The sequence below is a fragment of the Elephas maximus genome, chromosome 7 (assembly GCF_024166365.1).
Source record: "Elephas maximus indicus isolate mEleMax1 chromosome 7, mEleMax1 primary haplotype, whole genome shotgun sequence".
Taxonomy (NCBI): domain Eukaryota; kingdom Metazoa; phylum Chordata; class Mammalia; order Proboscidea; family Elephantidae; genus Elephas; species Elephas maximus.
In genome coordinates this window covers 91,903,619-92,191,976 of record NC_064825.1, presented here as the reverse complement: position 1 = coordinate 92,191,976, position 288,358 = coordinate 91,903,619, and the positions used below count along the sequence as shown (strand labels likewise).

The following is a 288,358-nucleotide window of genomic DNA, read 5'->3' as shown; positions in this document are numbered from 1 at the left end:
TTTCTATCACGAAGGCCATATTTTCCAACTACCAATCCTTCTTCTTTGTTTCCAACTTTCACGTTCCAATCACCAGTAATTATCAATTTATCCTGAGTGCATGTTTGATCAATTTCAGACTGCAGCAGCTGATAAAAATCTTCAATTTCCTCATCTTTAGCCACAGTGGTTGCTGCGTAAATTTGAATAATAGTCATATTATCTGGTCTTCCTTGTAGGCATATGGATATTATGCTATCACTGATAGCATTGTACTTCAGGATAGACCTTGAAATGTCCTTTTTGATGATGAATGCAACACCATTCCTCTTCAAGTTGTCATTCCTGGCATAGTAGACTATATGATTGTCCAATTCAAAATGGCCAATAAAAAAAAAAAAAACAGTGCTGTTAAGTCGATTCCGACTCATAGCGACCCTATTACTAGTCCATTTCAGCTCACTAATGCCTAGGATATCCATGTTTATGCATTCCATTTCATTTTTGATGATTTCCAATTTTCCTAAATTCAGGGGGCAGCTCTCCCCTAGTTGTCTTTTGAGTGCCTTCCAACATGGTGAGCTCAGCTTCCAGCTCTATATCAGACAATGTTCCACTGCTATCCATAAGGCTTTCACTGGCTAATACTTTTCAGAAGTAGACTGCTGGCTCCTTCTTCCTAGTCTGTCTTAGTCTGGAAGCTCAGCTGAAACCTTTCCTCCATGGGTGACCCTGGTGGTATCTGAATATCAGTGGCATAGCTTCCAGCATCACAGCAACATGCAAGCTCCCACAGTTTGACAAACTGACAGACATGTGGGGGAAAAAATATATACATATATATCTGTAGAATGAATAAATGATGAAATGAGGCTGGAGACATACACATATTTTGAAGGATGGCAAGTATTAAGCACGAAAGGAGCAGCAAGAAAGGAAGTTGAATGGGTGTTCTGTGACCAGTTCTTGAAGGACCCTATGCCCCTGGCTAAGAGTTACGTCTGTATCCTGAGGACAATGAGAAGCCAGTGAAGATTCTTTAGGAAGGGAATGATAGCATCGGATCTGCATGCCTAAAAGATGAGTGAGGCTGCCATGTGGTGAATAGGTTGGAGAGGGACTGCAGACAAGGAGATACGTCAGGATACTTTTGCAATCGACTCTGTGTTCTCATCTAAAAATGGGGATAACCTTATCTTAGTCACAGGCTGCAGGAATGACTAACAGAATTAATACACATAAAGCACTTAGCAAATAGGAAGCAATCAATAAACGTTATCACCTTCAATATGAGGAAAGCGTGGAGAGCTTGGGTGACTGAATGGAGGATGGTGCCTTTAATCCTGATAAGAACTATAGAAGGAATAACCCATGTCTGGGAACAGAGAATAAATTGTATTTTGAACAAGTTCAGTTTGAAATGGCTATGGACTATCCAGGTGAGATCTGTGGTAGGTAGTCTGATATAAGGGTCTAAAACTCAGGAGGGAGGTTTAAACCATAGACAAAGATTTGAAGGAAGCTCTTACTTTACAAGCAATTATTCTGGTGCCTTGTAAGCAAAACCTGAATCCAAAGTACTCAAAAGTAAATTTGCCAGAATAGAAAGCCCCAGTGAGAAATCATCCTGTAGAACTGAAATAGCAAAATACCATTACAGGAATTGATTCTAATTCTGAGCCTCTCTGTAACCCCTATGATCACAGGGTCTTCCTTTGCATCCCCTCTGGGCATGGAGAAAACAGCTTCACATATTTATAGCTTTTCCACATCCTTCCCTCAAGTCTTTCTCCAATTTCCTATTTTCCATTGTATGTCACCAAGAAAAGGCTGAATAAGCTCCAGAAGTCTAAATATTACAGCTCAGAGACCTCTTGAAGGCATTTTTTTTCTTCAGCTAAATGGATTTTAAAACACATTATGTTCCACTTCTACATCTTCTTCAGGTATCTGAGAATACATGTGTGACATACTACATACAGTGTGGGGGATGTGGCTGTATCAAGTTCCCTGGGGCTAGAGACCAGGAGGTAGAGGTTCCTCTATGTCTGTGCAGAAAAAGGCCTGAGGTGCATATCTGAATGCCCAACTTTGGTGCCGTAAAAAGGACGATGGAATTAGGCTCGTACATGCATTCATTCATTCAACAAATAGTTCTTGAGTACCTAATAGATGTGTCAGCTACTCGGTCAACTTCAAGGGAAGCAACTGTGAGCAAGATAGACTTGCTACCTCACGGGGCTTACATTTCAATGGAGATCAACTGATGAATTAATCAGAAAATGTGGTGTTCTGAAAGGAAGAAGTAAACTAGGGGTTGAGTAGAGAATATCAGAGTAAGATACTTTAGACCTGAGTGCTGGGAAAGGCTTCTGTGAAAAGGTGGCATTTATTCTGATACCCAAAGAATGAGAAGGACCTCAGCACACACGGAGCAAGAGGAAAACACCCCAGGAAGTGGACGAAACGTTCAAAGATAAAGGTCCAGAGATGTTCATGGAACTGAGTGTCAATCAGGGTGGCTGGACACCAGGGAGCAAGCAGAAGAGCTAAAGATTAGATCGGCAAGAAAGACAGCAGCCAGATCAGGCAAGGCCTTGTAAGCCATAGCAAGGCATTTGAATTGTCTTCTGAATATAGAAGGAAGACTGAACAATTTTAAAACAGAGTTTTGAACATGTTTATTCCAGTTCAAGTCCCTGATGAGAATTTGCATTTCTAACTCATATATTCTGAATCAGAATCTACATTTTTAACAAGATCTCTCTATATACAGGAGCCCTGGTGGCACAGTGGTTAAGAGCTCAGCTGCTAACTAAAAGTTCAGCAGTTCAAATCTATCAGCTGCTCCTTGGAAACCATATGGGGAAGTTCTTACTCTGACCTATAAGGTCCCTATGAGTCGGAACTGACTCTACAGCACCTAACAACAGCAATAGCTTGAGAGATGAGAGATAGAGAGAGAGATGATAGATAGATAGATTGATTGATAGATTGATGATAGATAGACAGATAGATAGATATAGACATAGCTATATAAACACGGTCGTTGTTAGGTGCTGTTGAGTAGGTTTCGGCTCATAGAGACCCTATGCACAACAGAAAAAAGCACTATCTGCCCTGCGCCATCTTCACAAGCTTTATGTTTGAGCCCATTGTTGCATCTACTATGTCAATCCATCTCATTGAGGGTCTTCGTCTTTTTCACTGACCCTCTACCTTACCAAGCATGATGTCCTTCCCCAGGAATTGGTCCCTCCTGATAACACGCCCAAAGTATGCGAGACAAAGTCTCACCATCCTTGCTTCTAAGGAGTGTTCTTGTTGCACTTTTCCAAGACAGATTAGTCGTTATTCTGGCAGTCCGTGGTATATTCAATATTCTTTGCCAACATCATAATTCAAATGCATCAATTCTTCTTCGGTCTTCCTTATTCATTATCCAGCTTTCGCATGCATATGAGATGATTGAAAATGCCATGGCTTGGGTCAGGCACACTTTAGCCCTCAAAGCGTCTTCCTTTGCTTTTTAACACTTTTAAGAGATCTTTAGAGGCAGATTTGCCCTATGCAGTATATTTGATTTCTTGGCTGCTTCTTCCATGGGCATTGATTGTGGATCCAAGTTAAAATGAAATCCTTGACAACTTCAACTTTTTCTCCATTTATCATGATGTCGCTTTTTGGTCCAGTTGTGAGGATTTTTGTTTTCTTTTTTTTTTTTTTTTATGTTGAGGTATGATCCATACTGAAGGCCATAGTCTGATCTTCACCAGTAAGTGCTTCAAGTCCTCTTCACTTTCAGCAAGCAAGGTTGTATCATCTGCATATTTCAGGTTATTAATGAACCTTCCTCCAGTTCTGATGCCCCGTTCTTCCTCATAGAACCCAGCTTCTTGGATTATTCACTCAACATACAGATTGAATAAGTATGCTTCAAGGAATACAACCCTGACACACACCTTTCCTCATTTTAAACCATGCAGTATCCCCTTGTCCTATTCAAATGACTGCTTCTTGATCTATGTATAGGCGCCACATGAGCACAATTAAATGCTCTGGAATTCCCATTCTTTGCAATGTTATCCATAATTTGTTATGATCCACACAGTTGAATGCCTTTGCATAGTCAATAAAACACAGGTAAACATCTTTCTGGTATTCTCTGCTTTCAGCCAGGATCCATCTGACATCAGCAATGATATCCTTTGTTCCACATCCTCTTCTGAATCTGGCTTAAATTTCTGGCAGTTCCTTGTTGATGTACTGCCGCAACCGCTTTTGAATGATATTCAGCAAAATTTTAGATCACATCATGTTAAAATGTAACAAGATCCCCAGGAGTATGTATAAGAACCACCTTGGGATCTTTTTAAAATGTAAATTCTTACTCAGCATATCTGGGGTGGGAATGCAAATTCTCAGCAGGGGTTCAAACTGGAATTCCATGCTCTGTTTTAAACACAAAAGCAACAGGATCTGATTTAAAATTGTAAGAGGACCCCTATTGCTGCCATGCCAGCTCTGTGAGCACCAACTCCAAAACTTTATTCAGGGCTATAATGCAGCACTGAGAATACCCAGAAACCCACTGCTGTCGAGTCGATTCCGACTCATAGCGACCCTATAGGACAGAGTAGAACTGGCCCGTAGAGTTTCCAAGAAGCGCCTGGTGGATTCGAACTGCCGACCTTTTGGTTAGCAGCTGGTAGCACTTAACAACTATGCCACGAGGGTTTCCAGCACAGAGAATAGCACCTGGCATATAGTTTATCTACATATCTATAAATATATGGGTATAGATATATATAGTTATCTACATAGACATAGATCTGTAGATATATACATATACAGGTAGTCCCCAGCTTATGACATATTTGAGTTACGATAAACTGCGCTTACGACCGACCACTTTTTTTTTATACACACCTTATCATTAGTAACATGTTGCAGTGCATAATTTGGCCATGTTATCATTCTCAGAAGTTCACTTGCAGGTGTTCAATTTTATGATTTACTGTTGGTTTTTGGGGGGGTTCAAAATATATTGTGTTCTTTTCCTGTGACCTGGTAGGTTGATCAGAAACACAGTTACTGGTTTTTAAGGCTGGTCCTACCTACAGCATCTTCTAGTTTTCTAGGATAGTAAGTATGTGAGCTGGATTCCTCTGGTCTCAGAAGCTGCTCCATGATTTTTCGAGCCCTTCTACCTCCTGAAGCCCCTCACTAATGTTACAAGCAGCCAAACATCTCCTTCTGCACCAGAAGCCCCTTTCCCTTTAGAGGAACAGTTCTCAAACTTGAGCTCACATCAGAAGCACATGGAGGATTTATTAAAAATCAGACTGCTGGCCCTCAGCCCCAAAGCTCCTGATTCAGTAGACCTGGGAAGAAGACCAAGGATTTACATTGCTAATGAGTCCCCAGGTAATGTTGATGCTGCTTGTCTGGGGCCAACTTTGAGAACCACTGCCCTGAATGGGCATGCACTTAGTTTCCTTTTCGTTCACCTCTATCCTTCACACAAGTGAATGAATGGAGGGATTGCATATTGCAGACAGGCATTGTCTGTACCTACATGCTTTCAGTTCTTCAATGTTTAATGTTGGATATGTGATATATAGGATTTCGTAATTATCTTCCAGTTCAAAATAGGGTCCTGTTCCAGTTACCTATTGCTACATAACAACTCACCCAAAACTTAGAAGTATAAAACAACAACCATTTTTATTAAGCTCACAATTTTCAAAGTGAGGACTTTGTACAGAGCAGAGCAAGGATGGCTATAAGATTGCTTTAACCACTAAAGATGCCTGGGACAACTCAGGTGGTGCCATGTATCCGGGGCCTTGGTTCTAGCTACCGGTTGAATTCCTAGGCTCTTCTCTATTTCACACCTGCTGGAGATGAAATATCCAAGGTGGCATTTTAATTCTGATGTTGGCACTTGCTGGAATGGCTGAAATAGCCTCTCCACACAGCTATTGAAGGGTCCCCTATAGTTCTCAGATGAGAATCCCAGGAAAATTCAAGAACAAACAAGAAAAACTTCTTCCAGATCTAAGTATGAGAGTTCATTGCTCCTGTTTTAAATAACTGGTAGGTTTTAAAAGCATGGTTTAAACCAGCATGCCTGGTTTCACATCTCGGTCTGCCTGATTTGGAAACTGTGCCAGCTGCATGACTTTGGCCAGCACTTTCCTTCTAGGACCCTCCTGAGCATTAAGAGTTAATACGTAAAGCCCTTAGAACTGAGGCTGGCACCTGCTAGTTGTTACCATTATTATTCCAAAGTATGACTCATGTAATTGTTTTGTGGTTTCACATGAAAACCAGCAGAAAGTTCAATCGAAAATTTGCAGCTCACTTCTGGAAAATGACTGGACAGCAAGCAGTTTGGGAGCAAACATCACTCCCAGGTTCATTTAACTTTTTAATCTTTACTTTTCTTTGGACCCAATTCCCTCACTTCATTTTAATTTATTTTATCTTATTGTATTAGACCTGTTATTTTATTCTCTATATGCTTTTTAAAATCTTTTCTTAAATACGGAGGTTTCTACGTATGAATAAATAATTCTCCACTCATTTATACAGCCCCTCCATGAATAATCAAGTTTTTCAGTCTCAAGATTCCTATGCTCAACTTCTTCAGTAACCTGATCCTTACATTTCAAGCAGTACTAACGGAAGGCCATATATGAGAACTATACATAAGAATACAGTTGTTTCTCACTTAACCTCCCAATCAACGTTCTCTCCTTTCAATTCTTAGAATGACCTAGTGTATACTCTACAAAATCAAGCCGTTGTTCAACTTTTGCTGTCTTTCTTTTATAAAGATGATATTATCAACCCTCTAATTTTTTTTTAATGATAGACGGAAACCCTGGTGGCATAGTGGTTAAGTGCTACTGCTGCTAACCAAAGGGCCAGCAGTTCAAATCCACCAGGCGCTCCTTGGAACCTATATGGGGCAGTTCTACTCTGTCCTTATAGGGCCTCTATGAGTCGGAATCGACTCGGCTTCAGTGGGTTTGGTTTTTTGGTTTAATGATAGAACACAGTCTTTAAATTGTTGTTGTCCCATTCACTCATGCAAAAAACAGTTATTACTCAGCCATTAAGAGAAATGAAGTCCTTATACATGCTACAACATGGATGAATCTTGAAAACATTATGCTGAGTGAAGTAAGTCAATCACAAAAAGACAAATATTGAATGTGCTCACTTATAGGAAAGTCCTAGAATAGGCAAATGTATAGATCAAAATTTAATAGTGGTTACCAGGGTGGAGAGAGGGGGAAAAGGTGAATCACTGTTTAGGAAGCATTGAGTATCTATTTATGGCAATGGATATTGGTGCTGATTGTACAACATGATTAATGTAACTGGTGTCATCAAGTGTGTACATGCTAAGAATGTTGACAGTTATTGAGTGCATACTGTATGTTGCACATTGAGGAGGGCACTAGGGAGGTGATACTGCTCAAGACACTATCTGTTCTCAAGGAACTTAGAATCTAGTGGGCAGACCCATAAATAGGTAGGTTATTACCATAGAGCAAGACAGATATTATGAACAATAAAAGTCAATAATGTTTACTGAACACTTTCTACGTGCCAAGCAACGTTCCAAGCATTTTACATGAATAATCTCTTTTTATCCTCACAACAACACTAAAATTTTCCTTTCTAGGTTGTTGAGTAAACTCAAACTCAGAGAGTCCAGTCATTAGCCAGAAGTCCCACTTGTGAGTAAGAAGCAGAATCAGGTTTCAAACTCAGGCAGTCTAACTCAAGGGTCCACACCCTGAACCTCTCTTTTATACTGCTTTTCTGAAATTGATCATGCATCCGAGTTACAGCAATAAATATTTGAGGCATCATTGGACCTAGTGATGCAAAAAAAGTAACTATGGACAGAGAAAAATAATTAGCAAGAAGAGAGAAGGGCAAGGACCTCTAGCAAAGTGAATTAAATAGCATTCCATGGCACAGAACCATGGGTTGAGGAAAGGCTGAATAAGCAACCTGTGGTAATGATCCATAGAGTTGTTGGAGGGTGGCCACTGTAGCAAATTGCAGTACCAGCCCCCAGGAGACCAGCAGGCCCCACACAGGTAGCAGCTTATATAAGGGTCAAAATCAGCGCTTTCCAAGGAGTTCATCAGCAGACCTAGGACTATAAGATCTGAGGCCTGAAGAGGCAAAGGCACTTGCCTCTGGCCTTCAACATGGATAAGGAGGATGGATTTTGCTGACAGGTGGTGTCCAAGAATTCTAGGTCTACATGCTTTCTGTGCTTTAATGTTGTATATGTGTTCTGCAGAGTCCCTGGATGGTGCATCCAGTTGAACACTGGGCTACTGATGGAAAGGTTGGAGGTTCTAACCTGCCCAAAGGCACGTTGGAAGAAAAGTCTAGTGATTTGCTTCCAAAAAGTCATAGCCTTGAAAACTCTATGGAGCACAACAGTCTACTCTGACACTCGTGGATTCTCCATGAGTCAGAATTGACTAGATGGTGACTGGTTGTTTTTTGTTTTCTTTTTTTTTTTTTTTTATGTGTTAAAAAGAATTTCTTAATCTTCCAAGTCTGAAATAGGATCCTGTTCCAGTTACCAATCACTATGTAGCAAAACTTAGTAACATAAAACAGCAACCATTTTTATTAAGCTCACAATTTGAAAGTTAGGACTTTGTGCAGAGCAGAGCCGGGATGGTTATGGGATGGCTTCAACAGCTGAAGATGGCTGGGACAACCTCTAGTAGGGGCATATGTCTAAGGCCTTAGTTCTGACTGCCAATGAATTCCTAGGCTCTTCTCTATTTCACTTCTACTGGGGCTGAAATATCCAATATGACTTCTTCACTCAGATATTGGCACCTGGCTAGAATACCTGGAATAGCCAGAGCTCTCCCTCCAGCTACTCCACTCAGCTAGCCTGGGCTTCCTCACAGCATGGTGGTCTTAAAATAGTCAGACCCATTTCATGCAGATGGCTCACTCTAGAACAAGCAATCCAAGAGAAGATGCTGCTACTTCTTTAAAACCTGGACACAGCATCACTTCTGCCATGTTCTACAGGTCAACACAGACTCAGAACCAGCCCAGATTCAAGGAGAGACGTCTTCTTTCAATACGGGGAATGTCAAAGAGTTTGTGGACATGTTTATTCTGTCACAGGGTCCTTCCTATAGCCTTCCTTGGTACACTTTACTTGCATCACTATAACACTCAAATTGAGTTGTAATTGCTCAACCTTGGTCAACACTCCAATCTCAGAGAGAGGCTAGCACAGCACTCTCAATAAATATCTGTTGAAAGAATGAATAAAAATTAAGGCACTAAGCCCAAACCATCGCATTTTCAATCACCTCATATGCATGCAAAAGCTGGACAATAAATAAGGAAGACTGAAGAAGAACTGATGCCTTTGAATTATGGTATTGGCAAAGAATACTGAATATACCATGGACAGCCAGAAGAATGAACAAATCTGTCTTGGAAGAAGTACAGCCAGAATGCTCCTTAGAAGCGAGGATGGTGAGACTTCGTCTCACATATTTTGGACATGTTTTCAAGAGGGACCAGTCCCTGAAGGATATCATGTTTGGTAAAGTAGAAAACCTGCTAAAAAAGTAGAGAGTCGGCAAAAACGAGGAATACCCTCAATGAGGTGGACTGACATAGTGGCTGCAACAATGGGTTCAAGAATAGCAATGATTATGAGGATAGCACAAGAAGGGGCAGTGTTTAGTTCTGTTGTACATAGAAGGCTAAATTGGAACTGACTCAACAATACCTAACAACAACAACAGCATGAGTCAAAAATGATTCAACAGCACCTAAAAATCCGATATATTAGGCATCCCCAAGGTTTCTGGAAAACAGAAATCAAGCCACCCAGAAACATTACCTGAATGAAATTACTAAAATTTTACCAAGGAAAATGTCATAGGAATATATGTATATTTTTATTTACACATTTGCAATGACATATTATGTACATATAAAGATGGTGTTTTGTAGCTGTATGAAAGAACAGAAATAATTGTGCTGTAATTGAATAATTTATTGCTTATATTGTGCTTACTATTTTTTTTTTATGTGCCTAGCATTATACTAAGCTCTTCATAAGAATTCAACACAATGAATAATGGCCCCCAAAGATATCAGGTCCTAATTCCTGGATCCTATAAAAGTTACATTATCTGGAAAAAGGATCCCAGCAGACGTGATAAAGGTAAAGCTCTTGACATGGGAGGACTATTCTGGACTACACATGTGGGTCCCAAATGAAATTACAAGTGTCCTTATAAAAAAGAGACAGAGGGAGATTTGACACAGAGACAGAAGAAGACAAGGCAATGCGACCACAGAGGCAGAGAATGGAATGATGCAACCACAAGCCAAGGAATGCTGGCAGCCACCAGAAGCTGGACGAGACAAGGAATAAAGTCTTCCTTAGAGTCTCCAGAGGAAGCACAGATCTGTTACCTATTACATCGGCAAAAACCCTTTTTCTAAACAAGGTAACATTTACAGGTTCCAGGAATTAGTACCTATTATCTTTGGGAGATTTATTCAGACTACTACAGGCATCCTCCACCTTTGCCTGGCAAACAGGATTCTGCCATCCTTGGAGCCGTTAATTTTTTTTTTTTTAATAATTTTTATTGTGCTTTAAGTGAAAGTTTACAAATCAAGTCAGTCTCTCACACAAAAACCCATATACACCTTGCTACACACTCCTAATTACTCTCCCCCTAATGAGACAGCCCACTCTCTCCCTCCACTCTCTCTTTTCATGTCCATTCCTCCAGCTTCTAACCTGCTCCACCCTCTCATCTCCCCTCCAGGCAGGAGATGCCAATATAGTCTCAAGTGTCCACCTGAACCAAGAAGCTCACTCCTCACCAGCATCCCTCTCCAACCCATTGTCCAGTCCAATCTGTGTCTGGACAGTTGGCTTCAGGAATGGTTCCTGTCCTGGGCCAACAGAAGGTGTGGAGGCCATGACCACCAGGGTCCATCTAGTCTCAGTCAGACCATTAAGTCTGGTCTTTTTATGAGAATTTGGGGTCTGCATCCCACTGCTCTCCTGCTCCCTCAGGGGTTCTCTGTTGTGTTCCCTGTCAGGGCAGTCATGGGTTGTAGCCAGGCACCATCTAGTTCTTCTAGTCTCAGGATGATGTAGCTGCTGGTTCATGTGGCCCTTTCTGTCTCTTGGGCTCATAATCGCCTTGTGTCCTTGGTGTTCTTCATTCTCTCTTGATCCAGGTGGGTTAAGACCAATTGATGCATCTTAGATGGCTGCTTGCTAGCATTTCAGACCCCAGATGCCACTCTTCAAAGTGGGATGCAGAATGTTTTCTCAGTAGATTTTATTATGCCAGTTGACTTAGATGTCCCCTGAATCCACAGTCCCCAGGCCCCTGTCCCTGCTACACTGGCCTTCGAAGCATTCAGTTTATTCAGGAAACTTCTTTGCTTTTGTTTTAGTCCAACTGTGCTGGCCTCCCCTGTATTGTGTGCTGTCTTTCCCTTCACCCAAAGTAGTTCTTATCTACTATCTATTAGTGGATGCCCCTCTCCTACCCTCCCTCCCTCCCACTTCTCATAACCACAAAAGAATGTTTTCTTCTCAGTTTAAACTATTTCTCAAGTTCTTATAATAGTGGTCTTAGACAATATTTGTCCTTTTGCAACTGACTAATTTCACTCAGCATAATGCCTTCCAGGTTCCTCCATGTTATGAAATGTTTCACAGATTCCTCACTGTTCTTTATCGATGCATAGTATTCCATTGTGTGAATATACCACAATTTATTTATCCATTCATACATTGATGGACACCTTGGTTGCTTCCATCCTTTTGCTATTGTAAACAGTGCTGCAATAAACATGGGTGTGCATATATCCATTCATGTAAAGGCTCTTCTTTCTCTAGGACATATTCCGAGGAGTGGGATTGCTGGATCATATGGTAGTTCTATTTCTAGCTTTTTCAGGAAGCGCCAAATCGATTTCCAAATTTGTTGTACCATTTGACATTCCCACCAGCAGTGTAGAAGTGTTCCAATCTCTCCACAGCCTCTCCAACATTTATTATTTTGTGTTTTTTGGATTAATGCCAGCCAAAAAAAAAAAAATTTTTTTTTTTTTTGTTGGAGTGAGATGAAATCTCATTGTAGCTTTGATCTGCATTTCTCTAATGGCTAATGATCATGAACATTTCCTCATATATCTGTTAGCTACCTGAATGTCTTCTTTAGTGAAGTGTCTATTCATATCTTTTGCCCATTTTTTAATTGGGTTATTTGTCTTTTTGCAGTTGAGTTTTTGCAGTATCATGTAGATTTTAGAGATCAGGCACTGGTCAGAAATGTCTTTGCTAAAAACTTTTTCCCAGTCTGTAGGTAGTCTTTTTACTCTTTTGGTGAAGTCTTTGGATGAGCATAGGTGCTTGATTTTTAGGAGCTCCCAGTTATCTAGTTTTTCTTCTACATTCTTTGTAATGTTTTGTATACTGTTTATGCCATGTATTAGTGGAACTGTTCATTTCTGAGGCTGCTTAGGGATGCCAGTTAGGATACATCTAACATATATGTTTCGTTGCAATTGGCTGACTACTAAAAATAGGATATGCCAATTTTCCTAATGATACGATACGACTCTACACATAGTCTACTCATGTCACATTGACATCTATTGTCTTTTAATTATTTCCTGGTGGCAGGCTGGCTCAAGAAGGCAGTTCAGTGTTCATATTCTTCCAACATGCCAAATATACTCTGCTTTGCAAAGAGTCACAAACACTTGTAGCTAGAGCATCTGTGGCCAGGGCTGCAAATCTAGATTTCCAGCACGTGCTTTCTACTCAACTGAGCTTTGTTCCCTGAAATGTTGGACAACTTTTAAGTCTTCATGCAAGATTCTCAATAATAAATACATTTGAATTCTCTTTAAAGTGTTCTTGAGATAAACAGAAACCAAAGAGAAGGAATGAACACCCAGCACTCAGAGATCTGAGACAGCAGGCTGGAGAGGGTGTTGCATGTTTTAGTTTTAGTGTATTATAATGTGTCACAGTGTGCTATGTCCATTTCACTAAGGCTGGAGACTGTCATGTCAAGAATCTCCTTCCCCATCTGGATCTGAGTTGGAGTTGTCAACAAGAGGAATTTACAGGACAAATGAAGAAGTCATTATTCTCAGAATGCCGTGGTGGGTGGACATGGTGACAAAGAGTCGCAGACATGACTGGCAGGTTCGAACTCCCAGCTCTTCTTCGTAACACCGGCCCCACATAACAGCAGCAACACCAGCCAACCACCAGAGGCGGCAACTTCCTCAGGCTGCTCCATCAGCCTCCTTTGTGGTTTCACTTCAGCAGCCAGACATACACACTGACTGAGATTTTCCTGCAAGCTCTGCCCAGCCCACCTGTGCCAGAGCTTGGGTCTATCCTGTTTAATGACTGTTTCTTTGGTCCTCTGACTGCCCTTTCCATTCTTCACTTTCTCAGTTCTTCTCACAGTGTGTAAGTTCAGATTTGTAAGGTCAACTCTGTGTTCCGACAATACCTTATTGGTTCTGTTGTTTATCCTGAACCCTAACTGATATGTGTTGTTGTTGTGTGCCATCAAGTCAATTTTGACTCAGCGGCCCTATAGGACAGAGTAGAACTGTTCCAGAGTTTCCTAGACTGTAATCTTTACAGGAGCAGATCACCAGGTCTTTTCTTCTCCAGAACCACTGTCCTTTTGGTTAGCAGCAGAGTGCTTAACCATTGTGCCACGAGGGCACTTTAACTGATAAAAAAAAAAAACCCACTGCTGTTGAGTCAATTCTGACTCATAGTGACCTTATAAGACAGAGCAGACCTGCCCCATAGAGATTCCAAGGAGCGCTGGTAGATTTGAACTGTCAACATTTTAATTAGCCCAGTTCTCAAATACTATGCCACCAGTGCTCCAACTGATATACAGGAAATAGCTTTTCTCATGCAAGATTCACTAATGACCCTAGCACTTGTTCTCCAAGTGTAGTCCAAGGTCCTCCTACATTTGAAATACTTGAGGAACTTTTTAAAAATACAAATTCCTGGGCTCCATTTCAGACCTACTGAATCAGAAGCTCTAGTGGTGGGGCCTTAGGAACCTGCATTTTAGCAAGCATGTCAGGTGACAAATTAAAACTGTATTGTTGCGAAGATTAGGAACTTTTGAGATCCTTGAAAACAGCAGTTAAGTGTACATATACTAGTAGTGTAGGTTAAAAAGAATCATGTTCCACTGAAATTTTAGATTGCATTGACACAAATAAAAAATAGTTTATAATGCATGCTATTATCATTGAAAAGAGGCTCCAAAAACCTCCAACTCTTTATAGAGGAGTAAGCGACAGGTGTGACCTGAAGTGGTCTGGGTAAGTGCAATCATTTGTTCATTTTCTGATTCCCTAAACAATCACTGGCCACCTGTTATGTGCTACAGACTGTGTTGTGACCTGGAGATAAATCAGATCATCTCTTGTGCTCACTTCGGTAGCACATATACTAAAATTGGAATGATACAGAGAAAATTAGCATGGACCCTGTGCAAGGATGACACTCAAATTCGTGAAGCATTCCATATTTTTATGAGTCTGAATTGGTTTGTAAACTTTCACTTAAAGCACAAAAAAAAATTAAAAAAAAAAAAAGATCATCTCTTGTCCTCATATATACCACTACAGGGGACATGGATGTAATAACAACAGCTCACATTTATTGAGTGCTTATTATGTGGAGAAATATTGGTGGTTCAGTGGTAGAATCCTTGCCTTCCATGTGGAAGACCCAAGTTTGATTCCCGGCCAATGTACCTCATGTACTGCCACTACCCATCTGTCAGTGGAGGCTGGCACGTGGCTATGATGCTGAACAAGTTTCAGAGGAGCTTTCAGGCTAAGACAGACTCAGAAGAAAGGTCTGATGATTTACTTCCGAAATCAGCCAATGAAAAACTTATGAATCTGCAACAATCACAGACATGGCACAGAACTATGCAATGTTTCGTTCCATTTTGTATGGGGTCGCAATGAATAGGGGGCCAACGCCATGGCAGCTAACAATAACACTATGTGGCAGTTGTACTGTATCATTTTATTTAATGCACAAAAAAGTTCTGAAAGATATGGATTCATAATACTTACTTTCCAGACAAGAAATTTGGAGCTTAAAGACCATAAGCCTAAATGTCACAAACTCAAGTTTCCAGAATATTTTCACCTAACCTCTATGCTGTCTTGCTTCCAGCAGAGTAATGTAAGTCGGCCATGGCTTACAATCACCTTGGCTGTGAGTGCTGAAGAGTAAATCCAAATGGCAGAAACCATAGTGCAGGTAGGAACAATTTTGAGCTCTTATCCATATCCCTTCCACTGCCTGGGATTTGGTGGTAGTTATGAGACAGAATTATTGCAATGCCCTACAAATCTTCAGATAAATACCTTATTCTTTCTATTAGTATAGCTAACTGTGTTATCTCCCACATTTCCCTATGGCATGCAAATGTTTGAAAATTTGGATGTTCAGAAGCATGATGTAAATCTTTACTGTAGAAAGCCTGAGGCAGAAGGAGTCTAGAGAAACTATTTGCCTCAGCTGTCATAAGTTCTGACATCAAGAGCTTTCCCTCCTATTGGAGGACAGGGACTCCTCCTGGGGAGAAGAGACTTTTGTGATCTCTATACACCTGGGCCCAAAACTTGGGACATTGCACTGTTCCTTCCCCTGGAGATCTTGACATCTTGATGACAATAAAATTGGAGGTTAATATGAAATGGCTTTTTCCTTGTGTTTCGTAGGTTACTCAGGGAATTCCCGGAGCCTACACATCTGTGACAAGATATTCGAAAGACAGCTACCTAGCCAACTGAATGCAAGAGATCCATATCTATGCCCATTCCAAAGAAAGGCAATCAAACAGAATGTGGAAAATATCAAATAATATAATTAATATCACATGCTAGAAAAATTTTGCTGAAGATAATTGAAGCACTTATTGATGAAGATCAAAGACTACAGCCTTCAGTATGGATTACACCTCAACATAAAGAAAACAAAAATCCTTACAACTGGACCAATAAATAACATCATGATAAATGGAGAAAATATTGAAGTTGCCAAAGATTTCATTTTGCTTGGATCCACAATCAACGCCCATGGAAGCAGCACTCAAGAAATCAAACAACACATTGCCTCGGGCAAATCTGCTGCTAAAGAGCTCTTTAAAGTGTTAAAAAGCAAAGATGTCACTTTAAGAACTAAGGTGCACCTGACCCAAACCATGATGTTTTCAATCACTTCATATGCATGCAAAAGCTGTGCAATGAATAAGAAAGACCGGAGAAGAATTGACATCTTTGAATTATGGTGTTGGTGAAGAATATTGAATATACCATGGACTGCCAGAAGGACTAACAAGTCTGTCTTGGAAAGAACTACAGACAGAGTGCTCCTTGGAAGCAAGGATGGCAAGACTTTGTCTCACGTACTTTCAACATAGTATCAGGAGGAATCAGTCCCTGGAGAAGGACATCGTGCTTGGTAAAGTAGAGGGTCAGCAAAAAAGACGAAGACCATAAATAAGATGGATTGACACAGTGGCTACAAAAACGGGCTCAAGCATGACAATGATTGTGAGGATGGCACAGGACTGGGCAGTGTTTTTTTCTGTTGTACATAGGGTTGCTATGAGTTGGAACTAACTCGCACCTAACAATACAACAATATATTTTTAAAAGGTCATGTAAAGTTAATAACACAATAATAATTAAACTAATATTTGTTGATACTGCAAGGCTGGAAGAAAGATAAATGACATCCTCCTTCATAGTTTTTTGTGGGGTTTTTTCCTATTCCTGCCAAGGTTGCCTCAGCAACACTCCTTTCCCCAGGAGCAGCAACTGGTTCTAATAGCAGCTGGTTGTAGTCTCCAGCCCTTTCCCACAATCCCAGAATCATCCTCCTCCTGCTCCCAGAGATATCTACACCATAGGCCAATGTCCCTTCACCTCTGCACTTCCTCACTTGGAATCCAGTAAGAATAGTGCAGATTGCCAGGTGACCTTCCTTATGGTCATATGGGTACCATGCTCCCATCATCCTGTGACTCCGCCACCACCGAGGCCTAGGATCCTCTGCTGGATCCTTAGAGTCTGTCCCACTGATAGGGAATGAGAGGGAGGAGGATTGCGTGGGAGGTTTTTATGGCCAGGCCTCCAAGTGGTGAACATCACTTCCACCACATCCCAATGGCTCATGTATTTGCATGGGGAGGCTGGGAACGGTAGTCTGGCTGTGGCTTTTGTTGACCACAGTGCAATCACTGCCACAATGTACTTCCTACACTCTAGTGTTAAAATGCCCTTTCATAGGGCTCTGAGTTTCTGTATGTTGTGATGAAAAACTTTTGGAAATGAATAGTGATGATGGTTGCACAGCATGGTGAGTTAAATTAATGTCACTGACTTATATACTTAAATATGGTTAAAATGGAAAATTTTTTATTATATGTATTTTACCGTAATAAAATTTTTTAAATGTCCTTTTGATAAGTTAGGATATTAGTAGATGGAAGGTTTTTGTATTGGCAAAATAAAAGGTTACTTACCCCCAAAACCTTAGAGCTCCATAGGTTGGTGAAATCCAGAAAGCTGAGAACCACTGCTCTGTATGGCTGGCCTCAAATGCCTTCTTTATTCTCATGTAATGTGATGTCCTGGATCTGTTTATGCTCGTTTCCAAGCGATACTCCTGAACACAGTGATGCATAAAATGTCCCTCTCCCACTATTGTATGGAAAACCTATAATCATATGTCATCCCCGATTCCTAATATCAGGGTTATAATTGTTCTCCACTGAACTAGCATACTTGAGTTCCAAATGAGTGTTGAAACTAGGACAATATTGGCCAAGGACTTTGAACTCACCAAAAGAAATGCTCTATTTAAAAACAAGAATAATGATACAGAGTTTAGAATAGTCTTCAAGCTGGTATTTTATATTATACTCATTTCTAGTATTTGTTATACTTGCTTTCCAGATTGTTGGTTAAGTTAATGAATTTGCACTTAGCTCTTGCACTGATCTTTGCAAACTACGAAATATTTTGCATAATTCTCTATTTACCCATAAGTTACTATTTGATCTATATTAAGCATAGTTCACTGTCTTCGTTATCTAGTGCTGCAGTAACAAAAATACCCCAGGTGGATGGCTTTAAGCAGGAGACTTCTATTTGCTCACAGTTTAGGAGGCTAGAAGTCAGAATTCAGGGCGCCAGACTTTCTGTCTTTGTTAGCTCTGGGGCAAGGTCGTTGTCATCAATCTTCTCCTTGCCTAGGAGCTTCTCTGTGCGGGAACCCCAAGTCCAAGGGACACGCTCTGCTCCTGGCTTTGGGCAGCCCTATTCTCCTAGTCCATCTGAGTGGCAACCCTACCCCTCAGCCCTGCAGGTGCCATTCTGCTCCTCGGGCATGGCAGCTGTGCTCCCTCAGCTTTGAGCAGAGGATCTAGCCCCATCCCACTGGCACTCATGAAAGGCAGCCTCACACTCCAGAAGCAAGGTAGTGGAGATCTGAGTCTTTGAAACCTAGGAGGCTGTGGCCCCACCGTTAGAAACTTCAGAAGCCATGGCTCCACCTTTTGAGACTCCAGAGGTTGTGGCCCTACCCTATCATACTGAGGCAGCTCTGCTTCCCATATTCCTTTGTCTCTTCATCTTCTGCTTCCTGGTTCCTTTGCCCCTAGGGCCTCTCCACCCGGCATCTGCCCTGCTGTGGCAAGTGTTCCAAAGTTCTGTAGCTCCACCAATAAGTGCCTGGAGGCACCCCACACCACAAGTAACTTCAGCAGGAAGGCACTCAGTGACAAGTGCTTGGAGGCACCACATTCTGCCAGAAAACTTCCTGCCAAAGGCACTCAGCTCTCTGACTCCATGAGTCAGCTCCAGCACCGTCTCACACTGATCTACTGGTTCTGCTGCGGCTTCTCACCATCTGCACCATCTCCAGTGTAACAGCTCTCCTCATTTCCTTCTGAGTCCTCACTGGAATTGTCTTCGATGTCCATAATTCCACCAAAATTCTCTTCAAAGCAATGTAGGCTTTTATTTTTAGACACTTTAAAACTCTTCCAGCCTGTATCCATTCACAGCTTCTAAACTGCTTCTGCATTTTAGGTATCTGTTAAAGCAGCACCCTACTCACTTGGTACCAAAATTAGGTAACTAAGACAGTCACCCTGAAGGTGCAGGCCATCTGAACTTTAGAACGAAAGGCTGATTATGAGACCCTCTGAGGAGATCATCCTCTTGCCTACAAAATAAAAACAATCTTAGCATTCAGTACTATTTCTATATTAAGAAAAAAAAATAATTGAACCTAAATTTTCCTGGTGAATAGACAGAACTCTCATAATTAGTGCAAGAAGAATTTTTAAAACTCAAGTCAGGACTGTGGGAGGTAAAGAGGCATTTAAGAGTTTCTTTCTCTGTCTTTATATTAATAACAAAAACAGTTAAGAGGAGAAACGTGCCAGCAGAGATTTTTGTTGTTGTTGTTGTTTTTAAGACAACTAATATTTTTCTTTTTCTGTAACTCTTGCAAATCCATCATGAGCTAAAATTTAAGGTTGTGACTGACTGCACTGCTAAAATATTTTAGGTTCCAACTGTTTTATGAACATCAAAACCAATGCATTAAAAACTCAACCATTCATTCTCCCTCTCCCTGTCCCCCTCCTTTTAGAAACCTACTGCTCTTCCATTTTTCCTCCCTCATTCAAAGCCACCACCATTCACCAAGTCACTGGAGCGAGAAAACTTAGAGTCATTCTTGACAGACTCCTGTGTATTATTTCCAAACATTACTTCTATCATTGTATGCATGACATGGCATTGTATATATTTACGCTTTTCTCTCCTTCCAGATACTTAAACACAGGAACCACTCTTGAATTTTCATTTATTTATTTATTTTTAATCTAGAGTGCTTAACACTGTGCCTGGCACATAATAAACAATAAGTAAATGGATTTGAACTAAGTAAATGAATTTGAACTCTCCCTCTTCCCTAGTTCTTTATTTTTGGGGATCAAGTCCTGCCATTTTTTTTTCTCTGAAATGTCTCTTGAATCCATCTTCTCCCTTCTGTTCAGACCCTTGTCACTCTCACTTGGACTATCTGGAATCTTCTATTAACTGTTTTCTCAGACTCCAGTCTCACCCCTCTTCCTTCTACTCTCCATCTCCATCAGGATGCCAGGTTACCTTCCTAAAACAAGCCTAATCAAGTTACCCCCTTGCCTAATTCCTTCAATAGCTCCCTAGTGTTGGAACAGGGTCCAAATTTCTTAGCATGAGTCTCAACACAGCCTGCCTGCCCAAGTTCATCTCCAGAAACTTGCCCCTGTGTGTCTGTGGTAGTTAAGGTTGTGTGTCAACTTGACTGGGCCATGATTCTCAGTGGTTTGACAATTATGATGTAGTCTGGTAGTTGTATGATGTTGTGATCACTTCCATGATGAGATTTGATATAATATTATCACCTACAGGATAGGATCAGTTGAAAGGGAGTTTCCTTGGGCATGTGGCCTGCATCGAATATAAGTGAACATTCTGGCAAGGTTCACGGGCTTTTGCTCGCTCTGGATCCTATAGCTGGCTCCTGGCTATCTTGGGTTCGCTAGCCCCTGCGGCTGCATGAATCAGGAGAAGCCTCTATCCTGACTCAGACTTGAGACATTCCACCCTCTACAGCCACGTGAGCCATTTCCTTGATATAAATACATATATATACACGCTTTACTAGGTTTGTTTCTCTAGAGAACCCAGCCTAAGACAGTGTTCTAAGCTCTAGCCATTCCAAACAACGGATCATTTAACCAAGAAATGCTCCTTCAGGCTCTTGTGATTTGATCTTTGTCCCCCTTCCATTTAGAATATCTTTTCCATTCTCCTCAGAAAATTCCTTCTCATCCAGCAAGACCTAGATTAAGTGTCACTTCTACGAAGTCAAATTCCCCAGATAACTTAGGAAGTATTTCTTATAGATCCTCCTCCTTCATCAAATTCTGTGTTCCTTAAGGGCATGGACCATGTTTAAACTGTTTTTGTATTCTTGTCACTCAACTCAGTTTCTGACATCATTGGTATCAACAAATCTTTGTTAAGAATAATAATTGCCAACTGTTACGCAGGATTCTTTGGTGCTCTGATATCCTGACTGGTATCTTCATTTTTATAAAGACTGAATTCCTGCTTTTCAGGACTAGATCCCAAAATTTTTTTGTACAAACTGAAAACCCTTTGGCACCTCTATTCATTCACAGACATGATGACACCCCTTTTTATAAATAGTAGTCACTTCTTTAAAAAAAAAAAAGTTAATGTTATAAATCCAAGACAAATAAAATTAGCACATGGTCCTTTTTGTTGATGATGATGCTGATGATTATTTACCTCGACTAAATAAATTTTAAATCACTTCCATATGCATTATCTTCCTTGGTAACATGTTGACGTAGCTGGAAATAGTCATATGCCTTAGCAAAAAAGTGCACTTTAGATGAAGGATATGACTTCGGCACCAGAAAAGAGAGGGTTCTAGGCCCCATACTCATTTGCTAAATATTTGGCCTTGAGAACATTACTTACCCTCCTTAAGCTTCCTTAAAGCCATGTTTTCTCACCAGCAAAAATAAGAATAATGTAAAAACCCAACCCCACTGCCATCAGGTTGATTCCAACTCATAGTAGCCCTTTAAGACAGAGTAGAATTGCCCCATAGGGTTTCCAAGGCTGTAATCTTTACAGAAGCAGACTGCCACATCTTTCTCCCTCTGAACTGCTGGCGGGTTCAAACCACCAACCTTTTAGTTAGCAGCAGCGCACTTAACCATTGTGCCACCAGGGCTCCAGGAATACTTAGTGAGTACTTTTTACATGAAAACACTATTTACTTTTTACATGAAAACACTATTCTAAGCGGTTTCCATTTGATTCATTTAATCCTAACCAAAAGTGAAATATGAAAAAAAAAAAACCCGTTGCCATCGAGTCAATTCCAACTCGTAGCAACCCTATAGAATATAGTAGAACTGCCCCATAGAGTTTCCAAGGAGTGTCTGGTGGATTCAAACTGCTAACCTTCTGGTTAGCAGATATAGCTCTTAACCACAACACCACCAGGGTTCCCAGAAGTGAAATAAATACGTAAGCCCTCTTTAACTAGGAGACTGAGGCACAGCTTGTAAACAATGGGGCCAGAATGAGGACCTGTACTCTTAACCAGGAAGTAAGCCACCTCAGAGTTTTTCTTAAGTATTAAAAGATATTAAGCAGCTTTCAACACAGAAACTGAAACATAGTAAATCTTTAATAAGCATTGGCTGTTATTATTCTCATTATAATGATTTGTTCTTGCCGTTGTTACCTGCTATCAAGCTGGCCCCCAACTCATAGCCACCCCATGCATGATGGGATTGGACCATAGTGATCCATAGGGTTTTCACTGGTTGATTTTCAGAAGTAGATCACCAGGTCTTTCTTTCTAATCCATCCTAGCTTGGAAGGTCTGCTGAAACCTGTCAAACATCATAACAAGATGAAAGCCTCCATTGACAAATGGATGGTGGCTGCACTTGAGGTACGTTGACCAGGATTCAAACCCAGGTCTCCTGCATGGAAAGCAAGAATTTGACCACTGAACCACCAATGCCCTCTGTTATTATTTAGAAGGACAATAACAATCATTCAGCTGAACTAGAATGTAATCTAGTCACCCACCCACACCAAGCACCAAAATAGAATTGTCTGCTTTCCTACAGCCTCAGAAGAAAAACAAAGGGAGAAGCAAGTGACAACAAAACGAGGGTGTAGCTAGGAAGGGACCTTACAGGTAAAAGCAGGTTCAGAAAATTGACAGCAGTGTAGCAACAGAAGGCAGGAACTTTTTGGAAGTGTGTTACATCATTTGCATTTAGTTGTCTGCCCAGTGGGAAGACTACCCATTTTTCTCCTTAGCAATTGGCCCAGTCCTATGAGAAAGTGAAAAGGATCCCAGACTGGATTTTCCTGTGGACACAAGTCACGTGATAATCTTGTGTCTCCATGTGATAGACACATGGTATAGGAGAAAAGCCACCCAAACCCAGCCTCCCTTACTTTATCCCCCAGAGTCCTAGAAGAGGCTTCCTCTTCAACTGCCTTGCATGTTTTATCATTTGAACTAATTTCTCCCCTCTAGACCACGTGGATTCACTTTCCTTCCTTATGTGTTCACTGGAAGCAAAATAAGGGCAACTATCACTTAAAGTAGGAGGAGATTGATTATTTTTCACTAAAAAGAATATTTGTTACTATAGGTACATCATGTATGCCAGGCAAAAATCCTCACCTTGGGAAAGTCTACAGCGATGTTGTCCAGTAGAACTTTCTGCAATAATACTGTATATCTTCACTGTCCAATATGATAGCCCCCAGGCAATATGGATATAGAGCTTTTGAATTATGACTACTGCAATCAGAGCTTCAAACCAATTCTTCCTGGTTCAATCATGGCCAAGGAAGCAACACTGGAACAGGCCCAAATTTTTATAATTCGAGTGAGCCAGAATGGTAACCAAAACAGGAAAAATTACGGGTTGAAACCCAGCTAGAAACTTAATCTCGCTCTTAGAAAACAGAAAACCCTGGTGGTATGGTGGTTAAGTGCTACGGCTGCTAACCAAAAGGTCGGCAGTTTGAATCCAGCCGGCGCTCCTTGGACACTCTATGGGGCAGTTCTACTCTATCCTGTAGGGTCACTATGAGTTGGAATTGACTTGAGGGCAACGGGTTTGGTTTGCTTTTGGTTCTTAGAAAGCAAGGGCAGTGCATGTGTTGCATAGCAACCAAATCTCTTGCTCATTAGATTTTGAACAGAGTGAGAAACAGCAATGTTCCTCTCAAAGATGACAGCCAAGCATGCTGCTTTGAATGTGTGTCGCTTTCCACAGTCCTGGCAATAATTCAATCTCCTGCATCAGGCTCCTGAAGAGGCTCACTACAGCTTTTCCGAGTAGCCCATTCCAGGGCTTCGACCAGTAATTTTTTCCTTTCAGGTTACCGTTCCAGATTACCCAAATTATAAAAATCTGGGTCTGTTCTGGTTTCACTTTGTCAGCCATGACTGAGCAAGTCAAACCAGTTCGAAGGCCTGACTGCAACTGAGGAATTAAATTTTTTATTTCATGTAATTTTAATAAATTTAAATAGTTACATATGGCTAATGACTACCATACTGGACAATGCAGCTCTATAGACTATCCTCCACTTCTATTAATTAGTGAGGAATGGCTACTCAGGGTTCAGAATCTGACCTACCAAGATGACCAAAAAGTAAACTTGGAGAAGATCGGACCTCTGGAGGTGAGATGTCCTGTATAGTATAGCTCAAAACCAGGTGTTTCTAAACAGTTGCTTCCATAAGATCTCTAAAGCTAATGTTCGAGTTGGCCCTGGGCCACTTAATTACTATTCAGTTCGTGCATCTGAAACAATTACTCTTTTATCACTCGTAAGACGGCTGCTGACATTTAGGTGGCAGGAAAGGTCTGGAATTGACTGCTGCAGTTGCAGTCAGTACTGAAAGAAAAAATTTAAGAGTATCACCCAAAGAAAAGCAGAATAATTTGTCTCTATTCTTTATCCCTTATGGAACATCTCCTCAGTCATGCTTCGGGCTAGGAATTGGAGTGACTTGCTTTCCTATGAAGATCAATTTGCTAAGGCAGAGAGGAAGGTGGCAAGCTATGTAAATGCCAAGGCTTTGTGATGATGTAAGTGTGTGCAAGAAAAGGTGGGACTTGTATCTTGGGAGCAGTAGGAAGCTGTTGAACTGTTTGTAGCAGGGAGTGGGCACGATGGGATTTGGGTTCTATAAAGACGCCTGTGGCTGCTGTGTGGAGAACAGTTGGAGTGAGGCAATAGGGTTTGGGGAAACCATTTAGGAAGTCTTAGCCATTGTTCTGGCAAAAGGTGATGAAAACCTGGACTATGGGAGTAGTAGAGGCAGTGAGAAGGGGATAGATTCCACAGATATTTAGGGCAAAATTGACAGGGCTTCACAGTGATAGAATAAGGGTTAAGAAGGAGGCAGGTAATAAGCCAGATGTTTCTGGTTTCCGTAGTGGAATGGAAGGAAGTGCTATCCTCTGAGATGAAGACACTGGCAAAGGACCAGATTTAGTGGGACCCCGAGTTCCATTTTGGACACTTATGCTAAAGATATCTTTGACACAACCAGTGAGGATGCCGAGTAGGCAGTTAGACATGTGGCTCTAGAGTTCAGAGGAGTGGTTTAGTCTATACTGTTGATTCCATTAAAAAATAATAATAACCTGGAAGTCTGATGAAATGTTTTGCTTTTCAGCCCATTACAGGCAATGGCAAGAAGCAGCACACGTCGAGCAAGGAGGACTTCAGAATGCAACCTGCATAGGTCACGGGGTCATCCCGGCAGATCTTCAGGCTGCCGACTACCCCAGAAAAGACTGTTGTTAGCTGCGGTGGAGTCGCCCCCCATTCATTGCACCCCCATGCACAATGGAACAAAATGCCGCCAAGTCCTACATCATCCCCAGGGTCAGTTGAGGATCTGACCATTGTGATCCATAGGGTTTTCATTGGCTGATTTTCGGAAAAAGATGGCCCTTTGTATGGAGGGGCTGCTGAAACCTGTTCAGCATCATAATAACATGCAAATCTCCACTGACAGACAAGTGGTGGCTGCACATGAGATGAATTAGCTGGAATCAAACCCAGGTTTCCTGCATGGAAGGCGAGAATTCTACCACTGAACAACCAATGCCGCCACAGACAGTAGCCAGCTCTTATTTGGGGAACGCTGTGATACATGCCTTGTTCTCACATGCCCTGCTGAATTAACAACTTGCTGTTGCCACCATTGCCTGCCATTTTTTTTTTTTTTTTTTTTCCTAACTATTAACCTGGGATGGCCTTAAAGTTTCAACCCTTTCTGACTTGCAGGCAATTTTGTTAGCAAAAAGTTATAACATCTCCACCTAGTGGCTACTTACTCAGTCTGCAGCCACGTGACCACTGAGCCCAGAGAAAACAAACGAGCCGAGGGTCAGACACTTCAAAGTCTACCGAGCTACTACCCAGCTCCATCCTAATGTTGGCAGGCAGCAACACCCAGTATTGTCGGATTTTCCACATTCTTAAGAGGAGCTGAAAATGTGAGGATTTTTTTGTCTGTTTGTTTTGTTTAATATGAAATCCCTCTACTTTAAAATGTTTAGCTCAGATTTTTTTAGGACCACTTGGGCCAAAAATAAAAAACTGTTATAGGTCCTATTTGTCCCATAACCCATTGCCATCGAGTCAATTCTGACTCATAGCGACCCATACCCCTTCCCACCAAAACCGAAAGCACTCTCAGAGTCAATCTCAACACTAACCTCCAGGGAAATAATGATCCAAATACTCCGAGCTGCATGTGAGTTGAAACTTATTTGCCATGTCTGGACTAATGGTAACCCATTCTACACCTTCACAGAAACATGACAGCGTCACAAAATGCCCCCCAAATAAAGTCCCTCTCCTCTTCAAGGACTGCCTCAGGGTGCACAAATGCCAGGGTCCTTGCAGGGGCTGTTTCTATTGGCATATATTGTGTTGTATTGAGTCTACAAACTATTCCCATTTCCTTTGCACCTTGTCTCTGCTCACTGACCTTTTAAATGCCAGTGCAGTTCAGTTAAATCAACATCTTTCTCTGTTCACTCTTGCCCTTCACTTTTTCTCTCAATGTTTTTTCGAGATCTCAGTAAACACCTCCCTAAACACCTCATTGTGATTAAAAGTAAGACCTGAACACTTTTCTTCACAGAATTCCCCTAACGTGACAATAACTGATGGAAGCGCCTTTTCATACACCGACCTCAGAATTCAAGGGCAGTGGAAGAATCCGCAAGCCCCTGTACTTCCCGCAGGATGGCTTGCTTTGTTTTCACCTGAGTTTTAGTGAATCCACCAAAGCATTCCCATCCATTTCAATTAGTATAAAAACAATTATTTTCCCATGTAAAATTAAAGCGTATCAGGCACCTTTCCTTGGGAAGACATGAAGCTGAACACTTTTAATTTAAGCAAAACAAGAGCATTAAGAAGATGTATTCTTCTAGAGCTGTACTCCTTCAGAGCCTTTGAATGCTGGTTATTGGCTTACTTTTTAGCCAAGGTAAAAGATCTTTCTGCTGTTGTCTTTAATGATCACCATTAAGAAGACAGCCAGTGCTTACTCCATGATTAAGTTTTCTTCAGCAGGGACACAGGGAAGCAGAATTATGGTCTCACGTCCTGGATATGGAGCCCTAGTGGCACAGTGGTTAAGAGTTCAGCTGCTAACCAAAAGGTTGGCAGTTTGAATCCACCAGCTGCTCCTTGGAAACACTATGGGGCAGTTCTACCCTGTCATATAGCATTGCTATGAGTCAGAATCAACTCAATGGCAACGGGTTTTTTGTTTGTTTTGTTTTGTTTTGTTTGTGGTTCTTTAGTCTTGGATATTGGTCTTTATGGATAACCTATATTAGAGTATTTGATTTGAATGCACAATCAACACCTATGGAAGCAGCAATCAAGAAATCAACTGACACATTGCATGGGCGAATCTGCTGCAAAAGACCTCTTTGGAGTGTTAAAAAGCAAAGATATCACTTTAAGGACTAAGGTGCACCTGACCCAAGCCATGGTGTTTTCAGTCACCTCATATGCATGCAAAAGCTGGGCAATGAATAAGGAAGATGGAAGAAGAATTGATGCCTTTGAATTACAGTGTTGGTGAAAAGTATTGAATATACCATGGACTTAAAAGAACTAACAAATCTGTCTTGGAAGAAGTGCAGCCAGAATGCCCTTAGAAGAGAGGATGGCGAGACTTCGTCTCACATACTTTGGACATGTTATCAGGAGGGATCAGTCCCTGAAGAAGGACATCATTCTTGGTAAAGTAGAGGGCCAGCAAAAAAGAGGAAGACCGTCAATGAGATGGATGGACACAGTGGCTGCAACAATGGGCTCAAGCATAGCAACAGTTAGGACGATGGCGCAGGACCGGGCAGTGTTTCGTTCTGTTGTTCTGTTGTAGATGGACTCAACAGCACCTAACAACAACAACATGTTAAAGCAGAGTGTAAGTTTTTGAGTGACAAATGACAGAAACTAATTTATGGCAGTGAGAACAAAATAAATAAATAAACAAAAACAAGAAAGAAAGGGAAAAATACGATAAGGCAGGAATGTAATCATGCCACAGGAAGGGACAGGGATCAGGAACTGAAAAACTCTCAAGACTCTCCTTCTCCTCTCTGCTTTCTCTGAAATTAGGCTTATTTTGCTCCTTCTGCAAACCTGCTTTCTCTCCTCATTCCATAGCCTAGATAATGGTCCCCAGGCTTGCAAAACTTATATAGGACACATCCTGTCATTTACCCAGACAGACTAGATAGAAAAGCTTAATCTCAATTTCCAGGAGAGAGAATCTGATTGTCCCAGCCTGGGTCAGGTGTCCAGCCTGGTCAATCAGTTACAACCATGGTATCTGGTCACTAATTTCAAACACGACTCTTCTGGACGCACCCTTGTGAACAGGGATAATTCCTCTAGAAAATAGGGATGGGAGTAACTCTATTCAGTGACCTGTGAATAGAGTTGTTGTGGTTGTTGTTGTTGTTTGTTGCAGTCAAGTCTATCCTGACTCATCATGACCCCATGTGTGCAGAGTAGAATTGCTCCACTGGGCAGATGCTCTAAAACTTCTCACACATGAATGAAGATATTTTTTCTGCATACGCCCCATTCTTTTTGTCAGACCCCAGCACCTATTTGTCCTGCTAAGTAGCCTAGCCAGATATTTCTCCTCTTGAAGGGTAGACAATAGGTAACTGTATCAAGTGGTTGTACAGGTAATTGTTATAAAATATTGCCCAGGCATTAGAAAGACAGAGAGACACTGATCCCTAAATTTGATGGAGGCATTAGTTCACAGCTAAGGTGAGTTTCTTGTCTCCAGAATAATCAATGTTTTACCTTTTAAAAATAAAGAAAATTGTGTGTACCACAATTCTGTTGGAAAGCTCAAGCATTGAGGTGGGTCTAGGATACATAATTTCAAACAAAGCTCACCTTTTCATCTTCCAGATCAATGACTTCGTTAGGTCTCAGTTGCCTCTAATCTTCTCCTTTGTCATCTTGGCTCCATTTGCCCACATTTCCAAGAGCAGGCTCAATGGCATCATCTTTAAGACCGCTATCCCTCTAGTGCAGCCAATTCAGTCCCCAAAGATCCAGCCAGCATTTTAGACATCACAGAGCCCTTCAGCTCCTAGTGATTTCCCTCCTCATTCTTTTGCTCTACCCTGGACTGGCAACCTACTTCCGAAAAATCAGCCAATGAAAACCCTGTGGAGCACAGTTCTACTCTGACACACATGGGGTCACCATGAGTCAGAGTCCACTCGACAGCAACTGGCTTATTTATTTTTAACCTGGAATTCACAAAGACAATATCTCTCCCTCCCTTTCTCTATTTTATACCAAACATAGCTTTGGACTAACTCCCTTTAGAACTGTAGGGATAAAGAAACAGACATAATCCAGAGTTTTATGGGCTTATTCCTCTTTTGCCAATAGAGTTTGGGAGACAGCTCAGTGATTAAGTACATGGATCTTGCAGCAATCTATACCTCAGATATGTTTCCTAGCATTACTGTTGTTGTTGTTGTTGTTGTTGTTACGTGCTGTCAAGTCACTTCCGACTCATAGCAACTCTATGTACAACAGAATGAAATACTGCCCAGTCCTGCATCATCCTCACAATTGTTGTTATGCTTGCATTGTTGCATCCGATGTATCAATCCAACTCGTTGAGGATTTTCCTCTTTTTTTCTGACCCTCTACTTTGCCAAGCATGATGTCCTTCTCCAGGGACTGGTTCCCAGCATTGGGATGGATTATATAGATACAGCCATATCTTCCCATCCTTGTTGCCCTGGAACCGCTAATTCCAGTATAAATGAGGGAAACTGGAGCCAGGCTGGCTGGGTTCAAACCCCAGCCCTATCAGTTATTAGCTCTACCTTGGGTTAGTTATCGACTTCTCTGAGGTTTAGTTTTCTCATAGAGTTGCTATGATGATTAAATGAGCTAATATACCTAAAGTATTTAGAACTATATGATTTGTTGTTATTATTATTATGACTATTATAAAATCTGGCTTGAAGACCCATCTAGGATCAACTCATAACAAAATGCAAGGACAGTCCTCTCCATTCACCATTCAGGCTCATTCTACTCTCTTGCCTCCTTTAATTGCATCCTCCTTAGCACCCAAATATCTGGGAGCCCCATGCAAACTCCCCACTTCAGCACCCACACAGAACACACTCCTGAGGCAGCAGCAGTCTGCGGATCTTGCCTTCTACCCTTCCCTCACCCCACCCCACGGTGTCTTTTCATGACAAGGCCAATGGCCAACTCTTAGCACTAATGCTCTTGTTACCAATAGAGGTGAGAAGAAGACAGAACTCCTCAGGACCTCTAACTGACCAAAGGAAAAGCTGAGGTTAAATAATGGGATTTATTCCCAAGGCAGCGCTAGGATTTAGCCAGAGTTCTATCTAGTACCTAGAAGACACGGTTCCTTTCCACAATGCAGTAGAGCCAGCCTACCAGCTCAAACTCAGCTGCTTTTGCAACTGAGTATTTGCCTCCTCATTGGTCTTCTAGCTCTAGACTGGGCTCGCTCTGCTCCACCCTCCAACCTGATGTGATTTTTCTATAACCGAAACCTAACTATGTCACTCCCCTACACTATGCCCTTATTGTAATGTGCTGGACACATCCTACCATGCTGTGGCAGGTCTCCATCTCTACATAAGCCTGTGTGACAGCATGCCACACTATTTTGTACTTATTTGTTCACCTACCTGTCTCTCCTAATAGATTGTGAGCTCCTTGAAAACAAGGGCCCTGGCTTATTCATCTTGGTTTTCCCACTGTCCAGTCCAGTGGAAATTGTAATTCAATGCTACGTTGCATGGTTCCAAACCAAAGTGCAGTGAAATTTCAGAGATGGGAGAACAAACAAGTATGCTTAATACTTATTCCTTCCTCTCTTCCTTCCTTCTTTCTTCCTTCATATATAATAGCATGTAATAGCCCCTGTGGTGCTGGTGTGAACTTGAACATTACAGCTTCAGTGGTTGATTAAACTCTTTAGCTTCACTCCCCTGTTAATCAACTACAAAAGCCTTCAATGCACACTCCAACCTCAGAGAGGTTTTATCACTTAATTACTATGAAACAACCCCACAGGTTAATGCATGCTTGATCTCAAAGGAGTGGTGGTAACCATTATGTTATTTATATCAATTGCACAGTTAGAAACAAGTATAATGAATTAATGCCTAGAAATATTTTAGACAAAGTCTGATTTAATGGGACCTAGGAAGCAAATTTCCTCAGGCCCCCTTACTACTCCCCAAAACTTAGTTCTTCCATTTTGCTATGGGCTGATAGTCTAGAACCAGAAATGTGTTGCTTTGGTTTATTTTTTCTGTTAAAATGCAAATATCATATAGGATAGGTTACATATCAAACCATGGTCAATTATTTATGCCTTAGAATGAATAAATATAGCTATTTGTCCAGGGCATGAGTGTTTATAGGGAGTTTAGAGAAAGTATCTGGAGGCAATGACCTGAGTGCCTGGAGCAGGTCTACCACCAATGGTGGAAAACAAGGCAAAAGAGGAGAGATGGTCTGAGAAGGCACACCTTGCCTGTGTAATGTCTGTGCTTCCTGCTGGATATTGACAAAATGGTGGACAACTGCATGGAAATAAGAGATTAAGGAGTCTTACTCTATCTAGCAACCTATTCTACATGATTTAGTTACTGAAATTTTCTGCCTCTGATTTCCACCTGCAAGAAAATCACTGGCATCCTAGGGATTAAAATAAACAAACAAACAAAAGAAACCCATTGCCTTCGAGTCAATTCCGACTCATAGCCACCCTATAGGACAGAGTAGAATGACCCCATAGGTTTTCCAAGGAGCACCTGGTGGATTTGAACTGCTGACCTTTTGGTTAGCAGCCATAGCTGTTAACCACTACACCACCAGCGTAAAACAAACAAACCAAACCCATTGCAGTGGAAATTGATTCCGACTCATAGTAACCTTGTAAAACCAAAACCATTGCCACCGAGTAGATTCTGACTCATTGCAACCCTATAAGACAGAGTAGAGCTGCCCCACAGAGTTTCCAAGGAGTGCCTGGTAGATTCAAACTGCCAACCTTTTGGTTAGCAGCCGTACTGTTTAAGCACTATCCCACCAGGGTTTCCAGCAACCCTATAGGACAGCGTAAAACTCCAAGGAGCAGCTGGTGGATTTAAACTGCAGACTTTTTGGTTAACAGCCATGGCTCTTAACCACTGTGCCACCAGGGCTACACCTAAGGATTTAGGCAGCATGAATTCCAACTTGGTGTTCCACCTTACACAGTATGTATGTTTCTGACAAGCTCTGGGTAAATAATTTTTCATAAATCAAATCATAATATAAGTATCCTGGGAAAGAATTGGTGAGGAGACCACCTTGAACAGTGCAAATGTCTTGAGTGTTTTGTATAAATGCATGCCTTTATCCACCAGGCTTGCTTGCTAAGAGGTACACTTAAGTATGTGTTGCATTTTTCTCTGGAAGGCAGAGTTTTTAGAACCCTTGAGAACTACTGATTTCTTTTACAAAATGTGTGCTCTAGAGTGTCCTGATGATCTCAATATGCCTATACGGAATGCATAGGGTAAATATTAACCACAAACTGGTAAGAAATGTGCCCATCTGACAAGTTAGTAGAGGTACAAGAAGTCAGTCTCTTCTTTTGGGAAAGAGAAGAGATCCCAGAAACTAGATAGGAGACGTCTTATCTTAAAGGTTCTTATAGTGAGAAAAACTGAAAACAGTGTATTTGAACAACAGCCACAGTAACATTGAAATAGTTAAAAGAAATACAAGAATAATGACATATATGATTGTGTTATATGAGATTAGACACCCAAGTTGCTTCCAACATTAGTCAACAATCTAAAGGATGTTGTGAATAGAAAACCATGCCTTATATCTCATGAGGAGTCCCTGGAGGGGCAAAGAGTTAACATGCTTAGCTGCTAACTGAAAGGCTGAGATTCGAACCCATCCAGACATGCCTCAGAAGAAAGGCCCGGTAATCTACTTCCAAAAATCAGCCATTGAAAATCCTACGGAGCACAGGTCCACACGGGGACACCATGAGTTGGATTCAATCCCACAGCAACTGGTATGGTATAATCTCATCAATTTAACTGGGTTTGCACATGATAGTAGTTAAGAATATTTTCACTACCAAAAATAATTGGCTTTTTTAGGCAGTAGCTGGGAGTAAAGCGAACCATGTCCCAAAAAACTTGGAAACAAGGATGCCCACAAACAGACGACCCAATGAAATTAACATTGAATAGGAGGAAGCAAAAAGCCTGCTGGGTCCTTTACTGAAGCATAATCAATAATGTTGGTACATCAATACCTCACCCTGACCCAAAAGAAATACTCCTCAAAATTATCCTCAGCTTTTTGCTTTGAATCTTTACTCAATGGTCTACTGATTAATAATTCAGTCCAATGTCTGGAAAGGGGCGATCGAGGCACAGGTGAGAGTTCTCTCTCATAAATACTCACTTGACTCTCCATTCTATGCATCAATATCATGTGAATTGAATTAGTGAGTGTCCATCACCTTCAGTCTCTCAATTCCAGGCTTATTGATAAAACCCAGTTTCTGGAGCCCAAGGACAGTGCTACTTTCATCAAGATGCAGCTATGTATTACCAGTAAAACTTTCTGTGACTTTATCCTTTCCTTCGCCATTGATCTTTTTCCAAATTCTCACCATTGTTTACAAGGTTAACTTCCTTAAAGCTACGACTCATAGGCGGTATCTATACAATACCAAAAGAGCTAGTTGAACTATTTCACTTGTTCACTGAAAAAAAATCAAGTCTGTCCGGTTAGGTAGCATCACAAGCAACTGAGTTTAAATTTTTGCTCCACAGACCTTTTTGAGAATCTGGTAAAAGCTATGGGTCCTCTCTTCATAAAAATTCACAATCACGAGATTTGACGCAGGGCTTTGGGTGGTCCATAAATCCCACCTACAGACTACTGTTTAAGAGGATCAGTGAAGGGAAATAGTTAACCTAAAATTGCACAGGACCTTGGGTAACTGTACTGACAGAAACAGAATTAGGTCTTTAACGTCTTCAAACCAACGAAGAGTTATAGGACCAATAATTTTTCACTTTACAACAAGTCATGTTGACATCAACTAGACACAGCCATAATGAGGAAACCAGTCAGTCAGCACTGCTTGGGTACTAGCCTGGGGCCTAAAAGAGATACAGAGAGATCTTGTACTCAGCTGACCCCATTCTCTAAACCAAGCCGCATTTAGTCATCCAAGTCTTGGCTCTTTATTCATATCCTTAAAAATGGGACCTGAAGGAGGGAAGCAGAGCTCACCAACTCAAATTGGAGAGGAGTCTAGTATTTATCAGTGCTTCCTCCTGCAACCTGGACTGCATTATGCAAATGCAGTTTGTCCAGTGATTTCAAAGAATTGTGAGGTTATGAAAAGAAAAGAGCCAATTTTTCTGAACAGAGTAGGCTGGTCAATGAAAACAGACAACCTAAGGAGTCCAGGAGGTCTTGCTCCCAAAGCAATTTCTCTGTAAAATATTAACTAGCATGTCTATGGTGTTTTTTATTTTATAAAGTACTTTTGGTCACATTTATCAATTGAAGAAAGAAGCAAATGGAGGGAAGGAGTAGCAAAGCCTATGAAAGGCACCTGTAAATCAAATATTTTTACTCTCAAAACAACTCTGAAATAAAGATCTGTCTTTTTCCCTATGAGGAATCAGAACCAGAGTGGCGAGGTATTTGCCCAAGGTCACATAGGAATTACCAGAGCCAGGATTTAAACCTTCACATACAAATACAATCACATCTTAGAGATGACAATTGGGGTACTGGGTGGTTAAGTCACTGCGTCATTCACCCAGCTCCTAAGTGATGACACCTATTTTTGAACTCACACCTTTAGATCCTAAAGCAAGCTGCTCATTCTGTTGAGCCAAGGTTTCTCAACATTCTGGTGCAAAGCGCCTAAATAAGAATCACCCACTTGCCTGTTCTTTGAGAAAAGCAGTTCTAGAGTAGTGGTTCTCAAAGTGCAGTCCTGGAACCAACAGCATTCGTATTACCTGGAAACTTCTTAGAAATGCACATTCTCAGGCCCCACCCCAGGCCCAAGGAATCGGAAACCCTGGGTGTCTGGCCCAGCAATCTCTGGTTCAGTAAGTTCTCCAGGTGATTCTCATGAGGGCCAAGCTAGTGGCACACTTTCCCTTAGCATCCACCACGAAAGCAACTCGTTCACACCTGAATCTTTTCTATCCAAATAGAACAATTCTAACACCCGTAACCTCACCTTAAAGAAAAAAAAAAACAGAGACAGGTATTCAGTATTTGATCTAAGCCCATCACGCATTGGAGGGCTCTGAACATTGGTGGCATAGCGGTTAAGAGCTATGTCTGTTAACCATAAAGGTCGGCAGTTCAAATCCACCAGACGTTCCTTGGAAACTCTATGGGGCAGTTCTACTCTGTGCTATAAGGTCGCAACGAGTTGGAATCGACTCCACGGCAACGGGTAAACGTTGTGCCTTGTGATCGCACCACCAAATTTTATTTTAGTCTCTTTTCCCCAACACTTTTGGAAATCAGAGGACTCAAGAGGTGCTAAAAGAACTCAAGCCTGAATGTGTCCTCAGAGATTTCCCAGTGAGGAGAGAAAAGATTCCCAGCAACATCATTTGCTTAAGGGCATTTTAGGGCTCCAAATAAAAACCTAACCTAGGGCTCCAAATAGAAGTTATTTTATGGGAAAGCTTATAGTAGGAAATAGAGTTTCCTCCAAGAGAATCCACCAGGGTAGGTTGTAAGGCTCTGTTTTAGAACTGAGCTTGGCAACGTGGCATTGTTGTGTGTGCCTTTCACAATTTCCTTACTTCTTAGTGGGTGGTTTGTTTTATGGCACTAAATGTTCTTCTCAAGCAGGTGTCGGCTGGATAGACTAAAGCTAATTAGCCTGGTCTTGGGGAAAACTGGGTCTATAAGGCTGGGATTTAGACTACGTCCTTGTGTGTTATTTGCTTGAATTCCATGAGTGTTCTAACAAGGGGTAAAAATGTATTCCTTTTCCTGGAGTATGCTATATTTTATCATGGAAAACACAATCAGTGGTACCAAATACAAGTATAATGTTCGCTAGTTAAACCAACAGGAACCTGCATCTCCCGATTTATTGCTTAGCAATTGAATTTATCTGGAGTTGTGCTGTGGGAGAAGGTCTCACAAGGAATGATGCAACATTGCCACCATGTGGTTCTGGCTGAAAATGCTGAGGCAGAAATAATACCCAACCTCATGAAAACAGATTCACTCCTTCCCAGATCTCCCTATATATTTAGCCTTTGTGCTTTCAGCTCAGAAGTCAGCTGGAAGGGAAGAGACAAGTCCTATTTCCAGGTGGACACAGGTATTACCAGACAACACAATTGTAACTGGGTAATCAGGTTACCCTTATGAACTCCGATTTTTGCCTCTCATTCAATTCCTTTTGTTCTCTCCCCACCTTGTTCCTGTCTTGTTAGTAGCTATTATATGACTCCGGCTTAATCAACCTCCCTGCCTTTCCTGAATCTCTTGACTACTGGCCATTTAAGTGTGTCCCAGAGCTCTAAATCATAGTTCTCACTTCCATTCTGACTCTCCAGGTTTCACACAGCCTGTTTCAAACCATTAGGGACTAAATGTTATCCTTATCCTTAGGAGAAAAAAAAGAAAGGAAAAGAGAAAGAAATTCAGAAAGTTCTAGTGATTACCAAAGACTCAAAGAAAAAAAACTACAGGATTAATAGAACCACAGCCTCATCTATCCTGAGACCAGAAGAACTAGATGGTGCCCAACTACCACTACTAACCATTCTTACCAGGGATACAACAGACAGCCCCAGATAGAATGGGAGAAAAATGTAGAATGAAACTCAAATTCTTTAAAAAGTCCAGACTTACTGAACTGGTAGAGACCAAAGGAACACCCAAGACTGTCATCCTGAGACACCATTTAAACCTGAAACTGAAACCACTCCCAGAGGTCACCTTTCAGTTAAGCAACAGATTAAAAAATTAGTTCATAAAATAAACGATATCACTCATGAATACTGTGCTCTTAAAAAAAAATCAACTACAAGAGACCGAACGGTTAACATTTACCCTAAGGCAAAGATGACAGAGTAAAAGGAGATAGGGAAGCTGGAATAATGCAAATAGAACCACCAGAATGGAAAATAATGAAAACGTTGACACATTTTTTAAATGTAACCAATGTCAATGAACAAGAAATTATTAAATTGGAACCTAATTTGTTGTGCAAACTTTCACCAAAAACACAATAAAATATTTTTTTAAAGATTAAATGAGATACAATGTGCAAAATGGTTTAGCACCATGCTTGACACATGCTAATAGCTCAATGAAAGGCAAACTAATTGTTAAAAAAAAAAAGTTCTAGCAATTATTACTCTTCTAGCAGTTGGCCATTGGTCCCCAGGTGGCACAAACGGTTAATCTCTTGACAACTACTTGAAAGGTGGGCGGTTCAAACCCACCCAGCAGTGCCTCAGAAGAAAGCCCTGGCAATCTGCTTCCAAGAGGCCGCAGCCTTGAAAGCCCTGCGGAGCAGTTCTAGTCCCCACACACGGCAACTCCATGAGCTGGAACTGCCTTGACAGCAACTAACAACAACAAGAAGCAGTTGACTTGCCTAGTCTTTAACATGTAGAAGTTATTAGTTTGAATATTACAGAATTTCACAAGCCATCTATAACTTTATCTAGGAAAAGAATTCCTTTTCTGAATCAATGGGACATGTATATCAGCAAGCTTAATTATCTACAAGTAACAATCCCCAAAACTTGGATTAGTGTAGCTTCAGGCTTCCAGTAGCCCATGGTGTGTATCTGTGCCAAGCATTGTGTCAAGGGTTAGGCTTAACGTACTAAACAAAGCAGACATGGGCCCCGATCTCATGTTGCTCACCATCTAGTGGAGAACAAAGATATTTAATTGCAAAAATAATAAATGAGATCTGCTCTACAAAGGAGAAGGTCTGTTCTACACAGAGCAACTGCTGGGCCCCTCTGGGAGAGTTTCTCAGCTTTCCCATGAGGAGGCAGTGTGGTGTTGCAGAAAGAACATGGGTCTTAAAAGCAAATCTAGGTCTGAATTCCAACCTGGGCAAGTCACTTAAGCTCTTGGAGCCTCAGTTTTCTTAGCAATAGAATTTCCACATAGATATCTACTTCACAGGAATATTAAAAGGATTACACGTGATATTGTATGAAAAGAAACAAATTCCTGGCACAGAATAATAAATGGTAGTCTTCCCCACTTCAACCAACATGCTTCTGATGGTCAGAAACACTTGACAGCTCCCCTCACACAGCTTCACCCTATAGCTAGCGTGTGCTTAGTCTGAAGAATGAATTTAATATCCACCTAAGAAAATGTGGTCACCCCCATATTATTTTGGTTGTTGCTGTTAACTGCTGGCAAGCTGGCCCCAGACTCATGGAGACCCCACCCACAGTGGAATGAAACACTGTCCAGTCCTGCGTCATCACCATGACCTGCTGGAGATCGCATGGGTTTTCACTGGCTGATTTTCAGAAGCAGATCACCAGGCCTTTCTTCGTAGTTCATCTTAGTCTGGAAGCTCTGCTGAAACCTGGTCAGCATCATAGCAACATGCAAGGCTCCACTGACAGGTGGGTGGTGGTTACATAGGTGCACTGGTCAGGAATCATACCCAGGTCTCCTATATGAAAGGTGAGAATTCTGTCACTGAACCTATGCTGCCCAATAATAATTATGATGACGATTACCCTCACGTTATTAGCTGCCCCTAGGTCCTCCACGTAGCCTAGTTCTAATTTCCAAAACACTTTGCTCTTTTAAAAATGCTGTATTTCAAAGGTATATAGATACATACGCACACACACACATACACGCTTACAATTAGTGTCTGGGAAGTTCCTTATTTGCAGTGGGAGATGGGGCTTCTCTCTTTCACAGCTTTGGTGTTTCCTAGTTAAATTCAAAGTGGCTTAATGTATGCTCATCCCTGAAGATGAGTTGGCATTAAACGTGAAATGAGAAAACGTAAAGGTAAAACGACCGTGTGAAGACAGAGTAGGAGAGTTCATAAACAAACACGTCTATTTGCTCATCCGCTTGCCAGCAGCTCTCCATCAACCATCAGGCTCTTCCACGCTCACTGCGGGCTCAGCTGAAGGATCCCGGAACGAGCTTTTCTCTGAGCCTTCCTCCGCGCCTCCTGCTGGACGCCTTTAGGAACAGGGGCCTGACTTTGGAACTTCTAAAGAACTTTAAGAAATATGGGGGGAAAAAAACCCAAAATACTATAACAGGATCAATATCCACTTACGCTATACTCAGATGTGGAAGATCAGTCTTTTTATTCCTCTGGAACTGGTTTGGTCTTCCTCCCAGACCTTCACCCAGTTGACGGTAGGGAGAAACAACGAATGTTTGTCCAGTCTAGTAATTTAGCCTTTATTGGTGTCACATCGCCACGTGGATGACTTGGGTAAACGTTCAGTGTTTCAGAGTCTAATCCCTCCTTCCCCCGCTCCTCTCTAAGATGGCACCTTGGAGTATGGGAGGAAGAATGTGGCTGATGTGACTTCACAGGGACTGAAGGCAAATGACAAGGGTCCTTGAGATGCTGGCTGATGTCTGCTGCTGATGGCCCAGGATGGGGACCCCTGAGGCGCCGCCATGTGCCCCGGACCTTCATGCCTCTGTGAAGCCTGTGGCTGGCAGAACTCAGGGTCTGTTGGACTGGCCCAACCTCAGCTCTTGCTGAAAAAGTGGGACATATGCCCTGAGGCCTGGCCAGGAACCCACCCTTCTGCTTTCAACAACTCAGTTCCTTTCTACCCAACTCCCAGTCAGGCTCTGCAAAATTCAGTGGCTAGCTGGGAGCATGAGGGGCTCCCGGGTCCCTTTCAGTCACTTTAGAATTAAGGGAGGTCCGGAAAGTGAAACCCAGGCCCTTTCAGGACTAGCCAGCCTGTGCTGACAAGTGTTCTTAGATAAAGCTGCCCACTGGTTGATGTAAGGACAACCTGTAAAACAAATCCACACCCAGGTTCCCAAACATGCTGCTGGGGTTATACACACACACACACACGCACGCACGCACACACGCACACACGCACACGCATGCACACACACACACGGCTCAGGCCCAGAAAAAGGACATCAAAACCCATGTGTCTCACCTTCTCCTTACCTCCTGTCTCCTGCTCCTCTCCCCATAGTCTCCCAGGACAGAAGAGATCGAAAACCCAAACCAAACCGTTTGCTGCCAAGTCGATTCCAACTCATAGCAACCTATAGGACAGAGTGCGTAGGCTGTGGTTTTTCCACGTCCTCTACAAATGATCCTCCTCCTGGGCAACGAGTCTGTGGTTTAGCTGTCTTAGGCAGGAGCAATAGCCTCTACACCAGGAAAAATGCTATACTTTAATCCACAGAGGCCTACCTCTTGACATGTTAAGAAAGGCAAGGAGAGGCAAAAGGAGTTTGGAATATTTTTTTTCTCTCTTGACAAAGATCTTTTTGTCTTACTGCAGGATCAAAAAATACTTCTCTAAATGTTAAAATTGACATAGCAACTCATTCGCTTTGCTTCCCTCTTGTAACCATCCTAAGAGATAAGAGGACGCCTCAAGTAAACAAGGCAGATTATGTGTAAGGAAATGCAAAATAAAAAAAGCAAACATATATTTCAAAATATCATCTCATCATACTACCACCGCTCTTCAATTAAATTCTCCAGATCTTTACTGAGCACCTGCTACATCCTCAACATTGGAGTAAGTACTGCTGGGAGTACAGAAGAGAGATAAGACATGGTTCACAGACTCAAGGAACCTTCAGACCTCCTGACTGATAATGAAAGGCAAGACCTGACTTGCATGAATGAGTGGTATCGGGATTAAATACTGTAGCTGGGACTTCTAAAGCAGGCCTACCTAGAGTCAAAGGACTCTCCTGAATCCCAATTTCCCTTCCTTCTCTGCTATTCCAAAGTTGTTGTTGAGTTTTGTTTTGTTTTTAATCTCTCTGCTGCTTGAATAAAAGCACTAAATCAGAGAAAGCAAGAAACCACTGCACACTTGTGGCAGTAGACAGCCCTATTGTCAGTAACCAGCAGTTGCCTGGAGAATAAGCAGAGTGAATGAGGACACCTACCTGGCTTCAATTTTGCCCATGCAATTTGTGCCCATAATTATTTTGATCATTTCATGGGTCACATAAGGCTTTACCAAGAAAACATCCACTAATTAAATATTATGCAAAATGCCTTGTTCCTCTGCTGCCTTCTATACAGGAAATGTATTCCACCAAAAAATAAATCTTACTCTGAATGATTTTTACATGTCTGCTTTAATTTCACTAAGAGCCCTTTAGATAGTGGTAGACGTTTATTAAAAAAAAAAAGAAGAAGAAGAAGAAGTCAACTAACACAGAGAAAAGGCTTAAAGGACATGGAACTAAATGTCCTCAGAGAATATTCTGGAGCACTACTCTGTGTGTGTATTCTCTGTGCTTTTTTTTTTTATTAAGTCTTTTTTTTTTTTTAGTAGCATCAGCATTTAATAAGTCAAATAGAGCCCGAAAAATATATTTTGACATCTGTAACATTCAGATGTCAAAATATATTTATTTTTCCTTGGCTGTCTCATTTTTTTGAGGATCACTTAGATCTCGACCAGAAGAAAAAAGCAAGAATACAGAAGGTACAGGAAACCTGCCTAACAGACACAGAGTCACACAGACAGATGACAAACAGAATGGAGAAGGGAGAGAACGTCACATCAAAGTCTTCCACCTGAAATCTGGTCATTACCTACTCTGATCAGTTCACTGTTTAGCCTTCTGCTCATGGCCTTCTCCAGCAAATAAATTCACCTGTACTTCATTATCAGGTTCCTCTGAAAGGCCAATGCCTGAGCCTTCCTCCAAGACCCAAAATGAAACCCACTGCCGTCGAGTTGATTCCAACTCATACCAACCCTACAGGACAAAGTAGAACTGCCCCATAGGAGTGCCTGGTGGATTCAAACTTCGGACATTTTGGTTATCAACCGTAGCCCCTAACCACTATACCACCAGGGTTTCCAGCTTTCCTCCAGACCTGGGCAATTTCCTTGTTTGCTATAATGAGTTTCTTTTCAATGCTTGGTATCTGTGGCCTTCCTTTTCACATCTTAACATGTAATCCTCAACACACTTCTTCAGTGATTCTTCATTCTTGCAATAGCCTTCAATCAACTCTTTCTGTTTCTCAAATTTTGTGAAAAGGTCAATTACACATTTCTCCGTGGAGTTCATTCAGGTCTGTAGTAAGTTAGCTGATTTTTTTTTTTTTTTTCCCTAGAACACTCTGCAGGAGAAAAACCTGGCAATTTGCTCCTGTAAAGATTGTTGTTGTGTACCGTCAAGTTGATTCAAACTCATAGCTACCCTATATGACAAAGTAGCACTGCCTCATAGGGTTTCCTAGGCAATAATCTTTATGGGAGCAGATCACCAGGTTTTCCTCCCATGGGGCTACTAGAAGATTTGAACCACCAACCTTATGGTTAGCAGCCAAGCACTTAACCACCGCGCCACCAGGGGTCTAGAAAACCCTATGGGGCAGTTCTATTCTGTCACATGCAGTTGCTATGAGTTGAAATCAACTTGACAGCACCTAACAAAAACAATAACAACTCTAGATCCGAGTAAACATAAATCTTTTTTTAATAACATTTTTGCTTTTTTCCCCCTTTACTATGTAAGTCACTAAGATTTTTTACTGTCTTGGCTATCCTAAGGTTCATCTAATGTGTTTATTTCAGATATCTTAATTTCATGCCAATTGATTGGAGGTAATATGTGCTAGGAGAACAAGTGTCTACCTATCTAATGTGAACTGCAGGTACCAATTCAAGTAAAATAAAATCCTTTGTCTTCCCCAGGTCCTTTCAACATGCTGGGTGTCAACTGTTCTCTACAAACATTGTCAAATCTTAGGAAGCATCAACAACACCTAGAAGGCTCATTAAGACACAGATTGCTGGACCCTTTACCCAGAGTTTCTGATTCAGCAGGTCTGACTTAGGAACTGAAAATTTGCATCACCAACAAAAGTTCCTAGGTGATGCAGATGCTGTTGGTGTAAGAAACCAGTAAAAACCAGTAGCCATCTAGTCAGCTCCAACTCATGGCCAGCCCATGTGTGTCAGAGTAGAACTGGGCTCTGTAGGGTTTTCAATGGCTGATTTTTTGGAAGTAGATTGCCAAGCCTTTCTTCCTAGGCACCTTTGGGTGGACTCGAACCTCCAACTTTTCTATTAGCAAGGAAGCATGTTAATTGTTTGCACCCCTAGGGACTACAGCAGCATGATAAAAACCAAACCAGTTGCCGTGGAGTTGTTTCGGACGCATGGTGGCCCCATACGCATCAGAGTAGAACTATGCACCATAGGGTTTTCAGTGGTTGATTTTTTGGAAATAGATCACCAGCCCTCTCTTCTGAGGTGACTCTGGGTGAACTTGAACCTCCAAACTTTGGATTAGACCTTTAACCATCTGTACAACCCAAGGATCCTTTTGGAGTAAGGGTAAATACAAATTAGAAATAAGAAATAATATATAATTTTTCCTGCTCCCTTTTCTTTGAGAGTTTACTTTAGAAAACTTACAAGTTCTTTTTCTCTGACTCCTTGAAATGTACGTAAATCTTCTCAATAGCTAAATATAAGTCTCTTGCCAGTTTTACAACTCAGGAATGTTTCCTCAAGGACCTGGGAGTCATCTCTCTGAAATGTAATCATCAAGGAAGATAGCACCCGTATCTCCCAGTTTTCTGTGAGGATAGGCGCTAACTTCATCTGGAGTCTGGCTCCAAATTGCAAAACTACTGTCTATCATGAAGGTACAAGAAATTTGTTTTTCCTTTGGATAAAGGCAATTAACAAACACAGATGGCCGCCCCAATTACCAGGTGAGTTTAGGATGAACTAAGTGTGATGAATGGTGCTGTCAAGTCTTCTTACTTGAGGACTAGTTACGGGTTGCATCTGCTCGGCTATATAAAAGGGTGAGATTTCTTTGTTTTTGCAATCTGTTTAGCGGATTGCCTGTGACCCACATCACATTCTAGGTTAATGCTTATTTAATAACAAAACAGTTTCCTCTCTCTTCTGCGTTTGTGGAGAGGTTTTCTGGGTCGGCAGGAGGTTTTGTTTTTCCTTTGTGGTTTTGTTGAGCTCCAAGTTTTCGGTATTAAATGCTTACGAAATCTGTGATTAGAAAAATATTTTGTCATTAGATCCCTGAATGCTATTTAGTTGTTTTACAGATTTTAAAAAGAAATAGGAATTAAATATCAAGAAGAAGGGACCAATCTGGAATATCCTGGATGACCTTTAGCACAATTCACTATTACAAGTCTTCATCCCTCCATCTGAAAAATGAAGATTATATAATTTATGTATAAATTAGTTACAGGTTTTGGAATACATTTAAGCATCTCTTCAATATGTCACAAAGTATGGTAAACACCTGGCTTAACCACATACCTCTATTTCCAGGCCTTCCTGTCATCAAGAAAACTTTTTTGGGATAGAATAAGACTTTTTCTTTTAAGGATATAGTTCTTTTTTTAAGAAAAAAAAAAAATCTCAGGACTTTTCCAATGATTTCCAAATAGTCAGGATACAAAAGTAAAGAAAATGGGTCTCTTTGATGACATTAAGGAACTCTGGGGGCAAATTGGTTAAGCGATCGGCTGCTTACCAAAAGCAGTTTGAACCCACCAGCAGCTCTGCGGGAGAAAGATGTGGCAATCTGCTTCCATAAAGATTATAGCCTTGGAAACTCTATGGGGCAGTTCTGCTATTTCTTATGGGGTCATTATGAGTTGAAATCAGCTCGACAGTAATGGGTGGGTTTTGATGACGTTAGCGTAAAGCCACCACCCTAGCTTACCCACCTTATCTATTATATTTCTTTTAGCAAAATAGTCTTAGATTTGCTCATTGAGACATTAAGTTTGTTTTAATTATACAATGTATCATAAGAAATCCCAGAAATAAATATTTCTTATATTTCTAATCTGGAGCCCTGGTGGCACAGTGGTTAAGAGATCAGCTGCTAACCAAAAGGTCAGCAGTTCAAATCCACCAGCCACTCCTTGGAAACCCTATAGGGCTGTTCTATCCTGTCCTATAGGGTCGCTTTGAGTCAGAATCGACTCAATGGCAATAGGTTTGGTATGGTTTATATTTCTAATTTACTTACATTTGAAAGGATGCCAAAGCAATTAATAATGGCCCCATAATAAAGATCAATAATACTTTTTATTGCATTAAATCTTTTAAAAAAAAAAAAATTTTTTTTTTTTTTTTAGCAACCCTAAATTCAGAGTGTTACAAAGATAGATAACTGATAAGAGGCTATCTGGTATCTAAATTCCTACACTAAAATTCACAGGTCGACCTAATAGACTAACAACATCTTATAGACCTTACCAGCTATATATTGTTACTTACACCACTTAAATTGAGATTGTTGTTGCTGCTAGGTGCCATCAAGTCAGTTCCAACTCATAGTGACGCTATGTACAACAGAACGAAACACTGCCCATTCCTGCACAATCCTCACAGTCATTGCTATGTTGTACTCACTGTGTCAATCCATCTTGTTGAGTGTCCTCCTCTTTTTTCACTAACCATCTATTTTACCAAGCATGGTGTTCTTCTCCAGGGACTGGTCCCTCCTGATAACATGTCCAAAATACTTGAGTCGATGTCTCACCACCCTTGCTTCTAAGGAGTATTCTGGCTATATTTCTAGCAGTCCATGATATATTCAATGTTCTTCGCCAACACCATAATTCAAATGCATCAATTCTTCTTCAGTCTTCCTTATTCATTGTCCAGCTTTCACCTGCATATGAGGCAATTGAAAAAACCATGGCTTGGGTCAGGTGTACCTTAGTCCCCAAGGTGACATTTTTGCTTTTTAAAACTATAAAGAGATCTTTTACAGCAGATTTGCCCAGTGCAACACATCATTTGATTTCTTGACTGCTGCTTCCATGGGCATGGACTGTGGATCCAAGCAAAATGAAATCTTGAGCTATTTTCATATTTTCTCCATTTATCATGACACTGCTTATTGGTCCAGTTATGAGGATTTTCATTTTCTTTATGCTGAAGTGTAATCCGTACTGAAGACTATAGTCTTTGAACTTCATCAGTGTTTCAAGTCCTCTTTGCTTTCAGCAAGCAAGGTTGTGTCATCTGCATATTGCAGGTTGTTGATGAGTCTACCTCCGGTCCTGATGCCGTGTTCTTCTGATTGTCCAGCTTCTCAGATCGCTTGCTTGGTATACAGATTGAATAAGTGTAGCGAAAGGATACAACCTTGATGCATGCCTTTCCTGATTTTAAAGCATGGCAGTATCCCCTTGTTCTATTCAAACGACTGCCTCTTGGTCTATTGAGAGGTTCCGCATGAATATAATTAAGTGTGCTGGAATTCCCATTCTTTGAAATACCCATAATTTGTTAGGATCTACACAGTCAAATGCCTTTGTATAGTCAATAAAACACAAGTAAACATCTTCCTGGTATTCGCTACTTTCAGCCAAGATCCACCTGACATCGACAGTGATGTCCTGTTTCCACGATCTCTTCTGAATCTGGCTTGAATTTCTGTCACTTCCCTCTTGATATGCTGCTGCAACCACTTTTGAATTATTTTCATCAAAATTTCACTTGCCTGTGATATTAAATGATATTGTTCGATAATTTCCACATTTTGTTGTATCACCTTTCTTTGGAACAGGCGCAAATACGGATCTCTTCCAGTTAGGTGACCATATAGCTATCTTCCAAATTTCTTGGCATAAATGAGTGAGCACTTTCAGCTCTGCATCCGTTTGTTGAAACTTCTCATTGGTATTCTGTCAAATCCTGGAGCCTTGTTTTTCGCCAAAGCCTTCAGTGCAGCTTGGACTTCTTCCTTCAATACCATTGATTCTTGATCATGTTCTACCTCTTGAAATAGTTGAAAGTTGACCTATTCTTTTTGACACACATCTTTTGATGCCTCCTGCATCTTTCAACATTTTGCCCATAGAACCCTTTGAGATTGCAACTCAAGGCTTGAATTTTTTCTTCAGTGCTTTCAGCTTAAGAAATGCCGAGTGTGTTCTTCCCTTTTGGTTTTCTAACTCCAGGTGTTTGCACATTTTATTATATATTTTGTCTTCTCAAACTGCCCTTTGAAATCTGTGCAGCTCTTTTATTTCATCATTCTTCTATTTGCTTTAGCTACGCTATGTTAAAGAGCAATTTTCAGAGTCTGTTCTGACATCCATTTTAGTCTTTTCTTTCTTTCCTGTCTTTTTAATGATCTTTCACTTTCTTCCTGTGCGATGTCCTTGATGTCATCCTACAACTTATCTGGTCTTTGGCCAATAGCGTTCAATGCATCAAATCTATTCTTAAGGGATGCAGGCCCCAAATTCTCATAAAAAGACCAGACTTAATGGTCTGACTGAGACTAGAAGAATCCCGGCGGTCATGGTCCCCAAACCGTCTGTTGGCCCAGGACAGGAACCATTCCCGAAGACTACTCATCAGACATGGAAGGGACTGGACAATGGGCTGGAGAGAGATGCTGATGAAGAATGAGCTACTTGTATCAGGTGGACACTTGAGACTGTATTGGCATCTCCTGTCTGGAGGGGAGATGGGAGGGTAGAGAGGGTTAGAAACTGGCAAAACGGTCACGAAAGGAGAGACTGAAAGAAGGGAGTGGGCTGCCTCATTAGTGGGAGAGTAAATGGGGTGTGTAGTAAGGTGTGTATAAGCTTATATGTGACAGACTGACTTGATTTGTAAACTTTCACTTAAAGCACAATAAAAATTATTTTTAAAAAAATTTATTCTTAAGATGATCTTTAAATTCAGGTGGGATATACTCAAGGTTGTACTTGGGATCTCATGGACTTTTTTAAACTTTTTTTAGCTTCAACTTGAACTTTTATATGAGCAATTGATGGTCTGTTCTGCAGTCGTCCCGTGGCCTTGTTCTGACTGATGGTATCGAGCTTCTCCATCACCTCTTTCCACAAATGTAGTTGATTTGATTCCTAAAATTATCATACAATAAATCATTTTGCTGAGTAAAACTAGTCAATCACAAAAGGACAAATACTGTGTGACTTCACTAATACGAAATACCTAGTATAGGCTAGTATAGAGGTTAAAGTTTAATAGTGGTTACCAGGGGCAAGAGGGATGGGGAAACTGTGGAATCATTGTTTAGGCAGCAAGTGAGTTTTTGTTTATGGGGATGAAAAATTTGACAATGGAAATCGGTGATGATTGGTGTAATCAAATTTATTGAATTGTACTCCTGAAAAATGTCAAATTAGCAAATACTGTGTTCTTTATATTTTTTTAACAGTAAAAAAAAAAAAAAGCCGATTAAACCCAACCTGACTTCCCAAATAAGGCAGTGATTCTTCAGTTTGTATCTTTAAGAAAGCAGAGCTCTGAGTCCACAGCTCAGTCAAAAATGAAATACAAACACAACTGCGGCTCATTCCTATCAGAGACTTGCTGCTTTCGACCCAATTTATCATTCTATGGTACAAATCAGCATCACGATAGCATGTTTCAAATTAATTAAAAGACATTCCTTTCCATCTAAGGTATAATCAAGGCAATTTACTTCCAAACATAATCAAGAAATTATGTAAAGGAAGATTAAGCATATGAGTAATTTGTTCATGTGTGAAGTTAATTGATTTTCATATCTTTTTTGCAGGTTTCAAATGAGGATTCCGAAAGACTAGGTTTTTCAAAATATCTCAACTCAGCAGAGTTTTGAAATACTTCTTTAAAGGAGATTACACTTTCCACCAAAAAGAGCTCTCAGTCTATGGGGGACAATGGAGCCCTCAGGTAGTAAATTTATTATGGGGCTACCAGCAGCTACATTCAGAGTTCCTGGAACCCTTAACAGAACTCCTTCTGAATACTCAGAAGAGGGCAAAAAAGGGTGATGAAAGCGTATTTCTTTCTTTTGCTAATGCTTGAAGCTGTGTATTCTAAGAGTCCAGGTGGAGATGGGATCATTAGCAGTTCTTAGAATGGGAGGAGAGTGGGGAGGAATAAACTGCTGGCCATGTCTGTTCACCTTCAATTCTCTGGAAGAAACTGTCCACTTGCAATATGCACTCTTTCATAAAGAGGCCCGGTATGTTCTGCTGAAAGCCAAATAAGAGCCATATTTAGACAATAGGTGCAGCTGCGTCCATCGCAAATGGGAGTTCTACAGCTTTCTCTGGTCCCTAATCTACTCGAGCACTTGCACAGCCCCTTAAACTTCCTCCTCATCACTCCAGTGATTCTCCCTCTGACATGGCAATATTGCAGGAAAGGAACTTGGTACCCTGAGCTGTCAACACCCAACCCCTTCATGAGTAAAGATCCTTTTTATCATACACTTTCCCATGCCTCCATGGAGTCCCTGGTTTTGAACCTGTTTTCACAATCAAATGAAAAGTGTTTATTAACAATCCCTTCCTCACCACTTTTTTAATGAGTAAAGGACATAGAAGATGTCAATTTCAGCTGTGGTTTGCACAGGGCAACAAACATCACCACACTGAGTTGATATAATCCCAATTAAAAGCCAGTAAGAGTGGTTCAGACCAAGATTTTGGAGCCAGAGTGCCTGGGTTGGAACCCTGGCCCTCCCACTTCTCAGCTATGTGACCTTGAACAAGTTATGCAACCTCTCCGTGGGCCTCAATTTCCTCATCTGTAAGATGCTGGTCATAATAGTACTTCTCTCTTTTTTTTTTTTTTTTTAATCTCATAGAGTTGTTGGAGGGATTAAATGAGTTAGTATATTTGAAAACTTAGAAGACTGTCTGATGTACATCAATACCGGTTGCCATCAAATCAACTTCAACTCGTGGCAACCCCATGAGTTGTGCTCCATAGGGTTTTCAATGGCTGATTGTTCAGTAGATAACCAGCCTCTCTTTCTCAGTGCCTCTCAGTGAACTCAAACCTCCAAGTTTTCAGTTACCAGCTTTTTGAGTTTGCACCATCCAGGGACTCCATCTGATATCTAGTAAATGTTAATTTATACCTAAGGAGCCCTGGTGGTGCAGTGGTTAAAGTGCTCAGCTACTAACCAAAAGGTCAGTAGTTCAAACCCACTAACCACTCTGCAGGAGAAAGATGTGGCAGTTTGCTTCTATAAAGATTACAGCCTTGGAAACTGTATGGGGAAATTCTACTCTGTCCTACATGGTTGCTATTAGTTGGAATTGACTCAAGGACAACAGGTTTGGTTTTGGTTTAATTTGTGTTGTTGGTTTAATTTACACTTACTATTTTTAACAGCTTTATTCCTGGAAATAATTCCAGGAACTATTCCTGAAAACATGTGTCCTTGGATATCTGGACCTAAGTGAAGGACTTTACATTAATGCCTTTTAGAAGTTCATCTTGTTTTCACGTGGCCCACAATTCAGCTCTCACCACTGTAATCCATCACAGGTTTAACTCTATCATTCTGTACCAGGCAAGGTGAAAATAAATAATTATCCATAATAGGCTAAATACATCAGTAACACTAATGCTTTCATTTAATCCTTGAACCAAAAAACCAAACCTGTTGCCATCAAGTCGATTCTGACTCATAGCGACCCTATAGTACAAAGTAGAACTGCCCCATAGAGTTTCCAAGGAGCGCCTGGTAAATTCCAACTGCAGCCATAGCTCTTAACCACTACACCACTAGGGCTTCCAATTTAATCCTTAGATCTTTTTAAATGACAGTTTCTTTATTCGTACAGTGTCACTAGGAAGTATATGAGGTTTCCACTTCCCTGTGTTATTTGGAAACTCAAAATATGGGATTTTGTCTGATAGAAGCCAAGCATTTTGGGGAGGGGGGGTAACGGAGGGGAAAGAGAAGTCAATCGTTTCTATCAGATTTCTGGGGGGAGAGGGAGAAGAGGGTCAAAATACCCTAAATGGCAAATTCTATTGCCATGCCCAAATGAAGAATGCAGTAATCTTGGCATAAGGACATGACTATGAAAATGACAGAGGCCCAATCTTTCTAAGTGTTGAAATGGATAGCTATCCAGAGGATTGGAGAGTTGGGCAATGTGTACCCCATGCCAGCCATTCTTAGGGCCACCAGTTCTTTAATACTGTTCCCAAGTGCTGACTCTGGAGACAGACCCCCAGGTCCCAATAAACCAAACCCACTACCATTGAGATGATTCCAACCCATAGAGTAGAACTGCCCCCTAGGGTTTCCAAGGAACAGCTGGGGGATTCACACTGCCGACCTTTTGGTTAGCAGGTGAATGCTTAATCACTGGACCACCAGGGCTCCCCAGGGTCCAACACTGGCTCTATAATCTTAAGAAGTTATTCTGGCTCGATTTCCTCACAGGGATGGATTATCCAATAAGCAAGGTATGCACAGGCTTAATTGTGTTTATTTACTAATCTATACTGAACAATTTCTCCTGGGTTTCACTGCATCAAAGCTGATGCATACCCTGCTTACTGGCTAATCTGCCCCTGTGAGTCAGCTATAAACTAGAGATAATTCCTGTACCTACCTTAAGAGGCTTTATGAAGATTAAGTGAGTTAATATATATAAAGTTATTAGAATGGTGTGTGAACAGATTGTGTTATATAAGTCTAAGCTATTATCTTTATTTTTAAAAAAAAATACAGATTCCTCCTTGAAAACATTATGCTGAGTGAAGTAAGTCAAGCACAAAAGAACAGTTAATGCATGATCCAACTTACATGGAATATCTAGAATAGGCAAATGCATAGAGATAAAAGCTTATCAGTGGTTACTAGGAGCTGGGGGAATAGGGAGTTATTTCTCAAGGGATACTGAGTTCCTCTTTGGGGTGATGAAAAACTTTTGGAAGTAGGTAGTGGTAATGATCGTGCAACATATTGAATATAATTAATCGTACAAGTAAAAATGGTTCAAATGGCAAGTTTTATGTTATATATATTTTACCACCACAATACAATTTTAAAAAATACATACAAGTCCCTAAGCTCCTTCCAGAAACCCTGATGGCATAGTGGTTAAGTGCTATGGCTGCTAACCAAAGGGTCAGCAGTTTGAATCTCCCAGGCACTCCTTGGAAACTCTATGGGGCAGTTCTACTCTGTCCTATAAGGTCGATATGAGTCGGAATCGACTCCACAGCACTGGGTTTGGTTTTTTTTTTAAGCTCCTTCCAACCCTATTGTCGTTAGGTGCTATTTAGTCAGCTCAACTCATAGCAACCCTATGTAAAACAGAGTGAAACTCTGCCTGGTCCTGTGCCATCCTCACAACCATTGCTATGTTTGAGCCCATTGTTGCAGCCACTGTGTGGATTCATCTCATGGAGGGTCTTTCTCTTTTCCCCTGACCCTCTACCAAGCATGATGTCCTTCTCCAAGGACTGGTCCCTCTCGATAACATGTCTAAAGTAGGTGAGATAAAGTCTCCCCAACCTCCCTTCTCAGGAGCATTTTGGCTGTACCCTAGTGAGTCCAAATCTGCAAATCTGAGTCTCCTCAGGTGATTCTGATGATGTACAGTAGCTTCAGGAACCATGGATGGCAACAGTCACTAGATTATCTCATGTAAAATATTTCCAGACTTGCCCAGGAACAGCAAAATAACACAGTTTACTAGATCTAGACCAAGAGGCAATTTTGCCACCCAGAGGACACTTAATGTCTGAAGACATTGTGGTCGTCACCCGCAGGCAAAGGGAGGGCAGTGCTGCTGGCATCTAGTGGGTAGAGGCCGGAAATGCTACTAAACAGCCTATAATGCAGAGGATAGCCCCTATGACACAGAATCTTCTGCCCCAAATGTCCGTAGTGCCAAGAGTGAGGAAGCCCTGGTCTACACCAGTACTGCTCAAACTTTAAAGTGTATATGAACCACCTAGAGAATCTTGCTAAAATGTATATTTTGTATACATAGTTCTAGGGTGAAGCCTGAGATTCTGCTTTTCTAACAAACCTCATCAGGGAGGTTAGAATTATCTCAAGCCCCACCCCAGATGCACTGGATCATAATCTGTGTTTTAACAGGATCCTTTTTTTTCAGGTGACTTGAATGCACGCTAAAGTTTAAGAAGCCATGCTCTTGGAAACCCAATCTGGTTGGAGCTAATCCCCAGAAAAAAAAAAAAAAAGCTATTTTTCAGAAGTATTTACAAAGAGTAAACTTAGTCGTCATGGAATGAATTTTGTCCCCCAAAGTACATGTCAACTTGGGTAGGGCATGAATCCCAGTACTGTGTGGTTATCCTCTATTTTGTGATGTTCCTATGTGTAATAAATTATAATCTCTGCCTGTGGTTAAAGAGGATTAGGGTAGATGTAATACCCTTGCTCAGGTCATATCCCTGATCCAATATAAAGGGAGTTTTCCTGGTGTGTGGCCTGTACCACCTTTTATCTTAGAAGAGATAAAAAGAAAGGGAAGCTAGCAGAGAGTTGGGGACTTCTTACCATCAAGAAAGCAGTGCTGGGAGCAGAGTGCATACTTTGGGCCTAGGGTTCCTGCACGGAGAAGCTCCTAGTCTAGGGGAAGACTGACCAGAAGGACCTTCCTCCAGAGCCAACAGAGAGAGAAAGCTTTCTCCTGGAGCCAACGCCCTGAATTTGGACTTCTAGCCTAGAAAATAAATTTTTCTTTGTTAAAGCCATCCACTTGTGGTATTTCTGTCAAGGCAGCATGAGATGACTAAGGTACTAGTCATACTTTTCTAAGTAAATTTTTAAAATTTTAGTATGTTGGAGAATTTAATACGTTAGGGATTTCATTAGATGAGTCCCCTGAGTGGGAGTATTAAGACATTCAAAGTAGGCCTTAGTGTTCCTCAGCCAAAGCCAGCAAAATTCTAAGGGTATTCTGGGAAACAAAATGGAAGGGAGGGAGGGAAGGAAGAAGGGAGGAGAGGGAAAAAAAGAAAGATAGTGTTTTTGGGAAATGCTTAGTACAAGATTAAACCAGAAGATTTTTCTTTACTACAGGACTTTTCAGAGCCTTTCATATTCTATTGTGCACTTTGAAATCCCAAAAGGTGATATTTCAATATATGGTCACAGATGCTTTTTATTATAGAGCATCTCAAGTTCTTCATATTCTAAGAAACTTGCCTTTAGAAATGTTGGTCTAAGTAAACCATTCTATTTACTGGAGCTTTGGAAGGACCATCATGCATAAACCTTTCAAAACAACCACCACCACCTCTGCAACTACTCAACCTGGAGGGGCTTTGTATCCCTTATTGTTGTTGTTGCTAGCCGTAGTAGAGTAGACCCCCTACTCATGGGGATCCCATGCACGACAGAAAGGAAATCTGCCTGGTCCTGCATCATTCCCATGATTGGTTGTGTATCGGACCATTGTCATCCATAGGGCTTTCGTTGGCTGATTTTCAGAAGTAGATTACCAGGCATTTCTTCCTAGTCTATCTTAGTCTGGAAGCTCCACTGAAACCTGCACATTATTATAGCAACATGCAAGCGTCCACTGACAGATAGGTGATGGTTACGTATGAGGTGCATTGGCCAGAATCAAACCTTGATCTCCCACATGAAAGGCGAGAATTCTACCACTGATCCACCACTGCCCCCTTGTATCCCTTAGGGAAAAAAAAAAACTAGTTGCCATCGAGTTGATTCTGACTGATAGCAACCCTATAAGATAGGGTAGAACTGCTCCATAGGAATTCCAAAAAGCGGCCAGTAGATTCGAACTGCTGACCTTTTGGTTAACAGCCAAGCTCTTAACCACTTTGCCACCAATAAATAAAAACAGCAGCTAACATATTACCATCTGTCATACCTAGACTCTGGTGGCTGACATTCAGAGGCGTGCCCACTTCCCTCTTTCCCAATAAATGAGCCCCTGGGATAGAGACCCACAGCTTTGGACCTCAGAATTCTGGCTTCTAAGGACGGATTAGGCCACCACTTCTAATCCCTTGCTTGAAAAGAAGTCTATCCAGAAGATTAAGGCTTTGGTGGACCAACAGCTTCCACCTGGGGTATCCCTTCCCCACTTAGAAGTAGTAAGCTCTGAAGGTTTGGTCTCTATTATTACATCTGAGTAACAGGTGATCCTCACACTGGACTGGACTTGAGCAGCCTACTTTGTTACTTAATCTTCTGCATTCATTCCCCTCTTTCCTCATCTGATACAACATTTGCATACAAAGCCTCGCTGTTGAGGAGCACTTATTTTGTGCCAGACACCATGCTAAGTGCTTCCACATATCATCCCCTTTAGCCCTCGCATTAACACTAAGGTAGGTAATATTACCCCCACTTATGAGTAAATTGTGGCCCATAGCGGTTAAATTATTTACACTGTCACTAATACATGCCAAACCCAAACCCCAATCTCAAACTCATAGCCCCAAAATTCCTAGCCTTTTTTAAACCACTAAGCCCTGAAAACGCCCCAAGTGAAACAATTAAATGCGCATAAAATCCTATTAGAAGTAGATAAAGGGGAGAACGCAGACAAACTACGCTTGTTGCTGGGTTTCCTCATGAAGGGCACTTCCTGAAGGCTTATTGGCAAGTATTTCCAATGGAGGGAAGCTGCTTTAGCATGCAATTGTACTTTTCCAGCCCAAAGTTACAACTAAACAGAACTTTGCTTTATGTCAAAACAAGAGGCTAAAAACAGGCTGCCAAGCTCCAGTTTCACAGAGACACGAATTTGTGAAGAAAAGTTGATCAAAATCAAAACACTGAAAAAATGAGCATTGTGAAAAGCCACTCACTACCTCAGCTGAGTTTGTGGTGGAAAGACCAGCAAGTGCCCTTTATCCTTGGCTTCCAGGTCCTGTGGGGCTTTTTCCTCTCAAAAGATATCCTTACGATACCTGTTAGTCCTTGTGTAAAGGGAGAAAATTTAAACTAAATAGTCTCTGAAGTGCCTTCCCACTCAGTTTTACGGCTTTCTGAAATGGCAAAACTAATTTTATATCCCCCATTGGGAGTGGCATACAAAACATTCCTTGGAAGGAGACATGGTTACAATGGCTCCCCTCCACACATAAGTTTTCTATTGCCTGTTCAGGTTTAATTTTAGTCATACTTTCCCATAATTTTCCTGGAATTACTCCATTTGTTTCTTATTTCTGCTTCTCAGATACCACAGAGTTTACGCACATTAGGAGAACCCTGGGCTGCCCTCCATGACCCATTTGTGATTGAAACAAGCCAGAGAAGGAATCAGCAACTAGCCGATTCCCCCAAATGCCTTCACCCTGTCACAAGATGCCACCATGTATGCCTTTGTCACTTGGAAACCAGTGACAATGTCTATTGTCCTAAATCAGTGCTTCTCAAATTATTTGAGGTGAAGAACAAGTTTGTCTTCTTTTATTAATTTCCAATTCATCTCAGATTGAAACTTTTATAAAATACAATAAAAGTAAATTACTAGAAAAATGAAATGCTGCTTGGATGCCACAATTTGAAATTTCTACAAAAGTTTCCAAATGCTTACTCTCCGTTTCCAAACTCACGTCTCTATGGGCCAGTAGCTAATAGTTCATAATAAACAGCTCATAGAAACATCCAAGTCTGCAGACCACACTGAGTCACAAACCCTAAATCTGCATCCCCACCCAATCCAAGACCACAGACATTTATTAGAAAATCTCTACGTTTATGCTAAACTGTTGTTATTATTGTTAGGTGCCTTCAAGTCGATTCCGACTCATAGTGAACCTATATACAAGGGAACGAAACACTGCCTGGTCCTGCACCATTCTCACGAACATTGCTATGTTTGAGCTGTTGTTACAGCCATTGTGTCAGTTCCTCTCATTGATCTTCCCGTTTTTTGCTGACCCTCTACTTTACCAAGCACAACGTCTTTCTCAAGGGATTTGTCACTCCTGATAACATGTCCAAAGTAAGCGAGATGACGTCTCGCCATCCCCGTTTAAAACCTTTCAGATGCTGAGAGGAAGGAGAATGAGGCTGTGCTACAGCAAAATTACAGTATTATAAAAATAATCCAAAGATTCTTACTTGAAAAGAGAGACGATAGCTCCTAGCTTGAAAGGTTTTACATCTACATTAGAGAAAATGGTGTTTAATAGATAACGAAACCTTCTAAAATATTGTACAGTGTTATTTTTGAAAGCTCCAGACAAATCTCAACCCCCAATAAACACTTTTCATTCTTTATCCTCGCTCTAACCCCTGGAGGTTGGAATAGATGACTGTAAAGCGAAACACTAGTATTCAGCCTCAATATTCTCACTGTCTCACATCTAATCCCTCACTAAGTCCTATTAACTCTCTCTTCAGAACATGTCCCCAAATCATTCACTTCTCTACACCTCCACCATTAACAGCCAAACCAAACCACCATCACCCCATACCTAGACTGCTGCAGTGCTGGCCTTGTAGTTGGTCTTCCTGCTCCTTTTCTTAATTCCATCTTGACACAGTAGAGTTTATCTCTTAAAACATAAAGAACATTGAATCCTTAAAAAACAACCCAATGGTTTCCAGTAGCACTGAGATTAGAATCCCACTCCTTACCACATCATACATTCTCTGGACCCTCCCTGCCTGACCTCATCTCCAACAACCTTTGCCTTCCCTCATTACATTCTAGCCACACAGGCCTTCCCTGTGCAAATCTGGCCACCAATCTTGTTCCCAAATAAGAGTCTTTAACCAAACTGGATCCTCAGCCAGGAACACGCTTTGTCAGTTCATTGCAGGCCTGGCTCCAACTTGCCATTTCCATATCAGCTTACCTGTAACCTCTTTAATGAGGTTATCCCTTACCACCCACGGGCTCTCATTCACATCACCCAGATTGATGTTCATCATAGCATTATTACTAACACGTGGTGTGTCTCATTCACTGCTGTAACTCCAGAGTGCACAACATAAGCACTCAGTGAATACATTTTTTCTATTACAAAACTTCCAGTACTCCCCAGGAGTTTGGGTTTATTTGCTGCTTGTTGTTGTTAGTTGCCTTTGAGTTGCCTCTGACTCGTGATGATCTTATGTATAACAGAACAAAATGTTGCCTGGTCCTGTGCCATCTTCATGGTCATTGGTGTATTTGAGTCCATTGTTGCAGCTATTATTTGCTACTTAGAAGTACAAAAAATAACTAGTTCACTTTAACAACAAAAAAAAATGGTATAAAAGAAGCTGAGGATTTGCTTTCTGACTTAGGATTTAATTACATGGAGAATTTTGATGAAAATAAGGAAAAATATTGTAGTACATTATGGTGCTAATGTGTGGGAGTTTTCATTGTTTACCCTTGTCTCCTTCCCAGGGTTTTATTAATGAGCCAACTATCTTATATGTGATAATGTATGAAAATGAGTTCCATTTGGTTGTGGGTCAAGATAAAATAGCACAGTGTAATTTAAAAGAAATTATATTTGCGTGGTGAATGGCAGACTCATTTAACATTTGCTTCTCTTCTTACACAGTTTAGTTGTACACACACCAAATTGAACAGACCTAGCCTCCCTCCCACCCAGCTTGTGAGAAGAGGTAGATGAGCCACCTGCTCAGCAATCTAATTTGACTTCAGAAAAAAAAAAAGAAGAAGAATCAAGATGGTCCCTCAAACGGCCACATGATGCAAAGACTCATCACCTCCCCTGGCTGCCTTTGAATGATAGTGGGTCTCTTGACAGCCACCTCTGATTTTCTGAAAAACCGGGCAGGTATTCACCACCTGGTTACTTCTCAGAAGCAGCAACATGGGCCAAAGCAAAGCACCAATCCCAGAGAGGTGGCTTTCAACAAACAACCTTCAAAAGGTGGGCAGCACCTTACGCCCACCTGTGTTAACTGTCAGCTACCCACAAGAGAGAGTGCAGTGGTGGGAATGCCCCTGTTATCTCCAGTTTTCATTGCTGTGGTTCAGAGTTGCTGCTCTTGTGGGCTGAGAGGGATGAGTTTCAAGGGTTTCTTTGCCTTTGATTTCAACCCTTCACCACCACAAGCTAAACACGTGCCATCTGTGGAGCAGTAAATTGTCTAACGGGGGACCGAGAAGGACCAAGAAATATATACATACACAAGTATTTGCCATTGATGCTACATAATCAAGATGAGCCATCAGTCTGCAAAAGAACATTGATCTCAACATCTAGAAAGATTAAAGAAAATCTATTTGATCCTCCTTTCCGCTATAAAAAGTAAATACTTTATCTGAGGCAATGGGTTGAGCTAATATATTCCTAGTTCACCAGACTGTTCCCTGGAGTATTGCATTGACTTCTCTTTTCAGTGTCAAAATTTGACTCTCAGTGATAGTAAAAGTGTTTCTTCATTCCTTTTTCCTTCTCCCACATCTCACCTAAAATGATGCTGAACATGTGGTAGACACTCAAATGCTGCTCAGTTTTTAATAAATGTAATGACAGGTAGATTTGGAAAAAATTAAGATGTGAACACACTCTTTGCAAAATTTATCTCATTTCTCATGCTAAACTCATAATGGCATTGAAACGGATTATTTAATTGATATATATCATTTTAGAGCTTGATTTCAGCACAATGAGAAGTGGTCATTTTGAGTACTGTCTTGAAAAACTCATTTTGATTCTTGCGAATTGAAGATACAACTAAGGAAAATACCATAGACTCACACAGGTGAACAGATATAGAAGCCATTATACGTTGTTGTTGTTGTTGTTAGGTGCTGTAGAGATGATTTTGACTCATATCAACTCCATGTGACACAGTAGAACTGCCCCATAGGGTTTTCCAGGCTGTAATCTTTACAAGAGCAGATCACTAGTTCTTTCTTCTGCAGAGCTGATGGGTGGGTTCGAATTGCACCCAGTTAACAGCCAAGTGCTTAACAATTGCGCTACCAGGGCTCCTCAGCCATTGTATAAGAGAAGAAATCTGTCAGGAAGCAAATACGATGACCAGGACTTTACCCAGTCCCTGGCATGTAATGGACCCACATGTCCTTATTTGTTTTTGAACACAGAAGAATTTCAAGTCCAATACCACAAGCCCTCATAGCCAACTTGCCTATATTCTTCTCTTTCTTTTTATTTTTTTTAATTAAAACCTCTTCTTCAGAGTTCTGTGCACCTGCAAGTTAGCAACCAGGTGTTCAGCTGTTTAAGCACAAACAACAATCAACATGCATCTCTAGATATGACACTTACCCTCAGTGAATTGGGGGAAGCAGAAGCTAATGCTATAGGCAAAGCCCACTGGCCAGAGAAATCAAGAGTTAAGAGTGGAATAAAGACAAATGCTGCATTTTTTTTTTCTCTGAGAAAGGTTGTTGTTAGGTGCCGTCAAGTTGATTCTGACTCATAGTGATCCCATGTACAACAGAACAAAACACTGCCAGGTCCTGCACCACCCTCACAAACATTGCTATGTTTGAGGCCATTGTTGCAACCACTGTGTCAATCCATCTTGTTGAGGGTCCTCCTCTTTTTTGCTGACCCTCTAATTTACAAAGCATTATGTCCTTTTCCAGGGACTGATCCCTCCTGATAACATGTCCAAAGTTAGTGAGATGAAGTCTCACCATCCTCCCTTATAAGAAGCATTCTGGCTGTACTTCTTCCAAGACAGATTTGTTTGTTCTCCTGGCAGTCCATGGTACATTGAATATTCTTCACAAACACCGTAATTCAAATGCATCAATTCTTCTCCGGTTGTCCTTATTCGTTGTCCAGCTTTCACATATATATAAGGCAATTGAAACTACCATGGCTTGGGTCAACTGCACCTTAGTTCTCAAGGTGACATCTTTGATTTTTAACACTCCAAAGAGGTCTTTTGCAGCAGATTTGCCCAATGTAATACATCATTCGATTTCTTATCATAGGTGCAGATTATGGATTCAAGTAAAAATGAAATCCTTGACAACTTCAATAACCTTTTCTCCATTTATCATGATGTTGCTTATTCATCCAGTTGTGAGGATTTTTGTTTTCTTTATGTTGAGATGTAATCCATTCAGAAGACTGTAGTCTTTGATCTTCATCAGTGTTTTAAGGCCTCTTCACTTCCAGCAAGGAAGATTGTGTCATCTGCACATTGAAGGCTGTTAATGAGTCTTCCTCCAATCCTGATGCTGCTTTCTTCTTCTGATAGTCCGGCTTCTCGGATTATTTGCTCAGCATACAGATTGAGTAAGCATGGTGAAAGGATAAAACCCCGACGCATACCTTTCCTGATTTCAAAATGCAGCTTGAAAAGACAAAGTGATTATAATGAAATGTGCAAAGACCTTGAGTTACAAAACCAAAAGAGAAGAACATGCTTGACATTTCTCATTATGAAAGAAATGAAGAAAAAAATTCAAGCCTAGAGTTGCAATATTGCAGGATTCTATGGGCAAAATATTGAAGGATACAGGAATCATCACAAGAAGATGGAAGGAATACAGAGTCACTGTACCAAAAAAATTTGGTCAATGCTAGCCATTTCAGGATGTACCATATGAGAAAGGTTAGAAAATCCTATTTCAGCAAAACAACAGAAAGGCAATGCAGACTAATTTGTGGAATTTATCGAGCTCTGAAAATAAGTTGAATTCACTGAAAAAAAATATGTAATATATACAGATACACATATTTTATATAATATATAAACATTACACACAGAAGTCATTAGAGTCAATACAACAATAAGAGCATAACACTATAGCCAAAATATTGAGAGGTATAAAATATTCTTCAGGAACCAAAGCCTCTTCAAAACCAGTTGGCCTTCATTTTCCAGTGTTTTTTTTTTTTTTTAAGCCTGGTACAAGTTCAAGGCTTTGACCCCCTTAAATCCAAATAACTCAGGAAACCATTTTACAAAGATATCTGAGCCCATGGTTTAAGAAAAAAAAAAAAAAAAGCCCGAATCTATGTAAAATTCGAATGCCCCAACCTGTATGTGATTCAAATCCTTTCCAGGTTTTCTGAACCTTGTGCAGGAAAAGGAAAATGAGAAAAATCAGTGTTTTTTTCTGCCTAGTTGTTGAACACCCTAATTGCTTCAAGCACCATTACCCCCACTTGTGCATAAGCTATCCTTTGAAAATACTTTTCATTTGAAACTAAAATTGATGCCAATTTCTTGCTAAAAGTATAGCCAATATTAACATGATTTAGAGTTATTGGATTTACTTTTTTAATCTTAACAAGGATGTCAATATTTCTAAGAGCACGCAAAGGGAATAACAATCCAGAACTGTCTGAAGTACAGCCAATAAAAAAAATCTTTAAAAAAGACTGCACATCTTTGTAAACATAAATACTATCATAATTACATATCACATTACCACGACCTTTACTAAAATGGTACTAAAATGTCTTCCTGCATTCCTTCATATAAAATTTCCTTACATTAGAATTAAATTGTTGGATCTTTCCCCTCCTGCCACTTTTGCCCTGGATAGAATTACTGTTTCTAATTTCTCCCTCAATAAATCAACATTCTGGTGCAGCTTGTGCGGACATTTTTCATTAGTTTCCTTAACATAAATTCAATGGTTTAATAAATCAGGACATTAATTATTTGTTTCTGTTACAAAATATAAGAAAGAAACCAGACACTGGATAAATATTATTTGAATGACTAAATCTTCAGATGATCCATTATTGTGGCACTCAACCTGGATTTTGGAAATAAATGAAGCCAGTGATGAAAACCATCATGTGCAAGAGAGACAGGGCTTAACGAAGATGCAAGAATGAATGAGATTTTGTCCCTGCCCTCAGGGGAAAAGAGTACGCAAATAACTATAAGAGAAGGCAGAATGTGATGAGTACCAGGAGTACTACAAAATGATATTGAGATTCTAGGGAAGAAAGGATTAAACCTGGTTGGAAGAATCAGAGCCTTCATGAAGGAGGTGACTTCTGGGATATACCTTAAAGGAGGAGTAGAAATTCACTGAGAAGAATGAAGGTAACCATACAAATTGAAAAGACCAACAAGAACAAAAGCATGAAGGTGGAAGGAAGATGAGAGCCACATGCAGTCAGTTTTGTCTGTATACAGGAATAGGGCCTTGAATGCTGAATTGAGAAGTTCTTTTTAATAATTCAGTAGACAATGAGCAGTGAGGGCTAGTTTTGAAACAAGATAGCAACAGGAAGATTAATATGAAAGCAGTGTGTAAAACAAGATAAAAAAACAAGATAGAACTGAGCAAATAGAGGCATTTAGAGACTAATTAGAAAGTAAGAAGACTTCTAGGGAAATGAAAATAGTAAATATGAAGGCCTGAATAATGGCAGGGGAAAAACAGAAGAATAATTGGAATCAAAAGGTAGTACAGAAGCAAAAATAACAGGAGTCTGATAACAATATGGAAACCCTAGTTGCCGTAGTGGTTAAGAGCTATGGCTGCTAACCAAAAGGTCAGCAGTTCAAATCCATCGGGCACTCCTTGGAAACTCTTTGGGGCAGCTCTAATCTGTCCTACATGGTCACTATGAATTGGAATCAACTTGACACTTTAAAGAAAGGAGTTCCTTTTTTTTTTTTTTTTTTTGCCAATTCAACTTTTTACAGGTGTACAACTTATTGACAGCAATTACAATAATCAGTTATGCAACTCTTCCCTTAATCAACATGATATTTCCATCACCATTAACCCCCCTTTTTTCCCCTTCCTCCTGCCCCTGCTAACCACTAAAAAGCTTTGTTCTCTATATATGTTTTTTCTTGTCTTTTTATATGTGAAAGGTCGTACAATATTTGTCTTTTTGTGATTGACTTATTTTACTCAGCATAATGTCTTCCACCTCCACCCATATTGTGGCATGTATCAAGACTTCATTTCTCCTACTAGCTGGGTAGTATTCCATTGTATGTATGTACCACATTTTGTTTATGCACTCATCTGTTTATAGGCATTTAGGTTGTTTCCACCTTTTGGCTATTGCAAATAGCGCTGCAATGAACATTGGTGTACAAGTATCTGAGTCTCTGCTTTCAAGTCTTTTGGGTACAGACCTAGAAGCCGAACTGCTAAGTCATATGGTAGTTCTATTTTTAGTTTTTTGAGGAACTGTCACACTGTTTTCCACAATGGCTGTATCATTTTGCATTCCCATCTGTCATGGTAAGAGTTCCAATTTCCCCACATTCTCACCAACATTTGCTGTTTTCCAGGTTTTTTGTGTGTGTTTGTTTTTTGTTTTTAATCTTAGTGGGAGGGAAATGGTATCTCATTGTGGTTTTGATTTGCATCTTCTGATAGCTAAAAAAAAAAAAAAAAGAATGGAGTTCCTAATACATGAATGTTTTGTTACCAAAGGTTACCCTAGCCAGAGACCTACCATCCTAATGTATCTCTCCTGTCTCTCAGTATCGAGTATCCTAGAACTTACCTAGTCACAAACTGGTCACACTTGGGCCTTTCTCCATCATGAGAAAAGTATGCAAGAACCTTTTCTCATCTCACTCCATTTCTTATTGCTCATTCATTCAGCATAGTAAACACATTGCTTCTCATCAAGACCATTTTATAATGTTCAACATTATAAAAGATAAGACACTGTCTTCACCCTCACAGATGCCATCAGGTTGATTCCGACTCACAGCCACCCCATGTGTGTCAGAGTAGAACTGTGTTCCATAAAATTTTCAATGGCTGGTTTTTCAGAATTATATCACCAGGCCTTTCTTTTCCGGTGACTGTGGGTGAATGAGTCAGAATCGACTCTATGGCAGTGGGCTTTTTTTGGGGGGGGGGGTGAATTTGAACTTCCAACCTTTTGGTTAGCAACTGAGTGTATTAACCGTTTACACCACCCAGGAACTCCCGCATCTTCCTAGTTTAGTCTTAATGCAACGCCGGGAGAAAAGGATGTGTTTTCTTGATAATTGTTTTCGCTTGTTTGTTTGTTTTTTAATGAAAATGGCTTTACTCTTTTGTAAACTAAAAAATAATATAAAATTCAAAAAAGAAAATAACATGCACACTGCAGTAAAAAATGTGGAAGATGAAGTTGAGGAAATCTCTCGGAAAATAGAGCAAATGAAGATAAAAATAGGAGAGAAGAAGAAAAAAATTAGAGTAGCAATTCAAGACGTTAAACATCAAAATCATGGACCCTCAAGAAAATGGAAAGAAAATCATCAAAAAAATAATTCAAGAAAATTTCCCAGAACTGAAGGGGATAAGTTTCCAGACTAAAAGGCTATAGAATGCCCAGCACAAACGATGAAAATACAGTCATGAGCTGTATAACATCCATTCCGGCAACATCCGACTACACAGTCAGTGGTCTCATAAGGTTAAAACAGAGCTCAGAAATCTTTACTGGCAAACAGGAGATAGCAAATGCAACACCTTCCCAAGCAACAAGCATATCTCATGTCTCTTGTATACAAAGTGATTGAACTGCTAGGCATATAATGGTACAGTAGTAGGGTCCCTATGAGTCAAAGCCGACTTGAGGGCAACAGGTTTTTTTGTTGTTGTTGTTGTTTACATGTATAACCTATTACACATATGTCTTGATAGTCATAATAAACGCCTATGTTATTGGCTTATGTATGTACTGTACTGTACTTTCTATCATTATTTTAATGTGAACTTTCTCCACTTACAAATAAAAAATTTACCATATAACAGTGTACGCTTCCACTCATAGGCAGCAGCATCCAATCTCACGTTTGCACAATGTCCAAATCACGTAACATCTTATTTCACAGAACGCTTCGTGGACATTAAGCAACACATGACCATAGACATATGCCAAGGCACAACATCATAAATTTTCAAAATTCTGGGCATAATAAGATCATACAGACCTGCAGAGAGGAAAAACAAGAAGGTTCCCCACAATCTAGCCCCCCATACCCTTGCAGTGTCACCTCTTCCCACTACAGCCCAGGTCTCCTCCTGAACCTCCCAAGTGAAGGCTGCTCCCTTTCCATTCATCTCCCCTTAAATGCAAATGAGATCATGACCCTCATCTATTTAAAACCCTCTAGTGGCTTTTTTTTTCCTAAAAAAAAAAAAATTTTTTTTTTTAGTGGCTTATGCTGCACTCAGAGCAAAATCTACATACAAAAAATATATGGGAAACAGGGGTAAACAGGACTTTAAGATCACCTCTAAAGTTTGATGACTCATACGGACACTAACATATTTAAATGAGTGAATAAAGAATTCTACATTACAGCCAGCTACTAAAATGGAATTTTTCTTCTTCCCGTCTGTCTCTTGATATCTTGGTTTCTTTTCCCTTTCCAGTTTTCCTTTAGTCATCAGTCCACACTCCAATAAAGAACATTGGTGATAGCAATATCATGTCACATGACTTGCTTCTGAACAGGATTTCTAAAGTAAGAAGCCACAACATTGTTTCAAAATAGCAACTGAGAAGTAGGTAAAGTTCTAACGTGAACCAACCAGCATCATCTCAATTCTTCATGGGTTCATAGAGAGGAAAAAAAGAAACGTGGTAAAGGGAGTAGTTCTACCTACCCAGGCTAGGATTCCCAAGTTTACATTGTCTATCAGATTATCCCACCACGTGTCTGTCAGTTTGTGATACTGTGGTGGCTTGCGTGTTGCTCTGATGCTGGAAGCTAGCTCCCAGTATTTCAAATACCAGCAAGGTCACCCATGGTGGACAGGTTTCAGAGGAGCTTACAGACTAAGACAGACTAGGAAGAAGGACCTGGCGGTCTACTTCTGAAAAAAATTGGCCAGTGAAAACCTTATGAATAGCAGTGAGACATTGTCTGATACAGTGCCTAAAGATGAGCCCCTCAGGTTGGAAGGCACTCAAAATGCGACTGGGGAAGAGCTGCCTCCTCAAAGTAGAGTTGACCTTAATGATGTGGATGGAATAAAACTTTGAGGACTTTCATTTGCTGATGTGGCACAACTCAAAATGAGAAGACGCAGCAGTGAACACCCACTAATAATCAGAACGTGGAGTGTATGAAGTATGAATCCAGGAAAATTAGAAGTCATCAAAATGAAATGGAACTGATAAAGACCAATATCCTAGGCAGTAGTAAGATGTAGGAGCCCTGGTGGCACAGTGGTTAAGAGACAGGCTGCTAAGAAAAAGTTTGGGAGTTTGAATCCACCAGCTGCTCCTTGGAAACCCTACAGGGCAGTTCTACCCTGCCTACAGGGTTGCTATGAGTTGAAATCGGCTCAATGGCAATAGGGTTTTTTTGGTAGTGAGTTGACATGGACTAGTATTGACCATTTTGAATCAGACAATCCTATGGTCTATTATGCCAGGGGAAAACCTCGTGGCGTAGTGGTTAAGAGTTAAGGATGCTAACCAAAAGGTCAGCAGTTTGAATCCACCATGTGCTTCTTGGAAATCCTATGGGGTAGTTCTACTCTGTCCTATAGGGTCGCTATGAGTCAGAATCGACTCAATAGCAATGGGTATTATGAGTTGAAACCAACTCAAACGGTACCTAACAACGACAACCACATCAGATTATCATCAGCCTGTTAAATAAGAGAAGTCCCTCAGTAGTGCAAAAGGTTAACATGCTCAGCTGCTAAATAAAAGGTTGGAGTTTCAAGTCTATCCACAGTACCTAGTAAGAAAGGCCTAGCAAGCTACTTCCAAAAAAAAACCAATCATTGAAAACCCTACGGAGCACAGTTCTACTCTGACACACATGGGGTCACCATGAGTTGGTGTCAACTCAAAGGCAATTGATTAGGAAATAAGAACTTACATATGCCTTTACTACATAAAAAGTACTTAAAATATGTCTAACTGAATTGAATTGCTGAATTGGACCTCCAAGTTCTTCAAACTAATAAGCTTATACTTTAAGGTTTGACTCATTCTATAAATATTTATTAAACACCTACTTTATGCCAGACACTTTTTAGGTGTTGGGGACGCAGCAATGAACAGACTAAATGCCTACCGTCTTGCCACTTACATTTAACGAACAGTTCATGCAATAAACAAGGCAGGTAATGGGATGCACAGCGATGGGGTGGAAGTTTGTGAGAAAGGGATTACTTTAGACAGGGTGGTCATAGGGAGACTCTGGAGAGATACATCTCACCTGAAGCTGAATGAGGAGATTCCAGCCATGTGAAGAACATTCTAGGCAGAAGGAAGAATTAAGAGTAGAGGCCCAAAGGTGGAAACAAAGCAGGGTGTTGGGAAAACAAAAAAGAAGGCAAACTGGCCAGAACATGAGAAAGGAAGAAAATGGTACAAGATGAGATGCAAGTGGTGGGTGGGGTCAGATAATGTAAAGGCCAAGTAGGCCATGGTAAGCAGTGTCGATTTTTCTTCCTTAAATATTTTTCTAAAAATTTATCAATAAAATTGTCTCTTTCATATCATTTCCCATTCTACTGTCTTACGTACCATCAACTTCCAAGTAACAAGCAAATGAAATGAGTAATTTTCCTTTGTCTTTTTCCATGTTTTAATCCAATCATACAGCTACCTAATACATTTGGAAAAGCTCTACTTTTAAATGAGGATATAGTTCTATTCTATGGTCTATTATGCCAGGGGAAAACCTGGTGGCGTAGTGGTTAAGAGCTATGGCTGCTAACCAAAAGGTCAGCAGTTTGAATCCACCACATGCTCCTTGGAAACCCTATGGGGCACGTGGGAAAGGAAAAAATTTTTTGATGAAGAGATTAAGTAAATCCAGTATCAGGGCTGAATATTTTTTCGCCTTCTTGAGTCACTCCACACAAGATGGGGTGTGAAGTACTAACAGTGCTCGGCCTACCACCACACTGAACAAACTGGGACTGTGCTGCAGGCTAGAAGAGAAATCTTCCCTGTTCAAACTACTTTTTGCTGCTACTGCCATATTATTTCAAGACTATTTCAAAACTTTCATGTTCTTCCCTCCCACTTGTGTATACACCTAGACACTTCTCCTTATCTTCTGCTCCTTATTAATCTAACCTGTGTTGTTACTACCTAATCCAGGTTAAAAAAAAAAAAAAAGGCACCTATCAATTTAAGCATGGGATCTTCTAAGGACACTTGGTTCCGGTTTGCCAGCCAATGTCAAGCTAACCTTGATTCTAGGGGTCGCTAAGCTGAAAGGCAGTCAGTCGTGCAGAATTATTTGCTAGTTAGGGCCACAGGAATGGCCCAATCAAGTCAAGACAATTTCATTCAAAGGCTTTAAGGGACCCATTTTCCAGGATCACTTTTGCTGTAATCAGAATTGTCCCAGACAATGCAGGAATCAAAAATTGCCAAAAGGAATGAACCCAAAACATAGTATACCAACTCTGCATAGTATACTCTATAGTATCATTCATCCGCCATCTGCCCTGCCAAGTTAAATAACAAAATACTCCACTAAAGTGTAGTTTTTGAAAAACACTTAAAAAGATGGCTTAATTTCTTCTATCAATACAGCTATTTAGGTCAATAAAATGGGATATCCTGAAAACGGTGTTTTTTTTCTGTATTTAAAATACCAAAATGTTGGAGGAAATGGAATGTGTGGCTAATTGCCTCCATGAACAACTGTCCCCTTTGCCATGAGACCATGAGAACTGGATAGTGCAGGGCTACCATTACTGAACATATTGATCAAAGATTCTATAGAAGACCCCTGATCAAAAGGGGGAAAATGGAGAACAGAATTTCAATTCTCATGGACTCCAGACTTCCTGGAGCCATGGAGGCTGGATGAACCCCTGAAACTACTGCCCTGAGATAATCTTTAAACATTAAACCAAAAATATCCCATGGAGTCTTAAAACCAAACAATAGTTTAGTTTAACTAGTAAAAAATGTCTGCCTTGAGCATTATGCTCTTTTAAGAACTATTTATATGGAACCAAATTGACAACAGCAACCTGAAAGGTCAGATAGGAACCTTAGAGGCAGTGAGTATATCCTAATGGGGGAGGAACAACTCAGAAAGCAAGGTGAGAATGGCTGTACAACTCAAAGAACGTAATCAATGTCACTGCATTTTCATGTAGAAACTGTTGAATTGGTACATGTTTGACTGTGTGTATTCTCAACAACAGCAACAAAACAAAAATTTTTTATTTCTAAAAAATAAAATAGAATACCAGAATGCTACATTGAGTCAAAGACAGTCACTGGTCTTGTGAACAATCGCATAACAAGCGTGGTTGTCTTGCAAAGTCAGCATGTTATACAGAATGCATGCTAAAATCTTACCTTAACCTCACTATCCATCTGTTAGTTTGTCACACTGTGGAGGCTTGCAGCTTGCTATAATGCTGGATGCTATGCCACCAATATTTCAAATACCAACAGGGTCACCCATAGTAGACAGGTTTCAGCAGAATTTCCAGACTAGTAAGAGAGGCCTGGTGATCTACTTAAAAAATTAGCCAGTGAAAACCCTATGGGTCACAACAGAATACTGTCCAATATAGTGCTAGAAGGTGAGCCCCTTAGGTTGGAAGGCACTCAAAAGACACAGTTGCAACAACAATGGACACATGCATACTGATAATTATGAAGATGGTGACAGCAAATAGTAACAATCTCACAATTGCTCTCTCATGCCCACATTGCATCAGCCAACAATCCTTGTTAGTTCTGCTCCCAAATCTCTATTCAAATCCATGTCCTCCTCTTCCATCCACACTGCTTTGATTCAGGCTCTGATCTCCCACGACTCTGAATTATGGTGCTGGCGAAGAGTATTGAATATACCGTGTGTCATGGATTCAATTATGTCCCCCCAAAAATGTATTAACTTGGTTACGCCATGATACCCAGTATTCTGTGGTTGTCCTCCATTTTGTGATTGTAATTTTATGTTAAAGAGGATTAGGGTGGGATTTTAACAACCTTACCAACTGCATAGAAGATACTCTAAATTTTCATATTAATTCTTTGAAATCCATTGTGCATTTTACATTTACAGCATAGCTTAACTCAGACAATAAGTTCTCATCAAAAATAACTGATCTGTACTTGTTGTTAGGTGCAGTCAAATCTGTTCCGACTCATAGCAACCCTACGTACAACAAAATGAAACACTGCCTAGTCCTGCATCATCCTCACAGTCGTTGTCATGCTTGAGCCTATTGTTCCAGCCACTGTGTCAATCCATCTCATTGAGAGTCTTCCTTGCTTTAGCTGACGCCTCACTTTACCAAGCATGATGTCCTTCTCTGGAGACTGGTCCCTCCTGACAACATGTCCAAAGTATGTGAGATGTAGTCTCGCCATTCTTGCTTTCTAAGGAGCATTTTGGTTCTACTTCTTCCAAGATAGATTTGTTCATTCTTTTGGTAGTCTGTGGTATATTCAATATTCTTCACCAACACCACAATTCAAACGCATCAATTCTTCTTCAGTCCTCCTTATTCATTGTCCAACTTTCACATACACATGAGGCAACTGAAAACAACATAGCTTGGTTCAGGCACACCTTAGTTTTCAAGGTGATACCTTTGCTTTACAACACTTTAAAGAGTTGTTTTTCAGCAGATTTGCCCGATGCAATGTGTCTTTGATTTCTTGAGTGTTGCTTCCACTGGTGTTGATTGTGGATCCAGGTAGAATGAAATCCTACACTTAAATTTCATAAATTTACAGGTGAGATTCACATACCCAAGTTGTTTCAAATGTACTTAAAAGTTTTCTAATAACTGAATCAAATTTTTTTCTTTTTATTTAATGTGGCTCCTGAGTCACATTAGTCACATTTCAAGTACTCAACAACTACAGGCAGCTAGCAGTGATTATACTGGACAGTGCAGCTCCACTCTCATTATTTGTCCTGCCCAATAAATTAGCCCACGTCTAATTTACTTGTATCCTCCCCTTTTGCCTAGCATAAAGCTCAGCACATAAATGGTATTTTATGAAAGTTTGTTGAATGAATAAAGAAAAGTAGGTGTGGAAATCACTTAACTCTACCCCAGCACAAAATCAAGGGCATTCTTTTGTAAATAACATAAGTGGCAATTTTTGTGCATACATACACACACACACACACACACAGAGGCACAGATCTGTATGAAAACCGATTAAGACTAAGTACATCTGATTTGCTACTGATTCCTTCAGTAATAAAATTATTTCATAAGTACTATTCCCCTTTTTTCTGCACCTATACCCCTCTTTTCTCCTTCCCTTAATGCATTTATGGGTGTGCTACACAATTAGCACTTCATAATACGCTCTACATTCTTAGTTGTTTTCCCCATCTTGACTCCTCAAATTGTACTTGAAGCTTTTGGGGATAAAGATCTTCCCTTGTGCTTTGTAGCCATCATCACATCTGGCTTAATAGTAATGATAAAGTGTTAAGAATTTAATAAATGACATATAATCAATTCTCAGATGGCTTCTTTTCACTGAAGCCTTGCCCAATCAATCCCAGAAACCCAACCTCTCTCAGCACTTACATATGTACCACTATCTCTGGACAGGTGCGACCAGTGACCTTCCCATGTAAGCACTTCCTCTCTGTGTGCCACAGTGTGAGTTATATGTGCAATTGTTCTTGACCCTCAAGAAGGTGGAATCGTGTCTCTAATCTGTTACAATACTCACAGCACCTAAAGCAGTACTCTCATCAAAATGGACCCTATAGTAGGTGTTGCTTCCCATCCCACTTCCTGCCGCCACCATCACCAACCATCGGATGCAGCAATACATGGCACAAGAGATCTCAGTCACAGTAGAGACATCGTCAGTCCTGTTGGTCGCTATATCTCCTTATCGACAAATGACTCATAAATGAATGCACACATATAAAATTACACAAAATGGATTAGGATTTTATTCTAATTCTGTTTGAATAAGAGCAAAGTAAAAATAAATATAAAGGTGCCTTAGTGAATCAGTCATGGGGCTCCTCTAAGTCCGTGTTGGGGTTCTCCTTCTTTTGTTTACAGAGCTCTTTGATGGTGTCCATTTCTGCAGAAGTGAACTTGGGGGTTAGCATCACATTGTCATAATCAAATTCTTCATCAAGTGAGAAGGGTTGAACTTCGTCTCCAAGTACCTATAAGAGGTAAGAAAGGAAAAAACACATACCATCATTTCAGCAAAGACAAAGTTGAAAACATAAACTTCTTATTAATAATTAATCTTTTTTTAGACTTGAGCACTCTCCGTTGATTAAGCCATTTTTAAGTAAAAGACTAAATTCAGTTATCCAATGTGACCTAATTTAAGCCTCCTAATATGCCCCGTTTGTACTGTGCTGCATCTGAATGAATGCCATTCACTAATTTTGCCAGGGGCAAGACTCAGAAAGTCTCCCTTGCAGACATCCATTACATTTTTACCACCTGTAGTATCAGGGCTGGAGGCATACTGAAATCTAAGAGTTATATTAAAACATAAGAAAATACACCTTGAGATTTTCACCAACTTTAAATACATTTTGACCACTTACTTGTATCAGTGAGATACAATTTTCAAAAATAAAAATAAACTTAACACACTTCTTCAGCTACTACCTATAAGACCTAGGCCATGAAAGTAGGAATTAAAACATACAGCATCATCTTAAATTTTAAAGCCTGGGATCTTCTTATTCCTATCAAGAGTTTTTTAAATATTACAGAGTTTATCTAAAAGTTAGGCAGCTGCAAAAGATGCAGTAATGTTATATTTATTTATTCCTAAGTCATGATTTTTTTTAAGACTTCCTAGAAGAAGCAGGTAAAAAGCATATTTTCTAACAAACAAAAAGTGAAAGCCTTACATCTCGTTGTATCAGCCCCTAAAAAGCCTCTTCAAAAGCAAATGGTGTGCGATAGGATGAAAGCTTCCAGCACCTCTGTGTAAGCTCTATAATATGTATGGTGATGCTGAAATAACTGAAAACTATGGTTTATGCAAGAATGAAAAAAAAAGTCCTGAAGCTATAATAAGCTTTAAATATTCTTGCATGGAAGATGATCTCCTCGAGTGCCTTTGCAAGGCTCATGAAAATGAAGCATACAACACAGAAATGATGTGCTGGTACTAAAAGTGAAAAAGAAATGAAAAGTAGATATTCCCTATCAGTGAGGGCTTGTTATGTGTCAACTCGGCTGGGTTATGAGTCTCTACGGTTTGGCAGACATGAATTGACTGCTCTTCCATAATCACTTTCCATGACGTGATCTGATGTGATCAGCCAATCAGCTGAAATGAGAATTTCCTTGGGGGTGTGGCCTGCCTCCAGAATATAAACGGATGTTCTGGCAGAGTTCACTCTCTCGATCCAGCACTCTTCTTGCCCCCTAACCTCTGGCTCCTGGGATGCCTGCCTGCCGAAGTCTCCAGCATGCCACCTGACCTTCAGAGTTTAGATTCACCAGGCCCTGCAATTCTGTGAGCCAGCAGAGGTATCCAGCCCACTGCCTGACCTACAGATTTGGGATTCATCAGCCCCAACTATTGCATGAATCATTTTCTTGAAGTAAATCTCTCTATACATAGATAAACAGATGGTAGGTAGGTACATAGAGATAAAACAATGGTAGGTAGGTACATAAAGATAAACAGACGGTTGGTAGGTATACAGAGATTAACAAATGGGAGGTAGGTACATAGAGATAAACAGATGGTTAGTAAGTATATAAACAGTTGGTAGGTATATGGAAATAAACAGATGGTTGGAAGGTATATAAACAGATGGCTGGTAGGTACGTAGAGATAACTAAATTGTTCCTCATTATACAGAGATAAACAGATGGTTGGTAGGTATATAAACAGATGGTAGGTAGGTACACAGAATAAACAGATGGTTGGTAGGTATACAGAGATAAACAGATGCTCGGCTGGTCGGTTTGTTGGTTGGTTTTTCAGACGTGCAGTTGTTCGGTCAGTTGATTGATCAATAGGTACATAGGATAGATCGATCTACTATCCATCTATATAACTGCTTTTGCTCCTCTAGAGAACCCAGATTAAGACCTTATCTTTTCAGCAAGTTGTGTTTTATAGTTAAGTGTACAGTGCTACAACATCTAACATCCTCTTACTAAAACCATAAAGAAGACAAATTTCAAAGCCTTGTTCATTTTCTCTGTATTAGAAAGTTCTTGAGTTCCTGACAAAGAAAACGAGAGGAGCTGCCACTGAGTCTTCACCATGTGCCAGACACAGGGCTGAGAACCACTTGGGCATTAGTACTAATCTTCAAACAACCAGGCATGTGGGCAGTAAGTTGTTGTTGTTGTTAGGTGTCCTTCAGTCGGTTCCGACTCATAGCGACCCTATGCACAACAGTAACAACCTCCATTTTACAAAGCTCTGAAAGGTTACGTAACTTGCCTACGGCTACAAAATTAGTCAGAAAGAGAAGCAACACTGAATCGGGGCAGTCCGCTTCAGATAAAATGTCACCTTCGCAATGAAAACACCAGGAAAAATCAACTTTGGAATTTTCACTAAGCCAAGTCAAAGCTTTTTGGAAGAAAAGACCTTTTTCTGAATAACCTGAGCAAGTCTCCCAGCCAACCATAAAACAGGTACTCAAGGCTACATGTAACACCATGCATTTAGGCTGAAGTGACTTTTGCTGCCTTTTTGTGCCAGGGTTACCAAAAAGGTTGGAGGTTCAGTCTACCCAGGAGCGCCTTGAAAGAGAGGTCTATCGATCTACTTCTTAAAAATCACCTGTTGAAAACCCTATGGAGCACAGTTCTGCTCTGATACCCATGAAGTTGCCATGAGTCAGAATCAACTCCACGGCAGCTGGTTTGGAAAACTCACATGTCTACCAAGCTTCAAGTGTCACTATTGCACTAGGACTTTGAACCCCATCCTGCTGTCCCTAAAACCTGCCTAGACCTTACTAGCCATTCTCACTAGACAGAATAACTTTTGCTTCACCAGCCTCCCAAAGAGGCGGAAATGCAGTTTCAAACTAGACAAATCCCTCTGCTGTGCTAAAATTCCGACGAAACCATACCCTGCTCCCACAGTCCCTCTGCACAGCACAAATAACCTCACATTCCCATCTCCCTCCCCTTTATTTATTCACTTAACAAACATTATTGTTTATTATATATTCGATACTATTATTATTTTTATTAGGTGCCATCAAGTCAGTTCTGACTCAGCAACCTATGTACAACAGAACAAAATACTGACCAGTCCTGTGCCATCCTCATAATTCTTCCTGTGCTTGAGCCCATTGTTGCAGCCACTGTGTCAGTCCATCTCATTGAGGGCCTTCCTTTCTTTCGCTGACCCTCAACTTTATCAGTATTGGATACTGGATACATGCTTTTCAGACAGAGGGAGTTCGCATGAGCAGGCCAGGGAAATACAATACAGAATTTCACGTGTGTGCCTCTGCAAGTAGCTCGGGGTTCTTAGAGCATACAGTGTAATAAGGCAGAGAGTGGCAAGAGATGAAGATGGTGCCTGGAGATGATGAAAAACCATTGAAAGATTTTTTGAAAGCAAGGTAGAGACTTGATCATCTATGCATTTTATACAAATTGCTTCACTCACTCAAATTTTTACTGAGCACTTACAGGCACCATCCTAGGTGCTGAAGATATTATCAGTTGCTGACGAGTCAATTCGAACTACTGGCAATCCCGTGTGCGTCAGAGTAGGCCTTCCTTCTGAGATGCCTCTGGGTGGACTAGAACCTCCATCCTATCGGTTAGCAGGCAAGTGCATTTACCGTTTGCAGAACTCAAGGACCTAACTAGATATAAAACAGATAGATGTCTTACCCTAACCAGATTATATCTAGATAGGTCGCTTTGGTGACTGAAGTCTCCTCCAGGGGGTTGAGACTGGAGTGAAAAGGACAAATAGCAGCCTGATGAAGCAGTCCAGACAAGAAACAATGAGAATAGAGCAAATATTAGAAAAATATTTAGAGGGTAAAGTTGGCAGCACTCCATGGCTGACTGGAAATGGAAAGGCAAGAAGAGGGAGGATACAGGAACAGAAGCAGGTGGGGATAAGCTCAGTTTTTAACATGATGAATTTAAGGTACTTCAAGGACTTGTGGTGGAGATATCCAACAGGCAAATGAATACACAAACTTGAGGCTAGAGAAACAGACTTTGTGGCGTAAGTGTAACAGGTAATAATTTAAAGGTGAAAATGGAGTCAAGTATGTACGGTGGGAAGAACTACGGGCTAAGCATGGAACCCTGAGAAACACCAACTTATGCAGTGGATGGAGGAAAAAACGCAAAGGAAGCGGGAAAGAGCAATCAGAGAAACACACCAACAGCCAGAGGAAAAGAGTGAACTCAAAGCCAGTGTCAGCGGAGGAAGCAATCATCAACGATGTCAAACACAGCCAAGAGAGCCATTAAAATAAAGACCAAGATGTGAGCACCGGATTCACAATTACAAAGTAACTGGTATCCTTGCTCCAAATATACTCAGTCAGGTGACTGGAGCCAAGGACATACTGCTATCTACTGAATGGGGGTGAGAGGGAAGGAAGCAGAGTCAAGTAGGAGAAAAGAGCCGGGTGCTTTATGAAGTATGGACGAAAAGAGAGGGAAAAACAGATAGCAGCCAAAAAAGAGGGGTCCGAAGTGAAGGGAAGGTTGGGTTTTCTCCTAATTTTTCTCATTTTGTTAAGGATTAGGGAGACTTGACATGTTTACACGTTGAGGGGGATGAACCAGCAGAGAGGAAAAGAGAAAATGACCCCTAACCAAATTATTATATTAGAAATTCATTCCCAGTAAGTGGTGGGTCTAATTTATTTGCCCACTCAATGAATATTTATTGCATGTTACTATATGCCTGGCACTGTGATTGGCATCAGTTCTGATGCTGCTGCATTTTAATAAGTAAGCTTATGAAGACATACATGAATGAATTTAAAGTCTTCCAAAACAAGGGGCACATATGTCATTCAAAGTGAGATGACAAGTAAAGTGGAATTCAGAAAACATCACTGCGATCTTGCCAAGAACATGAGAAGAAAGAGTGAAACTGCCTATATTCTTAAATAGGAAGTGATTGAGACAAAATATTTTCATGCTGCCCAACTGGGAAATAGAAGTATAATAAATCAAATGAGATTTTAAAATGAGTAAGGCCTATTCTCAATAAAAGAATGTATTCACGTTATAAACCCTTTTGTTACAGAAAAATATAGTCACGTTACATCTCTGTTTATGTATTTCAGCCGCTGACTGCCATGGCAAGTTTTGGGAATGTTGAATGGACTGCCAGGAGAACAAAGAAGTCTGTCTTGGAAGAAATACCACTGGAGTGCTCCTTGGAAGTGAGGATGCTGAGACTTCATCTCATGCACTTTGGATATGTTACCAGGAGGGACCAATCCCTGGAGAAGGACATCATGCCTGGCAAAGCAGAGGGCTGGTGAAAGAGAGGAAGACCCTCAGTGAGATGGACTGGCACGGTGGCTACAACAGGCTCAAACAAGGCAACGACTGTGAGGCTGGAGGACCGACCGGTGTTTTGTTCTGTTGTACGCAGAGTCGCTTCTGAGTTGCAACAGACTCACCGGCACCTAACAACAACAACAAAACAAGCTACACGACTGTTGAGATTTTTCGATTACAAACTGAAATTCTGATTTATTTCAAAGTGAAGAATTTGTGCAATGGAACACCAAATCCCTTGCTACTAAACAAAAAGCAACTGTGAATTAAGTTATTGACTTATTTTTGCCTAAGGAGTTGAGAGAAATATGTGGATTTCAGGTGTCTCATTTCAAATCTAATTGAAATCATTTTGTAGCCTCTCTGGGAATACAATTTATACACTATTAGAAAACTCCTAGTTTCCTTAAAATTGCTCATGTGACTTATGCTAGCAGAGACACTGTTAAAGGAGGAATCATTTTCATTCATAGTATAACATCAGCAAATTAAAGAAACCAGAGCTTAATGCTCAGACCAATAGCATCAGCATTTAGCTGTAGGCTATATTACAAAGTAATATGGTACATAAAGCTCTATAGGTGAAAATTTTGAGAGTCCATTATGAATTGGAAGAACAGGAGATCTCCCATTAAAATAACCCTAAATATTTCTTCCATTCCTCTCTTGTATGGTTTTGGAAAGAATAAAATGCAATTTTGTAATCTTCCTAATTGTGAACTTTTTGCTATGAAGCTGTTCAAAAACCTCCAAAAGTCCCCAAAACAGAGTAATCAAGGCAAGAAGTTACTCACAAATATAAAGTGGAAAGTTCTTGAAAAATGTTTGACTCTAAAAGAAAAATACATATATATAAAACCAATGATCAAATTGGAAAAAGAAAAAATTAGATTGGTCCACTTCATATCAGAAAGTTGATGTTCTCTATGGGCAATTATGAGGAAGTCAGGACATCCAGGATACATTTTCATCTTTTGGACTGAAGTCACAGAAAGCAACTACCATCTCTAGCTCCCAAATACAGTCCCTTAGTAGGCTCTTACTGGACATATTTGCAAGAAATTGATGATTATGATCTTTCACTGGAATTGAGTACTTTAAAATAAGATTAATAATATGATTAAACCAAGGCAGGCTGGGTACCATATTGTGATTCTCAACAGTTCCGAAAAGTTTCTCTAACAAATAATGGTTAGAAATAAAAATCCCAGGGATTTTTGCTAGGGATATCAAAAACAGCAATATTAATTCATCTATGGCTCACTGGTTTACCAACTCAAACATCATTCATACCATTTTGACACCAATATTAAAAAATGCATTTTCTGATAAGGAATTTATATTCCTTTTAAAGATGTAATGATCCGTACAGGGTTTTAATTTACATTTTCCTGACCAGATTTCCTGAAAGATACCAGAAATTATCTAGCTTTTTTTAACCAATCAACTAAAACCATTTTATACCAATTTATAAAAAAAAATTTTTTTTTTTTTTTTTTATAATGGTCCTACTGGACCATTATATGGGCATATTGCATTGGGCAAATCTGCTGCAAAAGACTTCTTTAAAGTATTAAAAAGCAAAGATGTCACATTGAGGACTAAGGTGTACCTGACCAAAGCCATGGTATTTTCAATCACCTCATATGTATGCAAAAGCTGGGCAATGAATAAGGAAGACTGAAGAAGAACTGATGTATTTGAGTTATGGTGTTGGCAAAGAATACTGAATATACCATGGACTGTCAGAAGAACAAAGAGATCTGTCTTGGAAGAAGTATAGTCAGAATGCTCCTTGGAAGCAAGGATGGCGAGACTTCATCTCACAAACTTTGGACATGTTATCAGGAGGGACCAGTCCCTGGAGAAGGACATCATGGTTGATAAAGTATAGGGTCAGCAAAAAAGAGGAGGATCCTCAATAAGATGGACTGACACAGTGGCTGCAACAATGAGCTCAAACTTAGCAATGATTGTGAGGATGGCCCAGGACTGGGCAGTGTTTCGGTCTGTTGTACACAGGGTCACTATGAGTCACAACCAACTCGATGATACCTAACAACAACATAATGGTCCTAGATGTCATGAAAATTCATTGACCCAATAACTTGTATAAAACCAAAAAACCAAACCCGTTGCCATGGAGTTGATTCCAACTCATAGCAACCCTATAGGACAGAGTAAAACTGCCCCATAGAGTTTCCAAGGAAAGACTAGTAGATTCAAATTGCCAACGTTTTGGCTAGCAGCCAAATGCTTAACCACTGTGCCACCAGGGTTCCATAATAACTTGTATTGTCACAACTAAAAACAAGAATAAGTCTTTAAAAGAAGCTGATTCCTGCTAGAAATAAGTTTGCAATTTTAGCTTCTTACTACTTAGAGAAAGCAATTCATAATCCAAAAAGCACAATAAAAAGTGTCTTTCTTTACCAGTTTATCTGGTAACCAATGTAGGGGTTTAATACAAGTCTGCATGAATTCCAGACGTACCTTTGTGATATCAGGGAACAAAGGTTCTATGAGAAAAGGGCAATTTAAAATTCAAATATGTGGATTATTTCCGATTGAATGATTGCTTCCATAACAGACTATCTGGAAGTGATAAGACTAGCACCTGAATGATTAAACAAGAAACGCACGAGGGGTTTTATTAGGAAGCGATAATAAACAGCCTTTAACAATTTCATGTGCCTCATCCCCTTTATGTTAGAGTAAGGAGGGTAGATAAAAGTCCCTATCCAACACCACCAGCAGCCTCTGTTGGTGCACTCTTGTTCAGTGTATGTAGAAGGGGTGCAAAATGATGGTGAAAGATGACTTTCAAAAGCGGAGCATTTGGGAGAATAAAGGTGTAGCAGGTATTCCATCCGCCCCTGCATTTGAAGCACGTGGCTAGATCACATTTTCCAGGCTCCCTCATGGCTGGAGACGAACACGTAAGTGATAAGTGGTTGCCAGTGAAATGTCAGCAAAACGAAGGGTCATGACTCCTCAGTCTTGGGGAAGTATGTTTCCCCCATGCTCTCATCCCCCATCACTCCAAGTGTGATAGAGACTTGGCTTGGGATATCAGATGAGGACAATGCCCTGAGGAACAGTGGGGATCCAGGGAGAAGGAACCAGGGTCCCTGAACGACTCCAGGGAACAGGGCTACCTGGTTGCTTCCGATGCTCTCCTCAGACTTACACAAGAGAAATAAACTTCTATCTCCTTTTGAAGCCTCTACCAAGGCTTTCCCCGCTCCACTGCAGTTCCCACCACCCCTACCCCTTCTGCTCGCAGCCCACCAAGCCAAGGTCTCTAACCGAGGCCCCTAACTGGGCCTCTAACTGCAGTTTGAATTTGACACCGGATCTCTGAGCATGCGCGAGCCTGAATCTTGATGCATACGCAGGACCTGAAGAACCGTATCCTTAACCTGACACAAGACCTGAGCATCGCTGGAGGGGAAGATGTTCTCTGGCACGCTACAACACGGAAGCCCCTTTGCAAAGCAAGAGGTTCCCACAATGTCGACTTCCTCTGCAACAAGACTCAGCACTGGGATCTCCAAATTTGGGCATGAGAGGGCTCAGGGTTTTGGATTTCGGGTGCCAATCCCTATCCCCTGGGGACTCGAGGATATAAAAGCTCCCAGCTCCCTTGGGGCAGGAAGCTCCTGGTCTTTTGGCTGTGAGCCCCCTCGTTGCTCCTTGTTTGCACAAACAATTACCACTTTCTGTTTTCCTTGCAACTGGTGGTGTATGTCTGTCTTATTTCAGTCTGCTAATAGGAACCCATATTCGGTTACACTTTCAGCCACTGAATTATTATTGTGATTCTCTGTTACAGAATACCCTGGCCTTACCTTAACTAATACAAAAGGTTTACAGTACCTTAGAAAAAGTAATACAAAGAAAAAGGGCCAGTTCAGATTAAAAGAGGTAAAACTGTCCTTCCTTTCTATTGCTTCGTCCCCAGATAGCACTGTCATGCTGCATGGCGTACCTCATAAAACACAAATACTTCCCACATTACAGCACAATTGCTCTATGTGTCTAAAAAAGAAGATACATGCTAGAGATGGATGGCAGTGAGAAGGTCCAATTATGCAACTTGAATTCTAAGTTTTCCCAAATCTGAAAAAAATACAAAAGCACATGGGCCTAGTAGCATTTCTCTAAAATGGCAGGTTACAAAATCAATGTGGTTTCATGTCCAGTTGAATCTCCTGGGTAGTACCTCTTCCATGGGTTTGCCAGCCCCGTTTGTGGTAGGCCTTGGCTTTACTTTAGGGGTAAGACGCTGGCCCACTGAAGGAATATAAGAAGGAGCACTGGTGCTGATGTCTTGTTCCACTTCTCCTGGAAGCAGCAGCAAATCTGTTGGATACAAAATATTTCTCTTGATAATTTCATCAAGCTCATAATTTTCCTCAATCATCTAAAAGCCTATAATAGCCAAAAGAAAGAAGCAAATATGCCCAGGTAAAGTACAGATCCATTTCATAGTGCCTGTCTGGGTAGAGAAAATGGTTAAATGCTCAGCTACTAACCAAGAGCTTGGCAGTTCAAACCCACCCAGAAGTGTCTGAGAAGAAAGGCCTGGTGATCTGCCTCCAAACTGTCAGAGCCACAGAAATTCGGCAGAGCAGCTCTACTGATACACATGAGCCTACCATGAGCTGGGGTCAACTGGACGGCAACTGCTTAGGGTTTCAGGGGGTTTGTCTTCACTTGAGAACTTGACTCAAGTAATTCCCTTTTCTATAACACAGAAGACTTTGGGACATTTATTTTTATCTAACTATTGCAAAGTTGCAATCTATCCAAAAGGCCTGTCAGAAATACTGTTTTTGGAGTAAATTCATCATGCTTTCACCCCTAGCCCAAGCTCTGTTTCTATAGAAAAACAAGGCAAGAAGATGCTATGTTTGCCTCATTTTCCCTTCTTTTCCTGAGGGGTAAAGAGAAAGAAAACGGAGTGCTGATTTCATCTTGTAACAATATGGCAATATTTCAAAAAAGTATATTAAAAAACAATGATGCCAGAAGGAAAGTAACTTTTAGCAGACAAATACAATACTCTGTCTTAATCAGAATGCATAGGCCAATTTTCAACACTTGCAAACAGCATGTTCCCAGCTTGTTTAGCAGTCACAAGAATTCGCTAACCAATCTCATTTTCTGATTGGTCCATTGTAAAGGAGTATGTTCCCTTAGTTTTATACGTGTGATAAAGATGCATCACAGACAACTGATGATTTTTCCAGAGCTTCAAAAAGGACCAAAAAAAGAAGAAGAAAAAGAAAAACACAACAGATTTTCTCCTTAGTCTAAGTTTTCGTAGGACCAGAAGAGCTTGCCAGGGCTAGTCAGTAACTCGCGGCTGGCTCAGGATGATGCTGCCTGCTACTCAACGATGATCCTAATTAATCCACTAATTAAGTTCTCAGTGGAAGTGATTAATTAGCAACAGGCATGCCTTGGTTGTTGCCAATGGCAGCAATATTAGAAGACAACTGAGCAGGTACTGATATTCAAAAACTGAAACTCACTTGAAATGCATATCTTTCACCACTGCAGATATCACCTTCACACACACACACAAAATAACAGAATTTTTAGACTACAGCAACAAAGAACACAGACAGCCTGGAAACCAGGAATCTGGATGCAGTGGATGGTGAAGAAAGTAGTTCTATTACTATTAATTATTGAAATCTTAGAATATGATCTAACTGATTAGCAGAAATAAAAATAATAATAGCAAACATTTATGTACCTGGTCTTTTATATGCATCAACTCAGCTAATCCTCCCAACAGCTCTATTAGTTCCTGTTTTGCAGGTAATGAGCTCTGAGCACTGGGAGCGACCTTACTCAAGATCCCACAGCTAGAAAGTGGCAGAGCCAAGCAGACTGTCAGCAGAGCCCATGCTCTCAGCCACAATGTCACATTATGAACTTCAACATTTATTTATCTATTTTTTGTCTTAGATTCATATGCAGCAGGCTGGGGTGGGGCCTGAAGGTCTGTACTTTCAATGAGTCCCAGGCATGCTGATGATACTCTTCAGAAAAGCAAAGATCAGCAGCATTAGCGCCATTAGCCAGGAGCTGGTTAAATATGCACAACCCCAGGCCCCACCCGGAACTCTGCTTTTTTTCTTAATTGTACTTTAGATGAAGGTTTACAGAACAAGCTAGCTTCTCATTAAAGGGTCAGCTCCCATATTGTTTTGTGACATTGGTCACCAACCCCACCACATGTCAACACTCTCCCTTCTCGACCTTGGGTTCCCTATTACCAGCTTTCCTGTCCCCTCCTGCCTTCCAGTCCTTGACCCTGGGCTGGTGTGCCCCTTTAGTCTTGTTTTGTTTCATAGGCCTGTCCAATCTTTGGCTGAAGGGAGAACCTCAGGAGTAAGTGCATTACTGAACTAAAACAGCGTCCAGGGGCCATACTCTTGGGGTTTCTCCAGTCTCTGTCAGGCCAGTAAGTCTGGTCTTTTTTTTTTGTGAGTTAGAATTTTGATCTACATTTCTCTCCAGCTCTGTCCAGGACCCTCTATTGTGAGCTTCTACATTTAGATAAGCATTTTCATTACATATTTCATTTAAATTTATCAGATTATACATACAAACTCAGGGCCAAGAAATGTCCTTACTATATAGCACCTCAGCATGGTTAGTCAATGTTCAGTGACCTTGTCAAACATTTTATACTCAGAGAAATAATCATTTTTAATACAGTACGGTTGGTTGTGCAGTGGTTAGGAGCTCTGCTGCTAACCAAGAGGTCAACAATTTGAATCCAGCAGCCACTCCTTGGAAACCCTATGGGACAGTTCTACTCTGTCCTATAGGATTGCTTTGAGTCAGAATAGACTCAACAGCAGTGGGTTATGGGGTTAAGGTTGATGGAAAGGCCAGCTGTCTAATGTACCTATTTACAAGTTTAAGGCCAAACTCCCTTACTGAGCTGCGTGGTGTAACTGCCTAGGACTGGCCTAGGTTCAGACTTCTTCATGTCAAACCTGGTATCTACCCGACCCATTGGCTGCCAGTGCAAACATTGGTTCAAATGTGAAATCAAAAGCAATTCTCCTTTCAGGGCTATTTAAAATCCTCAGGCCATGAGGAGGACAACATTGTAACTCCTTCACTGAAACTCTTGATCTTCTAAATCTATTTGCAAAGGAGGCAGGATTTTTAACAAAAGCCATTTCTTTCATAAAAATTCTTCTGGCATGGGAACAATTCTTTCAAAAAATAAGATTCCATATTCTCCACATTTTAAATTCTTGTCATTTGTCTCTTCACTGTAAAAGCAAAATGTGCAAATGCCTGTCTCTACTGGTGCCTAACACAGCCCCTTCTACATAGGAAATTCTCAACAAATACTTACAGACAGGAAATGAATTTCCTGCATCTCAACTTTTAAACTGAACGGCAAGTATGAAGAGTCTACCTGACAGTATGACATTGTCGATGATGTGAAATAAGTACAGTCCTTGCCTTCAAGAACTAAATGTTGTCACAGCAATAAGACTTTCATACATAAAATCAACCAGAGGATAATCAAGAACAAAACTGAATGGCTTTAACTCTAAAGATGACGGAAATTTCTTAAAGGTTGAAACTAATATGGATAAGAACCACCTGGTAAGGCGTATATTATGAAGAAAACTAAATTATCTTTTAAACATTTTATAATCATGGATGGGTTATTGATATATTCATATTTTCCCCGGGGGGGGGGGATGAATGTATTTACTGAGCGAAAAAGAATTTCCAAAGTTCTCTGTAAAGCCTTCTAAAACAGAGATGCTTTCAGAAACTTAATCTGATCTTAATAATTGTTTCTAAAACAACCAAAAGCCTTATTTTCATCTTCACTAAATGCCACCATCTTGACTGATTACAATGACACATATAGTTTGATGTCACTACCTTGATTCATACAAAGGAGCCAGTATCTTTGCACATCATTTACAACATCAGTGCAAATGTCAACACAGTGGAAAAGGCAAACATTGACTTAGAGTTACAATCAAACCAATCACAGCAGGTTTGGTTTTTCTTATTATAAAAATAGCTTTGACCTGCATATCTCCGAAAGGATATCAGGGTTCCCGAGGGGCTCCCACACCATAGCAGGTGTCCCCTGGTCTAACATCTGCCCAGCCTTCCCACCAAGAACATCTAGAAAATCTGGATAAATTACAAAAGTCAATTACAGGCAGTCCCCAGTTTACAAACAAGATCCATTCCTAAGTGTGTTTTTACGACTTTCTAGGTAAGTCAGAACAGATGCATATGGTTATTTAGCCTTACTTTAGTGCAAGAAAAGGAGGCCTGATGGTGCAATGGTTAAGAGTTCAGGCTGCTAACCAAAAGAGCAGCAGTTCAAATCCACCAGCCATTCCTTGGAAACCCTATGAGGCAGTTCTGCTCTGTCCTGTAGGGTTGCCATGAGTCGGAAACAACTCAACGGCAATAGGGTTTAGTGTAAGAAAAGGCTCAAAGCCTTTTCAGTGATTTAAAAGCTGCTCATCAATAAGCCAAGAAAAAGAAATAAAGAGCATCCAAATTGGTAATGAAGAAGTTAAACTGTCCCTATTTGCAGATGATATGATACTATACATAACGAAAACGCAAAAGACTCCATGAGAAAACTACTGGAACTAATAAAAAGATTAAGCAGAGTAGAATGATACAAGATAAACATACAAAAATTAGTTGAATTCCTATACACCAATAAAGAGAATGATGAAAAGGAAATCAGGAAAATAATACTATTTATAATAGGCCCTAAAAAAATAAAATACTTAGGAATAAATCTAACCAGGGATATAAATGACCTATACAAAGAAAGCTACAAAACACTACCGTGAGAAATCAAGAGATCCACATAAATGGAAAAACATACCATACTCATGGATAAGTAGACTCAACATTGTGAAAATGACAATTCTGCCCAAAGAGATCTACAAATACAATGCAATCCCAATCCAAATACCAACAACATTCTCTAAAGAGATGGAAAAACTTATCATTAACTTTATATAGAAAGGGAAGACGCCCCGGATAAGTAAAGCACTACTGAAGAAGAATAAAGTAGGAGGACTTGCACTACCTGACTGCACAACCTACAGCTACAGTAGCCAAAAAGGCCTGGTACCGGTACAACAGATTCACTGAACAATGGAACAGAATTGAGAACCCAGATGTAAATCCATCCACCTATGGCCACCTGATCTTCAATAAGGGCCCAAAGTCCATCAAATGGGGAAAAGACAGTCTCTTTAACAAATGGTGCTGGCAAAACTGGATGTCCATCTGCAAAAAAATGAAACAGCACCCATACCTCACACCATATACAAAAACTAATTCAAAATGGATCAAAGACCTAAATACAAAGCCAAAAACTATAAAGTTTATAGAAGAAAAAACAGGATCAACACTAGAGGCCCTAATACACATTAACAGGGCACAAACCACAACCAACAACACACAAACTCCAGAAGATAAGCTAGATAACTGGGATCTTCTAAAAATTAAACACTTATGCACATCAAAAGACTTCACCAAAAGAGTAAAAAGAGAACCTACAGACAGGGAAAAAAATTGGGGTATTACAAACCAGACAAAGGTCTAACCTCTAAAATCTACAAGAAAATCCAACACCTGTACAACAAAAAGACAAATAATCCAATTAAAAAATGGACAAAGGAAATGAACAGACACTTCACCAAACAAGACATTCAAGCAGCAACAGACACACGAGACAATGTACAAGATCACTAGCCATTAGAGAAATGGAAATCAAAACCACAATGAGATAGCACCTAACCCTGGCATTACTGGTGCAAATCGAAGAAACAGCAACAAATGTTGGAGAGGCTGTGGGGAGATGGGAGCTCTTATGCACTGCTGGTGGGAATGCACAATGATACAACCATTTTGGAAAACAACATGGCACTTCCTTAGAAAGCTAGAAATAGAAATATCATATGATCCAGCAATCCCACTCCTAAGAATACATCCTAGAGAAATGAGTCATCACACGAATAGACATATGCACACCCGTGTTCTCTGCAGCACTGTTCACAATAGAGAAAAGATGGAAACAACCTAGATGCCGATCAACAGATGAATGGATAAACAAACTCTGATACATACACACAATGGTGTATTATGAAACGATAAAGAACAATGATGAATCTGTGAAGCATCTCATAACATGGATGAATCTGGAGGGCATTATACTGAGTGAAATAAGTCAATCACAAAAGGACAAATACTGTATGAGACCACCACTGTAAAAACTCATGAAAAGGTTTATAAACAAAAAGAAACAATCTTTGATGGTTACAAGGGAGGGGAAAACACTAAATAGACAATAGATAAGTGGTAACTTTCGTGAAGGGTAAGACAGTACACAATACCGGAGAAGCCAGCACAACTTGTACAAGGCAAGGTCATGAAAGCTCCGTAGACACATCCAGACTCCCTGAGGGATTGAACTGCTGGGCTGAGGCTGTGGGAACCATGGTCTCAGGGAATATCTAGCTCAACTGGTGTAACATAGTTTATAAAGAAAATGTTCCACATTCTACTTTGGTGAGTAGCATCTGGGGTCTTAAAAGCCTGTGAGTGGCCATCTAGAATATTCCACTGGTCTCACCCCTTTGGGACAAAGGGATAATGAAGAAAACTAAAGATACAAGGCAAAGATTATTCCAAGGACTAATGGACCACATCTACCACAGCCTCTACCAGACTGAGTCCAGTACAACTAGATGGTGCCTGGCTACCACCGCTGACTGCTCTGACTGGGATCACAATAGAGGGTCCTGGACAGAGCTGGAGAAAAATATAGAACAAAATTCTACCTCAAAAAGAAAGACCAGACTTCCTGTCCTGACAAAGACTGTAGAAACCCTAACAGTATGGACCCCAGACACCCCTTCAGCTCAGTAATGAAGTCACTCCTGGGGTTCACCCTTCAGCCAAAGACTGGACAGGACCATAAAACAAAATGAGACTAAATGGGCACACCAGCCCTGAGGCAAGGACTTGAAGGCAGGAGGGGACAGAAAAGCTGGTAACAGGGCACCCAAGGTTGACAAACAAGAGTGTTGACATATAGTGGGGTTGTTAACCCATGTCATAAAACAATATGTGTACTGTTTAATGAGAAACTAGTTTGTCCTACACACCTTCATCTAAAGCATAATAAAATAAATAAAAGCTGCTCGTGCAGCAAGTGAAGGTGAACGTGTTGAAGAATCTGTTGCGAGTAGGGGTTGGCTCTATCATTTCAAAGTGAGGGCAAATTTATATAACATTAAAGGGCAAGTACAAGTTGTCCGTAAGTTGAATATTTGTAACTCAGGGACTTACTGTATTTGAAGACATTGAAGGGTTACTAACGCAGAGCCCAGGACTTGAGGGTCCATGATCCCAGGCAGAAGGAAAGCATTGAGAAGTAAGCCTAAGAGTCTAAGCTGCTTTTCAACTCATGGCATTCACTCATTTATCAGCAGAGGCTGAGAAGCTAAGATGAAAGGGGCTAAGTGGCTGAGGAGCTAAGCAGAGCTACAGACAGACTCACAGTACTACACAAATAAAAATCAGAGTTCAGGGCCTCCAATAAGGAAGGGCTACGGTTACCACGAAGGGCCACAGCCAAGGAATAAGCAAGAACTAGAACTAGAGCAACCTGCACAAAGCCAGAAACCCAGTCTTGAATCAGCTCAACCCTGATTGGATTAAGGTGAGGTATTTCTACCTGGAAACCCTGGTGGCATAGTGGTTAAGAGCTATGGCTGTTAACCAAAAAGTCTACAGTTCAAATCCACCAGGCGCTCCTCACAAACTCTATGGGGCAGGTCCTATAGGGTCACTATGAGTTGGAATCAACTCAGTGGCAATGGGTTTGGGGTTTTTTTTTATTATTATTATTCCTATCTGACAATTGCTTGCAAAACGTTAAAGAAAATCTTCTCTGGAGGAAGTTAACATCATCCAGAGTCTCTACAATTTTCAAATACAAGTTTCAGCATTCAAATAAAAATTATCAGGTGTACAACAACACAGGATCAAAAGAAGGTATACAAATGGACAAACAGAAGGTCTCAGGTGTTGGTGTTATGAGACATGAACTGTAAAATAAGTAATTAGTACGTTCAAAACAAATAAATGGCAAAACAGAGGATTTCAGCAGAGAACTGATAAAAAGAGATATTCCAGAACTATTTTAAAAACTACAATAACTGAAACACAGACAGATTTAACAGGAGATCCGATATGGATCAAGAAAGGATTAGTGAACTAAACTCTAGTAGAAAACACAATGAAGCAAAAAGAAAATAAAAAAGATGGAAAATATTAAAAGGAACATACATGGAACATGGTAAAAATGTTGGGGACACAAGTAATATTTGAAGAGGTACCACCTGAGAAGTTCTTAACACTTATAATAATTTCTACAAAATCTCAAGCAAAATAAATGCTAAGAAAACAGCACCAAGGTACATCATAGTACAGTTACTGAAAAACAAAGAGAAAATCTTAAAAGCAGCCAAATGAAGAGGAAAGCATGTTATCTTCAAAGGAACAGCAATCAGATTGTGATTTACGATCATCTCTGATTTTTCCCCTAAACTACATGAGGGCAGGGACAGGGCCTTTTTTATTCTTCATTATATTCCAGGCACTGGTCACGGTTGTTAAATATTTGTCTAATAGAGTCCCTGGTCATGCATAAAGCTGCCTAAAGTTGCTTAAAATTGCAGAGAAGTAAAGAGTTAGGGAGAAAAAAAGAAGAGGTGACTAAGCCCCCCGTTTGTATGCACTTAGCCATTAATGGACTATTTGGGAGTGCTGAAGGAGAGCTTGAAAATGAAAAGCAAACAAGACTGTCAATCTTTGAGCAGGAAAGAGCGTTCATTCTCAACCAACACAATCAACCACAGCATAAGTATACCCACCACCAGACAAACGACTTGTGCAAGGTAGTACAATTGCACTCAACCAGAGAACAGGCCAGAGCAACAGAAGAGGAAAGAAAGAACAACAACCAGAAGAGTCTTCCCCCTCTAAGAGCCTCAGCATTATAAGCAATAGCCATCCCAAATAATTTTGCTGGATAACAGTTTGAGTCAGCTAGGCTGGTCATGGCAGTCACTACAAATGCTCAGTACCATTAAGCTGAAGTTAACGGTCCTCTCTCAAATTCAAAGGAGAAAAAGGTGGCTGACTTGATGTCAAATAATCACAGAAAACCAAACTTTGTGGCACTAAAACGTTACTCTCAGACATCTGCTCGATTCTACTGCACAAAATTGGTTCCTCTGAAAAAACAGTCTTCACTCTCTCTACCTGGGCTGCCAAAAAGATAAACCAAATATTGAGAATCATGCGCCTGCATCTTGGAGAATATTTATGAAAGCGAATAAGGTGAACAAATAAAGTCGATGGTAGAAAAACAATATGCAGCCCACTTCCTTGTTGCCCGAGGCAAATCTGTTGCTTAAACAATAACAACGTAATCTAATCAGTAAACCTCCCAGCTGCCAAAATTATACAAGCAACTTGCCTATTTAAAATGTCAGATTTCCCATCTGATACAAATATTTGCCTTCTGCTCACATTCCTGAAGTGTAAAACAATTAAGCCCAAACTGAAATTCACCTTGGCACAGACTATTTAATTTTTTTTTCTCCTTTCAAGTGACCCAGATTGTGCATTATGAAAATCGTGAAGCCCTAGTGGTCTTTTCAGTAATTGGACTAGATCACTGAAGCTTGGGTTGCTTTTCAGCCTAGGTTTTTCATATTATTTTACATGTGAGAAGGTCTGGACTAGCTCATTCAAGCCTACTGAGACTTGGTTCAGCCTTAGCAACCTTTTACACACAAATGCAAGACTGCCTGTTATATGATTTCTGGAAAAATCAAATTAGTGAGAGCCTTTTACTCAATTTTTTTTTAATAAAGTAGAGCTAGTAATAAAAAATATATAACCTTAAAAATATTTAAAGAAAACAGTGTGACCATAATGGAAAAGGTAAAAAGGCTGATATGACAAGAATCACATAAGGTTTTGGTAAGAGCTCACTCATGCAATTCTTTGGCTATGTCAGTTCATATCAGTATATAAGGCCTTCTCGTTACAGGCAGAAGGCAAGAGATTTAAACCATCACAAAAATGTCGAACACATGCTCTTTTGTGTCCTCTGACTAGAACCATTTGTCTCCAAGTGTCATCCACAGACCACTGGTATCAGAATCGTCTGATACTGGTTAAAAAAAGCAGATCCCTACATTCCACCAAAGACCATCTCAATTAGACTCTCTCTAGGGAATAGGACTCAGGAATCTGCATTTTTAATAAGCGCCCCCTCCCCAACAGTAACACCAAAAAGCAACGTGCTTGGTCAGCAAAAGCAGCTTCCTCTCAAGTCCTTAGCATCTCTAATCCAATCAGAGCCCCTCACCTGTTTTTACATAGAAATCCAGAGCTGCAATTAGAGAACCTCTCCCTGGACGATGTGATTCCTTTAGACCTCTGATCTCACAGGAGCCCAGTAAGTAACTGCAAAGTCTAATGGCTAATAGTGCACTTGGGAAACAATCCCCTCAATGTAGTAGTGTGGATTTTTCAAAGTAGATTAAAAATATTGATTGCTTCCAGTTACCGAAGCCTATCAAATTCAGGCAGTCAGAGAAGTCAGAACAAGGGCTTCTACGACCAAGGCACAGACAGTCTCCACTCCCAAATCAACTGCAGCCAGTCACTTTAACTCCTGTCCGATAATAAATAAGACCGACCCCCAACAATAATGGCCATAATTCAACTTTATGACTACCTGAAGACTGTGAACAACACATATAACACCCTCAGGAAAACCATTCCTTCCCTAGTGTTTAAATTGACTCTGAGATATTCTTGCATATTAAGTCATCAATGAGTTTTCAAAACAAATAACCGTAATTTTGAACATACTTTAAAAAGTCTTTTGAGCAAGGCAGGATACCTATGCTCACACAGAAATCTTAGCCAGGGAACAGGCATCACAAGTATCGATGGACTATTGTTAAGAAGCCTCCCCCAGTCCAGACCATAAGGAAAAACGCTCCAGAAGAAACATTTATAGCATAACACCAGTATTAAGTGTTCTGTTTTACGTATTTAATAAATATTTCTAAAACCAAAAATTTGGATTTTATTTTTAGTTTTGTGATCAATTCCGATATTTTTGTGACTTTTATGATCCATTGATATTTTATGAATCCCGACAAAATAATCTCAATTTACAACATGTGCTTCTAGGAAAGAAGGGTTTGACAAACCACGGCTCTACTTGAGATAGCCGAGAATTCAATCAAGTGATAGGCTGGAAAGGGGCCACTTTTATTTCATGTAAAACCAAAGGCTTTACAATATCAAGAGATGAAATCTTCTTTATTGAAAAAGAAGTTTCACATCAGTTCTCCCCATCTCAGAGGAGGCAGAAGTACCAGTACCAGCTGCTGTTGAGTCAATTCTGACTCATGCTGTAGGACTGTCCTCCAAAGAGTTCTCAATGGCTGTTTTTTTGGAATTAGATAGCCAGGCCTTTCTTCCGAGATGCCTCTGGGTAAACTTGAACCTCCAACCTTTTGGTTAGCAATTGAGCATGTTAACTATTTGCACAACCAAGGAATAAATAGGTGGAGGCAGGGGTTTCTAAAAAAAAAAAAAGAAAAACTGTCTAAAGCTTTATTTGTAGTTTCTAGAAAGAGGGTAAGTGGTATAGAAAGAAAAATAGAAGGCATACCCTTGCTTATCTGAGGCTTAATATCTTCATCCATGTCCAGATCTTCTAAATCTAGGAAATTGTCTATCTAGAAAAAGATTAACAGTATTTTTATGGATATAGAACTAAAGGAAAAATGCAATTAAGAGCCAATGATCCACGGCCACAACACGCAACTGCACAGCTTCATCTGCTTTCCTCATTGTCCTTGAGTCCCAGCGAAAGGCCTTTGTGTGCACTGTGCTCTCCCAGAGACACTAGAGAGAAGCAGTCAATTTGGGAATTGGCCTGGATTTTGTAGGTACCACAGTAAGATCTTTATACTCAAAGGAAAAAAAAACACTTTGGAGACTTTTTGAAAAGGGACTTTGCTCCAAATTCTATCCCAAAATACATATTACCACCACGATAGCACAAAATGGCATTTTTTTTTTTGGTTTTGTTTTTCTTATGTTCTCAAGCAAATAGCAATGGTGAGTCTGACTACTATCATAACAGCAGGCTTTCTTATAGCACTCGGAAGAGCCAGAGAGAAGAAACCAAAGAAAGCAGGAGGGAGCAGTTCATTCAAAACAAAATCATCCTACCCCAGGTAGATCACAGGAGAGGTGAGGAGGGCAAAAAATCAAATGTTCTCTCTTTCGAGCAAATAAAACTGAAAATTCCTTCAAAGGTAAAAAAAAGTTGAGAAAATGACCTTTACAGACACAATAGCAGCATTTCAATGACACACTATCCCACGTGGGACACAGCTTTCCACAGCAAGCTGACAATGAGACATTTTAGTTTAACAAAATGGTAACATTTCTGACGCGAACTAATTCATCTCAGGTGAATATCAAACAGCGTAAATAAGAAAATGATTTCGTCACCGGTAAGAATGAGGCCCAGTGGAGTAAAGGGATGTCACACACTTTTTAGGTCCACGACCTAGACGTGTGCATGACAAAATACCTTAAAATTATAAAGTTATAGATTTCATAATTGGAATTCCAAAACATTCTGGGTCTTTCATCCCCCAACTTGATAAGCCAGACCACGGCTATTAATGGAGGATTTAAATGTGGCGGCTTCCATTGTCTTTAAATACATAGCTGTCGTTATTTCTCAGCATCCAAGCGACAGTAATGCACTCCTCTTACACTTGATAGTTTCAGCACTAAAACTTCAGGACCAGTTGTACTTCTGTTTCTCTTAACAGTATATGCTCAGGCGAACGAGAGTCATGTTCGTCCACAAAGCACTCCTCCGGTTCATTTGTTAAGCTTTGAGGAAAAAACATCCAGAATTCAGCCAAGCAAGGCTAGTTTAAGGGACTTAAACACCAACTTAAAAAAAAAAAAAATTGCTGAATTCTCCAACTTTGTATGAGAGACAGCAAATGAGTCCTGATTTTCTGCTTTGGAAGAAAATTGAATCATGTCTTACCTTCACCCTTCCTGCCCGATTCAGATCACCTTGAAAAGCACTGCCAACTTTTTGGCCTTCATCCATCATGATCTGAAATACAGTGAAGACATATTGATGGCAAAATGAACAACCAAAAATAAAGCAGCTGAACTTGAAGCCCTTCAGATGATAAGATTCTCCTTCCATTTTTGGTTAATTAGCTACGTCTGATGGACCAGATTCACTAAGGCATAGCGGTGGTCAGGGAATAAGTTTCAAGAGGTCTTACTTCTGTTCTCAACACAGGGTAACCTAGGGTAGATTATACAACCTCAGTTTTCTCATGTGTAAAACAGGAACACTCTCTACCTCATTACCCCACCTCCCAACCCATCCCACCTCAATAAAGCCCTGAAGGACAAATTTTCAAGTTACTGGAAAACAGTGCCATTCAACACTTCCTTGCCTCTTGCATGCTGGTCAAAGACTTGCCATGTAATATAATCTCAATGGCTAATGATTACCAGTAGAGCATGAATCCTCCAGGGGAGGGAAAAAATAAAGTTCATGGCTCACAATCATCTCAGTAGGAGAAAGTTCTGGAAATAAAGAATTATGGACCTCTGCTGTAAATAAACACATTTCTAACAGAAATATATGTTCTTTTGTATAAAATCACAATATTATATACAATTCTGTCTGCAAGATCACAAGGAAGACATGATGAGGTAGAAAGTGGAAACTCAAATGGCTAAGAAGATAGAGAAGCTTCCACTAGGATTCCTTGATAATTAAAAACCATAGCTAAAGAGGCTTGAGGATTAGGAAGACAGCACCCAACATTTATTGACAAAATCTTGGAAAAACCAGGATAATAGATTCTACTTGCAATCTGAAAGATGAATCTAGGACATGTTAAAGAATGTTCCACTTTACACAGAGAATTCTAAAACGGGACTCTTTTATCCCAAACAGAGGATAAGTTAAAAGATAGAAATAATTTTGAGAATAATTTATAGATAGAAGACCCTTAAGAAGTTTTCAGTGAAAACTAGAGATTAATCAAGCCATGGTCTATAAAAATGACATGGCAGCATCTGACCTCCTCTAACTTCACAAGGGAGAAGGAGAATCAAGGCTGGTTCTTATGAGATGGAGGACAGACATGCCTCCTCTCTCCAACTCTGACACCAAACTATCCCTCCCATGGCACTCTCTACTTCTCCGTCTGGCTCGATAATTCATTGTAATGGCCACATAGATAATACTCACAACTATGGGGTTTATTAGGGAAATACGAGGCTACAATTCAGGATCAGGAAGGACTCAGGATACAGTTCTTCGATCAGGACAGTTTCTTGGCCATGCTCACAGGCAGGCCTCTCCCTGGCCCTCAGCCTCTCAGCCCTTGGCCACCCTCAGCCGGCCTGGCCTCTGTCCTGCTTGGGCAAGTGTTATAAAGCTCTTCAGCTCTATGGATAAGTGCCCAGATGCACCTCATTCTGCCAGTAAGCCTCAGCCCAAAGGCTCTCAGCTCTCTCGCTCCATGGGTCAGTGAGCCTAACTCTGCCAAGTGCCTGGAGCCACCCCACTCCTACAGTAAGCCTCCTGACTGAAGGAGCTCAACCTGCCAAGTGCCTAGAGCCACTCCACCCTCCAGCAAGCTTCCCGACCAAAGGTACTCAGCTTTCTCACTCTGTGGGCCAAGAAGCCCACCAAACCATCTCCTGCAGGTCTCCTGGTTCTCCTGCTTCTGCTGCCGCCATTTCTCTGCCACTGCCTCTTTCTATCTCTCACTGTCTCTGGCATTATAACTCTCTGTCTCCTGGGTCTAGGAGGTTCCCAGCACAGGGGCCCTGAGCCCAAAGGATGAACTCCATTCTCATCTCTTCTTTCTTGGTGGCAGTAAGGTCCCCTCTCTGCTTTGGAATTGGCTCTCTTTTAAGCCTAGTGGGATGGCAAAACTGACCAATCCCCTAGTTAGGGTCCCATATAGCTTATTTGCATGATCCCACTCACACAATAGTACCATGCACCTTATTTGTATTATCAGGAAGCTATCCAATTCCCTTGGTGGGCCACAAGCACCCTATTTGCATAGTACCACCCAATCTTTTTTTCGGGGGGGTTACAAAAGTATGGCTAGGAGGGCCATATAAAGTAATTCACTGCACTGCATGGTCATAAACATTGGCTGCTGAAATAATGAAACATAATAATGATTTTCAATCAAGTGTCCTAGCGACACTCCTCCTAGAATTAGCAGTCTGAGTTACTGATCCAATAACTGCCCAGTGTTTATGTTCTTATGATCCTTCTTTTTTACAATTCATGAAAAATGCTTCTTTCTTCTCATACTGCTTCTACAAATGTGCTTATTACCTGTATTACCTGTTCTTCTTCAGAACACTGTGATGAAGTACGAAGAAAGATGGTTTTATTTCTAAGATGATGGTCATTTGGTTCCATTTTATGAGTAAATTTTACTGAGGTAAATATGTTTTCTGAAGAATCAGTTCCAAATGCTCCCTTTTTGGTCCCATTATCCTCTGAAATGAGAAGTTACATAATGTTAGAAAACATTTACCACACTCACTCTGGTTTACTTTTTTGAGAACCTTTCTTCCAAAAAAAGGAATACCTTTCAAAGAACTCTGAAAACTGCACGCTTGAGGCATTACACACTCTTAACTTTACAAAATTATTTCTAAAAAAATATAAATAGAACTATTTCATTCAACACTGAACAAATATTTACTGAGAGTCATTGTTATACAGTTAATAAAGCACAATATTTGTAAGACCCTTTGACATTTTCAAGAGAAAATTATTACCTATCCCAATTTTTTTCTAAATTTGAGGGGGGGTTCCCTCCCTTATATGGAATGTAGAGATGACTTTAGAAAATTCCTAAGAGGAAAAAAAAAAGAAGTAAAATTTGAAAATCATTTACAATCCTACAAGCCAGAAAAGCCCTAACAAATTTTTTTATTAGCTATCTTTCTACTCTATTTTTTATTTATCCATGTACTTCTAAAAATCAAAATAGTCATATTGTACATATTATATGTACTTCTAAAAATCAAGAGTCAAGTTGTACATATTGTAGTATATCTCAACTTGACACTTAGTAATACTGTTTTATTATAAAATTATAAAATATAACTTTACATGTTATTGAATATTCTTCTACACCATTTTAATGGTTATAGAGAATTCCACTGTATAAACGTGACATAGTTTAACTAATCCCTTACTCATGCTTGTTTAAAACTATAAATAATGAATACCTTCATACTAAATCTGCACATTCATGATTATCTCCTTAGGATAATGAAAGAGTTCAAGATTAAATTCTAAATTAAAAGACTGAGAAAATTATATCATCACATCATTAACAGAAATGTAGGAAAAAACAAATGGAATAAGTGTGGGGATGACTGCTGAATTGAGTTTTGGCCATGTTGTATTTGAGGTGTCAGTGGAAATCCTGGTGGAAATGTCCTGGGGACAGATGTCACAGACATCAGAGCTATATGTGTAGAGATCTGGCAGTCAGTTACTCTGGGATGGTGGTTTAAGCCATAAAATTCTTTTTAATACTTGTTATTTTTAGTTGCCATTGCCGTCAAGTCAATTCCAAATCATGGAGATCACATGTGTTACAGAGTAGAACTGTTCCATAGAGTCTTCTTTGCTGTAATCTTAACGGAAGCATAATGCCACGCTTTTGCTTCTGAAGTACTGTTGGGTGGATTAAAGCCACCACCCTTTAGTTTAGCAGTAATATTAAAATTAGTAATTTAGTGTCACTTTTATGAGCATCTCATGAATAATCTCATTTAAGCCTAACAACCCTAGAGGTAGCCACTTTGTTACTGTGTGCTACCAAGTCAATTTTTGACTCATAGCGACCCCATATGACAGAGTAGAATTGCCCCAGAGGATTTCCTAGGTTATAATCTTTACAAGAGCAGATCGCCAGGTCTTTTCTCCCAAGGAGCTGCTGGTAGGTTCACATCACCGACTTTTCCATTAGCAGCTGAGAACTTAACCATTGAGCTACCAGGGTTCCTTCATCCCCACTTTACAGATGAACAAATCAAGGCCCACAGAGAGATTGAGTAACTTTCTCAAAGTTACACAGCTAGTAAATGGCAGAGCAGAAATTTGAACCCAGGCCGATCTGGGTGGCTCCTCAGAAGAAAAACCTGCCAATCTGCCACCATAAAGATTATAGCCAAGAAAATCCTATGAGACAGTTCTACTCTGTCATACGGGGTCACTATGAGAAGAGCGATATAAGAGGCCAAGCGGCAGAAAGCAAGCCATTGTTGAGTCTGCAGAAGTTCAAAGATGATTTTTCTTCACTACCAGTTGTTATCTTCTAATGACAAATCTTGTAGTGGGAGAATGACTTACAATGGATATGTTCTGAGGCCAACACTCTTGCCTTCATAGTCCCTGACTGGGATTTGCCGCATGTCTTCTAAATCCTAACTTTGATTAACGCGTAATCCACTTAAGTTGCTACATTCTTTAAACCATAGCCATTTCTTGCCTAAACTTGTCATTCTCAGCAGTTTTTTAGCATTAAAAAGAAAATAATTAAAGTAAAATGTCTGCAGTTTAAATGCAAGGCACACATGATATCTGGCCTTGGTGGACATGGTTAAAGCTTCCTGAGCAGCTGGAAACAAGAATACTGTAGCTATTTTAACAAATTCAGCCAAGTCTACTCCTGATTTATCACAAGGAAACTACCTATTGGTTGATTTGCAGGAATCGTAATTCTACCAATGATGGGATATTCAGAAGCAAACAAGGGATTGTGGTTGGACTTGTACCAGGTTGTGATCATTAGAATAAGATTCTCACCAATTTTGATGCCATGTAATTGGTAGGTCAAGAGAAACAAACATGGCCGCTTTTCTGTTAGGCCATCTCATAATCCCTTCAATTAGATACTTGCCTACAGAGTCTAATAGATACAATACTTTTCATGTCAAGTATAGTAAGGGAAGGAACAGGGTTCCCAACTTGCTCCATCCTGTGCCTGACCCTGTCTTGCAAGGACGTCTGTAGGACACTAACACAGAAATATTGTTGGGGAGCAGTGGTAGAGTAGCCAAAACCAAAAAACCAATAGCCGTTGAGTTGATTCCGACTCATGGAGACCCCACATGTTACAGAGTAGAACTGCACTCCATAGGGTCTTCATGTGGTAGGGTAACCTAGTCTAGAATACACTATTAACTCCCTAAGCCAGTGAGGTAAAACAAATATTGAATACATCACTTTCTTTTTAAAAGAGTAATATCCATCAATAACACAAGCTCAGCCCAGCTCTCTACTACTGTCTTCTGCACCAGGATCCTAACTAGCTACTTCTGGGAGAGGTAGGCCCTGCCCTCTGTCTCAATAAATCCCTAGAGGCAATTCTTCATCTCTCAAGCTATCCAGTCACCATCTCCTTTTCCATGGAGGCCATCTCTATCCTTTGCCATTATTACCGCTTGTGACCTTTAACGTCAGTTCCTTCTTCTCCCTGGGAAAATCTATGGCAAAAATAATGCATTTGTTCACTAAATCTCATTTCATTTCCTCCTCCTGGGAATAGCAAAGGATTCTTATTTCCAGCCTCTCCTGCAAATCGGGTTGAGGCCTAAGTTCACGCCAACGGACACAAGTAATAGATGCTACTTCTGGGTCTAGCAACAAAACTCCCTGCACTGTTCTCCATGGTATCTCTGCCTCGTCCAGATCAACCTTGGTGGCCATACGTGTAAGAAGGCAGTGTCACAAGGTGAATGGATATCGGATCCCTATAAGTCGCCACTTGGAAACGTGTAACCCAGGAGAGTTGCCCCATTTACTCAGAATGTGGCAGGGGCAAGAAATAAACTTGCACTAAGTCCCTGATATTGCAGGGCTTGTTAACAGGGAATAGCCCAGCTTATCCGACTACAGAACGCAATTCCTGAATTTCTCCTGCCACGCCCCTGTCCTGTTGCAAATAAATGGCCCAGTTGAGATTTAAATTTTGGGTTTTTCCTGGTATTTGATTATTAGCAAGAAAGAACAAAAGTGTACAAAGGATACCTCGTAATGTTGTTTTCTTTTGGTTTCATTTGACCAGAGGTTTTCCAACTTTATCTAGCAGTGTAAACCTTTTGTAAATGAAATCTTACACCAACCCCAATATAAAAATAGATAAAACGTCATTTTTTTTTTCACTTGCTTCACTCTCCATTTTCTATTGCACACCTTGGACAATAACTATACCAAACAATCTCTGTTCCCCCAAGGAGAAAAGATTCAGCTACATTTCAAGGAAAGTGAGACTTAGATGGTTTTGTGTATTTCTTCACAGAAGCTTGCTCCCCAAATATCTCTCCAGTCTCAGATTGTACTGGTCAACATCCTCCCTTCTCTCTGAGTCCATCCGTACTGGCCGTCTCTCAATTCCTCCCACCATTTGCCTCTGGGTCTCTTTTTTCAAATCCACTTCCATGTGCTCCTGGACAAGGTCAGCTTCCCTACTGCACATCTCACATACCATGTAGCTCTCCTTCATTGCACTTAATACAGATATTTACTTGTATGATCCCTTAATCAATGTTTTCTCCTTCACAAGACTCCAAGCTGCATGAAGGCAGGGACCATGTCCTTTTCTCTCCGTTATATACACACTCAATATCTACCGTATATTGTCACGGATATATTTGAATGAATGAAGACAGAAACTCCAGCGTGGAGAACCAGCCTTGGCTGCTGGGGGTAGAAGGCATGAAGAACTGGGTAAGGTGATCGGGGGTTTGCCACAAATGTTGCTGGGGTAACCAGCACTATGAAGCATCAGGTGAGTGAGAAAGAAATGGGCTCAGGGCTTAGCCTCCCAACTTCTTCCTCTAGTCCAGCCATAAAGATGTCCTCGATCAGACTCAGAGCAAATATAAGCACTGGCAGGGTGGAGCAAGATAGGCATGAAGATTCTGAGAAAAACAAGGAGTTATGTGAGAAACCAAAAGGTTCCTCACACTTTATCAAAGTTAGAAGGGACGAAGACTTCTTGTGGCTACCCACCATTGCTCATTGCACTGTTCTAGTAAGAAGTGGAATAGTTTCAGTTCTCCCTGTTAATCCCTTAAGTCTTGATGTTGTTGTTAGTCATCAAGCCGACCTCCTCCAACACACAGTGACCCCATGTACAACGCAGCAGTCCTGCTCCATTCCCATGATTGGTTGTGGGTCAGGACACTGTGATCCTTAGGGTTTTCACTGGCTGATTTCCAGAGGTAGATTGCCAGGCCTCTCTTCCTAGTCTACCTTGGTCTGGAAGCTCTGCTGAAACCTGTTCAGAATTACAGCAACATGATAGTGCCTACTGACAGGTGGTGGCTGGCCAGGAATCAAATCTGGGTCTCCAGCATGGAAGGCAAGAATCCTGACACTGAACTACTAATGCTTCCCCTTTAAGTCTAGCACAACCTAAAGGTAGTTATTTACTGAGAAAATACTTTGTACCCAGGACAACACTATTGCAATACTTTATTGATATAAGTACTTGAAAAGCACAGTGATGTCTAGGAATAACAGATATCCCATAAGGACTGGCTCTTATTTGTTTCCATTATCACTCAATGTACTCCTCTACTGTTTCCCATAAACACCCAGGTTATTTAACAGGTATCCAGATGAACCTCCTTCTAAACGGAGACCAATATATATGAATTCACAGCTTCTGATGCTGATATTGAACTATTTTATGTGTGGAACCATCGATAACAGCTCTCACTGGGGTCTCAGATATGATAAAATCTCTTGGTCACTCTTTAAAAATTCCCTTCTTTCATAAACAGAAAGCTTTCATTTTTAAAACACCAGAAGACACAGAAAAGAACATGTTCCTCTCTCTGATTGAGAGACATCGCATAGGACCATTCCGGTTCAAACCCTTGCTGAAAATTTGCATTTCTAACAAGTTCCCTGGTGAGAATTTGCATTTCTAAAAAGTTCCCAGGAAGTTGTACATAAGAATCACCTGGGAGTAGTGTCTGGGGTATTAAAAGACTATAAGCGGCCATCTAAGATACTCCACTGGTCTCACCCCTTCAGGAGCATGAGGAAAACTAAAGACACAAGGGAAAGATTAGTCCAAAGAGCTAATGGACCACAACTACCATAGCGTCCCCCAGACTGAGTCCAGTACAACTAGACAGTGCCCAGCTACCACCATTGACTACTCTGACAAGGATCACAGACAGAACTGGAGAAAAATGTAGAATAAAATTCTAACTCACAAAAAAAAAAAAAAGACCAGGCTTACTGGCCTAACAGAGACTGGAGAAACCCCAAGAGTATGGCTCCCAGGCACCCTTTTAGCTCAGTAATGAAGTCACTCCTGAGGTTCACCCTTCAGCCAAAGATTAGGCCCACAAAACAAAACGAGACTAATGGGGCACACCAGCCCAGCGGCAAGGACTAGAAGGCAGGAGGGGACAGGAAAGCTGGTAATAGGGAACCCAAGGTCAAGAAGGGAGAGTGTTGATGTGCTGTGGAGTTGTTAACTAATGTCATAAAACAGTACGTGTACTAACTGTTTAATGTGAAGCTAGTTTGTTCTGTAAACCTTCATCTGAAGTATAATATAATAAATAATCACCTGGGGATTCTGTTAACATACAGATTCTGAATATAACATATAACATATAGATTCAGAATATCTACAGTGGAAATGCAAATTCTCAGCGAAGAATTCATTAAAAATGCAAATGCTCAGCAGGGGTTCAAACCAGAACGAACCGGTTCAAAGCCCTGCATGTTAAATCTACAACTTAAGGCTCTATCCTAAACCTTGGAGCCCTTGGAGTGTAGTGGTTAAGAGCTACTACGGCTGCTAACCAAAAGGCTGGCAGTTCAACTCCACCAGCCACTCCTTTGAAACTCTACAGGGCAGTTATACTCTGCAGGGTAGCTACGAGTCGGAATCCACTCGACAGCAATGGATTTTTTTGGTTATCCTAAACCTTGAAGGTAGTTTCACAAGAATATATAATGTATTGGAAGACCCAGAAGTACTCCTTATAAAAGCTTTTATTATTTAAAACAATAAAAAAAAACAGCAAATAATAAATCTCTTGGCAAAATGAGATAGGAAAAAAGAAACAATATGATAATGTCAAAATGGCAGATGCTGGCACAGCCCAGAATCCAAAGCCTGATCAGAAGGCCAGCTGCTGCTTCCCACAGTTACCCTGGTGGCAATCCAAATGTGCCACTCAAGTGTTTATCTCATCTTCTTGTTTCTGTTTTTTATCAGAGTCCTTTTCCACCCTCTCATCTTATCCCTAATGTTTCTTGTTTTGAAATAGGTGTCAGACATAATACACTTTAGAAATCTAAGCAGTATTTTAGAGAGCAAGTAGGTTACTGAGACCTGAAAGAGCATTTCTTTGGGCATTTCTGAGTCAAAACTTCAATAGAGATGAAACACAAGTTTTTTGTAAAGGTTTTTTATTATTCCAAAGCAATGCAGTTTTAATTTCCTCTGGATACCAAACAGACAAGCTTCCAACAGATCACCCTTGCAAGGCCACCACTACAACTACAGGGTCTAATTTCAGGCCAAACAGGTCACACTTCTTGACTCCTCAATAACTCAGGCCCTAATCACATATTGATTACGTATCTTACAGATGAAAGTGATCACTTTCAGAGAACTCAGTTTTAAAAGAAATGTAATAAAAATGCAAATCCATCCATACAACTGCCACGCAAGTGTCAATGTGCTTAGAGGAGCTACCACACTCAATGGTAGAGTTCTCCCAGATCAACACAACGAACTTCAGGATTCTTGACTAAATCTTGCCAACAACTGCTGAGTGTCTGTCCTTCTGCCTAACATATAAATCAATAGCATGTTCCCGGTCTCGAAGAGATACCAAATATACTAGTAGAAGGAAAGAAAAATTCATGGTGGGGGGTGGATTTCTCTGCAACACTGGGGAGTTACAAAAAGCTTTCTACAAAGAGAATAGGGGATAAGCAATCATGCTTATAACAAGGTTGGGCACTCTGAAAGTCAGGGGGTGATTTTCACACCATACTCCCAGCCTAGAGCAATGTTTCTCTGGACAATATTTGCTCCTGATTTGTCCAACAGAACTACTTCACTCCACTGCTTCTTAATCACACGCTCCTTGATACCTGGTCTCCCCTGGAACGGCAGTCGTTAGGATTAAATAAGCAATTTAAAAACCAATCAATAATAAATCCAAAGAAGCTAAATTCAGCAGACAAATGTTTTGTCTAATTTCCCTTTGCAATGCTCTGAATTCCAACTGTTCAATGTTGCTTCATTTGAAAGAGCACGAGGAGGAGAGGATTACCTCAGCCTGGCCAGTCCAGAATAATTGCACTTTCCCTGAGGCTGGATGATAATTGACTCAATATTCACAGCCATAGCTCTCAACCCACCAAGGCACAAATGCACAATGCTGGCCTAGGAAAAAAAAAATGTTTGTCAAAAGCCCTATGTGAGGAACACGATACCAGAAAGTTGGAATTTCTGAAATGTCCAGTGTTAGGCACTTACAGAGAGAAAATCGGAAGGGAGTATAAAATTGCCGGAAGTTGGAAGAAAATCTGAGTGATAGTTGAGTTATGCAGCTCCTTCAAATCTCAACTATAGTCTGAGCAGCAATTATGTGCAAGGTGACAAAGATGGGTAAAACTCAAGCCTGCCCTTCAGAGGTAAGAAAGAAGTTAACCCGAATATACAAAACGCAAAAATAGAGAATATGGCAGGTGATACAAGGGAGCTCCAAAGTCAGAGAACAGTAAAATCACAATCAGTGCAGGAGAATCACACAGGACAGGGACATCTCAGGTGAATTTTGAAAACCAGTTATAACATCAACAGGTGAATACTGTGAGGAGGTTACTCCACAAGGGGAAACCTGCATGAGCAGAGTCTCCAAGTGAGAAAGTGCAGGGCCTGAGGAAGAATTGCAGAGTATTCCAGCAAGACAGGACCACACAGTTAGTGACACCTGGAAGGGGTAATATTTGAGGGCCTGGGAAAACATCTGTGCTTTACCTACACCCTGGGGAGTCACAATCAGAGCTGTGCTCCAAGATGAGGAAATGGATAGAATAGTCCAGAGAGATCTAGATCTCAGAGGCAGAAAGTACAGAGCTATTGCACTATTCCAGGTGAGAGGCAAAGGCAGCCTCAGGTATGGTGGTGGTAGTAGTGGTGGTGGCAGTAGGGAGAACAGAAGAGATGAAAGAAAAAAATCTTTAAGAAAAAAAGAGCTCCAAATGAGTTCTTTTTGTTTTTCTAAAACAGAAATGAAGACACTGTCTCCAGCTGGTTATGTTTCCTCCCTGTAGGTCTCTCAATATTCACCCTATCTTTCCTCTGCAATCAGCACCATTCTTTTATCTATAATTTGGTATGGCCTAGGTAATTTTTTTTTTGACCATCTCTGTGATGGTGGAAGAAGATAACATAGACTGAGATCTGTCAAGTGGGTAACAGTTTAGTACAAAGAGGCCACATATACCTACTGTCATGAATTGAACTGTTTTTTTTTTCCCCAAAAATGTGTCAACTTGGCTAGTCCATGATTTCCAGGATTGTGTGACTGTCCACCATTTTGTCATCTGATGTGATTTTCCGATGTGTTATAAATCCTACCTCTGTGATATTAATGAGGTGGGATTATCAGAAGTTATGATAATGATACAGGACTCAATCTACCAGATTAGGTTTTGTCTAAAGCCAATCTCTTTTGAGATATAAAAGAGAGAGGCAAGCAGAGAGATAGGGGGACCTCATACCACCAAGAAACAAGAGCCGGGAGAATAGCACATCACTTGGGCCTGGGGTCCCTGCACTAAGAAGCTCCTCAACTGGCAAAGATTGATGACAAGGACTTTCCCCCAGAGCAGACAGAGACAGCTTTCCCCTGGAGCTGGCACCCTGAATACAGTCTTCTAACCTCCCAGGCTGTGAGAGAATAAATTTCTCTTTGTTAAAGCCATCCACTTGCGGTATTTCTGTTATAGCAACACTAGATAATTAAGACACCTACCTTATAAGATGATTTTAACATACGCTTAAGGTAGGATTCCCAAGATAAGATTCCATGAAGTAGAATCAAAAACTTGATCATTACAAAGAAGTATATGATACCTTTGTCAAAGTATGCAAGTACTTTTGCCTGATGGTTATGTGTAGACATATTATTTAGTCCATCCACCAGAGGCCAGTGTAGGATTATTTCCTGAATTATATAGTCTTACACTATTAAAAAAAACTACTCAGTGCTGTTGAGTCGATTCCGACTCATAGCGACCCCACAGAACAGAGTAGAACTGCCCCATACAGTTTTCAAGGAGTGCCTGGTGGATTCGAACTGCCAACCCTATACAATATACAAAATCCTAAGCTAAAACAGCGCCCTTTCCATTACACTGGCCCCTCTCAGAACAAAATGAGATCTACAAGGAAAGTACAGTAAAATTTTCATAAAACGAAATCTCTTCAACCTACAAAGTGTATCTACTTAAAACGAACTTTTACTCACATAGGTTGGAGAACATTACGAAGAGAAATTCTTTCCCCCTGTCCTCTATAAGGAAACCCAGATGGGATTGTAGTTAAGAGCTATGGCTGCTAACCAAAACGTTGGCAGCTTGAATCCACCAGGCACTCCTTGGAAACCATCTGGGGGGCAGTTCTACTCTGTCCTGTAGGGTTGCTATGAGTCGAAATTGACTCAATGGCAACAGGTTTTTGGTTTCGGTCTTCTACAAATAATTTTAGAAGTTTTCAAACTTATGATGCAGAATAACCTCTTCTGCATAATTTTTACTAATGTAGGACTCCAATGTTGGCCTACCGTGGTAGTATAGAGCAAGAGCAGACCTGAATTATTACTACATCTTTCACATTCCCTCATATTTTTCAGGAAACCTCTAGGGTAACTCTCATGAAAAAGTTTGAAGTACAAAAAAACAGTCTGAAAAGCCATTCTTTCAATTGTCTTTGAGGAGCTCTGGTGGCACGGAGGAAACCCTGGTGGTGTTGTGGTTAAGAGCTACAGCTGCTAACCAAAGGGTCGGCAGTTCAAATACGCCGAGCACTCCTTGGAAACTGGAGGTGACAATTCTACTCTGTCCTATAGGGTCACTATGAGTCGGAATCGGCTTGAAGGCACTGGGTTTTTTTCTGGTTTGGTGGCACAGTGGTTAAGCACTCACCTGCTAACCAAAAGGTTGACAGTTGGAACCTACCAGCCGTTCAGCAGAAGAAAGATGTGGCAGTCTGCTTCTGTAAAGATTACAGCGTTGGAAACCCTGTCCGGCAGTTCGACTCAGCCCTATAGGGTCACTATGAGTCAGAATCGACTCGATGGCAATGGGTTTTTTGGTTTTAATTGTCCTTACTACTGTTTTCTTAACTTATAGAGTACTTATTCAACCTAAAACTGGGGCCCCTTCCCCTAAACCAAAGGCAATATTCTGAATATTATTAATTAGGAGCCCTGGTGGCGTAACGATTGAGCTCAGCTGCTAACCAAAAGGTCAGCAGTTCAAATCCACCAGCCACTCCTTGGAAAGCCTATGAGGCAGTTCTACTCTGTCCTATAGGGTTGCTATAAGTCGGAACTGACTCTATGGCACCTAACAATGACAACATATAAAGAATAGGACCTCTGGTGACAGTGGTTAAAGCGATCAACTGCTAACCGAAAGGTTGGCCATTCAAAACCACCAGCGGCTCTGCAAAAGAAAGATGTGGCGGTCTGCTTCCATAGAGATTTACAGTCTTGGAAACCCCATGGGGTCACTATGAGTCAGAATTAGCTCGATGGAAGTGGGTTTTTGTGTTTGTTTGTTCACGTAAAGAACAATTAGTACTGCCTTACCAATCAACCTCTAGCTGTACAATCTAAAAAATATGAAGGAGCCCTGGTGGCACAGTGGTTAAAATGATCGACTGCTAACCAAAAGGTTGGCAGTTTGAAACCACCAGAGGCCCCACGGGAGAAAGTTTTGGCAGTCTGCTTCCGTAGAGATTTACAGCCTCGGAAACCCTATGGGGTCGCTATGAGTCTGAAGTGACTCGACTGCAGTGGGGTTTTTTGCTTTTTTTGTTGTTTGTTTTTTGGTTTGGTATGCTACCTTCACAAATCCAGTGTGTTTGGGAAGCACGTGGTCCTTTATAAGCAGACAGCAATAAATAAGAACTACATTATCAGCTGAAGAATTCTTCTAGAGCAGGGACTCTGTCTCATTTACCTTTATATTCCCAGATTCTCACTCAATGCCTAAAATATAGTGAGAACATAGTCAATGCTGAACTACCCCAACAGTAGCAAGAAGGACTGGATTGACACTATAATTAGGGACTAAACTCAATCCTCAGAAATTGGATGACTGGCTACAAGTCATACAAAGCATAATTTACAGAGAAGGGAGGAAAAAAAGAAAATAATGATACTTGATTTATAATCCCCTACAAAATCTAATGCAATGGCAGGCTCAGTCCAGAAGACTCAAGGAAGTGGTATAGTGATTCCAGTGCTAACTAGAAGAGTAAGCTAACACCAGTATCTCATCTGGAATGAATCAAGTAGGAGAAAAAAGACACTGAATATCACATACTAGAAAGTTGTGGTTTGATTTTCATATAAGCAAGCTATGGGTTTAGCTAAGATTAAGTTTCCTGTTTGTATCTCTTTTGGTTTAGTTGACCATTTCAAAGAAAATATTATTGTTCCACGGCTGAGAGAACATTTTGCTGCAAACATCACATCTGAATACACACCCATTCAACTGAATCAAAGGACACAGGCTTAGAACCACCTCAGGTTCTTGTCGAGCAATTTACCCTTTTCCTTCAAGTAACAATACATTTAACAAACATGAGTAATAATGTCTCCAGTTAAGGAGAAATGTACACAAAACAAATGTGCACCCACTGAATAACTGTTTAAATTGGCTATTTAAAGGTTGAGAGTGACCATCTTAAAAGTTTGACTATTAGTAGTTTTCTGCTTGTGTTTTGTAAAGTTCAGAATCCCATTTACCTACGAATATTCAATTCTCTATACGTAAACACAGTGTGTACATATATATATAATATATATACACACATACATATAAGGAATCAGAGAAAGGGATTCTTTTATTTGTAAACAAACCAAAAAAAAAAAGTGCAATTCTCATAATACCTTATTGCCACTGAGAAAACACACTAAAAAAGATACTTATTGTAACAAAATACTATGCATTAAAAACAATACTGAAAATAAATGTTATGATTATAATTCAAAGTGTTGTAAATACTTTAATACATTCTCTTATCCAATTACACCTAAACTACAACAGACGCGCACACACACACACACAAAATGATTATGGGCCAAATAGTCATGTGCAGAATGAATACGAATTGTAACAACTGCAGCTGAAGATTTATGCTAATATATCTAAAGGAAAATGGCTTGATCAGCTCAAAATCTGTCATAATTTGGGAGAAATTTCTTCTTGCAACTGAACCAGCAGTTTTCTGTGTTTTATAATTTGTCAATTTGTTCCCTAACTGTAGTGATTTAGTGATGACAAAAGAAATAGAAAAACAAACGTAAATTGCTTAATTACAGTTTGCAGCTGTTCCCCAAAAGAGACAGAACAGGTTAGCACTGCTGACGCTGTTTCTTCCGCAGGAATCTGCTATAAATCAGTGCGCTTCGTTCAACGCTTTTTTCTCCTTCAGTGTTCTACGTGATATTTGATTTTATGCTGTGATAAAGAGGTCACACACAGACAGCTACAGAATTTATGATCGATATAAAACTACAAACTTGTTTTCCACTCCTTTCATTCTTTCCAGCAACACCAAAACACGCATCAATAAAAAGCTGTAAAATAGCACTGCTTCCTTATTCTCTCGGGATGACAGATTAATTTGATTAGTTTTTTTTTTTTTAACTGTTGTTTTTTTGTCTTTAGTTGCTTTTTATAAAGGAGCCCTGGTGGCACAGTGGTTAAAGTGATCTGCTAACCGAAAGGTCGGCAGTTCGAAACCACTAGTGGCTCCGCAGGAGAAAGATAACGGCAGTCTGCTTCCCTAGAGATTTACAGCCTTGGAAACCCTGTGGGGTCGCTATGAGTCGGAATCGGCTGGAGGGCAATGGGTTTAGCTATTTGGGTTTTAGTTGCTTTTATTAGCAAGTCTACCCATGTGATGCCTTCTGCAAATTTTTCTTGAGGTTAACATTATCCCAATGGCCTATGTCTTAAGTCAGTTTATTGCTATTTGCTATGTTATTTTCAATTCTGGTCTTTACTGTTAAATTCACATTTGCAAAAGTACTTCCTGAGTTGCCCTGTTTTTTTCCCTCTTAATGCGGCAAAAAAAAAAAAAAGAAACAGAAAGACACTGCAAATGGCCTGTGAGCTAAAAACACTCAATATTCAGCTGAGAATTAAATGAATGATAACAACAGACCAGTAAATGTGACTGATGTGCCACCTGGAAGCATAAAGCTGGTCAGTCCGTTTCCAACTTCCTCTGCAGGCAATCTGCCAGTTGCAAGGGTATCAAAACAATGTTAAGCACCTCCAGTCTCTAATACTTGACAGAAAACAACTGCAAAGGGCTACACAGCAAGGATTATTTTTCTTGTTGTGTTTTCTTTTATTAGAGAAAGCTGTTGTTATGCTCTACTGAAATTCCTTTCCTGTTCTGAAATTGGTAAAGAGGGCCAGCTGCTTTCTCAATTTTTCTCTTTGGTATTTTTCTGCAGCAGATTTTAAATTCATTCTTCAGTTTGGGAAAAGCCTCTCTTTGTACCCCATGGAACTTTAAAAGATGCACTTCTAATGCTCAAATTCAGAATCACTTTGGGGACCAAAACGATATGTCAACTTTAGAAACGGGTTGTTTTACGGACTGTCACCACTTTCATGTTTAATCACCTTTTTTTAAAGATATTGTCAAGTATGAGTAGTGATATTCCTTTGGCTGAACTGACAACTCAAAATTTATCAGTCCAGAAGTGTAAGCCAAACCCCAGCCCAAGAGTCTAAGCCCTCGACAGGATATATGCTCAATAAGGAAGAAAATAAGACTCCTGAAATGAGAACTGTATAATTCTGAACAAGTCGCTTGGCCTCTGCAGGCCTCAGACAAGATACTTGCAACGTGTCTTTCACTCTTTCATCTCTCTAATCCTGTCAGTGGCACCAAGTGCTGTCACTCCTTCACTTGCAGTGTCTCATAGGCCCTTTCTGCTTTCCATTTCTTCCTCCAATATTCTCGTCCAGAACTCCACACCTGTATTTCTGCCTATCCTCCAAGCTAGTCTCCCTGACTCGATGTTTCTCTCCTTCCTTGCCTCTCTCTACTTTTCAAAGTTATTTGCAGCATGTGTGTGTGTGTGTGTATGTGTTTCTTAACTCCACTGCGGCTACCAGTTATCGACTACACTGAGACCTATGAGAGCCAGAACTTAACAAGACTGCCTTGTATTTCCGGGTGTGGGAAGTTTTCTACTTTTGACAGGGTGCAGTCTTACCACTTTTCTTTTGCTATCAGTGGATAATATTTCAGTATTCCTTCTCTGACAGTTTTCTGCCTTACACAGGTTCCAGCTTTCACAGGTTTTACTGCATATCAATTGCAAACTTGGGACATTATGATGTAGTCTCTGCCTGTCCCTTAAGTGAGAATGCTCTTTAGGGTTCAGATGAAGGCCCTACAGTCTGTCTTTATGTCATTCTGGCTTTTATTTTCCTTTTATTTCATTTATTCAACCAATATTTATTAAGCATCTGCTCATTTTACATTATCAGGAATTATTCCAACTTTAGGTGCTAGAATAATAGTGCTGAACAAAGCCCACAAGAAGCCTGTCCTCACTGAGCTTACACTCAAGTGAATCAGAATAAATATATTTTGATGTATCACATCCATTCCTATGGATCATATTACCTACATGTCCGTGACACCCATATCTTGAGAACTGCCCAGTGCTGTAAGAAAGGTACAAAAGCAAAGTGAGCTTTCGAGTTATACTGACTAGGCCCATAGTCCGACTCCATCACTTACTAGTTACTAACCACAGGCAAGTTATCAACCCTAAACCTAAAACCTCGGTTTCCTCATCTGTACACTTGGAATAATAAGAATAATAATTAAAAAAGTAAACTCACTAGGTTACTAGGAGGTGATCCACGTAAAGTGCTGACCAAAACATTAGTACTTAATAAATATTAGTTGCTATCAGTAATAATATTAAGGCTGGTTTCCTTACAATCTCACAATCCCAGATGTTTCTGTGGAAGAGGTATCGTGATATAAAGGAGGGTCAGATGTCTGAAGTTTGAATTCTTGACCTGACCTCAGGCAAGTTAGTAATCTACAATGACTTTCAGTTCCCTAGGCTATAAAACATGATAGTCAAAGCTATTTCTTTCTGTCACTGTGACAAATAAGTTACTCAGTGTAAATGTTTAGTGTATATAGCAACGAATGAATCCAAAAGTAAAGAAAACTGGACTGTCTCTTCCAGCTCTACGATTTGAACAGAAACAAGCTTCCAGGAATTTATCTGGAATATTAAATGAATATAGATAATAGTCCTGCTTTTAAGGGGCTGCATTATCAGAATTTATAGTCTAAACAAGTAGTCCTCAAAACAAATGCAGGAGGCAGGGCCAAGATGGCTGACTAGGTAGAGGCTACCTCGGGTCCCTCTTGCAACAAAGACTCAGAAAAACAAGTGAATCGATCACGTACATGACAATCAACGAACCCTGACCATCAAACACAGATCTAAAGAGTTGACCTGAGTGACAGAGACTGAGAACGAACAACCACGGGGAAGCAGCGACTGTTTTCGGAGCCTGGAGCCAGCGTCCCAGTCAGGAAACCTTGGCGCCGGGCTTTGGACTGGGTGCAGGGGAGCTGAGCACGGCAACCTGAGACGGCGCAAACACAGGAGGCAGCCCTAGCCCCCAGAAGTGACCTCGGGGGAAGCCCAGCCAGTGCATGCAGGCAGCACAGCGATGCGGCTGACAGGAGGAGAAGTCACCGGGAGGCAGAGACTCATTTTGGAGCCGGGAGTGCGGCGTCCCAGCCGGGAAACCTTGGCGCTGGGCTTTGGACTGGGAGCGGAGGAACTGACCACGGCTTCTGAGACAGCGTAAGCACGGGACGCGGGCCTAACCCTTGGGGGCAATCTCTACCCAGCCAGCACACACAGTCAATGCACCCCTTGGGAATCTCAGATAAAACAGTCATCCCAAGCAAGGTAAGTAACTGTGTCTATATTGCGGGTTGCTACTCTCTCCTATTTATCTGAACCCTCCCCTACCCTTCCCAGGTGGATTCATTAACATTGGAATTTCCAGAGCCAGAGCGGTTTTTCTTTCTTTTCCTTTTTTTTTTTTTTTTTTGGTCTTTTCCTAACCCATTCTCCTGGCCTGAGAGAAGCAGCTACAAAAAACCCAGGGACCAAAAATCCTTCCCTAATTGGACTAAAAATACAGAACCAGCTCCAGCCAAATATATGTGATCCACAGTCTTGGGCTTTCATCCCTACAGGGAACAAGGTGGCTATTATAATGTAAAGGCAATTCTGATAGGGATCTGACTGTAGTCCTTTTAGCAGATTACTGGAAAGACAAGTTTCCCAGGTGTGATATCTCTGCATATTCAACAGAGCCCTCACTGACCCACAACAGGGAACTGAGGGCTGAAGCTCCACCCAGACCACCTAGCCTCCTGCCTTAGGGGTCTAAGGAGGGTGACACCTACCAATCTGTAGAGATACTTGCATTGGAGGCCTAAGGTACAGCTGCAGAGCCCACCCACCGAAGTGTTTTAGGAATAGAGACACACGTACCTCACTGGCACTTGGGGGAAGCCTATCAGCATTCTGCCCCCCTGGAGTGTGAAAACCTGCTGCTACTAGAATCTGGTGCACACAACTATCACCACTACTTCTCTGGGTGAATAGGTGACAGTCTGCACCACACATTTGATGACCCAAAATCAGATTCTACTCAAGAATAGTGAATGGACTCTTAGGCTTATATATCTGGTTACAGCCCAAACCAGCTGGTAATAGGACATAAGTGATTCAAGGGCTACAACAATCACGACAGCGCAATCTAGTAGTCCATCTACATATACTGAAAGAAAACAAGATAAGACTCAGTGAGCAAATATAGAATAAATCACTACAATATCTTAGAGATGGCTCGGAGACAGCAGTCGATATCTAACCACATAAAGAAGCAGACCATGATTGCTTCTACAACTCCCCAAACTAAAGAATCAAAATCTTTCCCAAATGAAGATACCATCCTGGAATTGCCAGATGCAGAATATAAGAAACTAATTTACAGAAAGCTTCAAGACACCAGGAATGACCTCAGAAATGAAATAAGGGAATCTACAGAAAAAGTCACAGAACACACTGATAAAGCAGTTGGAGAACTCAAAAAGATTATTCAAGAACATAGTGGAAAAATTAATAAGCTGCAAGAATCCATAGAGAGACAGCATTCAGAAATCCAAAAGATTAACAGTAAAATCACAGAATTAGACAACTCAATAGGAAGTCAGAGGAGCAGACTCGAGCAATTGGAATGCATGGTGGGGGATCTGGAGGACAAGGGATTTGACATTAATACAGCTGAAAAAAAATCAGATAAAAGAATTAAAAAAAAATGAAGAAACCCTAAGAACCACATGGGACTCTATCGAGAAGAATAACTTGCATGTGATTGGAGTCCCAGAACAGGGAGGGACAACAGAAAACACAGAGAGAATAGTTGAAATCCATTGGCAGAAAACTTCCCTGACATCGTGAAAGACGAAAGGATATCTATCCAAGATGCTCATCGAACCCCATTTAAGATTGATCCAAAAAGAAAATCACCAAGATATATTATCATCAAACTTGCCAAAACCAAAGATAAAGAGAAAATTTGAAAAGTAGCCAGGGATAAAAGAAAGGTCTCCTACAAAGGAGAATCAATGAGAATAAGTTCAGACTACTCAGCAGAAACCATACAGTCAAGAAGGCAATGGGATAACATATGTAGAGCACTGAAGGAGAAAAACTGCCAGCCAAGGACAATATATCCAGCAAAACTCTCCAATGTGAAGGTGAAATTAAAACATTTACAGATAAACACAAGCTTAGAGAATTTGCAAAAACCAAACCAAACCTATAAGAAATACTAAAGGAAATTGTTTGGTGAGAAAACCAATAATATCAGATACCAGCACAACACAAGGTCACAGAACAGAACATCCTGATATCAGCTCAAATAGGGAAATCACAAAAACAAATTAAGATTAATCTTAAAAAGAAAAAAACACTCAAAACAGGGAATCAATGGAGTCAATATGTAAAAGAACACAATAATCAAAAACAGGGACTAAATCCAGGTGGCATAGAACTGCCATATGGAGAGGGAAACAAGGCGATATAGGACAATACAAGTTAGGTTTTTACTTAGAAAAATAGGGGTAAATATTAAGGTAACCACAAAGAGGTATAACAACTCCATAACTCAAAATAAAAACCAAGAAAAACATAACGACTCAGCAAACATAAAGTCAAATACTATGAAAATGAGGAACACACAATTTACAAAGAAAAACGTCTCAGCTCAAAAAAGTAAGTGGAAAAAAGAAATTGTCAACAACACACATAGAAAGACATCAAAATGACAGCACTAAACACATACTTATCTATAATTACGTTGAATGTAAATGGACTAAATGCACCAATAAAGAGACAGAGAGTCTAAGACTGGATAAAGAAACACCATCCATCTATATGCTGCCTACAAGAGACACAGCTTAGACTTAGAGACACAAACAAACTAAAACTCAAAGGATGGAAAAAAATATATCAAGCAAACAAAAAGCAAAAAAGAGCAGGAGTAGCAATATTAATTTCTGACAAAATAGACTTTAAAGTTAAATCCACCACAAAGCATAAAGGAGGACACTACATAATGATTAAAAGGACAATTCACCAGGAAGATATAACCATATTAAATATTTATGCACCCAATCACAGGGCTGCAAGATACATAAAACAAACTTTAACACAACTGAAAAGTGAGATAGACACCTCCACAATTATAGTAGGAGACTTCAACACACCACTTTTGGAGAAGGACAGGACTTCCAGTAAGAAACACGGAAGACCTAATTGCTACAATCAACCAACTTGACCTCATAGACTTATACAGAACACTCCACCCAACTGCTGCAAAGTAGACTTTTTTTTCTAGCGCACATGGAACATTCTCTAGAATAGACCACATACTAGGTCATAAAACAAAACTTTGCAGAATCCAAAACATCAAAATATTACAAACCATCTTTTCAGACCACAAGGCAATAAAACTAGAAATCAATAACAGAAAAACTAGGGAAAAGAAATCAAATACTTGGAAACTGAACAATACCCTGCTGAAAAAAGATTGGGTTATAGAAGACATTAAGGAGGGAATAAAGAAATTTATAGAATGAAAACACTTCCTATCCAAACCTCTGGGACAGAGCAAAAGCAGTGCTCAGAGGTCAATTTATATCAATAAATGCACACATACAAAAAGAAGAAAGAACCAAACTCAGAGAACTGTCCCTACAACTTGAACAAATAGAAAATGAGCAACAAAAGAATCCATCAGGCACCAGAAGAAAACAAATAATAAAAATTAGAGCTGAACTAAATGAATTAGAGAACAGAAAAACAATTGAAAGAATTAACAAAGCCAAAAAGCTGGTTCTTTGAAAAAATTAAGAAAATTGATAAACCACTGGCCAGACTGACTAAAGAAATACAGGAAAGGAAACAAATAACCTGAATAAGAAACGAGATGGGCCATATCACAACAGACCCAACTGAAATTAAAAGAATCATATCAGATTATTATAAAAAATTGTACTCTAACAAATTTGCAAACCTAGAAGAAATGGATGAATTCCTACAAAAACACTACCTACCTAAACTAACACAATCAGAAGTAGAACAACTAAATAGACCCATAACAAAAAAAGAGATTGAAACGGTAATCAAAAATCTCCCAACAAAAAAAAGTCCTGGCCTGGACGGCTTTACTGCAGAGTTCTACCGAACTTTCAGAGAAGAGTTAACACCACTACTACTAAAGGTATTTCAAAGCATAGAAAATGGCGGAATACTACCTACCTCATTCTATGAAGCCACCATATCTCTGATACCAAAACCAGGTAAAGATACCACACAAAAAGAAAATTACAGACCTATATCCCTCGTGAACATAGATGCAAAAATCCTCAACAAAATTGTAGCCAATAGAATTCAACAACATATCAAAAAAATAATTCACCTCGACCAAGTGGGATTTATACCAGGTATGCAAGGCTGGTTTAATATTAGAAAAACCATTAATGTAATCCACCATATAAATAAAACAAAAGACAAAAACCACATGATCTTATCAATTGATGCAGAAAAGGCATTTGACAAAGTCCAACACCCATTTATGATAAAAAAAACTCTCAGCAAAATAGGAATTGAAGGGAAATTCCTCAACATAATAAAGGGCATCTATACAAAGCCAACAGCCAACATCACTCTAAATGGAGAAAGCCTGAAAGCATTTCCCTTGAGAACGGGAACCAGACAAGGATGCCCTTTATCACCGCTCTTATTCAGCATTGTGCTAGAGGTCCTAGCCAGAGCAATTAGGCTAGACAAAGAAATAAAGGGCATCCGGATTGGCAAGGAGGAAGTAAAATTATCTCTATTTGCAGATGATATGATCTTATACACAGAAAACCCTAAGGAATCCTCCAGAAAACTACTAAAATTAATAGAAGAGTTTGGCAGAGTCTCAGGTTATAAGATAAACATACAAAAATCACTTGGATTCCTCTACAGCAACAAAAAGAACATCGAAGAGCAAATCACCAAATCAATACTATTCACAGTAGCCCCCAAGAAGATAAAATACTTAGGAATAAATCTTACCAAAGATGTAAAAGACCTATACAAAGAAAACTACAAAGTACTACTGCAAGAAACTAAAAGTGACCTACATAAGTGGAAAAACATACCTTGCTCATGGATGGGAAGACTTAACATAGTGAAAATGACTATTCTACCAAAAGCCATCTATACATACAATGCACTTCTGATCCAAATTCCAATGACATTTTTTAATGTGATGGAGGAACAAATCACCAACTTCATATGGAAGGGAAAGAAGCCCCGGATAAGTAAAGCATTACTGAAAAAGAAGAAGAAAGTGGGAGGCCTCACCCTACCTGATTTTAGAACATATTATACAGCCACAGTAGTCAAAACAGCCTGGTACTGGTACAACAATAGGCACATAGACCAATGGAACAGAATTGAGAACCCAGATATAGATACATCCACATATAAGCAGCTGATATTTGACAAAGGCCCAGTGTCAGTTAATTGGGGAAAAGATAGTCTTTTTAACAAATGGTGCTGGCATAACTGGATATCCATTTGCAAAAAAATGAAATAGGACATGCACAAAAACTAATTCCAAGTGGATCAAAGACCTAAACATAAAGACTAAAACGATAAAGATCATGGAAGAAAAAATAGGGACAACGTTAGGAGCCCTAATACAAGGCATAACTAGAATACAAAACATTACCAAAAATGATGAAGAGAAACCAGATAACTGGGAGCTCCTAAAAATCAAACACCTATGCTCATCTAAAGACTTCAACAAAAGAGTGAAAAGACCACCTACAGACTGGGAAAGAATTTTCAGCTATGACTTCTCCGACCAACGCCTGATCTCTAAAATCTATATGATTCTGTTAAAACTCAACCACAAAAAGACAAACAACCCAATCAAAAATGGGCAAAGGATATGAACACTCACTTCACTAAAGAAGACATTCAGGCAGCTAACAGATACATGAGAAAATGCTCTTGATCATTAGCCATTAGAGAAATGCAAATTAAATTTATGATGAGATTCCATCTCACTCCAACAAGGCTGGCATTAATCCAAAAAACACAAAATAATAAATGTTGGAGAGGCTGCGGAGAGATTGGAACTCTTATACACTGCTGGTGAGAATGTAAAATGGTACAACCACTTTGGAAATCTATCTGGCGTTTTCTTAAAAACTTAGAAATAGAACTACCATACAACCTAGAAATCCCACTCCTCGGAATATACCCTAGAGAAATAAGAGCCTTTACACGAACAGATATATGCACACCCATGTTTATTGCAGCTCTGTTTACAATAGCAAAAAGCTGGAAGCAACCAAGGTGTCCATCAACGGATGAATGGTTAAATAAATTGTGGTATATTCACACAATGGAATACTACGCATCGATAAAGAACAGTGACGAATCTGTGAAACATTTCATAACGTGGAGGAACCTGGAAGGCATTATGCTGAGTGAAATTAGTCAGAGGCAAAAGAACAAATACTGTATAAGACCACTATTATAAGACCTTGAGAAATAGTATAAACTGAGAAGAACACATACTTTTGTGGTCAGGAGTGGGGGAGGGAGGGTGGGAGAGGGTTATTTACTGATTAGTTAGTAGATAAGAACTACTTTAGGTGAAGGGAAGGACAATACTCAATACAGGGAAGGTCAGCTCAACTGGACTGGACCAAAAGGAAAGAAGTTTCCGGGATAAACTGAATGCTTCAAAGGTCAGCGGAACAAGGGCAGAGGTTTGGCGACTATGGCTTAAGGGGACTTAAGGGGACTTCTAAGTCAATTGGCAAAATAATTCTATTATGAAAACATCCCACTTTGAAATGTGGCGTCTGGGGTCTTAAATGCTAACAAGCGGCCATCTAAGATGCATCAATTGGTCTCAACCCACTTGGATCAAAGGAGAATGAAGAACACCAAGCTCACACGATAACTATGAGCCCAAGAGACAGAAAAGGCCACATGAACTAGAGACTGACATCATCCTGAGACCAGAAGAAGTAGATGGTGCCCGGCCACAACCGATGACTGCCCTGACAGGGAGCACAACAGAGAACCCCTGAGGGAGCAGGAGATCAGTGGGATGCAGACCCCAAATTCTCATAAAAAGACCACACTTAACGGTCTGACTGAAACTAGAGGAATCCTGGCGGTCACGGTCCCCAAACCTTCTGTTGGCCCAGGACAGGAACCATTCCCGAAGACAACTCATCAGACATGGAAGGGACTGGACAATAGGTTGGAGAGAGACGCTGACGAAGAGTGAGCTACTTGTATCAGGTGGACAATTGAGACTGTGTTGACATCTCCTGTCTGGAGGGGGGATGGGAGGGTAGAGAGGGTTAGAAACTGGCAAAATTGTCAAGAAAGGAGAGACTGGAAGGAGGGAGCGGGCTGACTCATTATGGAGAGAGTAAGTGGGAGTACGGAGTAAGGTGTACATAAGCTTATATGTGACAGACTGACTTGATTTGTAAACTTTCACTTAAAGCACAATAAAAATTATTTAAAAAACAAACAAACAAACAAATTGAGCATCAGGATCACCTGGAGAGCCTTATGAATATACAGTTTCATAGTCTCCTGCCTAGAGAATCTCATTTAATCAGCCTAGAATAGGGGACAGAAATCCGTATTTTATGAGTGCCAGGTCTTTTTGCTAGTCAGTCAGGTTGAAAACCAGCTGTCTATATGAGCGCTGTACAATAAAAATATGATGGAAGACATATACGTAGTTTGAAATTTTCCAGTAGCCACATTAAAAAAAAGTCTTTAAAAAGCGAACTTAATTTTAATGATACAATTTATTTAAACCAATTTTTCAAACAATTATCATTTTAAAATGTAATTATAATATAAAAATAATAAACCAAAAAACCAAACCCGGTGCCGTCAAGTCAATTCCGACTCATAGCGACCCTATAGGACAGAGTTGAACTGCCCCATAGAGTTTCCAAGGAGTGCCTGGCGGATTCGAACTGCCGACCCTTTGGTTAGCAGCCGTAGCACTTAACCACTATGCCACCAGGGTTTCCATAAAAATAGTATTAGTAAGGTATTTTACATTCTTTTTTATCATACTAAGTCTTCAAACTGTAGTGTGGATTTTACACCTATAGGATATTCCAATTCAAATGCCAATTTTTCATCAGAAATACATGACCTCTACTTAGATTTCATAAATTTACCTTTGAAAAAATATAGTCACATGCCACGTTGTCCCAAACATAAAAGTTTTCCAAAAACTGAATAGAGATCAGTTTTTTTATTTAAGTTAATTAAAATTAAACAAAATCAAAAGCTGAGTTCCTCAGTAGCACTAGCCACATTTCAAGTGTTCAACAGCCACATTAGCTCGTGGCTAATGTATTAGACAGTGCAAACCTATATGTGCCCAAGTCAAATGGTAATTGTATAGTGCTAAATCTGTAATGGCGGTAGAGCGTGGGCATAATTTCCTAAAGAACTAGACATGAATAAGGTAAAAAATATAGTTGAACTCTCTTATGATTATATATGATTATTAAAATCTAAGAAAAATTTAAGCACACTTAGGGGTTTCAGAAACCCCAAGAATCTAAAATTTTCAAATGCCAGACCACTGACAGTTTATAAAGCGACAGGCATGACATCTGTCTTGTTCAAACACGCAATGTTCAGCCTAAGGGGGAATTTAATTCGAATATTAATGACTAGGAAGGGAGAAAAAGGTTGAGCTGACAGATTTTTTTTTCCAAAGATAAGTTAAAAGAGCAGTAAAACGCTAAAAGCACAATGTATTGTAAATGAAATGAGGATAGCATTAAAAAAGAAAAAAAACTGAAAACAAAATTACACCTCAAAATCTGAAACAAAATCCTTGATCTGGACAAAAGATAGAGTAAATACAGCAGTGAATAGAAAGCTGTTATTATGTGGTAATACAGAACATCTGAAAACTGGAAGAATTATTTGGGAAACTGGACCCTAGTTTAAAGTTTAAACTGGATCCTAGTTTTAAGGATGAAAAACAAAGAGCTATGAAGAGTTAATCATACAAGTACAGTAGATTCATTTCAATTTCCAAACTATTTTAAGCTGAATGCTTGGTAAAAAGGGCAACTTTAAAGGAAATTAACCATTTAGCCTGAAGCATAAAATCAGATCAATAATCAACAACAATCACTTGTATGTGGGGCGGAGGGCAGGGGAGGGTAGAAAAAGTTGAATGAAATTACAGAAAAAATAACTACTGCAGCCTTCCAAGATTATTGAAAGAAACAAAATGGAGTTGTAAAGGTTTAATGTCAACTTCTAAGTCACTGGATTCTTAAATATACAATTTCTGTGATGGCAATATGACCAAGAACTACCACTCTAAAACGTGGGAGCGAATGCTTCTCAAAAGACAGCCTGGTAATAATTCTAGTCCAGAAGAAAATTAAAAGAAATAGTTTTTTCTTTTCACTAGTTTAGAAGTAACTCTCAACCTTATTGAAGCAAGGTTACATCTCCATCTGAAAGACTTATTATTTAAAAGATAAGAAGTCTCCCTCTCTCCCTCTCTATGTGTGTATATATATATATACACACACACACAAATATATGTATATACATATATATAGAAAGCCTAAAAAAAAAAATTTTTTTTTTTTTTAAGAAAGCTGGACAATGAATAAGGAAGACAGAAGAAGAATTGATGCATTTGAATTATGGTGTTGGGGAAGAATATTGAACACACCATGGTCTGCCAGAAGAATGAACAAGTCTGTCTTGGAAGAAGTACAACCAGAGTGCTCCTTGGAAGCGAGGATGGCAAGACTTCATCTCACATACTTTGGACGTGTTATCAGGAGGGACCAGGCCCTGGCAAAGGACTTGTGCTTGGTAAGGTAGAAGGTCACTGAAAAAGAGGAAGACTCTCAACATGATGGACTGACACGGTGGCTGCAACAATGGGCTCAAACATAGCAACAACTGTGAGGATGGCACAGGAAGGACCAGGCAGTGTTTCATTCTGTTGTACACAGGGTCGCTATGAGTTTGAACCAACTCAATGGCACCTAACAATAACATAGATATATATAGTAAAACAAATGGAACTGTGACCCAAAATGGCCTTCATTAATGGAGGCATTTTAATAACTCTCAAATTCAGCCCTAATCTGTCAATGCATAAGGCACACTGACAGGCTGACTTTCTCGTCCTCCCTCCAAGGATGGGTGGCCCTCCCATGAGCTCTCACTTCTCTCCACTATGGGACTTACCATACATTAGTGTAATTTCCCATTTGCTTATTTAGCTTTCCCACTTGACTGAGTGCTTCGGAATACAAACTGTATATTATTTATTTCTGAATCCTCAATATCTAAAATAATATCTAGACTATAACAAAACACTCACAGAATTAATGAATGAATAAATGAGTGTATGAAGAATAATTACAAGTATTTACACCTGTATTTTCACAACCTAAAAAAGTGATGGAAATATTATGCAAGGAGGCCAAGATCATCTTTTTTTTGTCCATTACACACATATTCTAGAAAGGCCTATAAATTAATCATATTCACAAAGAAACTGATATGAAAAAGATTGAAACTTAGTCTTTTATGCACAATAATGTCAACAATATAATAACATCTTCAATAATGAATACAACCAAGATTTGCGTGCTGATTTTCTAATACATACCTCACAATTTGGTCTTACCCTCTGAAACTAAAGTCATTGTTGAGAAAACAATTAAAACTGCCCATTTAAAACTAACAATTAATGTGTCTATTTAAACATTTTGATAGAGCATTGTATTTGTTCTCAAATACATACTATGGTTTAAAAAAATCCAGAGCTGCTTAAAACAAACAAATCCTGATCAACATAAATGTACTAGAATGAAAATTATGCTACAATATTTACAGTTTCCAGTTGTTCTCCAAGAGTCTGAAGCAGTAATGTAAATTTCTTTCAACAAGGCTATAGTTTAATTTTTTCCAGGGAAATATTTTCAATAGGATTACTGACCCTTTTAACACTCTTAGAAAGAAAATGAATCGCATAAGCATTCTGGCGTATAACTATTATAAAAAATAAATAGAACAGTCAATCTATGGAAATGGTAACGGACTTGAGAAACTAAGCTTACTAGGAAAACCTACAAAGGTATGCCTGGTGACAACCACTTTTACAGAGAAAAGATTCCACTACATATCAGCAAAGGAGCCGAACACCCTGAGACAAACAAACGGCCAGAAGGAAGGGGGAAAACAGGGACTTTGAAGAAATAGCTTCCATGTCTTTCTGAACCAGAATGAACCACACCCATCTTGATTAATTCTGCTGGTTATCACTCAACTCAGGCCAATGCCTTGGTCCTGTTTGGTTTTTCAAATGGTATTTAAATGTTACAGGGGGAAAAAAAGACTTATATTGATTGAAGACACATTTTTGTACTCACAACTCTTTGTGTTTTAAGAGGAATTTTTCAGGCCATTAGTTTTATAATGTGAACTGTTGCCTAGGGATATTTTGGGGGGAAAAAAAAAAACAGCATGCTTGGAGATGCAGTTTATGTGACTTGCATAATCATTTACTTCAGCTCAACTTGGGGCCCAAAACCGAACTCCAAAGAAAGTCACCACATCTGCAAGGGCTGCTTTCTTGGCATGCAGTGATGGTATGAACAGCAACGATGATCGTACAGGGATTTGAAAACAGAAAGAACCTTATCCCCAAAACAATTACCTCATAACCTCCTTAGAACTTCCACATGCTTTTACGAAGCGCTTACACTTCTGGCTACAAAAATGAAGTTAGCCTTACAAATAATTTCAAAAATACTTTGAATCATCAAAATGCCATCAGTATAACAAAATGGCATTGGTTCTGCCGGTTCCAGCCTTGTTTACATCCCCCTTCTAGCCATCCATACTGCCATGCTTAGGTCCAGAAAATAGGAACAAAATCATTAGGCTCAGAAAAAGCACGCATCTCCCTGAACCTGTGTTCATAGACCAAAAGGTGATTTGACCATTTCCAAGATTAACTTGATCAACATATCATGTCAAAGCAGAACGTTCCTAGCCCCAAAGTTAACTAGGTATTTCCTAAATTCTCCACTTCCGTTAGGTGTAAGCAAAACCACAGCTATGGTTTCTGTTTGAGTGTAAGCAAAACCACAGCTATCCCTGATAACCCGACTATCTCGCAGAAAAAAACAAACAAGTTATAATCACTTTTCCTTATCTTTGTTACAACTGCCCTTCTTTGTTCAGGGCACATGAATCAGGACTTCAAATCACAGAGTCAGGCTTCTTGAGAATGTCATGATCTTGGATATTATGAAACTTCCTCTTCTCAACTTCAAGTACACATTAGAATCAGCAGAGAAGCTTTTACAAAATAGTGATTCCTAGGCTCCAGCCTGGGATGTGGGGTGGACCCTGGTATCAATATGTTCTAAAAGCACCCCAGGTGGGTCTGACGTGCAGGTAGGTAGAGAACCAATGGTCTCACAAATGAGGCTCAATGATCCAGAGAGGACCAAGGTTGAGAGCAAGCTAATGGCAATCTGGAGCAGAACCCAGAACAAAGATCATAAAGTCAAATGCCTACAGGAGCCACTTACATGAATGAAACTGGCATTGTATACATGCACTCTTGCATTGTGTGAATGCCAGAGAATGTGATCAACTAGAAAATTCGGGTTGAGGGGTAGGGGATGGAGCAGCAGCTCTTGAGCTCTAGCTGATTACTGCCACAAGGGAATGCTGACCCTGGGATAACAGATCTTCCGACTTAATCAAGAGAAATCAAAAACCAAGATTTTTATGTAAAAATTTCCATTTTCTAATGTTGCCTCAATTACAATAACAACACTGTGTGAGCCAAACAGAACATATAATGAAACACAAAGATGAACTTGACCTTTAGGCCAAATCATCACCTCTGGCCAAAAGGTTGCTTATATTCTACAGAAACCACAGCAGTACGATAACGATAATAAATAACAATAATAATACCTAGCATTCATTAAGTTCTTATTATGTGTTAGCCACTATGCCAAATTTACAGATTATTTCAATTAACCCTCACCAACTTTGAGAGGTACCACTATTATTCTCAATTTTATTCAGAGAAACAAAGAGGTTAAATGAGCTCCCCAAGGTCACACAGCCAGTTAGTTGCAACACCAGGATCCAAAGATGTGCAGGGCAACTCCACCACCCTAACCACCATGCTCTATTTCTTTAAAGTTTTAAATATGTTTTTTAACAACCTCCACTCTTTGCACTTGAATCTGTCCAAAAAAAAAATGAGAAGATTAAATACTTTTTCAGGTCCTTTCTAGTTCTCACAGTCAATGGTTCTCACTCCATAATACAATTCTCGGTTATATTAAAATATTGGTATTTACATATATCAGTCATAAATGCCCTAATGAGAACCGCCTAATGAAAGAACGGAATGAATGTTCATTAAATACTCTAAGGTTCTATCTGAAAAGGCACCAATAACATAAAAGTTTAATAAAATCACTTTATCTCTATTGCTATAGAAAGTACTCCATTTTACCTTTTGAAAGATGAATAAAAGTGCTCAGAAATTCTTCGTATGTTTGCTCATGACAACTAACAAACTTATCCAAGACTTCTTCAATTAACCGATCTTCATCCATAATCTCCAAGCCTGATGTCTGACCAGGCATTCCTATTCACGAGGCCACTTTATCTATGAGACAAAGAAAAACACAGGCTAGAGAGAGTCACTCAGTTCCCGACCCTCTGAAAACACTCTGGATGGATGGGTGAAGAATTCTAAGGTCCCAAAAGGGCAGATCAAGATGGAGTTACTAAAGCAACGTATGCTAGTCCAAGAAACCAGGGTTTTATTCATATCTTTGCAGCTTAATTATTAACTATCACAGTTTTATTTTGGCTTCAGTTTCGTCATTGCCATCTTCTTAATTCACAGGAATATCGTCATATGACTGCACAATTAGAAATGAGTGTTCTGCCCTTTGCCTACAGGAAGATCTGCTATGACTATGACCCTCTCACTCTGAAGACACTGATATCACCTAAAGATAAATCAAGGTAATCCCTCATGCATTACAACTCCATATAAAAAAGGATGTTGGATGGGCTAAGAAAAAACAAAAAGTTGTAGCTGAGTACCTCGTTATAACGGAGGAAGCTGTTTCAAGTTATTTGTATCTGAAAATTAGATACAGCTGGGGAAAACTGAGGCTTTAACAATGCAAAGCTAAATAAATTATGCTTGGAGTTGTTGGATAATAAATAATACGTAAACTCAAAGGTAGCTGTTATTTCCCTATGGGTAGGAATGTACTTAATTAGAAGAATGTCAATGTCAATCTGCTTTTCCAGAATTGGACCCCAGAAAAATTTCAACAGTGCATTTTACCAATCTCATCCTGAAACCAATGCTGGTAATCTACTTCAGCAAACAAATACCAAACAGAAGCAGCCAGGTTGTGCTTTATCTTGCTGCACATGGAAGCTTTAAGAGCGATAACAGAAATTCCTTTAAACTTTCTTTCCAATTCTCAAACTGGTGTATTCTGAGTATTTATCTTTAACACATCTCACTAGTACTAAAGGCAAATAAATAACAGGCTACGCACAGCACAATTCAAAATCCTTCAAGGCCTTCGATTTTCTGCATTTGGTTATTGTAATATAAAAATAAAGATGCTATGTCTTTAATGACTTTTATTAAGACTTTCAGAATATTCAGTTTCACAGACCGTCACTATTTGAAGAGTTCAAATACACATCTTCAAATTTAGAAGTTTCCCTACCTATTTAAAAAATTATAACCTAATATTAAAAGTCCCTAGAGACTGTCAGAGCACATAATCATTTACCAGATAATCAAGTGGTTTATACAAATCCTAGTGGTTTTCTAGAAGGAAGCAATGCTTTTTCTAGTTACCATTCAAGTACTTTTATGTTTTTATCATGAAGTATTTTTCTAAAGAAAAAAGAGAGATTTACCTGGAAAACAGAAGTCTTTCTTTTGATTTTATTTTTATTTTTTATGACTTACAGCTCCACATGAAAGACCCAGAACATACTGTGATGATAAGTAAATGTGTGTTAAAGATCTACCGATACATCTAAGTAACACTTACACAGTCACAGTTTCCAGGAGGAAACACAGGAGTATGCATTGCTCTTCCTGGTCTACTAAACTTCATCTGAAGACCACAAGCCTGGTTGAACAGGGTTCTCTTCTTACCAAGTCATGGACAAGGATCAAGAACATCACATGACCTCCCTGAAGACCCATTTTGGACAATCTAACAGTGAAACTAGTAACTACCTGAGCTGGTCAACACTGTGTGCTCTCTGAAAAGACATTATTATGACATATAGTATATGTAATTATCACCACTGATTTTGCACATCTCTGATGTTTATCTTTAGATCCCTGCTTAACTTATCCAAACAAAATGCAACTTCGACAGGCAGCAGCAGTACACCTTAAGTCACCTCAAGCTAGTCTTCCCTCACAGTGTATAACCTACTTTTTAGCAGCCTGCTTACCTACCTACCCATTGCTGTTGAGTTGATTCCAACTCATAGTGACAGAGGGTTACATGTCGGCAAAGAAGGTTTGTACAAAACTGTGAAGTTTAATACTGTTGCATAATAATAATAAATACTACATTTTGAAAGAGTTAGAGGAGCTATCAAATTCTACTTTTTCAAATGTTTATAGTGCTGCTCAACAAGAATCTACTGCTGTGCTGAAAGGTAAGATGGAATATTACCAAAATAATTCACCTTGGCTAAGGAAATGAAACCATCGACCTTAGTTCTTCACAGGGTAGGTCTCCTTTCATATATTTGCAAATAGCCAAATCTCCAACAGACCAAATTACAGTGCAATTGCATGGATTTATTTAAATGATAGAAGAGACCTCATATAGACCCATTCCTAAGTCTGTCTTTAAGTTGAATCTGTGGGTAAATCAGATCAGGTACATATGGTTCTTATTTAGTGTCAGTTAGTCAAATGTCTGTCTTAGCATATAGTATATATTTTCTCTCTCTATGCATATAAAACATTTAAGAAACACTTCCAAACTGTGCAATGTTTTCATGAGCGTCACAAACTAGTGCATGCATTCATTATTAATGATTATAGTAGGTATTTAGCTCAAAATCTTAATATAATAGGCTTTATGGCAGTCTGTTCTTAAGTACGAGTTGTCCATAAGTTTAACATTCACAACCCAAGCACTGCCTGTAATCAATGTCACTAAATGGTACAAAGTTCTTTAACTGGTATATGTTCTCCTGTATATATTACAGTGACAAAAAGTAAATATAATAAAATTTTTTTAAAAAGATTCTGAAAGGTTCAGCTGCAGTTTCATCAGGGAGAGGCAGCCAGCTATACAGCCTACTCACGCCTCCAGAACCAGAGAAGAACAGTTATTTTGGCAAAAGATAAGTATTTGTGTATATTTTACCAGGCCTCCTGCTCCCAAGTCGGCTTCAGAGGGTCTTGATTTCCCCAGGCCTGCAATAGGCCCTGATGAGCGCCGGGAGCCATTCTCCCAGCCTTGGAGAAGGAATAAATTCGCAATTGGGGGAAAAGATAATTTATCAGCTCCGTTAACCTGGGAAACTCCGTACAGAAGCGACTTCTGTCCAGGCATAAACTGTCCGTGGACTTTGAGTACCTTTCCTCCCTGCATGGACCTGTGTGGACCTATTTCAGGAGAATAGGCCCTTGTTGGCAGACTGCAACTGTTTCAGCTGTGCAGTAGAGACGTGGGTGTTTGATGTTTGACAACGCTTTGCCTATTAAATAGGGTTCTCATCTATCCACATCAGGGGCCTCAGGACTGGTGGCTCCACCCAAGACAGGGGTCCAAGGATATCTGGTATCTCCCACTCCTTACAACCAAAAGCACTGGGGGCCTGTGGTCTGTCTGCAGAACCCACCCACCTGTACACTCTAGGGAAGAGGGACATGCTTTCCACAGAGACACTTGGGGACAATTCTCAGCCACCTGCCTTGTTTACGGTGTGACCCCCTGCTGCAACCAGATACTGGTACCTACACCAATCACCCCTGCACCTCTAAGACTGTAGGACAGAGCCTGTACCACACAGTTGATGATCAGCTACGTAGACACCTGACCTGAATCCACACAAGAGAAGTAAATGGACTCCTAAACTGATATACCTGATAACACCTCTAGCCATTTGGTGACAGGACATGAGAGCTTCAAAGACAAAAATAATCAAGCTAGCTTACTCAAGCACCATTTGGCCATACCAAAACAAAACAAAGCAAGAAACTACGAAACAGTAAGCAAATATAAAATACACTATTATAATAACTTATAGATAGCTCAGAGACAACAGTCAATATCAACTCACATTAAGAAACAGACCATTATGGCTTCAACAAGATCTGAAAACAAAGAATCAAGGGATCTTCTAGATGAAAGTGCCTTCCTAGAATTACCAGATGCAGAATACAAAAGAATAATATACAGGACCCTTCAAGACATCAGGAAGGAGATCAGACCACATAGAGAATACACCAAGGAATACACAGACAAAGCAGTTGCAGAAATTAAAAAGGTTCTTCAAGAACATCATGAAAAATTTAATAAGCTGCAAGAATCGACACAGAGACAGCAATCATGTATTCAGAAGATTAACAATAAAATTACAGAACTAGACACTCCACCGAAAGTCAAGTGAGCAGAATTGAGCAAGTGGAAAGCAGAATTGGTGAGCTTGAAGATAAAGCACTTGGCACCAATATAATGAAGAAAAATAGATAAAAGAACTTAAAAAAATGAAGAACCTTAAGAATCATGTGGGAAGCGGAGCCAAGATGGCGGAATAGTCAGACGCTTCTGTCGAGCCCTCTTTACAACAAACACCCAAAAAAACAAGTGAAAGAAGTATATTTGTGACAAGCCGAGAGCCCTGAGCATCAAAGGAAAGCTTAGACAACGAAATGAGGGGCAGGGGGAGGAAGAAGCCGTTCAGAAGCGGAGAGGAGTTACCGGACCTGAAGCGCGGGGAGCCCTCAGACACCGTTCCCAGAGCGGCGGCGGCAGCGGCGGTGGGCTGCTACTAGAGTTCGGCTGCAGTTTCCTCAGGAAGAAGCAACCAGCCACAGCCTACTCACACCTCCGGAACCTGAGAAGAACGGCGCTCTCGGCAAAAGCTAAGTACTTGCGTATATTTTACCACATTCCCCCACCACCACGAATCCAGCTTCAGCAGCTAAATCCCTGAGCCTGAGATAGACCCTGGTGAGCACCTAGAGCCATTCTACCAACCTTGGGGAAGAAAAAAATTTGTAACTGGGGGGAAAAGATAATTTACTAGCTCCATTAACCAGGGGAGCTCAGGACAGGAGCGGCTTCTGTCCAGGCATAAACTGTCCATGGACCTTGAGCACCTTTCCCTTCAGCATGGACCTGAGTGGGCCTATTTCGGGAGAATAGGCCCTTGTTGGCAAACTCCAGTCATTTCAGCTGTGCAGTGGAGAGGTGGCTGTTTGATGTTTGACATTGCTTTGCCTATTAAACAAGGTCCTCACCTATCCACATCAGGGACCTAAGGACTGGCCACTCCAGTCAGGTAACCCAGTCACCCACGACGGGGGTCCAAAGATAACTGGTACCTCCCAGTCCTTACAACCAAAAAATTTGGGTGCCCATGGTCCCTCTGCAGAACCCACCCACCAGCACACTCTAGGAAACAGAAACACGTTTTCCTCAGAGACACTAGGGGGTTGGTTCTCAGCCCCCTGCCTTGTTCAAAGCGTAACCCCCTGCTGTAATCAGATACCGGTATATACACCAATCGCCCCTGCCCCTTTTAAACTGTAGGACAGAGCCTGTACCACACACTTGATATCAGCTACCTGGAAACCTGAGCTAAATTCATGCAAAAAAACTGAATGGACTCCTAGACTGATATACCTGATAACAGCTCTAGCCAGCTGGGGACAGGACCCCAGAGCTCCAGAGGCAAAAACAATCAAGCTAGCTCACCCATAGGGGTATACCAAAACAAAACAAAGCAAGCAGCTACAACACAGTAAGCACGCATAAACTAATACAATAGCTTATAGATGGCTCGGAGTCAACAGTCAATATCAAGTAACATAAAGAAATGGACCATGATCACTTCAACAGGCTCTCAAAACAAAGAATACAAGGATCTTCTAGATGAAAGAGCATTCCTGGAATTACCAGATGCAGAATACAAAAGTTTAACACACAGAACCCTTCAAGGCATCGGAAGGAAATGAGGCAATATGCAGAACAAGCCAAGCAACACACAGATAAAGCAACTGAAAAAATTAGAAAGATTATTCAGGAATATAAAGAAAAGTTTAATAAGCTGGAAAAATTCATAGACAGCAATCAGAAATACAGAAGATTAACAATAAAATTACAAAATTAGATAACTCAATAGAAGGTCAGAGGAGCAGAAATGAGCAAATAGAAGCTAGAATTTCTGAACTTGAAGATAAATCACTTGCTACTAATACATTTCAAGGTAAATCAGATAAAAGAATTTAAAAAAATGAAGAAACCTTAAGAATCATGTGGGACTCTATCAAGAGAAATAACCTGCGAGTGACTAGAGTACCAGAACAGGGAGGGATAACAGAAAATACAGAGAAAATTGTTGAAGATTTGTTGGTAGAAAACTTCCCTGATATTGTGAAAGATGAGAGGATATCTATCCAAGATGCTCATCAAGCTCCACATAAGGTGGATGTTAAAAGAAAGTCACCAAAACATATTATAATCAAGTTTGCCAAAATGAAAGGGATAAAAGAAAAGTCACCTACAAAGGACAGCCAATAAGAATAAGCTCAGACTACTCAGCAGAAACAATGCAGGCAAGAAGGCAATGGGATGACATATTTAAAAAACTGAAGGAAAAAAACTGCCTGCCAAGAATCATATATCCATCAAAACTGTCTCTTAAAAATGAAGGTGAAATTAAGACATTTCCAGATAAACACAAGTTGAGGGAATTCGTAAAAACCAAACCAAAACTATAAGAAATACTAAAGGGAGGTCTTTGGTTAGAAAATCAATAATATCACGTATCAAGCCAAGACTAGAACACTGGGCAGAGCAACCAGAAGTCAACCCAGACAGGGAAATCCAAAACACAAAGCAAGATTTTTAAAAAAAAAAAAAAAAAAGTGCAACACATGATAACGGCGATGTTATTATATAAAAGAAGACAATATTAAAATAATAAAGAGATACACCTTCCATATGGAGAGGAAGAAACGGCAATACAAAGAAATAAAAGTTAGTTTTAAATTTAGAAAAACAGGGGTAAACAATAAGGTAACCACAAAGTAGACAAACTATCCTACTCATCAAAATAAAATACAAGGGAAAAATACAGACTCAATAGAAACAAAATCAACAACAACAAATATGAGGAAAGGACAATATATAAAAAAAATCTACTCAGCACATAAAATCAAGTGGGAAAAAGAAACTATCAACAACACACAAAAAAAGACATCAAAATGATAGCACTAAATTCATACCTATCCATAATTACCCTGAATGTAAATGGACTAAATGCACCAATAAAGAGACAGAGACTGTCAGAATGGATTAAAAAACAAGATCCATTTATATGCTGCCTACAAAAGACACACCTTAGACTTAGAGACACAAACAAACTAAAACTGAAAGGATGGAAAAAAATATATCAAGCAAACAACAATCAAAAAAGAGCAGGAGTGGCAATACTAATTTCTGACAAAATAGACTCTAAAGTTATATCCCTCAGAAAGGATAAGGAAGGACACTATACAATGATTAAAGGGACAATACACCAAGAAGATATAACCATATTGATTATTTATGCACCCAATGACAGGACTGCAAGATACATAAAACAAACTCTATCAGCATTGAAAAGTGAGACAGACAGCTCCAAAATAATAGTAGGAGACTTCAACACACCACTTTCGGTGAAGGACAGGACATCCAGAAAGAAGCTCAATAAAAACACGGAAGATCTAAATGCCACGATAAACCAACTTGAACTCGTAGACATATACAGAACACTCCACCCAACAGCAACCAACTATACTTTCTTTTCTAGTGCACATGGAACACTCTCTAGAATAGACCACATATTAGGTAATAAAGCAAACCTTAGCAGAATCCAAAACATTGACTATTACAAAGCATCTTCTCTGACCATAAGGCCATAAAACTGGAAATCCATAACAGGAAAAGCAGAGAAAAGAAATCAAACACTTGGAAACTGAACACTACCCCACTGAAAAAAGACTGGATGATAGAAGACATTAAGGATGGAATAAAGAAATTCATTGAATCCAATGAGAATGAAAACACTTCCTATCAGAACCTTTGGGACACAGCAAAAGCGGTGCTCAGAGGCCAAGTTATATCAGTAAATGCACACATCCAAAAACAAAGAGTAAAAATCAAAGAATTATGCCTACAACTTGAACAAGTAGAAACAGAGCAAAAAAAGAAACCCTGAGGCACCAGAAGAAAACAAATAATAAAAATTAGAGCTGAACTAAATGAAATAGAAAACAAACAACTGAAAGAATTAACAAGACCAAAAGCTGGTTTTTTAAAAAACTCAACAAAATTGATAAACCACTGGCCAAACTGAAAAAAAAAAAAACAGGAGAGGAAGCAAATAACCCAAATAAGAAATGAGATGGGCGATATTATAACAGACCCAACTAAAATTAAAAGAATCATATCGGATTACTATGAAAAACTATACTCAAATATGAAAACCTGGAAGAAATGGACGAATTCCTACAAACACACTACCTACCTAAACTAACACAATCAGAAGTAGAACAACTAAATAGACCCATAACAAAAGAAGAGATTGAAAAGGTAATCAAAAAAAAAAAAAGCCCCGGTCCGGAGGGCTTCACTACAGAGTTATACCAAACTTTCAGAGAAGAGTTAACACCACTACTACTAAAGGTATTTCAGAGCATAGAAAAGGATGGAATACTACCAAACTCATTCTATGAAGCCACCATATCCCTGATACCAAAACCAGGTAAAGATACCACAAGAAAAGAAAATTATAGACCTATATCCCTCATGAATGTAGATACAAAAATCCTCAACAAAATTGTAGCCAATAGAATTCAACAACATATGAAAAAAATACTTCGCCATGGCCAAGTGGGATTCATATCAAGTATGCACAGATGGTTCATCATTAGAAAAACAATTAATGTAAACCACAACATAAATAAAACAAAAGACAAGAATCACATGATTTTATCAATTGATGCACAAAAGGCATTTGACAAAGTTCAACACTCATTCATGACAAAAAAAAAAAAAAAAACTCTAAGCAAAATAGGCATAGAAGGAAAATTCCTCAGCATAATAAAGGGCATTTATATAAAGCCAACAGCCAACATCACCCTAAATGGAGAGACCCTGAAAACATTCCCATTGAGATCGAGAACCAGACAAGGATACCCTTTATCACCACTCTTATTCGACATTGTGCTGGAAGTCCTAGCCAGAGCAATTAGGCTAGATAAAGAAATAAAGGGCATCCAGACTGGCAAGGAAGAAGTAAAAGTATCTCTCTTTGTAGATGACATGATCTTATACACAGAAAACCCTGCGAAGTCCTCCGGAAAACTACTGAAACTAATAGAGTTCAGCAGAGTATCAGGATACAAGATAAACACACAAAAATCAGTTGGATTCCTCTACACCAACAAAAAGAACATCTAAGAGGAAATCACCAAATCAATGCCATTTACACTCCCCATAAGAAGATAAAATACTTAGGAATAAATCTTACCAGAGATGTAAAAGACTTATACAAAGAAAACTACAGTAAATTTCTGCAAGAAACCAAAAGAGACTTACACAAGTGGAAGAACATACCTTGCTCATGGATAGGAAGACTTAACATTATAAAAATGTCTATTCTACCAAAAGTGATCTATACATTAATGCAACTCCGATCCAAATACCAACGACATTCTTTAATGAGATGGAGAAACAAATCACCAACTTCATATGGAGGGGAAAGAGGCCCCTGATAAATAAGGCATTACTGAAAAAGAAGAACAAAGTGGGAGGCCTTACTTTACCTGATTTTAGAAACTGTTATACAACCGCAGTAGTCAAAACAGCCTGGTACTGGTACAATAACAGATACATGGACCAATGGAACAGAATTGAGAATCCAGACATAAATCCATCCACATATGAGCAGTCGATATTTGACAAAGACCCCAAAAAAGTCAAATGGGGAAAAGACAGTCTTTTTAACAAATGGTGCTGGCATAACTGGGTATCCATCTGTGAAAAAAATGAAACAAGACCCATATCTCGCTCCATGCACAAAAACTATCTCAGAATGGATCAAAGACCTAAATATAAAATCTAAAACGATAAAGATCATGGAAGAAAAAACAGGGACAACGTTAGGAGCCCTAATACATGGCATAAAAAGTATACAAAACATTATAAAGAATGTAGAAGAAAAACTAGATAACTGGAAGCTACTCAAAATCAAACACCTATGCTCATCCAAACACTTCACCAACAGAGTAAAAAGACTACCTACAGACTGGGAAAAGTTTTTAGCTATGACATTTCTGATCAGCGCCTGATCTCTAAAATCTACATGATACTGCAAAAACTCAACTGCAAAAAGACAAACAGCCCAATTAAAAAATAGGCAAAAGATATGAATAGACACTTCACTAAAGAAGACATTCAGGCAGCTAACAGATATATGAGGAAATGTTCACGATCATTAGCCATTGAGAAATGCACATCAAAACTACAATGAGATTTCATCTCACTCCAACAAGGCTAGCATTAATCCAAAAAATACAAGATAATAAATGTTGGAGAGGCTGCGGAGAGATTGGAACTCTTATACACTGCTGGTGGGAATGTACAATGGTACAACCACTTTGGAAATTGATTTGGCACTTCCTGAAAAAGCTAGAAATAGAACTACCATATGATCCAGCAATCCCACTCCTAGAGAAATAAGAGCCTTTACAGGAACAGATATATGCACACCCATGTTTATTGCAGCACTGTTTACAACAGCAAAAGATGGAACCAACCAAGGTGCCCATCAACGGATGAATGGATAAATAAATTATGGTATATTCACACAATGGAATACTACACATCGATAAAGAACAGTGAGGAATCTGTGAAACATTTTGTAACATGGGAGAACCTGGAAGGCATTATTCTGAGTGAAAATTAGTCAGTTGCAAAAAGAAAATATTGTATAAGACCACTACTATAAGAACTTGAGAAACAGTTTAAACTGGGAAGAAAACATTCTTTCGTGGTTACGAGAGGGGGGAGGGAGGGAGGGTAGGAGAAGGGCATTCACTAATTAGATAGCAGATAAGAACTACTTTAGGTGAAGGGAAAGACAGCACACAATACAGGGGAGGTCAGCACAATTGGACTAAACCAAAACCAAAGAAGTTTCCTGAATAAACTGAATGCTTCAAAGGCCAGTGTAGCAGGGGCAGGGGTCTGGGGACCATGGTTTCTGAGGACATCTAAATCAATTGGCATAATAAAATCTATAAAGAAAACATTCTGGATCCCACTTTGAAGAGTGGTGTCTGGGGTCTTAAATGCTAGCAAGCAGCCATCCAAGATGCATCAGTTGGTCTCAACCAACCTGGATCAAAGAACACAAGGTGATTACGAGCCCAAGAAACAGAAAAGGCCACATGAACCAGAGACAACATCATCCTGAGACCAGAAGAACTAGATGGCGCACAGCTACAACAGATGATAGCCGTGACAGGGAACACAACTGAGAACCCCTGAGGGAGCAGAAGAGCAGTGGGATGCAGACCCCAAATTCTCATAAGACCGGACTTAATGGTCTGACTGAGACTAGAAGGACCACGGTGGTCATGGCCCCCAGACCTTCTGTTGGCCCAGGACAGGAACCATTCCTGATGCCAACTCTACAGACATGGATTGGACTGGACAACGGATTGGAGAGGGATGCTGGTGAGGGGTAAGCTTCTTGGATCAGGTGACACTTGAGACTATGTTGGCATCTCCTGCCTGGAGGGGAGATGAGAGGGTGGAGGGGGTTAGAAGCTGGTGAAATGGACACAAAAAGAAAGAGCGGAGGGAGAGAGCGGGCTGTCTCATTGGGGGGGAGTAATTGGGAGTGTGTAGCAAGGTGTGTATGGGTTTTTGTATGAGAGACTGACTTGATTTTAAACTTTCACTTAAAGCACAATAAAAATTATTTAAAGAAAAAAAATCATGTGGCACTCTATCAAGAGAAATAACCTACAAGTGACCGGAGTACCAGAACAGGGAGGGATAACAGAAAGTACTGAGAGAATGTTGAAGATTTGTTGGCAGAAAACTTCCCTGATATCATGAAAGATGAGAAGATATCTGTCGAAGATGCTCATCAAACTCCACATAAGGTAGATCTTAAAAGAAAGTCACCAAGACACATTATAATCAAACTTGCCAAAACCAAAGATAAAGAGGGAATTTTAAGAGCAGCTAGGGATAAAACGAAAAGTCATCTACAAAGGAGAGTCAATAAGAATAGTCTCGGACTACTCAGCAGAAACCATGCAGGCAAGAACGCAATGGGATGACTTATATAAACCACTGAAGGAAAAAAATTGCCAACCAGGAATCATATATCCAGCAAAACTGTCTCTCAAATATGAAGGTGAAGTTAGGACACTTCTAGATAAACATAAGTTCAGGGAATTCGTAAAAACCAAACCAAAACTACAAGAAATACTAAAGAGAGTTCTCTGGTTATAAAACCAATAATATCATGTATCAACCCAAGACTAGAACACTGGCCAGAGCAATCAGATGTCAACTAGATAGGGAAATCACAAAAATAAATCAAGAAAAAATAATGCTCAAAACACAGAAACAAGGATGTTATTATGTAAAAGAAGACAACATTAAAACAAGAGGGACTAAGGAATGTAGTCACAGATCTTTCATATGGAGAGGAAGACAAGGCGATATAAAGAAATAAAAATTAGATTTAAACTTAGAAAAATAGGGGTAAATATTTAAAAAACCACAAAGGAGACTATCCTACACATAAAAATAAAATACAAGAAAAAAATTGAGACTCAGCAGAAACAAAATCAACAACGAATACTAAGAAAAAAACAACATATAAACTACTCAGCACAAAAAATAAAGTGGGAAAAAGAAACTGTCAACAACACACAAAAAAAGACATCAAAATGATTGTACTAAATTCATACCTATCCATAATTACACTGAACGTAAATGGACTAAATGCACCAATAGACAGAGAGTGGCAGAATGGATTTAAAAAAACATGATCTGCCTATAAAAAACCCCAGTGCCATCAAGTCGATTCCGACTCACAGTGACCCTATAGCATAGAGTAGAACTGCCCCATAGACTTTCCAAGGAGCACCTGGCGGATTTAAACAGCCAACCCTTTGGTTAGCAGCCGTAGCACTTAAATCCGCCTATAGGCTGCTTAAAAGAGACACATCTTAGACTTAAAGACACAAAAAAACTAAAACTCAAATGATGGAAAAAAATATATCAAGCAAACAACAATCAAAAAAGAGCAGGTTTGGCATCGTTAATTTCTGACAAAATATATTTTAAAGTTAAATCCACCACAAAGGATAAGGAAGTACACCTATAATGATTAAAGGGTCAATATACCAGGAGGATATAACCATATTAAATATTTATGCACCCAATGACCAGGTGCAACATACACAAAACAAACTCTAACATCATTAAAAAGTAAGATAGACAGCTCCACAATTATAGTAGGAGACTTCAACACACCACTTTTGGTGTAGGACCAGACATCCAGAAAGAAGCTCAATAAAGACACAGAAGGTCTAAATGCCACAATCAACCAACTTAACCTCATAGACATATACAGAACACTCCACCCAATAGCAGCCAAGTATACTTTCTTTTCTAGTGCACATGAAAGATTCTCCAGAATAGACCACATATTAGGTCATGAAGCAAGCCTTAGCAGAATCCAAAACATTGAAATATTACAAAGCATCTTCTCTGACCATAAGGCCATAAAAGTAGAAATCAATAACAGAAAAAGCAGAGAAAAGAAATCAAACATTTGGAAACTGAACAATACCCTGCTCAAAAAAAGACTGGGTTAGAGAAAACATTAAGGATGGAATAAAGAAATTCATTGAATCCAACGAGAATGAAAACACTTCCTATCAGAACTTTTGGGACACAGCAAAAGCAGTGCTCAGAGGTCAATTTATATCAATAAATGCACACATCCAAAAAGAAGAAAGGGCCAAAACTGAAGAATTATCCCTACAACTTCAACAAATAGAAAGAGAGCAACAAAAGAAACCCTCAGGCAGGCAGAACCAAGATGGCTGACTAGGTAGAAGTTTCCACTTATCCCTCTTGCAACAAAGACTCAAAAAAACTAGTGAATCGATTACATACAGGACAATCTACGAACCTTGACCATCAAACACAGAACTAAGGAGTTGACCTGAATGACAGGGGAGCAAAATGCCACACGCTAAAGCAGCGACCACTTCCAGAGCCAGTGTGCCACACTGCAGCCTTGAGCCCTCGCAGTTCCCTTGTGCCAGAGTGGTGGGGCTGATTGTGGCTTACTGAAATGGGGCAAGCACGGATGCAGGCCTAACCCTCGTGACCAAAATCAGAGGGGACCCAGCCAGCACATGCAGGCTGCACACTGACGCAGCTGACAGGCAAATGAAAAACCACGGGGAAGCAGCGACTGGTTTGGGAGCCTAGAGCACAGCATCCCAGACAGGAAACCTTGGTGCTGGACTTTGGACTAAGCATGGGAGAGCTGACTGCAGCTTCCTGAGATGGCAAAAGCATGAGATGCAGCCCTAACCCTCTAGGGCAGTCTCAGCAGGGATCAAACCAGCACACACAAGCTACACACCCTCTAGAATCTCAGTAAAAACAGTCCTCACCAAACAAGATAAGTAACTTTGTCTACCTTACCCCGCTACTCTCTACTATCTATCTGATCCCTCCCCTCCCTATCCCAGCCGGCTTCATTAACATTGGAATTCCCTGGGCCAGAAAGTGAAGTGCACTGCTGGGTTTTTTGTTGTTGTTGCTCTTGTTTGTCCTTCTTTCTTTTCTAATCCATTCTCCTGGCCTGAGAAAAGCAGCATTTAACAATCAAAGGAAAAATCCTTCTCTGATTTCCATAAACTGGAATGACAACACAGAACCAGCTCCATCCAGGCATAAGAGACCCACAGTCTGGCTTTCATCCCTACAGGTAATCAGGTGGCTATTATAATGCAAAGGCAATTCTGATAGAGATCTGGCTGTAATTGTTTTAGCTAAGCAGTGGAAAGACAAGTTTTGGACATCAGATACCTCTCTACCTATCAAACAGAGCCCTCACTGATACACACCAGGGAACTGAGGGCTGAGGCTCCATCCACACCACCTAGCCACCTGCTAAAGGGGTCTGAGGATAGTGACACCTACCAATCTTAAAGGGTACAAGCATTAGGTGCCTAAGGTACAGCTGCAGAGCCCACCCACCAGAGCACTCTAGAGAATAGAGCCACTGCCACTTGGGGGAAGGCTGTCAGCATCCTGCCCTCCTCAGAGTGTGACCCCCTGCCACTACTAGAAACTGGCGCATACAACCATCACCACTACTCCTCTAAGTTAATAGGTGAGAGCCTAAATCACACACTAAATGACCCGCTATCAGGATATCTGAGCTGATTCTGTTCAAGAATACTGAATGGACACATAGGCTTATATACTTGGTAACAGCTCAGACCAGCTGGTAACAGGACATAAGTGATTCAAAAGCTACAGCAATCAAGATAGCACAATCTAGTAGCCCATCTGGGTGTATTGAAACAAAAAAAAACAAGAAGATAAGACTCAGTGAGCAAACATAAAAGAAAACATTACAATATCTTATAAATGGCTCAGAGACCACAGTCGATATCAAATCACATAAAAAGCGGACCATGGATCCGGGGCCAAGATGGCGGACTAGATGGACGCTACCACGGATCCCTCTTGCAACAAAGACTCGGAAAAACAAGGGAATCGATCACATACATAACAATCTACGAACTCTGAACAACAAGCACAGACTTAGAGACGGAAAACGAACAAATACGGGCAGACAGCGACTGTTTTCAGAACTAGGAGCCAGCGCACCAGGCAGGTGACCTTCGGAGCTCGATCTGGGGCAGAGCCCAGGGGGGCAGATGGCACAGAAAGGGGGCCCACCCCTTCCCCCCCGATCCCATCCCGGGAGGAAGTCTAGCAGGTTGGCGCGGGTGGCGTAGGGGCCCAACCGGAGGGAGAAGCACCCGGGAGGCAGTGACTGATCTGGGAGGGGGGAGAACAGCGTCCCAGCTGGGGTGCCGTCCTGCCGGGAGTTAGGCGAGAAGCCGACGGGGCGCGAGCGGGGGGGGGTCAACTATATTTCCCTAAAGTGACCCCAGGGCGGGGCCCACACGTTCGTGCGGGAAGACGCACACCCAGTCCGCGCATGCGGCGCGGCACACCAGAGGGAGAAATCCCCGGAAGTGTCTGGTCTCAAAGCAGGGAAAGCAGCATCCCAGACGGGGAGCCATTCTGCTGGGATCTGGGCCCGCGCGCGCGCGGGCGGGGCATGAGCGCAGGGTCCATTTTTATTACCCTGAATTGACCCAGGGGGCGGGACCACCTGGTCGTGCGAGTGACGCCCTCCCAGTTTGCGCGAGAGGTGTGGCACACTGGAAGGAGAAGTCCCCGGGAGGAAATGATTGGTCCCGAAGCGCAGAAAGTAGCGTCCCAGACAGGGTGATGTCCTGCCGGGACTTGGGCGCGCGCACGAGCGGGGCGTGAGCGCGGAGTCCATTTTTATTGCCCTGAATTGACCCAAGGGGCGGGCCCACCTGGCCGTGCAGGTGACGCCAACCCAGTTCGCGCGAAAGGTGTGGCGCTCCGGAAGGAGAAGTCCCCGGGAGGAAGTGACTGGTTCCGGAACGGGGAAAGCAGCGTCTCAACCCGGAAGTCATCCCGCTGGGATTTGGGCGCACGCACGGGCGGGGCGTGAGCGCGGGGTCCATTTTTATTACCCTGAATTGACCCAGGGGGCGGGCCCACCTGGCCGTGCAGGTGACGCCAACCCAGTTCGCGCGAGAGGTGTGGCGCTCCGGAAGGAGAAGTCCCCGGGAGGAAGTGACTGGTTCCGGAACGGGGAAAGCAGCGTCTCAACCCGGAAGTCATCCCGCTGGGATTTGGGCGCGCGCACAGGCGGAGCGTGACCGCGGGACCCAATTATAATTGCCTGAATAGACCCTGGGGGCGGGCCCACCCGTTCGTGCGGGAAACGCCCACCCAGTGCCCACGAGCGGTGCCGCGCACCGGAGGAAGTCCCCAGGAGGAAGTGACTGGTTTCCGAGCAAGGAAAGCAGTGTCCTAGCCAGGGACCCGTCCAGCCCGGATTTTGGCGAATGGGGGCGGAGCGTGAACGCGGTGTTCAGCTCTATATTCTGTGGTGCTACACTCCTAGCTCTCAGATCCCTCCCCCACCCTCCTCAGGCAACCCCATTAACATCCGAATACCCGGAGCCAGAGAGAGAATTCAGATAGGGATCTGACTGCATTTTTTTTTAGCTGACTACTTGGAAAATCTAGTTTCCCAGTGATGGCTCGGAGACAGCAGTCCATATCAAACCACATAAAGAAACAGACCATGACAGCTTCTCCAACCCCCCAAACAAAAGAATCAAAATCTTTCCCAAATGAAGATACAATCCTGGAATTATCAGGTACAGAATATAAAAAACTAATTTACAGAATGCTTAAAGATATCACAAATGAAATTAGGATAAATGCAGAAAAAGCCAAGGAACACACTGATAAAACTGTTGAAGAACTCAAAAAGATTATTCAAGAACATAGTGGAAAAATTAACAAGTTGCAAGAATCCATAGAGAGACAGCATGTAGAAATCCAAAAGATTAACAATAAAATTACAGAATTTGACAACGCAATAGAAAGTCAGAGGAGCAGACTCGAGCAATTAGAATGTAGACTGGGACTTCTGGAGGACCAGGGAAACAACACCAACATAGCTGAAAAAAAATCAGATAAAAGAATTAAAAAAAAATGAAGAAACCCTAAGAATCATGTGGGACTCTATCAAGAAGGATAACTTGCGAGTGATTGGAGTCCCAGAACAGGGAGGGGGGACAGAAAACACAGAGAAAATAGTTGAAGAACTCCTGACACAAAACTTCCCTGACATCATGAAAGACGAAAGGATATCTATCCAAGATGCTCATCGAACCCCATTTAAGATTGATCCAAAAAGAAAAACACCAAGACATATCATCATCAAACTTGCCAAAACCAAAGACAAACAGAAAATTTTAAAAGCAGCCAGGGAGAAAAGAAAGGTTTCCTTCAAGGGAGAATCAATAAGAATAAGTTCAGACTACTCAGCAGAAACCATGCAGGCAAGAAGGGAATGGGACGACATATACAGAGCACTGAACGAGAAAAACTGCCAACCAAGGATCATATATCCAGCAAAACTCTCTCTGAAATATGAAGGAGAAATTAAGATATTTACAGATAAACACAAGTTTAGAGAATTTGCAAAAACTAAACCAAGACTGCAAGAAATGCTAAAGGAGATTGTTTGGCCGGATGACCAATAATATCAGGTACCAGCACAATACAAGGTCACAAAACAGAACGTCCTGATATCAACGCAACTCAAACAGGGAAAGCACAAAAACAAACAAATTAAGACTAATTCTAAAAAATAAATAAATAAACAAAATAATACACACAACTGGAAATCAATAGATAAACGATCAAAATAATCAAAAAGAGGGACTAAATATAGGAGGCATTGAACTGCCAGATGGAGAGTGATACAAGGCGAAATAGAAGGATACAAGTTAGGTTTTTACTTAGAAAAATAGGGGTAAATAAAAAGGTAACCACAAAAAGGAATATCAATTCCATAACTCAAGAAAAAAGCCAAGAAAAACGTAACGACTCAATAAACACAAAGTTAAACATTATGAAAATGAGGATCTCACAAGCTACTAAGAAAAACGTCTCAGCACAAAAAAGCATGTGGAAAAATGAAATGGCCAACAACACACATGAAAAGGCATCAAAATGACAGCACTAAAAACTTACTTATCTATAATTACGCTGAATGTAAATGGACTAAATGCACCAATAAAGAGACAGAGAGTCATGGACTGGATAAAAAAACACCATCCATCTATATGCTGCCTACAAGAGACACACCTTAGACTTAGAGACACAAACAAACTAAAACTCAAAGGATGGAAAAAAATATATCAAGCAAACAATAAGCAAAAAAGAAGAGGAGTAGCAATATTAATTTCTGACAAAATAGACTTTAGACTTAAATCCGCCACAAAGGATAAAGAAGGACACTATATAATGATAAAAGGGACAATTGATCAGGAAGACATAACCATATTAAATATTTATGCACCTAATGACAGGGCTGCAAGATACATAAATCAAATTTTAACAGAATTGAAAAGTGAGATAGACACCTCCACATATATAGTAGGAGACTTCAACACACCACTTTCGGAAAAGGACAGGACATCCAGTAAGAAGCTCAATAGAGACACGGAAGACCTACTTACAACAATCAACCAACTTGACCTCATTGACTTATACAGAACTCTCCACCCAACTGCTGCAAAGTAGACTTTTTTTTCTAGCGCACATGGAACATTCTCTAGAATAGACCACATATTAGGGCATAAAACAAATCTTTCCAGAATCCAAAACATCGAAATATTACAAAGCATCTTCTCAGACCACAAGGCAATGAAGCTAGAAATCAATAACAGAAAAACTAGGGAAAAGAAATCAAATACTTGGAAAATGAACAATACCCTCCTGAAAAAAGACTGGGTTATAGAAGACATCAAGGAGGGAATAAGGAAATTCTTAGAAAGCAACGAGAATGAAAATACTTCCTATCAAAACCTCTGGGACACAGCAAAAGCAGTGCTCAGAGGCCAATTTATAGCGATAAATGCACACATACAAAAAGAAGAAAGAGCCAAAATCAGAGAACTGTCCCTACAACTTGAACAAATAGAAAGTGAGCAACAAAAGAATCCATCAGGCACCCGAAGAAAACAAATAATAAAAATTAGAGCTGAACTAAATGAATTAGAGAACAGAAAAACAATTGAAAGAATTAACAAAGCCAAAAGCTGGTTCTTTGAAAAAATTAACAAAATTGATAAACCATTGGCTAGACTGACTAAAGAAAAACAGGAAAGGAAACTAATAACCCGAATAAGAAACGAGAAGGACCACATCACAACAGAACCAAATGAAATCAAAAGAATCATATCAGATTACTACATAAAATTGTACTCTAACAAATTTGAAAACCTAGAAGAAATGGATAAATTCTTAGAACAATACTACTTACCTAAACTAACACATTCAGAAGTAGAACAACTAAATAGACCCATAACAAAAAAAGAGATTGAAACGGTAATCAAAAAACTCCCAACAAAAAAAAGTCCTGGCCCAGATGGCTTCACTGCAGAGTTCTACCAAACCTTCAGAGAAGACTTAACACCATTACTATTGAAGGTATTTCAAAGTATAGAAAAAGACGGAATACTACCCAACTCATTCTATGAAGCTACCATCTCCCTGATACCAAAACCAGGTAAAGACATCACAAAAAAAGAAAATTTTAGACCTATATCCCTCATGAACATAGATGCAAAAATCCTCAACAAAATTCTAGCCAATAGAATCCAACAACACATCAAAAAAATAATACACCCTGATCAAGTGGGATTTATACCAGGTATGCAAGGCTGGTTTAATATCAGAAAAACCATTAATGTAATCCATCACATAAATAAAACAAAAGATAAAAACCACATGATCTTATCAATAGATGCAGAAAAGGCATTTGACAAAGTTCAACACCCATTTATGATAAAAACTCTAACCAAAATAGGAATTGAAGGAAAATTCCTCAACATAATAAAGGGCATATATGCAAAGCCAACGGCCAATATCACTCTAAATGGAGAGAAACTGAAAGCATTTCCCTTGAGAACGGGAACCAGACAAGGATGCCCTTTATCACCGCTCTTATTCAACATCGTACTTGAAGTCCTAGCCAGGGCAATTAGGCTAGACAAAGAAATAAAGGGTATCCAGATTGGTAAGGAGGAAGTAAAGCTATCACTATTTGCAGATGACATGATCGTATACATGGAAAACCCTAAGAAATCCTCCAGAAAACTACTGAAACTAATAGAAGAGTTTGGAAGAGTCTCAGGATATAAAATAAACATACAAAAATCACTTGGATTCCTCTACATCAACAAAAAGAACACCGAAGAGGAAATAACCAAAACAATACCATTCACAGTAGCCCCCAAGAAGATAAAATACTTAGGAATAAATCTTACCAAGGATGGAAAAGACCTATACAAAGAAAACTATAAAACTCTGCTACAAGAAATTCAAAAGGACACACTTAAATGGAAAAACATACCCTGCTCATGGATAGGAAGACTTAACATAGTAAAAATGTCTATTCTACCAAAAGCCATTTATACATACAACGCACTTCCAATCCAAATACCAATGTCATACTTTAAGGGAATAGAGAAACAAATCACTAATTTCATACGGAAAGGAAAGAACCCCCGGATAAGCAAAACATTACTGAAAAAGAAGAAGAAAGTGGGAGGCCTCACCCTACCTGATTTCAGAACCTATCATATAGCTACAGTAGTCAAAACAGCCTGGTACTGGTACAACAACAGGCACATAGACCAATGGAACAGAATTGAGAATCCAGATATAAATCCATCCGTTTATGAGCAGCTGATATTTGACAAAGGACCAGTGTCAGTCAATTGGGGAAATAATAGTCTTTTTAACAAATGGTGCTGGCATACCTGGATATCCATTTGCAAAAGAATGAAACAGGACCCATACCTCACACCATGCACAAAAACTAACTCCAAGTGGATCAAAGACCTAAACATAAAGACTAAAACGATAAAAATCATGGAAGAAAAAATAGGATCTACCCTAGGAGCCCTAATACAGGGCATAAACAGAATACAAAACATTACCAAAAATGATGAAGAGAAACCAGATAACTGGGAGCTCCTAAAAATCAAACACCTATGCTCATCTAAAGACTTCACCAAAAGAGTAAAAAGACCACCTACAGACTGGGAAAGAATATTCAGCTATGACATCTCAGACCAGCGCCTGATCTCTAAAATCTACATGACTCTGTCAAAACTCAACCACAAAAAGACAAACAACCCAATCAAGAAGTGGGCAAAGGATATGAACACACATTTCACTAAGGAAGATATTCAGGCAGCCAACAGATACATGAGAAAATGCTCTCGATCATTAGCCATTAGAGAAATGCAAATTAAAACTACGATGAGATTCCATCTGACACCAACTAGACTGGCATTAATTCAAAAAACACAAAATAATAAATGTTGGAGAGGCTGCGGAGAGACTGGAACTCTCATACACTGCTGGTGGGATTGTAAAATGGTACAACCACTTTGGAAATCCATTTGGCGTTATCTTAAACAGTTAGAAATAGAACTACCATACAACCCAGAAATCCCACTCCTCGGAATATACCCTAAAGATACAAGACCCTTCACACAAACAGATATATGCACACCCATGTTTATTGCAGCTCTGTTTACAATAGCAAAAAGCTGGAAGCAACCAAGATGTCCATCAACGGACGAATGGGTAAATAAATCGTGGTATATTCACACAATGGAATACTACGCATCGATAAAGAACAGTGACGAATCTCTGAAACATTTCATAACATGGAGGAATCTGGAAGGCATTATGCTGAGCGAAATGAGTCAGTTGCAAAAGGACAAATATTGTATAAGACCACTATTATAAGATCTTGAGAAATAGAAAAAACGGAAAAGAACACATACTTTTGTGGTTACAAAGGGGGGAGGGAGGGAGGGAGGGAGGGAGAGGGCTTTTTATTGATCAATCTGTAGATGGGAACTGCTTTGGGTGAAGGGAAAGACAACACTCAAAACAAGGAAGGTCAGCCTAATTGGACTGGATTAAAAGTAAAGAGGTTTCCGAGATAAAATGAAAGCTTCAAAGGTCAGCGAAGCAGGGGCTGGGGTCTGGGGAACTTGGTTTGAGGGGACTTCTAAGTCAATGGGCAAAACAATTCTATTATGAAAACACTCTGCATCCCACTTTGAATTGTGGCACCTGGGGTCCTAAATGCCAACAAGCAGCCATCTAAAATACATTAATTGGTTTCAACCCATCGGGAGCAAAGGCAAAGGAAGAACACCAAGGTCACACGACAACTAAGAACCCAAGAGACAGAAAGGGCCACTTGAACCAGAGACCTACATTATCCTGAGACCAGAAGAACTAGTTGGTGCCCGGCCACAATCGATGTCTGCCCTGTCAGGGAACACAACAGACAACTCCTGAGGGAGCAGGAGACCAATGAGATGCAGACCCCAAATTCTCATTAAAAGACCACACCTAATGGTATGATTGCGACTAGAGGAATCCCAGAGATAATGCTCCCCAGAACTTCTGATGGCACAGGACAGGAACCATCCCCGAAGACAAATCATCAGGCATGAAAAGGACTGGTCAGTGGGGGGGAGAGAGATACTGATGAAGAGTGAGCTAATTAAATCAGGTGGACACGGGAGAGTGTGTTGGCAACTCTTGACTGGAGGGGGGATGGGAAGATAGAGAGAGAGGGAAGATGGTAAAATTGGCACGAAACGAGAGACTGTAAGGGCTGACTCAATAGGGGGAGAGCAAGTGGGAGAAGGGAGTAAGATGTATGTAAACCTACATGTGACAGACTGATTGGAATGGTAAATGTTCACTTGAAGCTTAATAAAAATTTAAAAAAAAAAAAAAAAGCGGACCATGATTGCTTCTACAAACCCCCAAATCAAAGAATCAAAATCATTCCCAGATGTAGATACATTCCTGGAATTGCCAGATGTAGAATATAAAAAACTAATATACAGAATGCTTCAAGACATCAGGGATGACCTCAGAAATGAAATAAGACAATCTACAGAAAAAAACAAAGAACACACCAATAAAGCAGTTGAAGAAATCAAAAAGGTTATTTAAAAACATAGTGAAAAAATTAATTAGATGCAAGAATCCATAGAGAGACAGCACTCAGAAATCCAAAAGATTAACAATAAAATTACAGAATTAGCTCAATAGGAAGTCAGAGGAGCAGAATCAGGGAATGAGAATGCAGAGTGGGGGAGCTGGAGGGTAAGGCAATTGACACCAATACAGCTGAAGAAAAATCAGATAAAAGAATTTTAAAAAGTGAAGAAACCCTAAGAATCATGTGGGACTCTATCAAGAAAAATAACTTGCGTGTAATTGGAGTTCCAGAACAGGGAAGGATAACAGAATATACAGAGAGAATAGTTGAAGATCTGGTGGCAGAAAACTTCCCTGGCATTGTGAAAGATGAAAAGATATCTATCCAAGATGCTCATCGAACCCCACACAAAATAGATCCCAAAAGAAAATCACCAAGACATATTAACATCAAACTTACCAAAACCAAAGATAAAGAGAAAATGTTAAAAGCAGCAAAGGATAAACGAAAAGTCACCTACAAAGGAGAATCAATAAGTTCAGACTACTTGGCAGAAACCATGCAGGCAAGAAGGCAATGGGATGACATATATAGAGCACTGAAAGAAAAAAACTGCCAACCAAGAATCATGTATCCAGCAAAACTCTCTCTTAAATATGAAGGTGAAACTAAGAAATTTACAGATAAACACACAAGCTTAGAGAATTTGCAAAAACCAAACCAAAACTGCAAGAATTACTAAAAGAAATTCTTTGGTCAGAAAATCAATAATATCACATACCAACACAACACAAGGTCACAGAGCAAAACATCCCGATACCAACTCAGATAAAGCACAAAAAAAGATTAATTAAAAAAAAAAAATTACAACAGGGAATCACTGATGTCATTATGTAAAAGATTACAATAGTCAAAAAAGAGGAACTAAATACAGGAGGCATAGCTCTTACATATAGAGAGGAAACCAAGGTGATATAGGACAATATAAGTTAGGTTTTTACTTAGTCAAATACAGGTAAATATTAAGGTAATCACAAAAAAAAAAAATCACAAAGAGATCTAACAATTCCATACTTCAAAATAAAAACCAAGATAAACATAACGACAGCAAAAATAAATTCAACTACTATGAAAATGAGGAACACACAATTTACAAAGAAAAACATCTCAGCACAAAAAAGTGAGTGGAAAAATGAAATTGTCAAAAACACACAAAAAAAGGCATCAAAATCATAGCACTAAACTCATACTTATCTATAATTACGCTGAATGTAAATGGACTAAATGCACAAATAAAGAGACAGAGAGTTACAGACTAGATTAAAAAAATACGATCTGTCTATATGCTGCCTACAAGAAACACACCTTAGACATAGAGACACAAATAAACTGAAATCCAAAGGATGGAAAAAAAATGTACCAAGCAAATAACAATCAAAAAAGAGCAGGAGTGGCAATACTAATTTCTGACAAAATGGACTTTAAAGTTAAATCCACCACAAAGGATAAAGAAGGACACTACATAATGATTAAAGCAACAATTGACCAGGAAGATATAACCATATTAAATGTTTATGCACCCAATGATAGGGCTGCAAGATTCATAAAACAAACTTTAACAGAATTGAAAAGTGAGACAGACACCTCCACAATTATAGGAGGAGACTTCAACACACCACCAGTGAAGGATAGGACATCCAGTAAGAAGCTCAATACAGACACAGACGATCCAATTGCTACAATCAACCAACTTGACCTCATAGACTTATACAGAACACTCCACCCAACAGTTGCAAGGTATACTTTCTTTCCTAGTGCACATGGAACATTCTCTAGAATAGACTACATATTAGGTCATAAAACAAGCCTTTGCAGAATTCAAAACATCGAAATATTACAAAGCATCTTCTCAGACCATAAGGCCATAAAAGTAGAAATCAATAACAGGAAAATTAGGGAAAAGAAATCAAACATTTGGAAACTGAATACCCTGCTCAAAAAAGACTGGGTTACAGAAGACATTAAGGAGGGAATAAAGAAATTCATAGAATTCAACGAGACTGAAAACACTTCCTATCACAACCTTTGAGACACAGCAAAAGCAGTGCTCGGAGGTCAATTTATATCAATCAATGCACACATACATAGAGAAGAAAGAGCCAAAATCAAAAAACTGTCCCTGTAACTTGAACAAATACAAAGAAAGCAACAAAAGAAACCATCAGGCACCAGAAGAAAGCAAATAATAAAAATTAGAGCAGAATTAAATGAATTAGAGAACAGAAAAACAACTGAAGGAGTTAGCAAAGCCAAAAGCTGGTTCTTTGAAAAAATTAACAAACTTGATAAACCATTGGCCAGACTGACTAAAGAAATACAGGAAAAGAAACAAAAAAACCAAGTAAGAAATGAGATCGGCCATATCACAACAGATCCAACTGAAATTAAAAGAATCATATCAGATTACTATGAAAAATTGTACTCTAAAAAATTTCAAAACCTAGAAGAAATGGATGAATTCCCAGAAACACAGTACCTACCTAAACTAACGCACACAGAAGTAGAACAACTAAATAGACACGTAACAAAAAAAGAGATTGGAAAGGTAGTCAAAAAACTCCCAACAAAAAAAAAAGCCTTGGCCCTGACATTTTCACTACAGAGTTCTACCAAACTTTCAGAGAAGACTTAAAAACAAGGATGGAATATTACCTAACTCATTCTATGAAGGCAGCATAATCCCAATACCAAAACCAGCTAAAGAACACAAAAAAAAGACCTATATCCCTCATAAGCACAGATGCAAAAATCCTCAACAAAATTCTAGCCAACAGAATTCAACAACATATCAAAACAAATCCACCAGTACCAAATGGGATTTATATCAGGTATGTACAATGGTTCAACATTAGAAAAACAATTAATGTAATCCACCGTATAAATAAAACCAAAGACAAGAATCACATGATTTTATCAACTGATGCAGAAAAGGCATTTGACAAAGTCCAACGCCAATTCATAATAAAAACTGTCAGCAAAATAGGAATGGAAGGAAAATTCCTCAACATAATAAAGGGCATTTATGCAAAGCCAACAGCCAACAACAGCCTAAAAGCAGAGAGGATGAAAGCATTTCCCTTGAGAACGAGAACCAGACAAGGACACCCTTTATCACTGCTCTTATTCAACATTGTGCTGGAGGTCCTCGCCAGAGCAATTAGGTGAGACAAAGAAATAAAGGGCATCCAGATAGGCAAGGAAGAAGTAAAATTATCTCTATTTGTAGATGACATGATCTTATACACAGAAAACTGTAAGAAATCCTCAAGGAAACCTCTGAAACTAAGGGAAGAGTTCAGCAGAGTATCAGGTTAAAGATAAACATACAAAAATCAGTTGGATTCTTCTACATCAACAAAAAGAACACCGAAGAGGAAATCATCAAATCAATACCATTCACAGTAGCCCCCAAGAAGATAAAACACTTAGGAATAAATCTTACCAAAGATGTAGAATACCTATACAAAGAAAACTACAAGGTACTACTGCAAGAAACCAAAAGGGACCTACATAAGTGGGAAAACATACCTTGCTCATGGATAGGAAGATTTAAGATTATAAAAATGTCTATTCTACCAAAAGCTGTCTATAGATACAACGCACTTCCAATCCAAATTCCAACGACATTTTTTGACGAGATGGAGAAACAAATCACCAACTTCATATGTAACAGAAAGAACCCACCCAAACTGAAACCCCGGGTAAGTAACCCACACACACAAGCATTACTAAAAAAGACGAACAAAGTGGGAGGACTCATTCTACCTGATTTTAGAACCTATTATACCGCCACAGTAATCAAAACAGGCTGGTACTGGTACAACAACAGATACATAGATGAATGGAACAGAATTGAGAATCCAGGTATAAATCCATCCACATATGAGCAGCTGATATTTGACAAAGGCCCAGTGTCAGTTAATTGGGAAAAAGATAGTCTTTTTAACAAATGGTGCTGGCATAACTGGATATCCATCTGCAAAAAATGAAACAGGACCCATACCTGACACCATGCACAAAAACTAACTCCAAATGGATCAAAGACCTAAACATAAAATCTAAAAAAATAAAGATTATGGAAGAAAAAATAGGGACAACGTTAGGAGCCCTAATACATGGCATAAACAGAACACAAAACATTACTAAAAATGCAGAAGAGAAACTAGTTAACTGGGAGCTCCTAAAAATCAAACACCTATGCTCATCTAAAGACTTCAGCAAAAGAATAAAAAGGCTACCTACAGACTGGGAAAAAAATTTCAGCTACGGTATCTCCGACCAGCGCCTGATCTCTAAAATCTACATGACTCTGCTGACACTCAACCACAAAAAGACAAACAACCCAATTAAAAAATGGGCAAAGGATATGAACAGACACTTCACTAAAGAAGACATTCAGGTGGCTAACAGATACATGAGGAAATGCTCTCGATCATTAGCCATTAGAGAAACGCAAATCAAAACTACAATGAGATTCCATTTCACTCCAACAAGGCTGCCATTGATCCAAAAAACACAAAATAATAAATGTGAAGGAGGCTGTGGAGAGATTGGAACACTTATACACTGCAGGTGGGAATGTCAAATGGTACAACCACTTTGGAAATCAATTTGGCGCTTCCTTAAAAAGCTAGAAATAGAACTACCATACAACCCAGCAATCCTACTCCTTGCAATATACCCTAGAGAAATAAGAGCCTTTAAACGAATAGATATGTGCACACCCATGTTTACTGCAGCATTGTTTACAATAGCAAAAAGATGGAACCAACCAAGGTGCCCACCAACAGAAGAATAAATAAATTCTGGTATATTCACACAATGGAATACTACGCATTGATAAAGAATAGTGATGAACCTGTGAAACATTTCATAACATGGAGAAACCTGGAAGGCATTATGCTGAGTGAAATTAGTCAGAGGCAAAAGGACAAATATTGTATAAGACCACTATTATAAGATCTTGAGAAATAGTTTAAACTGAGAAGAACACACTCTTTTGTGGTTACGGGGGGGGAGGGAGGGAGGGTGGGAGAGGGGTATTTACTAAATAGATAGTAGACAAGAACTACTTTGGGTGAAGGGAATAACAACACTCAACACAGTGGAGGTCAGCACAACTGGGCTAAACCAATGCAAAGCTTCCTGAATAAACTGAATGCGTCAAAGGTCAGCAAAGCAGGGGCAGGGATTTGCAGATCCTGGTTTCAGGGGACCTCTAAGTCAACTGGCAGAATAAAATGTATTAAGAAAACATTCTGCATCCCACTTTGAAGAGTGGCATCTGGGGTCTTAAACACTAGCAAGCAGCCATCTAAGATGCATCAGTGAATCTCAACCTACCGGGAGCAAAGGAGAATGAGAAACACCATGAATACAAGATGATAACGAGCCCATGAGACAGAAAGGGCTATGTGAACCAGAGACTATATCGTCCTGAGACCAGAAGAACTAGATGGTGCCCAGCCACAACCGATGACTGCCCCGACAGGGAACACAACAGAGAACCCCTGAGGGAGCAGGAGAACAGTGGGATCCAGACCCCAAATTCTCATAAAAAGACGATCCTTAATGGTCTGACTGAGACTGGAAGGACTCTGTTGATCATGGCCCCCAGACCTACAGTTGGCCCACTACAGGAACCATCCCCAAACCCAGCTCGTCAGACATGGATTAGGCTGGACAAAGGGTTGGAGAGGGATGCTGGTGAAGCGTGAGCTACTTGGTTCAGGTGGACACTTGAGACAATGTTGGCATTTCCTGCCTGGAGGGGAGATGGGAGGATAGAGGGGCTTAGAAGCTGGAAAAATGGTCATGAAAAGACAGCGTGGAAGGAGGAAGCGGACTGTCTCGGGGTGGGGGAAAGTAATTGGGAATATGTAGCAAGTTCTGTATAAGTTTTTATGTGAGAGACTGACTTGATCTATAAACTTTCATTTAAAGCACAATAAAAATTATTTAAAAAAATAAAAAAAGAAAGAAACTCTCAGGCACGAGAAGGGAGCAAATAATAAAAATTAGAGCAAAATTAAGTAAAATAGAAAACAATTGAAAAATTAACAAAACCAAAAGCTGGTTCTTTGAAAAAACTATCAAAATTGATAAACTATTGGCCAAACTGAAAAAAGAATAACAGGAGGGGATGCAAATAACCCGAATAAAGAAATGAGATGAGCGATATTACAACAGACCCAACTGAAATTAAAAGAATCATAACAGATTACTATGAAAAACTGTACTCTAACAAATTTGAAAACCTAGAGGAATAGAGGAATTTCTAGAAACATACTGCCTACCTAAACTAACACAAACAGAGGTGGAACAACCAAACGCACCCATAACAAAAGAAGCTTCACTGCAGAGTTTTACCAAACGTTCAGATAAGAGTTAACACCACTACTACTAAAGGTATTTCAGAGCATAGAAAAGGACAAAATACTCCCAAACTCATTCCATGAAGCCAGTATATCCCTGACACCAAAACCAGGTAAAGAAAACACACAAAAAAAGAAAATTACAGACTTATCCTTGACAAAATTCTAGCCAATAGAATTCAACAACATATCAAAAAAATAATTCACCATGACCAAGTGGAATTCACACCAGGTGTGCAGGGATGGTTCAACATTAGAAAACCAATTAATGTAATCCATCACATAAAAACAAAAGACAAGAATCACATGATTTTATCAATTGATGCTGAAAAGGCATTTGACAGAGTTCAACACCCTTTCATGATAAAAACTCTCAGCAAAACAGGAATAGAGGGAAAATCTCTGAACGTAATGAAGGGCATTTATACAAAGCCAACAGCCAACATCATCCTAAATGGAGAGAGTCTGACAGCATCACCCTTTAGATGGGGAACCAGACAAGGATGCCCTTTATCACCACTCATATTCAACATTGTGCTGGAGGTCCTAGCCAGAGCAATTAGGCTAGACAAAAAAATAAAGGGCATCTAGGTTGGCAAGGAAGAAGTAAAAGTATCTCTATTTCCAGATGACATTATCTTATACATAGAAAACCCTAAAGAATCGTCAAGAAAGCTACTGAAACTAATAGAAGAGTTCAGCAGAGTATAAAGATAGATGATAAACACACAAAAATCAGTTGGATTCCTCTACACCAACAAACAGAACTTCAAAGAGGAAATTACCAAATCAATACCATTTACATTAGCCCTCAAGAAGATAAAGTACTTAGGAATACATCTTACCAGAGATATAAAAGACCTATACAAAGAAAACTAGAAGACACTACTGCAAGAAACCAAAAGAGAGCTACATAAGTGGAAAAACATACCTTGCTCATGGATAGGAAGACTTAATATTATAAAAATGTCTATTCTATCAAAAGCCATCTATAGATACAATGCAATTCTGATCCAAATTCCAATGACATTTTTTCATGAGATGGAGAAACAAATCACCAACTTCCTATAGAAGGGAAAGAGGCCCCAGATAAGTAAAGCATTACCGAAAAAGAAGAACAAAGTGGGAGGCCTCACTCTACCTGATTTCAGAACCTATTATACTGCCACAGTAGTCAAAACAGCCCGGCACTGGTACAACAACAGATACACAGACCAATGGAACAGAATTGAGAATCCAGACACAAATCCATCCACATATGAGCAGCTGATATTTGACAAAGGCCCAAAGTCAGTTATATGGGAAAAAGACAGTCTCTTTAACAAATGGTGCTGGCATAATTGGATATCCATCTGTGAAAAAATGAAACAAGACCCATACCTCACTCCATGCACAAAAACTATCTCAAAATGGATTAAAGACCTAAATATAAAATCTAAAACGATAAAGATCATGGAAGAAAAAATAGGGACAACGTTAGGAGCCCTAAGACATGGCATAAGCAGTATACAAAACATTATCAGCAGTGTAGAAGAGAAACTAGATAACTGAGAGCTCATAAAAATCAAACATCTATGCTCATCCAAAGACTTCACCAAAAGAGTAAAAAGACTACCTACAGACTGGGAAAAAGTTTTTAGCTATGACATTTCCAATCAGTGCCTAATCTCTAAAATCTACATGATACTGCAAAAACTCAGCTACAAAAAGACAAATGACTCAATTAAAAAATGGGCAAAAGGTATGAACAGGCACTTCACTAAAGAAGACATTCAGGTAGCTAATTTTAACAGATAAGTGAGGAAATGCTCTCACGTTCATTAGCCATTAGAAAAATCAAAACTACAAGGTTCCATCTCACTCCAACAAGGCTGGCATTAATCCAAAAAAACACAAAATAATAAATGTTGGAGAGGATGTGGAGAGACTGGAACACTTAAACACTGCTGGTGGGAATGTAAAATGATACGACCACTTTGGAAATCGATTTGGCGCTTCCTTAAAAAACTAGAAATAGAACTGCCATATGAACCAGCAATCCCACTCCTTGGACTATATCCTAGAGATATTAGAGCCTTTACACGAACAGATATATGCACACTCATGTTCACTGCAGCATTGTTTACAATAGCAAAAAGATGGAAGCAACTAACGCACCCATCACCAGATGAATGGATAAATAAATTATGGTATATTCACACAATGGAATACTATGCATCGATAAAGAACAATGATGAAACCGTGAATCATTTCATAACATGGAGGAATCTGGAAGGCCTTATGCTGAGTGAAATTAGTTGAAAAGGACAAATATTGTATAAGACCACTTTTATAATAACTGAAGAAACAGTTCACACAGAGAAGAAAATACTCTGACGTTTACGAGAGGGGGGAGAGAGGGAGGGCGGGAAAGGGATTTTCACTAAGTAGATAGTAGATAAAAACGATTTTAGGTGAAGGGAAAGACAACACACAACACAGGCGAGGTCAGCACAACTGGACTAAAGCAAAAGCAAAGAAGTTTCCTGAATAAATTGAATGCTTTGAAGGCCAGTGTAGCAGGAGCGGAGGTTTGGGTACCATGGTTTTAGGGGACATCTAAGTCCATTGGCAGAATAAAATCTATTAAGAAAACATTTTGTATCCCTCTTTGGAAAGTGGCATCTGGGGTCTTAAACACTAGCAAGCGGCCATCTAAGATGCATCAAATGGTCTCGACCTACCTGGAGCAAAGGAGAATGAAGAACATCAGAGACACAAGGTAATTATAAGCCCAAGTGACAGAAAGGGCCACATAAACCAGAGACTACATCAGCCTGAGACCAGAAGAACTAGATGTTACCCAGCTACAACCGATGACTGCTCTGACTGGGGACACAACAGAGAACTCCTGAGAGAGCAGGAGAGCAGTGGGATGTAGACCTCAAATTCTCATAAAAAGACCAGACTTAATGGTCTGACTGAGACTAGAAGGACCCCGGTGGTCGTGTTCCCCAGTGTTAGCCCAAGACAGGAACCATTCCCAAAGCTAACTCTTCAGACAGGAATTGGCCTGGACAATGGGATAGAAAATGATACAGGTGAAGAATGAGACTATGTGGGCATCTCCTGTCTGGAGGGGAGATGAGAGGGCAGAGGGGGTTAGAAGCTGGCCGAATGGACACGAAAAGGGAGAGTAGAGGGTGGAAGTGTGCTGTCTCATTAGGAGGAGAGCAATTAGGAGTATATAGCAAGGTGTATATAAATTTTTGCATGATAGACTAACTTGATTTGTAAACTTTCACTTAAAGCACAATAAAAATTTTTTAAAAAAAGATTCTGGAAAACAGGCTAAAAAAAAAGAAGAGACCTCATATAAACTGATTTCTTCTTTGATGAACTGCAACAATTTTGCATCTTCTAATATTTCTTGAAATCTCTTAGATCATATTAAGAAAAGAAAAAGAATTCCAATGATGGAAATTGCTATAGGTTTTTCCAGTTGAGAGAAGCCTGAGGTTATCTAGTCCAGTCTAAGAGAATAAAGGAATGAATCTTGGAAAAAAAGTTCAGTTGGGGTTTTTGCCCACGAAAAAGACGAAGACTCTTAACAACATGGATTGACACAGTGGCTACAACAATGAGCTCAAGCAGAACAATGATTGTGAGGATGGCACAGGACCCATCAGTGTCTCGTTCTGTTGTACATAGTGTCCCTATAGGTCAGAGCCAACTCAATGGCACCTAACAACAATAACAACAATGCCTCTATTGATAAGCATTACTAAGTGGTTTCTGTTATCACAAATGGCAGTGAGTTGCTCATGATTATGAATTTTAAGACATGCATGAAACCAGCAGGATATCAAACATAATGCAGCAATCTCACCCTAGATGGATGTGTTTATGCCTGAATCCCAGTAGCATACAAAACACCTTGCACGTGAGCATATGCTGTTGTTTTAAACACCTACCAATACAAACAAGGAAACAAAGGAAGAGCTAAAAGGAATGAAGAGGAAGGTAGAAACACAGAACAAAACATATCTATGAAATAGAAAAGGACCTAAATTTCTTCGCTGCTTTTCATCTGGATCAGATAAAAAACATACACACAATTCTAGCATCAAAGGATACACTGCATTTTAAGTTATAAACTTACGCCAACGATCTTTTCTAAAACCTAAAAGGCATGGACCTCTTCATTGTTATGAAAAAATTTGATAGTATAAGCTTTTAGGTATCTATATAAACTCCCCTAGGTACAAGCTCCACTGTAGCACATATTAAAGGAAGCACTGGGATTACGGGTAGAGGATTACTGTTGACTACAAAGCTTTAGAAGAGAGAAGATATACTGTCTTCCATGTAGAGGTCTTGGATATAAGTATGTCTTAAGGGAGCCATTGTGGTGCAGTGGTTAATAGCTCAGCTGCCAACCAAAAGGTCAGTAGTTCAAATTCACCAGCTACTCCTTAGAAACCCTATGGGGCAGTTCTACTCTGTCCTATAGGGTTGCTCTGAGTAGGAATCAACTCAGTGGGAACAGGTTTGGTTTTTTGGTTTTAACAGGTATGCTTTTTTCCTTGACAAAATCTCACCTTAAGGAAAAGAGAAAGAGAAGAAACTCATACTAAAAACTGCATCTAATAAAAAATGTGAGCTTATTACATGCTTGCCATGACCATAGATACCACAAACAATGCCCAAAATTAAATGTATCTGGTTCCTTCCCTAAACAGAATTATAATCAACAAATCTTACACTGGATTCCATTTTTGTAGCAGGAATGACTCTGATCTTTTTCACTATTATTTTAAAGTTACAGCAACACAGAATTGAAAGTATTTTAAAACGAAGGACGTAATAGGAATTAGAAAAATAAAAACAGACTTCCAGTCAATATAGCACCTTAGAAACGCACACTATAACAACACCCTGACAACAAAGACTTGAGAAACTAAGTAAAACAGACACAAAAAGTGACCTTGGATTCTAGAATATCAAATGGAGAGTTGAAGAAACAGACTAAGCACCAACTGGAAGGAGAGGCAAAACGAGGCCAGGGGAAAAACAGAGATCGACCACGTCTTGCCAGCACAGAGCAGCGTGCCATTTTGGGACATCACTTAACAACAACCTGGAATGATGAACCCAGGAAAGCAACCGCAGGGAGAGTACAGTTGGTGGCAAAGATTCTGTGCAAACAATCCTGGAAAGAAACAACAAAGTGAGCAGGATGTGACCAAGAATGGGACACCTCTGTGAGGGAGGTAAGAGTGGTATAGCTTTGAAACCAGGGAACCACAGGGAAGTACCTCTGGAGCAAAGTGAGACAGAGTCATCGGAGCCTTAAAGAATGAGAAAGTGTAGACAGGGAGTGCACATCTGCAGAGGAGTAAAGGGTGAGCACAAGAAGGGTGGGAGCTAGGAATTAGTGCAGGGACTGCTTGTTAGTAGAGGCACCCAGCCATTTATACAGGAGACACCCAGCAATGTCAACCCACAGGGGAAACACCCAGCAATGTCAACCCACAAAGTGACAACAAAAGCCCCCTGTGCAGGTAATCATCCCCTCCTGTCCCTGCAGACTCCCATTCACTGACCTTCTTCCCAGACAAGCCTGCCATTTGCATTAGGGTGTGCCCTGAGGCCCAGACAGGCCCAGCCAAGGCAGAAAAGCATGGCCACGCCCACCACTTCTGAGAAGTGGACCCTCTGTGCAAATCCAAGTAGGCTCTACTTCACCTCTCACCCCATCCCGGACATGCAGACCATTGCCCCTCCCCCATCCTGCCCACAGACCCCTCCCAACTGAGCAGGACTCCACTCCTTGCCCAGGCAACACCCTTCTCCAGCTAGGTCAAACTCCACACCCTGTCCTACTAACCATCTCCCACAGCTAAGCGGAACTCCGCTCCCTGCTGTGCCAATCCCCCCTAGCCAAGTGAGATTTCGTGCCCTTTACAGGTGCCCCCTCACAGCTGAGGGGTACTCTGTGCCTTTCCCTGCCAACCACTCCTTCGCCGTGTAGACCTCTGCATCCTATCCTGCCTGCCCCTCGCTGTACCCCATTCTGCACTTCAGGGGTTGCCCTGACTGCTATGGCAATGCAGAGGTAACAAATTATTCCTTAAGAGCTGTGAAAGGACCTTGACCACCCAACACCTGGTAACTCACATTGGGGAAAGAATTTGTTTGCACACCACCAAGCAATTCTCTAAGAGAAATCATACACACCTAACAACATAGAAGCACAGCATATATGCAACCCTCCATACCCACCAGTGAGAAGAAAGCACACCTAGCCAAATGACAGACCCAAACCTACACATAGGCCAAATAACTGGTAGTTTCATAGCCATACACAGACCAATACTACAAAACATCAATTAACAAAATACAAATGAAGGTAAACAATTTAAAAAGAATGGGAAGAAGCTAAGCTCCAGATATACCAAAACAATATAAAAAAAGCAAATAACCATGAAATCAATAAACAAATGTTACAGAACTTTAATGCCTCAAAGACAACAGTCAATTAAAAATCATATGAAGAAACAAGATACAACGGCTCAGGCAAGTGAGCAAAATAAAGGGATGGAAATCTTTGCTGAGAAAGAACTGATAATAAATCTACCTGACATGGAATTCAAAAGCCTAATATTTAGTGCTCGCTTTGGCAGCACGTATACTAAAACTGGAACAATACACAGATTAGCATGGCCCCTCCACAAGGATGACATGCAAATTCACGAAGAATTACATTTTTTTTTTTGCCAACAAATGTCACAAAACAATACGTGCATAAATTTTTGCATGAAAAAATTAACTTGAGCTGGAAAATTTCACCTAAAGCAAGCTAAAAAAAAAATAATAAAAGGACTAATATTTAGGTTCCTCTAAGACATCAAGGAAAACACAGAAAAAAAACCCTAAAAGAATTCAGGAAAACGATACAAGAACAAAATGACAAATTCAACAGAAAAACAGAAACTCTAGAAATTCAGAAAATTAACAATAAAATATCAGAAACAATTCAATGGAAGGACACAGAAGTAGAACAGAATCAATGGAAGTAAGAATCAGTGAAATAAGAGGGCAAATCCCTTGATACTAACTTGTTTGGGGAACAACCAGAAAAAAAGGTTGAAGAAAAATGAAGAAAGCCTGAGGGTTATGTGAGACACCATCAAGAGGAATAATATACACATATAAGGAATTCCGGAAGGGGAAGAAAGACAAAAGATTACAGGGAATTTTTAAAGACATAATGGCAGAAAACTTCCCAAGTATCATGAAAGACAAGAAGATTCCCATTCTAGAAGATCATACCGCATAGACTTCAAAAGAAATGAACCAAGAGATATCATTACCAAATGTTCCAGAACAAAAGACAAAAAGAATTTTGAAAGCAATATGAGGAAAGCCAAATATCATCTAAAAAGGGGCCTCAATAAGACTAAGCACTGATTTCTCATCAGAAACCATGCAAGCAAGAAGGCAATGGGATGACATATACAAAGCCCTGAAAGAAAAGAACTGCCAACCAAGAATCATCCAAGCAAAACTCTTTCAAAAATGAGGGTAAAATTAGGACATTCCCAGGTGAACAGACATTAAAGGAATTTGTAACCACCAGACCAACCCCATGAGAAATATTAAAGGAAGTCCTTCAGACAGAAAACCAATGACATCAGACTACAACCTGAGATAAAGACACATAACAGCATCACCCAGATACCAAGCTAGGCAAAAACTTCAAAAAAGTAAAACAAAGCTACAAAAAATTGATTAAAATGAAACAGATATAAAGAAGTTTAAATGATGACAACTTCAAAACAAAAGAGGGAATGAATAGTGTAGTTATAGAACTTTCTTATGGAGAAAAAGTCAAGGAGATCTCAAGATATAACAGACCATTTTAAATTTAGGATGGTAAATATAAATTTCAGGGAAACCACAAAGACAAGTAATAAATATACATACCAACACAAAAAAAAGAGAATCAAAAAGACTCAGTAAACACAAAAAAAAACATAACAAATGAAAGGAAAAGAAAATTCATGTATAAAAAGAACTCATCACAGAAAGCAAAGAAAAAAAAAAACATGAACACCACAAAAAAGTGCAACACGATGGCAGCAGTAAACTCATACCTATTGATAATCACACTGAACTGAATGTAAATGGATTAAATGCACCAGTAAAGAGACAAAGAGTGGCAGAATAGATGAAAAAAAAAAGACCCATCAATGTTTTGTCTACAAGAGACACACCTTAGACACAAAGGCATAAAAAAGTTAGAAATCAAAGGATGGAAAAAAATACCAAGCAAACAGTAACCAAAAGAGAGCAGGAGTGGCAATATTAACATTTGACACCATGGACTTTAAGTCAAAAATCCATTATAAGAGACAAAGGACACTGTATAATGACTAAAGCATCAATTCACCAAGAAGATATAATAATTATAAATATTTATGCACCCAATGCCAGAGCTCCAAAATTTACAAAACAAACTCTAACAGAATTGAAAAGGGAAACAGACATATCTACAATAATTGTAGGCGATTTTAATACACCACTTTCAACGATGGACAGAACAACTAGAAGGGAAATCAACAAAGATACAGAAGACCTATACAACACTATCAACCAAATGGGCCTCAGAGACATATAAAGAACACACCACCCAACAGCACAAAAATACACATTCTTCTCCAATGCACATGGAACACTCTCCAGAATAGACTATATTTTAGGCCATAAAGCAAGCCTCAATAAATTTAAAAAGACTGAAATTATACTAAGCATCTCCTCTAATGGTAAGAGTATTAAACTAGAAATCAATTACATGAAGAGCAAAGAAAATAAGCTAAATACATAGAAACTAACACATTACTAAAAAAAACTATTGGATAATAGAAGAAATCAAAAGTGAAATTAAAAAGTACTCAGAAGTAAACGAGAATGAAAACACAACATACCAAAATCTTTGGAATACAGCAAGAGCAGTGCCCAGCGGACAATGTATAGCAAATAAATGCATGCACTAAAAGAGAAGAAAGTTTCAAAATAAATAACTTAATCCAAAAACTCGAACCTAGGAATAAACTCAAACAAATAGAGAAGAGTAAAAGATCAAACCAGTGAGAAGAAAGAAATAATAAAAATTAGTGCAGAAATAAATGAAATAGAAGACAGAAAGACAATAGAACCAATAAGGCTAGAAGTTGGTTCTTTGAAAGGATAAATAAAAAAGACAAACCACTGGCCTAAATGACAAAGGAAAAAATGAGAAGATGCAATTAATCAAAATAAGAAATGAAGTTAGAGACATTACAACAAATCCAACAGAGATAAAGAGAATCATAACAGAATACTACAAAAAACTGTATTCTAACAAATTTGAAAACCTAGAAAAAATGGAAAAATTTCTAGAAACACACTACCTACCTAACATATATAGAGACAGAAAATCTAAATAGACCTGTGATAAAAGAAGAGATTGAAGATGTAATCAAAAACCTCCTGTCTTAGTTACACAGTGCTGCTATAACAGAAATACCACAAGAGGACGGCTTTCACAAACATAAGTTTATCCTCTCAAAGTCTAGGAGGCCAGAAATTCAAATTCAGGTTGCCAACTTCAGGGGAAGGCTTTCTCTCTCTGTTGGCTCTAGGGGAAAGTCTTGGTCATCCATCTTCCCCTGGGACTAGGAGTTTCTTAGAGCAGGGACCGTGGGTCCAAAGGACACGCTCCTCCCGGCTCTTCTTTCTTGGTGGTAGGAGGTCCTTCTCCTCTCTGCTCACTTCTCTCGTTTGTATCTCAAAAGAGATTGACTCAAAACACAATCTAATCCCATAGATTATATCCTGCCTCATAACATAACTGCCTCTAATCCTGCCTCGTTAACATCATAGAGGCTGGGATTTACAACACATAAGATAATTACCTCAGATCACAAAATGAGGACAACCACGCATACTGGGAATCATGGCCTAGCCAAGCTGACATATATTTTTGGGGAACACAATTCAATCCACAACAACTCCCAGCAAAAAAAAAAAAAAAGTCCTGGCCCTGATGGTTTCACTGTGGAATTTTACCAAACACACAAAGAATAGTGGACACCAGCTTTACTCAAACTCTTCCAAAACACAGAAAAGGAAGGAATACTCCCCACGTCATTCTATGAACCCAGCAATACCCTGATACTAAAACCAGGTAAAGACACCACAAAAAAAAAATTACAAACCAATATTCCTCATGAATACAGATGTAAATATTCTCAACAAAATTCTAGCCAACAGAATTCAATGGTGTATAAAAAAAATCATACATTATGATCAGGTGGGATTCATACCAGCAGTGGAAGAATGGTTCGACATTAGAAAATCAATCAATGTAACCCACCACATAAATAAAACAAAGGAATAGAATTACATGATCATCTCAATTGATGCAGAAAAGGCATTTGATAAAATCTAACACCCTTTCCTTGATAAAAACTCTCAGCAAAATAAAAATAGAAGGGCAATTCCTCAACATAATTAAGGGCATATATGCAAAAGCTAACAGCCAGCATTATTCTCAATGGAGAAAGACTGAGAGCCTTCCCCTTGAGAACAGATATGAGACAAGGATGCCCACTGTTGCCACTGTTATTCAATACTGTACTAGAAGTCCTAGTCAGAGCAATAGGACAAGAAAAGGAAACAAGGGGTACTCAAATTGGAAAGAAGAAAGTAAAATTATCTCTATTCACAAATGACATGATTCTTTACATAGAAAATCCCAGAGATCCCACAAGAAAACTACTGGATCTAAGGGAAGGATTCATCAAAGTTACAGGGTACAAGATCAACACACAAAAATCAGTTGGGTTCCTTTACACTAACAAGAACTCCGAAAAGGAAATCAAGAAAATAACACCATTTACACTAGCTCCCAAAAGGATAAAACACCAGGAATAAACCTAACCAGGGATATAAAAGACCTATACAATGAAAACTGTAAAACACTACTGCAAGAAACTAAAAGTGACCTTCATAAATGGAAAAATATTTCAGACTCATGGACTGGAATACTTAACATACTCATGAGTGATATTTTTTATTTTAGAGCCACTCTGTCTTTTAGCTGATAGGTGACCACTGGGAGTGGTTTGAGTTCCATCTACCTTGAGACGAGAAGAACTAGATGGTACCCAGCTACTACTACCGACCATTCCAACCAGGAACACAATAGATGGTCCCAGATAGAATGGAAGAAAAGTATAGAATGAAACTTAAATTCCTTAAAAAGGCCAGACCTACTGGACCAGAAGAGACTAGAGGACCCCTCAAGACTATCAACCCGAAAAATCCTTTAAATTTAGAACTCAAACCACTTCCAGTGGTCACCTATCAGCCAAAAGACAGAGTGGCTCTAAATAAATATCACCCATGAGTACTGTGCTCCTCTAAACAATTATCTAAATAAGACCTAACAGTCAACATTTACCCTAGACCAAAGATGAGAAGGTAAAGGAGGACCAGGAAGCTAGATTAATGGTAAAAGAACAACCAGAATGGAAATAATAAGAATGCTAACATATTGTGAAAAGTGTAACTGATGTCACTGAATAATATGTACAGAAATTGTTAAATGAGAACCTAATTTTTTATATAAATTTCCTCCAAAATCACAATAAAATATTTTTAAAAAGAAAAACATAGCAAGCCAAAATGGTGGATTTAAAAAAAAAAAAAGCAGAAGCAACAGGAAAAATATACAGGAGAAGATCTTCAGGACCTAGGACTGGGCAAAGAGTTCTCAGGCCTCACACCAACAGCATGATCCATAAGAGAAAAAAGTAATAAACTAGACCTCATCGAAATTAAAAACTCTGCTCTCACAAAGACTGTTAAAAATACGAAATGACAAAGGACTGAGAGAAAATATTAGTAAGTCACATATCCAACAAAGAACTAGCATCTAGAATATATAAAGAATTCTCAAAAAGTAACATTAAAAATATCCAATTTAAAAATAGACAGACATGCAAAAGCTTTTCACTGGAGAGGATATGTGAGTGGCAAATTGAAACCACAATGAGAAACCATTACACATCTATCAGAATGGCTAAAATAAAAAATAGCTGTAACACCAAATGTTGGCAAGGATGAAGAAAACCTAGTTCACTCATACTTTGCTGGTGGGAGTACAACATGGTACAGCCACTTTGGAATACAGTTTGGTAATTCCTTTCAAAACTAAACATGGATTTATCATATGCTCTAGCAATTACGCTCTTTAGCACTTAAGCAGAGAAATACTTATTTTTAAGCAAGAACTTGTACATGAATGTTCATAGCAGCTTTATTAGTAAAAGCTAAAAACTGGAAACTACCCAAATGTTCTTCAACAAAACCCGTTGCCATCAAGTCGATTCCGACTAAGAGTGACTCTATAGGACGGGGCAGTTTCCAAGGAGCGGCTGGTGGATTCAAACTGCTGACCTTTCAGTTGGCAATGGAACTCTTAACCACTGCACCACCAGGGCTCTGTAATTCAGTAGGTAAGTGGTTAAACGAATTATGATATATCCTTACCACAGAATACTACTCAGCCATAAGAAAGTAACAAACTATTGATATATGGAATTAGATGAACTTCAAAGAAATTATGCTGAGTAAAAAGAGCCAATCTCAAAATACATAATCAATGCATTTTGTACACATACTACATGATTCCATTTATGTAACATTTCTTAAATAACATAATTATAGAGATGGAGAAGACATGGCACAGTGGTTAAGAGCTTGGCTGCTAACCAAAAGGTCAGTAGTTCAAATCCACTAGCCACTCCTTGGGAACCCTACAAGGCAGTTCTACTTTGTCCTATAGGGACTCTGAGTTGGAATCAACTTGACAGCAATGGGTTTGCTTTTTGGTTTGGGTTAGCGGTAGGGGAAGGGGATGAGTGTGGCTATAAAAGGGTTTAACATGAGGGAGTCTTATGGTGATGATACAGTTGTATATCTTGATTGTGGTGGTGGTTATGTAAGGTTACACATATGATAAAACTGAGCTACATACACACAAATGAGTGCCTGTATAACTGAAGTTTGAATAAGCTCTGTGGGTTGTGCCACTAACAATTTTCTAATTTTTATATTATACTATAATTGTGCAAATGGTTAAGCGTTTATCTGCTAACCAAAAGCTTGGAGGTTTGAGTCCACCCAGAGGTACCTTGAAAGAAAGACCTGGTGATCTATTTCCAAAAAATCAGCTATTGAAAACCCTATGAGCACAGTTCTACTCTGACACACACGGGGTTGCCATGAGTTGGATTTGACTCGAAGGCAACTGGTCACTGGTTTTTATGCAAGATGTTATCATTGGAGAAGGCTGGACCAAGGGTGCATGGGACTTCCCCATATGTTTCTTTACAATCTATGAATCCTCCTGTGAATCTATAATTATTCCAAAATAAAAGTTTAAAAGTGGGGGGGAGCAGGAGGAGAAGAATAAGCCAATTAATGCAAAAGAGATTTCAAAAAAGAGAAGTATCACTTAAAGTTTACCAAGAATATTGGAGCTCAGGCATTTTATTTTACCCCTGCAGAAAGCTCTGGGGGATGGGAACAATACTAATCTATAAAATCACATGTTTAAGAGAAACCTTCCTCTTAAAAAATCTGCTTCCCTTTCCTGCTCATCCATCCCAAGCTACCGTAATGAAGTTTCTCGAGGCTATCACTCAGTAAGCCTTGCTGTTCATCAGCAGATCATGTAAAATCAATTTTATTTCCCCCAAACATACTCTTCCTCCCAGCTGTTTAAGTCAATCCAGAAATGTCTGCATTGACTCACTGAGGCAGGTCAACTGAGCATTAGCCTGTTTTCAGTTACACAGTTAATTCCATTAAACAACGAAAAATGCAAACAGTTAAGCATGTGGACTTCCTCTCCCTGCTTTTATAAAAAACAGATTACCTGCGTACCTGGAACCTGCTGGATGTACCCATAAGACAAATTTCAGAAAATCCATTGTGAAATTACAATGATAATTTTTTCTATACTATTTTTGTTTCTTTATTTATGTTTTTGAAATATTGAGAGTTGTATGTAATCACAAATAAACACTCTACCTTCACCTCCAAATAAAACTCTCACAAGCCCATTTACTTATCTCTAGACTAGCACATTGATTAAGAAAAATGTACTGTGCACGTTCAAAACTGATCTCCTGCCCTCAGAAATGTCATCAGCTGCTTCAATGAGCTAAGGATGACAACAGTGAGGGTTTCAGTGAACATATATTCAAGGGCCCTGATAAAGCTGCAAATCCATAAAGCTGCAGGGTTTCTAAATCAACTTTACATACAGTACTTGATGCACTTACTGATGATCAAAGAGCACAGCCTTCAGTATGGGCTGCACCTCAACACAAAGAAAACAAAATCCTCACAACTGGTCCAATGAGCAACATCATGATAAACGGAGAAAAGATTGACGTTGTCAAGGATTTCATTTTACTTGGATCCACAATCAACACCCATGGAAGCAGCAGTCAAGAATTCAAACACAGCATCAGGCAGATTCAAGTGTTGAAAAGCAAAAATGTCACCTTGAAGACTAAGGTGTACCTGCCCCAAGCCATGGTGTTTTCAATGGCCTCATACACATGTGCAAGCTGGACAATGAATAAGGAAGACCGAATAATTGATGCCTTTGAATTGTGGTGTTGGTGAAGAATATTGAATATACCATGGACTGCCAAAAGAACGAACAAATCTGTCTTGGAAGAAGTACAACCAGAATGCTCCTTAGAAGCAAGGATGGCGAGACTACGTCTCACATACTTTGGACACGTTCTCAGGAGGGATCAGCCCCTGGAGAAGGACATCATGTTTGGTAAAGTAGAGGGTCAGCGAAAAAGAGGAAGACCCTCAATGAGATGGACTGACACAGCAGCCGCAACAATGGGTTCAAGCATAAAAACGATTGTGAGGATGGCGCAGGACTAGGCAGTGTTTCGTTTTGTTGTGCATTGGGTCGCTATGAGTCAGAACTGACTCAAGGACACCGAACAACACTATATATACATATATATACACACGCACACATAAGTGTGTATGTGTATGCATATATCTCACACAATAATACTTCAATCATGAAAGATTTATTAGCTCAAATGTAATCCCACCTTCATATGGGATGCAATGTCCTATTAATGCTTATTTTTATTTCTATTGCATAACAACTGTGACACAAAACCATTCACTCTTAAAGTGATCCAATTCTCTTCAACTTCCCTGGCCTGCCAGCCACCTGCACGGGGCACAGCACTGGTATAGTACCAGAAAGCCTACTTTAAAGCAAAACCCACACAGCTGGTTAGGAGCAGGTGTAGCCCAAGTGAACCAAATCAACTCTGCTTGTAGGAATTCATTTCTAAATGTTTCAAAATGCCAGATCTTGCAAATAAAATCGACCTTTGTATTGACATTCTCTTAAAGAAATAAGATTTTAGAGATGTGTTTCTCAGCTATTTTTAATTCTAAATCCCTATGACTGTAGGATAAAAAATGGCCTTTAAGAAGTAGTACAGTGCTACCTTACTTCCAATTTCTTTCAGTATTTTATTTGTAATTTTGCCTCAAAGTTACACAACACACACATACACACACAAAATCTTTTTGCCAACATCTTTTCTATTCTTGAAAGTAGAAATAAAAAACAAAATGAGAAAATTCCTCATCTAAAAATCAATTTTAAGAGATTCATTCTCAGCACAACATTGCAAAATTCCTCTGATGTATGTCTCCATTTTGTTTTACAGAAAACGCATTTAGTTCACCTTAAATCAAAGACCGTGGGACTTTTAAAGGAAAATACCAGTTGTTCTGGTCAGGTGGCCATATTCAATCAATTGCTTTACATAAAAAAAATGACAAGTCACTTGCCATGCTCTTGTCTTAAAAATCCATCCTACTAACTGTAGATTATGCCCTTCTATACATTTCCTTTTCCTTCCTCTTTCTTTGCCAGTTTCAGTTGTGGTTCACAGTGTGTGATTCAACCAGGTCGACCATCTCCCTTTCCAATACTAGTTATATTATTTCCTTAAAAATCAGCCACTTATTAAAAGAGAAATAATTGTCAATGCCTATGGTGCTGTGGTTAAGTGCTACAGGTGCTAACCAAAAGACTGGCAGTTCGATTCTACCAGGTGCTCCTTGGAAACTCCATGGGGCAGTTCTACTCTGTCCTATAGGGTCGCTATGAGTCGGAATTGACTGGACGGCAATGTGTTTAGTTTTTTTTTGGTTTATCCTAACACTATGAAAAGTTGCCACTGACCTTACTGCAAACTTGTTAACTCACTGAGTGACAGTGCTCTTTCCCCATTTATAAAACGGGGATAGAAACACGTGAGTTGAGCACTGCATTTCTTGAAAAAACTGTCACAAGTTCACAGAACAGTGTTTCCCCCTTCCTCTCCCCACCCCCACCACGTACACACACCCTTGAACATGTCAAGTTATTTAACTTTTCTGGCTCGTTTGAATGTAAAAACAATGGGATTGGATCTGAAGTTGTGTTCCACGTTTGACATTCTATTTTTTGTTTCCAATTATGCTTCCTTTTTTGTTCATTTACTATGTCAGTATACCCGTTTACCGGAGCCCTGGTGGTGCAGTGGTTAAGAGATACAGCTGCTAATCAAGAGGTCAGCAGTTCGAATCCACCAGCCGCTCCTTGGAAACCTTACCGGGCAGTTCTATCCTGTCCTATAGGGTCACTATAAGTCAGAATCAACTCAGTGGCAACAGGTTCAACGGGTTATACCCCACTACTAGGTCTTTTATCAGCCCCCATGGAAAAAAAGTTATTTTATTCTATAATTACACTGGGTTTTTTTGGGGGGGGTATAATTACACTGAGTTGTGTGCTATAATTGACCACTGACTTTTGATTTATGGAAGTACATTGTTGTCGCCAGTTGCCATCAAGATTCCAACTCCTGGCGACCCCATGTGTGCAGAGCAGAACTGCTCCATAGAGTTTTCAAGGCTGTGACCTTTCAGAAGCAGATCACTAGGCCTGTCTTCTGAGGGTTTAAACAGCTAATCTTTCAGCTAGTGGTTGCACACTTAACAGTTTGCACTACCCAGGGACTCCTTTATATTTCAGAAGCAGTTTGAATTAGATTCTGCCTCAGGGTTTAAGAAGGGCTGACTAACCATAATTGTGATTTCCCTCATGGTGAACTTTTAAGAAAGGCTGAATGTGGGAGGAGTGTAAAGTGTGTTTATCCACATGGGGGACTATCACACACATTTTTTAATGGTAAAATCTGTGTCTGTGATTTTTACTTTTTCTAATTTTCCTCATGAGTGTACACAGTAGCTGCTCAATAAAAACTGTTTACTATTTCATAATTAGTTTCTATGCTGAAGACTTGGTAGATCAGGCACCTTGGTTGAGATCACCACAAATCTAATGGTGTGGCAAGGGCTCAGGGTTTTAAAACCTATTTCCACAGATATCACTAATTTCCAGTCTTTTCAGAAGACAACTAACCCATTCAGCAACTCAGCATTTTGCTATAAACTACCTGTGTTTTGATGTTAGTACAATCAAAGGCAAAACCACTTGATTGATTAGACTTGCTCATGGTTTTCAAGTTATTTTTCTTATTTTGAATTTATTATGAAGATATCTAGTATGCCAACTTTATGACAGCTACCGTTGTTTTTGTCTGTTGTTATTCTTGTTGTAATTTCAAGGACATGATAATTATATAATACCATAAATAGGCTAGAGAAATAAGCCAATATCCTTTTGCAGAGAAGCAAAACAACTGTCATGGAAATAACTAGAAAAGATGACAATGCTTTCTTAAAGGGTGGATCTACATTTCAATTAAGGAGCAACCAAGCAACAGACCTACTCATCAGTTTTAAGAAAGAAATATATCCTAAAATTTTGCAAAAAAGAAAATAGTTACTTACACAAATGTATTTATAGCATCACCATCAGTAGGCAAGGTTTACTGAGTACATTCTATATATCAGACACTTTATATCCACTAATTCTCACAATAAGGTAGGTATCACCCCATTTTTGAGATAAGGAAACTGAAGCTTGAAAAGGTTATTCAGCTAGTAAGTAAGTAGCAGAACTGAAACTCAAACCCAGATCTGTCTACCTCTGATTACTGCATTCCATCACCTAAGCCACATGGAAACTGATTAAATGACCAACAATAGTACATGGGTAAATAAACATGATATATTTATTTAATGGAATTTTATGCAACTATTAAATATTATAAAGGTGACACAATGGAAAATAAAATATATATTTCACAATGCATATGAAATAATATTAAACAGATAAAAAACATTTAAATGCATTCTGGTTACAACTAGGTACTAACATGGATATTTTTTATTTGGATAAAAAAAAGGAAAACAAAGAAATTAAAAGTTTTATGGTTAGGTTTAATGGGTTTATGGGTGGTATACATCTCTCTTGATATACCTGTTTTCAATGAATTATTCTAAAACTAAGTCAGCTCTTACCACATCAGTTCTCAACCCTTCGGTTTATTCCTTAACTGTAAATCTTTCGGAGTAGGAGTGGGGTAAGCTACCCAAGATAGTTCCTGCTATTAAGACCACAGTGGGATATCTACCTTGACTAAGTGCTTTACAGACACCTCATTTAATCTTTTTATAACAATCTCATGAGGTAAAAATCTCTATTATTCCCATTTCAGAGATGGGAAAACAAAGGCTTACAGGTTAAGATGACTCCACTTGAAAAACTGTAAAGCCACCAGAGAAGACCAGGTTGGCTTGACTTCAAAGCCCATTCTCTCAATCATTACACCATACAGTATTACACAGTAGCTCACTGTCATAAAGCTGGTAGTAAGCCTCTAAAAACTAGAACTCCTTCTGAGCCTTGCGTTAAAGAAAATGAGACCACAGGAGACCAATTCAAAGTTAAAATGACTGGTGTTGGTATCAGTGGTCTTTGCTTTAGGACAAATAGTTTCTCATTCAATTCTCAATAGTATGAAGTTAAATCATGGTAATTGTATTTTTTGGTGTGTTTTTCTAAATTTTTTTTAATTAAAAAACAAATCAGGTTTCAGCCAGAATTTATTTTTCTTTACAAGTGAATTGTGTTCCCATTGTTCACTAGTAATGAAACAGTTAAGTCTTGAGGGTATACCCTGGTGGATATCTCCCTCAACCATCTAAAGAGGAAAAAAAAAAAAAAAGTCACAGTCAGTTACTCCGGTTAGATCTGTGATCATTAGGACATTTGTAGGCACGTGCACACGCTCTCTTTACTGTCAGCCTGCGGCTTGCCACGGTCACAGTGGGCAGTCAGAGAATCTTTCCCAAGTGCTGACATTTTACACCTGGCTTAGCGGCAAACATTCAGAGAGGGGTGAGCAGCCCTTCTGGCCTTCAGGTAGGTCCAATACCTTGATTTCTACCAAAGCTAAAAGACAGGAGCCTACGTTTGTAAACTTTAAAGGAAAGGTGATGCCACACTTCAGGGGTGTGTGAATTACAGGGAGATTGAGTGTCCAGACAGGACAGGGATGAAGTAGCATCTGGAAACTGTGGATTTTTGGTCTCAGGCTGCTGCAAGAATTTAATTCATATGCCTCCAGAGCGCTATGTACGAACCTCGGTACATATGTGATTCTCTGGCATAAGTGTCAGAAGGAAAACCTAAAGCTAGTTTAAAGCCAGCAAAAATCAAATAATGTATGTCTCAAATCTAATTAACTGTGCAAATGGTGTTAATTCATGCACTAAATGACTGCAGTCGTATGAAGTTGCCTGCTATTGGGGAGCAATCAGGAAAACATGGACAACACTGGTCAGTAAGATGTAATGCTTCAGAAAATAATGCCTTTCTACGGAAGGAAAAAAAAAATTCAGTACAGATGCAAGTAACTACAGACCATTAGCCCACCTCTGATTCTCAACTCCGCTCTAGCTTCACAATAAATAAATCAAAGTGTCCCTGCTGAGGAATGTTAGCATGGGGCTGGAGAAATTGTGTAAGCTTAATGGTCCTCTACTTCTGTCTTTGAGAAGAATCTTTAATGTGTTGACTTCGAGACTTCCTTCAGTTGAAGAACAGTGCCTTGTTTTTTAAAAATATCTTCCTGTTTTTGTCTGGTCTACTTAAAGGAAAATGCTTCGGTAGAGTATAATCTTTTAATAACTTTTAAAAACCAAGCTGTGGCTAATATAGTCATATTAAAACCATGGAAAATAAAATACAGGGTGGAAAGAAGGAGTGTGCTGTCAACACTGTAGGGAGAGCAACTAGGGTCACATAACAATGCATGTGTAAGATTTTGTATAAGAAACTGACTTGAATTGTAAACTTTCACTTAAAGCACAATAAAAAATTTTTTTTAAACCACGGAAAATATACAACAGTCCACTGCAGCAAAAAGATATTCAAGTCAGTAAAGAGAAATTTCAAAAACTAAACAAATGTGGCAAAAGAATGTAAAAATACTTTCAATGTTCCTGTTTGCTCTTTAAATACATAGGTCATCCGGCCATGGCTTAAAACAGGTGGTTAAAAATTAAATACACACTGAACAGCACAATGAGCATACTTAATGTCACTGAACTGTACATCTAAAGGCTGTTGAAATGGCAAATGTTTTGTTACTTACATATTTACCATAAATAAAAAAAAAAGTGTAATTAAAAAGAAAATAAATACACAAATACTTGAACTGTGGTACAAAAGAAGGTAAGTCACCTCAGTAGTAATAAATTTTACCACTGTTTTTAGGTCCCTGCTATTACAAAGTGAGCCAACAGCAAGGCATCAAATGGAGAACAGAAACTCTGCCTGAAAAATCTTTAGGGACCTTGACCAAGCTATGAAAATCCTCAGTCTCGCCCAAGAAAATGTTTCTGTTTTATATAAAAATTAATTCTGTTTTTATTTATGAGACACCAATATCTCTATGACAAAGTTATAAGGCACTTACCAGGCTACAATGAAAACATTTTTTTAAAAGCTCGCTGTTTAAAAGCAAGTGTTCTTAGTATATGTTTACCCCTTTGGGATCTGAAATCCATTACCCTTGTACGGCTTGCTTTATATTGCAGCAACAGTCTTCAGAGGTGTTTGAAACAAGCAGGACTTGGTTGCAGGACTCCCTCCAACCCCAAAACAGGCAACTCCATGAGAATAATTGCACATCATGCTGAGTGTAATCACCTATGATTTTCCTGTACTGAGTTGAGGGTCAACAATATTTTCTTTTGGTTCCTGCATTGTTGTTGTTCTTAGGTACTGTCGAGTCAGTTCTGACTCACAGCAACCCCATGTATTTATTCCTATGGATAGCGTTTTCCTAACTGCACAGATGTCTTCTCTCACATCTACTTGGCTAGGCCATGAATAAATGAAACAGTCACCCAGATTATTTCACAAGTAGGGTAAGTTGCTGAACTACAAACCACCATGACTTATGAAAGAAAGAGGTTTGCTTTACAACTTTGGTAATAATTTTCCTCATTCACTATTTCCTCACTTAGTTTAATATAACCACAAGACAAGTATGAAAAGATCACACCTTGAGGAATCTCCCATCACGAATCATCTAAAGTAAACTAAAAATCTTAAGTCTAAGAGGATATTTAGCAATTAATTACACCTTATCTACAGAAGTGCTTCAAAGCAAAAAATCCCACCATCTCATAAGAGGGACCACAGATTCTAAACGTCCAAGGAACCTTTACAGGGGGAATAAAAATAAATAAGAGTATCAATTAACATTTATTAAGTACTTAACATTATGCCAGGCACTGTGCTGTGTGCTTTACACGTTATCTCATTTATGGAGTCCCTGCTCAGTGTAAATAGTAAGCATGCTTGGCTGCTAATGGAAAGGTTGGAGGTTTCAGTCCAGTCAGAGGTGCTTAGAAAGAAAGACCTAACAATCTACCTCCACAATATCAGCCACTGAGAACCCTACAGACCATAGTACTACTCTAAAATACATGTGGTCACCATGTTTGCTTTATCTCATTTATTCCTCAAGACAACTCAATGAATAGGTACTAATATTGTCCCATTTTACAAATAAGAAAGAGAGAGAGTGAAAATAACTTGTCTAAAATGGCTACACAGTAACTAAGTGTTCCAGCGGGATTTGGACTCACACAATCCCAACTCAGAGGCTGCATAATTAATGATGGATTAATAAAAAGGGTAGCAAGATGAATGAAATATTTCCTGTTTTTTAAACTGAACTTGGCACCAGCACCCTCATTACATATATTTATTCCATGCTTCCTAGTCCAGGGTGTTATCAACCTATGTCCACTGACCAGTTCCTCAGATCCTAAAGCCCTTTGTACTCATCTTCAACATTACAACTATCAACATCCATGACTCGCAGGTAATTGCATACTAACAACTTCACTTTTGATAAATTCAAGTATGAACATAGTAACTATCATTGACTCTGTGCAAAGCCCTGTTCTAAGTGCTTTACATGTATTAACTTACTAACCATAACTTATGGAGTCCTGGTGGTGCAGTGGTTAAGAGCTCAGGCTGCTAACCAAACGGTTGGCAGTTCAAATCCACCAGCCACTCCCTAGAAAGCCCATGGGGTTGTTCTACTCTGTCAATCTTTGAGGTAGGTAAATTTATCTCATTCTACAGATGAGGAAACCTAGGCACAGAGAGACTAAATAACTTGCCAAGGTCATGCAGCGAATAAGTGACACAGCTAGGATTTGAATCAGGCAGTCAACCTTCAGAAACCCTGGTGGCGTAGTGGTTAAGAGCTACGGCTGCTAACCAAAAGGTCAGCAGTTCAAATCTACCAGGTGCTCCTTGGAAACCCTGTGGGGTCACTATGAATCACAATCGACTCAATGGCAACAGGTTTCGTTTGGTTTTTTTGGTAGTCAACCTTCAGAGTCCATACTTTCAGCCACTGTTTTTCACTGTTTTTGAAGCATATTTACAATTTATCCTTATAAGTCAAGGAATCTGTGCTATTTTGTTTTCTTTAACCTTTGGTGTCTAAGGCTTCACTCTTCAAACAGGTAGTGCATTCCACATCAAGGCTCCTGACATCTAAGGTAAAAAAAAAAATAAGGTAGGTAATAATAATTTATAAAGCTTACTTCATCTGGTGAATACCTTTTGTAAAGTCGTAATACAAACATTAAGCCTTCATTAATTCTGGCACTTCTTTACTTAGTACCAGCTTACTAAAGAATTACCACAGAATTCCTTTGGTCAAAGTTCTTGGCTGAAAAAGAGATCTGAAATAAGAACCACTAAACTCTAGTTTCCTACCAAGAAAACAGAAATATGTGTCAGAACCTTCCCTGCTTCCCTAAAAAAACAACCAAAAACCAAACCCGTTGCCGTCCTGTGGATTCCGACCCATAGTGGTCCTACAGAACAGAGTAGAACTGCCCCATAGGGTTTCCAAGGAGTGGCTGGTGGACACGAACCGCTGACCTTTTGGTTAGCAGCCATGCGCTTAATCACTGCGCCACCAGGTTTCCGTGCTTGCCTAAAAGAACCCTAAAGACAAGGTTCTTTTTAGAGAGATTGAGGAAGCAAAGGGCCTTTAAAGTGGTACTCGCTAAAGTCTAATTACTGTATTTCCACTACTAAGACTGTTGTTAGGTGCTGTGAAGTAGATTCCAACTAAAATTAAAACCAAAAAAAACCAAACCCTGTGCCGTCGAGTCGATTCCGATTCATCGCGACCCTATAGGACAGAGTAGAACTGTCCCATAGTTTCCAAGGAGCGCCTGGCGGATTCGAACTGCCCACCCTTTGGTTCGCAGCCGTAGCAGTTAACCACTACGCACCAGGGTTTCCCAACTAAAATTAAGAGTGGTAAAAAATCATTACCAAGTAATTTATTCCCGCACTCTAGGTATTCAGGGATTCATCTTTTGGTTCCATAAAATAGTCACAGCTTTTGTAACCTAGGGATCCCTTTCCTTCCCCGCCCCAAAGCAACCTATGGATCCTCAGGGGTGAAACTCTGTGTCAAGCCCCCAAGCGTCCAGGCAGAAGGCAGTAAGGTCATCTCTCCCACTCCACTCCCCCCAGGAGCAACTGTGCTTCCTACGGGTCACCTTGTTTGCGTTCCCAGGAGAGGCTCCGGCCACACTGAGGCTAGAGTTTGCCTAACATCGGTCCAGGTGCTGTATCCTCCCGGTAACCCAGACGTCGGGTCTACATTAGCGACTCTCACCTCCCGCTCCCTAGTTTTCCGCCTTGGCGCCCATTTAGTCACTTCGCACTTTTCACGTCTCTATTCAGAAAGCCATCCAACGATTCTCCACTCCTGGAGCAACAAACTGTCTTAGCCGCACACACATGCCATAGAGTACTGGTTCTTGGGAAATGTAGTTCTTTCTGGAGACCGGTGGTGAACCTTTAAGTAAAAAAGGACTACAATTCCCAGAATTCTGGACGAGGCTAGTCCGCGTCTGAAATCTCTCCTAGCTGATTGTATTATATTAGGCAGAAAGGTTCTGTGGCTCTTTGACTACCTGTCACCCTGGATTCTGCTAATTCAGTCCCACCACAAGCTTGTGGGAGGAACTTTTTAACCATACTTTTAACATGTGAGGAAGTCTAAACACAATGATTTTCTATGAAGAGATACACTAAGTCAATTTACTTTTGTGATTCTTTCAGATAAAGGATCTACCCACGATCAGAAAACATGTCACTGCAAATGGTAACAGTCGGTAATAATATAGCCCTAATTCAACCAGGCTTCTCACTGATGCATTTTGACGGACAAGTTTTCTTCTTCGGCCAGAAAGGTTGGCCTAAGAGAGCCTGCCCCACTGGTGTTTTCCATTTTGACGTAAAGCATAACCATCTCAAACTGAAGCCTGCAGTTTTTTCCAAGGATTCCTGCTATCTTCCTCCTCTTCGCTACCCAGCCATTTGCACATTCAAAGGCAGCTTTGAGTCTGAACAACATCAATACATTATCCATGGGGGAAAAACGCCAAACAATGAGCTTTCAGATAAGATTTATGTCATGTCTGCTGTTTGCAAGAACAACAAAAGAATTACTTTTCGCTGCATAGAGAAGGATTTAGTAGGAGATGTTCCTGAGGCCAGGTATGGCCATTCCATTGATGTGGTGTATAGTCGGGGGAAAAGCATGGGAGTTCTTTTTGGAGGACGTTCATACGTACCTGCTGCCCAAAGAACCACAGAAAAATGGAATAGAGTAGTTGACTGCCTGCCTCATGTTTTCTTGGTGGATTTTGAATTTGGGTGCTCTACATCATACATTCTTCCAGAACTTCAGGATGGGCTATCTTTTCATGTCTCCATTGCCAGAAATGATACCATTTATATTTTAGGAGGCCATTCACTGGCCAATAACATCCGCCCTGCCAACCTGTACAGGATAAGGGTTGATCTCCCCCTGGGCAGCCCAGCTGTGAGTTGCACAGTCTTGTCAGGAGGAATCTCTGTCTCCAGTGCAATCTTGACTCAAACTAGCAATGATGAATTTGTTATTGTTGGTGGCTATCAGCTTGAGGATAAAAAAAGAATGGTCTGTAACATTGTCTCTTTGGAGGACAACAAAATAGAAATTCGGGAGATGGAGACCCCAGATTGGACCCCAGATATTAAGCACAGCAAGATATGGTTTGGAGGCAACATGGGAAATGGAACCATTTTCCTTGGGATACCAGGAGACAATAAACAGGCTGTTTCAGAAACATTTTATTTCTATATGTTGAAATGTGCTGAAGACGATGTGAACGAAGATCAGAAAACATTCACAAACAGTCAGACATCAACAGAAGATACAGGGGACTCCACTCCCTTTGAAGACTCAGAAGAATTTTGTTTCAGTGCAGAAGCATATAGTTTTGATGGTGATGATGAATTTGACACCTATAATGAAGATGATGAGGAAGATGAGTCAGTGACAGGCTACTGGATTAAATGCTGCCGTACTTGTGATGTGGATATCAACACGTGGGTACCATTCTATTCAACTGAACTCAACAAACCCGCCATGATCTACTGCTCTCATGAAGATGGGCACTGGGTCCATGCCCAGTGCATGGATCTCGCAGAAAGCACGCTCATTCAACTATCGGAAGGAAGCAACAAATACTACTGCAATGAGCATGTGGCAATAGCAAGAGCACTACAAACCCCCAAAAGAGCCCTACCGTTAAAGAAGCCCCCACTGAAATCCCTCCGCAAAAAAGGCCCTGGGAAAATCTTAACTCCTGCCAAGAAATCATTTCTTAGAAGGCTATTCAATTAGTTTCGCAAAAGCCTTTGAGATTCAAGTGCATCAAAATTTTAAACCTATTTTAAAGAATCATAATGATGACAAAAATTTTATTTCTATTTTTGTTTTCTGAAATGCCTGTTTCCTTTAGTTACATGAATTAAGTTCCAGGAAAAAATGCATATAACATAATGCTAAAAACAGTCACTGTAGAATCTATACATTTTGAAAATATTTTACTCAAGGGTATCTTAAATGAGAATTTCCAATCTGAATTTTCTTCTTTGAAGAAATCTTAAACCCAGAAGAAAGCAGTAAAATAATCGAGGTATATTTATACCCCTTATATGATTTTTTGGTCACAACTTATTAATTAGGACAAACTTAACCAGTAAAGAAACTAACACCCAAAGGAATTAAACGACTTATTTTTGTGCAATATAGCAATCTGGTGGTTGGCCAAAAATTAAAACTGTGATCACCTATATCTCACACTATTATTCTTTCTGGAACCTCCAAGGTAGACCCTTGTGCTATACCCATGAATAGACCAAATTTCTTATAGCTGAGACATATATACAGCCACTGACAGAAGGGAAAGAAAAATAATCCATAGCAAGTTTATTAAGTTCATCAGTTTTGTTACATTTTCTCAAGTTATCTGCATACGACTTCTTCAAAGATTCCCCCATCACGTGAGGCACAGATGGTGAGCCAAAGTGAGTCACTTGAATCAATTCTTTGTGATCGTTTTCACGAAAAAAAAAAAAAAAAAACTGATGCCCACTGCTACTTAGCACTGTGAGAGGGAGCTAGGGAAGGACCACCAAATACATCTCATGGAAAAGAATAATATTGATTATTTCCCCAAATAACAAAAGTTTGAACAATTTCATAAAGTTAACAGGAGATTTTAAATGGGGGGGGGGAAGAAATTTATTTGTGTGTGAGTCTAGTTAATATGTGACATTTGCTGCCAAAAAAATATTACAAAATCAGTGAGCTTCCTAAGGTTCAATTAGACACTTGCTAGAATGAAAGTTTAAACAACTGTTAATTTTGAGACTGCAAGATATCAACTTCTATTAGATGATCTTAGATACAAATGATTTCTTTCCTGTGGTATTTTTCTGGAAGAGGATTTCACCTACTCTTAAGAGATTAACTTATACCCTATCATTGACCTGTCTTCATTTAGAGTCCACAGTGTGTAAGGTATGATTACCAAATTCAGAGGAGATATAAACCATACAGAAGATGAGATCATGGAGTACTAATTCTTCTGCTAACCATTCCATGTCCTTGTGTAAACTAAATCAGGTTCTCTCTGTTTCAGTAATATTGCTTGATAAATATTCCCTTTAAACAAATGACTACCATTGTTTTGATTGCTCTTTTGTTGCTTCTATCACCTCTATAAAACTAATAAAATATTAATATGGCCTCTGTTTATATTGATTTATTCAAATTGTTAACTTACCTAGATACCAAATAAGAGAAAATATATTCTATTTAATTTTCTCAGGATCACTTTCCTTGGATTTCTTTTTTATCTGTTAGTAGACAGTGACATAAGTTGGAACTGAAATATCCTTCACAAGAGTCCAAAGGAAATGTTCCCCGAGAATTACATGCAATCCTTTATCTTGATTTGTCTACAATAGCTAAAGAATTGGTGCCCCATATACATTTGTAGTCAATGAGATCAAAATATGATCATGTAAGTGATTCAATTCTGAACACACTGAGTTCTATAGTCAAACTCAGATATCACGAGGATAGCTGCTTTTGGTTTGTGTATGTATGTGTGTGTGTGTATGTTTCAAGTGGAAGTAGTTTGGTCTTATTGAATTTGAGTAAAAATAGGTCCTTTTAAGTCATCTTACTAATGAGTCTATCAGATGTGACTTTAAGATATTGAGGCAGCTTACCCAATAGGCACATGCAAACATCCAAAGGAACCATAGCCTAAGAGTACACATTTATCCCAAAGGTACTGTCTAGGCCTAAAATATTTCTAAGACTTGAATTTCAATTTCCTTTTGAGCCTATGGATCATTGCTTTTGAAGATATGCAACAGTTGTCCTTATTCTTCCATTACACATGGGTTTGATTTGCTCTGTCAGTCAGAGGCTATTGAGGCAAATTAGAAGGATGTCACTCTCAGTATCATATTACTACTTTAGATCAAAAACAAAGGGTAAGTATAAGCTAACAAAATGGGTTTTCTGATACGGCTCATAAATAGATTCTAAAGCTAAGTTCTGAAATTGTTTGCACAAAAAATAAGTATATGTCTTCTCAAGGTGACCATTTTAAGGGACTATACTCATCTACAAGGACAAGTGGATTCAGTGTTAGGGGAAGGAAATCATAATGAAAAAGAGTTAGTTCGAAGGCCCTGGGGTGAGATGAGGTTTGTCATATTTTAGGAAATGAAAGAAGATCAGTGTGTTAAAACATGCTGAGCAAGGAGTGTGTGGAATGGCATGAGCCTGTCAGGGCCCCTAACTTTTCATCAGTAAAATAAAATCACATACTGTTCCACCCATACCAGAGAGCGGTTGTGAAGGTCAAACAAGTCATTATAAACTGAAAAACACTATCTGAACATATACCATTTTTATATGTATATTCAAAAAATAGTTTCACTACTCTTTACCACTGTAAAACAAATCCAGGTATCCTGGGTAAAATTTGTTTAAAAAAGAGGGTGTTGCATCAAAAAAGAAGAAAGGGACAAAATCATAACCTTAGCTACACAACTTGAACAAATAGAAAGAGACCAGCAAAAGAAGCCCACAGCCACCAGAAGAAACCAAGTAATAAAGATCAGAGCAGAAATAAACAAAACAGAGAATAGAAAAACAATAGAAAGAATCAACAAAACCAAAAGTGGGCTCTTTGAAAGGATCAACAAAATCAACAAGCCACTGGTCAGATTTATAAAAAGAGGGTGTTTACTGCTTTTTGCCAGAGATTTTGAGATAATGAACATGTATAACCAATTAAAATTCCAAGTGACAAATACAGAATAGAGACCAGACATTATCGAAGACTATGTAATAGTATTTTAGGTAGACTGAAAGGAGGAAGGCCAGTGGTGATGAGATACTGTTAGAAAGATGCTCAATATAACATTCCAGTTTGGAAGGTGTAATTGATGGTCCATGATTCCATTCAGTGTTGAAAGAAGTCATATTTTGAGATCAGATTTTTCAGGAATGATATTTAATCAATTGGAGATCATTCTTTTTTTGGTAGGCCATAGATTGCTAAAACAAAATACATGAAGTTTAATGAAGAGGACAAATCACTCTTTTAACATAGCATGAATGACCCATTTGGACCTATCCCCTCCCTGATTACTTCTTGGCCTCAACACTCTCTTCACACTTTGTGCTCGATTTACAAAAAATCCTGAACTGGCAACACTTCTACTGAGCACCCCTGATAATTTCAGATCTCAGGGACTTTGAGCAACTCTTCCGTCTTCAGGGAATACTTTCTGTTTTGTACTTTGTGACTCCTACAAACACCCCAGTCCATCTGGCCCACTCCTATTTAGTCCCAGTTCAGATATCTTATCCCTCAGGTATCCTTCTCTGAAACCCACTACCTCCTAAAAAAAAACACTACCTCCTAAAAAATAAAAAATAGATGCCGTTAATGTTGTTGTGTTGGGTACCATTGAGTTGATTCCAACTCATAGCAGAGTAGAACTGCCCCTATAGGGTTTTCCTGGCTGTAATAGTCTACAAATCTCAGGTTACAGATTCAGGAGGGCAAGAAATGGAACTGACTACATTTTCCTATAACTCAATTCACATTATATTATGCATCCCTTAGTAATATATGGTGGAAATTTAATTTCAATCAATTTAGAATTCTCCCTCTTTTCACCCAACTTTTTATCCAAATGCCAGGGGGTAACATAATGCTCATATTTCAGAAGTAGGAATGAATGGGGGTAAAGCATCTGGTCCTTAGGACCATCATCCCTCCTTACTAGCTTCTGCTACAACAGCCACAATCAGATCTAGCCTGCGGTTATATCTTTGAAGAGCATTGCTGAGTTGCACCTCAGTCTTAAACATAAGAGTACCTGGTGATGTAGCAGGTAAGCACTCGGCTGCTAAGCAAAAGGTTGGGGGTTTGAATCTACCAGCTGCTCTGTGGGACAAAGAGCTGGTGATATATTTCCAAAAGGATTACAGCCAAGAAAACCTCATGAGACAGTTCTACTCTGTCACATGGGGCTGCTATGAGTCAAAATTGACTTGACAGCACTCAACAACAACAAATTCTTTAAATAAATGAGGCTAAGATGTGGAAATAAATCCTTTGTGTTCTAAATTTTTTTATTTTTTTTTCCTAAATATCTTCGATCAGTCAGAATATCTCACAGATCTTGGAAACCAAAAGTACAGCAAAACTCACAGAAGAAGATGAGGTCTTAGATTAAACGTATTCTATTTTTTAGTGAAAAGAGTTCACGCAGGATGAGAATGGATATCGTGGTGAATTTAGATAGAACAGGCAGCCATTGTAGTCCACAGTGACAAGAATTTCAAATTATTTAGATGCCACCAAACGCCACTCTAGCGTAGCATTTTGCTTTTTGCCTTGGAATTTACCACAGATGCTATCACATTTTCCCAAACCTAATTCTGTCAGGAAACATCTAATATCACTCATTTATTTCTAAGAGAGCTATTTCTTCATCCTGTCTCCCGATATCGATCTAATAAATCAGCATTTGTTTAAATCATAATTTGTGATAATGGAAAGGAAAAGTTATCAATAATACTCATTTTTAAAAGCTGATTAGTATGTGTAGCTTAAGGCAAAAGATCCCTGAATGTATGGATCAATTCATCCATCAGTGTGTCTCTTCGGGGTACCTATCCATAAACATTTATTAAAAATCCAAAATCCGCACCATGTTAAATATTATGGAACCTACAGAAGAAACATGAAACACAAGCCCCATTTTCAGGGAGCTTAGAACCTCACTGTAGAGTGGGGAAAGGTGGGCAGGGCACAAGAGTTATAAAAATTGAAAACTGCTCTTGAAGAAATTAGTGACAATTAAATTTCAAATTGTTTAGTAAAGACTACCCATGCATAACAGCTTTTTTTTTTTTTTAACCTGGGATATATTGGTAAAACTAAGAAATTGGGCTAAAATATCTCTAAGTTTCCTTTGTATATTGACCTCTGTCAACAGATGTTTTGACTCAGATAATTGTAAAACGTAGAAAAGACCATTTGAGGTACCATGCAAAATGTATAATGATAACTCAAAACAGGATGGGTTTGTGTGTGTGCAAAAGACAGCTAAATCATCAATTTAAGAGCCATGGAAAAGTATGAGCTTCTTGAAGATAAAGATGAAAAAAATCCAAACCTATTGCTGTTGAGTGATTCTGACTCATGACAACCCCACGTGTTGCAGAGTAGAGCTATGTTCCGTAGGGTTTTCAAGACCATGAACTCTCAGAAGCAGATTGCCAGGTATGTCTTCCAAGTGCCTCTAGATGGGTTTGAACCTCTAACTTTTCAGTTAATAGTTGAGCATTTAACCATTTGCGCCACCCAGGGGCTCCCGGCTATGTGAGTACTTGGTGTGTATTAAGACCTTGATCGACCTCAGTTTAAAATTATGCAAATCTTGGCCTCCAAGTAAGTCAGTATGTGTATTATGATGATGGAATTAAGCTGTCATCCTCAGGAGGGAAAAAAGACTGAAATAAGATTATATAAATGCCAAAGGGGAAATAAAGAAATTTCCATGGGAAAGGTTGAGTTCGAAAGGTCAACCTTTTGGTTAGTAGCTGAGCACAAACCACCCATGCCACGGAGGGAAATATGTCTGTACATCTGGGTAAATAACTTGTACCCAAGGCCCCAAGTGCCCTTTCACAGCCCTGAAAGCTGGGGAGAGAAATGCTGATTTCCTGAGAAGATGAAGCTGTGAAGGTCTGCACAACTTCCCATCACCTCCTCCTGCCTACAGTTGGATAAAGGCATCTGAGAGGATGAGACATGTGAATTAGCAGGCAGCGTCTTTGCAGTCACAAAATGTGTGAAATTGCTGCCCTGCCATTTAAATTTATGCGCAAAACCCTTCTCAATCTTGGACAAAATGCCCTAACACCAAATACCTTCCCAAAGCATCCCACTCATGCCATGTTCCTGGCTTGGCATGAATGGTATCACTTGCCTGCTTTGAAACCTTCAAAGGTTCCTCTTTGCACTTAGGATAGAATTCAAAGTCCTCACCAAGCGCACCGGGTCCTGCTTGACAATGTATCTGCAGTGCTTAACACACATTGCCTGTTCAGAGAAGACATCCTACAAATATCTGTTTAAAATATAGACTGAATTGGCGGAAGGAGTATCAGGAACTATGCCAAACTTAGCTGAACCCTAAAAGGTAAAAGGTTCTACAGCAGGGGTAAAAGCCAAAGTACTTGAACAGCAGCTAAAGCTGGCTGTAGGCTGGTCTTGGAGGCCCCCTGCTGTGCTAGGAGTTAACCTGTTAGTTGCTGAATTATGGAGCGGTCCTGGGGTTCCTGGAGGATGGGGCAGGGCTGCCAGGGAGGTTAAAGGGCACTTGGGGCCTGGAAGGACAAGCTATTTACCTAGAAGTACAGACATAGTTCCCTGGGTGGCACAAGTGGTTTGTGCCAGCTACTAACAAAAAGTTTGACAGTTTGAACTTGCCCAGTGGCACTGTGAAAGTACAGCCTGGTGATCTGCTTCTGTAAAGATTATAGCCAAGAACACCCTATGGAGCTCAGTTCTGCTCTGTAATACAAGAGATCATTATGACTCCAAATAGACTCCACGGCATACTTCCATATTTTAAAAACTGGTACAGCAGCATGGAGGAGACAGGCTGAATCTCAGTGCTGAGTGGAGGGAAGTTGGGAAGCTCCAGCAAAGGTAAGGATAAGACACTTGAAAAGGCTTGAATCTTGGAGATAAGTGAGTGCTTTGGAGGTAACTTGGACAGAGCTAGAAGAACATTGTGAAGAGGTGGCTCTGTCATTTGCTGGATGAAATAAGCCTCCGTGACTGCGTGTGTAACATGGAGATAGTGGTCATGACTTTAAGAGGGTCAAATGAGAAAATGTATGCAAAGTCCATACTGCAAAAAAAAAAAAAAAAAAAGTTTTTGTAAATGATATTATTACTAGGGAAAACTTAGTTCTGCCCTAATCTGGGTGGCTCTGGACAAGTCAACCACTCTGAACACAATTTCAAGTTTTTGAATTTTCTGGATTACAGGTTCAACTTTTATCAGATCCTCAAAGAACTTAAAAACCACTGATTTAACAATCCTTCCAGTTATGGATTGAATTGTGTCCCCCCAAAATGTGTGTCAACTTGGCTAGACCATGATTCCCAATATTGTGTGATTGTCCACCATTGTGTCACCTGATGTGATTTTCCTATGTATTGTAAATCCTGCCTCTACGATGTTAATGAGGTGGGACTCAATCTACAAGATTAGGTTGTGTTTTAAGCCAATCACTTTTGAGATATAAAAGAGAGAAGCCAGCAGCAAGACAGGGGACCTCTACCACCAAGAAAGTAATGCCAAGAGAAGAGTGTATCTTTGAAGCCAGGGTCCCTGCGCTGAGAAGCTTCTAGTCCAGGGGAAGACTGATGATAAGGACCTTCCTCCAGAGCTGACAGAGACAGAAAGCCTTCCCCTGGAGCTGATGCCCTGAATTTGGACTTCTAGCCTACTAGACTGTGAGAGACTAAACTTCTGTTTGTTAAAGCCATCCACTTGTGGTATTTCTGTCATAGCAGCACTAGGTAACTAAGATGCTTCCTTTTCAAGAGGTTTAATATTTATCTCAAGTATCCAGAACCAAATTGTCTCATCCTACATTAGCATAAATTATACTCATTATCCTATCCTGTTGCCCTGTATTCCAAAGGTCACCAAATTTATTTTGTACTTCCCTCCAGGAAAAAGGTATTCCTTCAATTCTAAATGGTATGCTCCATATTATTATTTGAATATAAATCAAACACCCACAATTTTCGAATCTTAAACTTTTATTTCAATTTCTTGAGAATAAAATTATTAACAATAACCATAAAGTTAATAATCATTAGAAATATAAAAATAAGTATGGAAAACTGACATTGTGTTTAATTTGAAAACTTCTGACAAGGAAATACAAGTTCCTCTGCATCAGATAAATCCGTTGCATCCTGGTACCTGAGCTTTCCCTAAAACAGCAAAAAAAAAAAAAAAAAAGTAGGCTCTTGGAAGCCATTAAACAAACTGTAAGATTATAAAAAAACAAAGTGAAGTGCAATTTCCACAAAAAGAAAAATCTCATCAAAAATGAATTCTGAGGTATACTTCGGCAGATGACTGCAGTAAAAGTTAAAAAATAAAATAAGCACAAAGTATCCGCTCTTCTTTAAAATCTCTTAACATCAAAAGAATAAACCATCTCTCATACAATAAGCAAAGACACACACAGGCCTGCAATCAAAAATCGCTTACTTCCAAATGACAATTTGTTCCTCCCAGCCACCACTAGGGCTTCTACATCCTGCCTGCCAACTGCAGGGAATTTGCATTCCGTCTGATGTCATGTGAAACCCACACTCACAACCAAAACAAAATCTTTATCTCCATCTATATTTTGCAAAAACAAATTGAGGCACAACTAAATTCCAATTCACCTGGAAGGAAAAGACATTTCTTCCTCCTGCTCTTGCTTCTCTGGGCATGTTTATTAATCCCAAGGGGCTTTTTGACCTCACGCCAACCATTCATCAATTTTCATCAACCATTATCTCTAGTCCCTGCAGTGCACCTGAGTAGGTTGGCAGGAAAACTTGTACAACTAGGTTTCATGGGAGAAAAATGCATTGCACTTCTAAAGTCCCAGTCTATACTTCAAAAATAAAAAATATATATATGCTCCATTCAGTGTGGTGAATTTCCCTGGAGTATGTGACTGTGTTTACAATGGGCATTGTTAAAAATAAAACTCGAGTACAAAACAGGGTCTAGGATATTGCCATCTCAACAAGGAGGGCAAAAACAACCAGAGGCAGCATTTCTACATAGTGAGATCCCTGCAGCCAGGTGTTCTTGGGGTTTATCAAAAGGCAATCTGATGAAGGGATTACTGGGAAGGTGGTGCTATAAATCACTCTGTTAGTCACATGCATTCAAAATAGTTCCTACAATGCTATCAAAGGGGGATTTACTGCTGGCAAGTATTTACAGTGCCACCAATCCAGTAACAGAGAAGAAGTGGGAAAAAATCTACAACCCAGAGCAAGCATGCTTCAGGGAGTAGAGTGATTACAAGAATTTAGCTGTTTATTGCTGCAGAGACATGCTGCAGAGATCAAAAGGGATGAAAAGAAACCCACTGCCGTTGATTCCATTCCGACTCATAGCGACCCTATAGGACAGCATAGAAATACCCCATAGAGCTTCCATGGCTTAAAAACCTGTTAATTTCCAAAATGCAAAACTAAGAGTTTTTAAGGAAATTAAAAAAAAAACATTAAAACGTGTATATGCTTTTGATAACTAAATTACAAATGTCTTTGATCGTCTGTATACAAAAAGTAAAAAAAAAAAAAATTTGCTGTATTTCTTTTTAATGGAAAATACTGGGTTCAATCCCTGCAAAAGCACCAAATGCATATACCATTTAGGGTAATGTCACTGATGCATGTTTGACAACTAAATTATAAACCTCTGTGATACACTGTGTATGGAGAGTGGCAATTATGGCCAATAAAATCAAAGGAAGAAAAAAAAACTAATTAACACTAACATATCATTATGACTCACTAGCATGTAAAATCCCATGCCTGCTCTAAATTGCCTGCCACTGGCAAATCCCAAATTCCTGAGGATCCAGACAACAGTTTCCAAATGACTGGAGCCATCAGAGTCTTTGCGGGCTCTTCGGGGGTGGGGGGGGGGGGAGCTTTGGCATTGCTTTCTTATACAAAAGAGCCGAAGCATCCAAATGACTCAGAAGCCTGCTCCCCTCCTCCCCGACCCCAAAAAACGTAACCCCAAGGTTATGAACTGTAGTCATTAGTTGTGGAACCTAAACAAATTCTGATTCTACCTTGTGAACGAAGATAGTGGTTGTTTTTTGTGATGGTGAAATCATGGAATTTGGAGACAAAAGACCTGAGTTCAAACGCCAGATCAGGCATTTATTACCCCTGTCATTTGGGGCAAATCATTTAACCCCCATCAAATGGGGACAATAACAATGCCTACTCCACAGAAATGTTGTGCAGAAAAATGAGGCAAAATGAGTGTGCAAACATGAAAAAAGTGTTTAAACACACACACACTGTACAACAACCTTTCCACCATACCCTGAGGAGTCTCCATCTAAACTTAGCAGGTAGGGAAAGCACAAAGCATCGCGTTATAAAAATGTGGACACAATGAAAGTGAACTGGTCATTATAGAAAGAATAACACATTGCAGAGGGAGGAACTATCTGAAACCTGAATTTAGTGAATTTTCTCATATAGAGAAAATCTGGCAGAGAATTGTCAGCAAGATGGTAAATCTGTTTTTACGTGGTGAGCAAAGCTGGATTTTAAAGACCTCTGTGGCCTTCAGGTTGTACGGAAAAACATTTGGAGACTCTAAATTAACTGAAATTAAAAAGTTAAAGTCAAGAATCCCATTTGGCTACTGACAGCTAAGTAAATGTGTTGTCAGAAGATTTCACAACTGTGGCTAACGATTGTGTTCTTCTAATTTCATTATTGAAAAAGTCATGGCAGCAGATGACCTCCTAAGCACTTAAGGTTACAACAAAGACGTCATGTAAAGCTGGAAAATGACTGGTCTTCACAAAATTTTCCTGATATAGGATATTTCTGCATAAATGTAACAAATAAGAAAAGGCATCAAGAGCACTTAGTAAAGGTCAACATGCCATACAAACATAAGTTATTGTTAGAGAAATCTGAAAAGCTCTTTTGAATCTTGTAGAATGAACCAAGACATATGGGATTTATAAAATAAGGAATTTTACAAAAATGAAATAAGATAACAAGAAAACCACTTATTACATCTCAATACCAAATATAATAAATTGAGGGGAAAAAATAAAAACCATGAAACGAATTCACTCCCTGGCCTCACTGGTTATCCCTCTTTGACAACTTTCGCTTTGATTTTGATGTCACCCATTGATCCACACGTACATCTTTGTTCACCTCTGGTTCCCTGCAGTTACTGATCTCTCCCTTCGCTTCTCTGAACTCACTAAAAGGCTCAAGTAACCAGCTCACGGGTTATCCGTTTCTGACACGGCTACAGCATCTGAGGCCTCTCACTCCAACCAGCTACCTCTTAGGTAGTGAACCCCCACACACAGTAGTGAAGGGTACAAGGAGAAGGCTTCAGTGCAACCCAGAGGAAAACTCATTTGCAAAACCAACTCGTAAGAGGTTGCTCTGCTTAGAATTCCATTGAATCTTGAATTTCCAGAGAGTCCTCTAGGCCTAATGGGTCCCCTAAGCTTGCCTGCGAGTTCATGGTAAACCCAGAGTTTTTTAATGCATTATGAGCATTCATGAACTTCTGGAGATATTTGGAGGTGTACAACCAGTGGTGTTTCAGGACGTCTTCCATTTCATAGCACTTGGACTGCCTGGCATTCATTTTCCGGAAGCGTCTGAACAGTTTGTTGCCAGACTCATTTCCCTCACTTGCCCATGCCCCAATAGATCCATCCCTCTCGATAATTTCAGGGACATGTGCCAGGGTTTTGTGAAAATAATTGGTGATTTTGCCCTCATATCTATACTTGAACTTGGTAGAGAGGAGCTCAGCAAAACGCTGTGAGTTGAAACTGTACTGGCACAGAGATTCTGGGCACTCTTTAGCAGGACATGATGATCGCCAAACGGGTTTCATCTTCAGGTAAAGGTCTATCAGCTCCCTCAGCGCCTCGTGCCTCTCCTCAGAGGGAATTAATTCACAAACTGCTTCGACAGTCTCTTTGGTCATAAGCTTCCTGGCAAAGTTGCCATTCATCCTCATGATTGGTTTTAGGTTCATCCTCTTTCGGAGATGTTTGTCTAATGTGGCCTGCCATCTTTTCCTTTCCTCTTTGGAAGCATCGGGATTCTTATACGCCTCACCTATCTCTAGCTGGAAAATCTTGTAGAACTCAGCCGCATTGCCAATGTCACAGTGGAGTGCATCTATGGAAGGAACTGTCTCAATGAAAGGTTTGGCTGAGACCCCTTTCACCCGGTCTCTCAGTTCTTCCACAGACTCGTGGTAGGGGTTGGAACGCCAGACCTCATAGCGCTCCAGGTTCTCAGCATGGCTTCTGGTGATGGAGTGGAAGACAAGATTTTGCGAGGCTTCCAGGCGGGTGGCATCACAAAGGGTACAAATGTAGACTGAGCCAGAAGCTTCGAGGCCTTCCACTTCCCGGACAAGTTTTTCATCATATCCAGTGCCCCTAAAGATGAACTTGAAAGTCCTGAGGATGCCTCCCATCTCAAGCATTAATTTGCTGCTCTTCATGGCCTCCCTCTCTGCAATGAGAGGGCTCAGGATGGCAGTCAGGGTCTCGTGATCAGACTCATCTGCTAGCATAAGGCACAATGGCTTGCAACACAGTTCAGAGTTAGGTTTGGCTTCCTCAAACACCTTCACATTCTGTGAGCCTTGTGCTACAGTAATATTCATGATTGTGAATGAAAAACGAACTGCCTTTTCTGGTACTACTGGTCCACTCCCGTGTTTCTCACTCACATCTCCCATTCCATCACAAGACTCCTTCACCACTACAGTGAAGGGGCCATTTAGGTAGTCATCAAGGTCTTGAGATTTCATGCCTTCCAAGATGTCTTCTTCCATGTCCATCAAAGCAGACACCAAAGCTGAGTCATAGCGGAATCTCTTTGCGATGGTGTCCACTGGGTAATCATCCACAGAGGAGGATAGTCCAGACAGTCCATCAATGATGCCTATATTAGTACTAGAAGACACATTCTTCAGAGGTGGCTGCCACTCAAAGGGATGGTAGCCTGGCAGAAGGACCTTCTCAGCATTCCGAAGGGCATGCAAAGGCTGAAAAATCTGCCTCCCTGTGATGGCTTTCACAGTCCTGTACATCTTGTGATACTGGCTGCAGCTAAGGAAGGTGTTGATACGGATGGCCAAACAGACAGCTGGCTGCAGGCCAGACCCCCGGCCCTGCATAATGGCCTCCAGCTCATCAGCTTGTCTGTGCTCATTCCTCGCCCTCAGTACCAGCAGGAACAAGGTTAGGCACACAGACTTCACATCTCCACCTTCTTCTTTGTCAGCGAAAGCCTTGACTTGCAGCTTGAGCTCCCTCAGACGGTGCTTCTGAGCTCTCCGGGTCAGGGACAGGAGATGCTGGCGGGGTCGGCCCCCTTTGTTAATATGCACAAAAGTCTCTTTTGATTCCTTGTGGCTTGAGACATGATGATTATATTTTTCCAAGCTGACCTCCTCACTGCACTCTTTTGCTGGACACTTCACCATCAGAGAGTTTAGGATGCTCAGAAAGGACTTCACTGGACTCTCCAGGTCAGTAGAGAAGCAGGGATATTGGCAAGAGGGACAATAGCTGCCCATGACTTTGAGGCATCTGAGAATGCAGATCCTGCAAAATACATGCTTACAGCTGGTCTCCACGGGGTCAGCCAAAATGTGTTTACAAATCTGGCAGGAAATAGATTTCACAAAGTGCACTGGGTAATCCACTGCAAGGAGCTTGGTGCTAAGGTGTATCTTACTGCAGTTGGGAATCCTCTTCATGACTTCCTTATTGCTGATCCTTGTCTGAGCTCTTCTCTTACACTGGCAGGCTTGTCTTGCTCGGTCAGCCACAGTTTTGAGTTTTTTGCTGAGCTGCAGACTTGGCTGATGACTCTTCCTCTTGAGTCCCCGACGGGCAGCATGGCAGATGTCACAGGATGGTGTGTGGGCGTGCCACTCCATGGTTGCATTCCTGGGGAAGTAAAGCTCAGATGGGGCATGGCTAAACTTCCTGTGCATGATGCTCCAGCAGTTATGGCAGAACTCAGTGGGGTGGATCAAGTCAACATCCGCCTTCACGTCGATCCGAAAAACCTTGGCAATGAGATCTGGCCAGGAAGTGACTCTCTTCTCCTTCTTTCTTAAAAGGCCTTGGGTTTTACCATCCACGGGGCCATGGACTGGATATCTCCTGTTGTGCCCATCAGTTTTAAAAGAATTTCCACAGATGCGGCACAGATGTCGAAGGTTGGCTTGGTGGATCGCTGTGTCTCTTGCTTTCCCATTGTCACAGGACTTTTTCAAAAAGTTAGAGTGAATCTTTAATGCTGGTTGAGTCAGCGCTGGCTTCTGACCAACAGCCTTGTCCAGAACTGCTGGCGATTGTTCCAGAGAGGGTCTCCCCTCTGAGGAATCCTTCTTTTCTGTTTGAGCTTCTTCAGATGACTTTCCAAAAGATCTCACCCTGAAGAGCTTAAATTTCCATTCTGAAAATTTAATATGTGGGTGCTGAATTTCTTCTGGGGCAGAATTGAGTCCCAGGCTGGGTGGCAGAGAAACAGCCATGCTGGATAAGGGACCTGGAGACAATGAAAACAAGTCAGATTAGGAAAACATTCAGAGAACTTATGAAAGGGAACCATTTTTTAAAATTAATTTCCTACTGATGCATCTTGGAAGTAATAAAAATGAATGTATTCGATTACTCATTTGTTAATTCATTCAAAAATTACTTATTAAATCTTCATTTTTAAGGCAGCACATGAGGTTCTGATCATACAGCAGGAAATGGTCATTCCTTGTTCTTACAGTGCTTAGGGTCACTTATACCTTCTATCACATTTATAAGGAATCTTAGTACACACACCATTGTGATTTGTTGTCTGTGTGTGTGTGTGTGTGTGTGTGTGTGTGTGTGTGATTTCCTTTCCAAAGCCTTAAGGTCTCTGATGATAAAATCTTTAAAGACTGATCTATCTTTGTTTAAGTTTCCTAGTACACACTACGTGCTCAATAGTTATTTGTTGTGTAAATGCCTTGGTAGACTGGCTACTAAAACCAAAGAAAGTCATATTTTTCCACATTTTATTAGCCTCATTGCACTAGCTGAACAATGTATTTTCAGCATCTTAAAGCAGTCTTCCAAGAGGTTGCTTGTTTGTTTCTTCCAAACCAGTCACAAAGGGATGATAAAGCTACAGGTCCAAAGAAACTAATTACTCTCTACTTCAAGGATGAAGAGAATTTTGAACTTTATGAATGCAAACTAATAATAAGTATCATGGATATTAATTATGCTCACAATTTTAATTAGTGAACACTGCTATAAATTATAAGGCTATATTCTACATTCTAAACAACACCAGAGAATGCTCCAAACCTGCAACAAACCATCATAGGGCATGTACTAAGATTCTGAAGGATTTTTAAGATGAAAAATCTAAGTGCTTTCAGATGAACCTTGCACAGGTCATCCTGAAGGTCATTATTAGTCAATGGTCATTAGCTCTATAGCTTTTAATAGGAGGAGGTGGGAGGTAGTATTTTTCTTCTGGTAAAATCTGATAGCAACTGAGATATACTATGACATCATCAAAGTCCTATTTACATACGTCTAGAAACCCTCCGCATCTGGGTTGTAGTGCAGACATCCAATAGTGATGTTAAAAAAAAAAAAAAATCTGAAACTACCATTTAGATCCAAATAGCCCAAACCCAAACCAAACATACTGCCATTGAGTCGATTTTGACTCATAGCGAAACAACAGAGTAGAACTGCCCCCACTGGGTTTCTAAGGTTGTAAATCTTTATGGAAACAGACTGCCACCATTTTCTCCTGCAGAGCAGTTGATAGATTTGAACTGCCAACCTTTTGGTTAGCAGCCAAGCGAGTTAACCACTGTGCCACCAGGGCTCCATCCAATTAGCCCAATCTTCCCAAAATTCTTTGCATAACTTAACTAGGAAAAGCATCTATATTTTCAATCTATCATCTATATCTCTCAAATTTTCCTGAGTCAATTCTTTTGACCCATCAATTATATCAAACAGTGCTTTTTTCCCTCAATTAATTAACTAAATTAATGGAGTTTTTTTTTTTTTTTTTTAATATTCAGGGAGTTACAGCCTCAGACGAACACACTTGGGGCTGGGGAGCAAGGTACAGGCTAATCTTGACCCTTACTAACAAAGTTTCTTTTTAAGTCATTTCTTGAAACTATTGTTGTTCCATCTTTCATATATTATGCTTCAGAAATCGATGTTTTCCATAAAAATTAAAAACAAATTTCCAAGACTTGGTTAAAAGGCAAATCAGGTTAGTTTGTTCCATATACAGGACTGTGTGAGTTATACAGTTCCAAACCGTTCTGAAAGTCTCATTAACCACAAAAGTATTTCAACTGCAGCCCAACAAACACCCCAAAGTTGCTCATAGCCCTATCGTGTTTCTTAATTCTATCCTGTGTTACCAGTAATAGGTCTTTCTATTCATGTCTCCCTTTCCTTGTTGGCTGGAACTCATCTCCCAATGCCTTTTTCATTCTTTTACCTTTCACTGCCAACCTTGTTCTAAAGCACTTGTGACTTTACAAGATATTATTGTGAGGACTTACATAAGCCTGCATTACCATCTCTGGAGCTAGCCAAATGAAACACGGAACTTACACATTGAGTAAGTCAGCCACAAAGCATGTTGGAAGGACCCCAGAACTATTTCCCCACCTACTCACTCCTTCACTGCCTCCCACTGGCCTGAAATGTTATGTCAAATTCTATCAGAAGATATCCACTCATTGAGTTAAGGCGTGTATATCCTGGAGTCCCTGAAGAATTACAAATACTGCCATAAAAAGAGTGCCATCACCAAGCAGTTATCAGTCCATTAACCCCAAAACCCAAACCCATTGCCGTTGAGTCAATTCTGCCTCACAGTGACCCTACAGGACAGAGTAGAACTGCCCCATAGGGTTTCCAAGGAGCGCCTGGTGAATTTGAACTGCCAACCTCTTGGTTAGCAGCCATAGCACTTAACCACTATGCCACAAGGGTTTCCTAGTCATCAACAAACAAATTCAAATGATTTATTAGGTTGTTTTCCAATTCACCTGCTAGAAATCCATTCAAACTAGAAGTAAAGGGGTGGAAGGGATGTGCTGTTGTTCTTGTTTTGAAAGAAATATGGAGGAATATACACCAAGATGCTGATGGTGGTTATCTGTGGAAGTTATAGAGGTTTTATATTTTTATCCTCACCTAAAATAAACATGTATTACTTTTGCAAGAAGATAAAACTTTTTCAGAATTATATCTAATGGAATATTATCTTTTTAACCTATCAATCAGAGTAGCAAAGATTAAAAACTGATATTACACAGCTTAAATTAATTAATTAAGGAAGGAGTGTAAATTAGTATAGTATTTTTAGTGGACAAGTTAACAATGTCTATCAAAAGTGTAAATACATGTTATCTTTGGTGCTATAAATCTGCTTTTAGGAAATTACAGAAACATTCCCATAGCAATGTTTCTGTACAGTAACTTCCTAGTTAGAGACATTCATATGTAGAGAGAGAAAGAAAGAGAAATTTGTTTAAAAAGAGTTTGTAGCTTGGAAAAATAGGAAACATAAATAATCACCAACAGGACATTGTTAAATAACGTGTGGTCCAGATGGACGATGGGAAATCACACAGAAATTTAAAATTTTTGTATGCACTGTATTCTTTTCTAGATGCAATGATGCATTTGTGCAACCTCTATATGCATTGATGACATGGAAAGATGGCCACATGACAAAACAAAGAACAGAACAATAGCAAGTATAATAATAATAGGCCCTCATTTATGCAAATATGTTCATATTTGTATATTCCCAAAAGTACAGAAATTCTGGAAGGACACACCAAAATCTTAACAGCATTTAATCTCTGGAGAATAGGATTGGCACTGGCTTCTTTCATTTTCCTTTTTATTCATTTTCGTATCATTTGAATTTTTCACAACACACATATTATTGCTTAAAATTTTGTAATCAATTCATTTTGAAATTTTTAATCATTAGATTTATATGTACTCACAGGCACTTTTCCATATTTCTCCCAAAATTTCCCCCCAAAAAACTTTAAGACCTGGCTAAGACTCACATTTTACCATCATCCTTAGCTTTCCTTTCTCTGCTGGTAAATATATAGAGAGAGTACTAAAAAATGGACCTGTAGACAGCATGGAGCCCTGCTGGCACAGTGGCTAAGTGCTTGGCTGCCAACCAAAATGTTGGTAGTTCAAACTCTGCAGGAGAAAGATGTGGTGGTCTCTTTCCATAAAGATGATAGCCTTGGGAACCCTATGGGACAGATCTACTCTATCCTATAGGATCTCTGTGAGTTAGAATCGACTCAATGGCAACAGGTTTGGTTTAGACAATGTGAAGTTAGGATTATGAAAGACTTATTTTGTAGTCATTGTTTTGACATTCAAATATCTTGCAAATGCTTGATCTCCTCTTTTCTAACAAAAGGTCTCAGCAGTAGACCAGCCTTAGAATTTAAGAGGCTCAGGGGCAGATGTTGCCTCAATCCTATCCCCATGGGGCACTGAGTCTCCACATTGTCATCTTCTTTCATCGTAGGGCACAGATACATTTTGACAAACCAGTCTGAGGTGGCTTGGACTGGGCTAAAGTTGTAGTTTGTGGCCAGTGCTATCATTAGTTATTTCAGGAGGCTGGGTCACAGTAACAGCCCACCACTCGACCCTCCATTCCCATCCCAGCCTTCACCTTACACACACATACAACCTTGCACTTGGCTCACAATCTCTCCTTTTACCATCTTCAACTTAGTTTATACACGATTTCCAAGTGACCACTGTGTGACCAAGTGAGAGCCTTCAGTGTCCACTCAAATTCATTCCAAAAATACTATTGCCTACTATTTGCCAAACACCATGCATTAAAAGCCTTTTTATAAGTCTCAAGCACTCATAAAATGATCCTAAAATTCCTTCCCTTTCTCCAGACACTTGTTGTTTGAACCATTTCAGAAACACAACTGTCATAACCCCTGTTCAGGAATCCTGACTCAAGAGCATAACTTCAAAGCAGGGTCTCTACAGTGGAAATTCTCAAAATTAGTATCTATCAGAATCACTAGGGAGTTTGTTTCAAAATCATCATGAGGCTCATCAGACTTCAGAGAGTCTGATTCAGTATGTCTGGGATGGCGTCCAGAAACCTGTATCTTTTAACAAGCCTTCCAGTGATCCTGATAGAAGTGGTCCACAGATTACGCTTTGAAAATTACTGGTCTCCTGCTTAGTCCAATGTAGTTCAGAAAATTCCTGGCAGTGCTTGGCAATACCTGGAGAACTAGGCATTCCCTCCCACCCTAGAATTTGTTTGCTCCTGATTCTGTTTCTTGCCTGGACTACACAGCATTTCTTTCTAAGAGTCTCACCTTCTGCTGATTCATTTACTCGTTCATTCACCAAGCACTTCTTTTTTATTGTTACAAAACTATAGATAACACGGTATTTGTCAATTCAACATCTTTCATGTGTATAATTCAATGACACCAATCACATCAGTAACGGTGTCCAACTATCGCCAATATCTGTTGCCAAATTATAAGCTCTCCTTGGTGAATGTAATTGTTACTGAACTGTAGATGCAAAAAAAAAAATGTTGAAATGGCAAATGTTTGCATATAAATATCACAAATTAAAAATTTTTTTTTAATAAAAATGAAAAATAAAAAAAGAGGCACCCTTAAGCCCATGCCTGCCCACAGCATTCATTTATAATAATTTGGGTATTTTGCACCTTCTCTATAAACCTCCAGTGTCTTCCTAAACTTGGCTTCTTACTCTTTCCCATTTTCAAACATTAGAAAAACCAGATTGACGTCAGCTTTCCTCACTCCTTCCACTCATCCCCTGGAAGGAAAAAAAAACCCAAGTATTCCTGATTAGAAACAGAAAAAATGTAATACATATTGTAGCTCAAGGCATGAAAAGTACGAGTGTTACCTTGCTCAGCAGGCGGCCTGGTCAATGTGTTGGGATGTCTGTAATTCAGCTGATATTACTAGATACCAAACAGAACTCAAAGTATGTCCTTCTCTACCTCCTTGCTCTCATGACCTTCAGAGCAGACACCTGTGTTATTTATCAGCCTCCACTGTCCTTCCCTAGACTGTCCCCACACCAAAGGCTAACCACAAATAATGGCAGCCAATCATAAGCCAGGAGCCTCAGCTCCAGCTGGCACCTGGCACTTGAGGAAGCTGAAGGGGGAGGGTAGGACTTGAATGTAGAACCATACAGGGGCACGTGCTGGAGCATTGCCAAAGCTTCCAATTCACTCCTCAAGACTCCTGGGTGAGAAACCATCTTCTCAGTACAAGCTCTGACTTTTCTCAGGCTTCTACAGCTCTGTGTCTCTTTGTCCTCATTTGTAAAATGGAAATACTAATAGTATATACCTCAAAGAGTCAACGACATTATAGAAATGAATGAAGTGAGAGATATGATAGGAAAATACTTAGAGCAATGCCTAGTCCTTAGTAGATGCTCATCAAATATTAACTATACTATTTCATTATTATTATTTGGAAATGGAGTCCAAACCATCCCAGAACCCTCCTACCTTGTCAATTCTTGGTCAAGGAAGGTTGATACCCTTTACAACACCACTAAGTTTAAACAGTACTAAACTTGAAGTCAATAGACCTAGATTTAAATCTTGGCGCTGGTCTTTGATAAATTAGTTATAATTTCTGAGCCTCAATCTCCTCATCTACAAACTAGGAGTGGTTATATTAGTTCCAGCTACTGAGAGCAAAGGGCCAGGCCTCTAAGCGCTTTACATGTCATTTAACTCTCACGACAATCCTAAGCATTTGATATTGTTGTCTCTCTATTGTTGTCTCTAGGTTAGGATTACAACATATATTTTGGGGAGAGGGGGAAACACAATTTAATCCATAACTCTTGTGTTCTTAACCACTTCACTATACTGTTAAAGGAGGATAATGAAAGGCACCTCATGGTGATAGTGTGAGGATGACTCTAGAATGAGCTTTGGTACACCTAACATAGTCTCTGTTTCAAATCCCTTTTACAATTCTTGTACCAGCTTTGTCCCAAAAGCACCACTGCGTTCAACTAATATTTGAAGAATTGCCTTGCCCTTGTTTGATTCTCAGCAAAAACTGTCATGGAGGCAGGTGGAAGGATTTTCCTATGTGATGCTGCTGTCATTAAACACTCCTCTTATGTCCCCAGTGCTTTGAGCTTGGGTCCCTTCAACCACACAACAGCCCTGGGGACACAGCTTCTGCTCACTGAGTGAAAGACGGGCAGAAACCACTTCAGTACTATCACCAAACCAAAAAACCAAACCTGTCTGTAGCTTCTAGGAGCTTCAGTATGTTTATGCCCAAGGGGATGGAGCCTTTGGTTCCTATTTGAAGAGACAATGTGAGACTGGGCAGGTGGAAGCAGAGAATATTAGGACAGTGCCCATGTTCAAATTAACAGGAAGCCAGCCCCCAGGAAGTGGGCTTTTTGGCCTTGATGTTCTCTTCATACAGTGGGGTCAAGTAGTCACAGTATGACCTATCCACCCAGTCTTCCCTTTCGACACTTTGCAGTTGCATTTGACTCAAAGAAAAAGAAAGGGTCGGATGTCCCTGCTCCACCTTGAATAATAGTACACAGAATTAAAACGAAGCAGCAAGTTTAAGCTTCCAAGGATGAGGCTTTCATTTCTAGAGGCTCCCTTGGAAGTTAAGTGGAACTAGGGTGACCAACCGTTCCAATTTGGCTGGGAATTTCCTGGGTTTAGCACTGAAAGTCCAAGGCAAACAGAGACAGTTGGTTACCCTCCAGCCTCAAGTCAGAGTTAGAAAGTTTCTCTGAACTCAAAAATGCATAGATGGGATCCTTTTTAATTTTTCTTCCAGAAGTTCACTGTTAAAAGAGACTCATCAAAGAATATGCACCCAGCCTTTGGGAGAAAGAGGATGGTCGGACCAGATAATGGCAGAGCTTTAGCTATTTATCATGGATTTCTGTACTGTTTAATTTTTACTAATCACGTATTACCCACCCAGAGGCACCTCAGGAGACAGACCTGGTGATCTGCCTCCAAAAGATCACAGTCTTGAAAACCCTATGGAGCAAGTTCCACTCTGCACACATGGCATTTTCATGAGTTGGAATCAACCCGATGGCACAAAACAACAACAAAATTCCAGGCATTTGGCTGCTAACCGAAAGGTTGGTGGTTCAAATCCACCTAACAGCTCCATGGGAGAAAGACCTGGTGATCTGCTCCCCTAAAGATTCCCCTGTTGCCATGGAGTCAATTCTGACTCATAGTGACCCTATAGGACAGAGTAGAACTGCCCCATAGGGTTTCCAAAGAGCAGCTGGTGGATTTGAACTGCCGACCTTGTGGTTAGCAGCAGCTCTCTTAACCACTGCGCAACCCTAGACAAACCCTATGGGGCAGTTCTACTCTGTCACAGAGGGTTGCTATGAGTCAATAATCTACTCGATGGCACCTAACAAAAACAAACAAACTAACAAACAGCACACCTTGGTTTCAAACCTTTTTCACACGACGAGCAAACCTTGCCTTCCATCATGAAACAGTAAAGTCAGAGCTACCTAGGATTCCACACTGTTCCCAGCAAATTAAAAATAAAACACTGCCTGCAGACAGGTCTGAGCCAAATTTAGCGGGAGGCAAAAGATGAAAAGGGCAAAGAGAGCCTGGGCAATCCCGTGCCAGGTTCCAGCCTTGGGCACAGCCCTCCCAGCGGAGCGATTAGCTGTGCTTAACCCTGGAAGTGCCCGCGGCTCTTCCTGGGCTCGGCTCCTCCCGGCACGTGCTCCAAGCGGTGCCTCCTTTCACTTGCCTCTCCAGCCTCGCCCCAAACCCTCCTTAGCAGGCTAGCCTACACTTATCCCCTGGCCCCCCGCAGGCCCTTTAAAGAGAGACCTTTTCAAATTAAATTTCTTTCCAGACAGCAATGAGCTCCAGTTGCTGATATCAATCAAAATCTACTCCGGGCAGACATGGTCTGAGTGTGTGAACACTGCCTTCTGCACTCTTAATCCAGCAGGCGCTGTTTACTGACATTGTGATTACATGTATAAGTATGGATCTATGCATCTCCAACTAGCAAAACTCTTGTCTTCTAACATCATCAATTCGAACGGCAGAACTGTAAGGCAATTTAGGGGTTATCTGGTCCAATGGATGTTTCTTATAGCTGAGAAACAGCCCCTGAAGGGCAGAGTACCCTGTTCAGTGTCACAAGAGGAAATTAGTGGCTGAAATGGCGTTAGAATCCAGGTCTCCAAGGTGCCAGGACAAGATTCTTTCCACTACACTGAAGAGGGAACATCCCTCCCTCTGCCACCCCCGATGTCTTCTTGCCTCTTTCAGCCGGGAAGGAACTCGAATTGGCAACGGAGCAGAACCTTCACAGGTCATTGCTAGATTAGCGCCGTCAACGCTAATGCAAACTTGCCACAGCCTGGGCGGATGGAGAGCCAGCATCCCTACACGCTCGTTTCTCCCCCATTTCCCCAGTCTAGAAATTGCTTTGTAATTAACGCAATGTGGATTATCCCTGTTAGTAAATTTTCTAATGTGTTATTAATTGCTCTAAACGTCAGCTGCAGCTCATGCCCCGCAACCTCAGGAGTGCCGCAGCGGGCTTTGAGGCTAGCCTGGCTATTTTCTAAGCAACTAGTGCCACCGTGTGGAAGAAAAAATATCTACATCATTGAGCTATCAGAGAAAGCCATCACTCTCTCATGAGGTTACTGAATCCGTGAACTGGTTAAGAAGGAATCATCCACTTGGTTCTCTTCTCCCCACCGCTTATTCTAAACCTCTACCCTCCCTACTCATCCTCCCCACCATTGCCTATGCTAAAAAAAAAGTTTCACTGAACTTGATTCTGCCTCATGGCAGCACTACATGTGTCAGAGAACTCCATAGGGTTTTCAATGGTCGTAATCTTACAGAAAAGAGCCTTGGTGGCACAATGGTTAAGTGCTCGGCTGCTAACTGAAAGGTTGGTGGTTCAAACCCACCCAGCTGCTCTGCAGGAGAAAGACCTGGTTATCTACTTCCCTAAAGATTACAGCCTAGAAAACTCTATGGGGCAGTTTGACTCTGTCACATGGGGTCGCTAAAAGTCAAAAATTAACTCAAGGGCACCTAACTACAACAACAGCCTTACAGAAGCAGATTGCCAGTCCTTTCTTCCAAGGTGCCTCTGGGTGCATTTGAATCACCAACCTTTTGATTAGTAGCAGAGTACAAATCATTTGTGCCGCCCAGGGACCCCCCATAATTCCTATAGACTAGGAAACAACTGAAAGCGAAGAGGACTTGAAGCACTTACTGATAAAGATCAAAGACTACAGTCTTCAGTGGGAATTACACTTCAACATAAAGAAAACAAAAATCTTCACAACGAGACCAAAAACCAACATCCTGATAAATGAAGAAAAGATTGAACTTGTCAAGGATTTCATTTTACTTGGATCCACAATCAACAGCCATGGAAGCAGCAGGGGAGAAATCAAACATATATTGCACTGGGCAAATCTGCAGCAAAAGACCACTTTAAAGTTTAAAAAGCAAAGATATCATTTTGAGGACAAAGGTATCCAAGCCATGGTATTTTCAACCACCTCATATGCATTTTCAACCACATTTACATAACTCAAGAGGCAGTTGTTCGGACAGAACAAGGGGATACTGATTGGTTTAAAGTCAGGATACATATCCTTTCACCACACCTATTCAATCTGTGCGCTGAGCAGATAACACGAGAAGCTGGACTATACGAAGAACAGGGCATCAGGATTGGAGGAAGACTCATTAGCAACCTGCATTATGCAGATGACACAACCTTGCTTGCTAAAAGTGAAGAGGACTTGAAGCACTTCCTGATGAAGATCAAAGACCACAACCTTCAGTATGGGTTACATCTCAACATAAAGAAAACAAAAATCCTCACAACTGGACCAATGAGCAACATCATGATAAACGGAGAAAAGATTGACGTTGTCAAGGATTTCATTTTACTTAGATCCACAATCAACACCCATGGAAGCAGCAGTCAAGAAATCAAAAGATGCGTTGCATTGGGCAAATCTGCTGCAACGGACCTCTTTAAAGTGTTGAAGAGCAAAGATGTCACCTTGAAGACTAAGGTGTGCCTGACCAAAGCCGTGGTATTTTCAATCACGTCATATGCGTGTGAAAGCTGGACAATGAGTAAGGAAGACTGAAGACGAATTGATGCATTTGAATTATGGTGATGGCAAAGAGTATTGAATATACCATGGACTGCCAAAAGAACGAACAAATCTGTCTTGGAAGAAGTACAACCAGAATGCTCCTTAGAAGCAAGGATGGCGAGACTGCGTCTCACATACTTCAGACATGTTGTCAGGAGAGATCAGTCCCTGGAGAAGGTCATCATGCTTGGTAAAGTAGAGGGTCAGTGAAAAAGAGGAAGACCCTCAATGAGATGAATTGACACACTGGCTGCAACAATGGGCTCAAACACAGCAAAGATTTTGAGGATGGTGCAGGACCAGGCAGTGTTCTGTTGTACATGGGGTTGCTATGAGTCAGAACCAACTTGTCGACACTGAACAACAACAGGAAACGTCGAAAGCTTAAAAGGAAAATGTAACTTGCCCAAAACCCTACCTCCAATTGACTCATCTTCCTTCTAAAGTTAGGGATCCAACATTGAACTCCAGTCTCACTATCTTGCTGCTACTGACTCATCCCAGAAAATACGTAATAAATGTCTCCTCTCCATCAATGTCTTTACTCCACCTAACACTTCAACAACTGAAGACATGAGGACTGTCTTTAAATGTTTATCTTCTGATAACTATTTCCTGGGATATTCCTCTCATTCATAGAGTGCCATCTCCAAATGCAAATAAAATCCCACTTTACAATTATCCTTAAGGAAAACAGAAAAGTCTGTATCGTAACTTTCAAATCTGGAGATGGACCCTAATAGTAATATTTCATTTGTTTCGTTATATAAATTTCTATAAAGACCAATCTGGAATCTACTGATTCCTGTCCATATGTCAATTACAATTTTAAAAAGTAACTTTCTTTGTGGGCAAATGAGACGTTAGTAGAGTAGAACTGTGGTTGAGATTTGTAGATCTTTTGCCCTGCTATCACAGGAAGATTTACCCTCATTGCCCTCAGGACTCCCCCTCAAACTTTCCAACCTCTTTAGTGTGTTCCCACCAAAAAAAATACATCACCAGCCATAACAGAAACCTACGATTTTCTTCAGTTAGCATGCATTACTTGTACTATACCAGAATGTTCCCAATGACGTTCCCATTAGGAATAGTTCTCAGGCCTCCTATCCCTCTTTGAGACTTCCTTCCACCTGTTTCTTACTGACCAAAGACAGTTATGTGGAAACCATGGATAAGGTACCAGAAGTCAACTCCAAGATCAGTAGCCTTTTGGCTACCTAGACTTATAACTCCTTTTTCCCCAAAAAAGATACTTCTACTTAGTAATAACCAAACCACGGTATTTTCAATCATTTCATAAGCATGCGAAAGCTAGACAATAAATAAGGAAGCCTGAAGAATTGACTACTTCGAATTACAGTGTTGGTGAAGAATATTGAATATACCATGGACTTCCAAAAGAATGAACAAATCTGCCTTGGAAGAAGTACAGCCAGAATGCTCCTTAGAAGTGAGGATGGTGAGACTTTGTCTCATGTATTTTGGACATGTTATCAGGAGGGACCAGTCCCTGAAGAAGGTTATCATGCTTGGTAAAGTAGAGGCTTAGCAAAAAAGAGGAAGATCCTCAATAAGATGGATTGACACAGTGGCTGCAACAATGGCTCAAGCATAACAATTAGGAGGATGGCGCAGGACTGGGCAGTGTTTCATTCTGTTGTACACAGGGTTGCTATGAGTCAGAACTGACTGGATGGGACCTCACAACAACAACAATAATCAGTAACAACATAGTTTATTACAGTTGAAATAATTACAGTCCCTGCATGTTAACCTGAAGGTAGGGCTGAAGTCTCTCAGACACTTCTTTCATCTACCCAGCCAAGGAGGAAGCTCTTTGGATGGCCAAGTTTGAACGTACTCATTAGGCTGCAGTCTTGATGGGCAAGTAAGCCCATTGTGGGCATTATCATTTGTATAGTATTGGGTAGTGGTATAGGACACTAATTAAGAACTCAGAATTTGGAGTTACATAGACCTGGGTTTAAATTCTAGCCTCATCTCCCACAAACTATGACCCTGAGAACGTTTCTTAACTTCTCTGCGACTCAGTTTCCTCACCGAAAAGAGAAATAATAATATTTACCTCATAATGTTACTAGGAGAATTAAATGAGATAATACGTGCAAGGTGCTTAGCATACTGTTGAACATAATGTTGCCTCAAGCACTCCTGATGTTCTCCTAGAGCCCACTCCTCCCTATCACTGAGGCACGTATAGCTCAAAGAATACCTCAAGCTATCATTGCCTGAAATCATTCCACTTCATTCCACTTTTGAATCATCCAACTAAATCTATTTGCTCCTGTTACATCCTCACTAAGGAACATTCTGACTATAATGCGATTTTTCCATAAGAGCAAATACCAGTTGCTTTCCTATCTGCCCAACACTTTTGCCAACTGAGGACTGCCTCTCCTCCATTCATAGTGAATCTGACGAGGTTCTCAATAACAGGGCCCTGCCTCCCTCACTGAAACCAAGGCCATCCAATGAAAGTTTTCCAACCCCTTAGATACTATGATTGGTCCAGAGTTAGTCCCATGACTCACACAGGCAGAGGCCTTCTGGGGGACTGATATGAACAATGGAAAGAGTGACCCTTTCTTCTCTGTAGGGTTCCAAACCCAGAGGACCTCATAAACCTGACACTGCCAAGAGACACCCTGCCACTTTATGACAAAAACCTACATAAGGATGAAGCCCAACAGAGGCAAGGAAAGGAGGGAAATAGTGGAAATGAAATGAGGACGTCATTTAAACCCTTGGATCCAACTATGCCTGAAATTAAGCTCCAACCTCATAAGCTTTAAGCTATAAAAACCGATGTTGTTGTTGTTAGGTGCCGTCGAGTCGGTTCCGACTCATAGTGACCCTATGCACAACAGAACGAAACACTGCCCGGTCCTGAGCCATCCTTATAATCATTGTTATGCTTGAGCTCATTGTTGCAGCCACTGTGTCAATCCACCTCGTTGAGGGTCTTCCTCTTTCCCGTTGACCCTGTACTCTACCAAGCATGATGTCCTTCTCCAGAGACTGATCCCTCCTGACAACATGTCCAAAATATGTGAGACGCAGTCCTGCCATCCTTGCTTTCAAGGAGCATTCTGGTTGTACTTCTTCCAAGACAGTTTTGTTTGTTCTTTTGGGAGTCTATGGTATGTTCAATATTCTTCGCCAACACTACAGTTCAAAGGCGTCAATTCTTCTTCGGTCTTCCTTATTCATTGTCCAGCTTTCACACATATATGACGAGAATGAAAATACCATGGCTTGGGTCAGGCTCACCTTAGTCTTCAAGGTGACATCTTTGCTCTTCAACACTTTAAAGAGTTCCTTTGCAGCAGATTTACCCAGTGTCTTTTGATTTCTTGACTGCTGCTTCCATGGCTGTTGATCGTGGATCCAAGTAAAATGAAACCCTTGACAACTTCAATCTTTTCTCCATTTATCGTGATGTTGCTCATTGGTCCAGTTCTGAGGAATTTTGTTTTCTTTATGTTGAGGTGCAATCCATACCGAAAGCTGTGGTCTTTGATCTTCATTAGTAAGTGCTTCAAGTCCTTTTTAATTTCAGCAAGCGAGGTTGTGTCATCTGCATAATGCAGGTTGGTAATGAATCTTCCTCCAATCCTGATGCCTCATTCTTCTTCACATAGTCCAGCTTCTGTTATTATCTGCTCAGCATGCAGATTGAATAGGTATGGTGAAAGAATACTACCCTGACGCACACCTTTCCTGACTTTAAACCAATCAGTATCCCCTTGTTCTATTCAAACAACTGCTTCTTGATCTATGTAAAGTTTCTTCATGAGCACAATAAAGTGTTCTAGAATTCCCATTCTTCGCAATGTTATCCATAATTTGTTATGATCCACACAGTCGAATGCCTTTGCATAGTCAAAGGCATTCTTCTGGTATTCTCTGCTTTCAGCCAGGATCCATCTGACATCAGCAATGATATCCCTGGTTCCACATCCTCTTCTGCAACTGGCCTGAATTTCTGGCAGGTCCCTGTTGATATACTGCTGCAGCCGTTTCTGAATGATCTTCAGCAAAATTTTGCTCGCATGTGATATTAATGATATTGTTCTATAAATTCCACATTTGGTTGGATCACCTTTCTTGGGAATAAGCATAAATATGGCTCTCTTCCAGCCAGTTGGCCAGAAAGCTGTCTTCCATATTTCTTGGCATAGACGAGTGAGCACCTCCAGCGCTGCATCTGTTTGTTGAAACATCTCAATTGATATTCCATCAATTCCTGAAGCCTTGTTTTTCACCAATGCCTTCAGAGCATCTTGGACTTCTTCCTTCAATACCATCGGTTCCTGATTATATTCCACCTCTTGAAATGGTTGAACATCGACTAATTCTTTTTGGTATAATGACTCTGTGTATTCCTTCCATCTTCTTTTGATGCTTCCTGCATCATTTAATATTTTCCCCATGGAATCCTTCACTATTGCAACTCAAGGCTTGAATTTTTTCTTCAGTTCTTTCAGCTTGAGAAATGTCAAGTGTGTTCTTCCCTTTTGGTTTTCCATCTCCAGCTCTCTGCACATGTCATTATAATACTTTACTTTGTCTTCTCCAGACTCCCTTTGAAATCTTCTGTTCAGTTCTTTTACTTTATCAATTCTTCCTTTTGCTTTAGCTGCTCGATGTTCTAGAGCAAGTTTCAGAGTCTCCTCTGACATCCATCTTGGTCTTTTCTTTCTTTCCTGTCTTTTCAATGACCTCTTGCTTTCTTCATGGATGATGTCCTTGATGTCATTCCACAATTTGTCTGGTCTGTGGTCACTAGTGTTCAATGTGTCAAATCTATTCTTCAGGTGGCCTCTAAATTCAGGTGGGATGTACTCAAGGTCATATTTTGGCTCTCATGGACTTGCTCTGATTTTCTTCAGTTTCAGCTTGAACTTACATATGAGCAATTGATGGTCTGTTCCAGTCGGCCCCTGGCCTTGTTCCGACTGATGATATTGAGCTTTTCCATCGTCTCTTTCCACAGATGTTGTCAATTTGATTTCTGTGTGTGCCATCTGGCGAGGTCCGTGTGTATAGTGGCCGTTTATGCTGGTGAAAGAAGGTATTTGCAATGATGAAGTCGTTCGTCTTGCAAAATTCTATCATTTGATCTTTGGCATTGTTTCTATCACCAAGGCCATATTTTCCAACTACTGGTTCTTCTTCTTTGTTTCCAACTTTCGCATTCCAATCACCAGTAATTATCAATGCATCTTGATTGCAGGTTTGATCAATTTCAGACTGCAGCAGCTGATAAAAATCATCTATTTCTTCATCTTTTGCCCTAGCTGTTGGTGCGTAAATTTGGGAATAATAGTCGTATTAACTAGTCTTCCTTGTAGGCGTATGGATATTATCCTATCACTGAGAGCATTGCACTTCAGGATAGATCTTGAAATGTTCTTTTTGACGATGAACGCAACACCATTCCTCTTCAAGTTGTCATTCCCAGCATAGTAGACTATATGATTGTCCCATTCAAAATGGCCAATATCAGTCCCTTTCAGCTCACTAATGATATCGATGTTTATGCGTTCCATTTCATTTTTGACGATTTCCAATTTTCCTAGTTTCATGCTTCGTACATTTCAGGTTCTGATTATCCGTGGTTGTTTATAGCTGTTTTCTTCTCATTTTGAGTCATACCGCATCAGTAAATGAAGGTCTCAAACCAATAGATTCTATTTTTTGCTTAAGCTAGGCTGAATCTGAGTTTCTATTACTCAAAACCACGTAAGTCTTGACTAACATATGCACAGATCTTTTCTTCTGCCATTGTGAGTCTTAGAAACCATGGCTTTCTGGAAATATGGAGTAACATCATAGGGAGAAGTTCAGTGTGAATTGTGGAATGTTTGGAACATTATAGCCTACTCCCTCCCTTGATGCTGACAGGCAACATGACAACCGCAAAGTTTCCTAACTTAAGAGAGCCAATAAATTCCACTTTTTGGCTTAAACTAGGTTAAATTTGGATTTCTTATTAAAGCAAATATCTTGCCATCTTTTAATCAACAGTGTGACAATTAATTGGAAAGTCTGAAAGCTATTTTTTCTAAAAAGTCTGTAATGTTCTTTGTAGCACTGTTTATTACAAGCCCCTGAAAATAACCTAAATATTGATCAACAAAAGAACAGGGGCTGAAGGATGTACAAATTGGTCCAACTTGTATGGACAGCAACATGATGTGATGGTTACGGTTATGTGTCAACTTGGCTAGGCCATGATTCTCAGTGGTTTGGCAGGTATTATGTAATCACCCTCCATTTCGTAATCTGATGTGAGCAGCCAATCAATTGAAAGGGGAATTTCCTTGGAGATGTGGCCTACATCTAATATATATGGATATTTTAGCGAAGCTCACTCTCTATCGATCTTGCATTCACCTCGTCGTCCCCTTACCTCTGGTTCTTGGGAGGTGAGCCAGCAGCCTGTTGCCCAACCTGCAGACTTTGGGTTCATCAGCCCCTGTGTCTTAGTTATCTAGTGCTGCTATAACTGAAATACCACAAGTGGATGGCTTTAACAAAGAGAAATTTATTCTCTCACAGTAAAGTAGTCTAAAAGTCCAGATTCAGGGTGTCCGCTCCCGGGGAAGGCTTTCTGTCTTTGACAGCTCTGAAGGAAGGTCCTTGTCTTTAATCCTCCCCTGGTTGAGGAGCTTCTCAGGCTCAGGGACCCCAGGTCCAAAGGACACACTCTGCTCCTGGTGCTGCTTTCTTGGTGTATGAGGTCCCCAACTCTCTGCTTGCTTCTCTTTCCTTTTTATGTCTTGAGAGATAAAAGGTGGTGCCAGCCATACCCCAGGAAAACTCACTTTACATTGGATCAGAGAGGTGACCTGGGTAAGGGTGGTGTTACAACCCCACCCTAATCCTTTTTAACATAAAATTACAACTACAAAATGGAGGACAAGCACAGAATATTGGGAATCATGGCATAACCACGTTGATATACATATTTTTGGGGGGGGCATAATTCAATCCATGACACCCTGCTACCACAGGAGTGAGGAGAAGCCTCCAGCCTGCCGCCTGACCCACAGATTTGGGACTTGCCAGCCTCCATAATTGAGTGAGCCATTTCCTTGAAACAAATCTATATATATTTATATATATGCCTGACTGGCTTTGCTCCTCTAGAGAACCCAGCCTAAGATATTTGACATTAATAGTAAAAATTACTTATGCACTGTTGAACTGTGTCCCGAAAAAAAGATATGAAGTCCTAATCCCTGGAACCTATGACTGACTTCATTTGGAAATAGGGTCTTTGCAGATGTAATCAAATTAAGATAAGGTCATACTGGAGTAGGGTGGACCCTAATCCAACGTGACTGATGTCTATATAAGAAGAGATGAGACAGACACAGAGGGAAGACAGTCACTTGAAGACAGAGGCAGACAATGGAGTTATGCAACCATAAGCCATGGAATGTCTGGAGCTGCTAAAAGCTGGAAGAGGCAAGGAAAGATCCTCCTTTAGGGGCTCCAGAGGGAACATGGCCCTGCAGATCCCTTGATTGCAGACCTCTAGCCTTCAGAACTGTGAGAGAATAAATTTGTGTTCTTTTAAACCACGCAGCTTGTGGTCCTTTGTTATGGCGGCCCTACCAAACTAATACGTGCGCTAACTCTTGCATCTACTAATTTACCCCAAGGATATTCAGAGATACCTGAATGCAAGCAAAATGGTCTATGCACAACCTTCCTCATGTAAGCACTATTTGCAATAACAAAAGATTAAGAGCAACAAAAGTTGCCAGTGGTTAAATAAATTATAATCCATTATTTCGAGAAAATACAATGCATCTTTAAATAAAGAAAACAGAAGTTACGTGCTTATATGGAACAGTCTTCAATAGTTATTGCTAGTGGGGAAGAAGTCGGGTACAGAACAATGTCTATATGTTTTAATTTAGGTAAAAACAAGAAAAGAGGGAAATATACAGACATGTATTATGCTTGTATGTGCATCAAACATCTCTGGAAAGATGCCAACAATCTGTAACACCTGCCGCTCTCAGAGAGGGGAATTGAGTGGAAGACAAACTTTGAAATTCTTTTGGTCCCTTTTGAATTTTAAATCAGAAGACTATATTACTTATTTGAAAAACAAAAAAATTTAAAGCAGAAACATGGATCAACTGAATTCTCTATGTAACAGTTAAAAAGGAAGGAACTGAATATTTAATATAGATCACAAAAAGAATGTTGAGAGAAAAAAGTTCATGACCAAGAGGAATTTGTTCCAGGAATACAATGGTGGTACAATATTGAAAAAATCCATCAATGTACACAAATAATAACAGGCTACCCAAAAAAACCTGAAGAAAAATAATCACGTGATCATATCAATTGATACAGAAAAAGCATTCAAAGCTCATTCATAATAAAGCCTCTCAGAAAACAGAAACACAGGCAGTCCCCAGGTTATGAACATCCAGCTTACAGACAACTCATACTTAAGAACAGATTGCCATGAAGCCTTTTATATTAAAATTTGGGGTTAAATACAGTGGTTCTTAATAATGAAAGTTCGCACTGCTTTGTGATACTCATGAAAATATTGTACGGTTTGGAAGTGTTTCTTAAGTGTTTCATATGCATAGAAAGGTAAAGTATATATACTATATACTAAGATGAATATTTGACTAACTGATGCTAAATAAGAACCATATGTACCTGCAAAGTCAATTTAAAGACAGTCTTAGGAATGAATCTCCAACATAACTTGGGGACTGCCTGTAGAGGGGAACTTACTTACCTTGATAAAGAGCATTTATAAAAAAGCAAAAAAACCTGAGCTGACATTATACTTAATGGTGAAAGACTGAATGCTTTACCCCATGACCAGGGACAAGGTGTCGCACCCCACAGGACCGTCGGTGGGAGTGGCTCCTAGGTGCACAGGCCAGATTCTGAAAAAAGGGGTAGTAAATGCCGTGTTGATCATTTGACAGACAGCAAAGCATCAAGTGTCAAGAAGCATCAAGTAGAGGTCTACGCATGGCAGTGCAGGGTGGGTGTATATATACTTAGTGTTTGCATGCAAGGATACGTACAAGGTTCCCTGGAAAAAAAACATGTCTCATCTGTGGTGGATGGGGTTGTTTTTGTACTGGTTAATGGGTTCCAACTGACGTTACCATGAAGTCAGGTGTTGGGTATGTTTTTTCCTGGCTCAGGTCACTGCTCAGTCAGGAACTCTGGTTCTCTCCCAGAATCCTTTGTGGGCAGGATCCATCTTGTATTGTTCAGGGCCCTTTCACAAGGTGAGGATCTCTGCTCTCACTGTTCTCATTTGATATAGCACCAGAAGTTCTAGCCAGTGACATGAGTAAGAAAAAAGAAATAAAAGGCATACAGATTGGAAAGAAAGAAACAAAAATCTCTATTTCTAGATGACATGATTGTCTATGTAAAAAACCCATGTGTCTACAAAAAAAAAAAAAAAAACTTCTAGGACCTTGAGTTCAGCAATGGTGCAAGCAACAAGATAAACGTACAAAATTCAATTGAATGTCTATACGCTGGCAATGAATATGTGAACACTGAAATTAAAAATACAATACCATTTGTTGTTGTTGTATGCTGTGGAGTCAATCCTGACTCATAGCGAAGCTATAGGACAGAGTAGAACTGCCCCATGGGGTTTCCTGGGCTGTAATCTTCATGGGAGCAGATCTTTTCTTCCTTGGAGCTGCTTGGTGGGTTCAAACCACAGAACTTTCAGTTAGCACCCAAGGGTTTAACCATTGCAAGTACCTCACAGTTAGAAGGATCAGAGGTGTGTCTAAGAAAAACAATGCCTAACACCCCTTCAAGTGGCTCCCAAGGCTCATACCATGCCTGCCGTACGCACAAGGAGGCAGAGGTATGGTCACATAACCAGACATGGAAAGAGATATGGTTATGTCCATAGATATTGGGTGTGATCAGGGCCACACCCAAGACCCAGAGTGGATGTCACCCTAGTTCTCACCCTCCAGCCCAAAACCTTAATGTCAAGAATGTAGGAGCCATCCAGAAAGAAGGAGAAAGGAAAGAAGGGAAACACCAAGAGTGACTGGTTTAATCTGAAATGGCATAGAAAACGAGACATTGCTGATGTTAATTTTTTCCTGCCATCAGATTGAATGGAGGTTCATAACAGAGTTAGGAGCCCAGGTGGCACAACTGTTAAGTGCTCGCTTGCTAACTGAAAAGTTGATGGTTTGAATCCACCTTGCGGCTCCACGGGAGAAAGACTGGCAATCTACTCCCATAAAGATTACAGTCTAGGAATCCCTATGGGGCAATTCTACTCTGTCACGTGGGGTTGTTAGGAGCCAGAATTGACTCTACAGTACTCAACAATACTAGAGAGTTAGCTGACTTACAAAGATAAAGTCACTGCTTTGCACAAGTGAGATTTGTGCTGAAAACATGGTCTCTTTACTGTGAAGTTTACATTTTTTCTGCATCGAAAGCATATAAGAGATGTAGCAATAATTAATTCATCGATGAAAATACGATTTAAGGCCTTGAATTCAACAACCTTTGACACCAGCCATTATCAAATTCCTCATCACCTCCACGTGGCATGCCAGCCACGTGCCTTTTGGTATAACTGAAAATCCCCAGCTTTCTGGGCCTTTCAAAGCCACGGAGGCCACACTCCCAAATTATAATATCCCTTCTCCTGGCACTGTTCCCTTTGCCTTCCAGGAACCAGTGGAAGGATAGCTGGTCAGAGCCCTTCTCCGTGGGTCAGGCTGCTCATTGTCAGGGTCCCTACAGAGGCCAAGTTCTGGCAACTTCTAGGGCAGCCTCTCATTCCTCTCGGACATCTGGTCACAGCAGACACCGCTGGTCAACCCTCTCACCCCAGCTGCTCAGAGAAACATTCCAAAAGAGACCTCAGTTTCTTCAATTATAGAAGCAAAGGGGAAACCAAAAACCAAACAAACCCATTGCTGTGGAGTCAAGTCCAACTCACGGCGACCCTGTAGGACAGAGTAGGACTCCCCCACAGGGTTTCCGAGGCTGGAATCCTTACGGGAGCAGACTGCCACATCTTTCTCCCCAGAAGTGGTTGGTGGGTTTGAACCACCGACCTTAGGGGTAGCAGCCAAGTGCTTTAACCACTGCTCCACCAGAGTTCCTTAAGCAAAAGGGGGAGGGATGGATATTGAACGAGGTCAGTATCTCCACAATTTCACTCTATGTACCACCTTCACAATTTTTGTCTTATCCAAATATTACCTGTACTGTTATTTGTTAATTATTTAACCTTAAAGGTACTCACTTTGTTTACTTTATTAAAGAAGGACTTTTATATCCCATCACATGGTGGTAGCAGAAATACAACGTTGCAGGAAAATGCTCTATTAGAAAGTGGGCTTCCCTATTAGAAAGTGGAGTTCCTAGATAGTGCAAACGGTTAAGTGCTGACTGCTAGCCAAAAGGTTGACGGTTCAAACCCACTCTGAGGCATTTCAGAAGACAGGCCTAGCAGTCTGTCTCCGAAAAGCCAAAGCCTTGAAAACCATGTGTAGCAGCTCTACTCTGCACATATGGGGCCACCGTGAGTTGGAATCCACTGGACAACAACTAACACTGGACAACAAGTAACATTAGAAAGGAAGGTTAGTGAGTGTAAGCAGATTGTTCAAAGGCCTAACGGCACACCAAATAGACACCTTCTCCTTCCCCAAATTAAATGGATTGAAACAAAATTCAAAAAGCAATTCAGTGTTAATGCGAGTCTACTTCAAATCATCTTGTGCACCACCTAAAGTCATTTCATGTATCACAATGCTGCTTTGTAAAACACCTAAGTGTAGGTTGTCTAAGAATTCCTCTCCGATGCTGTGACCTGAATATGGGACAAATCATTGCCACCTGCCACTGATCAGCTAATGATGGAAAATCAGTTCAGGAATCCTACCAGTTGGTGGCAGATTGAAACCAAAGCTGCAGATGCCAGGACTTTCTTAATATAGCTCCTGTTGTTTACAGCCCTGCAGCGGCCGAGGGCAGCTCTTCCTCCTCACCTGCTGTTTGTCTGCACCTGCCTCTAAATCCCCAAGGAAAACAACAGACCAGCATTTCACTTCATGTGGAAACAAGAACTGAGGACACCAAAATACTCTCTTAGGAAGAGGCCTCCAACCTTCGCTGCCCTCACTCCTCCTGGAATCTGAATTCACCATCTAAACCTAGAGAACAGAAAGCACCAAGAAGATCACCGGTTCGGTTCTACACCAATCAACCAACCCTCACGTGGTTGTAAGCAAAAGGATCCTGCTAGACAGGGATTACAGAACATCGTGACCTGCTGCCAGCTTGCAAGTTGCAGGTTAATGGGGCCGATGAAATTGAAGCAGTTGCCTTTAATGAGTGGAACAAAACAGGGCATAGCTGCTAAATTACATGATAGAGACCATGTTGTGGTTGTCCCTAGGTGCCATCAAGTCGGTTTCGAGTGCTCGCGACCCTGTGTACAATAGAATGAAACACTGCCGGGTCCTGTGCCATCCTCACAATTGTTACTATGTTTGAGCCCATTGTTGCAAGCACCATGAGAAATGTAAAGTTTTGGAGGAGATTAAGGCAAGGCCAAGTAGACTCCTCTTTCCCAATGCTACATTAAAATGCCTATAAAAACATCCAAAAGGAAAGAAAATTACAACAGCACCAAAAATTCGCAATAAAAATTGAGCATATGCCAGGATCCCCAGAAGGCTTCTCTATAGATTAGCGGAATGAGGGTTAGGATCTTGCATTAGCTTCCTAGGTGCTATGGATTAAGTTGTATGCCCCCCGCCCCCAAATATATGTGTTGGAACCCTAAGCCTTATACCTGTGGATGTAATCCCATTTGGAAATAGTGTTTTCTTTTTTTATGTTAATTGTATCATACACAGGTAGGATGGGTTCTAAATCTAATCAGTCCTGAGTTATAAAAACAGCTGATTAGACACAAAAATAAGCACACACACAAGGGAAGACAGACACCATATGATAATTGTCTACAACTCAAGGAACCAATGAATACCCAGTGTTACCAACATGAACGATTCGACATAGCCAAGACCCTGATTGGGACTTTTAGTCTCCAGAACTGTGAGAAAATCAATTTCCATCCTTTAAAGCCACCTACTTGTGGTATTTCTGTAATGGCAGCACTAGGTAACTAAGACATCAGGGCTGCTGAAGTATCACAAAGTAAGTGACTTAAAACAACAGAAATGGTCTCGTGGTTTTGTAGGTTAGAAGTCTGAAATCAAGGTGTTGATAGGGCTGACTCCTTCTGGAAGGTTCTGAGGAATGCATCTCTCCTCACTCCTGGTGGTGGCCCACACTCCTTGGAATTCCTTGACTTGTACATGCATCACTCCAATCTTTGCCTCCGTAGTCGTGTGGACTTCTCTCTGTGTCTCTTGTCCTTTATGAAGACATCACTCAGACTGAATTAGGACAACTCCCCCAGAAGCCTTCAGAGTGTCTTACTATTAAATATACCTCTACAAACCAACCTCATGAATCCCTCAGGAATGCCCCTTCTTGTTTTCCCGAGAACCTTGCTCACTTTGAAGTAATGGATGGTAGATGTTTAACCTAAAGCTTTCTTCTTCCCAAGACCCGTATGTCTAGGGTTTTGAATATTCTATGTGACTTGTTCTTCTGCACTACTGTATAACCTTCAAAGAAACAACTGTACATTCTTTTATCACAAGATTGTAAATGGCATATAAGCAAAACACCACTTTGTCATAGTTGCAGGAATTTCTCTAGAATTGACTACCCGTTTGCAAACATCTCACTCTTTCTTCCCCACTCTTAATAAAAAGTTGATCTCTTTAATTGTCAAAGTATTATTGTTTTTAACATTCCAAACAAGGTCATGTTCATAGGTACCACAGGTTAGGAATTTCACAAATCTTTTGGGGAAAAAAATACATAACAGATCACAATCCACTCTTCAATTTTAGCAGAGAAAACAGCCTGGAAAGAAAACAGGGAAGGGAAAGGAAGGAGATGAAAGGGAAGGGGGAAGGGAGGCAGGGGAAAGCACATTAATTCCTGAATTAATGCCCACTTCCTGAGCCACTGAACAGCCCCATAGACACCTTCTAACTTGGAGATGGGAAGGGAGACTGCCCCGTGAACACGATCATCCAAAGCAGAAAGGCTTTGAAACAGTAGAATATAAAATCCGCCTCAGATGAGTAGCTTTCGCAAGTGTCTGAGAAGTAGACTCCAGAGGCAAGAATAAAAATCCATTTCAGGCAAGCCCACCTGCATTGCCATTGAGTTGATTTTGACTCATAGCAACCCTACAGGACAGAGTAGAATGGCCCCATGGAATTTCCAAGACTGTAAACCTTTATGGAAGCAGACTGCCACGCTTTTCTCCCAGGGAGCAGCTGGTGGGTTTGGACTGCCAACTTTTTGCTTAGCAGCCAAGCACTTTAACCACTGTGCCACCAGGGCTCCTTTCAGGCAAGCAGCTTGGCATTAATCAAAAAATCAGCTGGAGGGGAAAGATTAAAGGGCCCCCCAAAACCCCTCCCTAAAACTCCATTTTGCCTCTTTTTGCAACTTTAGCTTTAGGAGTATGTAAATTTTATTTTGAGTTCAACAAATGTGTATTTGTTTCACTATCTGGAAAAAAAAATGGTATGAAGCTAAGAGAAGCCAACAAAATACACAACAAGCCATAAACCTCCACCTATTTGCTTTCTTATCCTGTCGAATAAGAACCCATCAAATCAAGTAAGAACCATTTCTATGTTAGTCCTTTTGCATTTGCATTGAGAAGCTTTACATTTGTGAAGAAAACTGGTAGCGTTTTTCCTAAACTAGGTAGATCCAGCCTCAAACCCAAGCTGGAGCTGCAGCTAGGCCCTGAAAGGCAGGCTCTCAGGGTGCTAGATGAAATAGACATAACTCTTCTTAAACACCAGCTCTACGTAGAATTCTCTTCTTTCAAGGATGAGTATATAGAACAAAATCAATATGGTATCTATGAAGAATTTCTACAAAATAAGGGAAAACACATTTTCAATGTCCAAATAATTTAGTAGAAAAGGCTTTTCATGAAACAGAAGAAAACTTAGACAGTGTTTACTTTTGTTTCTATAAGGAATTGCCTCTATTAAACAAGAAGGAACTTGATGAGAAGATAAGCCAACATGAGAAGAAAGCACAATGAAATTAACAGTGAAAAGAGATGAGATAAATACAGTGGACATCATAAAAGACAAATTTTCAACTCGATAATACAGAAGGCAACCTGGAGAAACATGCTCAGAAGCATACGAAGTGAATAAGAAGATGAAAATAAGGAGAGAAAAAGAGATATTGTAGGATAAACAAAGAGGAGCCACCCAAGGAGTGGTGGGGGTTCCCCAAAGATTAAGCACATCAAATGGAATAAAACCATTATGCAAAATATGAGTGAAGTCCGTTTTCCTAAGCTAAAACAAAGCTCTATCCTTAGGAGGGGCTCATCGTTATACTGTGATACAGATAATGAAGGAAGGCCTCTTCGAAGGCTTTTTTTTTTTAAAGCATTGCTGTGGAGTCGATTCTGACTCATAGCAACCCTAGGACAGAGTAGAACTGCCCCATAGAGTTCCCAAGGAGTGGCTGGTGGATTCCCACTGCCGACCTTTTGGTTAGCAGCCCAACACTTAACCATTGTACCACCAGGGCTCCCTTCCAAGGCATAAACTATTAAAACTGTGCTCATTTGCAAAAAAAAAAAAAAAATCTTACCAGGATTTTCATAGAAATTGAATTAAACCTGTAAATCAATTTGGGGAACATATATATATATATACATATCAAAACCAAAAACCAAACCCAGTGCTGTTGAGTCTATTCCAACTCATACTGATCCTATAGAAGAGAGTAGAACTGCCCCATAGAGTTTCCAAGGAGCACCTGGCGGATTCGAACTGCTGACCCTTTGGTTAGCAGCCGTAGCACTTAAACACTACGCCACCAGAGTTTCATATAAATATATATATGAAGTGAAAAGGACTTAAACACTTACTGATGAAGATCAAAGACCACAGCCTTCAGTATGGATTACACTCCAACAATGAGAAAACAAAAATCCTCACAACTGGACCAGTAAACATCATGTAAAAGGAGAAAAGATTGAGGTTGTCAAGGATTTCATTTTACTTGGATCCACAATCAACACATGGAAGCAGCAGTCAAGAAATCAAAAGATGTATTGTGTTGGGTAAATCAGCTCCACAAGACCTCTTTAAAGTGTTGAAAAGCAAAGATGTCACCTTGAGGACTAAGGTGCACCTGACCCAAGCCATTGTGTTTTCAATTGCCTCATATGCATGTGAAAGCTGGACAATGAATAAGGAATACCAAAGAAGAATAGATGCCTTTGAATTGCTGTGTTGGCAAAGGATATTGAATATATCATGGACCGCCAAAAGAATGAAGAAATCTGTCTTGGAAGAAGTACAACCAGAACGCTCCTTAGAAGCAAGGATGGCAAGGCTGCATCTCACATACTTTGGACATGTTATCGGGGGGGATACGTCCCTGGAGACAGACATCACGCTTTGTAAAGTAGAGGGTCAGTGAAAAAGAGGAAGACCCTCAACGAGATGGATTGACACTGTCTACAACAATGGGGTCAAGCATAGCAACAATTGTGAGGATGGCACAGTACCAGGCAGTGTTTCATTCTGTTGTGCATAGGGTCGCTATGAGTCGGAACCAACTTGACAGCACCTAACAACTATATATATATATATACACACACACACACACGCACACACTATTTATACACTATATATGTACATATACACATATATGTACATATATACACATACTATGTATATACATAAAAATACATATATACTACATATAAACCCAGTAACCCAGTGCCGTCGAGTCGATTCTGACTCATAGCGACCCTATAGGACAGAGTAGAACTGTCCCATAGAGTTTCCAAGGAGTGCCTGGGGGATTCAAACTGATACACACATACACATATATGTATACTGTGCATGGAAACCCTGGTGGTGTAGTGGTTAAGAGCTATGGCTGCTAACCAAAAGGTCAGCAGGTCAAATCGACCAGGCGCTCCTTGGAAACACTGTGGGGCAGTCTACCCTGTCCTATAGGGTCGCTATGAGTTGTAATCCACTCGATGGCAACGAGTTTTTTTGAGCAAATAATCTAAGAAGGCTGGACTATATGAAGAAGAGCAAGGCATAAGAATTGGAGGAAGACTCATTAACAACCTGAGATGTGCAGATGGCACAACTTTGAATGCTGAAAGTGAAGAGGGCTTGAAGCACTTCCTGATGAAGATCAAAGACTACACCTTTCAGTATGGATTACACCTTCACATAAAGAAAGCAAAAATCCTTACAAATGACCAATAAGCAACATCATGAAAAATGGAGAAGCTATTGAAGTTGTCAAGGATTTCATTTTACTTAGATCCACAATAAATGCCCATGGAAGCAGCAGTCAAGAAATCAAACAACATATTTCATCGGGCAAATCTACTGCAAAAGGCTTCTTTAAAGTGTTAAAAAAAAAAAAAGACGTCACTTTAAGGACTAAGGTCGTCTGAACCAAGCCATAGTATTTTCAATCACATCATATGCATTCAAAAGCCGGACAAAGAATAAGGAAGTCAGAAGAAGAATTCACAGCCTTTGAATTTATGATGTTGGCAACGAATATTGAATATACCATGAACTGCCAGAAGAACGAACAAATCTGCCTTGAAAAAAGTACATCCAGAATGCTCCTAAGAAGCAGGAATGGTGAGACGTTGTCTCCCGTACTTTGGACATGTTATCAGAAGGAACCAGTCCCTGGAGAAGGACATCAAGCTTGGTAAGGTAGAACATCAGCAAAAAAGAGAAAGGCCCTCAACAAAATGGATTGACGCAGTGGTTTCAACAACAGGCTTAAATATAGCAATAATTGTAAGGATGGTGCAAGACTGGGCAGCGTTTTGTTCTGTTGTACATAGGGTTGCTATGAATCGAAACTGACTCAATGGTACCTAACAACAACAACATATATAGTCTTTCCCAGAAAATAGAAAGAACACTTCCCAATTTATTTTATAAAGTCAATATTAACCTGACACCAAAACTAAACAAAGTCATTACAAATAAAGAAAACCACAGATCACTATCTCTCATGAATGTAGACACACACACAAAATTCTTAAAAAATAATTGTCTTCGTGAACCATGGCCTCCTCTATGTTGAGACCAGAAGAACTTGATGTGCCCACCTACCACTACTGAATGTTCTGATCAGGGTCACAATAGATGGATCCTGATAAAAAGGGAGAAAAACTGGAACAAAACCAAATTCTCAAAGAATCCAAACTTGCTGGACCCACTGAGACTGGAGGAATCCTCGAGACCATTGCCCTTAGATACTCTTTAAACTTTGAACTGAAACTATCCCCTGACGTCGCCTTTTAACAAAACAGTAGGTTGTCTCAAAAAGTAAAGGATATCACTCTTAAGCACTGCGTTCTTTTACAAAATTATCTTTATGAGACCAAATGGGCAACAGTTACTCTAAAGCAATGAGAAGGTTGGGGGCATGGGGGTGGGGAGAGTGAGACTAAGTTAATGGAAATGGAACAACTAGAAAATGGAACAACTAGAACAGAAAAAATGGGAATGTTGATACAATGTCAAGAATGTAATCAATGTCACTGAACATTATATGTAAAAATTGTTGAATGGGAACCTGTTTTGCTGTGTATACTTTCACCAAAAATACAAGAAAATATTTTTTTAAATCTTTAACAAAATATTAGCAAACAGAATTCAATAACAACAACAAAAAAAAATTATGCACCATCCCCAAATGGGTTTTATTCCAGGGATGAAATGCTGGTAAAATATTTAAAAACTAGTCAATGTGATCTACTACGTTAAGAAGCCTGAGAAGAAAAAAATCACATAATCATATTAATTAATGAAGAAAAAGCATCTGACAAAATTAAACAATCATGAAAAAGAGAGGTTTTCTTTTCCTGCTTTTAAAGACATTTTCACACTTTTCAGAGTGGCTGTACCATTGTACATTACCATCAGCAACATATGAGAGATTCAGTTTTATATTAGCCATTCCGAAAGATGTGTAGTGATATCTCATTGTGGTTTTAATTTTCATTTCCCTGAAGGGGGAAATTCTTCGACTTGATAAAGCGCATCTACAAAAAAATCTACAGCTAACAATATACTTAACGGTGAAGGACTGAATGCTTTCCCCCTAAGATAGGGAACAAGACAAGGATGCCCACTGGCAGCATTCTTACTCAACATAATGCCCAAGTTCTATCCAGTGCCATAAGGCAAGAAAAGGAATTAAAAAGCATGTATACCAGGAAGGAAAAAATAAAACTGCCCTTGTTTGCAGATGACATGATTTTCTACATAGAAAATTCCAGGGAATCCACACAAAAACTCCTGCAACTAAAAAGTGAGCTCAGGAAGCTCCCAGGATATAAGACAAACATTTATAAACCTATTTTATTTCTATATACTAGCAGTGAACACATGTACACTGAAATTAAAAATGCAATACCATTTAAAACTACACAAAAGTGAAATACTTAAGTGTAAATGTAACAAGACATGTAAAAAACATGTACAGGGCTTATATGCTGAAAACTATAAAACACTGAAGAAAGAAATCTATAGAAAATCTAAATAAAGGGAGAAGTGTACCATGTTTATGGACTGGAAGATTAAACATAGTAACAATGTCAAGTCTCCCCAAATCTATCGACAGGTTTAACGCATTTCCTACCAAAATTCCAGAAAGATTTTTTTGCAAATAGATAGCATTATGCTCATATTTCTATGGAAAAGCAAAATAACTAGAATAGCTAAAACAATTTTTTAAAAAGGAGTCTAAAGTAGAAATCTGCCCACCTGATTTCAAGACTTATTTTTTTTTTTTTTTATAGTAATAGAGACTGTGTGGTATTGATGAAGCGACAGACCCACAGATGAATGGGGCAGAATAGAAAACCCTGAGATAGACCCATACAAGCCCAGTGATTTTTGACAACCGTGCAAGAGCAATTCAACAGAGGAAAGATAGCCCTTTTAACAAATGGTGTTTATATGATTGGACAGCCATAGACAAAAACAAATGAAGCTTGACCTAATTCTTACACCTTCATGTCTCACACAAAAATTAAGTGGATCATAAGTAACCACAAAGCAAAAACTAACAATTCAATTAGAAAATGGGGAAAAAGACCCAAAGAGACGACATTTAGCCAAAAAGAACATACAGATGGCAAACAAGCACATGAAAAGATGTTCAATATCATTAGCTATTAGGGAAAGGCAAACTAAAATCATCATAAAATATTACTACACACCTATCAAAATGGCTAAAATAAAACTAATTCATGCTTTGCTGGTGGAAATATACAATGGCACAGCTACTCTGGAAAACAGTTTGGCCGATTCTTTAAAAACCTGAACATGACACTAGTAAATGACCCAGCAATTGCACTTCTGGGCATTTGTTCCAGGAAAAAGAAAATTTATGTCCACACAAAAACCTGCACACGAATGTTCACAGCCAATCCCAATTCCAGAAGTTTACTTACTGTGTGATTCCACTTATGTAACATTCTTAAAAAATTAGCCAATCGGAGATCTGATTAGAGGTTGCCAGGGGTAGAGGCAGGAGGGAAGTGGGTGTGGCTATAAAAGGGCAAGGCCCTTGTGTGATGAATCTTGACTATATATAGCAATGTCAATATGCTGGTTGTGATTTTATGCTTTAGCTTTGCAAGATGTTACCATTGGTAGAAACTAGGCATAGATTAAGTGGGATCCCTGTATTTCTTACAACTCCATTTGAATCTACAATTATCTCAAAATAAAAATTTTAATTAAAAAATGATTATACAGTGACAACCAAATGCATTTGTTAATCTAAACTGGATCCTGAATGGAACACCAAACCAAATAGCTTTAAAGGATATTTGCAGTATAATTAGAGAAATTTAAATATGCATGTATATTGGATAATACTATTACATAACTTATATTTTCACATGTGATAATACCATCATAGTTACATGGGAGATTGTCCGTGTTCTTAGTATACTGAAGTATTTAGGGATAACATATAATAATATCTGCTCCTTTCTTTCGAATCATTAGAGAAAAACAGAAAGAGGAAGAGAGGGAGGAGGAAATGAGAGGGAAAGAGAAAGAGAGAAAACCACTGACATGGAACATTCCTGAAAGATAGGTAAATGGGCAAGACACTCTTGGGAGTGATCAGGAAAGTAGTCTCCATAATCAACAGTTATAAACTTTGTCCTGTACTTTAAGAGTGAAAATCTCAACTAACAAAGGGATCTTTAATGTCTTACTCACCTGGACAAACACAGCAGTCAGTCCCTTTTAGACTTTATCAATGTTTTACTCTCTGACATAGTCCTTTTTATAAATCTGATATGTTTTACTGAATAGATACTGTAACTATTTTTACATGTACGTCACCAGTCCCTTTAAATAGCCTTCATTACGTTTGCTAACTTATGACTCCAAGGTCCACATTTGCCTCCCAGCTGAATGTCCTGAGGTCTCATTTTCCCCCCTTGAATGTCAGCAAGAAAAGCAAGCCAATTCCCACAGGTAGCTTTACGTTGTACTTATGTCAAAAGAAAGCTTGTGATCTTGATAATGCATGGATTGTGGTATAGGGGTCCTGTAGCCCTGGCACTTAAGCATATCCCTCCTTCCTTACTTAACATTTTAAAACAAAGTTCAAGGCTTTGTTTTAAAATGTTAAGCTGGTGGAATTTTTCCACCACAGTGGTTGCTTCCGAAGAGTAGAGCTGGATTCCAAAGATACAAAGCAGAAATGTTTGCTTCATATTTTTTAATCTTCTGTTACAAGAATATTTTATCTTGTATGTGAATTTTAATTTCTTTTTGAAGTTATTGGGGTGTGTGCCTGTGTGTGTGTGTGTGTGTGTGTGTGTGTGTGTGTGTGTGTTTATTTGTTTTTTTAAGACAATCTCAATCCTAGAGAGAATGAAGAGAACAGACACCAAGAGCCAGATGGAGTGCAATCTTTCTGGGAAGTAATTTGTAACTGAAGTCATAAACATTTATAGCCTTTGACCAACCAATTTCCCTTGAAGGAAACCATCTTAAAGTCATAATTTAAAATGTGAACAAAGATTCAAGTGCAAAAATTCACTGCCACGTTAGAAAAGCAAATATTGTAGAAACAACTTGATGATCAACCTTACAGGAATAGTTAATTTTTTATAGGTACAACCATATAGATTGGAAACTATACATTTTTTATTACTTTTTGAGGCATTTTAATTATGTTTAAAAATGCTTAGTATAAAAGTTAAGTGAAATAAAGATTAACTGTCTAAAGAGAGATTAAACCAAAGCTGATTCATTGTTCCAATGTCTTTTTTTTTTTTTTAATTGTGCTTTAGTTTTTTTTTTTTTAGGTGAAGGTTTACAACTCAAGTTAGTTTCTCATTCAAAAATTTATATGCATATTGTTTTCTGACACTGGTTGCGATTCTGCAATGTAACCACACTCTCCGCCTTTCTACTCCAGGTTCCCCTTGTCCATTTGTTCAGGTTTCCTGTCACTTCCTGCCTTCTCATCTTGCTCTTGGTCAGGAATTGCCCATTGGGTCTCTTATATTTGATTGAACTGAGACGCACATTTCTCACAAGTGCTATTGTTTGTTTTATAGGACTATCTAATATTTGCCTGAAAAGTGGACTTCAGGAGTGGCTTCAGTTCTGAATTTGTACAGTGTCCGGGTGCCATGGTTGCAAGGGTTCTTCCAGTCGCTGTCAAGACCAGTAAGTCCGGTCTTTTTATGTGAATTCGAATTTTGTTCTACATTTTTCTTCTGCCCTGTCTAGGACTCTCTATTGTGATCCCTGCCAGAGTGGTCTCTGGTGGTAACTAGGCACCATCTCGTTCCGGGTTAAGGCTAGTGGAGGCTGTGGTTCATGTGGTCCTTTAGTCATTTGGGCTAATATTTTCCTTATGTCTTTGGTTTTCTCCATTCACCTTTGCTCCTAATGGGATGGGACCGATAGAGGTAGCTTAGATGGCCACTCACAAGCTTTTAAGACCCCAGACACTACTCACCAAAGTAGGATATAGAACATTTTCTTTTTTGTTGTCGTTTTGTATTTTTTTTTTATTGTGCTTTACACTAAAGTTTACAGTTCAAGTCAGTTTCTCACACAAAAACTTAAACACACATTGTTATGTGACCCTAGCTGCTCTCCCCACAACATGACAGCTCACTCTTTCTCTATATTTCCCATGTCCATTCAACCAGCTCCTGTCCCCCTCTGCTTTCTCATCTCACCTCCAGACGGGAGCTGCTCACATAGTCTCATGTGTCTACTTGAGCTAAGAAGCACACTCCTCACCAGTATCATTTTATGTCTTACAGTCCAGTCTAATCTTTGTCTGAAGAGTTGGCTTTGGGAATGGTTTTAATTTGGGTCTAACAGACAGTCCAGGGACCACGACCTTTGGGATCCTTCCAGTCTCAGTCAGACCATGAAGCCTGGTCTTTTTACTAGAATTTGAGGTCTGCATCCCACTTTCCCCCTGCTCCATCAGGGGTTCTCTGTTGCGTTCCCTGTCGGAGCAGTTATTGGTGGTAGCTGGGCACCATCTAGTTCTTCCGGTCTCAGGTTGATGGAGTCTCTGTCTGGCCCTTTCTGTCTCTTGGGCTCATATTTTCCTTGTGTTTTTGGTGTTCTTCATTCTCACTAAGACATATTCCTAGGAACGGGATTGCTGCATCATATGGTATTTCTATTTCTAGCTTTTCAAGGAGGTGTCATATCATTTTCCATAGTGGTTGTACCATTGATTGTTCTGATTTCTAATATTTCATTTTCTCTTTGGAATATGGTTTTTTTGCACTTTCCCAATTTAGTTCTAGGGATTTCCTATCAGAAAACATACCTCTCTACCCACGGCTAAAATGATCCCTTGTTCAATGATTTCCAGTATTAACCCTTTATGTCCCTAGCTCACTGTTGCAGAAAACAACAAAAAATGTAAATAACCCTTAATAAATGATGCCTTAAGAAGAAATTGCCACCACCATCATCATTCTCAAATAGCCAATCTGGAAATCTTTCAATGTGCACAAATAACAAGTGGAATCTTCAAGGAACATTATTAATTAAACATAACTTATATCCCTTAAAGAATTTCCTTCAGGAGAGAAATAGTAGTATTAGCTATCACTCAGAACATAAAAATCAGTTTGTAATAAGAAAGGAGACAGTCTACTGCTGTTCATTTAAGCAACATTCTACCTAGGAAACCCAGAAAGAAATTTGTTTTGTTCTGTACTGGCAGGAATTGGGGGAAAATGTATTGTTGGTGGATGAAATGCTGAAAGTTCAATTTGGGGATCAAAAACTATTTTGTCCTTAAAAACCACAAGGTATTAACAATGGCACCACAAGAAAATGGCGAACACTAAGGCAAAGGCTGCATGAACCTGAAACGTGTGCCCTACCATATAGAGAAGGTGTGATAACCAGGTGCTGTACAGTCAATTCTGACTCACAGTGACCCCACGTGTTTGAGGGTAGAGCTGTGCTCCACAGGGTTTTCATGGCTGTGGCCTTTCTGAAGCAGGTTGCCAGGCCTTTTTTTCCCAAAGCATCTCTGATGGATTTGAACCACCAACCTTTTGGTTAATAACCCAGTGCTTAACCATTTTGCCAACCACAGACTTCTAAAAGGTGTGATAACATTAACAAAGGAGCCCTGGTAGCACAGTTAAGCACTCAACTGCAAACCAAAAGGTTGGTGGTTCCAACCCACCAGAAGTTTCATGGTAGAAAGACCTGGCAATCTGCTTTCCATCCAGTGGCACCATGAGAAAAAGACTTTGTGAACTGCATCTGTAAAGACTATAGCCAAGAATACTCCATGGAGCCATTCTACTCTGTTACATAGCATCCCTATGAGTTGAAAATGACTCAATGGCACCCAACAAAAATGACATTAATGAGACTCACACACACCCTTTTTTGTAGTAAAACCCCAAACCAGTTGTTATCCAGTCAATTTTGACTCATGGTGACCCATGTGTGTTAGAGTAGAACTATGTTCCATAAGGTTTTCAATGCAGCAGTTTCTAATTTACCCAATTTTATCATTGTAATAAACATCATTGTAAGATATCCACGATTTACAAAAGAATTGTATATTCCCCAAATGCATTTTTGTTTGTTTGGAGCAAAATACACATTTTCCATAAAACCAATGTTATAAATTGGAACTAGTTTCCCAGTCTGTCACAGGAAAGGCTATTTGACTCATAATGTAGCTGAAGTACATTTGCAATAAAATGATACAATCACTAAAAATAATACTGTTGCATAAAAGACACATTATTTGAACTGTTGTTATGTTGTTGTTAGGTGCTGTAGAGTCAGTTCCAACTCACAGCAACTCTATGCACAACAGAACAAAACACTGCCTGGTCCTGCGCCATCCTCACAATTTTTGCTATGCTTGAGTCTGTTGTTGCAGCCACTGTGTCAATCCATCTTGTTGAGCGTCGTCCTCTTTTTCGCCAACCCTCTACTTTACCAAGCATGATGTCCTTCTCCAGGGACTGATCCCTCCTGACAACATGTCCAAAGTATGTGAGACGCAGTCTCGCCATCCTTGCTTCCAAGGAGCATTCTGGTTGTACTTCTTCCAAGACAGATTTGTTCGTTCTTTTGGCAGTCCATGGTATATTGAGTATTCTTTGCCAACACCACAATTCAAAGGCATCAATTCTTCTTCGGTCTTCCTTATTCATTGTCCAGCTTTCGCATGCATACGCACCACGGCTTGGGTCAATCGTACCTTGGTCCTCAAGGTGACATCTTTGCTTTTTAACACTTTAAAGAGATCTCTTGTGGTGGATTTCCCCTACATTATGGGTAATTCAAGAAAACTAATCACTATCTAATTGCCTTTTGGGAAAATTCTAAATTCTACTTAGGAACTTTGAATACTGGGAACATGTCTTTCCTTCTTCCCACCGCAGCTCAAATCCCAGTTCAGGTCACTTTCTCCTGTCCTGCCTTGGATACCCTCTAATTTCTGCTGCTTCTGTGAGAGTTTCTGCACCTGGAAGTCAACAGAAACATACATAAACCAGGTTCTTAAACTCAAGATCTTTCTAAACAATAAATTCCACTTATCCCAGAGTATGGATAAGCTAAAAGGTTAAGTATATGTTTCTGGTTTGGTATGGTAGCATAGTGGTTAAGAGCTCGGCTGCTAACCAAAAGGTCAGCAGTTTCACTCCACCAGGCGCTCCTTGGAAACCGTATGGGGCAGTTCTACTCTGTGCTATAGGTTCACCATGAGTCAGAATTGACTGGACAGCAAGTGTTTTGTTTTTGTTTAGGGCGGGGGGGAGAGTGACACAAACAGTTAAGCGTTTGACTACTAAGCAAAAGGTTGCCCTTTCGAATCCACCCAGAGATGCCTCAGAAGAAAAGCCTACAGAGCTACTTCCAAAAGATCACAGTCATTGGAAACCTTATCGAGCACAGCTCTACCCTGAAACATACATTTTTTTGTCAACTGAACAGCAACGGGTTTGGTTTTCTGGTTTGATTTTGTGTTACGTAGTTATGATTAAGGTTTATTATGAGGAACTCAATGTCCTGAAAGAGTCAACACTGTCAATATCAAGCATGCAACAGAGTGAGCAAAATTTATTCAATATGCAAACATTGGAAAGAAGCCAAGTTAAGTAAGAATGTTCTCACGTTAAAGTCTGATTTTCAAAAAGCTAAACACAAGACTGCCATGTAAATTTAGAATGAACACATGCTTACGATTTTATTCAACTCATAATTAACGAGGGAAGCAGTAGAATGATAAGGTTGATTCAAAGAAGAGTTTAGATTAAGCAGAGATTTATAGAGGCAGTTAGTCAAAGGAATGCTGAATGAATTTATCTGCTTCCTAGATTTACTATCCTGTAATGCATTAACCTCTGGGGTTACTTTTGCTACTGGGCAGAAATCTGTAAGTTAATGTGTAGCTTAAGTGTCTGGTCTCTAATCAAATAGTAAATGGCAAAGTCAAGCACAGATATGTTCTCCAACATAAATAATTATTAAGTGAATCGGTTAAACAATAACATTGAAAGGACCTGCAGCCATGCTTCCATTTTATTCTAAGTTTTGTATAATTTCTCTCAGTAGTAATTTTTTAAAACAGTTCCAGAAGAGAATGTACCAAGAAAAACCATAAGGTATTATTTACCTTGGTGACTTCATCTGACTCTTAGCTCTATAAGTTCCAAAATTAATTTTATTCACAACGTGAAAATTATTCTCTTGGAGACAGCTATACACTAACCCAGCTCACAAGAAACAAACCAGTTCCTATACATTAAAAATATAATTCTAAAGTAGATCAAATGCTCATATCCTCTGGCTGGTACATTCTTTCCCTCAGGGAAAAAATATTTGGTCCCTATGCATTGTAGATGTCCCCAATCTCCAAACTGAATAAAAAAGAGATCTCCCTCCTTTTTCCAAAAGCAGGAAAAATGAGCGTGGCTACAAAAAGCCTAGGTTCTGAGATTTGAAGAAGAGGGCAGAGAAGGAGGCAAGTCTTTTTATTCCTTGCTAGTTGTAGGGAGGTTACCAAAGAAAACTCATTGCCATAGACAATTTTGAGGGCTTCAGTAGATTCTAAGGCAGTTCCAAAACTAAACTGCCTCATGGTGGCTCAGAAGCTGCTCTCAGCCAAGCCAGGTGACTGAGCCAAAGCTACAGCTCCAGAACCTGTTATTACTGTCTGGCATCTCCCCAGTAACCTTCTGAAACACACTCACATGTCTGCACGCTTCACTCATCTTCCCTCTTTGTCTGTCCCCCTTCACTTCCTCCCACCTTTTCCTTCCTCCCTTTTCATGAGCTCTCTGCTCTGAGAACATTTCCTTATTTGATGGATTTGAGGAGAGAGGAACACTTGGGGGCTGCCTTGCAACTCTTATTGCACTTAAAGTGTGTTCCAAGGCCAGAATCCTAATTGGGTAATGTTCTTTCATGGGCTCCTTTGTCTTCATTTAGCCACTGTTGCCCAGCCCAGTGCCATCGATAGCCACTGTTAGCAATCATAAAATCACGCAATAGATAATTGCTTTTATGACTCAAAGATGAATAACATCAGGCCACCTGCAAAAACACCTGCCCTTGAGAACAGACAGGTAGGGGAAGTTTGTGATCCAGGGCACCTCCTTCCCCAAATAGAGTTTTGATGGAAAATGACACAGTAGCTCTTCTTGACCTTTTCCTAGGTTCCATCATATCCGATTGCTCTTCTGATTAACTCACTCTTTCTCGGTCTGTAACTTTATCAAAGGTTAAATATCTAGTTCCTTACTCTTCTTACTTCTGGAATGGGAAACATTCTGACTCTAAGGTCCTTTTCACATGTGCCAGATTGCATCTCTTTTCTGGATACACATGCTCCTTGGGTGATATCATTCAGATAGCTCTAAATACCATCTACATGGTGACAGCTCACAAATTTACATCTTCAAACCTCACCTTTTCCTTGAGCTTCAGTGACATAAATTCTGCAGCATACTAGCTGGATACTCCTAAACATGTCAAGTTTAACAGGTCAAAAATAGAACGCCTGGTTCTTTCCTTTCCCATCTTGCTCTTCTCTCATTCTTCATCATCTTCTCAGTTGCTCATCAAAAATATCAGTCTCTCCAGAGCCCACCCAGTTCACCATAGCCACCTTGCCAAACCGGTGTACAGCAAGGCAGGCTCACCCTGTCTGCTGCTGCCCTGCACATCCAGACAAGTTGGTAAGAGCTATCATGTCCACAGATGAACAAGCAGAAAAGCATGCCCAGCCTGTCCTCCCTGACATATCAAGACAAAGTAAAGAAGCAGGATGAAACAAATGAATATATAACCAAAAAATGAAGAAAATAACCAGCCTTGGGGCAGGGACTGGAAGGTAGGTGGGAACAGGAAAGCTGGTAATAGGGAACCCAGGTTTGGGAAGGGAGAGTATTGACCTGTCATGGGGTTTTTAACCAAGGTTATAGAATAATGTGTGTACTGTTTGATGAGGAACTAGTTTGTTCTGTAAACTTTCACCTAAAGTACAATAAACAAGAAAGAAAACAATAATTACTTAATGTCATGGAGACAGCAGACAATATCAAAACATATTTAAAAAAAGAGGATAAGATGACTCCAGCAAGTGACTGAAATAAAGGAGCAGATGACCTTCTGGTAGAAGAAAATGCAGTGACACTACCTGTTACGGAATTTAAAAGACTAATATTTAGGGCTCTCAAATAGATTAGGAAAGAGATCAAGGAAAACACAGAAAAACAAAACAACAACAAAAAAGACAAAATCATGGAAAATACAGACTAAACCAATGAAAACATAGCCAAAAATCAAGAAAACACAGAAAAATCAATAGAAGAATTCAGGAAAATAATACAAGAACAAAACATCAAAATAAATAAACAAATAGAAACAACAAAACAGCAACTAGAAATCCAAAAGATAAGCAACAAAACTTCAGAAATAGACAACTCAATACAAGGTTTTAGCAGCAAATTTGAAATAATGGAAGACAGAATCAGCAAGATTGAAAACAAATCCATGGACGCCACTTTGTTTGAGGAAAAATCAGGGAAAAGAATGAAGAAAAACGAAGACAACCTAAGAACCATGTGGGACTCAATCAGGAGCAAAAATTTGAATGTGATTCGAGTTCCAGAACAGGGAGAGAAAACGGAAAACACAGAGAAGATTGTTGAAGATTTGATGGCAGAAAACTTCCCAAATATCATGAAAGACCAAAAACTAACTATCCAAGAAGCTCAACAAACCTCATCTAGGAGAGACACCAAAAGAAAGTTACCAAGACATATCATAATTACACTTGCCAAAACTAAAGACAAAAAAAGAACCTTGAGAGCAGCTTGAGAAAAATGCAAAGTCACTTACAAACTGGAAACAATAAGAATAAGCTGATTGTTAGTCAGAAACTGTACAGTCAAGAAGGCAGTGGAATAACATATATAAAACCTTGAAAGAAAAAAATCTGTGAACCAAGAATAATATATTCTGCAAAACTCTCTCTCAAATATGATAGTAAAATTAAAATATTTCTAGATAAACAGAAATTAAGGTAATTCATGAAAACCAGACTGAACTTACAAGAAATATTAAAGGGAGTCCTTCAGGTAGAAAACCAACATCAGGCAACAATCAGAGTTTAGGACAGAGGACAGTATCATCCACATACTAACCTAGGATAAGAACTTCAAGTAATAAAACGAAGCTAAAAGACTTAAAACAGGTAAACGGAGATATCAATTTGAAAACGATGATGTCAAAACAATAAAAGGTGGAATAAAGAATGAGGTATAGAACTTTCAAAAGGAGAGGAAATCAAGGTGATATCAAGTAATATAAGACTGGTTCAAACTTAGGAAGGTAAAGGTAAATTTCAAAGTAAACACAAAGAAAATTAACAAACCTCATCAGAATAAAAAAGAAGAAAAACATAAAGTCTCAGTAAACATAAAAACTACAATAACAAAAGAAAAGAAAATCCACAAACAAAAAGAACTCAACACAAGAAAATAGAAGAACAAAGAAAATGTCAGTACCACACACACAAAAAAAAAAAAACGCATAATATGACATCAATAAACTCATATCTTTTGATAATTACATTGAATGTCAATGGCTTCAATGCACCCACAGAAAGACACAGAGTGGCAGAATGGATAAAAAAGCACAATCCGTCGGTATGTTGTCTACAAGAGACACACCTTAGACACAAAGACATAAATACATTAAAAACCAAAAAATGGAAAAAACATATCAAGCAAACAATACAAGCAAACAGTAATCAAAAAAAGGCAGGCGTGGCAATGTTGATCTCAGATAAAATAGACTTTAAGGCAAAATCAACCACAAAAGTCAAGAAAGAACATTATATAATGATTAAAGTAATAACTCACCAGGAAGACATAACCTTAATAAATATCTATGCACCCAATGACTGGGCCCCATAATACATAAAGCACTCTAACAGCACTGAAAAGAGAAATTGACAAGTCCACAATAACAGGAGACTTCAACACACCACTCTTGGTAAGGGACAGAACACCTAGAAAGAAACTCAACAAAGATGCAGAAGATCTAAAGGCCAAATCAACAAACTTGACCTCATAGACATATATAGAACACTCCACCCAACAGTATCAAAGTATACATTCTTTTCCCCCAACACACATGGAAGATTCTCCAGAATTGACCACATCTTAGGCTACAAAACAACCCTTAATAAAATCCAAAATATCAAAATAATACAAAGCATTCTCTCTGATCACAACACCATAAAAGTAGAAATTCGTAACAGGATAAACAAGGCGGAAAAATCAAATACATGGAAACTGAATAACATCTTGCTTGAAAGTAAATGGAGCCCTGTTGGTGCAGTGGTTAAATGTTCGGCTGCTAATCAAAAGGTTGGCAGGTTGAATCTACCAGCTGCTCCTTGCAAACCCTGTGGGGCAGTTCTACTCTGTCCTATAGGGTGACTATGAGTTGAAATTGACTTGACGGCAACAGGTTTTTTTTTGGTTTTAAAAACAACAAGATAATAGAAGAAATTAAAGAGGGAATAAAAGAATTCCTAAAATCAAATGAGAATGAAAACACATCATACCAAAACCTTTGGGACACAGAAAAGGCAGTATTCAGAGGTCGATTTATAGCACTAGATGCATACATCAAAAAAGAACAGGCCAAAATCAAAACGTCAGCCCTACAAGTTGAAAAATAGAAAAAGAACATCAAAAAGAGCCTATACCCATAGAAAAAAAAAGGAAATAATAAAGATTAGAGTGGAAATAAATGACACGCAGGATAGAAAAACAACAGAGGGAATCAATAAGACCAAAAGTTGGTTCTTTGAAAAAAATCAACAAAACCAACAAACCATTGGCCAAACGGAGAAAACAAAAACAGGACAGGAAGCAAATAACCCAAATAAGAAATGAGGTGGGGGACATTACAACAGACAAACCTGAAATAAAAAGGATTATAACAGAATACCATGAAAAACTGTACTCCAACAAATCTGAGAACCTAGAGGAAATGGACAAATTTCTAGGAACACACTACCTACCTACACTAACATAAACTGAGATACAAAATCTGAACAGACCTATAACAAGTGAAGAGATTGAAAAGGTAACTAAAAAAAAAAAACTCCCAACAACAACAAAAAAGGCCTGGCCTAGATGGCTTCCCTGGAAAATTCTACCAAATATTCAAAGAGCTCACACCAGTACTACTCAAACTATTTCAGTGCATAGAAAAGGAAGGAATACTCCTGAATTCATTCTGTGAAGCCAGTATAACCCTGACACCAAAGTGAGGCAAAGACACCACAAAAAAAAGAAAATTATAGATCAGTATCTCTCATGAATATAGATGCAAAATTTCTCGACAATAGAATTCAGTATCATATTAAAAAAATAATAATACACCACAACCAAGTGGAATTCATACCAGGAATGTTTCAACACTAAAATATCAATCGATGTCATCCACCAAATAAATAGAGCAAAAGAAAAGAATCACAGGATCATCTCAATTGATGCAGAAAAGGCATTTGATAAAGTCCAACGCCCATTCCTGATTAAAAAAAAACTCTCAACAAAATAGGAATAGAAGAGAAATTCCTCAACACAATTAAGGGAACCTCTATAAAACCAACAACCAACATCATTCTCAATGGAGAGAGGCTGAAAGCATTTCCCCTGAGAAAGGAAACATGCCAAGCATGCCCTTTACCACCATTCCTATTTAACATTGTGCTGGAAGGCCTAGATAAAGCAAGAAAGCTGAATAAAGGACATAAAATTGGAAAGAAAGAAGTAAAACTATCCCTATTCACAGATGATATGATGCTCTACACAGAGAACTCCAAAGAATCCACAAGAAAACTACTAGAACTAATAGAAAGATGCAGCAGAGTAGCAGGATATAAGATCAACATACAAAAAAAATCTGTTGGATTCTTATACATCAACAAAGAGAACTTTGAAAGGGAAATCAGGAAAACAATATCATTTATAATAGCCCCTAAAAAGATAAAATGTTGTTGTTTGTTGTTACATACCATCAAGTCAGTTCTGACTCATAGCAACCCCACGTACAACAGAATAAAACACTGCCCAGTCCTGTGCCATCCTCCTAACTGTTGCTATATTTGAGCCTGTCGTTGAAGCCACCGTGTCAATCCATCTCACTGGGGGCCTTTCTCTTCTTCACCGACTCTCTAATTTACCAAGCATGATGCCCTTTCTCCAGGGACTGGTCCTTCCTGATAACATGTCCAAAGTATGTGAGACACAGTCTCGCCGTCCTAGCTTCTAAGGAGCGTTCTGGATTCCAAGACAGATTTGTTCGTTCTTTTAGCAGTCCATGGTATATTCAATATTCTTCACCAACACCTTAACTTAAAGGCATCAATTCTTCTTTGGTCTTCCTTATTCATTGCCCACTTTTGCATGCATATAAGGTGATTGAAAACACCATAGCTTGGGTCCGGTGCACCTTAGTCCTTAAAGTGACATCTTTGCTTTTTTAACACTTTAAAGAGGTCTTTTGCAGCAGATTTTCCCAGTGCAATACATCATTTGATTTCCTGACTGCTACTTCCATGGGCTTTGATTGTGGCTCCAAGTAAAATGAAATCCTTGACAACTTCAATATTTTACCCATTATTTTGCTTATTGGTCCAGTTGTGAGGATTTTTGTTTACTTTGAGGCATAATCCTTACTGAAGGCTGTGGTCTTTGATCTTCATCAGTAAGGGCTTCAAGGCCACTTTCAGCAAGCAAGGTTGTGTCATCTGCATATCATAGGTTGTTGATGAGTCTTCCTCTAATCCTGCTGCCCACTGTTTTTCATACAGTGCCGTTTCTCAGATTATTTGCTCAGCATGCAGATGGAATAAGTATGGTGAAAGGATACAACCCTAATTTACACCTTCCGGATGTTAACATACGCAGTATCCCTTTGTTCTGTTTGAACGACTGTCCCTAGGTGTATGTACAGGTTCTTCATGAGCACAATTAAGTGTTCTGGAATTCCCATTCTTCGCAATGTTATCCATAATTTCTTATGATCCACACAGTTAAATGTCTTTGCACAGTCAATAAAACACAGGTAAACTTCTTTCTGGTATTCTCTGCTTTTAGCCAGGATCCATCTCACATCGGCTATATCACTTGTTCCAAGACCTCTTTTGAATCTGGCTTGAATTTCGGGCAGCTTCCTGTAGATGTACTGTTGCAACCACTTTTGAATGATCTTCAGCAAAATTTTACTTGCATGTGATGTTAATGATACTGTTTGATAATGTCTGCATTCTTTTGGATCGCCTTTCTTTGGAATGGGCACAAATGTGGATCTCTTCCAGTCAGTTGACTAGGTACCTCTTTTCCAGTTTTCTTAGCATAGATGAGTGAGCACTTCCAGCACTGCATCTGTTTGTTGAAACATCTCAATTGGGATTCCTTCAATTCCTGGAGCCTTGTTTTTCCCCAATCCTTCAGTGCAGCTTAGACTTCTTCCTTCAGTACCATTGGTTCTTGGTCACATGCTACTATCTAAAATGGTTGAATGTCAACCAATTATTTTTGGTACAGTGACTCTGTGTATTCCTTCCATCTTTTTTTTTTTTTTTTTTTTGATGCTTCCTGTGTAATTTAATTTTTTCCCCATAGAATCCTTCAATATTGTAACTCAAGGCTTGAATTTTTCCTTCAGTTCTCTCAGTTTTCTATCTCGAGGTCTTTGCACATTTCATTATAATAAATATTTTGTCTACTCAAGCTGCCCTTTGAAATCTTCGTTTCAATACTTTCTCTTTTCTTTCTTTCACTTTAGCTACTCTGCGTTCCAGAGCAAATTTCAGAGTCTCTTCTGACATCCATTTTGGCCTCTTCTTTCTTTCCAGTCTTTTTAATGACCTCTTGCTTTCTTCATGTGTGATGTCCTTGATGTTTTTTATTTAAACAGAAAAAGAACACTTAGGAATAAATCTACCCAAGGATGAAAAAGACCTATACAAACAAAACTACAAAACACTATTACAGGAAACCAAAAGAGACCTACATAAATGAAAAAACATACCATGCTCACGGATAGGAAGACTCAACATTGTGAAAATGTCAGTTCTACCCAAAGCAATCTACAGATACAATGCAATCCTGATCCAAATACCAATGAAATTCTTTAATGAGATGGAAAAACTAATCACCAACTTTATATGGGAAGGAAAGAGGCCCCAGAAAGCAAAGCATTATGGAAGAAAAAGAACAAAGTAGGAGGCCTCACACTACCTGACCTCAGAACCTACTATATAACCATGATAGTCAAAACAGACTGATACTGGTACAACAACAGACACATAGACCAATGGAACAGAATCAAGAACCTAGACATAAATCCATCCACTTATGGTCAGCTGATCTATGACAAAGGACCAAAGTCCTTTGGGGAAAAGACAGTCTTTTTAACAAATGGTGCTGGCAAAACTGGATGACTATCTGTAAAAAAAAAAAAAAAATGAAACAGGACTCATACTTCACACCATGCACAAAAACTAACTGAAAATGGATCAAAGACCTAAATATAAAACCTAAAATGACAAAGATCATGGAAGGAAAAATAGGCTCAATGCTAAGGGCCCTAATAGCATAAAGAAAATGCAAACCATAACTAACAATGCACAAACACCAGAAGATAAACTACATAACTGTGAGCACCTAAAAATTGAGCATTTATGTTCATCAAAAGAGTGAAAAGAAGACCTACAGACTGGGAAAAAAAATTTGGCTATGACATACCCAACAAGGGTCTAATCTCTAAAATGTATAGAATACTTCAATACCTCAATAACAAAAAGACAAATAATCCAATTAAAAAATTGGCAAAGGATATGAACAGATACTTCACTGAAGAAGACATTCAGGCAGCTAACAGACACACGGGGAAATGCTCACGATCGTTAGCCATTAAAAGCAAAAAAAACCAACCCATTGCCACTGAGTTGATTCCGATTCATAGCGACCCTACAGAAGAGAGTAGAATTGCCTCATAGGATTTCCAAGGAACAGCTGGTGGATTCAACCTTTGGGTTTGCAGGTGAGCTCTTAACCACTGTGGCACCAGGGCTCCCATTAGCTATTAGAGAAATGCAAATCAATACTACAATGAGATACCATCTCACTCCAACATTACTGGCACTAATAAAAAAAAAAAAAAAAGAAAATAACAAATATTGGAGAGGGTGGGGGAAGATTGGAACTCTTATGCACTGCTGGTGGGAATGTAAAATGGTGCAATAACTATGGGAAATGATATGGTGCCTCCTTAAAAAGCTAGAAATAGAAATACCATATGATCCATCAATTCCACTCCTAGGAATATATCCTAGAGAAATAAGAACCTTCACATGAATAGACTTATGCACACCCATGTTCATTGCAGCATTTTTCACAATAGCAAAAAGATGGAAACTACCTTAGCGTCCATCAACAAACGAATGGATAAACAAATTATGGTACATACACAAAATGGAATATTACCCAATGATAAAGAACAATGATGAATCTGAGAAGCATATCACAACATGGATGAATCTGGAAGGCATTATGCTAAGTGAAATAAGTCAATCACAAAAGGACAAACATGTATGAGAACACTGTTATAAAAACCCAAGAAAAATTTACACGCAGAAAAAAAAAATTTTTTTTCGATGGTTATAAGTTAGGGGAGGGATTACAAAAAAAAAAAAAAATTGCCATTGAGTTGATTCTGACTCATAGAGACCCTATAGGACAGAGCAGAACTGCCCCACAGGGTTTTCAAGGAACAGCTGGTAGATTTGAATTGCTGACATTTTGGTTAGCAGCTGAGCTCTTAACCATTGCACTACCAGGGCTCCAGGGGAGGGATAAGGAGGGGAAATCACTAACTAGATGGTAGACAAGAGTTAACTTGGGTGAAGGGAAAGACAACACACAATATAGGGGAAGCCAGCACAACTTGACCAAGGAAAAGCCATAGAAGCTTCCTAGACACATCCAAACACCTTGAGGGACCGAGTTACTGACGCTGAGGACTGGGGGCCATGGTCTGGTGAGACATGTATGTCAACTGGCATAACATAGTTCATAAAGAAAATGTTCCATATCCTACTTTGGTGAGTACTGTCTGAGGTCTTAAAAGCTTGTGAGTGGCCATCTAAGACACATATATTTGTCCCATCACATTTGGAGAAAAGTAAAATGAAGAAAACCAAAGACACAAGGAAAATATCAGTCCAAATGACTGATGGACTACATGAACCACAGCCTCTACCACCCTGAGCCCAGAAGAACTAGATGGTGCCCTGCTACTGCCACTGACTGCTCTGACAGGGATCAGACAGAGCAGGAGAAAAATGTAGAACAAAATTCAAATTCACAAAAAAAAGACCAGACTTACTGGTCTGACAGAGACTGGAGGAACTCCCAAGATTAATGCCTGCAGACACCCTGCTAACTCAGAACTGAAGTCACGCTCAAAGTCTACTTTTCAGCCAAAGATTAGACAGGCCTACAAAGCGAAGACAGGCATGAGGAATGTGCTTCTTGGTTCAATCAAGTATACAAGACCAAATGGGCAACACCTGCCCAAAAGCACAGACAAGAAGGCAGGAAGGGACAGGAAAACTGGACGAATGGACACAGAGAACGCAGGGTGGAAAAGGAAAGGGGGAGAGCATTGACACATTGTGGGGACTGCAACCACTGTCAATAATTTGTGTATAAATTTTTGAATGAGAAACTAATTTGCACTGTAAACTTTCACCTAAATCAGAACTAAAGAAAAAAAAAAATCAGTCTCTCATCGCCATTTCATACCCATCACGCACATCAGCAAGTCCTGTAACATAGGAGCCTCCCCCCAAAATGTATCCAGAATCTGCCCACTTCCAACTACCTGCATTCTGCTCCCTCTCCATCCCCCCAACCCCAGTTCAAGTCACCATCTTTTCTGGACCACTACAACCACTCCTTCCCCTACCACTGCCCTGACTGTTGATCCTTGCTTCTATCATCATCCTGATTTGTCACACAGTAGCCAGAGTGACTCCCATACATAACATCATATCACTTCTTTGCTTATAAATGCCCTTTTCATGAATTACAAGACCCTGCATAATCTTGACCTTGTCCACCTTCCTATCTTCATATTTTACTACTCTCTAGCTCAGTAGTCTTCTTTTCTTTCCTCACACATCACTTACAAGCAATATAAAAACTATTTAAGATGATATATTCCATTGCACACTTTTAAATTGACAGCTAAAAAATTTTATAAGTTTAAATAATTGCAAAGTAGGTAATTCTAGCATACTGTATATTGTATGCATACTATACTTTTTTTTTAGAAAAACTCTGGTGCAACACATTCAGCTCATCCAATTTTCATTCAATTTATAGGAAATATCCACAGTATAACCTAAGTAGCAAAGCCTTTTCTCGTTGAAAAACCAATCCCACAAATCAGATTCACTTTCTCTCAGGAAGTCTAACTCCAGTTCTCAATCAAATAAATGTGTTACTATGCATCATGAGAACCATCTCATTTGTGAATTTTAATTCTAAAATAAATCATAAATGGGTGGATGGATGAACGTGTAGACTGAAAGATGGAAGGATGGATGGATGGATGGATGGATGGATGGATGGATGGATGGATGGATGGATGGATGGATGGATGGAGGGAGGGAGGGAGGGAGGGAGGGAGGGAGGGAGGGAGGGATGGATGGATGGATGGATGGGTGGGTGGGTGGATGGGTGGATGGGTGAATGGGTGGAGAGAGAGAAATAGGGTACAGATTTGCCTTGAGTTTGTTTCCTCGATGAAATAAAATGCCATCATTTAGAATATTTCTTACTGAATCTCTTCTTGTTCATCAAGAAATTTGCCCACAGAGATATGCATTCTTGAATTGGTTCCTTAGGCGCCCTGGAGGTTTTTACACCCCAGGATATGAACACAATCATCACATAGCCAAGACTCAGCATGGGAAAAGGTTTGACTTTCTTCCATAAGATAGGAGAAAGGATAGAAGAACTAGGTAGATCTTTAGGAAAAAATACTTCAGGAAGTTGTTCTGTATGTTTCTATAATGATCTCAGATCCCCATAAGGTATAAATCACTATCACGCTTTCAAAATACGTCTGTATAAGGACTCATAATATGAACTTAGAAATATGTCGACCTTTGTGCGGCTCACTAACACTAACCATTAAGTCATTAGAAACCTGTAAGTTATAAGAAAATTATTTTTAAAATTTCTGAACTTAGGCCTAGAAACACAGAAGCCTGTGAAGCATGTTATCATTTAACAATTTCTACATATATTATTCAGTGATATTCAGTAAACGAACTTTAAGTTCACTTTGATGTGGCATGCTGTGAGACAAGAAAACATAACATAAATCTAAACAACCTCCCGAATCTCTAAACTTGAAGAGAAGATACATCATTCGTCTATTCTCTAACCCTGGAGAAAAGATATAGCATGCTAGTCTTTGACGTCGCACTGGTCCTTCTGTGGAACCAAGGTGACAACTTCACATATAAACCCCAAATTTCTGGTCACTCACTGACAGAAGGCAAGGATGGAACTGAGATTCTGTCCTCTGCCACAGACCTTGGACCCTATCTATAACCTCCACCAAGTTAGAGCCATGGTTAAGCTCTCCTCTTGAGACCTCTCAGAAGCCTGAAGTCTAAAGATTTGGAGTCTAACCCTTGAACTAACACTATCATTTTAATTGTTAATTCTGATTCTCCAGTTCTAAATGAATGTTCTGAGGTCTTATTTGCATGCCTCGTCATGACTACCTTGCAATAAACTAAATGAGTTTATGCATGATAAAACCTGAGCATCTTACTATTGATTTTCTGAGATAAAATCCTACACAGCAGAAGTTGATATATGCAAATTGATTTCCTTAAAAATAAAGCAAGTACCTTAAGGAAAGCCCTTGTGTCTTCTCAGGAGTGTGCCCATCCCAGCTGAAGTCTTCTGCTCTAGCTCCTTCTCCTCCATTCAGCCACGCTGACTTTATAGGCCCTGGATTATAAACCAAGTCCATTCCAACTTAACGGTCTTTGCACCAGCCTGGAACACTGCTTGAAGATCTTTGCATGAAGAAGCCATCTGTTATGAATTGAATTGTGTCCCCCATCAAAAGAAATGTTCAAGTCCTAACCCCTTACCCTTAAATGTGATCCTGTTTGGGAATAGGAGTTTTCTTTTGTTGTGTTGATCACTTCTTCAAAGTGTCTTATAGGAAAAAACAGAATACAACAACCTCATCTATCCTGAGACCAGAAGAACTAGGTGTCTGGCTACCACTACCAACCATTCTGACTGGGGACACAACAGATGGTCCTGGATAGAATGGGAGAAAAATGTAGAACAAAACTCAAATTCCAAAAAAAAGCCAGGCTTACTGGACTAGTAGAGACTAGAGGAACTCCTGAGACTATTGCTCTGAAAAACCCTTTAAACTTGGAACAGAAGCTGCTCCCAGAGGTCACCTTTCAGACTAGTAATAGATTGATTCATAAAATAATATCACCGATGAGTACTGTGCTCCTTTAAATCATCATCTACATGAGACAAGATGGTCAACATTTACTCTAAAGCAAAGATGAGAAGGTAAGGGGGGGCACCTATTGAGCAGAAAAGTTAGATTACTGGAAACAGAACAAGCAATATGGAAACAATAAGAACGCTGACACATTGTGAAAAAATGTAATCAATGTCACTGAATAATATATATAGAAATTGTTAAATGATAACCTAATTTGCTGTGTAAACTTGCACCAAAACACAATAAAATATTATTTTAAAAAGAAAAAGATCAGAATAGGCACAGACACACACAGGAGGATGACAGACACCACGTGAGGGTCCATCTATAAGCAAAGGGGCAGCAAGGATTGCCTGCAAACACCAGAAACCAGGAGAGAGGCCCACAGAAGGAATCCAAGAAAGGCTAGAAGAACTAGGTAGATCATGTTTAAGAACCCTGATTTGGACTTTTGGCCTCCAGAACCATGAGAAAATAAATTTCTGTTCTGTAGAACCACACATTTGTGGTATTTCTTCTCACAGCCGCACTAGGTAACTAAGGCCCATCGTTCATGTTTTTAGTTTAAATCTCACCTGCTGGGAGATGCTGTCACTGACTATTCCCACTAAGGCACTTTCTCTCAGGTACTGTCTGACTCCCTGACATCTCCATAGTACTCCCCACCATTTGAAGTAGTCTAATTTGTTTATCGTTTAAATATTTACAGTTTGTCCGTATACCACCACTGAAATGTCAGTCCCATGAGGGGGGAAAAAAAAAAAACAGACCTGTTGTTGTTGAGTCAATCCTGACTCATAATGACCCTATAGGACAGAGTAGAACTGCCCCATAGTGTTTCCAAGGAGCGGCTGGTGGATTTGAACTCCTGACCTTTTGGATTGCAGCCAAAAACTCTTAACCACTACACCACCAGGGCTCCCATGAGGAAAGAACCTGATTTATTTTATTCACCACTGAATCTCCTGGGCTTAGAATAGTGCCTAACACATTCTACTAGTTATCTGTTGCTGTGTTCAAACAAATTACTCAAAATTTAGAGGCTTAAGACAATAGATATCTATTACCGCATAGTTTCTCTAGGTCAGCTTAGCTGGATGGTTCTTGCTCAGAGTCTCTCATGAGGTTACAGGCAAGATATCAGCCAGTGCTGCAGTCAACTAAAGGCTTGACTGAGGCTGAAAGATCCACTTCCAAGGTGGCTCATTAGAAAGGCTTTGGCAGGAGGCCTCAGCTCCTCCCTGGCTGTTGGCAGGAGGGCTCAGTTCCTCACCACGTGGGCCTTTCCATTGGCTGCTCAGGTGTCCACATGACGAGGATGTTGGCTTCCCTCAGATCAAGTAATTCAAGAGAGAGCAAGACAGAAGCCACAGTGTCTGCTATGACTTAACCTAGGAACTCACATGCTGTCATTTCTACAATATTCTATTGGTTACACAAGTCAGCACTATTCATTTGGAAGGGGTTATACAAGGGCACGGCTACTGTCTTAGAGGCTGTCTACCACACACACATAATGGTCGTTCAAGAAATGTGTTTTAAACTAATGAATTGGGTTTCAATTTTATAGTTTAATTCTTAGAGAGTCATCTTATTTCCAACTGTTTGAAGAAGAATCTATCATCCCCCTTCCTCCGCTCCTGTCCCAACAGCCTACAAAGTGTATCCTATTTCATTTTATTTTCTTGAAAAATAGCAATCCAGGAATGACACTGTGACTGTATTTTAACAGACTTTGGACTTGCTTATAAGGACAACTGGATGCAATATTTTCAATTGGGAGCATTTCAGAAAACCTGGGCAATGTGGTTGCTGTACACATAAGATAACCACGAATCAGAATATTCCATTCCTTCCATCTCTGTAAGGCCTCCTAGTTCCCAAAGCGTCTTCTCAGAAATCATCTCATTTTAACTCACAACAGCTCTGAGAAAAAGACAGGGTAGATTTTATTCCAGTTTTGTGGATGAGGACAACCTTACTGCGTCCCAATTTCAATAAGAGGCAGAGCTAAGACTAGACCTTAGGTCTTTTGATTCCTAGTCCAATGGGAGCACAAATCATCAGGAAAGACTTCAAGGAGGAACTGTGCATAGGATGTGCTGTAGAAAAAATCATCCCAATATCTCAATGGCTTAAAACATGAGCAGGGATTTGTTGCTGCTCATACTAAGTCTTAGGTGGGTTGAATTTCCAAGGCAACCGTTCTCCATACAGCAACTTAGTGATCCACATTTACCCTCTTATAACTCCATGGCATCACTGATGGCCACACAATAGACTCTTTCAATGAAAATTAAATGCTTTGTCCTAGAAATGACAGGTATCCCTTCCCCTCTCTGCCCATGGGCCAGAACTAGTCACATGGCTCTGCCTGGTTGCAAGGAAACAGGGAAATAGAAGTTCCCTGTGTTTCCAGGGCATGAGTGAGCACTAAAACTCTCCACCATGAATCAGGTGGTGAAGAATAGATACGATTTGCAGAGGTGAGAGGAGGTCCTCTAGAATACTTATGAAAATAGTGTAAAGAAAAGAGAAAGCCAACACACACAGAACACCTAACCCTTTTGTAAGCTCGGCCCAGTGCTGGGTTCTTTTACATATATTTTTTTATTTTAGTTGATCCTGATGATAGCCCTGTAAGATAGATAACCTTTTTTTTTTTTTAACCACAATTTAGTAAACTGAAGCTTACAGAGTTTACATAATGCTCCCCAAATCTCACACTAGTGAGCAGAGATAAGTCTGGCTCCCTTAAACCCAGTGCCGTCGAGTCGATTCCAACTCATAGTGACCCTATAGGACAGAGTAGAACTGCCCCATAGCCTTTCCAAGGCTGTAATCTTTATGGAAGCAGACTGCCACATGTTTCTCCACCGGAGCAGCTGGTGGATTCAAACCGCAAACCTTTTGGTTAGCAACCAAGCACTTTAACCATTGCACTAGCAGGGCCCCTCTGACTTCCTTACTGTCTCCTTTTTTCTATCTTTCGATTTTACATAATGATTCCTTTTCCATCCTAGAAGGGATGATTTTTATCAGGTAGGGTACTGGGGAGGAATACACAGGCAATTCTACTTACAATGTTTTATTTCTTAAACTGGGTGTTGAGCTCACAGGTGTTTGTTGTATAATTCTTCATATTTTTAGGTATTAAATATTTCAAAATAGTTTAAAAAAAGAGGGATACATAGAGTCTGAGAACCAGTGATTTGTTCTTACCTTGAAAAGATAAGCATTTTCTATGATTGTTGGTCACCAGAAAGCAGGGAACATAGTATCATTAACATTTATTGAGCACATCCTGTGTCCCAGATAAACCAAACCCAAACCCATTGCCATCAAGCTGATTCCAACTCATAGTGATCCTTTAGGACAGGCTAGAACTGCCTCATAGGTTTTCCAACGAGCCGCTGGTGGATTTGAACTGCTGACCTTTTGGTTAGCAGCCAAGCTCTTAACCACTGCACCACTAGGGCTCCATGTCCCGGACAGTTTTAAATAACTTATTTACATGTATTTAAATTAGCTCACTCTTCCAACAACTATAAGGCAGATACTATTATTATCTCCACCTTACTGATGAGAAAATTAAAACAATTAGAGATCAGGTAATTTACCTACAGTCATGCATTTTGTTCTTAAAGGGAAGAAACTGGATCTGAACAAAGCACTCTGGTTTCAGGGCATGTACACTTAACCACTACCCTGCAATACCTCCCAGAAGAGGCATATGATGAGCCAAACTTGAAGAAACCTAACTCATTGCCGTAGAGTCAATTCTGACTCATAGCAACACTATAAAAACCAAAAAATCTATTGCTGTCGAGTCAGTTACAACTCATAGCGACCCTACAGAGTGTGAAAATCTTGCGCAGTCTCCTGCAAAGTGCCTGTTACATTCCCTAGGCGTTTACTTCCAGTTAAACTGGGAATTCAAAATAACTTTCCCATGACAGTGACAGAAAAAGGCTGGTGTAGTCGGCAGCAAATCCAAAGAAATATTTAGTGCACGGGCTGTATCGCTTGGACTGGATGAAAAGGAAGGACCAGATGATAACAGAGAGTTCTATCTCTCACAGAAATTTCCTTGGCAAGGAAGTTGGGCCTGGGGAGGAATTTAAGAGTCCCGAAGGTCAAGCGATTCAGCCCAGTTAGGGCTTTCTTCTGCTCGGATAGGGAGCCTATAAAAATAGAGTTTGGGGTTAGTGCTGTCGTTGCCGCTGAGCACACACGATACGCTCCCGTTCTGATTGCGGCGTAAGGAATTCCCAGGTAGGACACCAGAGACCGAGGGAAGCCCAACCAGAGAGCGGGATTGACAGCTGGCTCTGCGCCGTAGCCTTGGCGCGCGTGGAGGACCGCCGCCCGGGGGCGCGCACGCCCTGCTCCGCCGTCGCGTCTTGTTGTCTGCTCGCTGCCCCCCCACCCCCGATCTCGACAGGCCCAGCCAGCAGAGAAGGCGGAAGCAGGGGTGGCCGCTGCTCGGGCGCGGGCGCGGGCTCGGGCTCGGGCTCGGGCTTCGGCTCCGGGCTTCCCGGGTCGCGGTGGCTGTGTCTTCGGGGCCGGGAGATTGGCGTCCGGGCCGCCCCGGCTGGGAGCGCCGTGCCGTAGTCTCCTAGCGCCTTGACTGAGCGGAACCGGGCGGCCTGGTCGAGCCCTGCCTTCCTTGGTCGGCGGCCCAGCGACGTAAGCGGTGAGTCTCCTTCGGACGCCTACTCCCGGCGGCCGCGGCCTCGCTTCCACAGGGTCAGGACGCTCGCTGCTCCCTGTCCCTGGCTTCCAGTAGGCTGGGGACGCCGCCCTTGCTCGCTTTGCTTCCCACAGCTTAGAGGAGTCGCCCTGGCTTTCTCTGCGTACAGGCCGGGGACTCAGCCCCCTGTCCGCTGGCCCCTGCTCCCCGGGCGGACCACTCCCTCCCGCTCTCTCCACTCCCAGGACGGAGCCCGGAGCCCAGCTTCCCCAGCCCTGCCTCCCCCACCCCAGCCGCCTCCTGGGCTTTCCAGTCCTGGAGAGCTTTTGCCAGCTTTTAAGAAAACCCCTTTCAGGTTCCCACCGACTCCCTCTGTCGCTATCATGGGAAGGTTATTTTTGAGTTCCCTGTTGAACTCGATAGAAGTCCCAGGCAGCAAATTAAAAAAAAAAAAAAGTTTCAAATGACACGAATATTTTTCCTCCCCGCCCCTGCGCTCGGTACTTCTCTAGCGATTGTTCCAGACGTCGGTTTGCTAAAGCTGTTCCTAATATTTGGCTCTGGGGGAACTCCAGCTGAGAGTTAGGACCGTCTTGAATGTGAACAGAAAGCACCTAAAGTATTAGTAGCTTGGAGGAATATTAATTTTGTATGTTTCTTTTCTGGGGAAAGCAGATAACTAAATGTTCCGCTGCACACGTACGGAAACGAGAAAAACTTGGAAGGAAATGCCAAGTGCCCTCCTTGGGAACCTGGTCACTTGCATTTAATCCGTTCTCCTGTGGTTACTGGAGAAGATAGAAGCGGCTTTTCTGATTGAGTTGGGGGAGGGGAGTAAGGTCAGTGGCCTCTTGTGACTCAAGGAAGAAATGTCTTTCAGGCACTTTGTTGCTCATGTGATGGGCACAAGAATCCCATCAGACTTTCAACCTGCGTGCGCAGGGTACATCACAGTATTTCAGAGTTGTAAATGGAGGTCGTTTCTGTGATGAGTGTAAGTATATGATACTCATACAGTTTTGGCCTCTTGGATCACTTTGAAAGAAGTTCAGATCCTTGCCCCCTGAAGGAGATCAAATAGTGTCTAGGAGGGGGAATGCTGCTTGAATTCCTTGGATTCTAAATTTAAAAAAAAAAACTTTTGCCGTTGTGTCAATTGCGACACACAGCGACCCAGTAGGACAGAATAGAACTGCCTGGTACGGCTTCCAAGGAGCAGCAGGCGGATCCCGACTGCCAACCTTTTGATTAGCAGCTGAGTTCTTAACCACTAAACCGCCAAGGCTCGGGATTCAGAATTAAGGCCCCATAATTAAATATTCTGTTTGCACACGTTTGCGAGTCTTTGTATCTTAGGAATAAATTTTAAGGAATTGGTAAATCGTTCCTGTTTCTAAAGCTAGTAGCAAATTAAAGGTAATTTCTGGTATTGTGTTTTACGTAGCTTTGTTGTAGATGAGTTATATGTTTAGCCATGTGTGAGTTTCAGTTGACTTAAAATTGACTATTTCAAGACCTAACTTGTTGATTTCTTTAGCTTGACACATTGGTTGTGTTAACATCTGCTGATCTGTGTTCCCACCCCTGCAAAATCCCACAGCAGGCTCTGTAGATTATTTATACCCAGATACTAATGGGTGAATTTAAGCCATGACTTATGACAGGGCTATTTTTGACTTTCATTTTGCAGTCAAAATAAGTTGGCAGTTATTACATCCCACAATATTTAATTAAGGCAGCGCTTGCCAGACTAGATTCACGATTATACACAAGGAGTTGCAGTTGAGAAGCTCTTAGTCTGCAAGGTACGGGAAGATTGAGAATTTGTTTCATCCCTTCTATGAATACATATAGAGAAGCACGTAAAATCTGAATGTTAGAGTAGAAAGAGGACTTTAACAAACCCTCATTTTAAAGGTAAGAACACATACTGTCATTTAATTTATCTTGTGTGAAGTCAGTTATAGCCTAAGTCTGCTTTTGTAGCATGTCATGAAGCCACCATGTGGCATAGTAGGATACTGAAAAGAATCCAGCCAGTCTCTTCGTATTTTCTGCGCGGATGACAGCCCATCTTCTACGCACTTCTGTAGCTGACTCAAAGTACTTTTTGCTCTTCTGTTACTGTTAATTAAATAGCTCATCCTTGTACTTAATTAGGAAAGCAGTCTTCACGTAAAGTTATTGCAGTCCCCTAAAAGTAAGGGGGAAAAAATGTTTCAACTTGCCAGAGAGAGTAGACATAAAAATACTGAATGGCACTGAAAATACCGTTTTTAGCTTAATTTTCTCTTTGCAGTAGACTCATATTATACACTTAGAAGGTGACTGGCAGTTTATTTTGAAGGATATAGAACTTCTGCATTGCTTCTTAAAATATGACAAAGTAGGATGAAAATGGAAGGCATCTTGATTTTTAAGTGCACTCATTTTTATGTCTTTCAGCTGCATACTTGCAGTGGAATTCCTTTTAAGGAATTATAACTGATTAGACAAGTTTCTTAGGAACACATTGGCTATAAAATATAAAAGGTCTCTTTGCCTCTGAAAGCCTTCAAGTCTTTTGAACTGGACTGGAAGAGGGCAGCTGTAGAATATCCAGTAAGTTGGATTTTAAAATAGCCCTCTGAGCAGAAAAAGTAGACTTAGCTCAGTAACTTTTGCCATTGTCTTCTGGGTAGCACTTTGATATATGCTGTACAAGAAAATAAATATTAATTTCTCAAAAGCAAGTTCACTTAAAATAAAATGGTCAGATTTAAAAGATAAAATATACGTAGTGTTGTCCAGGGCATACGAAGTGGGCCCTCTTATATATACTGTGCTTGTGAGAATGGACTTCAGAAAGCCTTTGATACGTACTGGATGAAACCAGCATTACCTTTCAAGAACCGTAAGAAGGTACATACCCTTTGACTCAACAGTTGTACTTCTGGGAAAGTCACCTAAGGAAGTAAAGTGGACACAAATGTGTATGCAAAGAAAAATAACAAAGGACATAACCCCTAGTGTACCATCTGTCTTCAGATCTGAAGGATGTAACGGGAGCCTTATTACCCACCTAAGGAGCAGGTGTAATGACTAGTTCTGCCGTTGGCCTGCTGTCTGGCCGTGACCTTCCTTCCTCTCACCTGTAATGAGTCATCCCTCGGAGTCCAAATTAGCAATAACAAGGCTTTGGGAGCTAATTTAAACTTTTTAAAAATATTGTATCAATACTAAATAAATAAAACACCAAGTTTCTTTGCTGATTCTTGGGAATTCTATCATCCCAGCATAGTAACGCCAAACAACTCAACGTTTAATAGAAACGGTGGTCAGCAGCTTTGTCTAGTGTAGTAAAAATAAAGGGAAATAAAATTTAAGTGCAGCTTAATAGATCCGTCAAAACACAAAGAGACAAACATAGCATAGTACAGGGCGCACAGGCTCCGGGGTCAGATAGACTAGAGTTCTGATCCCAGCTCTGTTAATTATTAGTTGGGTGATCCTGGTTACATAACCTTTCTATGCTTCGTAGTTTCCACTTCTGTAAAATGGGGACAATAAAACTATTAAATGCCATAATACGTAAAGCTGCATGTAATAATAACTCTAATGCCAGGCACAGTTCTAAGTGCTTTGTGCATATTAAGACATTTAATCCTTTCAGTAATTCTGAGGTGGATTCTGTCGTTAGCCCCGTTTTACAGAGGAGGAAAGTGAAGCACAGCAAGGTCATCTAACTTGCCCAGGTCACACAGCAAGTACTGGAGAAAGGAGTCAAATTCACATTATCCGATTCCACAACTACTTCACAGTACTGCCTCTCTCAGTAAACGGTACTGAGATAAAATCTTCTGGGGGAGAAATAAAAGGTATTTGCAGTGGTAAAAAGAAGACGACTACTGTCTTAACCCTCTATTTGGTAGGTTAGCAGCAAGGCCTCTTCATTAAAATGAAATAGGCTGGGGGATAATAGTCTACCATATTGACTGAGGAGCTTACATTTTATTTACAGAACTGTATGTGGCTCCTATTAGGGATTTCTGAATTGCATTCAGGCATTAACTTTCCCCTGGTAAATACCATAATGGTGTAGTATCTGAAGGCATCCCCTCTACCCATGAAAGTAGTCGTTTTCCATAGGCAGATGAAACCTCGCTTGTTTTTCCAGTCGTTAATAATGAAACATAGTCACTTGACTGGAATGAAAGGCAGGAGGATATAAAAATATACTTTTTCTACTCCATTCTTTCCACATAATAAAAATTCCCACACTAAGCATTTGGAAATACATACCGAATTTTAGATCGAGAAGGAGAAACTTGCCCCAAACCACACGTCTGACAGAGGCACATGATCACCTGACGCCCGGTCCAGCACTGCCCTTCTTGTTGTACTGTTTTCTTCAGTTCAGAATGCTTGAAGGAATTTCAGCAACATGATTGAGTTCTTCAGCCAGTGCTTCATGAACACCTCTCATGTGAAAGGGAGTCCCTGGATGGTGCAAACAGTTAAAGTGCTCACTGCTTACCAAAAGGTTGGGGGTTCCGTGACACCCGGAGGCGCCTCAGAAGAAAGGCCTGGCAGTCTGCTTCAGAAAAATCAGCGATTGAAAACACAACAGAATACAGTTCTACTCTGACACACATGAGGTCCCCATGAGTCGGATAGACTCAAAGGCAACTGGTGGTCTCACGTGAAAGACCTTGTGCTGGGTACTAAGGGTATGAAAACAAAAACTAAACTCATTTAAACACATAATTATGATATAGGTGAATATTGTAATTGAAGTGCTTTTCTTAACCTTATATTCTTTCTGTTAGACCATAAACTCCTTAAGCAACCCAGGCTTCTTTGTGTGTTCCAGGTGCTTTGCACAGAGGATGGTATATGTTATAAATTATTGAAGGTGAGAATCAGGTAACTTACTATAAAATAGTACTTATAACAACTAAAGCTCAAAAAACTTTAAAAGTTTTCTGTAAATAACATTGACACAGCTAATGTATATAGCCATCAGCTAACAGGTTGTACAGATGAGCTATTTTATTTATAAAATTATTATAGGTATTACATAGATTATAGCTTATATGGATATAGCTTATTTATACAGTCTATCTTTTAGTTGATGGGTGGCGTAAGTAGTTAAACACCTGCCTATTAACCAAAAGCTTGGCAGTTCGAACCTACCCAGAGGTGCTTCGGAAGACAGGCCTGGTGATGTGCTTCCAAAAGGTCACAGCCTTGAAAACCCTATGGGGCAGTTTTACTCTGCACACATGGGGTCACCAAGAGTTGGGATCGACTTGAAGGCAGCTAACAACAACAAATGTGTGTTAAGGCATTTTTTTTCCTTATTATTTTTTCAGAGCAATTGATAACCAAGTTACTATGAGTCTGCTAAACTGTGAAAACAGCTGTGGATCCAGCCAGCCTGACGGTGACTGTTGTGCTGCCATGGCCAGCTCCTGTAGTGCCACAACCAAAGATGACAGTGTGAGTGGGACAGCCAGCACAGGGAACCTCTCCAGTTCCTTTATGGAAGAGATCCAGGGGTATGATGTGGAGTTTGACCCACCCCTGGAAAGCAAGTATGAATGCCCCATCTGTCTGATGGCATTGCGGGAAGCAGTGCAAACACCATGTGGCCACAGATTCTGCAAAGCCTGCATCACCAAATCGATAAGGTATGTGAGCATGAGAAAGAATGGTGTCCTGTGACAGAAGCTAGTACAGAGAACATTCGTCAGTAAGTAGATCCTTCCCCTTGAAATAGTTGCACTGTAGACTAGGGGGTGAATTTCTTCTGTGCTTTAAGAAAATAATATAAAATAAATGTACCTTAAAGGATGATTTTACTAGAACATGATCATTTCAATCATATAACAAACAAAAGCTTACTCTAAGTGATCAGTTATTCTGATCTCTAATCATGTCGAACTCTGTCATCATCATTTTACTGTGAAATTACAGTAAAATAACCAGTGTTTTTTTGTTTTTTTTTTAAGAAAATATCGCTTGCTGGCTCTGCTGTCATAATATACAAAATCTGATGCCTTCTTACTGCCTCCCCTGCTACCACCCTTTTGCAAACCACCATCAGCTCTCACCTGGATTATGGTTCTAGTCTTCTAACAGGGTCCCTGCTTCTGCTGTTATCTTCCTCCACTCTGTTCACAATTCCACGGCCAGACTAAACCTGGCAAAGGAAATGAGGCCGTGTTACCTCTGTCGAAAGCACTGCAGTGGGTCATCAGGGTGTAAAAGCCAAAGTCCTAGTAGGGTCCTGCATGACTGGCCCCTAATTAGTTTCCTGACCTCCTCTCTACTCCATTCATTCCTTGAACATGCCAGCCAGTGTGCTCCTGCCTTGGGGCCTTGACTTAAGTTTTTCTCTCTGCTTGGAATACCCCTGCTACAGCTTAACTGCTTAGCTGACTCTCTTAACTCCCTTAAGTGTGGCCCAGACCTCACCTTCTCCCAGGCTACCCTGTTCATACTACAGCATACCTCCAGTCTCCCCACAATGTTCCTCATCTCCCTTGGCAAACTCTTCTTTTTTCCTTAGCACTTTTTACTTCTTAAGGCATCCGATAATTTGTGTGGTTATTGTCTGCTCGTTCCATTGGGAGATAAGCTTCTGGAGAGCAGGGGTTCAGGTCTGTTTTATTCCTTAATATTTCCCAAGCGCTGGGAACAGTGCCTGACGCATAGTAGGTGCTCAGTAAATCAGTTGCTTTACCTGAATGAACATACATGGGATTTCCACAGATGGTTCAAATTCATCTCCTAAGAAAGAGATACATTTTACTGTAATTCAGAGGTTCTTGTTGTTAGGTGCCTTTGAGTCAGTTCCAACTCATAGTGACCCTGTGTACAACAGGATGAAACACTGCCCGGTCCTGCTCCATCCTCACATTTGTTGTTGTGCTTGAGTCTGTTGTTTTAGCCACTGTGTCAGTCTGTCTCATGGAGGGCCTTCCTCTTTTTCCCTGACCCTCCACTTTACCAAGCATGATGTCCTTCTCCAGGGGCTGGTCCGTCCTAGTAACAGGGCCAAAGTATGTGAGACATGGTCTCACCATCCTTGCTTCTAAGGAGCGTTCTGGTTGAACTTCTTCCAAGACAGAGGTAGAAAGGAATTCAGAGGTAGAAATAACTCAGAAAGGAATGTTCTTAGCTGACTAAGAAGTTCTATATAGGGGGGATAAAAAGAAGAGAAGGGAATTTTACGTTCTTTAATAAGCTTCTAATCACATTGATGGACTCATTCTTAAGTAGGTTAAGTCCATCTCCGGCTGTTCATTGATCTTAGTAAGTTTTGAATCTCTAAACTTTGGTATTAACTTCTCTATAAAACTTGAATTTAGGGTAATTATATCCATGCTTGGCATAATTTAAATTACAAGGGAGCATGTCTCGTTTCAATGTTGAGGGGGAAAGCGTGTTACCCAGTGATGAATGAAAGAGGTCTGTTTCGGGTCGGGTTTCTCAGCCTTGGCGCTATTAACATTTGAGGCTGGATAATTCTTTATTGTGAGAGACCGTCCTATGCATGGTAGGATATCCCTGACGGCTGCCCGGTAGCACCACTACCCCTCACCTCTGTTATGACAACCAAAAATGGCTCCAGACATTGCCAGATGTCCCCTGGGCAAAATCATCCCTGGTGGAGGACCACTGATTTAGGGCACACATAAAAGCAGTGTTGCAGCTCAGCTGTTTTTTCTGTTTATAATGAATTCTATTTTTTTTTTTTTTTTTTTTTTTGGTGCAGTGGTTAAGAGCTCAGCTGCTAACCAAAAGGTTGGCAGTTCAAATCCACCAGCTGCTCCTTGGAAACCCTATGGGGCAGTCCTGCTCTGTCCTAAAGGGTCACCGTGAGTTGGAATCGACTGGACGGCAACAGGTTAATGGGTTTGGTCAAAATGGCACCATATTATGGATGTTTGGTTTTTCTGTCGCCAGAGATGTACAGTGTTTTTCCATGTGTCACCTGTGCCCAGGAAGATAGCTAATCTTCAGTAGTTTTTTTAAAGCAAGACACTCATGAGAATAGTAGGACAGTGGTCTAAAAGGGAAGTAAAACCCACAGAAGGAAGTCTGAGGCTTTTTTTCTGTCTCCCTTTAAGCTAGAAATGACCACTGGCTTTGGCTCTAATGTTCTTAAGGGAGCTGCTGTGGGACTTCTCATCAGTTACGGTCATTCCAGGGTCACAGTTCACCTCCAGCCAATTCTATCTTCTTTTGCAGCGATTCCTAATGCTGTGGACAATGGCTTTCAGCTTACTTTCTAAGGCTCTTCTTATTTTCTCTTAGACTTGCATGGTTTAGCCTTTAGGTACATATTTCAATAAATTTGTTTATGGCTTTCTCTTCTTTTCAGAAAATTGTCGATATCTGATAGCGTATCATTATGCAGTCTGAGAAAGGCCCTGTAGAGACTGTCTGTCTCACCTTTCCAAGTGATAAGCCATTTGAGAGCAGAGCCCATTTTTCACTCCCCTTTTTACCTATCACAGCAGCTACTAGCACTGTGGGCTCCCCCATGGGAGGTGCTCAGTAGATGTTTGAGTGAATGATAACTGCTCTTGTAGCCTACCTGATGGCCCATGTTTTATGAGTGAAGATTGAGACATCTGAAAAAGGTAGAGAGGAATGACAGACACCCAAACTTCCTGTGAATGGTTTTTCCCATATAAGGTGGAATAAACCCTTGAGGCAAGACAAAGAGCTCCTTTAACTCCCTGTGACTTAGCATCCTAGACATGCAAATAAAGGGAACCTCTTTTGTTGTCCGTGAGTCACAGGGTACATAGTGACTGTTTCAGAGAAACCCTTAAAACATGGCCTCATGAAGGCTATTGATAATTGGTTGGAATTCTTACTTATGACTGAACCGTACACTATACCAAACCCATTGCTGTCAAGTTGATTCCGACTCGTAGGGACCCTATAGGACAGAGTAGAACTGCCCCATAGAGTTTCCAAGGAGCGCCTGATAGATCTGAGCTGCTAACCTTTAGCAGCCGTAGCTTTTAACCACTAGGCCACCGGGATTTCCTAACAATATGCTATAGACGTTATAAGTGTTGTGAACAGCATATGTGGTTTCATCTTACAAGTATATCGTATGGCTGTTGACAGAACAGAGGCCAACCAGACTGCCACAATTCCCACCCTTAACTTTCATTTAGGGGGCCCAGCAGTGGCTCAGTGGTAGAACTCTGGCCTTCCACGCGGGAGACCTGGGTTCAATTCCTGGCCAGTGCACCTCAGGCGCAGCCACCACCTGTCTGTCAGTGGAGGCTTCCGTGTTGCCGTGATGCTGAGCAGCTTTCTGCGGAGCTTCTGGACTGAGATGGGCTGGCAAGAAAGGCCTAGTGATCTGCTTCCAAAAATCGGCCAGTGAAAACCCTGTGGATCTCAGCAGTCCAGTCTGCAGCCGGGCGTGGGGATGGCATAGGACCAGGCAGCATTTCTTTCTGCGGTGCATGGGGTTGCCATGAATAGGGGCCACCTGGGCAGCAGCCAGCAACAGCAACTTTCACTTCATTTTTTAATAATCAAATATTATTTCGTTCAATTTCTTTTTTGGGGTTGGAATCTGTTCCACAATCTAAAAATCCCATAACTTTGGATAGGTAACCAAGTATAGTGCTAACTGTACTCACTTCTTTTGTGGACATTTTATTTTGGTGATATTAGTCAATATAATGTGTTAAATTATTCTTCCATAGGAAATAATAAACGGAGGATTTATATGTGATGAATTAAAGTTGTTCGAATTTTCTAAGGTAAATGTTTACTTAAAACAACTAAATATACCTATCTTATTTCTTTCTTTTAGGGATGCAGGTCACAAATGTCCAGTTGACAATGAAATACTGCTGGAGAATCAACTATTTCCTGATAATTTTGCAAAACGAGAGATTCTTTCTCTGAAGGTGAAGTGTCCAAATGCAGGTTGTTTGCACAAGATGGAGCTGAGGCATCTAGAGGTATTACAGCTGTTTTCCTACCATTACCATGTATACTGGGCAGTTCCTAGAGGATAAGGACTTTGCTGTCTTCATCTGTAATTTGACAGTACCTAGTCCCTGGGTGGCACATACCATTAGGCACTTGACTACTAGCTGAAAGGTTGGCGTCTCGAACCCACCCAGAGGCGCCTTGGAAGAAAGGCCTGGCCATCTGCTTCCAAAAGGCCACAGCCTTGAAAACCCTCTGGAGCAGTGCTGTTCTGCACATGTGAGGTCGCCATGAGTCAGAATCGACTTGACAGCACCTAACAACAACACCATATATTAATTGGTTAATAAATGCTTGCCAAATGAGTGCTAACCCTTTGATTATTGAGTATAAATATAAGTAGAAACCAGAAATCACTTGTTTCATTTAACTCTGGCTTTGCCCTAGTGATACAAAAAACAAAATCGGTGTTCTACAAGTTTTGGGGGATAAGCATTATCTTCAGTAAAACTGAGGAAGAGTGTTTTAAGTGCTACATTTTAATCCTATAAATTCCTTTTGAAAGAAGTAATAATTCCTATGAAGCTATCATCTCAGGAGCCCTATTATATTTTTTTTCCTCTGTTTTTCTAAATTGTGCTTTTTATTATTAACTAAATGGAGTCCTCCCATAGCTTGAGATTTACCAGAAGCAATGAGATAATAAAAGAGTTTGCTTTCAAATCAGATAAATCAATTCTTACTTTGGTGATTATCAACCAGGAATTAAATATTGTTAATACTCTACTTGAAGTTAAATGTTCAGGACAAATTTGCAACTTGTCCTCTTAGATCGTTGTGAAGGAGTGGCCCTTTCGGCACACTACTAAATTGATAGTCAAGAAATGTGACTTCTTCCCAACTCTCTCTTCCTGATGGGCTGCATGGACTTGAGAATTCACATTCTTTGTATAAACTTCGAAATCACAGTGATTATTTGAAAGAATTTATGAAGGCCTTCACATTGTGAATTGCTGTGTGCTGCGTACTCAGCCAAGTCTATAAAAGAGAATATTCTTAAAAGAGGTTATGTTCAGGAGATGTCTTCAGCGTTGGCAAAAATTAATTATTTTTTCTTTCTTACAGGATCATCAAGCACATTGTGAGTTTGCTCTTATGGATTGTCCCCAATGCCAACGTCCCTTCCAAAAATGCCATCTTAATATTCACGTTCTCAAGGAGTGTCCAAGGAGGCAGGTTTCCTGTGTGAACTGTGCTATATTAATGGCATTTGAAGATAAAGAGGCATGTACTCACTTGGATTTGTTAATTCCAATACTTCTAAATGCTTTCTTTTAAAGGAGTAAATATTTGAGGGGATCAGTAGTATCAGAGGCTGTTACTCCAACTCTGAGACAACATTATCAATTTTAGGAAAATCGATTTTTAAGAGGGAAAGAAGGTTCAGTAAATCGGTGTAGGATTTATATTTGCTTGCCTTTCTTAGAAAACATTGTAATACTCCTTACTACTCTTGTAGATCTGCAGGTAACAAAAGCTACTAGGAAAGGCATATGCTGGTCTAGTTTCCTACATGCAATTTTAATGACCAGTCTTGGATTGAAGACCGATAAGTAGAATAATTACTGAATAAAACTTACTTAGAATTATTTTGAAAAAGAGAATGGGTCATCAAAACTTACAGAGGGTAAAATAAACTCTACGAAGTGTGTTCCCTTTGTGATAACTCATCGAGCTCTATGCTTATAATGTGTGCACGTTTCTGTATGCATGTAATACTTCAGTTAAAACGTTTATTTTTAACAAATTTTATGGGGCCTGACAGCATCGCTCTGATAGAACAGTTTTTCATTCAGACGTTGAGATAAAGTTACATAATTTTAAATTAATACTGTGCTTCCCTTGTCTAGCATGGAGCTCCTAGTCCCTAAATCCCCATTTTGTGTCCTCTGTACTAGTATCACTTACATATAAGTTATATTCTTTTATAACCACTGCTTGGATATGTCCTTATAAATTTATATTGATAATTTTCCCTACTTTGCCATGGGATCAAATTTTTATTTTCAATAACTTCATAAGATAAAAAAAAAAAATGAGCTGACTTGCTCAAGATGTAAGGAAGTCTGAGAAAATAATTAGAGTAAGTTGGCATGCCCTTCCTAAACTTCAGTAAATGAGAGGAACTTGACTTCCGAGGTGAACTATTGCTTAGCAGATCAGCTAAACTGAAGCCATTGTGGTATAGAAAACCTGGGGCATATGAGAACTGGGCACCAAATCCTCACACCCTCGTGATACTTCTGTTCTTCAACCCTCCTGACAACGGTTCCAATTAAGTCATTGTGCTGCTGCTGGAAATTTTTGGAACAAGAGTGCCTTTGGAGAACTATAGTATTGGCAGACGGTGGCCTCCAGACTACGCTGTCATAGATGCTCTGCCTCAGCTGGGAAGGAAATGATTTAGAATATTCTCGTTTGCATAGTATGATGCTCTTTTAAAGAGATGGAAGGCTGGTTAAATCTTGTTACTACACCAGCAAAGGAAACTAACCTTTATATAGTATTCTCACATCTTTGCTTTACACAAATTGATGTCCTTAATTTCTTCATAGTGAAAAGCTTTCACTTATTTATAGAAGATGGTTATTTTACTTCTTCGGATTATCTCATGCTCTTACATTTCTCCCATAAAATTTAGATCCATGACCAGAACTGTCCTTTGGCAAATGTCATCTGTGAATACTGCAATACCATGCTCATCAGAGAACAGGTATGATGATTCTCTTTCATAAATCATTATTTCTATAAATAGCTTAAAGAAGTGAGGTTTTTTTTTTCAATTGAAAATTTAAATCAGTAAGGTAAAATGAATATAGATTGAAAAAGTGTTAGGACTGTGTGGAAATTTTTAATGTAAATGGAAAAATACTTTGAGAAAGAACAAAAGAGCCCTTTTTAAGTATTTACAACTCCTAAGTCATTAACTAACAATCTCTACATTTATGTATATTCATGTAAGTTCCAACTGAAGAAGGTAAAAAGTGAAAGTAAGGATCCCCATTTAAAGAAAAAAACTTAGGAAGTACATGTTTACACATTGTGAAATGAGGCTCAGGTGTCCAGAGACGAGCAGAAGAGTAGCCATGCAATAGAAGAAAAGTCTATTCAATAGTAGAATGTTATCTGTAGCCCCTGTCATATGTTGGCAGGTTTGAGAGTTCTGGAATGCATAGACCTTCTGCTCAGTTGTCCTGTAGGGCACTGGTTGAGCATCATCACAAGTAGGATTGTAATAGCACACTATACATTCTGATTATCAGTAGAGAAAGGAAAATTCCACCTGGTGGCTATCTTGTGACATTCGGGGAGGTCACCCACAAAATATGAAAATTAGTCACTAAATATTTATACACACTTGAAATTTGCAAGCCCACAGATCATTATTGATTACCTTAATAAGTAGAAGCAAGCAAAACGTGTCGCTCGACTCAACTTTTCCATCTGTCTGTTAGAGTCCCTTAGTTTTTTTTCCAGCAAACAAAACCTTAGTTTGAAGGTGTTAAACGCCTTTTTCCTCATGAAGTTCCAGCTCCCCACTTTTCTTTTTTTCTCTTTTGTAATATTTTAACAAATCATGCAGTGTATTTAAAACCCAGCAGAAGTAAGATTTAGTGTAGGAAAAAAACTCTAGGCTGAGAGTCTGAAGACCTAGGTTTTGATCCTGGCTTTGCCACTAACTTGCTGTCTTATCTCCAGAAAGAGACTTGATATTCTAGATCAGAGTCAGGAAACTGTGGCCCCTAACCACCTCTAGCCTGCCGCTTTTTTCTGTAAATACAATTTTATTGAATTTCACATTTCCGTTCCTAGATCTATACCTAAAAGAATTGAGAGCAGGGGCTTACACAAGCACACGTACATAGCGTGTATACTCAGCTCTTTCCTGTCTACACTCACTCCTTTTGATCTGAATCAGCTTAAATTACCACCACGAGTTAATGGCTTCCTCAAATCATTACTTGGAGTCCCAGCTTACTTTCTGAGTTTAGGTTCATAGCAGCACTGTTCACATTAGCCAAGGTGGAAATGGTCCAAACGTCTCATCAACAGAAGAATGGGTAAATAAATTGTGGTCCCTACACAGTGGAATATTATTAGCCACTGGGGAAAAAAAAAAAAATGAAGTAGTGAAGTCATCATACATGCTACAATATGGATGTACCTCCAAAACAATATGCTAACTGAGAGAAGCTGGACATAAACGGTCACACATTGTATAATTTCATTTGTGTGAAATAATCCAGAATACATAAATCCACACAGACGGAACAGAGATCGGTGGTTGCCAGGGACTGGACTGGGGAGAGTGGGGAGAAACTACTTAATGGGTAACGGGTTTTACTCTGGGGCGATGGAAATGTTTTGGAACTAGATAGAGGTAGTGGTTGCGTAACACCGTGAATGTACTAAATGCCACTGAATCGTTCAGTTTAACGTGATTAATTCTATGTGACATGAATTTCACCTGTTTTTTTTTTTTTTTAAGTAGAATACAGCCATGCCCGTGTACTTATGTATTGTGCGTGGCTGCTTCTGCACCCCAGTGGTGGACTTAAGCACTTGGGACAGTGACCATATGGCCCACAAAGCCAAAATATTTACTGTGTGATCCTTTATAAAAGAATTTTCCTCTCCCCTGTTGCAATAATGAGTTTTCTCTTGTACAACTGGCTTAAATGGTCTCTAAGTTCGTTCTGCTTGGAATTTCTATGACTGTTGCCGAACTGGAAACCCTGGTAGCATAGTGGCTAAGAGCTATGGCTGCTAACCAAAAGGTCAGCAGTTCGAATCCACCAGGCACTCCTTGGAAACCAGATGGGGCAGTTATACTCTGTCCTATAGGGTCGCTATGAGTCGGAATTGACTCTACGGCAACGGGTTTTTGGTTTTGTTGAACTAAATTTCTAAAGGGAATTTGGCACCACTTTCAAAGAATGTAATTCTGTGTAATGGAGCTCACCTTAAAGAATTGTTTTAGATTCCCCACATCAAAGCCTGAGACTTCCTTGCCTTTAGAGCTTTTATTGATGTGCTTGCAGCACCTTGTAATATCTGAGGCCTGCCTCCTCTCCCACTCACACTCAGGTTAACAGATAGGTAAGAAGATTTAGGAAAGGTGGACACGAGGGGACTAGTAGGTACAGTCAGTGACTTTGGGGTATGCAGTTGACTAACCAAAAAAACCAAACCCATCGCAGCTGAGTCGATTCCAACTCATAGTGACCCAGTAGGACAGAGTAGAACTGCCTCTTAGGGTTTCCAAGGAGTGGCTGGTGGATTTGAACTGCCGACCTTTTGGTTAACAGCCTAGTTCTTAACCACTGCGCCACCAGGGCTCCTGCAGTTTACTGTTCCTTATTTAATCGCCTCAAACACACAGCAAGAGTCCCAGTTGAGTTTCCAGTTGTGGTCAGAAGGTGCATTTTCTCTCAAACTCCGCTAGAGGTTGCCAGCTCTCAGCAATAGGAACAAATTCATTTTCTGAATGAGTTTTCAGTAGTGATTTGGGGGTGGGGGATGCTGCAAGGTGTTGACATTTCCTTTCTCTGTGACTTTTGAAAGTAAATAGTCTTTGTGGGCTATCTGGTTTCTGTCACAGCTACTCAGCTCTGCTGTTGTGGCACAGAAGTGGCTATAGATAGTATGTGTGCTTACCAAGTAGTTGTAAATGAAATGTCAATTTTTATTTAAGTCTAAGCTCGTCAAACTAGAACATGATATGCAGGGAAACATTTTTCAGCCTTTGTTTTGGTTTTCAGATGCCCAATCATTATGATCTAGACTGTCCTACGGCCCCAATTCCATGTACATTCAGTACTTTCGGTTGCCATGAAAAGGTAAGGGTTTTTCTTTTCCTTCTCAAATATGGATGGAGACTTTCTGTTGTATGCGTTAATGGAGAATACCAGCAGGGATGTGAACACTTAGCAAACAGCATGATGAAGTATATAATCGAGTTAGATGTGGGCGCTGTGAACAGAAGCAGAGGCACACTTAGCAGTTCCTACAGCAGTCAGGCCGACTGGACAGAACAGGATATGTGGGCTGAGACTTGACAGATGAAAAAGTTGTCCAAGAAGGCAAGGGAGGGAAGACAGGCGAGAGAGAAAGCATGGTGGTTTTGGTAACTATGAGTGGTTTTATCTTATTCACTCTGGCAGCAGGGTAGAAGATATGGGGTGGGGTTAGGGCTGACAGTCCCTGAACCTGTTGAAATACCAAAGCCCAAAATGAGGACAGCATGAATTATGGTGCTAACAGTGATGCTAGAGATCTAGGAGTCATTGCATATTTAGGAGGGGACCCTGTGACTACACAGATACGATGGCTGAAGGAGAGGGAAGCATCTAGAATGACTCTTGGTTTCTGGAAGAGGAACTAGTTGGAGGTGGAGGTGGAAAAAAGTGAATTCATTGTGGACGGTGTTGAGTTGCAGGTGCGAGCTCCCCCAGCTGTGGAAGACTCAGGTGGAGATGGCTCACATGCGTTGTATATGTGGTCTTAAACTCAGAAGGGAGGTTGGGACTCAGAGCAATGATTTTGGGAGGCCGTTAACTCATGGTGATAACTTAAGCTGTGACTGAGGTCATGTAGAGTGAGTGTATACAAGAAAGAGAACTAGACCAAGGAAAGGAGCCATGAGTGAAGAGTATTAGAAATATTGAAACCAGGCAAGGAGAAAGTGTTGTCAAGGTCTGCAAAGGTTGTTCCAAGACTAGTGAATCAAATCAAATATCTGAGATCAATGTTAGGTCATTTCAAGTGGTGAGTGTGACTACACCTTACTTTTTCCATTATATTTTTTTCTGACTTTACAGTAAACATACAGTTAATAATTTAAAAAGTAAAATGGTCTAGAGTATGATTACATTTTGTGGGAAAATTATGTATCCCGTGTGCATAGAAAAAGATGCGAAGGAAGTAGAATGTTAATGCAGTTAGGTGAGATAAGGAGCACCTTATTTTCTTCTTGATCATCTCTCTTTTCTATTTTTCTGTTGTGTACCTGAGTTGCTTTTGTAATAAAATTGTTAAATCATGGATCCTTTTCATGTAAGAATTAGGAGGCTACTGATCACCAAAGAATGTATAGAGTCAGGAAAGATTCCAGTTTGCAACAGATTTGCATAATAAATGAGGAATCGGGGACAGTGCAGGTAGACTACTCTTGGCTATGAAAGGAAGAGAAAGAAAATGGTATTCACCAGAGAAGGATCTGAATCGACTCAATGGCAGTGGGTTTAGTAAAACCTGAGGTGTTACAAGGGATGGGTACCATTTAGAGCACAGGAAATATGTCAGTCCTGGACAAGAGGAGTGTTATCTCTTAGAGGAGAAGACGGATGTAGATACTGATACTTTTATAGGCGTGGGGGGCGGGGGCGGTATCTGAGTGAAAACAGAATACTCATCAGATAGCCTCAGTTTCTCAGTGAATTAAGAGGGATCATCTCATTGGCTTGACAGTCTGATGAGGGTAGAGAAAGGGTCTAGGAGGTTGGGGAAAGTGGTGATGTTATGTGGAAACCCTTTATTTGGCCTGGCCAGATCCCTTCCCTTATTTGCACAGTAATTATTCCCAACCTAAGGCTTGTGCTTGATTTGTAGATGCAGAGGAATCACTTGGCACGCCACCTGCAAGAGAACACCCAGTCGCACATGAGAATGTTGGCCCAGGCGGTTCAGAATTTAAGCCTTGCTTTAACTCCCAGGCCTCAGTGTGACATGCTTCCGTATGATTCTGCCTCTCTGTCCCGAGTGTCCTCCGGATGTCACCCAGAGGTCCAGAACTTCCAAGAAACCATTCAGCAGTTAGAAGGTCGCCTCGTCAGACAAGACCATCAAATCCGGGAGCTGACTGCTAAAATGGAAACTCAGAGCATGTACGTAGGTGAGCTCAAACGAACCATTCGAACCCTTGAGGACAGAATTGCTGAAATAGAAGCACAGGAGTGCAATGGGATTTACATCTGGAAGATTGGCAACTTTGGGATGCACTTGAAATGCCAAGAAGAGGAGAAACCCGTTGTCATTCACAGCCCCGGATTCTACACTGGCAAACCTGGCTATAAGATGTGCTTGCGCCTGCACATTCAGCTGCCAAATGCCCAGCGCTGTGCAAACTACATCTCCCTCTTTGTCCACACAATGCAAGGAGAGTATGACAGCCACCTGCCCTGGCCCTTCCAGGGTACAATACGCCTTGCAATTCTAGATCAGTCCGAAACACCTGTAAGGCAAAACCACGAAGAGATCATGGATACCAAACCAGAGCTGCTTGCCTTCCAGCGACCCACAATCCCACGGAACCCAAAGGGGTTTGGCTATGTAACTTTTATGCACCTAGAAGCGCTAAGACAAAGAACCTTCGTTAAGGATGATACCTTACTAGTGCGCTGTGAGGTCTATAGCCGCTTCGACATGGGTAGCCTTCGGAGGGAGGCCTTTCAGCCACGAAGTACTGATGCAGGGGTATAGCATCCCCTCCTTTGTTTAAAAAAGACTGTCTGGAGAGAGCAGTGCCTTTCCTTGCCCTGTTCTCAGTGATAATGCACAAACAAAAAATAGAATGGGAAAGATCTAATACCCACCAATGAATGCTTTTAGAGACGTCACCACTTCTCCCTGTTACAAATCTCTGAAACGTTTTTCCCAGGACCCTGCATGCTTTATGGCTTGCAAAAAACATACCTGAAGTGCCTCTGGCATGTTGCAGCTATTTTATCAATTAGTATACCTCTTTGTTGTACTTCCATGGGCTGTGGTTCATTGTATTTTATTGTCAAAAAGCCCAGAGTCAAGAGTGGAAAAAAAAAAACTAAAGCTTAAACCTTCCTCCTCCTAAAATGATAAGGACTTTTGTAAAACTTCAGTCTTATTTTTATAGTATTACATGTAATATATTAAACTTGAGAATCACTACACCTTATTCTGGTGCCAGAAAGGTTATTAAATACTGAGTGCTCATGTTCTTTGGTCACCTGTAGATTTCAAAGGATTCGAGCCATAATCTTTGGAAAGCTTAAGTTCTCATCACCCTCTGTTTTTCCCAGGGTATTAATAAGGATATTCAGGGATTAGTTGAAACCCTAAATATAACCTTACTTATTTAGTGCCAATGTGTTGTCTGTTGAACAATACTATTTAAATGTTTCACTCTGCCTTGGTTACATACCGTCCTTGAGGCCCTAAGTAGCACCTTCTCCAGAGTTCATAATGCCAAGAACTGTGTGGATACCAGCTGCTAGTTGCTGTGCCCTGTGTCCCTTTTTGTCTACTCATTGTAGGCTGAGCTCTGCTATCCTGCATATGTTTTCTGTCACTAAATGCTTATATGGCAAGGAGAAGCACACACAGTCACCAACATAAAAAGTAGTCAACCAATGTGGCATCTGGTTGGTGGTGACAGAAGCTATGTGAGGCAGAAATTTTCAGCCCTTTTCAGCACCCTCTGATTTAATTCAATTAAATGGGACAAAATTGATTTCCTGAGAACAGATGTCTTAACACTTGGGAGGTCCTTGGAGATACCTGAGAGGTCACCAAACGAAGATCGGAAGTCATAGCGATTATATGATGACAGGTTGAGTAGGTGGCTTCGGTTCAGCAATTTGCAGCAGCCTCTGAGGAGGTTCCTGTGGAATGTATTCAAGTGGCTCAACGTCCCCAATAGGAAGAGGTAACTTTTGTGCCATTGTGTATTTGTTAAAGACTGATAGGTAGTAAATATTTGGGTGGAATCTGGATCTCAGGGAGTCCCACAACCAGTATCAGGACCCGACCCCCGCCCCCCCCGCCCCACACACATACTCTGCTGTCATCTGGTGTAGGAGACCATATTTTATCTCCAGAAAGGCCACATGAGAACCCCCTGACCGGTGTTCAAGATGAGCCTTCATTTCAAGAGGAACCTGAGAGACCTTGTTGGCTCTGGAGGGGAGCCTGGGCTCAGGTTCCAGGCAGACCCAGCAAGTGTCTCCTTGACCTTCCCATTTACTTTTCTCTCCATCCCCACCCCACATTTAGGGTTCTGCCCTGATGGGTTTATGTTGTAGAGTGAAAGTAAAGGCCTGCGCCACCTTCTGTACCACAGGTTCATGGCTAGGTCCCGGTTCATATCCTGGCAGTTTGTGTCCCTTAGCTACGATGCTTTCCTGCTAACTCCTGAAAATCACTGCAGTACCACCCGCTGGGCTGCTGTTCTGTGATTGTTTGTTAAGGAATAAGTAATTGTCAGCTTTCATTGAAAAAGTCAACAGGGCCCCTGAAGTCATCCAAAAACTGAACGGTAGTTTAGCTTCACTAGTAAAAAAGGTCTGCCTTGAGCATTATGCTCTTTTAAGAACTATCTATATGGGATCAAGTTGACAACAGCAGCTTCAAAAATGATAGGAACCTTGGGGACAGTGAGTTTATGTTACGAAAAGGAGGGTGAGAATGATTACACAACTGGAAGTATGTAATCAGTGTCACTAACTTGTACATGTAGAAATTGTTGAATTTGTATATGTTTCAGTGTGTATATTCTTAACAACCAACGAATAAAATTTAGGAAGAAATAAAGTGGTAATTATTTTTGTATGTGCATATAAAAAGCCTGAAGGAAATATCCTATTAATTGTGATTATCCTGGGTTATAGAATTTTTGATGACTTATTTTATGACTTTTTTCTTTTTTTTATATGTCCTATAATAAGCAAAAAAGAAAAAAGGGGTGGGGGGTCCCTGGGTGGCACAAACAGCTAAGCATTTGACTACTACCTGAAAGATTGGCAGTTTGAATCCACAGAGAGGCACCTCAGGAGACAGGCTTCACTAATAAGTGTCTGTGAACCTGTTACAATCCAGATGGATTAAAAAAATGTTGCCACAAAACATTCAACCCCCCCAAAAAAGGAAATATTAAAAGCTTCCTGGTCTAATTTCTATTAAAAGTACATTAGGTACTAAGAAAAGTCATTTCCTGCCTTGGTGATGTTTTTTTCTATTAAGGAGTACTGTAACCCACACAGAAATTGTTGTTTGCCTGCCTTCACCTAGGTAGAGGTCCCCTCCGACTGTAAAACTCTGTTTTAAGAAATTAAGTTCTAACCAGCAAAATGTTGACAATATTTCTTAAAGGATTTTGTCAGTGGAAAATTGCTTTAACTTTGCTGACTATTAGTGTTCAATGTACTGTCTATCAAATCAGTGGAGCCCTGTCTTAATTCAAATGAGCAATTTTTTTTAACCCCCAACTTTTGGCATTTTGCAATAAAGCAGTCATTTTATGCTGCTCATTTGTTATGACTATAGAGTAGAAGTACTGTTCATGTGGTCATTGCAAATAGGAAATTTTTGAAAAGACTTCAACTCAGAATCAACTCTTAACCTGGAAAGCTAGTTTCTCCCTCTTGGCCCACAAGTAACTGGGCTGTGTATGTTTTATTAACCACTTGTTAACATATTCGTCTTCTGGCATCATTCTAGAACATATCTAAACTTAAACATATATATACTTTTTTTTTTTTCCTCTTTTCCCAGAGTTGCCCAATCCAATGTTGGATGAAACTTGCAACTCATATTTTATTATTTGCAAACAGGAAGTGGATCTGTAGTTCAGTAGTTCAGTGCTATGCTTTGGAGTTACAGCAACGACAGTTTCTGGCTATACTGTAGTACAATTCAGCTTCTATTCTGAGGATAAATAGTAGGAAAAGATTAGACTAAAAGATGGCATTTTTCCTCCTAGCTAATGAGGGTCTAATATAGAGAGTTAGATGACCTTCCCTAGCAGTTCATTTTTGTGGCAAGTATAAAATCATGTTCTCTATTACTGTGTTCCTACCAGTTCATCTGAGGCTATGCCAGGCTATACCAGTCTTAGATAAGCAGTGAGTGTGCTAGTAAATTATGCATGTAAAGAGAACACATTCTTTTTACAGAGGAGCAGTTCTCTGTCATTGCTTCATCCAGGGAATCCTCAAATCTCTGATGGCCAGAAACCATTTTTAATAATTAGAGGCGTTTCTAACTTAAGACTTTGAAGTACTTTTCAGTTCCTGCTACTCTTGTCTTGCCTCAATTAAATACTGCTCATTATTTTATATAAAATACCATTAGGTCTCCTTTAGAATGCCTAGTGCCATAGAAAAAAGAGTCCTGGTGGCACAGTGGTTAAGCACCCACTTGCTAACCAAAAGCCAGTCCATGGGAGAAAGATGTAGCACAGCCTCTGTAAAGATGACAGCCTTGGAAACCCTGTGGGCAGTACTCCTCTGTCCTGTGGGGTCGCCATGAGTCAGAACTGACTTTGCTTTAGGCTCCATAGAACCAAAGCAGTGCAACGCCTTAAGGAAATGAAAACCAAGAACCCAAACCAGTTGCTGTCGATTCGGTTGCGACTCATGGTGAACGCATACGTGCAGAGTAGAACTGTCATTTACAGAGTTTCCAATGGCAGATTTTTCAGAAGTAGAGCAGCAGGCCTTTCTTCCACTTGCCGTCCACCTCCGGGTAGACTTAAACCTCTAACCTTTCAGTTAGCAGCCGATCACATTAACTATTTGAACTACCCAGGGACTTCAAGGAAATGAAAAAAAAAAGGCAACAAATAGTCATTTGTATTTTTCTTTTTAAATACTTTTTTTTAATTTCCCAATTTCACATGATAGACTGTCACTTTCACAGTTGTGGCTATTGTGTTCATAGAATAGAGTTGGAGCTTCCTAATTCCCGGTATCCAGACAGACCAGCCAAGGAAATCGGACCGGATGGTTCTCTGCAGTTTCCAACACTACGTTACAGCCTTCACTTTCCGTTAGAGACAAACACTTGCCAGGAGCTGCCTAGTTGTCTCACTGATTGTCACCTACATGGTTAATGTCTTAAGCTTGTTTTCCAGAAAACTTGGGCTCTTAAAAAATTCTGAAAAATAATGCCAGATGGGGAAAACATTTTGTGGAATGAGGAGATGGGGTACTCCATTTTCTCTCACAAAGTGCTGTCTTAGAAGGGCCTTTAGGACAAGAGCGGAGGCAGGGTGTGCTCCTCTGCGTTCTCAGGCTTGAGCTCTGAATGTAGGTACGTTTCCACTCCTGGAAGGGCACCAAAACACAGTGCAGTGCACTGCTGCTTCCAAGGAATTTTCTCTGAAAGGGGGCGCCTTCTCTCGTTAGACCTTTCTTCCTCTGCTGACTATAACTGAATTTACCCCGACATTCTCCTGTGGAGATTTTGGAGTAAAAGCTAAAATGCCCATGGAAAGAACCAGTCAGTAACCAGTTGCCCCTGAGTTGATTCTGACTCATAAAGACCCTATGTGCATCAGAGTAGAACTGTGCTCCATAGGGTTTTCAATGGCTGATTTTTCAGAAGTAGATTGCCAGACCTTTTTTCTGAGGTGCCTCTGGGTGAACTCAAACTGCAAACCTTTTGCTGATCGAGGGCATTAACTGTTTGCACCACTCAGGGACTCTAGTGGAAAGAAGGACGTATTTGTATTCTGAGAAGGAAATGCAGTCAGTGGTCTCAGAAGCAGGTAACAATGGTTCTCTTATATGCTAGCCCCAGGAGAATACAAATTCTAAAGTCAGGGACACTGTTTTGTTCGCTGCTGAATTCCCTCTACTTAGACCAAGCCGAAAACCCTGGTGGCATAGTGGTGAAGTGCTACGGCTGCTAACCAAGAGGTCAGCAGTTAAATCTGCCAGGTGTTCCTTGGAAATTCTAGGGGGCAGTTCTACTCTGTCCTACAGGGTCGCTATGAGTAAGAATCAACTCGACGGCAGTGGGTTTGGTTTGGTTTGGGTTTGGACCAAGCCAGTTGCTGCAGAGTTCATTTCTGACTCACGGTGACCCAATGTGTTGCAGAGTAGAACTGTGGCCCATAGAGTTTTTAAGGCTGTGACCTTTCAGAAGCAGATGGCCAGGCCGTTCATCCAAGGCACCCCTGGGTGGGTTAGAACCATCAACCTTTTGGTTAGTAGTTGAGCGCTTAACTGTTTGCACCACCCTGGACTCCTAGCACAGAGTAGGCACTCCAATATTTAATAATGAACATTTAGTAAAAGCAATGATTAAAGCTGACCAATATCTGGTCATTTGTCATGTAAACTTTAGGTGATAAGGCATAAATGTTACTTTCTTTGCTTTTTTCCCCTAGCACTTTATTAGGAAATTTAGTAGAATTTTCCAATTTGGTTTCTCTTGAAAAATCTCACTGCAAAGATAGTTGAACAGCTTTAATAGCGTTATCTTAAACTCTTTTTGGAAACTTGTGGCATTTTACATTTTAATTGGAATTGTAGTCCACACTTTCAGCTAGTTTAAACTTTCATAAATCTGTTATGCTGAATTTTAATCTTATTTTGCCTGAAGGGTTTTTTTTTTATATAATAAATTGAAGTCCTTGATCAATTGTGCAGAATATTCTACTGTTGTTTTCACATTTGGTAAGTTACCAAATTAATTTTTCTGGGTGAGAGTAAATTTGGACCCATTTTGTTTAGACAGGGTTCCAGGATTATGTTTGCAGACAGCAGAAGAGGCAGTGTGATTTGGCATATAAACCACTAAGTTAGGAACCAAGAGGCTTAGATTTTACTCCGGACTGACCACGGACAAATCATTTCTCTTGGGTCTGTGTGTCCGTTTATCTACCTGTAAAGTGGGAACCAGACATTGAAATTTAAATATCATTAAATAATGGGTCACATTTATTAATGCTGGGATCTATCAAGAAAGATGCTGTACGAATCCAGTGAGGCTGCTTATAATTATGTAACTGCCTGACAAGCTATGGAAGGAAATCTGACTTTGAAAAACTGAAGCGCATTCAGCGGTCAAAGTGTCTTATCAAAAAACCTGCTGTTGCTTAGCGTTTACTACTGCCATGGAATATGTCAGTGATTTTTCTAGTCCGTCTGGACTCTGAAAGTACAGTAAAACCTGCGAAAGCCAGAACCTCTGTAAGGCGGAAACCTGTCAGAGGAGGAAAACTCAAATATTTTCCACTAAAAAGAGATGAAAATGGTAAGACTGCACCCTGTCAAAGGCAGAAAACCGGCGAGACCCGGAAAAACAAGGCAGTGCCGTTCTCCCAGGTTTCACTCTATGTGCTTCAGGAAAGGGCGCAAACAAAGAGATGTGGGAAGGAGGGACACTAACCCCAAACCAAAAGAAAACTGGTTGCCATGGAGTTGATTCCGACTCAGAGTGACCCTAGAGGACAGAGTAGAGCTGCCCCATAGAGTTTCCAACAACGCCTGGTGGATTTGAACTGCAGCCTTTTGGTTAGCAGCTGTAGCACTCAACTACTGCGCCACCAGGGTTTCCCACATTAACCCCAGAAAGGCTGAAAATCAGTGTTACAGTTTTAAGAGCAGGTTATACTGAGGGAGGGGTTAAAGGAATTCCTCAGATTCTGTTCAGCTCACCTCTCCACCCTCCTCCCCAGCATCGCCAGGCACAACCCACAAGACAGTCCCTGCTCCTCCTGGCAGCTGAGCCTCAGATGGTAAATACAGTGAGTCGCTGGGTTGACTGAGGATAAGGAGAGGCTCTGTATGCCATTTAGCAGAACAATGTGGCTGATTCCTTCTAAATCCAGCTTACCAGTGTGGACTCATATTTATCTCACCAAGGCACTGCAGGGATACAACCAAAACAGTGTTCCTTGAATGGCATCTTATTGAATATCAATTTAGAAGAAAACAAATGCCGGACTGATATGCTTACCCCTGCCCCTCTATTGTCGATAGCCCCTTATTAGGCTGTATATTGCACCAATGTCTTTACAAAAAAGAAACTCATTAAAATGAAAAATGTATATTAAAAAATAAGCTATGTTCCAAGTTGTTTTTTTTTTTTACTAATAACTAGAATCCTTTGATTTTTACTTTATCTTTGTTCTATTTGGAGGACTGTATAAGTCACTCTATTCCCTGGAAAGAGCAATTCCAAGCATTAATTCCAGGCACGAGTTTTCACTTCAGTAAACAGAATATCTTGCTCCTTCAGGAAATGGTACATGTGGATAAATCTAGCCTTTGGTTTAGGCCATGGTTTCCATCCTGTGGAAATAAAATTAGGCCTAAAGAGAGAGGAATGTTTCCACAACCACCTTAGGCTCAATGAGAAAAACAGGAAAATACAAATTGTGAAATCAGGAAACAGCGCGTACTTATTCCCAACAAATGAACCAGAAGCCTCTGTTCTCTCTTATTGCAGGGCTGCAGCTGTCCTGCCCTCTCCTTAGTTAGCGAGTTTCTTGAATGTTTTTAAGTAATGGCTGCCTCCATTGTGGAGCTACTAAAGACATTTTTAGGTAACTCTCTATGGATAAACCCTGGGTTTCTTAAAACAGACTCTTAAATTCCCCAAAAACCAGTCGCCGTGGAGTGGATTTCAACTCGTGGCAACCGCATGTGTGTCACTAGAAATGTCCTCCATAGGCTTTTCAAGAAAATGGCGATTTTTCAGAAGTAGATCACCAGGCACTTCTCAGGGTCCTCTGGGTGGACTCCAACCTTCAGCCTTTCTGTCTGCACCACCCAGGGACTCCTTAACTTCTCTAAGTGGTATGTTTGTTATTGTTGGAAAAGCTGGGAAAACATTTAAGTGCTTTAAAAATGCCACCTTGATTTTTTAATTGAAGCTCCAAAAGTGAAATACTGTTTTGACCTCCGAATAAGCAATAACAAAAAAAAAAAAAAAAATTGGTTTGTTTACCTCTATTCTGGGTTGGCTTTGACACTTACCTTACTTCTAGTCCATTCTTGTAGATATCTGTTGTACTATTGTCATATTTTTGAAATTACCTTTTGTACTGGGACTCGCAGGAGCAGGATTATTTTATAAAGTGACAATTGTAACCCTGTCAGGGAATCACAATAATTTTTGCTTGGCCTAAGTAGGGATTTGTACATTTTAATAGAAAAATGAGTCTGATCTTTGTAGAATTGATGTGTCTGAAAGCTAAATAATAAGCCACACTGAAAAGTAGATTCCCAAATCCTGAAAAATACTCTTTCCCATCCTTCCCCACTTTCCCACTTGTTGCTCTATCCTGATTGCCTGCAGAGATTGATAAAAAGTAGTTGGCCAATGTGTAGCCTCTTTCTTGAATCCCAAGTTCATTTCCCACTAACTAGTGACTTAACCCAAGGCTGTCTAAAGTAGGGAGCCACACCAAAAGAGCTTAAAGAAGGTTGCAAGTCATTTTCTTTAGAAAACTTAGGAGCTGAAGGTAAAATTTGTTTCACACCTAATCTGCTATTCTTTTGGAGCCATTGTAAAAGAAGGAAAGAAAGCAAGTTTTCTGAATACTACGAGGCTAATGTTGCTGAGGAGTCCCTGGGTAGTACAGTTAAACATGCTCAGCTGCTAACCAAAAGGTTGGAGGTTCCAGTCCACCCAGAGGCACCTCGGAAGAAAAGTCTGGTGTTCTACTTCTGAAAGACCACAGCCATTGAAAACCCTGTGTAGCACAGTTCTACTCTGACACACATGGGGTGACAGCAACTAGTAATGGAACTAAATTTAACTTTTTCTATGCCTTAGGGTCAGTGTTGTGCAATCTTTTATTTGCTCACAACCCACAGTAAAATCAGATAGGTAGATGGATAGATAGAAAGATGATAGAAAGATAGATAGGTTAGGTTATATTAGACTAGATAGATAGGTAGATAGATAAATAAATAATATGTGCACCAATGCAACTAAAATGAAAGGTTTACAAAACACTTGCTTTTTGCTATATCCTGTGCATTCTGATACTTTCTGTTCTTTTTCACTTTTAAAAATGTGGCCCAACCATCTAAGATGCATCAATTGGTCTCAACCCACCTGGATCAAAGGAGAATGAAGATCACCAAGGTCGCACGATAACTATGAGCCCAAGAGACAGAAAGGGCCACATGAACCAGAGACTTACATCATCCTGAGACCAGAAGAACTAGCTGGTGCCTGGCCACAACCGATGACTGCCCTGATAGGGAGCACAACAGAGAACCCCTGAGGGAACAGGAGATCAGTGGGATGCAGACCCCAAATTCTCATAAAAAGACCAGACTTAATGGTCTGACTGAGACTAGAGGAATCCTGGTGGTCATGGTCCCCAAACCTTCTGTTGGCCCAGAACAGGAACCACTCCCGAAGACAACTCATCAGACATGGAAGGGACTGGACAATGGGTTGGAGAGAGATGTTGACGAAGAGTGAGCTACTTGTATCAGGTGGACACTTGAGACTGTGTTGGCATCTCCTGTCTGGAGGGGAGATAGGAGGGTAAAGAGGGTTAGAAACTGGCAAAATTGTCACGAAAGGAGAGACTGGAAGGAGGGAGCGGGCTGACTCATTAGGGGGAGAGTAAGTGGGAGTATGGAGTAAGGTGTATATAAGCTTATATGTGACAGACTGACTTGATTTGTAAACGGTAAGTGGGAGTATGGAGTAAGGTGTATATAAGCTTATATGTGACAGACTGACTTGATTTGTAAACGTTCACTTAAAGCTCAATAAAAATTAAAAAAAACATGGCCCAAGACCACAGCCTCCACCAGACTGAGTCCAGTACAGCTAGATGGTGCCTGGCTACCACCACTGACTGACCTGACAGAGATCACAATAGAGGGTCCCAGCCAGAGCTGGAGGAAAATGTAGAACAAAACTCTAACTCACAATAAAAGACTGGACTTACTGGCCTGGTAGAGACTGGAGAAACTCCAAGAGTATGGCTCCTGGACTCTCAGTAATGAAGTCACTCCTGAGGTTCACCCTTTGGCCAAAGCTTAGACAGGTCCATAAAACAAAATGAGACTAAGGGGGCACACCAGCCCAGGGGTAAGGACTAGAAGGCAGGATGGGACAGGAAAGCTGGTAACAGGGAACCCAAGGTTGAAAAGGGAGAGTATTGACATGTCATGGGGTTGTTAACCAATGTCATGAAACAATATGTATACTAACTTTAATGAGAAGCTAGTTTGTTCTGTAAACCTTCATCTAAAGTACAATAAAAAATAAATAAAAGTGTGCCCCCAGAACACGAATGAGTTTACCAGAATGCAGTTTGTCTCTCATAAGGCTAGAGGCCAAATTCGTCCAGCCTCCTTGTCCCACCATACATGCTGCTGAGGGTCTTTAATCTGCAGGGGTTAGCACTGACAATCCTGCCTGAGTTCCCATCCTCCCCACCCCCTACCCCAGGTCTGGCCTCGCTGCTGCTACTGCCTCTCTCTCCTTCTTCAGCATGAGATAATCATATTGTTTGGTGGAAGGAAAACCTCATCTCCTCTCTGCTTCTCCAAGATACTGACTGGTCCTCTCCTGCCTCCACTGCTCCTCTAAAGGACTGCAGCTTTAGGAAAACAAAATTCAGAAAGATTTACAAGCTCCTTTGTTCACTGGGGCCCTGGTAGCACAGTGGTTAAGAGCTACGGCTCTAAGCAAAAGGTCGGCAGTTTGAATCTCCCAGCTGCTCCTCGGAAATCCAATGGGGCAGTTCTGCTTTGTCCTATAGGGTCACTATGAGTTGGAATTGACTTGATGGCAACGGGTTTGGTGTTTTTTGGTTTGTTTACTGGTTTTGCCACATACTTCACCTCAGGCAATGAAGTAGGCTGCTATTTGAATGGAGAAGGGTGTGTATGGGATGGGAGAAGATTTCTTACTATCTCAAAAAGCTACAGCACAGATGTTGTTAACTGCCACTGAGTGAGTGGGCCCCTGACTCCTGGTGACCTCATGCACAATGGAACCAGTATCTCCTTAATCAGACTATGAGCTTTCAAGGAAAGGGACAGCCCTTCCTTATCTCCAGGTGGGAATCAGAGATACCTAATATAATTCTGGCCTTTGTTCAAGGATAATTTTCAAAAGAAAATAAAATTATGACTCTCATACAGATCAAATGAGCACATGTTGAAGAGTTTATTTTACTCATAATCACGTAGATGTTGTAACTGCCTCAAAGGAGAATCCAAAGAGTAGACACATTTCTATACCAGGTATATTGAAATGAATGTGCAAAAGGAGGCCAGACTAGCTTCTTGCACTGTGGGGGAGGGAAGTCAATTGAATTCCTACCAGACAGGATGTAATTTGCATTTCTAGAAGCAAGAATTATTTTTGCATGGCTCACATGGGGTCACCATGACAGCAAAGGGATCAGTTATCTTTAGGCAGTGCTGTAAAATAGCTTCTACGCAATGAAAATCAGATAACCCTGAAGGGTGTGCCCTAAACTAAATAATGTCTAGTTTTCCACGACAGCACTAATTTCCCCTACACTGCGTACTAACAATAATGCAAAGCAATGTGTGAATTATAAATAACTAGGTTTGGGATGCCTGTTTCAGCCTAGAATTGCACTACTGTGTCAGTTGGTGTAAGGAGCCCTGGTGGTGCAGTGGTTAAGTGTTCAGCTGCTAACCAAAAGGTCAGTAGTTCAAATCCACCAGCTGTTCCTTGGAAACTCTATGGGGCAGTTCTCCTCTGTCCTATAGGGTCGCTATGACTCAGAATTAACTCGATGGCAACAGGTTTTTACAGGTCAGTTGGTGTGAGGTGACAGCTTCTTATTTAAAAAAAAAAAAAAATCAAGTTGATTCTGACTCATAGTGACTCTATAGGACAGAGTAGAATGGCCCTATAGGGTTTCCATAGAGCAGCTGGTGAGTTCAAGCCACCAACGTTTTGGTTTGCAGCCAAGTGCATAATCACTGTGTCACCAGGGCTCCTTAAGCTTCTTATACCCATTGTCATCGATTTGATTCCAACTCCTAGTGACCCTATAGGACAGAGTAGAGCCACCCCATGGGGTTTCCAAGGAGCGGCTGGTGGATTCGAACTGCTGATCTTTAGGTTAGCAGCTGGGCTTTTACCCACTGCACCACCAGGACGCCTACAAAACTCCAAGCTAGAAGACATTGACTGACAAGGCATGACTAGAGCAAACCCAGCCTTAAGAACCCTGTGGCAGTAGGTGGCAGCAAAGTTCTATTCCTAAAGAACGCAGTTTTTCAGGAGAAGCCACCTGGGAAAAAATTAGTAAAATAGGATCAACCTGGAGACTCTGAACCTTTAAGGAATCTATAAAACCCCCTAAGACTATATGCATAATATCATATGTGTATTTTTCTAGGAAGAGAGTCTTTAATTTTCTGTTTTAAGTCTGATGAAAGCTACAAAGCACTTTTGCTACATTTTGAAAATTCCGTCTGTCTCAGTTGTCATATTTGCAAGTTGGTTGCAGCTTCAAGTTAGAAACACCTGAGGAATTGTTATTAGGTCGAACCTCATGAAATAGCCATGTTAACAGGTCAATAAACAGTGGACTATTGGCAATTTCATGTGCTTCAATCTATATATGTACAGATTCCTAGTCTCCCCCACACCTGCCCATACTGGTACAGGGGGATGAGCATCTGAGATCAATTGCCACATCCAAGTTGAGCTTTAGGAAAATGGACTGTTGGACTCCAGTCCCATCCTAAGACCTAAATGTTTAACCCCAGCTGGCTCAGTCCACTCTGGGCAGTGAGACTCAAGACAACATTACAAGCATAATCTTTACCCAGTTCACTGGGAAGGAGTCTGTTCTGAGGACCACCAGCCTCAGAATTTCCTGGGGCTGCTTATTAAAGTGCGTATCACCAGGCTCCACCCTAAATGCCCTGAATTAAACCCTGGGGCCAGGGGGCAACATCTGGCTGTCAATTGGTCATACTGTGGTGGCTTTTGTGTTGGTATAATGCTGGATACTGGAAGCCATGCCACCAATATTTTCAAATACCAGCAGGGTCACACATGGTGGACAGGTTTTAGTAGAGCTTCCAGACTAAGATGGACTAGGAAGAAAGACCTGGAAATCTACTTCAGAAAATCAGCCAATAAAAACCCTATGGATCACAACAGAATATTGTCCTATATAGTGCTGGAAAATGAACCCCCTAGGTTGGAAGGCACTACAATAGCCACAACAATGGACTCGAATGTAACATAACAACAACCAAGATGGCGTAATACCAGGCAACATTTCATTCCGTTGCACATGGGATTACCATAAATCAACCCAACTTGACTAACAACAACAAGGGGGTAAGGCGGGGAGGGGCCTGGGAGTCTGCCTTCTAAATGGGCTCTCCAAGTGATTCTTCTACACAATAAAAAATAGTAATGACAGTAGATGGAGGGAAAAGTATGAGCTGAGGTCTATCAGCTGTGTCAAAGTATACCTTTCAAATGTTAAAATCATGGCTCTTAGTCAAATACAGAATGGACTGTTGTCAAAGGTTTTATTCGGTTCATTAATTTATCAGGGAACCAGTTAGATGGTAAAGCTGATTCCAAGACTATCTGAGGAAAACCGGTTTATGTAATCTACCCGGAAA

General features: G+C 40.1%; 4 protein-coding genes and 2 non-coding genes across 10 annotated transcripts; 4 read left to right on the top strand and 2 right to left on the bottom strand.

Moving 5' to 3' along the window:
- The first annotated feature begins 14,521 nt into the window (after positions 1 to 14,521).
- Positions 14,522 to 14,628, top strand: LOC126081301 (U6 spliceosomal RNA). The gene has a single exon (XR_007518348.1). It is a non-coding gene; the product is annotated as a U6 spliceosomal RNA (small nuclear RNA).
- Positions 14,629 to 73,184: 58,556 nt separating this feature from the next.
- IFTAP (intraflagellar transport associated protein) lies at positions 73,185 to 183,105 on the bottom strand. 5 transcript variants are annotated; one of them, XM_049890894.1, is made up of 8 exons: positions 182,863 to 183,105; positions 181,775 to 181,837; positions 128,535 to 128,690; positions 98,319 to 98,485; positions 95,976 to 96,047; positions 94,569 to 94,635; positions 82,980 to 83,119; positions 73,185 to 73,422 (listed from the first exon to the last, which is right to left on the bottom strand). In XM_049890894.1, the coding sequence occupies exons 3-8, from the start codon at positions 128,665 to 128,667 to the stop codon at positions 73,258 to 73,260; spliced, it is 744 nt and encodes a 247-aa protein (XP_049746851.1). In that variant the 5' UTR covers positions 128,668 to 128,690; positions 181,775 to 181,837; positions 182,863 to 183,105; the 3' UTR covers positions 73,185 to 73,257. The 5 variants fall into 5 exon arrangements, with proteins under 5 accessions (XP_049746851.1, XP_049746849.1, XP_049746850.1 ...); XM_049890892.1 differs by having other exon boundaries at positions 182,982 to 183,105; XM_049890893.1 differs by lacking the exon at positions 181,775 to 181,837.
- LOC126081322 (U6 spliceosomal RNA) lies at positions 165,350 to 165,453 on the top strand. The gene has a single exon (XR_007518368.1). It is a non-coding gene; the product is annotated as a U6 spliceosomal RNA (small nuclear RNA).
- Positions 183,106 to 183,458: 353 nt separating the features above from the next.
- RAG2 (recombination activating 2) lies at positions 183,459 to 185,042 on the top strand. The gene has a single exon (XM_049890848.1). It carries the CDS (start codon positions 183,459 to 183,461, stop codon positions 185,040 to 185,042), a length of 1,584 nt encoding a protein of 527 aa, XP_049746805.1.
- Positions 185,043 to 196,186: 11,144 nt separating this feature from the next.
- Positions 196,187 to 199,642, bottom strand: RAG1 (recombination activating 1). The gene has a single exon (XM_049889751.1). It carries the CDS (start codon positions 199,640 to 199,642, stop codon positions 196,511 to 196,513), a length of 3,132 nt encoding a protein of 1,043 aa, XP_049745708.1. The 3' UTR covers positions 196,187 to 196,510.
- Positions 199,643 to 255,881: 56,239 nt separating this feature from the next.
- TRAF6 (TNF receptor associated factor 6) lies at positions 255,882 to 274,912 on the top strand. The gene is made up of 7 exons (XM_049890884.1): positions 255,882 to 255,971; positions 261,323 to 261,640; positions 265,804 to 265,954; positions 267,051 to 267,209; positions 268,627 to 268,698; positions 271,748 to 271,825; positions 273,597 to 274,912. The coding sequence occupies exons 2-7, from the start codon at positions 261,345 to 261,347 to the stop codon at positions 274,464 to 274,466; spliced, it is 1,626 nt and encodes a 541-aa protein (XP_049746841.1). The 5' UTR covers positions 255,882 to 255,971; positions 261,323 to 261,344; the 3' UTR covers positions 274,467 to 274,912.
- The last annotated feature ends 13,446 nt before the right edge of the window (positions 274,913 to 288,358 follow it).

Coding starts and splice junctions, on each gene's coding strand:
- IFTAP (XM_049890894.1), bottom strand. CDS start 128,667: ATGCCTGGTCAGACATCAGGCTTGGAGATTATGGATGAAGATCGGTTA. Junction 96,048..98,318: donor AAGAAGAACAGGTAATACAG/GTAATAAGCACA, acceptor ACTGTATTTCAG/ATCATGATGGATGAAGGCCA. Junction 94,636..95,975: donor ATCGGGCAGGAAGGGTGAAG/GTAAGACATGAT, acceptor ATCTTTTTCTAG/ATAGACAATTTCCTAGATTT.
- RAG2 (XM_049890848.1), top strand. CDS start 183,459: ATGTCACTGCAAATGGTAACAGTCGGTAATAATATAGCCCTAATTCAA.
- RAG1 (XM_049889751.1), bottom strand. CDS start 199,642: ATGGCTGTTTCTCTGCCACCCAGCCTGGGACTCAATTCTGCCCCAGAA.
- TRAF6 (XM_049890884.1), top strand. CDS start 261,345: ATGAGTCTGCTAAACTGTGAAAACAGCTGTGGATCCAGCCAGCCTGAC. Junction 267,210..268,626: donor TGGCATTTGAAGATAAAGAG/GCATGTACTCAC, acceptor CATAAAATTTAG/ATCCATGACCAGAACTGTCC. Junction 271,826..273,596: donor CTTTCGGTTGCCATGAAAAG/GTAAGGGTTTTT, acceptor CTTGATTTGTAG/ATGCAGAGGAATCACTTGGC.